Genomic DNA, 288358 nt, shown 5'->3' with positions numbered 1-288358 from the left:
GGATGGTAAAAACACGAGCTACGGGTTACCTGGAACGCTACCAAGTCGTAGTTGTGACTTGAAGCTGTAACTTACGGTTTCAAAAGCCTGCCTTGAACGCAGCATTAGCCGAAACGGCCGTGAAGCTGATATCTGCTTTAAATTTGTTGAATTATTATGTTCAAGTCTTAAATAATTTTAGACAGGTCTTAAATTTTCTTATGCCCACCATGGGCGAGCATTTCACTCGCATTTGCCCCTAAAAAAAAAAGACATGTGTGAACCGGGAAAATCACAAAAAAGAAAGAGCACAACCTGCGATTGGTCAAAAACTACAAATCCCACAATTCTCTGCTCTCAACAATAACAGTAGTTGTGTAAGTAAGGGAGAGTGGAGCTGTAGGTGAAAAGAGGAAACAACGCACGTCTGGTCCTGTTCTATGTTGTTCGTTCACACCGTCACCGTTTATTCGTTACGTCCGCGGTGTAAAAGGCCGTGACGCAAAGACGCGATTAGGCGCGAGACGCGGTATACGCGACTTTTTTTTTTTGCGACGCAATACACGCGATTCTTTTATGGCGACGGGACCCTCGCGTCTTCGTCTGTTTCATCGTGTTTGGTGGGAAGACCCACAGGGGCTTCCCACACAAACACGAGGAACGCTTTTTTTTCGCGCGAGCTTTTACGCGCAACCAAACGCGAGATACGCGAGTTAACGCTCGTTTTCACTCGTTTAAAAAAAAATTCACGAGCCCGCCAACAACTTTTTTTTTTTTTTCAAAGGAGGTTCAACTGGACTTAGTTATTTGTCTAGGAAGACGTTTCACCTCTCATCCATGAGGCTTCATCAGTTCATGTAGCATCTGACCAGGCTGGGACTGGACCAACTAACTGGTGTGGAGACTCAGTATAAGTCCAGTTGCTTTCGATTTAACCTCCTTTGAAATTTTTTTTCAATTTCCACCGCGCCGAACCAGTCATGTGGCTGGAATAGAGCCAGTCAACAGTAACATGTGCATTTGTTTGGGTTGCTGCAGATGTGCACATCAGCTGACACCGCCGGTAAAAGAGAGAGAGAGAATGAGTGTTGTCTCGAAAAAAAACAGTAAAGGAGAACTTGGACAAGTGACTGAAAAGACGCGTGGTGCGTAATGGAGACACCAGGCAGCTGGAGCGGACCGCGGTCACGGTGCGGCCGCTCTGCTGCTCACCTCAGTGTGTGCGACAACTCATTCATGGTTGTCTCTGATTACACTGGTAACATCCTTCCTATTCACCTCCAATGTAACGGAAAAATAAAGTTCTTTGAATTGAATTGAAATGTAGACGCGACGTGCGCGCTCGTTACCCAAAGCGGCGCGTATCCGCGTGCATTCGGTGCGACGGCGCCGCCGTTTTCCCCCCGTGCATGTCCGTTGCTGTGTCAGGCAGGTGTTTCCCACGGAGCTCTGCCCCGTTTCAGAGGTGAAGGAGAGACGTCGCCTCCGCGATGTAGAATGTGTTCAATTAAAGTGAAACTAACACATTATATAGGCCTATATGTCCATTACACACTGAATGGGATGTTAAATCCCATGTCTTTATTTCTTCTGTTTATTTTAATAGTATATGACTAACATTCAGTGAAGACCTAAAAATCAGTATCTCCAAAATTGAAATATTGCAATGGTTTTTATTTTTTTAAAGCATTTTTAATATAGAAATGTTGGCCTTCTGAAAACTGTCCATCTATATGCACTCAATACTTGGTTGGGGTTGAACTACTGGAAATTGACTTTTCTGTGATATTGTTAATGGTGAGGCCCCCCCCCCCCCCGCCCGCCAGACAATTCCTCTCTTTTTTGGTCCTGACCCGTTTGCATCCCTGGTTTTAACAGAGAAAGTAACTCCTCAGTTCACCCCCTCTTCTCATATACACACACACACACATACAGTAAATATATAGTGTGTATATACTGTATATATATAGTTAATGTATCCGTGTGCACGTGGTTACTGGCGGACAGGAGCAGCTTATCTCTCTGACCTCTGGACGTACAGAGTAAATAGTGTGTGGTGTTCAGAGCAGAGAGAAGTGTCGGGTCACAGTTTGTTCTGTTATCTCGTTATCTGTTCTCACGTATAGACGTTATGTCACCATCCATATGTTCCAGTCTCAGGGCTGAAGGCCTGATCATATGTCCACTGTTAGAGTGAGTGTGATATCATGATTGATTGATTGTAGTGGCTATTTGTCCTCAATGTCAATAATCAAAAAAAAAAAACTCTAAAACATCTAAACTGCAATAAAACAAAATCAAATGGCCACTGAGACACGTAGGGAGTGACTTTATGCAGGATAAACATCCATTGTGAGTCCATTGTCCAGGCAAAAAAAAAAAGTTTCTTAGGTTTATTTTCCACTGGCAAACAAACAAACAAAGAACAATGGCCCTTTGCCGCCTCTCTTGTCTGGCTCACCTATGCCTGCCTACACAACTCACCCAGTGTGCTATAAAGCATTGTTAAAGGGATAGTTCACCCAAAATTAAAATTTCACTCATTATCTACTCACCCTCATGTCGACTAAGGGCTGGGAGAAGTTTCAGAGTCCTCCGTGGCTTCTCTGAGTTACAGGGGGTCTCGGCGTAGCAGTGCATGTCCATATGACGGTTGCAAATGGATACCAACTGTCTTCGGATACCAACTGTCTCTTCCCAGTTCGTCTAAATTTGACGAACAGGGAAGAGGAGCTTCGAGAAGCTTCCACTACAAAACAAGCTTGAAATATAGACTTATTTAATTTATTTCGGGACAATTTCGCATGTCGGGGCTTCAATACAAGACAGACATTACATACGAGCAGCATGGAGGTAAATTTCACTCGTTATCTACTCACCCTCATGTGGACTAAGGGCTGGGAGAAGTTTCAGAGTCCTCCGTGGCTTCTCTGAGTTACAGGGGGTCTCCGTGCAGCACTGCATGTCCATATAACGGTTGCAAATGGATACCAACTGTCTTCGTAACAAAAAGACACACCAAAAAACATCCAAATACCTCCATGCTGCTTGTATGTAATGTCCGTCTTGTATTGAAGCCCCGAAATGCGAAATTGTCCCGAAAAAAATTAAACAAGTCTATATTTCAAGCTTGTTTTGTAGCGGGAGCTTCTCTCCTCTTCCTCTTCCAGGCAATTTTGCATTTCTGGGCTTCAATACAAGACGGACATTACATACGAGCAGCATGGAGGTATTTGGATGTTTTTTGGTGTGTCTTTTTGTTACGAAGACAGTTGGTATCCATTTGCAACCGTGATATGGACATGCACTGCTACGCCGAGACCCCCTGTAACTCAGAGAAGCCACGGAGGACTCTGAAACTTCTCCCAGGCCTTAGTTGACATGAGGGTGAGTAGATAATGAGTGAAATTTCAATTTTGGGTGAACTATCCCTTTAAATACCCAAATTAACTCAAACAATACTAAATATTATAAGCAAACTAATGGTGTATTCCTCAAAACTAAACCACAAAAAAACCAACTAAATAACAAATAGCTCCAACAATGATGTTGTGGTTGTTGTTGCAGTGATGATCCTGGGCGTGACGATCCTGAGGAAGCGTTATCCTCTGGCTAAATACCTGTGTGTGCTGCTCATCGTCAGCGGCGTCGCTCTCTTCCTCTACAAACCCAACAAGAGCTCGGCCGTCGCAGACGATCACGTCTTCGGCTTCGGAGAGATTCTGCTGGTGAGGTCACATCTTCATCTGCCGCTCCGCCATCCCTGGCATACAGTATGTATCCATGGTGACCGTGGCATCTCGAGCATGAATGTAACGTTTTCTCTCCTCTTGTCTGGTTCTCGTCCGTAGCTCGTCTCTCTGACGCTGGACGGACTGACCGGCGTGGCCCAGGACCACATGAGGTCTCGCTTCCAGACCGGCGCCAACCACATGATGCTGAACATCAACATGTGGTCCACCCTGGTGCTGGGAATGGGTGAGTCCACCGAGCTCAACGCCACTTAACCTTTAATCCAGACCAAAATGTAGAGACGAGAAGCTCAGTCCGGTCACAGAGAGACAGAACCACGAGGCTCATGTGAACACACAGAAAAATAAATACGACATTTGCACTGGTTGCTCAGAAAAGTAGTGAAAACCAGTGTTGATGATTTTCATTCATTCATTGGTTTGTATTCAGGGTGTAAAATTAACACCCAACAAAAATGAGTTTGGCGTGTAAAACAAAAAACACACACCTGCCTTTGCCACAGAGTTTATTTCTACAGCTATAGCCCTTATAGGGATGCAACAGGATGAACAAAACCCTGATGGTTCTGTTCTGTCCATCTTGTCGAGGTTTATTGCTCATCATCCCGCTAATTATCACCGTAGTGGTGTGCATTCGATGCGTCGTGCTTGTTTTTTTGGTGCATGTCAGCGGTGCACGGCTCCACAGGTTGTGTCTCTCCTACTGTTTCCCACGGAGCTTTGCCCCATCTGAAAGGTGGAGGAAAGACCCGCATACTTCCAGTTCAACGGCAAATTTTACAGACAAAAACATGGCTGTGCCATGGGTTCACCAGTATCCCCTATTGTGGCAAATCTGTACATGGAGGAGGTAGAGAACAAGGCTTTAAACTCCTTTGAAGGAACAACACCGAGCCACTGGTTCAGGTATGTGGACGACACATGGGTTAAAATCAAAACCAAAGAAGTGCAAGCTTTTACCGAACACATTAACTCAGTGGACAAAAACATCAAGTTCACCAGAGAGGATGTCAAGGACAATAGTCTGCCTTTCTTAGATTGTGACGTCCATATGAAAAAGGACAGGAGCCTCCACATTGGGGTATACAGAAAACCCACACATACAGACCAATATCTACTTTTCGACTCTCACCACCCTCTGGAACATAAGCTTGGGGTCATCAGAACTTTGCAACACAGAGCTGATAACGTGCCCACCAGCTCACAGGCCCAAGGGGCAGAACACAAGCACCTGAGAGGCGCCCTCACAACTTGTGGTTACCCTAACTGGACCTTTGTGAAAACTGCAGCTGCTTCCAGAAAGAAAACCAGCAAAGTGGTTGAGAAAGAAAGACAAAACAAGAGGAAAAACATAGTCATTCCATATGTGTCTGGAGTATCAGAAAAACTCAGGAGGATCTTTAACAAACACCGTATCCCTGTGTATTTCAAACCCAGCAACACACTCAGACAGAGACTGGTACATCCCAAGGACAGAACACCACACACCCACAAAAGCAATCTGGTGTATGCAGTCCAATGCAACGAGGAATGCAAAGACCTCTACATTGGAGAAACAAAACAACCACTGCATAAACGCATGGCCCAACACAGGAGAGCAAACTCCTCAGGTCTGGACTCTGCTGTTCATTTACATCTCAAGGAGAAAGCCCACTCCTTTGAGGACAGCAATGTCCAAATCCTAGACAGAGAGGACAGATGGTTTGAAAGAGGAGTTAAAGAAGCCATTTTTGTAAAAGTAGAAAAACCGTCCCTCAACAGGGGAGGAGGTCTGAGACACCACCTGTCTCCAATTTACAATGCTGCCCTTTCATCCCTTCCCAGGAGACTCAACCATCTAGCCTCAAAGAACAACCACTGTTCACAAGTGGCAAGTGACTCCAATGACTGTCGTTAGAACACAATAGGGCACTAACGAAGTCGAAACCAACTTCCCACCAACGACTGTCACTCCAACGACTGTCGTTGGCACTTGGAGCACAAAAGGGAACCAGTGACATCATCACCCTTGTGAAACGCCCACACAAGAGGTTAAATAGTGAGTCTCCACACCAGATAGTTGGACCAGTCCCAGCCTGGTCAGCTGCGTACATGAACTGATGAAGCCTCTTGGATGAGAGGTGAAACGTCTTCCTAGACAAACAACTAAGTCCAGTTGCTTCGATTTAACCTCCTTTGAAATACTATGACCTGGACAAATGAGAATATGCACCGGCTTATTGCAGAACAATTTGGGGTGGCTACCCTTAGAATGGTGCGGGAACATGAAAGGTTGGCTCGGAAAATTGCAGATTACAGGAACCACCTACGGTTCAGTTTGAGATGCAGACAACAAAGGCTTACACCAACTAGCCTACGCTTGAATTCCACTATGAGAGGGCATAGAGTGGAGAAAATCATGGAAAAGGCTCAAAACCAACTCCTTAACGAACGAATAAGACAGGTCAATTTCACTATCGAGGGGCTAAAAGAGAAAACTGACCACATACTGCTTAAACTGAAAACACGCTTACCTGGCTCCATCATGGAGAAAGTTGTGGATTTCACCCAAAAGGCACAACTATCACAACATAACAAAAGCAAAGAGAGACAAACCAAGAAATTCCGCAATTTACAATCTCGACATGTTGACAATAACACAGAAATACTCACATGGGGGCAAAAAACTGACCATTCAGCACAGAAAGAAACACAAAACAGATGGGTTAAGAATGTGTCGGACAGAGAACTCACCCAACCTGAGAAAGAGGTCCTAGCCAAAGGCTTGAATTTCGCCATGACACCGAAAGAGCTACCTATAGTGGATTTGATTACAGCTACAGAATCTGCTATAAGGAAAAACAACTTAACCGGAACTGAGGCAGATCAGCTAAGGTTAAAAGTGTCAGCGGCGGTGGCCGAGGCTAAGGTCCCCCCCTCCAACCTCACCTTTGAGGAGAGGAAAGCAGTGACGGCTTTGAGCAAAGACCAAAACATTACTATCCTCCCAGCAGACAAGGGTAGATGCACAGTTGTGCTCAATACAACTGACTACCAGGCTAAGATATCTACACTACTCAGCGACTCTAACACTTATGAAACTCTGAAACGAGACCCGACCAGTGGCTATAAAAAGAAGGTGATAGAATGTCTACAACAATTACAAAAAGAAGGGGTCATTGACAAAACACAATACTACCGGCTTTATCCCCAGGATTCAATCCCATGCCTATATGGACTCCCCAAAATCCATAAAGAAGGGTCCCCGCTCAGGCCCATTGTCAGCAGCATAAACTCGGTAACTTACAACATAGCCAAACACATTGCCAATATCTTGGCTCCGTTGGTGGGAAACACCCCACACCACATCCAAAACTCTATAGACTTTGTGGGTAAAGTCCGGGACATACAAATGGAACCAGATGACACTATGGTATCCTACGATGTGACTTCTCTTTTTACCTGTATTCCAACTATGGAGGCTTCGGCCACAGTAAGAGAACGTCTCACACAAGACAACTCCCTGCAAAACCGAACAAAACTCAAACCCGAACATATTTGCCAGCTTCTGGATTTATGCCTGAACACCACATACTTCCAGTTCAACGGCAAATTTTACAGACAAAAACATGGCTGTGCCATGGGTTCACCAGTATCCCCTATTGTGGCAAATCTGTACATGGAGGAGGTAGAGAACAAGGCTTTAAACTCCTTTGAAGGAACAACACCGAGCCACTGGTTCAGGTATGTGGACGACACATGGGTTAAAATCAAAACCAAAGAAGTGCAAGCTTTTACCGAACACATTAACTCAGTGGACAAAAACATCAAGTTCACCAGAGAGGATGTCAAGGACAATAGTCTGCCTTTCTTAGATTGTGACGTCCATATGAAAAAGGACAGGAGCCTCCACATTGGGGTATACAGAAAACCCACACATACAGACCAATATCTACTTTTCGACTCTCACCACCCTCTGGAACATAAGCTTGGGGTCATCAGAACTTTGCAACACAGAGCTGATAACGTGCCCACCAGCTCACAGGCCCAAGGGGCAGAACACAAGCACCTGAGAGGCGCCCTCACAACTTGTGGTTACCCTAACTGGACCTTTGTGAAAACTGCAGCTGCTTCCAGAAAGAAAACCAGCAAAGTGGTTGAGAAAGAAAGACAAAACAAGAGGAAAAACATAGTCATTCCATATGTGTCTGGAGTATCAGAAAAACTCAGGAGGATCTTTAACAAACACCGTATCCCTGTGTATTTCAAACCCAGCAACACACTCAGACAGAGACTGGTACATCCCAAGGACAGAACACCACACACCCACAAAAGCAATCTGGTGTATGCAGTCCAATGCAACGAGGAATGCAAAGACCTCTACATTGGAGAAACAAAACAACCACTGCATAAACGCATGGCCCAACACAGGAGAGCAAACTCCTCAGGTCTGGACTCTGCTGTTCATTTACATCTCAAGGAGAAAGCCCACTCCTTTGAGGACAGCAATGTCCAAATCCTAGACAGAGAGGACAGATGGTTTGAAAGAGGAGTTAAAGAAGCCATTTTTGTAAAAGTAGAAAAACCGTCCCTCAACAGGGGAGGAGGTCTGAGACACCACCTGTCTCCAATTTACAATGCTGCCCTTTCATCCCTTCCCAGGAGACTCAACCATCTAGCCTCAAAGAACAACCACTGTTCACAAGTGGCAAGTGACTCCAATGACTGTCGTTAGAACACAATAGGGCACTAACGAAGTCGAAACCAACTTCCCACCAACGACTGTCACTCCAACGACTGTCGTTGGCACTTGGAGCACAAAAGGGAACCAGTGACATCATCACCCTTGTGAAACGCCCACACAAGAGGTTAAATAGTGAGTCTCCACACCAGATAGTTGGACCAGTCCCAGCCTGGTCAGCTGCGTACATGAACTGATGAAGCCTCTTGGATGAGAGGTGAAACGTCTTCCTAGACAAACAACTAAGTCCAGTTGCTTCGATTTAACCTCCTTTGAAATATTTAACAGAGACAGTCATATTCTCAGCTGCCAGGATGTGCAGCTTTTTAAATGTTACTTAAGTTGGATTTTTATACTAAAATCCTAAGGCAATTACTTTTAGTCAAACAAGGCATGACTTTTTTCATTTGGCCGGTGAAAAATATGTTTGGCCGGTACATTTTTGGAGGTCACTAGCCCAATGGCCGATGAGGTAAAAAGTTAATTTTACACCCTGTTTGTATTGACACTCTGTGTGCAGTGCACCATTGCAACATAATACAGGACACAAAAGTATTTCTCAGTGTCTTTATCTTTAAAACACGTTTCTAATGATTTGAACTGAAGGTCCAAATCATCCTGTTGAAGGTTTTGTTTTGTTCTGGAGCTGCTCGTGTCCCAACAGGTTATTGTTATTAACTGCAGCAACATCTCATTTCACCTGAAGGTGTTTCAGCTTCCACGGCTGAATGTTAACACAGTGGTGTTTATTATTATTATTACGTAGCCTTAAAGTGTGAGGATGTTGTAAAACTGTGTTGGTTTGTAACGTCACAATCATTTACCATAAAGACTCCTGAAGGTCTGTCTGTACTTTGTTTTCCACGGACCCCCCCTCCCCTCCTAAAACCTGCTCTGGATCAGGTTAACTCCAAAAGGTTCAGATCCAAACTACCGGCCAATCAGATCCCTGGAAAAACAGTGTCATCATTCCTCTGGGATCAAATAACTGCTGGGAGATAAATAATAACCTGTGTGATGCAACATGTGAACCAGTGAAGCAGCCAAACAGGAACCAGTCTCAGCCCCCCCCCCAGCTCTCTGAGGGCCGTTTCTCTCACGGGGAGGAAAACTCATTAATTCAAGTTGAGGCAATTTTTTATTTTATTTTTTTCCCAGTTTTATCTTCCTAGATAAGGACGTGTGCAGCTCAAAGGCCTCAGGTCTGCGAGGAGGTCGCCGGAGAGGGAGGCACATAAAGTAAAATGCAGCATAATGAGGAGGTTTGGCACTAATGGGCTGTGTGATAAAGATCAAAAAAGGTCAAACTGAGGGACTCTGACTAATTGCTATTGGCTGCTCGGGTTAGAAAATACAATATTTGATTCTCATAAGTTTCCGATTCAGTTGTCAGGGTTCCCACGCGCCCTGGAAAACCTGGAAACCACCCATTTTCCAGTCATGGAAAATAGGGATGGGAGAAAAAATCGATTCACATTTTTTTCAAAAATCGATTTTTTAAATTTTTTTTTAATTTTTTTTTTGTGGAATTTTTTAAAATATTGTGCAATGTGCATTTGTTCGCCTTTTTTACATACAGAGTGTACAGGTTTTGAAAAGGGTTTAAGTTCACTTTATAATGGAGTATGTTCATTTATAGGCTCCTACAGTATTTGTGTGCGGATAAATGTTAAAAATGCAGACTACAAATCGAGAGAATCTGCAATATCGTAGAATCGCAATTTAAATCGAATCGCCATCCAAAAAAATCGTAGAAGAATCAAATCGGGAGAAAAGCATATCGTCCCAGCCCTAATGGAAAACACATGGAAATTGAGAAAAATAGTCAAATGTCCTGGAAAAGCTTTGAGGTGTCCTGGAAAATTATTTATCACATCATGACACCAGCTGCCAGAGCTCAGTTTGACTTTTTCAGACCCCACCGAGGATTTCTTTCCCAAAGACGTTCCTATAGCGAGAAAACTATCGACACTGAGTTGATGAGTGTTTCCAGTATTGGACCTGTTGTCTTCTCTGATGAAGGACAGATAGATAGTGACAGAGAACTGTTGTAGGTGTGCATTTTTGCGTTGTTCTATGATAAAATTGTCTTAATTAAAGCAGAAGTAAGTGGTCCGGTCGTTTTCGCTAATGCTGCGTTCCAGGCAGGCTTTTGAAATCGTAAATTACAGCTTCAAGTCACAACTTACGACTTTGTAGCGTTCCAGGCAACCCACTCGTGTTTTTCCGACCTGTTTTACCGGTGAAAGTCACTATAACGGCCACTCGTAACTTCCGACCGGTGAACTCGTACCAGATCGAACTGGTACCACTTCACGGTCGGAAAAATACGAGTTTCCTTGAACGCACCATAACAGTCCTCGTCACTACGTCACCACATTCACGGCGTTCCTTGGCTGCACACACAGCCCTGCATGCCGTTCTCTCTCCTCATTGGATAAAAACTGTAGGATACGATAAATGTTTTCTCCTCGGCTCAGAGCAGAGCAGAGTGACTGACAGACCCGTGTTTCGGTCCAAACACTCTATGTAAGTGATTGCTGTCGGAAGATATAACTATTTAAGACTTATATTAACACAAATATATCACTCACTTCTGCTTTAACTTTTTTTTTAAATTATTATTATAATTTTTTTTAATTTACTTTTACACTGTTTTTTAACCTTGGTTTTAGCTTTGCATGTGACCAATAAACTTATCTATCTATCTATCTATCTATCTATCTATCTATCTATCTATCTATCTATCTATCTATCTATCTATCTATCTATCTATCTATCTATCTATCTATCTATCTATCTATCTATCTATCTATCTATCTATCTATCTATCTATCTATCTAACTAAGCATGTAAGATATTATGGCTTAGACAAGTTGGAGCCATAGACTGCACATCTTTAAATGAGACTTCTGGAAGAGAGAATGAAAGAGAAAGAGAGGAATCAACATAGAAACAAACTGGTTAAATGTACAAAATAAGCTACAACTGTTGAAAAGACTTCTCCGAAGCATGAATGGGATGGAGGATGCGTTTGCGTGATGTCTGTCATACTGTAGCAGCTGGAAAATGATTTCAAGAAAAGAGTAGAAACCCTGAGTTGTGGATGTGCAGAGATTTTTCAGTTTTGCACACGGTGTGTTGATGTTTCCACCTTCATTAGAAATCTGCCTTCACTGTCTTTGAAGTTGTGCTGTTTCCCAAGATACAAAGGTTTTCTTGTTCCTCCTCACACCCACACCACCACCACCACGGCTGCTGCTGCTGCTGCTGCTGCTGCTGCTGAGTGTTATTACCGCCTCAAACCACTGGGTGGCGACGTGCAGCCACGCTGCTGTCAACACTGTAAACACTTTGATCTGATTTTCTCAGCTCAGCAGTGTCAAGGACAAGACGGTGAAACGTGACATTGATATCAATGTCTGAGCTGTTTTTGACTGAGTTGTTTTTTTGTTTTTTTTCCTTCCTGTCTGATCTCAGCCGTGCTGTGGACGGGGGAAGTCTGGGAGTTCCTGAGTTTCACTGAACGCCACCCGAGCATCCTCTACAACATCCTGCTGTTTGGACTGACCAGCGCTCTGGGCCAGGTGAGGACTGTGCACTCATTTAACTGTCTTCTTCTCTTAAAGGGATAGTTCAACATTTTGGCAAATTGGCCCCATTGCCATAATCTCTATAGTCATAGCAGTAGGTTCGTTACCTTTAATTGTCGGTGCAATGCTAGTTTTAGAACGGTGGCGCAGAGCCGTGAGCTGCTCAGAGCTACGCTACGGAGGCTCATGGGATTTCTTGGTTTCCCTCATCAAACTCATCAAATACACAATCCAACAACTCCACAACGCTCTGGTGGACAAGTTGTGAGCTGCACATTCACCACACTATGAGATAATAACAGAACGTTACCAGACAGAGTTGTTTTAGAGGGAAATTCATGCAAAACCGCTGATGCGCGTTGCCTTCAGGGACAGTTTTTCATCAAGCAGTCTCTGTATTTGCCTCTAAAACAACTCTGTCTGGTAATGTTGTGTTATTATCTCATAGCGTGGTGAATGTGCAGGTCACAACTTGTCCACCAGAGCGTTGTGGAGTTGTTGGATTGTGTATTTGATGAGTTTGATGAGGGAAACCAAGAAATCCCATGAGCCTCCGTAGCGTAGCTCTGAGCAGCTCACGGCTCTGCTCCGCCGTTCTAAAAATAGCTTGCACCGACAATTAAATAAAGGTAACGAACCTTAGATTAAGATTAACTTTATTGTTCCACAGTGTGAGAAATTTGTTCCCTTCCTACTCCTAAAACTATACGGATTATGGCAATGGGCCAATTTGCCAAAATGTTGAACTATCACTTTAAGATAAGAAGTTCTGCGCCTCAAAAAAAAAAAACGTAGACACCCAGTGACTCATCTCAGTGAAATTAAGCAGAATTTCCTCCAGATAAATGAATCTGAGATCATCCTGTCTGGCCCTTTCACTCTTCGTCTATTTATATCCAGGAGAGCGACAGAAGTTTAGGCCTCGCCCTCGACACTCAAGTGACTAACGTCCAGTAGCATTTCCTCCACGTCAGGCTTATCTCTGAAATTAAATCCTTTTCATCCAGTGCGTATCAAATGGAAAAGTAAAGTCACCCGTTAATTTCTTCCTGTTTGGTTCAGGGCCGAGCCAGAAAACAATCTGCTGTCTCCAGCTGAAATAAAAATGCTGCTGTTGTGGCCTCTGTCAACTAGTAACCTGAGACTTTTAAGATAGATTTGAAGATGTTATTGATAACTTTTGAGCCTTTTTAGGGCTTCAAGGTTTATTACAGACATTTGGTCCCCTGAGGATCCTTAACCCTTAGGGGTCTGAGCCTATTTAGTTTTTTGAATACTTTTAATTTTGCCTTTATATACCACATAAACCCAGCTCCTGCCCCTCCCACCCATCCCCTGGATAAACATTATTGTACAATCAAATTAAAACATCATATCTCCAGTTTTACACGGTCTATCAAAGTCAAATAAAACCCAGGAGAGAGTTTTAAAACTGCACTTTCGACCGCACTCCTGGTGACCTACTTTTGTTTTTACAGCACTTTGACTACTTCATGTGATCCAATCGGTGTGATCATAAACCCTAGAGGGTTAAAGCTCACTTTTCTAGATCATTTTTTGTTTTTGTTTTACAGTAATGTGTGTCTTTTATTAATTTATATTCATAAGTGATGCTATTTCAATGTTTTATTCAAGATTGAAGATTCAAGACAACTTTATTAATCCCTTAAAGGGCAATTCCATTTGGCGGCTCACACACCACATGCTGCTCATAGCACAAACACATAACAAAACAGAAAAACCGGGAAAGAAAAGAGAAGGTTCAGGTTGGCAGCTGTGTGCAAAGTCTTCTAGTGACATGTAAGGGATAGGAATAAATAACTTCTTTAAAAGTAGGAATTTGAATAAATATCACCATTAAAAGTACATCTCTATATCTCTGAATAAAAAAATACATAAAAACCACAAGCATCGCACTGTTTTCAGTTTTAAAAAATCACATAGTTTTGTTCAAAACAATCATGAAAAGCCCTATCATCATCATCATGGTTGTCATTATTCCCCTCCTCCTCCTCCAGACCTTCATCTTCATGACGGTGGTCTACTTCGGGCCTCTGACCTGCTCCATCGTCACCACCACCAGGAAGTTCTTCACCATCCTCGGCTCCGTCATCCTGTTCGGTAACGTGATGAGTTCGATGCAGTGGGTCGGCACCGTCCTCGTCTTCCTCGGTGAGACTTCACGCTCTGTTTCCTCCCGTCCGTCTGTAGTACGGATTATTAAATAAAATAAAAAACAAAAAGGCTCACCACAGCTCCAGCAGCTTGCAGCCTGAGACAGCAGCTACTGTATGTGTTTGTTCTAACAAACAATTAGGTCCAACTGGGGAATACTTAGAGCTCCCACGCAAACCATTTGGTTGACTGGTAAATTATGCATCGGGAGCGCAGCCGCAGGGGAGTCGGTGAATTAACGCTGACATAGTTAGAGTGAACGTGTTCTTACTGTTGTTATTGATAACACCGGCGACTGTTGTGGTGATCTCCAGGGTCGGATCCTTTTGCTCCTTAATCACACTTTTCTTTTCTTTTTTTTCCTCCTCAGGTCTCGGATTGGACGCTAAATTTGGAAAAGGCCCCAAGAAGACGACACACTGAAAAACCCTGCGGAGCACAAAGAGACAGAAAGAAACCTTGCAAAAACGAATGCAAATACAAAACAAGAAACGCTCGACAGTATATAGCCAGTATCTTATTTTCATAAGACATCATGTACAGGCATACTGTGTATATATATATATATATATATGTGCCTACGATGTGTTCAAGTACAGTCAGATTTTTAACTTAACTGTATTTAAAGGAGAGTTGTGGTCGTCATCATAGTGTTCAGCTCCAGCTTCTGTCGGTATAGTACTGAAGACATCGTTTCACTCGGGATCAAACTCTGAATGAATGAATGAATGAAAACTGTATTTAGACAAAATCTTTATTGTTTCTGAAACCAGCTTCACCTCCTCCCCCTCCGGACAGGAAGACACGCACCTCAGCATCGAACTCATGAATGAACTCATCCGACCATTACGGCCTGGTCAACAAAACGGTTGCTTGAAATATGTGTTTTATTATTATCACATATGTAAGTTTATGTCTTGGCAAACCTTCAGCCAGGTATCACGTCATTTCTAAAATATAAACGGTTGTAACCTGTTGTGTTATGTCCAATCTTCCAATTTGAATGTTTTTACTTTTTATTTTCTACAAGTTTAAAAACAACTTGCCATAAAAAAGGGAAAATTGTGATATTTCATGGTGATTTTTTCTTTCTATTGCACAGACTAAAGAGGCATTTCCAATTACTTAATGCCTCTGCTCCACTACAGACTAGTCCAGAAGAAAATGCTGCTATTTTTACTCCACTTCTTTTATTTGTCACGTTTAGTTAAAAAATAATTTTCTGATGCAGATTCTTAACGAAAAATAGAATCAATTCATAAAATATTATGCATTATTTTGGATACACCACCTGGTAGTACATGACACAGTTTGAACTAGGCCCACCATAACCCTAGTGGTGCTTTCACATGAATCCATCAATAATAAAACCCCAGTAATATAGTATATTTTGTTCTGAAATGGGCTGTTCTGCATCATAATAATAACCTTACATGATATTCTAAGTATATTTTTGTTGCAGATACTTGCATTTTTTAATGCACAATGTTAATTTAAAGTACTTTAAAATATATACTTGATGTTTAAAATAAGGTTATTAAACACATGCTGTTTAAATGCACTTCAGGACATTAAATGTATAAAGATAATTGCTCAAGCAGCAAAACCACAGGGAATCAGCTCCTCTGTTATCAACACAATAAAAGTCTTGAATATGAGGAGCCACAAAATTAAACTTTTCATAGAGAAACATAAAAACAACTTGAGAAATAACTATTATTAAGTAGTGGATCCTTAAACATGAAGATTTAAAACTGGATTTATAGAATAAATGTAGTTTTTGTCTTTGCCTGTTGAAAGGAAACAGCACCACCTGCTGCCACATTCAGATCCAGACTGTTCAGCATCAGGTTACTGACAATGAGACAGAGGACAATGAACTGACTGTTTATCTCCATTAGCTCACTCACACTGATGCTTGAACAGTAGACCAGTTTTATCTATTAGAATAACTTTAAATATGTGCTTCTATTTATTTTGAAATGACCAAACAACTTCATATTATCCAACAGAGCATGTGAAACAGGATTAAATAGACATATTACATAATATAATATACATTTTGTTCATTAGAGCACAAGTTAAATGTTTAACATGGTTGTTTTTGTTTCGCTGCTTTGGGAGTTTCTTCTTTATTTATCTTTCATTCAGTATTTATTTTAACATTGTCAAATAACAAACAGGCTTGACATTGCTGAGATGTTAATCGGTTATTTCAAACAGGATTTTGACAGAAAGCCAAAATAAAACAGAACAGGAGTTAGATAGCCTATAAAAGAAGGGGAAAAATGTTATTCAGAGTTTTAAGCCACTTCTACCATCCAGCTTTTCCAATGAAAGGAAATTGTAAAGTCATTTTTAAATAACAGAAATCTAAATTTCTGTATGAATTTTATCAAAATAGTATTGCAAATATACTACACATCTTTGTTCTGCAAAAGCAAGCAAACACACAAAAAAACTCATACATTTGTATTAATTAATATAGAATTTGTCTAATTTAATACTTTGATAGTCAAAAAATAGCAGGGTTGCTTTATATTTATGGCAAAACAGTCTTTGTTTATGAATGAGAACTGGACACTGTGGATTTCTCAACCAGTTTGCCAGTTTAAAATACTTTCAGCAGACAGAAGCTGAAGATAAACAGCCACATATTGATAAAACCCACACGAAATAACTCCTTTTCCCCCTTCACTAAATGTACCATAAAAGCCACATATATCACATATAATAATGAATAACTGTATGTTTTTCTCAGGCAGTATGAGCAGCATCCTAAAACACCGACACCTCGGGTCTTTTTTTCCTTCCGCCCCAAATCTCGCGGATTAAATTGCGCACCGTTTTTTGGCTCGAGCGTCGGTAATCCATTTATTTCTGTACAAACTTGAGTTAAACCTGCTCAGTAAGGTTACAAAATGCTGGCCACGGTCCGTAAACAGCTCAGGAGCCACCCAGCTGTGAGTATAATCCCGTTTCAAACAGATAAAGATGTGTTTTTTTAGGGTCCTTTTTTTCTAAGGGAATGTGAGTTTTTTTCCCCCCTGGTTGCTAAACTAGTTAGCCTGGTTAGCATCGGTTAGCAGCTAGTGCTAACTGCTATGACCGCGCTGACTTTGACAAACTATGCCACTCATTGTATCACTGAGATGATGATGCTTCGGTGTTTATGTTGATATATAACAGGTGGTTGTGTAATATACACTTCCCCCAATCACACCCACATCTGTCGGTGCCTTTTTTGTTTTGTTTATGACGGTCAGACTCGGGACTCGGCCCCGGGAGTCAGTTCAGGTCACACGGCTAAAGCAGCTGCTGTCGACCGTTGGTGGAGCTAACTGAGGTAACTGCCAAAATAGCAGCTAACTAGTTAGCAACCAAGCAGCGGCTCCACACTAGGTCAAAGTCGTGTTTTTTTAAATGTCATCTGGTTTGAAGGAGGTTAAACTTGTAGGAAAATGGTGAAAAGACATTTTTAAAATAGTAAATAAAGAAGCCGAGTACAAACAACAAGTCTCTTAAGAAACTTTCAAGTAAGTTAACCAATAATGATGCCTCAAAAGGTTATAGATGGTGCATTGCAAGGGAAATGTTTGTGGCGTTCAGAGTTAATACTCTTCAAGTATATTCACATTTATGTGTGGCTTGAATGTCATCATCAGCTGTATAAACAACCCTGTGACGAGCTGTTTCAGGAACTCCTCTTGCCCAAGGCTCCAGACTTTCCCCTAAATGGACACATTTTCATTTACTTGAGCATGTGCAACCAGTAAATTTGCCTCTTTTTTGTTTTGTTTTAACATTGGTGAAACATGGAAGTGGCACTGGCGACTCAAATAATCTGGTATCTGTCATTACAGGTGGTAGGCCAAATGTGTGTGAGGAGGATCATGAATAAAAAGGAAATGTGAATAATTTCCATAAATGTTAGTCTGGAGCCCTGCTTTAGCCTAAGGTTACATTGGCTTAAAAGCCTGTATATACAGTATATAACTGCACTAATGGACTGGCCTCATATTGAGGTTTCCTTTTTGCTTTGTTTTTTATTGGATATATTACTGATGTTTCTGCTCTTTATACTGTGGACATCTCTTTGGGATGTGTCTTTTATCTATCTATCAAGTGGAAGTGGTTTGTTTATGTTTATGATTATCATTTTAGTTTTACAGCTCTGTGTGTGTGTAAAGTGATAACAGTCTGACACATGGGTGTGATATTGATGGAGGTTTCTCACCTTCCTTTTACATGTTTCATAACAAATTTCTTCATTTTAGAAAAGCCGCCAATCATGAAAAACAAAAAAATGCCATTCAACTCTTTTGCATTATGATTTATAAAAGAAGCCATAGCCTTTGTTTTCTTTGTTTCATTGGTTTTATAAATTCTCACCTTCCTTGTCTGTCTTTATTTTCTTATTCACAGCTCATCCCCCTCTTCATCTTCATCGGTGGTGGAGTCGTCATGTCCATGTCGTACCTGGCTCGTCTGGCGATTAGAAACCCCGATGTTTGGTAATGACCCCAGTCCGATATCTCCTATATTTTTTAATATATCACATCTGAAGATGCCACATAAAATTGAATAATTGATATCATCTCTTTATAATGTGCTTTTTTTTCTCCTCTCCTGCAGCTGGGATCGCAAGAACAACCCAGAGCCCTGGAACAAACTGGCCCCCACTTATCAGTACAAGGTGTGTGTCTCTACTCGGTTAATCTAATAATAAAGATTAAGCCTTGAGCACTTTTGTTTTCAGTGAAGGAGATGTTACTGAAGCATTGGACGTGTTGCTATAATCGGGGATTATAGTATGGAAGTTTGCCAGCACTGAGCTGTGGATTATTCCTTGTAGTTGGATTAATCAAATTACATAATCTGGTTAACGCTGCCTTGTAGTAACAAATCTGATGAAGTCATTAACTGGTCGCACTCGATCAAAAGTAACAGCAGCAGTTTCCAGGAGAAGGCCGATTCATTTTTAAACTCTTTTACATAATTATATAAAGATTGTGTTTCATGCAGCACCGACTCACCTGATCTCACTGAGGCGTTCCTATGTTCAATATCTGTGTTTTGTCATCCCCAGTTTTACGCGGTCAACATCGACTACAGCAAGCTGAAGAAGAATGGCCCCGACTTCTAAAAAGATCAAATCTGCTGGACCAAAAAGCACAAACATGAGCTGATCCGTACAGCCTCATTCTGGACTTTTTCTCTGGGGAGAAAGAAAAAATCTGAGGGATGCAGGAGCTAAACCCGCACAATGAGTCATATTTATGTTCCATATTGCGTCCCATTGGCTTATTATCATTTTTCTTTTTTTCTTTTTTGGGAAACACATGTCTTTTAATTCTCATTTTCAGTGGCGCTCAATAAAGTGAGGAGTCTTTTCTCCTCCTTACAGAGAAAAGAACCGGTTTCATTCATTTATATTTTCATTTTCAGGTGCTTTGCTTTCACCAATGTGTCACATTTTAAGTTGCATTCTTCACACACATACCGAACACATTTATTTATCTGCATTTCCACTCCTTCCACACTGTGTTTACAGTTGTTTCTGCTGCTCGGCTTCGCTCTCACCTCATGTCACCTCCGTCCTGCCTTAACCCAGCTGCCAGTGGGTGAACTATGTGGCACACACTACACTTGGCTGCCATCCAGAGCCTTATCGGCATGTTGACGGCAGACTTTAAACCTGGTCACATTTACACTGTGAGCTCCCTCTGGTGGCGGCTGTGGCGGTCCAGAGGTATAGCAGAGAGAGATCCAACCCTGACCAGTCTGCAGTGTCTTAGCTGATGAAGTCTGAGTGAGTCGCCCCAGCTGGAAACACTGATATTAAATGGGAGTGGAGGAGTGTGGGTGAGATAAATTATGTGTCTCTCTGGCTGCAAAAGGTTGACTGATGTTTGTTTTAAAGCAATGACATGTTCCTGCGGCGGGAACAGGAGGAGGAGGAGGAGGAGTCTGTGGCGGGACGTTCGGAGGTGTTTCTCCTTATAGAATGCCATCGCTCTCAGCCAGACGAGTTTGTAAATGTCAACAGGTCGCGCTTCTCCATCTGCAGCTGGGAGAGAAGCGACAAGGATGAGCAGCCAACGCAGAGCAGAAAATGTCAAGGAGACCTTCATATTTGAATAGAAGCCCACGTCCTAGTCTTCACCCAGCTTCTCCACGGCTCAGTATGTGACTCTCTCTCTCACACACACACACACTCTTATTTCTTTCTGCCTTTCTGTTTTTTTTTAATTTCATCTTTTCACCTGAAGAAATGAGAACGAACTGGTACAGCGTGTGACGGCTCTTAATTTTGGAACATTTCGATTGTTTCAGCGTGTTCACCTTGTTGACTCTTGAGCGCTGACAGGGCTCCGTGCCCTCCCAGCTGAATAATTACTCTCATTTGAAATAAGTTTTTCTCGAAAATGGAAATAACACAAAATGAATTAATTTTTTTTTCCTGCGCTCATTTATTTTGTTGATGCAACCTGTGATTTTCATCTTAATGGAAGCTAAATGAAAGCAAGCGGCGGCGTGCTGTGTGGCTGGAGAGCAAACACTGATAGATGGATGGATGGGGGAGGAGAAAAAAGGATGAATTAATGAACTGGACTCGGATATGGAAAAAAAAAATACACCTGCCTTCTTTCCTGCAGTCAGGTGTTTTTAGCCTCCTGTCTTTGTGCAGATTGAATCACTTCAATCAAGCGAAATTAATCATGAAATGTCCAAAGCGATCAGTCGAGCTGCAGCTGAACCGAGTGCATTAAAACGACAGCAGCTGCTCCACATAATAATAATAATAATAATAATAATAATAAATGAAGAGTTAAAGTGCAGCAGCAAACATCTGCTCAGGAGGTTAAACACAACCCAGAGTTTGTTATTCAGGATTTTCTTAGGTCCAGACTGTCTTAATAAGATTTTTCTACTACTTTTAACATGTTTACAATTTTTTCCATCTACGTTTTTGTACGTAAATAATGCAACAGTTGAAGAATAAACACTTTTAAACTCACTGATTGTCTCTATAATATTTGAATGTCAGGTATTTGATATTTTCAAAATAGGAGACTACAAGATGAAAGTTTGAGCTCAGTCGTGATCAGTTAGGTTAATAATTACAGATGTTGACTCAAAATCAAAGTAGAGAAGGTATTGATCCGTCTTTATGTTTAAGTCTTTGTTCCCTGACATTACAGCTCTGTGTCCATTATCTCTGACTGTGGCCGTTTCCTAATTGTCAAACCAGATAACAGTCACCGCCGAGGGTCAGCGTTTGAGGGACAGTTGGAGGGTTCAGAGTTCAAATGGCTTAGTGGCGCTGAATTCCCTGCGGACGCCGGTCCGAGCAACAACTGTAGAGCCGACCTGACCTGCATTTTTAACCCCCCACCCCCACCCACCCCCCTCCTCCTCCTCCTGGTGGCCTCTGACCCCCTCTGCTGCGGCTGAATCCAGCTCCTTTCTGGCCACGCTGCAAAAGGTAACACTGAAAAAAATAATGAGGAGAAAATATTGTGGGGCCAAGGCGCTCGGCGACCGCTGCCGCTTCAAATTGTCTTCTAAAGGTCGTGCCAAAGGTCACGTAGTCCAGAGAGGGGGGAGGGAGGTAGGTAGGTAGGGGTGGGGAGGGTGCAGAGACTCCTGCACCATTCAGACTAACAAAGCAACTTCATAGTACGAGTGTGAGAGGAGGAGATGAATAGACCTGATGCACCTGTGTCATCTCAACACCCACATAAACACACACGGTCGCATTTTAATCGCTATGTTGTGTGTGTTTGTTTGCATGAGAAATGAGCTGCATTATTGTCATGCACAACACAACACAGTTAACACCACTGAGGTTATTTCATATTCACATGTAAACAACATGAAATACACATAGGGTTTGTGCAACAAAGGAAAAGTCCATTAGCATCTCACATGTCTTTCTTCTTTAGAAAATCAATTACACGTTCATGCTTATAGATTATTCTATTCTCCTGTGCCTTCGATTGTGTGTTTGGAGAAATCTGTATGTTGGGTCCAGGTGGGTGGGGCTGAGGGCAGTGAGTGACATCACAAAGTGACAGGAAGTCCTGACGGCTGGTTTTAAGGCTCAGTTTCTGAATACAGGCTGTGTGCGTTTCTCTGTGGACTGAGGCTTTGATACTTTCAGAGTATTAATATAGAACCTAGAGCTGCTTTATAATCACACAACACATGGACATCTACCTTTATACTGTATGGAGCTTTAACACAAACATCTACCTTTATACTGTATGGAGCTTTAACACAAACATCTACCTTTATACTGTATGGAGCTTTAATACAAACATCTACCTTTATACCGTATGGAGCTTTAATACAAACATCTACCTTTATACCGTATGGAGCTTTAACACAAACATCTACCTTTATACATTATGGAGCTTTAATACAAACATCTACCTTTATACTGTATGGAGCTTTAACACAAACATCTACCTTTATACTGTATGGAGCTTTAACACAAACATCTACCTTTATACTGTATGGAGCTTTAATACAAACATCTACCTTTATACTGTATGGAGCTTTAATACAAACATCTACCTTTATACTGTATGGAGCTTTAATACAAACATCTACCTTTATACCGTATGGAGCTTTAACACAAACATCTACCTTTATACTGTATGGAGCTTTAATACAAACATCTACCTTTATACTGTATGGAGCTTTAATACAACATCTACCTTTATACTGTATGGAGCTTTAACACAAACATCTACCTTTATACTGTATGGAGCTTTAACACAAACATCTACCTTTATATATCTTAAGTTTTTTAAATGAACATACTGAAACAACTAATTTCACTAATGATATCTCACTTTACTCTGATCACTGAGCACAAACCCTCAATGTCACCTCATCTTTATTGCAGGTGTTGAACTCCCTTTTTCATGCTCTCTGTCAATTAAACACCCAGAATATCAATGATATATATGTTTTTAGACTCTAATTTAATTATTTATTTAAATTAATTTAAAAGAGCGTCACACTGAGCCGAAAAACAAACACAGTGATTTCCTGCGTCCACTTTTAGCTCCGTGTCAATATTGCCCCTGTAATTCCCCTTAGTTAACTCTCAATTACTCTGTTATTCTCGCTCAGTCAAACTCACACACAGAGCCATTAGTGGAGGAATAAACTGCTCTCCCTCTCCTGCTGTGAGCTGTGTTGAGTAATGAGTGAAAGCTCTTCTCCCTCTGATTCTCCCTGAGCCAGCGCCTCTCATTTTGTGCCATTTGGTGTTCGACTCTGAGCTGCTCTCCACTCGTTCTTGCTGCGTTTCACCCCATATGTATTCTTTGTTTTTCCCCTCCTTCCTTCTCTTTCAAGAGTTTTCCTTTCATTAAGCTTTTCTCTCTTTTTTTATGTTATTTCCCCACACACATGCATATGCACAGAGCCCAGGGGGAGACAGACTGACGTTTGTGGAGGCAGTTTTTTTCTGTTTTTTTTATTCCAACAAAACCACATTGATCCTTGAGCCGGCTCACTCAGGATGACAAAGTGTCATTTGCAGCAGATGCACATAAAGGTCAGGGTTGTCGATGTATTTTTGCATGAGGGATTGAGTGAGGACGCTGCAATTTAACAGCCGTTTCAACAGGAATACCACAGGAATTAATCATAGGCGATATCTCAGGGACAGAGGCGCCGTGCGAGCATGCTGTAGCTGTTTCACAGTATGCATCACTCACTTTAGGGAGCCAATTCAGCGCCGGGCCGCCTGCATGGCCGGATGGCTGCCTGGAGACGCACTCATAAATACAAGGTCTGCAGGTTTGATCCCTGAAAACAACCACAGAGACTTGTTAAAGTGTCCTTGAGCAAGACAGAGAGGCCCCCTGAGGGATGGACGGTTGGATCAGGAGGGGCCTGCAGTCAGTGTAAAGAAGAGGGATGGACTGTGGAAGTAAAAGAGCTCGACGTTTAACGTGTGATCACTGTCAACGCTGCACCAGGAGATAAAGACATGAAGGATGTGAATAAAGAAGCATCAGACACTCAAACCACATCCAGGCTCCCATCATCCCTGGCATCTGTGTTTTGATTCTTTTTTTTTTTCTTTTTTCTTTTTTGCATCCATGGTAGGAAAGCAGGTCAAAATTTAAATAGCTGAAAATAGAACATCTGGCTGGGCCTTGTCAGTCAGCAGTGTGTAATGAAATATGGAAATTGGGGCGCTCTTCAAAGAGACGCGGGCCCCTCGGTGCCGTCCTGGGTCTCCAGCAGGCCCCTCAGCAGCCCCGGCGGAGCCCCGCCCCTCCGCAACGTGTGCTACATTTTCCAGGTGCAGGCGCGGCGGCTCAGTCCGCGGCCGGTGCCAGCTCGTTAGCGCTCACAGCCTGGTGGAGCCGGCAGCTGGCATCATTAAACTTCAAACCGGCTTCCGACCCGGGGAGCCGCCGCGGGGAGACACCGCCCGCTCATCCGCCTGCCAACAGCTGATCAGAGCCACGCTGACACCACCGGCACCGGCACTGCCCACACACCAGCAACATCCAACCACAAATACCAACAACACCGTTAACACTAATTACACTTTTAACACTAACTAGCTACATGCAACCACAACTACATCATTGACATCCAACTAGAAACACCAACACCGTTAACACTAATAATTACACATTTAACACTAACTAGCTACATGCAACCACAACTACACCATCAACATCCAGCCACAAATACCAACAACACCGTTAACACTAATTACACCTTTAACACTAACTAGCATATCCAACCACAACTACACCATTAACATCCAACCACGAATACCAACAACAACACTGTTAACACTAATTACACCTTTAACACTAACTAGCATATCCAACCACAACTACACCATTAACATCCAACCACGAATACCAACAACAACACTGTTAACACTAATTACACTTTTAACACTAACTAGCTACATATCCAACCACAACTACACCATCAACATCCAACCACAAATACCAACAACACCGTTAACACTAATTACACTTTTAACACTAACTAGCTAGTGTACATATCCAACTACAACTACATCATTGACATCCAACTAGAAATACCAACAACACTGTTAACACTAATAATTACACATTTAACACTAACTAGCTACATATCCAACCACAACTACACTTAACATCCAACCGCAAATAGCCTACCAACAACACTGTTGACACTATAATTACACTATTAACACTGACTGTCACCACTAGCTAGCCTAGCTACACATCCAGCCGTAAAAACACCACTAACTGGCTGTCCCAGATGTTAAACGCAACCTAAAAACCGAAAAAGGACACCATTATCACCTAAGACACCATAAACACATCATTAACACCAACTACACCACAAACACCTACTATAGCTACACATACAACCACAAATACACCATTATCATCCAATTAACTACTACACCATTGACAGTAATAAGCTACACCATTAACACTAAATACACCACAAATTTACCAACTAACCACAAATACACCATTAATAGGCTACCAAGTAATAACTACACCATTATCACCAACCAAAGTTACACCAACTACACAACCACCCTTTGGGGATTAATAAAGTAATTCTTATTCATATTTGTATCCACAAACTACACCACAGACACCAGCACAATCTACACCAACCACACATCCAACCACAAACTACACCATTAACTACAACTAGGCCTATAACTACACCAACTACACATCACTTTCAACCACACAATTAACACTAACTACAACTACTAATTACACATTCAACCACATCTACACCATTAAGACCAACTACACATCCAACCACAACTACACCACTAACACCAGCCATAGCTACACATCCAATCCCAAACTAAACTATCAACATTAACTGCACCACAAACACCAACTACATCATTACCAACCACGCCAGCAGCCATGTACCATCCACAAGCTGCCCCCAGACATCCAACCAAAACACCAACACCAACCACACTCCACCCACAAGCCAGACACACACTGAGCTCCAATCACAACACAAACACCAACTACACTTTGTCCACAGGCTGCCAAATATCAATACAACTGCAATGACAATCACCAACTAGCTCACAACTACCTACTACACCACCAAACACAGATCAAACACCAGCTAAATCACCCACTCATACCACCAACCGCTGTACCCACAGGCATCCACTGAGCCCTGACCATAACACAACCACACTCACACTCAGACCAGCTTCTACACCACCAACCACATCACCATGCACACCACCAACCACACCACAAACGTCTGTCTCCCAGACTGAACTATTTCAATTAAAAGTTTTGATCTGCGCGCAGGAGAGCAGAAATTAAATTGGGAGCTGTGCCTGGAGCAAAACTGCCAGAACCAAAAGCTTTTGTGTTCATGCTGAGGAACAGCGGAGAAAACAGCTGGACACTAATAACCTTGATCTAAAAATGGACTTAAGGATTATAAGAGTCAATGCTTCAACCATGTAGCTAAATGAATGTTCGTCTGTATTCAAGACAAGAATTATATGTTCCAGTCAGAATCAGCTCAAAGAGCTAAGCCTTTAAAAGCTAATGCTACTAATTAACACGTTACATTTCAATTGGTCAGTGCCAGATTCGATTCCTGAACTTTCCGTAACAAGACGTCCAGAAGTCAAACAGAATCAGAGCGATCTCATTTGACTCTTGGCAACAACATGAACAAGTTTTGCTCCGAAAGACACTGAATCCTAAAAAAAACAAAAACTGAGCAGTAAAAGTCAGATGGGGAGTTGATGCAGAACCCTCCGTGCCCTGACCACCACCATCACCTCGCTGTCCTACTCCTCCACCACCTTCACCTTTTTTTTTCTTTTCTAAATGCCACCTTCACCGGCAGCAGTTTGCACAAACATCCCCCTAACTATCAGCCTTAAGAAAAAAAAAACCCTCCAAATTTCCTCCTCGTATCGTAGAGAAAGTGGAACAAACACAGCCGAGATGACAAGATGCTGCCGTTTTGTCATTGTGATAAAATATTAGATGTAACACACCAAAATGCTCGGAGCGCGGAGGCGACGCGGCGCCTGAATACTCTCCTGATAAGATTTTCTTTGCAGATATTGCCTCCAAATAGATTGTCGGCCATTTCTGCTCATTCTCTTTTCTACCATTCGAATCGTGAAACAAGATTTAATTTGCACTCAATCAGACCCAGGTATGGCAGAGTGCCCACATCTCGTCCAAAACCCCAGTGACACACATGAACACTGGTCCCATCAGAGCCACAAACTGGTTTGGGGCTCCATTATCGTCCCTTTGTTTCCTCACATGTCTGCATGTCTTTTTTTCCTCTGTGCTGCTGGGCACAAGAAGGGACTTGGTAATTTCCACTGTGATTGAGTCATGAATGATAATGGCTTGATTATTTGGCCAAAAATTGGTCTCTTTAGATTCATTTCATGTTCGGTGATAATTGGGAAGCTTTGTCGGTCCAGATAATACCAAACCGGTTGACTGACTGGCTTTACACATCCCCCGGTCTTTATATTTTCACAGCTGAATTCTCCGGGCCGCTGGAAAAACTCATTTCATTTTTCGTGCGGTGGGAAAATCTCCAGATAATTTCCATTAAATCAATGTATCACCGTACCGCAAGGCTTTATGAGAAACCTAAGAAGCCAGCGCAAGAAACCTGTTGGTCCTTTTCACTGTTGCGATGCCTCCATGATACTTCAGAGAGCTGTTGAGGAATTTTGGCTCTGGGTCGTGTGTTTGAATTGTCCGGAGAAAAATCCGGCGTCGCTCCTTTACAGTAAATCACCAGATCTAATAAGCCTGTTATTTAAATATCGATAAGCTCCTTGGGATTTGGTCCCATTTCTTCATCGCTGAGAGGAGAGGAGGCTTTTTGCTACAACCGTAACTTTATTCCTGAACAGAAGAGAATCCATTAATGTGCTCTAAAGGCACCTCTGGGAGCAGCGTGGGCTGCTGGGAGGAGAAACAGCCCAGTTTTGCTGCTGCTTTTGGAGAGAGGACCTTAGTCATGATTCAGCTGCACCGCTAATGAACACAGACACCCACAAATATCAAGGCTGATTCTGGTGGAAACCCAAGCAGGGGAAGAATTTATTAATCTACAGAGAGATAATAGAGAGTAGATATGGGGTCTGTGGGAGCTTATATAAGGACCGTGTTTTGAATTGTCTCTTTTCTCCTTTTATTTGGTCGAGCTTCTTTTAACGAGCGCAGTGTGTACCATTACAAACAGAAAGCAGCAGGTTAATAGGAGGTCCTGTTGAAGAACTGGTCTGTGTGGCTGAGTCCTTAAAGGATCCCTAATGAGCTCGCCGTGGGTCTTTAGAGATCTCATGCATTGATTTATCACAAAACTAAGAGGCGTAAAGGTCACCGAGCCACCCCCCTGCCACAGACTTCAGCACTTTGAGGTTTCCACACAACCTCACCTCCACCTTGCATCACAATCCTCTCCTTATCATGCTGTCACACGGTCCAACATACATCACCGGCGTGCATCCAAAGCACTCCTTGGGGGACGCTATATATTCACATCAATATGTACAACACATCCAATTTGGCAGCTCCGCCTCACTCTCTCCCTCCTCTCCCTCTCCCTGGCCGACTCCCGGTGAAAAACGAGCTTACACGAATCCCCCTGTCTTGATGATTTCAGAGCTGCTGCCGCTGCTGTGAGACCTTGAGAGGACATGTTTTGTCTGAGTGAAGGAACGAACGGGGACTTCAGGGGGAGGAGGGAGGTGCAGTGGTCGCTCACGTCCACAGGGAGGCAGCAGTGTGTTTGTGGGAAGAAAGGAAGGCGGTGGCGGCGGCGGCAGAAGGGCGACCCCGGCCCTGTAAGCAGTTGACCCCTGAGGCGATGGAGCACCAGAGGCCGAGCATTCCCATGTTCCCCCTTGGCACGGATCCCTGAGGCCGGGAAGAAGAGCTGGACCGGAGGAACAGCGCTGGTACCAGAGCAGAACCTTCGGACTCCATCTGTCGCTTCCTCCTCCTCCACAGCAGCAGAGAGGAGGGAGACGGGGAGAGCCAGAGACAGGTGGGCCCACCCCCCACCAGCTGGCACCAGCAACCAGCATCTGCCCACAGCCAAGGCAACTTTCCTTTCTCCTCGTCATCATCATCACAGCTCTCACAGTCTCCTCTTCTCTTCTCATCCTGTTTCATCCCTCTAAACTCCTTTCACTACTCTACTTCCACGCACGCAGCCACTTTGTACTTCACAGGTTTCCGAAGCAGAATCAGGAGTACTCTGAGGTTTCTGTACACTACACTACACTAGTAATACTCTGATCAAAGATCTGTACTGACTCCGTTCTGCTGCTGCTGCTGCTGCTGCTCCAGTCGTCTACAGTTGCACAATTCAATACTGAATCAATGACAGCACAAAAACCGAGGAGTGTGTGCAGTCGGCAGAGGGATGTAAACAAAAGACAAATTAGGGAAGGCTTTTTGTGCTTTGAGGCAACTGAAATGTGAGCAGTGTGGAACAAAAAATAAATAAATAAATAAACGCCTGCAAGTTAAGTTAGGAAGAGAATCTGAAACCGACTGTAAATTCATTCAACAGGCGCAGAGGGAAATCTGACTAACAGCAGATAAAGACGTCGTGTCAAAGAAATTACAATATTCCGCGTAGAACATATTTTACTACGATTACATAAGGACGGGTGTGTGTGTGTGTGAGTCTGAGCTCTGCTGCAAACAAGATAAAGTTGATTTTTTTTTTTTTTAACGCATGTTATCGGCTGTGTGCTGAAGGAAAAGATCTTCTGGGAAAATGTTATATAATTCTGTTTAGGAAAGATCTGATTCTTCTGAATTACACAGGTGAAGGAACCCGGTCCAAACACATTTCAACAACTAAAAGACTGATAGCAAAACATTTGAAGGTCGCAGATTACTGTAACTAAAAGATGAACTATGGCTTTGAACATGATGTAATCACAATTACGGAAGGTCATAAAGGACTTTGCAAAATACCCAACTTCCCAGAATCCTTAATTATAACACACCCATATTGTTCATTTAGTCCATTTTATGTGTTTTATAGGTGTCTTAAAAAACAACTGAATACCATTTTTCTTTCCTATTTGTTAAAAAAGCAAAAATATTTAAAGCCAAATACATTTTTTTTTAAAAAAGTCAGTGACAGAGCCAGAAAGAAACATGCAGAGGAGACATTTTTCAATGTCAACAAAAAGGACTCGTGCTAATAAATAACGCAAAAGATGATAACACCTTCTGCTCATTTGAGTTTTGAAAATGCTAATTGAAAAAAATCTAATAAACTTTTTTTCTTTTTTTCTTTACCGTTTTTGTCAAATATTGTGGAAACATTTTCCAGTTGTAAGACAAAAAAACATTCCGTGTTTGAAGATAAATGATTCAAAAGAGGTCGACGCAGCTTTTGTAAAATTCAACTCTGTTAACGTAACCTTGTTGTCATCCGAGTTTTATTGTATCTATTAAAAAAAGAGCGTATTCAGGGTGTATACTGTATATATCTTATCTTCCCCCCACCCTCCGGGCTTTAATTTTCCCCCCTTTCCGTTTCTGCCAACATAGCAGTATGAAATGTCATTCCTTACTCCGCTGCAGAGCTGCACAGAGTCTGAGCAGTGATCTCCCACGCAGCTCTCAGCGTGGAGAGAGGGAGAGAGGGGCCCTGCAGCAATGAAACCACCTCAGGCTGCAGAATCTCTAGTCCCGGCCCAGGAAAAAGAAAAAAAAAAAAAAAAGAAAGAAACTGTGGCCTATAGGGGGCGGTGTAACCTTTCTGAACACGTGTTGTTGCAGGACCTCAATGCACCTTTGACACATCACAGGATGAACTATGATGGTGAAGTGAAGTGCAACAATAACATCTTCATCCCCCCCTCTCTTTCTTCCCGTCTTCTCCTTCCCCCCACGCCGGCTAATTCCGCCATATCTCTGGTGGACCGGGCTAATTTAGTTGAAAATTGATACAAGGATGGGGATAAAATGTTAAACAGGACAATCCGGCGAGTCTGATGAGGCTGTATGCAGCCAATTAAGGCCTATACTGGCTCCCATCTGAAGCCGAGCACATTAGCCTACTGGAGAGCGTCTCTCTCCTCTGTCCCGCAACATCATTACAACCCCTCACTGTTACAGTTAATCAGATCTGTGTCGGTCTTAACGTCCCTTTTTAAAGTGCAGACAAACAATAAAAACCAAAAGGGGGCAAAGTGCAGCTTGTGGATTTATAATAGCTGTGACGTCTCGCCTCGACAACACAACATCATCGTCAGAAATGCGGTGGAAGTCTGAATGTTAATGTGGATGTTTTACTGTGCAGCAGAGACGCATAAGTGCATCCACAACCGAGCAGCTGAGGTTTATTTTAACCTTTACAGTTCGACCATAAACAGACAAACAGTCCCCATTTACACGATGCAGCAGATTAACATCGTATACAGCACGTTCCTCACTGCGGTCAAACTTGTTTTAATCCACACGTCCTCCTTGGTTGGTCTTGAAGGTATTCTTCTGACGATTGTGTTTGTTTATGGTCTTTACCACTACTTTGCCTGTGAACAACGTCCCCTGAGCTTTATTCCCTTCAAAAGAAGATGAATCCAATTTAAAAAAGCTCGCCCCATATCTCCTGTAATCTTTGGATGAGTTTTTTTTTTTCTTCTTCATAAAAAGGGAACAGCAGTTGGTGGTGGTAGGCTTACTTTACCTACCCCAAAAATAACATGCAAATGAGCTCCTATATACTGCTGCCATAACAGCATGTGAAATGCAAAGTCGCCCTCGACATCACAAGTATAAATAAGAACTGACAATATGTGCTTAACTTTCATATTTGAAGTCGAGACGCCGTGTACTTTGTCGCCGGTTATAAACAACCTGTCTGTAAATTCATCATCGAGAAACCTCAGCGGTCACGTAACCAGACGAACAAGTGATCAGAACAAAAATAATGTAGCTTATGGTTTGTTTTTCTATGTGTGTGTGTGTGTGTGTGTGTGTGTGTATTAGCTGCAGCTTGTTTGCCTCTGCTGCCTGCTGGGTTTAATCTCAGCTCTCCCTGGACCTCTATGTCCATCTATTCATGATGATTAGCCCTAATAGATGTGCAGTTGGCTTCTGTTTGATGACCCAGGTTGTTTGTTGACAAAGCCTTGATATGATGTTTTATGGGATGCATTAGGGATGGTTTCCTTCCACAAAGCCTCAAAGGCCGTGCACTGTGGCCGTAACATGTGCTTCAATACTTGCACACATGTCTTCTTTATATAAGTGCTGCTGTATTTATAACCCCCCTTATCACTTCCTACTGTGCCTTTCATTGCAGTTTAATATAATAGCACTTAATAAACAAGATTTGCAGCTGCACAAGGTGAATTAAAATTTTATGTGAAACAGTTAAAAAGAAGGAAAAAAAAAGAGAAAGTAGGAGAGAAAGGCTCAGCACGTCCAACACAATGCACCGGACCGGATGCAAATTAACGGCTCAAACACATTATGATTATTTTGCTCATTCTCCCCATTAATCATGAGGGTTTTTGAGAAAACCTTGAATGATATTCACTGTGGTAATAAATGATACATGACAGGCTCTCACATCCTGAAATCAGCTGCTAAGCTAAATGGGGTGGAAATATGTATTTCAAGGTGTGATAACACACCTCCCTGAGCACACAGGCCTCTCCGAGATGCTCCGCTTCCTCCTGCAGGTAAATAGGGTGATGGGTTTCTAGAGGTGGAAGGTTCGCTTCACAAAACCTGAGAGCGTTTCAGATGTGACAGATTTGTAATGTAACCGGCGCCTGCTGAGAGACAATAAGATGATGTTGCCAAGAAAACCAACTGTATAAACAACAGAGGCTCATATAGAGATCAGATCGCAGTGACACCGGTGATAAAAGTGTGTATTTAGTTTTAAAAGGCGGCTTACAGCTGGGTATTTATGACATTTAATGGGCAGTTTAAACAACACAGCTGGTAACTGCATCGCTATCATAATCTAGATCTTATTTAAATTCAATTAGATTCCCTTTAATAGAAGTTTTGATGCATTATGCACATTTAGATCTGCTGAAAACACATGAAACAAAAGGAAAAGGTGTGAAAAAATATGAAAAATGGCAATAAATATGATAAGAATCTGCATCTCAAACACTGACCAGCCCGCTTTTATTTTGTTAAATATACATTTACTATGCATGCACACCAATAAAGCCCCATTATGATGTCTAAATATCCAAACGTGGCCCATTAAAGCTGTCTCACACTGCACCACGCTGCCATATCTGCAGCGTAGCCGTGGAGACAAATGTCCCAGATCTCCCTCTTTCACACTTTTATAAGAGGTCTAATCCCATTGCTAGTTATTGCCTTCATTTGTCTCCGGTATGATCATTACTGGAGGTGATTGGCAGTCCCTCGAGACGCTTTTTGGCGGGTTCTCTCTTTACTTGAAATGTGCGAGCCAGGCATGATGGAGGCGCCTCTTGGCACCACGTAGTACCTATCGTCTGATCATCTGTTATCTCTGACTGAACATATTGGATTATTGATTCAGAGAGGGAATGTGTTTTTGTAGGCGTTCAAAGACCCACATTTGTCTGTGGAAGCCTAACATGCTCATCGTAGCCCAACAGTGACCCGATAAAATACTGGATGGGAGAAAAAAAAAGAAAGAAAAGGATCCTAATTGTCTTTCTGTGCCGATTTTCCACAGGAGCTGTCCGTGGTGCTGAAGCTCATTGGTCTCCATGTCACATTGAAAACAGCAGCAGGGTGAGACTGTGTTTCTGGTTTTTAAAGAATATAACTGGTTCAGACTGAGGCCAAATCACTGGCACAACAATGTGACTGGATCGTGCTAGTTCCCAGGCGCCTTTGAATGCAACCTGGGCATTGAAAGCTCTAATAACATAACAAGAAGAAAAAGCCCTTGGAGGACACTTTTAACTCTTGAAAAAGATAAACTAAGTGCCTTCAACCCCCATGATTTAATTTAAAAAAGTAAATGTTCTTAATTTTATTAAGTAGCAGTGGCGTGAGAAGAACAGACTGAGAACTTAAAGGTGCAGTGTGTAAAATGGGGGGAAAATTATGATATCTAGCGTTCAGATTCTAGTTTGCAGCGCTCACTCGTTTGCACTCACCCCTCCCGTCGGCAAAGTGACGGTGGCCTCCGAGGACAAAAAAGACTTGTTTACCAGGACTGGGAGTATTTCAGGAGCATGGAGCGATGAGGTGAAGATCTAAACCATTTTACGATACGTCTGCTGTTTCCTCCTCCTTATTCTTCGTTAGTTTATGTATGAACGCGAAACTCTTGAAACGTGCTCTCTGGTTGGCTGGATTTTCCGTTCGGTCTGTCGTACAAACATGGTGGCGCAAGATGGCGACACTTTCTAAAGCAAGACCCTTGCTATATGTATAGTGTATATAAAAGAATAATTATAAGGCTACGAAAACCAAACACATTATATTTTATAGCGATTAAACACTTATACTAATATATTCATGGGTAGTATTTTCAGATTTTGCCAATAAATCTTGCCGTCACATTATTACACACTGGACCTTTAATCTAATTTAAGTTCTCCTTAATTCACAGTTGCAGAAAGGTGATGAACTGCAATGGTATTGGAATACACAACTTACAATCACAATGATATTGTATCATGACTTAAGTATTGTGATAATATCATATCAGTGTTTCCAACTACTATTTGCAGAGCTCGTCCTCTACATTTACTTTTTTATAATATACATTTAGACACTTCAGTTCAGCAAGAGTCTTCACGTGAATATGAAGTACAACGTCTTTTTAACACGGTCAAGGAGATTATACTACGGTGGCCCTGAAGGCTTAACACACACACTGCAGTGCCAAAAATTCAAAAAAACATCTTCAATTTGACGCTACAAAAACGTATAACACAACAGAAGTGTTGAACAGACCCAGCTGAGATGAGCTTGGAAAACATTAACACCACTTTCACTACTACAGTCCAGTCCATATGATCAATACCATGTTAATCATGTGATATTGACGTTCTAATAAACCAAACAAACAGGAAGTTGTCTGCACAACTTCTAAACAACAACTCCAGACTGGTCCCTCACTTTATTGTGTCCCCCCAGGAACACTTCCTGTTGTGTCTTTTGAATGTGTTTTCTTAAGTTGCAGTGAGTTGAGCCTTCAGGGCCACCGTATTGCACTAAAGAGGTCAATAAAATGTGCCTACATTACCCACAGTGCAATATGACGGGGGACAGTATCATGCTAGTGGCAGCTTCATAATACAAATGACTTTTATTTCCGTATTATATTCCATAACTACACGACACTAAAGAGGCTTTAATGTGCGGAGCTGGAGTTCCTCGATGCAGTAAAAGCTCCTCAGTTTCACTCTTTAAACACATCACGCCCCTGTGCATCCAGCTCCGGCTTCATTTTCCCACACTGAGGTCCAAACAGTAAAAAAAAAAGCTGCAGAGAGAGATGGAGGATAAGAGGCGGCGAGATATTAAAAAAACAATGTGCAAAGAAAAAGACACACACTCACACACTCACACTATATAAGCTCCACCATCTGGGAGCAGAACAGTCATTCCTGGACTGTTACTCAACCTCCACCACCATTATGGGGCATCCCTTGCACCAAATGTGTAAAAAAACATGCATGTGTGCACTCAAAGGGATCGAGTGAACTGGAAAAAAAAAAAAAAAGAAAAGAAAAGAAAGAAAATAGACGTATAATACAGTAGGTCGCACTTTGATGGTTCCTCAGGAGGATGTGTGAATTAGGACAGGCTGGAGATCAGCAGCAGGAGGAGGAGGAGTCGGGAGGAACGTGGAGACGTGGTGGCGGCAATGAAGTTTATTGAATTTTCTCCCGCCTTTTTTTCCCTCTCTCTATGTGTGTGTGTGTGTGTGTGTGTGTGTGTGTGTGTGTGTGTGTGTGTGTGTGTGTGTGTGTGTGTGTGTGTGTGTGAAAGAGTGGGAGTGAAAGAGAGAGAGAGTGAGAGAGGTTGACCTGAGACACCAGACTGCTCTGCTGCCAAGTCGCATTAATTGTGAATCAGTAACTGGCTTTCAATCCTCCGATCTGCAGCGAAATCTGGAAGAAGCTTCAAGCAACAACATGATTATTATTTCACAGACCGACGGTTTCTATATTTGTCCTCGTGCAGCAGCACATCATCGTGTTTATCAGATACACACACACACACACGCAAACACACACACACACCTTTGCAATTAAAACAGAGACCTGATACAAACCCACACACCATGGAGCCTTGGTTAAATAATCAATGCTTATATCATTGATGTAACATGTAAACACAGTGATACATGTTTAACTCTGGATTAATAAGCTCATTTAATGTGTTTAATGAGTGTATAAATCAGACATTATATCAACTACAAACTAGTTATTGAGGAGATGTCAGTTCATATGTAAACATACTTTTGCATGTGTAAGTACTTAAAGTGATAGTTCAACATTTTGGCAAATTGGCCCACTGCCGTAATCGCTATAGTCATAGCAGTAGGTTTGTTACCTTTAATTGTCAGTGCAAGTTATTTTTTAGAACGGCGGAGCAGAGCCGTGAGCTGCTCAGAGCTACGCTACGGAGGCTCATGGGATTTCTTGGTTTCCCTCATCAAACTCATCAAATACACAATCCAACAACTCCACAACGCTCTGGTGGACAAGTTGTGACCTGCACATTCACCACGTTATGAGATAATAACACAACGTTACCAGACAGAGTTGTTTTAGAGGGAAATTCATGCAAAACCGCTGATGTGCGTTGACTTCAGGGACAGTTTTTCATCAAGCAGTCTCTGCATTTACCTCTAAAACAACTCTGTCTGGTAACGTTGTGTTATTATCTCATAGCGTGGTGAATGTGCAGGTCACAACTTGTCCAATAGAGCGTTGTTGAGTTGTTGGATTGTGTATTTGATGAGTTTGATGAGGGAAACCAAGAAATCCCATGAGCCTCCGTATAGTGTAGCTCTGAGAAGCTCACGGCTCTGCTCCGCCGTTCTAAAAACAGCTTGCACCGACAATTAAAGGTAACGAACCTACTGCTATGACTATAGGAATTATGGCAATGGGCCAATTAGCCAAAATGTTGAACTATCCCTTTAAATAACAAGTAGTAACTAACTACCTGGATTTATCATTAATTGCATTATTATAAAACATTTATTAACAAACTCACTGACCTTTAGTTAAGTCTAACTCATTGTGCAGTATAAAAGCTCATCTAGATAGTTTGTTTATTATTAACTGACACTTTATAGATGATCTTATGAACCACTGACATCATTAAACACATTACAGATGAATTTATTAATCCAGAGTTCATAACCCTGCTCATAAATTACAGACTAATGTAGGAGGAATGCTTTGTAAATGATGACTTAACTATTTCATAATGCTTACCTACTGCTTAATGATGTGTAGTTATTATAAAGTGTTGAGGAAACATGTTATTTTGATGGTAATCACCTATTAAATCAGATGCTAATCAGGTTCAGCGGTGCCACAATTATGGACCCGGTTCTTCTCCTTCTTCTTCCTCTTCTTCAATTATATTCCAGTCAAACTGTACAGTAAAATGTAAAAATGCATAAATTCCTCCCGCAGCAGAGTCACCCCGCCTAAACAGACACTGGATGATTGGAAGAGTTAATGTATATTCATGAAGTGGGAATAGGTTGACTCACTTTTATGTTATATCATCTCTCGCTGATTGATATAATCAGGCGCAGAGATTGCTCCTCATAATCACTGCTGGAGAAGAGAAAGACGGAGTATTTACTTCTCTGACAATGCGGCCAAATATTTCTTTTAATCAAGGCCTCTGTCTCTGTGTGTGTGTGTTTGTATGTGTATGTGTGTGTGTTTTTGTTCTGGTGAGTGTATATTTTCAACTTTGAACCCCTCTCTTCCTGGGTGTTCCCTGGGCGTTGTCTCGCTCTGTTTATACCGACGTCTCACCGGCACAATGAGGATCACAGTGTCTCTGTCTGCACGGATCTCTTCTCTTTCATTTAGACAAACACCTTCCTCCTCCTCCTCCTCCTCCTCCTCCTCTTCCTCCTCCTCTCCTCTGCTCACGTGCGACCGAGGCTGTATTATCATAGCTGATGGCACGCTGCTCGCTGTCTGGGAAAAGCAGGTACATCATTGCACCGGGGACTTGCTCCTACTGTCCCCCAGCTGTCTCTATGAATTAGCAACACGCCGCGCCTCTAATGCTCTTGCAGATCACAATCCCAGGCACGGCAACATCTGTGCACATCTGCGTGTGTGCATCGTGCATCGGTATGTACAGTATGTATGTATGGTGGTGGTGAGAGAGTCTGAGAGTGTGAGAGTCCTTGAACTCGACGGGGAATTCGCCCCAAGGATGCTCAGGACTGTCAGACAACCTGTAGGGCTGCTCCCGGCTTCACCTGCACTACGTGTCTTTTTTAATTTACTTGTCCTGACTGCCGCAGAGGTGAAGCCGGAGACAGTTGCTGTGTGTGCTCAGGTGAAGTCTTGAGTGTCTCATGTTGACAAAGCCCTTCATCCTCCTCTCCCTCTCCCTCCTCCTCCTCCTCCTCCTCCTCCTCCATCCGCCCCGCCGCCTCTGCTCGACCGTCGCCTCACCCGAGAGCTCTGCCTTGGTCTCTGCTCATCACTTCTTAAACGATCCCTTCCATCTCAGTTTTCTATTTTAGTTTCCATCTGTTTGTTTATCTCTCTCCCTCTTTCTCTCGCCGCACAGCCCTCCTTTTTTTTTTTTTTCTCCTTGCAGGCAAACACAAGCATTGCCAAGAACAGCTCTGCTGGCCTGCTTAGAATTTACATATGTAAATGAGAGCCAGAGTTGCTCGTAGATCTGCAATTAAGCAAACAGCTGAAGCTTACAAACAACGTCGGTCCCATTACTTACCAATAATAGAGTTTCTTGTGCACTGATTTATATTGCTAACCCCATTACCTTCTTTCTCCTGCCTTTATGCAGTTGGTTGAAGATAATGTCCTGGACTCGACTCAGGGTCTTTGATTAGTGGAGCTGCACAATGTGTTCAGGAAGAACAGAAGCTCTGTGCTCTGACTGCACAACACAACAACACAATAACACGACACAACACTACACAACACAACACGACGCGACATGACACGAAACACGAGCTTGATTTCCTTTTGATGCAGTGAGGTTAAAAGAGCTTATCAGCATGTGTTCATCAAAGCACTGTAAATCTATTTACATGCTCTACTCTCCAAAGGCAGCGCCACTTTTTAATGAGCAGCAAACGTCAAAGGTCACGACCAAGATCTAGATTTTATACCATGAAAACATGATGCAACCTACATGGTAGTAAGACTGTGCACGGCACGCACAAACAAACCAACAAACAAACTTTTAACAACCTGACTGACCTGGTACAGTGAACTACAGTCACCTGTCAAATATACACAGAGTCCAGTGTGTGTTTGGTTTGGAAACAGCAAATTAAAAAAAAAATCTAGTTTTCTAGTTGCAGAAACCCAACCAGAACCCAGAGCATAAACTAATTAATAAGAAAAATAATTAAATGAAATAAAAAAAAGAACAAACTGAGGTCAGTTTGACCAAATCTGAACAGACCCAGAGATAATTAGACCCAATCGAAAATGCACACCACCTGGACACAGACAGACTGAGACAGAATATCATCATCATCATCATCATCATCATCATCATCATCATCATCATCATCATCAGAATAATAAATTATTACTATTAAAGGTTGAGTATGGAGAATGCTTTCTATATTTTTTCAAAAATAATAAATCCATGGGCGTTTAGAGGGGTGCAGATACAAGTATTGATTTTCCATAAAAAATTATACTTAGTCTAAATTAAGAAATTTTGACGTTTGACAGTGACTTCCTGTTTACCTCGTACCAGCCAGTATAGCCGTCACTTCTCCTCTGTTTTGCTAACCCTCCTCCCGGTCGTGTGCATTTGTTTTCAACTAAGCCTTTGATAATCAATCAGTGGATTAATGGATTATCATACGTTGTGTGTATTTGTGTAGTTGTATCTGTCATAAACAAGAGATTACAGTTTAAGGGGGGCGTTTGTGTCGCGGACTCGCGGTGCTGTGTCAGAGGCTCTGATCGCAGGTTTGGTTTTCAGTCACAATGTGGAAGCAGTCTCCACTCTCCCTGTAACAAGCTGCAAGTCTTAACATCACAATGAGTCTGAAGCTGCAGGTAAATATGAAACATAAGGTAAATATCCTGCATAGTTCTCCTCCTCTGCTCTGATCTGATCTGATCTGTGTTATACTTAGCAACCGTCTAGCACCTGACTGCTGGAGTTATTTTTCTGTTGTTGCAGTTCCTATCTTGATGATGATATTCTGCTCATTCTCCTTATTCAACCTTTAATTCAGTCAATTAAAGCAGAAGTAATCTGAATGTTTGTGTTAATATAAGTCTTAAATAGTTCTATCCTCCGACAGCAATCACTTCTATAGAGTGTTTGGTCTGAAACACGGGTCTGTCAGTCACTCTGCTCTGCTGTAGGCCGAGGAGAAAACTTTCCTTGTATCCTACAACCTTTATCCAATGAGGAGAGAGAACGGCATAAAGGGGCGGTCCTCTCTGTGTGTGCAGCCAAGGGATGCGCGTGAATGTGATGACGTAGGGACGAGGGCGGGGACTGCTAACTCCATCGGCTGACAGGAAGTTAGACAAAATGACCGGATCGCTTCGCTTACTTCTGCTTTAATTCAGTCAACACAGATACTAAAAGACACACATGTACTGTTTATACATCCTATTTCCTTATATATACGTATATATAAAATATAGGATCTAATCCTAGGATTAGGATTGGCAGCTTTACACTGAAACATGACAGTTGTAAAGATGCAGCTGAAACCAGACTGTTAGCATTGTTAGATTAGCAAGTATTAGCATTAGCAAAATGGTTTACAAACAATACAAGCGGCTTCCTACAACTGTGATGATTATAATCATATTAAAAGTTACAGACTGTGTGTATGTAATATTTAGGAGGTTGACATGTTATCACATAATTGCATCTTGCAAATCTCACAGCTGTATCAGACCCAGGTCCTGACTTGGGTTTTCCTCCTCCTCCTCCTCCTCCTCCTCCTCCTCCTCCTCATCCTCTTCCTCCTCCTCTCTCCTGAACAAACTTTCTGCCTGTGTGTGTGTCGGATCTCCTGGACCTGGTATTAGATCTGACATCTTGTGCCAGCTGCAGATAAGGAGGTCGGTGCTGTTATTGCTCCCTGGTTCGGCCCCCAGAAGTTTGTGTGTGTGGATATTTGAGGTCACTACGACCTGCCCCATGTGTGTGAGGTGAGTGAAGGTTCTCCAGCTGCACCTCCTCCCCTCGTCTCCCTCCTCCTCCCTTCGCCTCCCCCTGGAAGATTCCTCTACAGAGGGAATCAAAGGAGCGATTCAAAGTCCGTTTGGTGTCGGGGAGTCTGAAGTAGTCGATCCAGGTCATGCATTTTTTGTCCTGATCTCCTTTTTTTTTTTTTTTTTTTTTTTTTGCTTCTCTCTCATGTTTCCCTGACACAAATACACAAATACTACACCACCCGTGTTTTTGCAAAAACAGATACGACTTATCAGCTGCACCATGCTGCAAAAACTAATTAGACCAAGCACTAAAAAAATAAATAAAAGGAGTTTAGTTGGAGAGCTTGAATAATGGACTCAAAGTAAAAAAAAAAAAACTGAACAACTAAATTAAGATAATCATCATATAATAAAGCAGAAATCGAAGGAGTTTAGTGTCTTTGCAGGTCTCTGCAGTGCTACAGTTCCCAGATCAGTGCAGCAGGCGACCTGTGTGTCAAAGGGCTTGTGTTAAAATGCTTGTTTGCAAAGCTCGGAAAATATTTAAGACCAAAAAACACATCTGCTGCGACCTGCTGCTGTGTTACAAACCCTCCAACCCCGCTGCGTGGCTCAGGTCGTCTCACCACAGCAGAGGAAAACAGCTTTTATTTTGGAACAACAAAACCCACTGCAAGATGGGAAATCACCATCAAAAGCTCTTTTCTCTCTCGCTTTGCCCCCCGCTGCTGCCGCTCCTTATTGAAATTTCTACAGTTTTATTTGATTAATTTTGTGCTCTTTTGTCTTTTCATGTCGATTAAACGCCTTTTCACACTTTGCATTACCTTTGTGCTGCACAAGTAAACTTTCTTTGCTGCAACGTTTACAGAGAGAGAGAGAGGGAGGGAAAAAAAGGGTCATATGAAATGGTGGAATTGGATTATGGCACATGATGAGAAATTAGGCCTGAGACTGCTGAGATGTTAAGTGTTACAGTCCCAGACCTTCTCTAATAGCGTGAAATGAGAACAGATCTGTTAAAGCCTCAAAGAACACAGAAATGGGATGGGATTGGCTTTACGCCGTCGTACATTACCGCCCTCACACTGATAGGCCCTTTATGGGACTTAATTAAAAAGTCGATGGCATCTTTAATGGCCACAGCGCTGGTTGTTTTTCTGCCTTTTTTAAAACGCTGGCTCCCTAATGACCAGAGGCAGCCTCATTTGGGCAGGGTGGAGGACAGAAAAATGTTTCGACCTGTGGCACGAGGTCATTATGCCCCAGCTGTGTCAGGAAAACACTGCACAACAACCAACAACTGCTCCGTGCTTTAGCCGCTTTATCTATCTATCTATCTATCTATCTATCTATCTATCTATCTATCTATCTATCTATCTATCTATCTATCTATCTATCTATCTATCTATCTATCTATCTATCTATCTATCTATCTATCTATCTATCTATCTATCTATCTATATCTGCTTTCATTATTACTTTTGCAATGAAACACCATGTTTCTTGACAAATTTGATGTAATTTGTCACATTATTTAGAAAATAAGTGATGTTTTTAGGACATGCCCTGCTCAATTAGCCTAGAAATCTAGCTGCACCCTAGCGGCAGCAAATATATTTGCTCCGTAGGTGGGTCTAGAAACGAGCCATAGGAACTTTTTGAGTCTCGAACACCGTTTGTGTTCACCAATCACAGCGCTCTATCTGTTTAGAGAGTCGTTGGGCGGCTTAACGCGATGACGACATATACATTTTAATTGGCTTGTAGGCTAACGTCATCCTGCTCTTTGCTCTGATTGGTCGTAGCGCTACCCTATTGGTGCAGAGGCAGTTTGAAAGACAGCCTTCATCCCGCCCCCTGGATTGAGCCGAGGTCTACCGGTCGTTGCCAGACTAGACATTTTACAGTTTTTCTCAATCGCTTTGGTGCTATTCTCACATCATTATTAACATTTGCACAACAGTTAGTGCATTTCTCAGAACAATTATTGCAAACTGCAAAACCTAGTGGATGACCTGCAAAAGTGCATCACTTGCTCAAAATGGATTGTCCATCGCTCAAAAGCAAGTACTCATGTCAATGAAACTGTCAATGTCGTCAAAATGAGAAGTCTTGACACCATCGTTTATGAACAAGATAGTCAAATGGCTTTGTCATGTTTTCATTAGGACACTTTATTCTCTAAGTGTTTTCTAATGCAGAAAGTGATGATACCTGAAAATGCTCCAGACAGCACTATACACTACTTGTACAGCCATGTGAAAACTACAGTAAAGTTACACATTACTGTGTTTAGTGGAGATACTGAATATGTATGTTTCACATTTCTACTGCATATGCTCTTTGCAATTCTGATTTGTTCACAGCGTTGTGCAAAGGAAAAAATACACTACAGTCATCTACAACAAACATTAGAAACACTCTTTGGGTACAACTTTACGTAAACAATGTTTCAGTACATATAGTAAGTGAACCTACAGAGTACTGTCAATCATTCCTGCACATCCAGACGTTCCAGTCACATTTTCATCTACATCACTCTGTCAATTGTAGCGATTGAAACAGATTCACTATTCCCAAAGATACAGTAATGTCATCCTTACATTGTATCTCTTTCAACCTTATGCCATTGTGTGTAATCACCATTGCACAAATGTCTTGTTGTTGTAGCAGAGTAAAAAGGGCTCAGTCTCTTCCAGCTCTGTGAGCTTGTCTTGTAATCCTATGTGATGCAGAGTAAAATTACAGTAATGTACAGTACATGTACTGCATCAACCATTATTACTGTAGTGTACAATACTGTAAAAGTGCTTCCTACTTGTAAAATGCTGTAGTACAGTACCGTACTGTAAAGATGGGAAATCTTTACTGTGGTTGCTGTAATACATTACAATACAGTCAATCTGTTCTCTAGTGAAGCTGTGAGTCTAAATGTAAATGTAAAAAAGTTCTTGTCCCACTGTATCTTACAGTAATGCCTGACACAATGACAGTAGTGCAGATTGTTTAGTGCTGAATTACTGTCCAATACCATACATACCTGTTGTTCCTTACTCTAAATGTTTGAATAATTGAATTCACAGTGCTTCTCCCAACATTTAAAACTAGTTTGACAGATTTTGACAACTAGTTCAACAATTTTGTATGTAATGACTCAAGCAATGAAATGAGGACTATTAGTTTTATAGGGAAAGACTATTCAGCGTTCAAAAGTATAGTTCATTTTGACTGACATGACATAAACAAATGATAATGTTGTAAAACAGCAGAGAATTGTATGAGAGCAACTGATACATGTCCAAAAGCATTTGCTACTATGATGTGAACAAATGACTACATGTTGTGGAGGTTGAACTAATAGTTATGAGAACTTTCATTCTGATCTGAGAATAGCACCAAAGCGACTGAGAAAAACTGTAATGATATAGTCTGGCTTGTCAGGCTACTGCTCAATAGGACAAAATGCATTTATATTTAAAGGTAGAAATCAGCCCCAAAAAAATCTATTTCAATTTTCAATTTAAATATATTTACAATATTTGACATTTTCAGGACTGACTTATCTTAAAAAATGGTGCAAATGTCATTTCAAATGACATAAAACCAATATGAATACAAAATGTACATTTTAAATGGGTAGTTCAAATTCGCAAATTCGCCTATTGCCATAATCCCTATAGTTTTAGGAGTAGGTTCATTACCTTTAATTGGTGGTGCAAGCTGTTTTTAGAACGGTAGAGCAGAGCTGCTTTCGCCTGTCCCTCAAAACTCACCAAATATACAATTGGACAACGCCAAAATGCTCTTGTGAAGAAGTTATGACCTGCACATTCGCCACGCTATGAAATAATAACATACATAGAAATACTCTGAACTACTTTGTGCTTTTGAAATCACTCCGCCCAGCAGCCGTGTCTGGAATGTAGTTCCGGCTGCATTTGCCTCGAAAACATCTCGTAATGTTACATGATTATCTCATAGCGTGGTGAATGTGCAGGTCACAACTTCTCCATGAGAGCGTTTTGGAGTTGTTGGATTGTGTATTTGTTGAGTTTGATGAGGGAAAAGGCGACCGTACGCCTCAATTAGCTGAGCAGCTCACGTCTCTGCCCCGCTGATCTCAAAACAACATGCACCGATAATTAAAGGTAATGAATTTATACTGCTATGACTATAGGGATTATGGCGAGAGGAGAATTTGCCAAAATGTTGAACTATGGCTTTAACAAATCTGATGCTTTTAAAACATTTTTTTAAAAGATATTTCTTAATTGGTTTTCTACATTAAAAGGAGCTAAACAGTCTCTCTGACCACTAACTGAGTGAGTATGGAGTCAGAGAGTCTTTAATCAACACATTCAGCTGGATGGATCATTGGGTGATGTCATTGGGTTTTGATTGGGAGGCTTTGCAGGGTTTGAATCCCAGTTACAGCTAATGTTTGCCTGAAGATTTGCAGATGAAGAGCTTGTTTTCTTATAATTAATAAATGTGAAAATAAATGTAGCTGTAGTAGTCGGTAGCAGAACAATGTCAGTTGTAGGACTGACATTATTAGTGTGTGTAATCAGGAGGTGTAATGTGAGATAATAGTACGGTGGAGCTGATGGCTCAACACAACCAGCTGGGTAGCTCAGTGGGTAATTATCACATGTGTCACACCAAGCCAAGATGTGGATTTGCAGGAATATTCGCCACTGTTATTTGCGTTATATAACCACAGCCTCGACCGCAAACACATTAACCATTCATAATAATTGCTCTCGGGGGCCCCCTAGTGGTCAAGGGGCTTAGATAGTTTGTGCTTTGGGCCGACTCTACTGCTGGTTTGTGAGCAGAAAATTGCATCTAACAAGTGCAACTCCTTCACAATGATACACACCAGCCAGCCAGCTCAGCCAAGCCAAGATGGAGATGACGTACGTAGTTAAATCAAATGACGAATGGAGCGTCCGCTTTGCTCGGTTCAGCTTGTTCCTCTTCTGCTCTGTCTCATGTCCTTGTTTATGTCCTGAATTAGAAACAGAGTGATAGTGCAACATGTTTGAGACGCAGCCAAAGCCTTGAAAGACAGCCAGTGTCCTCTGTGCTTGCACAAACGACTTCAGCTCAAGTTAATGAGTTTGAAAGACGAAGAAGAAGGAGGAGAGCTGCACAAATCTGCATGCAGAGATTCCACTGTGGTGTTTAAAACCCTGCACTTCTCCACCACCACCACCACCACCACCACTCTGTAACACTGCATTTAACTGGAATATGGATGATTTTATTTCTTTTCCTGATATTTTGAATTTTTTTTAGGGGGGGATTTATTCATATTCGCTGCTGTGGCCGAGCTCTGGCAGTATTTTGCCACCGTGTCCAGCTGTTCCTGTAGCCGGTTCAGTCCATTTCAGTTCAGTGGGAGACAGGAGACCAAGGTCATCGACATGAAACAGAGACTTCACCTCTGTATCGGCGAGGAGAGGGGGTGGGGGGGAGCCAGAGGCAGCACAGCACGGAGATCCGGCTCAACAACAAGTCCATTTATACGCATGTTAAATAATGTTGGACTCACACCTGTTCTCCAAATGCACTGGTTTAATCACATCACTACAATGGGTCTATAATCTAAAGCCCTTTGTAGCAGATTGAGCTCATTTCTGTTGTTAATAAAGATTTGTCCTGTGTAACTACGTCACTCACTGTGCTCAGGATGTAAAACCAGTGTTATTCAATGAGTCACTGCAATGATTTTACATATATATACAATGAAGTTGTAGAATATCTTTATAGCTCAGGTGGGGGCCGTCAGGGTCTCTGTACTTTGGGCCTGAGATTTCAAATTTATAACCCACTCCCAAGTGTGATATACTGTATGTACATTTATTGAATTTCTATATGACATAATTGCACATATAAAATCAAAGCAAAATTATGAATGGCAATTGGAACAACATTGTATATATTGACATGTCTAGCCCATACAAATATGTACGTCTACAGTATGTTCATGTTTATGTAGCTTATATTGGTACATATGTTACATATACATCTATCTCAAAGCCTGTTAATAGAGAGAAGTTTTCCCTATATACAGTATGTTCAAGATTAATGTGCAAATTGAAAAGCAGAACATACAGTATGGTAACACTTTACAATAAGTACACACTATTAAGCATTAGTTAAGCATGAATAAATACTCTATTCTTCATTTATAACACATGAATACAAATTAGTATGTAGTTTATAAATACAGTTAGTGCTTATCAATGATGAGTAAAATAATTGTGTTTATAAACTACATACTAATGAGTATTCATGTGTTATAAATGATGAATTCAGTATTTATTAATGCTTAATTAACTAATGCTTAATAGTGTGTACCTATTATAAAGTGTCACCTCATATATATACATATATTTCTGTATGTATTCTGCTCTAATAATGCTTCATTGATAAGTTAAAGATATGTGAGATTTGTTAACATATGGTCACAGCATCTTATACTGTATGAAAACACAATAATAGGCTATAGACATTTTCAATATATCTACATAACACTTACTTTTAAATCAACTTATATATTTCTATATCTATATCTATGTTATAATCATAAATAATCTAATATTGGTAACATATAAACTATACAGTCCAGTATGGGCTGTTTGAGTCTGTATATGAATGTCCATATTAAACTCTGAGCTGCTTCTTGATTAAACGTCTCTTTTAAATTTCTTTGATCTTTGATTTAGCAAATTTCATATAAAAACAAGTTGCACCTTTTAAAAAAACAAACATCCAGGGCCTTGCACGTACGTTAATGCCCACTCATGTCTCTTATTTCTCCTTTTCCATCCTTTCAGCCTCTATATCACCCTTCACTATGCAAACGTTGCTATGCAAGTCAGTCAGCGCTGGAGGGGAATTAGCTTTTGGAGTCGGTGGAATTGAGCTGCAGCGCTCAGCCTCTGACAGCCTGAGAAAAACAAGCATCTTTCATTCTGCTTCATTCTGTGTCTCATACGTTTTTTTTTCTTTCTTTCCCATATTGTAGTTGTTAATTAAGATATTAATAATAATTTGGTTCACTGAGGCAAAACTACACGCTTGCGGCGAGGATGTGCTACTTTCAACATCACAATTTGCCTAACTCAAGAGAAGCAGCTTTTCTTTTCTTTTCTTTTCTCTCCGTGTGTTGTTGCTGCTGACATTAAAAACCCCGTCGTCGTTAACCTTTTGCTGTCATCGACCCAAAAACTCAAATTGACTGAGCAAAGAAGTGAAGAGACACCAACTGAACGCAGAGAGGAGAGATCTTGAGTGTAATCTTCCAGATGTATTTAACTCTAACTACTTTATTCATATGCCACCAACTCCCAGGAGGCCTCAGTCACTGCCTTGCATGCGTGCCATTGTTAAAAATATTTTCTTCACCGTGATATTTGAATTCATTTCCAGCCTGCTCGAGTCTGACATTAGCGAGAGACTAAAGCGTCAACAGCTCCTCTCTCTCTCTCTCTCTCCATCTTACAATAAAGAAGAAAAAAAAAGCTCCTCGTTTAGAGAGCAGCAGCGGCGGTAGCGGCTGCGAGCCTGTCTTCCAAAGGATGCCTCTAATTGGAGGAGAAAAGGCTTTTTTTTTTTTTTTCCTGACGGCACTGGAGATTTCAAATAAAGCCCATTTGCCAATGTAAGGAGTCATTAAACATGTCATTAAATCCTGCTTCTTTGATATAAGTAGATGAAGCTCCGGATCCCATTTGGTCTTTTTTTTTTTTAGAAGGGATGATGGAATTTAAACTGCAGGCTTATACGCTGTAGTCAAAGAGTCACGCTTGACCTGCCACACACACACACACAAACATACACACAAATGCATGCACTGTGTGTTCAAACACAAGGTGTAGGAGTGTATTGTGAGCTCATGTGGAGACTCTTAAAGTCTATCATGCTCATACAGGAGGAAGGCACCACATCATCCCATTATACCGAGGGAGGAGGAGGAGGAGAGTTCGACATTCAGCCGCCACCGACAAGACAAGACAAGAAGTCCTTGATGTTCTCAGACCGGTCACGCATCTTCTGTCTCTCTGTCTTCTCTGACTTGCACTTCTTTGTTTCACTGTTGCAGTTGATTTTTCCTTTTTTTTAATCTTTTTTTTTTACTCAGTGGTCTGATTTGGCCCTGCAGCGAGCGGCTGCTCAGTCCCAGCGGAGATGTCGGCCTAAACAGCCGGGTCTGAAGTGATTATGTGAGTGTAGTGTGAGAGATTCCTTTAGGGCCTGTGGGAAGCCTGCACATTCTTTGTTGACAGTAGCAACGAGAGAGGAAGAAAGAGAGGGAGGGAGAGAAAGGTACAGAGGAGAGGGAGAGGAGAGGGAGGGAGGGAAAGGGAGGGGGAGATGATCTAAACAGACAGGAGAAGTGCAGGAGTCTGGGAGATTAAAGGTGCGTGCTGATGTAAAATCCCTTTAGTGGTGCAGCAGCTATTAGGTTTCCTCTTTATTCCTTCATCCATGTATCCAAATAGCACCAGCTCTGTCGTCATGTAGCTGCCACTTACATCTTATAACGCTGTCAGAGTGAATTCAGGTAACCTCCACCTCCTCCTCCTCCTCCTTTTTGCTCTGTTCTGTGCAGCCAAATTATTCTAATGTAGAAGAGAACAGGATGATGATAGTAAAATAAAAAAGCCTCCGTCATTTCTAACTTTGCAATCTTTAAAATCTCATCACGCCTCAGGGGGGCAAACATCGAAACCCAGTGATTAAACACCAAAAAACGCTCCATAACAATCATCAATTCACATTCACATCGTCTCACACTCTCACGGTGCCGTTTTAAGTTAAACCGTGCAATCAAATTGAAATATTCCTCTTCTTCTCCTTCTTTTTGTTTTTTTATGTCCCTTCTTCCGCTGCCATTGGCCTGTTTACTCTAAAAGCATGTCCTTCAAGCATCTCCTTCTCAGAATCAAGGAGCTAAGCCGTAGAAAGGCGAGCTGTCGTTTATCGCTGCCTCGCAGACAAATCCACTCTAAATGGCTGCTGATTTTCACTCATTGGCTCAATAATCCATTTGAGAATTTACTCAGGGACTCAGACACATTGTTGAGGTTGATTTTTTTGTGTGTGCTTCCTTTCTGAACTGATTCCTCTGTACACACACACACATACACATACACACACATACATCCACATACACACACCCCTCCTCCTTCAACTTGAAGGAGACTTGTTTAAACAACACAGGAAATGGAAATGAATGCACGCGCACAGGCATTTCAAATCAGAGTACAGTGCTGCTGCAGGGAAGTTTAATAACTCAAATGGCGGCGTCGTGTTTTCAGACGTCCTTGTTCATTCCAAGGCCAGAACTTGGGGACGAGGACCTGAGTCACACATGGATGCATCTCTCTCCACTTGTTCCTTCTCATTTAATCCTTTTCTCTGCCCTTGTCTTCGCATGGATCCACCTACAGTAAGGGGAGACACTACAGGTGAATAGGGTAAAAAAAAAAAAATTAACTAACAGATATCACCATGAAACTTCCCAAGTTTATCACTTACATTAAGACAAATATTTTTTGTATTACAAGTTTAGTCAACTTTTACGTTTAAATATGTAAATGAGGCAATATGTGATGAAATATGCACTCATTTGCATACATTTACAGAACCGAAATCTGAACAATGGATAAAGCTACTTTCAAAATTCTTGTCTTACTATTTTGTTGACATATTCGAGTCAGAGGTTTTTCTTTTCATCACTTTGTAAATGAGAAAATACTGTCACAGCCCTAAAAAAAAATCTAATTTCGCCATGTTTTTAGGAATAAAATGTTGTATAAATCAGGATGTGAATGATACAGCAACAATCCCCTCTGTAAAAACCTTCAGAATACAGACAGGAATAAAACTGGAAGGTTTGGTATCTGTAAGTGTTGCTGAAGTGGAGATTTCTAGCTCAGAGTCTGAGGAAAAACTCATTTTGAGAAAACGGCCTTATACGGAGGAGATGACAATTTTTGGAGCCTCCATAATTGTTCAGGAGAGAGAGGGCTTTACAATGATACCTGACATGACATGGGTCAGACTAACAAGGACAACACAGTATGTCACAGTAGCTGTTAACTTTTGGTGAATTTAGGATAAATCTACTGTCGAAAGAGACAAAATGAAGTAAAACAACCACCTTAATGTGGATTTTCTACCATTTCTTTTGACTTTTCTGAGAGAATACACGTTGAGGAAGAAAAATAGCCCAAAATCGCATGAAAAAATAGTGTTTTTGCCTGTAGTGTCTCCTCCAACATCCGACTCCTCTCACTGTTTTCCTGCCACCTGTGCTCCTTTGCCCTGATGCCCGTTCGCCCCCACTTTCCCTTCCTGCACAGGCCACTGACTGTCCCTCCTCCCATAGTGCACCGTGGTAATTGAGTGAGAGCTGTGGCCCTGGAGTCCTTGTGTAATCCACACTTTATAAGCACTCTAATTGAAGTGCAAATTCAATACTCCCTCATCAGCCTTTTACTGGCTGTGCCTTTGCCTGCACCCCTTAGGTAATTACGAGGAGACTGGCAGTTCAATCATTTTGTAGGAAAATAATGTGACAAAAACACGGCGGTGGTGGCAGCGGCGGTGGCGGCGGCGTAGCTACACCGAATCATTTCAACCGTGCAGCCAAGGGGTTGCGATAGCCGGGTTGCTGGAGGTGAGACAAAACACCGCTCCGCTGCGTTATCACCAAGGTAACAACTATGTGATGGAGAATATTAGAGAAACCTTATCAGAGCACAACACAGGATTACACCACACTGCTTTTTTATTGGTTTGATTAAGCACACACACACATTACACGCACATGCATGAGCACAGTTTGTGTAATTTTCTCTTGTTTAGTTGCATAATGTCACACTCACACACACACACACATGCATGCATGCAAACACATACAAGTGTATTGGTTTTCCTATATTACCTTGTGTGTGTGTCAGTGTGTGTGGGAGTGTGCGGTTTGCAGCTTTAATTAAACTTCCTCTATTTTCTCCCAGCTTGTCCCCATAGGGCCCTGTCTTCTTCTTCCTCTTCTTCCTCTTCTTCCTCCCGTCCACATGCTTATTTATTTATAATTGCATAGAAACTCGGAGGAGCTGAGCCACGGCTGAACGCGGTGCCAGACCTGTGGAGTAAGCTGGGATTGTCACACACTAATACAATTTCATGTACTGAAACATCCCACCGCCTGGGAAAATTCCACATTATGAATCATGTAGGGATGCACTGTATACATGAGACAACACAACAACAAACACACAGAGAGAGAAAGGAAGAGAGAGAGAGGGGAAGAAAGAAAGAAATTTAGATTATTAGTATTATTCTTATTATTTACAATAGCAGAGCAGCAATACAGAATGTCAACGCATGATGTATGTAATCCAAAGCTGCAGGGACGTGAACTGTTTCCACACAACAACAGATGAGCAGGTTTTTTTTCCTGGTGTGAAAAGGTGCAGTTGAATTTCATCGCTGCTGCTGCTGCCTTGTTTCCCTCCTCGGAGATCAAACATTCCTGAGAGGAAAACAATCCAGGTGTCATAACAACTTTTCTTTCTTCTCCTCTCTCTCTTTCTCCCTCTCTTTCCTTTATTCAATTGCCAGATTCCTCTCCTTGTGTGTTTTTCCCGGTTGTTTATCTTTTCTAATTTCCCTTAAAACTAAAATATCCCACCAGACAACCAACCAACAACCTTTTTTGGATGAGCATCACAGCAAAAAAAAAAAAAAAAAAAAAAAAAAAAACAGTGCATCCCATGTGCTTTTGTTGTTGAAGAAGAAGAAGAAGTTGGATGGATGTGATTTAAAGAGATACGCCAACTTTTTTTTTTTCGTGTCTTGCCTCACTCCCGGGTCCATGACCAGTAGATAGACACCATCCTTTCGACTGTGCGTGCAGTAACAAGGGAGATAGAGCCTTATCGCCCGTAATTAGCTTAGCTCAAACACTGGAAGTGTATGGGTAGTGTTAGCCTTCCTTCTACCCGAGCCGAAATCAGCAGTCAGAAGCGGATTTCATTTTAGCTCTAAACTCTGTAAATATATCACTTTATCGACATTTCAAACATTTTTAGACAAGAAAGTAGCCGTTTAGATCAGCAGTGTGTCGTTAATTTGTCTAAATACCAGCTGTTTACAATTTTGTTCTGACAAATTTGGCGCTACTCAAGCTAGCCGTTGTGACCAACGCACGTCCGGTTACTTTCACAAAATAAAACACCCGTTGCCCTTTACATACAGAAAACCATGACGATAGAATTTGTGCTTTCACTTTGAAACAGGAAGCTAACCTACCCTCGATGTAGCTAGCTTGAACCAAAATAAACCGTCTTTTCTTGAACCCTCCGTTTTGACCGATCTGGTCCCGTTACCGGCATTTGACCGCTCAAGATGCCTTACCGGAGAGTTTTGTCAGCTCTGAGATGAAGATCGGCCCGTTTAGAGTTGCTGAAGAGTTTCTCTGATGACTTTAGGTGGAGGCAGGCTAACACTTCCTATACACTTCCAGCGTTTGAGCTAAGCTAATTACGGGCGATACGGCTCTATCTCCCTTGTTACTACACGCACAGTCGAAAGGATGGTGTCTATCTGCTGGTCATGGACTCGAGAGTGAGGCAAGACACGAAAAAAAAATGTTGGCGTATCCCTTTAAATCTTCAAAAGAAGGAAATCATATTAAGGTATTCTTCTTATAACACTGCGAAATCTGCCAAGTTACCCTACAGTACACGGGCAGCTACCCACATGTTGGTGATTTAATATCTGCAGCACCGTGCCTACTCGCATCTGCAACAGAAACACAAGGCTGCTCTCAACACACCGTTTTGTTTCGTAGCCAATTTTTTTTTTTACGTTGGCAACTTGGCATCGGAACTGTAATCACGTTATATATAGTTCATCTTCTCCTGATGTATCAGGATCGTTGGCACAGTAAAGCTGCACATCTCTACTCTCATATATGTATGTATATGTATTATACAGTATTCTCAGGGACCTTTTTTAATTGCTTTTGAAGAAGCATTATCTCCTGTATACCCACTAATCTCATTTGAATCTATTTCCTGCCGTCATCATGACCCACTTTTCCAGAGAGGGCAATGATTCACACAATGAGACCACACACACACACACACACACACACGTGACAAAGTTCCTACATTTAATAAGAAGAGCAGAGCAGATAAGATAAGATGTGCTTTATTGTCCCATTGAGGGAAATTAGACTTGGGCATGAAGTGCATGGTGCAAAGGTACATACACACATGAAAACCACAGGACTGACAATAACACAACAGAACAGACACACAGACAGATAAATACAGCAGCAAGAAACAACAATGGACACAAACACAAGTACATATATATATTGTGCAAATCAATGGTTAGTAAGATAAGATAGTAAAAAGCAAGTAGGCCTAGTAATACTCTTAATAGCGTTTACATAAGAACTAAATGGTGAGTATAAAAGCCTAAATTTGATCAGAATTGGGAATCAAAACAATAAAAGCCTGTTAAAGACGTATTGTAAATCACCAATAACCCAGATGTAGCTTCAACATTGATGCTGATGCCACATTGATGCATCAGGATCATTCAAATTTCATGACTATTGATCATAAATGAGAGTTTCCAGATGTTTTTGATGGATGAAACATGTGCATAAATGTTCTTATTCAATGAGTTGGGACATTATAGGCTACTTAAAAGCTCTACATGAGCTGGATTCTGTGTTTTGCTATTTTGAACTTTCCTCCTCTGCTTCTTGTGAATTTCCTTCTAAATCTCATGCAGTTAATCCCTGGATTGTAACCGACGTACGTCTGATTCTGCCAAAACAGGGTTTTTGTTGGAACAATCGGGGCTGAATTATTCACACGTCGCAGGTGGAGTTCAGGTTTCCATTGTCACATAATCCGTTTTATTTTCCTGTAATTCGCCGCCTCTATCAACTCGACCCCTCGGGCGCAGCCGCTGGTTCACAGACTGTGATCTAATCAAACTACAGAGTCACTACACTGTGCAGATATTGATTGGATTGATTTGGTCTGGTTTGGTTGGCAGATACTCGATATGAAGAAGCTCTGATCTGGATCAAAAACACAATCTCGACTTTTAACTAAAATAAAACAGTCACTTCAAACCTCTGAGCCCCTGGGTCTGTGCCCAGGAGGCATGTTCTATTATAGTACATGGTGATCATCTTAAGTACAGCTAATCAATATTTACGACGCATTAACTTAACTTCACCTCCACTAGAAGCAGCAATAAAAGGCTTTCAGACAATAATAGTTAAATAATAAAGTAAAAATGGTTTAATCAATTTGATAACATTTCCCTGACAGGGGCTATAATGAGTTCTTTTAATTCTTTAATAGTTCTCTGATCAAGTTTAGAGCGTATCATTGCTTCTCTGGTAAATGATCTGAATATTTTCTACAACCGTTCTCTGGTATATTTCTTGGTATAATGCAAAAAATCTGAGAGGAGCTAGAGAAATACCGATACTTTTAAATGTTTAAGACTTTTACTGTTCTATGATTTTATCATTTTTGTGTGAGGATTTATTTTTGTTATGATGTAGGCTATCTTCTTATATTTATATTATATTATTTTTTAAAATAATATTATTATTTCAAATGATCCAGCATATAATTTTTGTATTATTTTTTAAACAAATTGTATTATATCATCGCTTGCAAAACACTTTAAATTGAATTTTGACTAAATAAAGCTTGATTGATTGATTGACTCAAGTTTTCCCTCTTCAAATTAATTTATCTTTATTTAAATCCTCTCTATAAACACTATTCTTGTATATAAACTCTCCACAGCCTCAGTGTCACCGACAGTCACCGTCTACATGAGGTAAAACTACACATCTTTATGTTTTTCCCAGTGAAACGTTCAGAGTGAAAAACCAAAACAATCCCAGCATGGCCAAACGCTGATGACGCGTCGGTCAACGTCACGGCCTCACCCGGAAGTGCAGTGAAAACAGACCAAAAATCCTTCATCCCTTTCTGCTGAACTACGAGACAAAGGTGAGTTTACACGCTGTGTCATGATGTTTTCTACCTGAACGTGTTGTTGTCACGCTGTCATGTTCCCGTCGCGGTGATGCATGTCAGCAGTTTGTCCGCGGTTTGACGCCGGTTGTCACTTTTTTAACGGAGCTCCGGTGTTAGCCGCTAACATGCTAATGTTAGCAGGTCAGTGAGTGTGTGTGTCTCTGTGTGTGTGTATCTCTCTCTGTTTGTGTGTGTGTGTGTGTGGAGAAGCTGTCGCGGACTTTTCAGCTGCTGCTTGTTGTTTAATGTTTTTTTTGTTCCTTTATTTACGGACGTTGCATTAAAAAAAAAAAAAAAAATTATCAGTGGAAACATAAAAATCTCCACATGCACTTGCAAAATAGTGAGCCAGCTCTCAGAAAGCATGATTCCTCAGCATCCCCTGCCTTAGCCTGAGTATCCTGCCAAATAGTGACCACCACAATAGTTTCCCCCCTCCTCCTCCTCCACCTCTTCCTCCCGCTCTCTCCCCCTCAGTTGCATCCCTCCCCATGCTGCAGTGCAGGACAGCTGCAGGTTGTTGCACCCCGAGTCCAGCAGAGAGAGAGGCCACTGCAATGCAGACTGAATCAAGTCCTGATGTTGACTCTGCTGCTGCTGCACGTGTGTGGATGTTAATTGGTGGTGAAGTGGACTGGAGCCTCAGAGACACTGATGATGAAGTGTCAGGGAGAACAGAGACTCAGGGATCAGTGTCTGATTTAACTCACTATTAAGACTTGAGCTCAGTCTAATTGGATAATAAGCTTTATTTATATATCAAAGTTACAGAGTGCGTTACACTATATCATTAAATATATGTAGTTGTATAAAACTATAACAAAACAACACAAAAATTATAAACAAACTATCATAATCTGGTGCCAGGTTGTGAAGAGTCTTAAAAGTCATCAATAAAATCCTAAAAACAAACAGGAAAACAGCTTAAAGGCACTAAAACAGGAGAAAGCTGATCATGCAATTAAGTCAATTAAAGGTATAGCTAGTATGTAGGAACTCCCCCCATCTAGCGGTGCGGTTGCATATCGGAATGTATTCTTGATGTTGCATTCACGTGAAATCAGGCAGACGTCAGACAGACAACAGACGCTGCATGTAACAGGATAAACAAGCGTCTATGTAAACAAGTGGTCGGCCAGCACGAGGCAAAACAATACAGGCGTGACAACATGTTGTCATGGTGATGTGGTATTGTTTTACCGTCGTTCTCTGGTGGAGTAAAATGACATCCGGTTGGTTTGCCGACGGCCGTCTGCCTGACTGCACCTGAATGCAACACCAGTGCCTCCGTCCTTCCTCACACTACACAGTGGTGACAGTTTTTTTTTTTTTTGAAATATGTTTATTGATTTTCAATGAGGAGAAAAATGAAAAAAAAAAAACAAATAAAATGAAGAGAAAAAATAAGTGGAGGAAAAAGAGAAGGGGAAAAAAAAGGAAAAAAAAAAAAAAAAAAAAAAGCAAAGAACACAGCACATCAAGCACAGAGATATTCCATGGTCATAACATGAGTACTATAGATATAATATAAAAGTAGAAAAATAAATAAATAATAGTAAAATAAATAGGTCAGTAGACATCGTCATACATTTGTTTGCACTGCAAGGTTTTGTACAATAGCCAGTGTTTATGGATTCACATTTTTAAGGTAATTCAGTACTGGGTCCCATGTTTTATCAAACGTATCCCCTCTGTCTTCATTGTAGAATCTCAGTCTCTCCAGATGTAAAGTATTTGACTATTCTCCCAACCATAAATTATAAGTAGGCACTGAGTCCATTTTCCACACTCGTAAAATCAGCTTTTTAGCAATCACCATCCCAAACTGAACTGCTCTTCTTTCAAATTTATTAACAGAAGAAAGGACACTTGTGGCCCCTAGAATGGCGACCAGGGGGTTGGGTGCCAGATTTTTACCAAAAGCCTTAGAAAAACACTCAAAAATACATTTCCAAAATAAATAAAGTTTACTACATGCCCAGAATGAATGTGCTAGAGTTCCTATCGAAGTTTTACATCGGTTACATGTTGGAGGGACATCTGGATAAAATTTATGTAGCTTCTCTTGCGAGTAATGGAGTCTGTGGAGCACTTTATACTGTATTAGGTTGTGCAGTGGTGACAGTTTTAACAGGCCGAGCCCACGGCTCCGCTGAGTTTCCGTGGTTACCTACGGTCACGCTGCCACTCAACGTAAAAAATGGCGATGCAACATGGCCGCCTCGGTTCGGTGCGTCGCCCACTTATGTATTTGTAACGACTTGTAACAACTCATTCTGAGGTACGAGAAAGCTTTCATTTGTATGAGGGTGTGATTCCACTTCAGTGAAATACGTATTTATGAAAGACATATTTGATTTTTGCTAATAAAAAGCCAAATAAGTTACATACTGCGGCTTTAAGTGAAGTTACAGAAAAGCAGCAGGTTGATTGACATATTGCACATCTGTGTATTGATTATTGCACATGGGAGTGACTGACTCCACATTGTGTTGCATTAAAGTGGCATAACATCCACTATTTTGCATTGATAAAAAAAAACATTTCTTGTTTTAATTAATCATCATTAATCAATAACCAAAGTGATGGTGAGGAATCAGTTCAGTTGATTAACACTATGCACAGAGTGACTCAGTATAAACTACTAGAGAATTAAAACTGAACAACTCACAAATGACTCGGCTGTAAATTGGTGGAATAAGCCACAGAATATATAAAAGAGTGTTTCACAAAAACAAATTAGCCGGTCACCTGAAAGGGCAAAGAAAAACAATTCTCAAAAGTAATGAGGAGGAGGAGGAGGAGGAGGAGGATGAAGGATGAAGGCTCTGGAGTAGCTGAATGTTTACTTATTAGCCTCGGCTGCACACGTCCTATGCTCAGATACATGCCTGAGATTTCAGCTGGTTTGTCCCACGGTGTTTTTCCACTGCGGCCGGCGGCGTACGGTACAGTATGTGCACGAGTAGAGGAGGAGGAGGCATGTGGGAGTTTTAGAAATGCAGTGAATGGGAGTCTTGTTTGATTCAGTCTGTGGATGAAAATCTCAGATATGTCAGTATGACACTTTTTGCATTTTTCTCATTTTCGCCGTCAAACACATTCTTTAAGTCGCCGCCGCAGCTAAAGAGGAATTCTGGACTCACGAATTCACGACCTTTAATCGTCTAGTTTTTATTAAAATTGCAGCTTCGTCTGCTTGAAGAAAAATAACACACATTTTCCTACAGTTCAACAGAATTACCCTTCAAAACAGGATGTGATGCACCTGCTGGGAAATAATAAAGAAATATATTGCATAACTGTTCAAAATAGCTGATGTACGGTGGCTCAGAGGGGTCAGCTCAGTGCAGCCTGAGAAAACACATTTAAATGAGACGAGGCAGCAGGTTTCAGTGAACAAGATCAGGATTTTTTCTTTTTGCTTGATAGTCACTGAAATAAAACTCAGAGACGTTTTTCAGTAGAAAATGAACTTTATTCTGCTTTCACCGCTGCGATGCTTTCCAGGTTCACAAGTTTTCAGCGCCGTATTTTTTGGGAAATTACGAATTTAAAAAACTTTTACTGAGATTAAAATTAACGTTTCTTTGTTGTTTTATCATGGAGCAGGTTTTTGTTGGGAAATCAGAGAGTGTTATTAAACTGATACCATCTTTTACTAGAGTTGATCAGATATTAAACTGGCGGATAAAAACAAGCTGCAGATTCAAACAGTGGGGTGTTTAGTTGTGTGTGTGTGTTGTTGTTGTTACGTCTTGACAAAGTGATCACAACGATCACGCACAAATGCTTTCTGGCTCGGCGCAGTGTTGTGTGTGCTGAGGCCTTTAGGAGACAGAAACTGTAAGTGCAGCATCTTCTGCATAGAGGATCTTTGTTTGACCCAATCTGTTCCCTTCCTCCATCCTTCCCTCTTTCCTTCCTTTCTCCCTTCCTACTTTCCACAATCCTTTCCCCCTTCCTTCCTTCCTTGAACCAATCTGCTCCCTCCCTCCATCTTTATTTCCTTAATTTCTCCCTTTCCGCAATCATTTTTCCTTTCCTTCTTTCCTCCCTTCTTTCCCTTTGTCCATCTTTCTGCTTCCTTGACCTGATCTGTTCATCCCTCCATCTTTCTTTCTTTCCTTTTCCCTTCCTTCTTTCCACAATCCTTTTTCCATTCCTTCCTTCCTTCTTTCCCTTTGTCCTTCCTTCCTGCCTTCCTTCTTTCCTCCCATCTTTCCCTTTGTCCTTCCTTCCTTCCCTTCGTCCTTCCTGCCTTCCTTCCTTCCTTCCTTCTTTCCCTTCGTCCATCCTTCTGCTTCCTACCTTGACCAAATCTGTTCCCTCCCTCCATCTTTCTTTCCTTCCTTTTTCCATTCCCTTTTCCTTCCTTCCTTCCTTCCTTCCTTCCTTCCTTCCTTCCTTCCTTCCTTCCTTCCTTCCTTCCTTCCTCCCTCCCTCCCTTCCTCCCTTCCTTCCTTCCTTCCTTCCTTCCTTCCTTCCTTCCTTCCTTCCTTCCTTCCTTCGTCCCCTTTGTCCTTACTTCTTCCTTCCTTTTTGACCCAATTGACCTGATCTGTTCTCTCCCTCCATCTTTCTTTCCTTCCTTTTCCCTTCCTTCTTTCCACAATCCTTTTTCCATTCCTTCCTTCCTTCTTTCCCTTTGTCCTTACTTCTTCCTTCTTTTTTGACCCAATCTGTTCCCTCCTTCCATCTATCTTTCCTCCATTTCTCCCTTCCTCCCATCTTTCCCTTTGTCCTTCCTTCCTTCCTTCTTTCCCTTCGTCCTTCCTTCCTTGACCCAGGAGAACAACAGGAGAGTTAAATGAACAAAAGTGTTCAAAACTTAAGAAGAACAGGCGACTCACAAACGGCCACCAAACATGAACTCTCTGCTCGGTTCATAACTTTTTATTGTCCCGTGGAAACATTTCACGTTGTGTTGGACGACTGAATTTGCAGTATTTTTTTTGTTTATTTTAATGTGTTTTCTGAAGTTGCAGAGCATCAGGGAGCTCTCAGGGCCACTGTAGTGATGATGACTATGATAATAATAATAAAAATGAAGATGCTGATGATGATGGTGATAATAGTAGTTTAACAACTTCAGAGTTTGAGCTGCTGTGGGAGGATGAGCAGGACGAATACAACACCCAGCGAGCCTCGTATAAAACTCCTCGACAGCAGAACTGAGCCGTTGTTACAGTAATTACATTAATTGCACGTGTGTGTTTTCCTCCTGGAAGTCAAAACGCTGCTGTACAATCATCCATATACATAAATATATATATGTGTGTCTGAGAAAACACTTTGTTTCTTTATATTTGTTTAGTTCTCGCTCTTCAAAATTCAAAGTGTAACACCTGGTTGATTGTCATTTCATTGTGCGAGCAGCCCTGCTGGCCTTTCTTCTCTCAGCACGCTCAGCTACAATCCACTATTATGCTTTTTTTTTTCTTTATCTATACAAGAAAATGTATTATTTTCCACTGTTTTTTCAAAGGCCATTTCAAAAGCCATAAAAAAACTAATTTAACTGCAGCATTTGGAGCATTGCATTTTTTAATAATTGTTACTAGAATTTACAAATCCACTGTGTGTGTGTGTGTTTTACTCTGGGGGTGTTTTGGTTTTATAAAGTGGAAGTGACTTGGTTTTAAAGTAGCTCAAATCAAATCACCCCCGGTTTTTTTTTTTTAGTGGACAACAGCCAACAAATCCTGTGTGTGTGCAGAAAACATCCAACATCCAAGTCAAGAACTGCACCGCAATCACAAGCTTTAATAGGTTAGATTAGCAAAAACACAAAATTATGTTGTTTTTTTTGTGTTTTTTCTGTGTTTTTGTTGGGGTGTTGATGCAAAAACCTATTTAGTTAAACCAGTGAAATAAATTCAATATGCAACAACACTGATACTCGCGCTGTTAACAAGATCAGTGTGGAGGGGACAGGCCAGATGCTCAGTCTCATATTGCTGAGCTGTATGCATCAAAAACGGTTATTAGACAGGTGGCCTTTCCTTAGAGTTGCACCTGGCAGCTGGCAGACACACACACACAAACACACACACAAACACACACACTTTCCTTTTTGTTTATAGCAGTGTGTGTGTGTGGAGCAGAGTGAAACCACTTGTCTTGATTTAACAGTGCTTTCCTCGCCTGGCTGCTTGTGTTCTTCTTAAACACTAGTCAAATTTAAACCCTTTACACTGATGTGAGTCGAGCTCTCTCCCTCTGCTCGACTGTGTCCACCCGGCTCTGCTGCTGTATATTAAACTATTCAACCAACCACCACTCAGATGTCAGATCTTCTTCTTTACAACCCCCCCGACTTCTCCCCCCTTCCTCCTTCCTCCTTCTCTTCCTCTTCATAACACTACAGGATGCAGCCATTCGGTTTATTTACAGCGTGCAGGAGGAGGAGAGAGCTTCTTCTGTAACTGCTGCTGGGAATCGGCCAAGAGCCAATCGAAACACACCAACAGTGGCGGCGGAGGGGCCGAGCTAATAGAATCTGACAGGAATGGAGTCGTAGCGGCCGCTCGGGCGTCGTAAACCTGTCGCCGTTTTAAGCCGCCTGTATTTGTGGCTATTACCTCCTGGGCGTCGGTTGGAGCGTCCACAGTGGATCTGTAAGGATCTATATAGTGGAGTTTTAACAAACACAAACACCACCACTGCTGCTGCTGCTGCTTCCTTCCTTCTTTCCCTTTGTCCTTACTTCTTCCTTCCTTTTCGACCCAATCTGTTCTCTCCCTCCATCTATCTTTCCTCAATTTCTCCCTTCCTTCTTTCCTCCCATCTTTCCATTTGTCCTTCCTTCCTTCCTTCCTTCCTTCCTTCCTTCCTTCCTTCCTTCCCTTTGTCCTTCCTTCCTGCCTTCCTTCGTTCCTTCTTTCCTCCCATCTTTCCCTTTGTCCTTCCTTCTTTCCCTCTGTCCTTCCTACCTTCCTTCCTTCCTTCTTTCCCTTCGTCCATCCTTCTGCTTCCTAGGGCTGTCACTTTTTATTCGACATTCGAATATTCGTTCGAATGTGGGGGGAAAAGTTCGTATTCGAGCAGTAATGACCTGCTCGATATGCAGGCTGCAGCAAAGATACTCTATTTACCGTCTTTGGCTGCAGTGCCCGGTGCCTGCATAGCGCCGCGGAACGTCTACCGGACGCGGAAGGGCCGCGAACAGCCGAGAAGCGGAGCCAGTTTACTTTCTGTGCCCATATTAACCGCTGGTGTGGTGTCGCGGCGTGCACCTCCGCGGCCGGCTCGCGCTGTGCAGCGTCTGGTCTATTTTGTGTGAGAGCCGCGAGCAATCGCGTCAAGCTGGGCAGGAAGTCAAACATGAAACAACGAGAGTATCCGGTAAATTTTCAAAATAAAACACCGCGACTGTGTGTGCTGCGGCGGCGCGGGGGGGGGGGGGGGGGGGGGGGCTGTAATATTCGAATATATCCGAACGAATTACGGGTCATTCAATAATCGTTCGAACCTAATTTTTCTAAAAACTGACAGCCCTACTGCTTCCTTCCTTGACCTAATCTGTAAGACTGTAAAAAGAATGGACGTAGCATCCGTGACGTCCACCATTGGTTTTGGGGAGTCGTTTTTGTGACTCAAATATGGCGGCCTGGACAGCGCCATGTTGGATTTACCGGCCGAAAACCTGCCCACTGGCCTCGAAGCAGCTGTCCACGGAGCTGCTCGGACCTGTCACTCAACGTTTCCGCGCCCTAATTGGCCAGAGTTTTAACCTAATAACAGTAAAACGGTAGAGTTTAAAAACAATTCACCCCCCTCAGAGTGTGTGCGGGGGTAGAAACTATCGATTGAGACGTTCTGACACCAGGCTTTTAACATGTTTATTGAGGATGTAAAGTCGGCGATTTTAACATGGGGGTCTATGGAGAATGCTCCCTTCTGACACCAGCCCCCAGAGGAAGCCGGGGGGATTGCAGTTTTTTGAACGCGGAAGTGAGCTTCACTTCTCAGACCGACAACTGCCCCCATGGTTACGTCCCACCATTTTTCTTTCCTTCCTTCCTTTTTCCCTTCCCTTCTCCTTCCTTCGTCCCCTTTGTCCTTACTTCTTCCTTCCTTTTTGACCCAATTGACCTGATCTGTTCCCTCCCTCCATCTTTCTTTCCTTCCTTTTCCCTTCCTTCTTTCCACAATCCTTTTTCCATTCCTTCCTTCCTTCCTTCATTCTTTCCCTTTTCCCTTTCCCTGTATTTGTGGCTATTACCTGCTGCTGCTGCTTTGTTTGTAGTTGGTGGAGCCGGATGACTCCTGGGCGTTGGTTGGAGCGTCCACGGTGGATCTGTGAGGATCTATATAGTGGGTTTTAACAAACACAAACACCACCACTGCTGCTGCTGCTGCTGCACCCACCTATAGTGTCTGTTTACACTCATTTTCTTATTTGTCTCTGTGCCAGTGGGAAATTTCTCCTTCTGTTTGGCGACGGTGCCACGGGAGGGGGTGGGAGGTGGAGACGCGGCTGCAGCAGTTAGTAAATCAAACGTTCACTCGTCGTCACAGATCACAGATCTGTTGTAGAGGCTCTAACTGAGTTTCTCTTCTCTGCACTGATTGAACAGCAATATACGTAAAAATCCCCACTTCCCTCCAGAACTTGGCTGGCTGCTGTTGTCACGGCGGCCGGTCTGTCTCCTGAGCTGTGTCGGTGGATCGATTCCAGGAAGTGTTGGCCGGTGGCGCCGCAGCAGCCGACGGCTCTCTGGCATTTCTGTCCCCGGCTTTTGTGAGAGACATGATCACATTATTTCACAAAACTGCACTGATTGTCGTCGTTACAAAGAAAAAAAAAAAGAAAAAAGCAATACGTGATATTTGTTTTAAGATGAATACAACTTTTTTTTTTAGATTTTAGACCTGATGTGTATGATCAAAAGTGGGCGTGGCCTGATGAAAGCTTTATCGCAAACAAGTATTTGTCCAAACAATCCTGAATTGGAGCCTCCCTGGTAACGAATCGTAATTTATTTAATCGGATGTCGCTAATTTTTCAGTTCTCAAACATGGCGGCCACACACACAAGAGGTCAATGACCACTTGGCAAGTGGGTTAGCACGTCTTTTATGGGTGAGTGAGTTTAACTTCAGTACCGCCAGCCGCCAGCCGCTATCACTTCTCCTTACTGGTACCTCGTGACTGTGGCTATACCCGCGAACCTCCGTTAACACACACAAACACCATAACTTTTTCTCTTTTCACGAAACGAAAGAGTGTAAACCAGGACAGCACGTTTGACCGCGGGAGTTTCTGTGAGATCTCGCGAGATCTCGTTTCTGAAATCGTTCCTACAAATGTGCATAACAGTTTTTGGTCCAAGTGGAAGATTATCATTTTTAATCATCAAGTGTAGCATTGTGATATTTTGTGTGGCCAATTGTATCAATACACAGACGCCAACTATTGATATTTTATTCTGTAAATTAATAATATGAATACCTGAATAATGACTGTGTTGGTCAGTTTTCCATCTTTACAATCACATTTTGTAAAAGTAAGTATCTAAATGATAAGAACAACAGACTGACTTTTTATCTTATTGAATAAAACAGATGTTGACATTTTCTCTTCAGAACACAAGTTGCAGTTGCAAAAATGTTTAAAATTGCGATAAAATCCTATCATTATGTTGATTCTCACCTCTAATATCTGTTTTTAAAATCAGTTAAAATTAGGAGAACATCCAGTGTGTGTGCGTGTGTGTGTGTGTGTGTGTGTTGTCTCATTCCTCTCTGACATCCCACTATTAGCTTAATACTTATTTAACTGGTTTAAATCCACCAGTGCTTCAGCTCTTCTGATTCTTCTGAGCGCCGTCAGCGTGTGATGTCGGAAAATGAGTTTTAAATGTGAGCCCAGAACAGAAAATGTGGATGCATGTTTTCTATCCCATATTTTTCATCCTCAGACGTCACATCCAGCGCTCTGCCTGTGCCTGTGTGTGCCTACTAAGATGTAATTGATACAAGCGCAGCCCCCCTCCCACCACCCCACCAATCCACCTTCCTTCCTCAAAAAATGTTTCTGATTGGGCCTTTTATAGATGCAGCAAGAGAAGAAGCTCATTTCTCACATTGCTGATCGCTTGTGAGGGAATAAGGCAACAAGTATTGAATTAGTTTGCATGAGAGAAGGGAAATTGAAATATGGATTGGGGTCGCAAATGCCTGCCAGTGCTATTGGCTGTTGCGGATATGGAGGATGAAATGTATTTTCTGTGTGTATGTGCGTGTCAGCGTGTGACTGATGCAGACAGTGCCGCCGCCGCCGCCGCCGAATGGTTCTCCAACGCTCCTGCGCCGAGCTATTTTCCAATAACAAGTCGCGGGAGCAGGAGTGACACAGATGAAGTGAATGTTTTAAGAGGAAAAGTAATCTTAAAGACGAGCCAAGCCATTCCTCACTCGAGCTGCATGCACACAGCTCATCCTCCTCAACCCCCCCTCCTCCTCCTCCTCTACATCACTGCTTCTTCTCGTCTTGGAAGCCGTGCAGACACGAGCCGGCTCTCTTTGCCATCTGCCATTTAGATGTATTTAAATCATGCATGCACGCTGAGTTTGGACCTGTGATTTGAACTGGTCAGGTCTCCCCGGTCTCTGCCAGGCTGCTCAGCACAACTTGTGACCGGGGAGGACGCCATCTGAATACGAATTAGAGGCGGCGATACAACACAACACAGTTGGTCAAAAGTGTCACCGCCCGAAAAAGTCAGATCCAGATTTGCTGATATTATCTGGCATTTAAAAACACGAGGAAAAACGACGACCCGTCCAAATGGTTTGATTAGCAGCTCCAGCAGCTCTGCCGTGGCTCACATATCGATGGCTCTGGCATTTGGAGAAGGACATCATTTTTACTTAAAAATGTTGAAAGCAGGAGAAATGTTCGGTCCAAGCAGCAGTTAGAGCGCCGAGGACACTGATGAGGACGACAGGAAGTAAACACACGAGGACAGGAGATGTTAAATTAACAACTTACACACTTAACTTGTTGTTATACGTCATATAGATATGTGGTGGCCCTTCACATGGTGGGATTTTGACATTTTCATGTTGTGATATAAACTAGAAGTTTTCAGCTATTCATAACTGTTTGAAAAACTGAGATAGCCCTTTCAGATCAAAAGTTATGGGCATTTTTAATTTATTATGACCAAAAAACTTAAAAGTGAGAAAAATGACTTTAACTAGAACGTTGCTGTTTTAACGCTCTAAAGACGAGTGTTTTACAAAACATTAAACAACTTCTGAACCGTTTATGATAGAGACGAGCTGTAAACTGTATCTGAATCGTGTGATTTTCTGCTTTCCAAGTGTCCTTGAATGGTGCCCCTATGACAAGAAGGGACCGTATAGAGTGCGTGTAATCACATGGTACGGGAATGGACGCTAAACCGAGCGTAGCATCGACGCTAAACTGAACGTAGCATCGATGCTAAACCGAACGTAACATCGATGCTAAACCGAACCTATCATCGACGTTTGCACATGTTTTACAAAACATCAACAACATAGGCTATTGTAACTTCCGAACCATTTATGATAAAGACGAGCTGTAAAAAAGCATCTGAATCGCGGGATTCTCTGCTTTCCGAGGGTCCTTGAATGTTACCTCTACAATAACAACCGACCTCCTCTCCTCTAGCTGCTGCTGTGGCTCAGCTGAAAATGAAACGCTTTATTCCCCACGAAAACATAAAAATAAGTACTTTACGTTTAGTTTTCTTAAAATATGTATTCACCACGATGTAGTAGGGAGTTCAAAGTACCAGAATCACACAAAACATCAAAATCGTGGAAATAGTAGCCTACTTTTCCACATAGAACGTCAGCGACTTCCGACGGGTTTTCCCAGGCCGCCACACACATTTACATTGTTGTTGAGAGATTCTGTTCTGCTTTTGCTGACGCTGTTGTTTTCTGAGTTAGCCACGTGCCGTTGGATCCCCTCATCAAAGTAATCATAACAACAAAAAGGCAATTTATCAGTTCATTGATGATGAATAACTGCAATAATTAAGGTAACTGATTAATCGCTTTGTTTAATTCGTAAAGCAAAAAGCCAAAAAAAAAAAATTCACTGGTTCCAACCTCTCATGTGTCAGAAGTCGTTGGTTTTCTTTTGGTTTTTGAAGAAATTGTGTGAAAGTATTTGGGTTTTGAGCCACTTGTCTGACACGGTGCTCAGTTTGGATTCATGGGACTCTTAATCCACACTTTTTTGGCATTTTTATCCATAAGGAAACATAAATATCTGCAGAATAAAAGTAAATCTGAGCTGCTAGTTCATTCTTCAGTTGGAGTGATGGCTGAAAAACAAATCAAGATAAACAACAAACGATGTGAAAAGCCTTAAATGAATCTTTGTAATTAGACACTCAGTTAATTATACTGATTAATTACTGTAGCTAATCTATCTGTCTTCACATCACATGTTGAAATCGTATTTTTTCATATCACATTGATGCACGGACACACATTTTACCACTACACGTTTCATGTGTGCTATAAACTCAGATCTTATTATATCCAGATGTTGTGTGATAGTAACATCTCCCCTTACTGTACAGATGACATATATGACCCCTTGATATAAGGCCATACAGTATAGTATATATCTTTATATTGGTCATATATTATGTTTCTGTGGGGAAACTTCAGCTCGTGTGTGTTTTTAATTATCTTGATTTATTGTAGTTTACAGATGTGGAGCGGTCACATCTGAACATAAACGTTCCTATGGAGAAGGAGTTGTGTGTCGCAGACAAACGGAGGCGACAGCGTCAGGCAGAGAGGAGGAGGAGGAGGAGGAGGAGGAGGAGGAGGAGGAGGAAGAGTCTGAATCTGAGGCTGTGAAATCGATAGTTCATACCATTCTGAAATTGAAGGGATTTTTTTTATATATTTATCTTTTTTTTTTTTTTTTTTTCTTCCCTTTTTGTTGTTGCTGCTGGTCAGAAACCACGTGTAGGAGCTGGAATATGAAAACGCCTCGCTGCTGAAGTGAAGGCCTCTCATTTAAGCAGCACTATTGATTCCCACAGACCCACCGTGCTCCAATTATGGGGAGCGTGGGTTGTGTTAGTTAGTTGCCCTGTGAAGGAACCAGAGCGATTTCACACACAGACACACGCACAAAAAAAATTGGGCATCAGTCCCCTGATCTCCTCTTCCACCTCCCTCTGCCCCCCCCTAAAAAAATCTACGGTGGCCCTGAGGTGCAAATCACAACAGCAAATCAGAAAACAAAACACAAAAAGAGAAAACACAACGACAGGGACGGTGTTTAGCTCAGTTGGTAGAGCACCCGCCCCATGTGTTGAGGCTATAGTCCTCACTGCAGGTGGCCCCGGTTCGAATCCCGCGTCAAGTGGCCTTATCCTGTGTGTCACCCCCCCCCCCCCCCCCCCCCCCCCTCTCTGCCTCCCATTTCCTGTCTCTCTCGCAACTGTCCTGTCCATTAAAGGTATAGTATGTAGGAATTCCCCCCATCTAGCGGTGCGGTTGCATATCGGAACATATTCTTGATGTTGCATTCATGTGAAATGGGGCAGACGTCAGACAGACAACAGACGCTGCATGTAACAGGATAAACAAGCGTCTATGTAAACAAGTGGTCCGCCAGCACGAGGCAGAACAATACAGGCGTGACAATATGTTGTCATGGTGATGTTGTATTGTTTTACCGTCTTTCTCTGGTGGAGTAAAATGACATCCAGTTGGTTTGCCGACGGCCGTCTGCCTGACTGCACCTGAATGCAACACCAGTGCCTCCGTCCTTCCTCACACTACACAGTGGTGACAGTTTTAACAGGCCGAGCCCACAGCTCCGCTGAGCTTCCGTGGTTACCTACGGTCACGCTGCCACTCGACGTAAAAAAAAATGGCGATGCAACATGGCCGCCGCGGTTCGGTGCGTCGCCCACTTATGTATTTGTAACGACTTGTAACAACTCATTCTAAGGTACGAGAAAGCTTTCATTTGTATGCGGCTGTGATTCGACTTCAGTGAAATACGTATTTATGAAAGACAGATTTCATTTTTGCTAATAAAAAGCCAAATAAGTTACATACTGGGGCTTTAATGGCAAAAAAGCCCCAAAAATATACTTAAAAATAAGAAAGAAAAGAAACGACAAATCAGAAAACATAACGAAAAAGCTGTTGTGTTTTCTCTTTTTGTGTTGTGTTTTCTGATTTGCCGTTGTGATCTGCACCTCAGGGCCACCGTAAAAAGCTGCACAAAGTCAAGGAAACGTCTTGTGGCGTCTCTCTCTCTCTCTCTCTCTCTCTCTCCGAGGACACACACAGCTGCAGTGGGAGATTTCCCCTGTTGGCAGTTCCTGTTAAGAGATTCACTGGCATTACAACATAAAGAGAAAATAATCCCCCTCTGTCTATGTTGGTGGTGTGGTGCTATCTGTCTGCATGAGCCTGCTGGCAAGTGGCTCAGAGAGAGAGAGAAAGTCTGAGTGGACAGACTGACAGACACACACACACACACTCGCTCGGTGTCGGGCCACGCAGCTTTTGTTGCCGAACAAAAGACGATAGGTTTTTTTTTTGTGCAAGGTGCATTCACATTCACACTCGCATCCATCCATCCATCCATCCCTCCACCTGTACAGTTCAGCAGCAGCAGCAGTTATTGTGAACAGCCACAGACATTAAGCAGAGAAATTGCAGCTGTTTTAAAGCTTTTATTGCCAGAGCTCTTTGCAGGGTAAAGTGGTCTGTAATTCGCAGCCTGTAGCTTCCTGCTGTGTCGCCGCCGCTGCTGCTGCTGCTGCTGCTGCTGCTGCTGCTGCTCTTATAGCTGCTGCCCTTGTCTGGTCTGGGTTGGTGGTGGGGAAGAGCGACAGGACAGGAGGGGATCAGCAGCTCCCTGAACAATAGGGGTGGGAATCTTTTACTATCTCACGATTAGATTCAATTCTGATTTTTGGGGCTACGATTCGATTCAAAATCGATTTTCGATTCAAAACGATTTGATTCCTAATGATTTCTGCTTCAGTCTGTCGGTGTGCAAAGGATCCTCATGATCTACTTCAGTCTGCTTTGCAAGACAGAATGACTAAAGTTTCTTTTTCACATTTATTGAGTTTTGAACATTTATCCATGCTTATAGATGGAATTGTTGAAACTGTTGCATAAAAGAAACATCACATATTGCTTAAGTAACAAAATTAAAAGTGCCTCTTTATTAAAAATAGTGCAGTTCAACATGCTGCCTTTTAAATTCTCAGGAAATGGAGGCCAACAGCCAGCAGATTTGTTTCATTTTATTATTTTTTAAAATCGATTTTGGGACATTTTATATCGATTCTGAATCGTATTAAATGAGAATTGCGATTCTTATGTGAATCGATTTTTTTGGCACACCCCTACTGAACAATATGAGAAACTCTCCCCTCCTCCTCCTCTTCGTCTTCACTCTGGAGACTCGGTGAGAAAAAAGTTTTACTGGCAGTGAAACGAGGGCTTTATTTGCCTCTGACTCTTCTCTGCTTCCTCTACAGTCGCCATGTGTCCCGTCTCTTCTTCTTCCTCTTCTTCTCCTTCGCCCCTTTTTCCTCTCCCTCCCTCCCCCCCCCTCTCTTTCTCTCAACTCTCATTCTCTTCTCCAAGTTAACGGGAGTCTCATGCAATATGCTGTGTTTCCCCACTTGAGTGCTAATGAGGCGGATGAATATTCATGAGGTGGAGGCTGACAACGCTGCTGTGTGGCGATTGTTGTGTGCAGAGTTGTGAGTTGTGTGTGTTTGTGCGACGGTGGGGTGGCCAACGAGAGTGAGGCGACATCAGGAGACTCTGGGCTCCTCTGCTAATGATGCAGATGTGCGTCCCTGAGTTTTGTTTTGCTGCTGCTGATGATGGTGGATGACCAAGGCCTCGGGGGGAGGGGGGGGGGGGGGCTGGCAGTGGTTGAGTCTCGCCTCCAGCTCCTGTGGAGGACGGCCAGGGACGAGGAGCTGCAGCAGCCCACACTCTTCCTCCTCCTCCTCCTCCTCCTCTTCCTCCTGGTCCCTGTGGTCCTGGCTGGTGACAAACAGATGCCACGGGGCCGCGTCTCCGGGGACCGTCTCCATCTTTTCTTATTACAACTCTCTCCCTCTCCCGTCCTCGCCACTTCTCTTCCACATTCCTACAGCCCTATGATGTCTGCGATCACGGAATAACGGAATTGGCCAATTAAAACAGATTAATGCTGTTTTCGTGTGGAAGAGGAACGTATGTCTGGGGAAAATTGCACAGAGGGAAGCAAATCTGGGTGGCACAACCCCTCCTGGATCGTTTCACATGCCCCCTCCCTCTTTGAAAAAATGTATAGGCTACAGGTGAAGCCCATGGATCAATATAATACATCCATGGTGAAGCCCCAGTATCCACTAGACTTGTAGTCAAGACCGCCTGAACCGAGACCAAGACACTACCAAGACCAGAGAGTATCAAGACCAAGACAAGACCAAGACCAAGACCAAGACAGACAAGACCAAGACTAAGACCAGTTGAGCTCAAGACCGAGACCGAGAACGAGACAAAAAAAAAAAACTAGTTACACCATATTTTGCTATTCCGCATGAGTTGTAGAACACGAGAGGACGAGTGCCAACGCGTCTGTGTCACAAAATGCATGTGATTGGTACCGCTTGAATGGGGCGCATAAATAATTATATCCAAAAATAGTCTGGATATTGTAGGCTACAAATCCCTTCGAGACCGTTCTGCCAGTCCGAGACATTGCGAGACCGAGACAAGACCGAGACCACAAAAAAGTGGTCTTGACCTACAAGTCTAGTATCCACAAGTTTCTGAATGTCAAAAGCGGAAGCTGGTTTTGCTCCTCCGGTGGAAGTTGTGGTAAACACATGGATCTATTAACGCTGGCTTTTAACAACGGATGTCCATTTGTGTGATATATCCATTGTTAAAAGCTAGAATGATGATCCAGTGGGGGGCAACCGCGATTCTGACATGATCCCACCAGTCCGACATAGGGCTCTAATTGTCTCAATGGCAACACTTAATTTTCTATCAAACGTCCCATCATTCCGACAATTTTGGCCTCCTATGGTCGGAATGACGGTATTTTTTTCTTTTTTTAAACATCCTGCCTTTCTGACAATTCCTTTAATAGAGTATTTTTTCCCCAAGACTAGTCCCTGTCTGCGCTCTGCTGCGTAATTACGCACAACCATGTGGGTATTCCTCTATCAGCATGTCTTAAAGAAAGGAGTCACCTGTTGAGTAACGCACATTTCCTTATATTGTCGGAATGGTGGGACAATGTCGAAATAGCGGTATGCCGGAATGGTGGGATGTCAGAATGACAGCATGTAACCATGATCCATGCGTTTTACAGATTTTCAATGAAAAAAGAATAGCGCAGAATGCCGCGTCACTCACATTGGGTCGCGCCGTCCGGTAGCTATCTAGCATGCTTAGCGCAGCAATTGCATTCGTGGTGCGACGTGACTTTCTGTGGTATTGTCTCGTACAGTGGGGCTTCACCTTAAGCATGGCGAAGTAGCTGCTCACGGCTCTGTTTTTGGTAGTAAAATAAGAGTAAAAAGTAAAAAAAAGAATTCCCAAAAAGTAAAATGGAAAAAAATTAATTTCCAAAAAATTTAAACAGAAAAAAAACGGATTTCATAGGGCCCTCTGTCTCTCTCTGAACACATTGTGCTGTGATGTGCGGAGCCGTCGGCAGCTCTACTAGCTACGGTACGTGGTGAAGGACATACGTATGAGAAAAGCAAAGGCGGCTCGTTTTAGCGCCGTGATGTGATGTGGCGCTGCTCGTCATGTCTCATGCGTTGCCGTTTCCTCCCCGTGCTCTCTCTCTCGCCACACTTCTTCTTTTTTTTTCTCCTTTCCTCGTTGTCAGCTTTGTTCTGCTCTTCAGATTCTCTCCTATAGTAATCTCTCACATTCTCCCTCCCTTTTTTTCGCTCTCATTTGCATTTTCTCACGTACTCGTCATCATCCCAGTCTTCTTCTTTTCTCCCCAGCTCCGTCTCCTGCCTGCGGCTCTCCCTGCTGCTGCTGCTGCTCCTTTTCCCTGAGTCTTATACTTGCCATCACTCCCTTTCCTCCCCTCGCTCCTCTGTAACATATCCGACCCCCGTAGTCTACCTGAAGGAGCTCCTATGGCTCTGCAAAAAAAAAAAATCTTTGATCTCCACCACCACCACCAGCCATTTCCAACACGATCCGGCGTGTGTGTGTGTTGTCTCACGCTGCTTGTGCTCCTTGTGCAACCTTTAATTTTGGGAAAAGGTGAATGTGTCGGTGCTGCAGAGGAGGATGCACACACACAAACACACACACATAAACACACACAGGGTTCGACTGCTTCCTTTCATGTCTGCCACTCGGTGACATAATAGAGGCCTTCCTGCTCCTCGATCGGCGCTCCCTGCCTCCCTCTCCCTGTGTTCATGAAATCGGTCGCACCGCCACTTAATATTGTCAGTTCCAGTCTAGCGGGCGACGTCGTCCATGCTGATTCTCATGCACGTACATACACATCCTCTCCTGCAGTAGGAAGAAGGGGAGTGAAGAGGAGAGGAGAGAGGAGAAGGTAGGTGGAGGCTGGCCAATTTATCAGCGCTGTGACTGTAAGGCTACAGGGAACTCTCCGTCTTCATCAGTTCACTCAGCAGATAGGCACACCCCAGTCACCGCTACTAGACTTACCTCATGTGTCTCCATTACACGTTAATAACAAAGCTGCGCGGGTGACTAGGACCGGCGCTCCCACGTGTTATGCCACGTTAAAGAGACGGAGCAGGGTTCGGCAGAGAAGCACGGGTGAGACGGGGTTAAAGCGTGTTTATTATTAGCTCTGATGAAAATGAGAAAGCGCCTCATGTTCATTAGTGTTTTGCTCAGTATCATTGCAATTTACAACAATAAACAGTTGTCAGGTTATTGTAGTGTAACTGTAGTCAGTAGTTTGTTATGTGATAATGAGAATGACAGTGTTTGTCACAATATGTGACATTAATATATAGCTTTATATATCATTATCACTTATACACAGTTTATAGCAGATGTCCAGGGCCGTTGTATAGGGGAGAAAGGTGATGATAATTCTAGGGGCCCAGCGCCCAGTAGGGCCCAAAAAAACCCCCAGTAGTCTAATCTTTGTATGACTGATTTATTCTGCGTAAGACCCTGACTAATACTCATAGTACACTGTAAAAACTCAACACCTTTCCAAGAATATTTGTCTTATTTCTTGTCCAAATGTCTCATTTCTAGTCAAAACTAATCTCTTTCCACTTAAAATAAGATTACCTAAAAATGTACTTGTTTTTTGATAATTTTCACTTAAATTCACAATAAATAGAAAAATCTGCCAGTGAAAGTAAGTTTTTTGTGCTTGTAATAAGGAAGAAAAACTTGCTCCACTATCAGATTTTTTTTACTTATTCCAAGTGAAAATATGCTTGAAAGAAGTAAAAAAGTGTCTAAAAACAAGCTACTTTTAATATGATGTGTCTTATTTTAATAATAATGAGATTTGTTTTGACTATAAATTACATTTTGACTAGAAATAAGACAAATATTCTTGCTAAGATACTTGAGTTTTTGCAGTGTAATGCTGCATTAGCATCAAAACAAAGAAGGCTAAATAAAAAACGATAATACATACGTAGTCTAAGAAAAAAAAAAAGGAAAAGTTAGGGGGAGGGGCCCACTTTAGTATTCTTTAAGGGGGCCCAGAATTCCTAGCAGCGGCCCTGCAGATGTCAAATAATGCATATTGTAGAATTTCTATATATCTTATTAGGGCTGCACAATTAATTGCAATATGTCTAAGTCCAATGGGAAAAGGTAAAAATGTGTCACAATATTGTTGTGTATGGTCTGCAACATCAGTGTCGTGTTGCTATAGAGACGCCCTGGACAACAAATTATATCCTCAAGACATAAATAGCCATGTTTGTTTGGTAAATAAAACTGACCACTGACACTGAAATCACAACATCTGAACATACAGTATAATCACAGTATTATGGGTTTGTTTTTGCATATTGTGCAGCTTTATTAGACATATTTGTCAGTAAATGTAAGTGTTCTTCTTGTTTTAGTTTTCATATGTAATTTTTTGTATGTTTACGAATAGATGGACATACTGCATTTGCGTAGTGGATACGGATATACAGTTAATAACAAATGGATTTACTTCTGTATGTCTGGTACAAGCTGCATTCATTGCAGTGGGCTCTCCATAGAATTAATAAACCAACATATTCACTGGTGTGTATAGCACTGTGCAAAAGTTATATGCTCTAAAGATAAACTGTGGGTGGCTCAAAAGACGAAACCCAGAATAGATTTCAATTAATTATATATATAGAAAATAAAGAAATCAGATGAGTATTTGGTTCGACCACTTCGATTTCCTGTAGAAATATGATCCCAGATGAGTTTCAGTCTGCAATTCATGTCATAGATTTATTGCTGTTTGCCTGCGCGGTTATTCTCATAATCAATTTATCTGCATATCAGAAAACAGTCATCTCCTAAAGCCCCAGGTGACATTTTCAAATTCCTGTTTTTGTCAACAGATATTCAACATTCATAGAGATAAACAGGAGGAGATCAACACATCTTGAATATATTTGAGGGGCTGGGAAGTGTGATCTGTGTGAGAAGTTGCTGGATGAATTAGTGAAAGTCAAATATGCTAATAATAATAAGTCTTTGCATACTGAAAACTGCATTTTTCTCAAAGTTAGAAGTGACGGTTGAAGTGAATCACATTCCAGTAGATTTCACACTCTTTCATATTTTCTATGGTCAGTGTGTTGGATTAGTTATGACCCAGGCTGAACTCAATAAGTTGGACTCAACTCCAGGTCGTACCTCGTCCTATTCATGTTGTCACTCTCCTTCTTTTCACTTATAACTATATACAGTACATTAGTATTTTCTCTTAGTGTTCGACTCTCTTTTCCTGCTTTGGTCGCTCTGTTCTTTCCTTGTACTCTGTCTCTTCTGCTTCATCTCTTTCCACTTACAAAATAAAAGCTCCTCAGTGACTTCATGAATGAGATTGTTACTGCCGCCCTGTCTGTTGTCCTGTGGATTAATGTTTTTAATGATAACATCACCTGCACTTTGTTCTGCCACTGTCTTTTCATCTGCCCTTCTGTTTTTTTTTTCCTACGTGAGTTCCACTACAGATGAAATAGATTTACATTTTTTTCCCATCCCCAATCCATCTTCAAATTCATATCACTGATACTTGCAGAGGAACTTTAGAGATGGAGAGGCAGCAAAAAGAGAGCTGAATGGTGGATATTGCATATTGGATGTTAGATGGTGGTAACTGGATGTTAAATGGTCGCTATTACATGCTGGATACTGGATGTTGGACATTGGATGTTATACGGTTGCTGTTACATGTTGGATGTTGGAAGCTGGATGCTGGATATTGGATGTTAAATGGTTGCTGTTGCATGTTGGATGCTGGATGTTATACAGTTGCTGTTACATGTTGGGTGTTGGATGTTAGATATTAGATGTTAAATGGTTGCTGTTACATGTTGGATATTGGATGTTGGGTGTTAGATATTAGATGTTATATGGTCGCTGTTACATGTTTGATGTTGGAAGCTGGATTCTGGATATTGGATGTTGGATGTTAAATGGTCGCTGTTACATGTTGGATGTTATACGGTTGCTGTTACATGTTGGGTGTTGGATATTGGATGTTAGATATTAGATGTTATATGGTTGCTGTTACATGTTGGAAGCTGGATGCTGGATATTGGATGTTAAATGGTTGCTGTTGCATGTTGGATATTGGATGTTATATGGGCACTGTTACATGTTGGATGCTGGATATTGAATGTTAGATGGTGGATGTTAAATGGTTGCTGTTACATGCTGGATGCTGGATGTTGGACATTGGATGTTGGATGTTAGATGTTGGATGTTATATGGTCACTGTTACATGTTGGATGCTGGATATTGGATGTTAGATGGTGGATGTTATATGGTTGCTGTTACACGTTGGATGCTGGAAGCTGGACATTGGATGTTGGATGCTGGATGTTGGATATTGGATGTTAGATGGTGGATGTTACATGTTGGGTGCTGGATGTTACAGTAGATATTGGATATTGGATGCTAGATCTTCGATGTTGGATGCTAGATGTTAGATATTGGATGATTGACGCTGGAAGTTGGATATTGGATGTTAGATACTGGATGTTGGATCATGGATATTGAACGTTGGATGCTCTTCTGTCTGATGCACGGGTGCAAATACTGACTGATCATTTCTAAACATTGCTGAAAATGTGTGCAGAAGTGCATTTCCAGGTGCAAAGATCAGATCTAAATAAAAATGGCGACAGAACTTTGTTTTTTAGCCATTATTTCTTCTCTTTCTCATCAGTCATCACACAGGAAGCAGGAAAACTACAACCCAGCTGTGGGAACATTACCTGTGATTGTGCACTCAAATTCAATCCCTGCTGTCTCCATCCATCACACTGTATGTCTCAGGTACGGTGGCCTTAAGAGCTCGTTTCACTGCATCTTCTAAGAAAACACATGCAAAGTTGCAAAATGCCAACAACCTGCAGCTTAAATTACACCTTAATTGAACCTCCAGCTGCTCACATTTGCGCGTGTTGTTGAATTTGACATCGTTGTTCTGAATTTGCAGCGTGTTTGTGTCCTTCTGTGTCTTTTCTTGAGTCGCAGGGTGTTGATTGAGCTCTCAGGGCCACCGTACTCGGCGGCGAAGGACGCGAGCCTGTCTTCTTCCATCTCCACGTCTTCACACTCTGCCTCTCTGTTGTCCTTGGCCCCTGTGCCCCCCGGGTCCCGCCGGCTGATCAAAGCCCCCTTTGAGGATGCTGAATGGGTCTTGGGGCCCCGATAGATAGATAGATAGATAGCGATGTGATGATGTGTGTGTGTGTGTGTGTGTGTGTGTGTGTGTGTGTGTGTGTAGGACGTCGTCCTCAGGATCTTCTCTCCTTCATGTGTGATTAGATGGCGTGTGACAGGCGGTGTCGGCCCCATCAGCTTCCATTAAACCTCAGCGCCGCGCCGCCGTTTTTATCCTTTAATGCAACACCTTCCTTCACCAGCCGAATCAATTATCAGTGATTATGTTAGTGTCAAAGTCTTTAGTGGTGGGCTGAGCATCATCGCTGCCTCCTCCCCATCCTCCTCCTTCTGCTTCTTCTCCTTCTTCTCTGTCACCGTGTCGCCCAGAGGCCCAGCAGAAGCCACAGCTTCATGGACAGCTCTAACTTTAAAGGGATAGTTCACCCAAAATTCAAATTTCTCTGAGTTACAGGGGGTCTCGACGTAGCAGTGCATGTCCATATAACGGTTGCAAATGGATACCAACTGTCTTCGTGATAAAAAGACACACCAAAAAACATCCAAATACCTCCATGCTGCTCGTATGTAATGTCCGTCTTGTATTGAAGCCCCGAAATGCTAAATTGTCCCGAAAAAAATTAAATAAGTCTATATTTCAAGCTTGTTTTGTAGCGGAAGCTTCTCGAAGCTCCTCTTCCCTGTTCGTCAAATTTGGATGAACCAGGGTCTGTCCTCCTCCCAGTTCATCCAAATTTGACGAACCGGGAAGAGGAGCTTCGAGAAACTTCCACTACAAATCAAGCTTGAAATATAGACTTATTTAATTTTTTTCGGGACAATTTCGACAGTTTTTTGGTGTGTCTTTTTGTTACGAAGAAAAGTGGTATCCATTTGCAACCGTTATATGGACATGCACTGCTACGCCGAGACCCCCTGTAACTCAGAGAAGCCACGGAGGACTCTGAAACTTCTCCCAGCCCTTAGACCACACGAGGGTGAGTAGAAATTTCAATTTTGGGTGAACCATCCCTTCAACCTTCCTCCTCAACAGAGCTGTGACACCACAAGGAGAGCTCATTATGCCTGACAAACCCCATATGAAACTTCTCCTCCTCAGTGAGGAAGCTGCATAGCGATTAGGCTCCATCATGTTCGATTGTGGTTGTATGGCTGTCAGGGGTTGGTGGTCTCTGGTTTTTGTTGTGTCCTTGGATTAAACAAACAATGCTGCGTTGCTCCCGACGACCGTGTTGTATATAAGTAATAAGAGATCACAGCGCCTCCACTGCTGTGTTCGCTGCTAATGGGAGAATTTTCTATGCAAAATCTCTCCTCCACGCTCTCCCATGTTCCCCATCTCCTCCTCTCACGGGCTTTCCTCGGAATTACACACTTGGCCTCGGATTTGCTGGTGATACATGGTGTGTGTGTGTGTGTGTGTGTGTGAAAGTGTGTGTGTGTGTGGATTATTGCCACTATAACACACACAGGGCAGTGAGGCGACTTGTTAAAACCCCTCTCTCGGCTGCACGGTCACAGCTGTGGCTTTTCCACCTTTGTGAGTGTCGGTGCTCCGTCACACTCGGGGCTCTCTCTCTCTCACACACACACACAACCACACCTTTTTTTTTTTTCTTTTTTTAAACTGTGAGAGTTTTTTTTTAAGTATCAGGAAGCTGCAAACTCAGGGGTTATAACACTTGCACACACGTTCACATATGCACCACCAACTGTTTGCTTCCCCGTGTCTTGTCGAGTAAATAAACATCAGCTGCCGTCAACGTTCCACACGCCTGGGCCCGAACCAGTCGGAGGAGTTGGGATCCATCATGGATCGGGATTCACTGAGCTCTGACGACGCCAGAAGCAGCAGTTTCTCTCTTTCTCTCTCAGTAAAAGCCCTCGTCTCTTCTCACCCTCTTTAAGCTTCTCTTTTTTAGCCAGAGCTGACAGACGCTTAGCTGTTCAAATGTCAAACATGCAGATTATATCAGCCGCAGCTTTTCAACATTAATTCTGGAGCCAGGGTCCTGATCAAGTTCTTTCCCTTTTTTTTTTTTGGCTCTGATCGGTATCCCAGGCCCTTTAATATCGGGTATCTCCTGTTACCCAAACCTGCAGCCAATATACTTGTGCATTTTGCCAACCAAATCTGGCAACACCTTAGTGTGTTCACAGGCGTCTTCAGCCAGAAATTCTCGGTTCTGGTTCAAAGCTATTAATTTTCATATCATTCCCATGCATTGAGTAACAGGAAAACATTCCACCTTAAAAGTTTGATGTTAGCTTCTGAGCAGCAAATATTTATTTTTATTACTAACCATTCACTTTTCTGACAGTTTGTTCATTTGAGATACCTTTGCAAAAAGTCACATTTCAAAGTCGGCCTGTTAAACTTTGACTCGTTGTGCTGCTTGGAAATGAAAAGGCGGCTTTTTTTTATTCTCAACGTGATGAAACTCTTCATGAAGTCAGTCCGACGGTTGGTCGTCGCCACTGTGTTGCGAGTTACGTATTAGCCATTTCTCAAATCGACCATCTCGAAGGCTTTCCTTTAAATGCAGCCTTCGTTTCCAGGGCAACTAATCCAGTAGGTTCTTCCTTTATGATGCAAGATTCCCAAGATTCATTGGGACCAAGCGTCAGAAATCACTCACTCATTCATTATTTCCTGAGAGTTTTTTCAGAAAGTTTCGGATGCTACTTCTTTGCATTGGTTTTCTGTCTTTCAGTGCAAGCACAATGCATGATGGTATACATTTTTTCACAATGCATTGTGGGATAGCTATTATGAGTCCAGTGTATAGACTATAAGTTCTCACTATATACTGTAGTCTATATGGACAACACAACAAAATGGTGACCTCACTTTTAGCTGTTATCGCAAAACTTAAAATCCTGAGTCGACTATAGAGACTCGTCTCATTTCAGTTGAACTTCGTTTACGACAGATGAATCAGAACTAATAGCAGTGGTTAGAAAACCTAAAAAAACCACAGGTGGCGGCTGCGATGCTGTTTCTGATGTTAGTTTTGTCATAACTACAAACAAAAACACTTGTTATCAACAGCTGATTAGTTTAAAAAACAACTTTACATTTAGTTTTTACACTTTACAGCCTAAAAGACAGTTTTTATCCTCAAGCTGTTAGATACCCAACTGCACAGTAAGGATACTGTGAAATATGCTCACAGCAATTTACTGTAATTTCATATCTGTGATATTACAATGCATTGTTGTAAAAGCACAACTGTATACTGTAACTTTACAGCTTCAATGACAAAGCAATTACTGTGATATTACAGTACATTACTGGGGAATTACAACCTTTTGCTGTACATCATTACAACAAGGCCCTGTACTTTTACAGTGTGTACTGTAAATGTAATGCACAAGTTCATAGTAATTTATTGTGAATTTACAATGTATACTGTGGAAGTCATATAAGTAATGCAGACAAAGTTTCAATTTACTGTTAGCCCAATGGCATATTTATTTACAAATAAAACATACATACATACAGTAAATGCCAAGATATTCAAGAATTCAAGAAATTCAACAGTTATAAACTTTCCAAAGCCATCTTAAAGGGATAGTTTACCCAAAATTGAAATGTCACTCATTATCTCCTCCCCCTCGTGTGGACTAAGGGCTGGGAGAAGTTTCAGAGTCCTCCGTGGCTTCTCTGAGTTACAGGGGGTCTCGACGTAGCAGTGCATGTCCATATGACGGTTGCAAATGGATACCAACTGTCTTCGTAACAAAAAGACACACCAAAAAACATCCAAATACCTCCATGCTGCTCGTATGTAATGTCCGTCTTGTATTGAAGCCCCGAAATGCGAAATTGTCCCCCAAAAAATTAAATAAGTCTATTCTTCAAGCTTGTTTGTAGCGGAAGCTTCTTGAAGCTCCTCTTCCTGGTCCGTCAAATTTGGACGAACCAGGATCTGTCCTCTTCCCAGTTCGTCCAAATTTTTTGTTACGAAGACAGTTGGTATCCATTTGCAACCGTCATATTGACATGCACTGCTACGCCGAGACCCCCTGTAACTCAGAGAAGCCACGGAGGACTCTGAAACTTCTCCCAGCCCTTAGTCGACATGAGGTTGAGTAGATAATGAGTGAAATTTCAATTTTGGGTGAACTATCCCTTTAAAATACAGAGAAATTGTACAGAAACGTGGAATTCACTACCTAGCTGTGTCACAATAACAGTAAGAGGATAGGAATGAGGCCTACATGGCAAGATAAGAGAAGGGAGAGAGCAATGAAGGGATGTCAGAAAGGGGTAGTTTCCTCAAAAGGGTGCTCACATGAGGGTTCATTGTTGTCCACTTCTTGGTCTTTGGTCCACTTCTTCCTCGATGTCCAAGAAGCACCTGTTAACAAGCAAACATAGTTTCAGTTTTAAATAGACTTATGTATTGCAGGCAGCATTTGTCAAGGCATTTTCCCATATCACACCCTAATAGACTTATAATCCAAACTTGTTGGATCTCCTTTGATCATTTGGAAAAACTAACCACATATTGGGATCTAAACGGTTACTTGCATGAAAAACATCAAGATTGCTGATCACTGAATTAGAAACCTATACTATAATATGAATTACAAGATCAAATCTGATCTTTATACAATACCTTTAGTGACTGCCCAGCGACAGGATACTCAAGGTTGAAGATGCAATAGCTGCTGAAGAAAGCAGGGTGGGCCCATCACATGTCCCTCGATGGATATCAGCCATCCGGAGGGCTTCATCATGTCACCTGAAATGAACAGATAAAACATCATGTGTTATGAGCACTTTGAGATCTGTTTCAAATATAAAGTGCTCCACAAATGTTTATTGTGGCCATGTAAATTCCTAGAATCAAAACAAAATACCGAGTTAGAAATGTCAATAAAAGATCCAAGAAACATTACCTTGAATGATCAAGCAGGCGGTGGTGGGGAGTTCTGCAGTATTGACGTCCACAGCAGTGGCACAGGGCTGTAACATAGTAACACACGATAGCAGAGATTTAATGTAGAATAAATATTGTTCATTGGTCAGAGGTCAATCATACAAGGTAATAAATTGCGTTAATCACTCATTTTGCATTTTAAATATTTGAATAAAAAATCTTACACTTCAGCTTCAAGCATCAAATTCTCCTTTGGCTCTTTGAAGTACGACATTAGGAGCAGCAGGATGCAGGCAGACTTGTCAGGGTCTGGATCACAGCAGGCCAGAACATCGCGGATCTGGGGGACATCGACGTCCGTCAGTAGGGCTGTGGTGGTAGAAAATTGACATGACCAAGTATAGAGGGGAAAATAAAAAACGTAAAATTAATTTCACACATATCAGAAAATTATTATGAAGTTGTTTTTAAATGTTATAGCTGTTCTTTAAGGTATATGTGATCGATACGGCCGAGGGGTCCCACTTTCATTAAAAAAAGCCCAAACCCAACTATATCTGACCAAATGTTGAGTCATCATCCTTTATATCATTATCTTATCATATGAACACTTTGGTTCAGTAAAAGCATAATGTACAGTACATTATTTACGTATTCAAATTAAAATAGTAAGAGGCTGCATTTGTCTGGTCCAGGCTGTAACGTTAGTAAATAGCAAAGCTAACGTGAAAAGACAGCTATCACTATTAGCAAATGCAGTGAGAGAACGTTCGACAATTTCGGGCACTTGCTAAAAAAATATAAACTGTGTCATGCGATAAACGTTCATTTGAAAGTCAATATTATTATCATATTTAAAATAACATGGGTGTTATGCATGCAGCTCACCTTCTCCATTCAGTCCGGAAGAGAAAGGGAAAATGGCATCTTCAGGTTCAGTTGGTTCAGTGCCGTTATGTCATGTGACCAGGGAATATTTGAAAATACAATATTTCACTGTAATAATACGGTTGAATGCTGTAAAATCCTTGCATTGTTTACTGTGTTGCTGTGACATTACAGACATTGTTGTGATATAACAGGAGGTTTTTGATTGCAGTATTTAATTGTAAAATAACAGTTAAATGCTGTAAAATCAAAGGATACTGTATTTTTTACAGGTATTCATTGGGATATTACAGGGGAACTTAATTACAACAAGTTACTGTAAAATAATACTGTTAATTATTGTGAAATCCTGGTAATTTCTAACTTTTTTTTAATAGAATAAAAATGAAGTTTTATCTTAGTTGGTAATAAAACAAGAGTTGAGTTAGTGTCATAAAACATCACAAATTGCAATAACATGGTATGGTGAGGTCTCTCTGATGATGATGGATGGCTGACAGCGCTCCACCGGTGTACTACAGGTGATGTAAGCTCCATGTCTCTCCATCGGCTCCGTCAGGTTTGAAGTTTCCAGTTTGGATTCATCTTCCTGTACCTCACACACCTCCACCGTTTGTTTTAGACGTTTAAGATCTAATCCGTCCGACTGCTATCTCTTGGACTCCTTCTTCCTCCTCCTCCTCCTCCACCTCCTATATGTTATCCGTGTTGAGTGGAGGTAAGGAGAGATAGTAATCTGCTGTAGCCTTGGCACTCTCTCGCACTCTGGTCTCATTGAAGAAGATTGATGGCCCCTCTCTCTGCGATGGCTGTTGTTTTGGATGGAGAGAGAGAGAGAGAGATGGAGGGGAGAGAAGAAAAAAAAAGATGGAGGCAGCAGCAAAGTGGATTGAGAATGGAAAACCTGAGCGAGGGAGGGCAGGTGGTGGAGTGGAGGGAGAAAAATGGAGGTTGGAGATGAACGTTGGCTGTAAAAAGAAGGAGAAACAGAAGGAGAAGACGTGTCAGAGTGAAGAGTTACAGTTAGTCTGTATTTCACTGAGTGTGATTGGTCGGCCACTGTTTTTTTTACTCCGATTCGTGTGTGTGTGTCTGTGTGTGTGTGTGTGTGTGTGTGTGTGTGTGTGTGTGTGTGTGTGTGTGTGTGTGTGTGTGTGTGTGTGTGTGTGTGTGTGTGTGTGTGTGTGTGTGTGTGTGTGTGTGTGTGTGTGTGTGTGTGTGTGTGTTATGGAATTGGCTGCACTTAGTTTGCATGTCAGCAGGATTATATTTAAATGTCAGCTTTCCTCTCAGGATGCAAATGAGCTCGACGACGTGTTGTGATGGGATGGTTTCGTCCTGCACACTAAAGGTGTCTGCATGGTATTCACTCTGTGTGTGTGTGTGTGTGTGTGTGTGTGTGTGTGTGTGCAGCGCTGGGTTTGATTGGCTGTGATGACAGTGATGCTCTTAATTGTGTCAGTTATTCTTCCTCTGTGATCGTAGTCGAGCGCTTGATGTGTCTAAACCTCTCTGCAGGAGGACGTTACAGTACAAATGTAATCCTCCTCTCTTCCTTCTGACATTTCTTTTTTATTATTATTATTATTATTTTTCAGGGCCTCCCTCTTCTTAATTCGCCTCCTTGTTCCTCTGTTTCCTGACTCCTCCACTTTCCTCTCTCTCTCTGTCGTTCTCGCTCTGTTTCATCAGCCCGTTGTACATCGACCCATCCTTCATCCAGCCTCTCCCCCTCTTCTCTCTTCTCTCTCCGTGTCTTGTCTCGCTCTTCATTTCTCTGCATCCTTTTCTTTCTCTCTGCTCCTGTATTATTGTCTCCCACCTCCCTGTCTGGCAGCTGTATCCTCCTCCTCCCTCCTCACCTCCTCACCCCCTCCCCTCCCTCCCAGCGGACCTCGCTCACACCGTGCTCAGACATAGCTGGGGTCAACCCCGTCAGGCCTCGGTGGCCTGTGTTTTGTCATCTGTCCTCCGTCCCCCCTCCCTCCCTGTCCTATAACTGACCAGACCACTGTAGACCCTCCGGGGGTCACGGGAGGACAAAACGTCTCAGGGACGGAGGCGACAGGAAGGGGCAACGGCGACTGTTGACCGGGTCGTTCCTCGTTTCCTGTGGTGGACGACGCTCACGTTTTTATCTGCATATTTGACACAGGAAGTCTGGATCCTTCTGTTCCGACCGTCCTAACAAAATAACAGATTTTCAGGCCATGTTTAAAGACGCGATTAACACAACATGGACTTATTGTGATATCAGCTGCTTCCACTTATTTACAGATTCAGCTGAGACGGAACAATATGAACCTTTTTGTGGTTTAAAGGTATTCAGAAAAGAAAATTGAATTTGAGCCCATTATGGGTCCTAGTGTAATAACTCATCTATCAGACGATGTAGGCCAAACTTTGTGCAAAATTCTATTTTCGAGTAAATCCGGGATGAAAGTGGGGTAGTTTTTTTCTGCATTGGATAATGCAGGTGCACGAATTATGTGTCACGTTGCTCACGATTCATCAGCCACTGATATTGGATCCGTCATCCGTCAATCAAACGTCTGAGACACACACACACACGGAGCTCGGTCTCGCCCCAAACATTGAATATCCCCCCCGCTTGATAACGACCAATCAAATTCGTTTTCCTTACTCGGGTAAACTCGAGCAGCAACTTGTGGAAACTCGTAAAAGGAGGCGCGACAAACGGCCATTTCTGAACACCTTTAATATCTTTTCTTCCCACCTGGTTTGTTCCCACCGACCTCTGAAGGAAGCGTCCGGTTCTTTAGCTGCTAAAGGCTCCACTGTGTTTCCACCAAGCATGTTGCATTAGTGACAATATTTCAAACCGAAAGAATACGTCCTTCTTCTTAAAGATCTGGGACAAGTTGCACAAAACACCTTAGATCCAGGTTGTCCCAATGAAATCACGAGTTAATGTCTCTTTAGAAAAACAACAGTCGCTCAAACCACCCTGAAGTTTCCTTCAAATGTTGACTAAAAGTATTTAAGGTATAAAATCAGGGCTGTATATCTGATATGATAATAATGCATTAATGCAAATTCCATTTAACACAACTATTTTTTATTTATTTGACATGTGATTAACCCACATTGTCCTATAGCGTGAATCAGCTGCAGTCTCATGTCAAACCAGCTCAGTTCCACATTCATGGAGCCAGACACAGTGAGGCTTTTAAAGAGGAACTATGCAGCGTTTGTAGCTTCACTATGCTAAATTTTTACCTTAATTAAACAGCTTTGGAGTAACTGAGATGGTTTTATAAATGGCTAATGGAGGCTCTCTGCCTTCCACTTGCGTGTCACTTATTGTCTCTCTTGGCTGAAAAACAGCTTTGCAAGATCAGGGTCAGTCCCTGGTGTCCCAGCTCTCGTCTGTGCACCACGACACAAACGCGCTCTGTAACCAATAATCTTTTTTTATGACAGATTACACAAATATACATGTTGTAACACCGTTTATGATATAGGACTATAACCTTATCTACCGCTCTATTGATTGATTTCTCGCCGGCTTCATTGTAAACAAATGCATATGGCCGAGAGGAGGGTTAGCAAAACATCGGACTATCATTAGCATAGTTCCTCTAGGACAATAATTATCATTCGTTTTCAGTTGTAGTAGTATTAATAACTTAATTTATACTGCAGAAAGTGTTTGACAAAAACAGGAAAATATAAATTCATGCATAATTACATTATACTTGCATAAAGCAGCGTATTTGTTCCATTATCACAACAGACAAAAAACATGGTTTTAATTGTGATTAATCATGATGAAATGTGGACACTCATGTGAATAATTGTGATTAAATATCATAATTGATTGACAGGTGTGTTTCAAAACCCAAAGACATTCACTTTACAGTTCTATAAACACTTTTCAGAAGCTGGAACTAATTGGAAGTTAAACAAGTTAAACAGATTTTTACCACTTTCTGCCACTGAAATATCATCCGTTTCAGCTCTAAACTGAAGCAGTTAATGTCGAAGCACTGATGATGAGGCTTCGCTTCTCTGTAACCGCGGTGTAATAATGAGCCTCGGTCTGATTTCTTTTAATCTGTAACGATGAAAACTAGAAGTGACGTTGGGATCACTCAGGTTACCCAGGCTCCTCTTCTTCTGACTTTCAACAGATTTGCTTGAAAAATGAGGCCTGTCGATTTGGGTTGTGTATGTGTGTATATGTGTGTGTGTGTGTGTGTGTGTTTTGTCCGCTTTGAGACAGAGAGCATGATCACATATTCATTTCAGGTGAAGGTATTGATCAAACGGCGCCCGTCCGCACTCCAGCACATCACAGAGTCTGGGCGAGCTTTTTGACATTTCTTTCAGGGGCTCAACTGCTGCATTTTGCATCTGATTGACATTTCCTGGCTACGTATGTGTAAACACGCCGATCTTAAGATATTTCATTCATTCATGTAGATCATCGCTTCTCTTCTCTTCTCTTCTCCCTCTCTCTCGGAGGTAAAAAGCCCACAGGCGGTGTGTGTGTGTGTGTGTGTGTGAGCGCTGCCTGGTCCTGAATACAGAGAACCTGCAGCCCCTCCTCCTCCCCCCTCCCCTACTCATTTGCACAGACAGCACATCTGGGGCCCGAGTGCCGAGTCGTCGTCGGCCTTTATAGTGTTTAGAGTCTGGATTTATTTCACTTCTGAGGCGACTTGCGACTCACATTTCTGCACAGTTTCAGGTCATTTGCGCGCCCGTTTTAAAACGTATATAAAGCTCTGGACTTTATGAGCTGGGACGTAAAAGAAAATCGACTCAGATCAATCATCTTCTTGCTCTTTTTTCTTTTTTTTTTTACTTTAAATGTCTTAAATGTCAGGCCGCTGGTGGTGGTGGCGGCGGCGTCTTTATGGATCGGCTGTGTTACGAGCCCTAAGAGCATCACAGCTTCAGACATTTTTGTTACAATCCACAAAAAAAAGAAGAAAAAAAAAAAACGTTTCTGGAAAATAACGCTTGGCCAAACACAAGCAGCCGGCTCTGCTGTGATGTGAAATCCTTCCTCGTCTGCGGTTGGTTGGTTGGCAGGAAGTCAGGCAGGCGTTTGTGTGTGTGTGTGAGTGTGTGTGTGTGTGTGTGAGTGTGTGTGAGAACGCAGTGAGTAAGTGTATTCGGTCATGTTTATTTAGATAGAGGTGGTATTTGAAAGGGAATTAGACTTGGAGGATTTTAATGAGACTGCCAGAGCAAACCTCTACGCCGGAGTGGAGAGCCACCGTGGGTCTATTCACTCACTTCCTTGTACTGTTATTGGGCTCTCTCTCCCTAACCCTCTCTCTCTGTCTCTATGGGCTCTTTCATACATCACATTAACATTGCGATGCCTGCATCAAGATTATATCCAAGATTTTTTTTTATCTATAGGCTATTTATGGGTCAGAGTTATATTTAAACATTTTGGCAAATTGGCCCATTGCCATAATCCCTATAGTTTTAGGAGTAGGTTCGTTACCTTTATTGTCAGTGCAAGCTGTTTTTAGATCAGCGGGGCAGAGACGTGAGCTCTGCACGGCACGCGGTATCAAACTCATCAAATACACAATCCAACAACTCTAAAACGCTCTCATGGACAAGTTGTGACCTGCACATTCACCACGCTATGAGATAATTATTAAACATTACGAGACAGAGTTGTTTTAGAGGCAAATGCAGCCGGAACTACATTCCAGACACGGCTGCAGGGTGGAGTGACTTCAAAAGCAAAAGTAGTTCCAAGTATCTGCTTCATGTGTCGTAATGTTACATAATTATACGTGTTTATTTAATAGCGTGGTGAATGTGCAGGTCACAACTTGTCCACCAGAGCGTTTTGGAGTTGTTGGATTGTGTATTTGATGAGTTTGATGACGGAAACCAAGAAATCCCATTAGCCTCCATAGCGTAGCTCTGAGCAGCTCACGGCTCTGCTCCACCGTTCTAAAAACAGCTTGCACCGACCATTAAAGGTAATGAACCTACTGCTATGACTATAGGGATTATGGCAATAGGCAAATTTGCCAAAATGTTGAAATATCCCTTTAAGAAGAGATGTTATTGCTCCAACTAAGCAGCTGCTGTTTGATCAGTGGATATGAGTCGGCGGCTCCGTTTTACACCTGTGACTTTTCTACTTCCTGTTTGGATACAAGTCCAGTGTCTCTTGGAATCATCTGACTTGATGGATATTTGTTATTCGCCTTAAAATATGATCAGATCTTCACAATTTGTGGATAAAGTCAATCTAATTTTTTTAAAAGCTGCACTCGGAGTGCAGGTTGGAAGCGCGCGTGCGTGTGTGTGAACTCGTTGGTCAATAACATCAACAAACGCCGAGTTAGAAAACTTGGAGTGCAACCAGTGGAAGCAGATGGTGGAGCGAGTCTGAGCCACTTTGACTTATTAAAAAACACACACACACACACACATACACACACACACACACACACACACACACTGAAACAGTTTTGGAGTTTCTTCGTATTCTCAGGAAATGAAGTGCATGCAAAAAAGAGAGTTTAAATACTGAAACTGTAAATATTAATGATGCTTAATGAGGTAAGAACGAACCAAATCAATCAATCAATCAATCAATCAATCAATCAATCAATCAAACTTCATGCTGAAAGACGCAGCTCAAAGTGTCGTAAAGATAAGAAAGAAAGATAAAAAATACAATATATAAATCAAAATTAGAAAGAAATATGTCAAAAAGGGTAGAAAAATAAAATAATAAAGGGAATAGTGGGAATAAAATAGTAAAACTTTATAAATCAAAAACCTACTATGTGATTTTTGTGCGTTTTTGGGCCCAATATGTTAAATGACTCCACCACATGACCATGACAAAAAATAACACATACATACAACACAGGAAAACAGAACAACGATCTAACAGTTTTACATGGTCTGTCAATATCAAACAAAAAACTGGAAGAGAGTTTCTGGTGAAGTTGGCAGCAGCTCTCCAGGTGACCCAGGGTTTCCCCTCGAGGGTTCAACAAAAACAAGCAGTTCAAAGCAAGATAAGGAAAATAAAAAAATAACAATAAATAGCTAATATGTTTTTAAAAGATAAACAAAATAAATGAAATTCAGTCAAAAGCCAAACTTGAAAAAAAAAAAGGTTGTTTACTGGTTGAATAGTTTGAGGGAGAACGTTCAGCACTGGGAGTCTCACTGCCCACTGACATGAAAACATCATCCCTATGGAGACGCTGGTTGGCAGGACAACCCACCTGGACGGATCCACAGCTTCATCATCATCATCATCGTCACCGAGGGAGAAACGAGCGCCCAGGTTTATCAAGGTGCTGTGACAGGATGATGTCAGAGCGGTCGGCAGGACAACCATCCTCCACTTCAAAGCAAAACTTCAACACAGTGACTTCAAACACAGAAATAATAATAAAAAATAATAAAAAACCACCTGTTGGAGCTGAATCCAGTTGAGAAGAAGCTGTGGGATGAACCTGAACATTACTGTGAGTTTGTCTGAGGTGAAGCGGCTCCGCGGGAAGAGAAGGAGCTGATCTGAGGACAGCGCTGCAGCCACAGACCCACTTCTTAAATCCACTTACCTTGCTTTCTCCAGCAGAGAAGAAAAGAAAAAAAAACACAAAGACTTTAAAATTTCTCATGTGTGTTCGACGTGTTTGTGGACTGAGAATCACGAGTTCGGGCAGAAAAAACCTTTTTAATCCCTGTAGTTTTTTCTTTTCTTTTCTTTTTTTTCTGTACAGTTTGTATGTGGATCAGTGTTTTAAAGCCGGTGTAATTACGTAAGGAGGAGGAGGAGGAGGAGGGCCACCGCTGTCCCACTTTGTTCCGCCTCGCTGTGTAAACCTCACTACAGTCTTCCTAAAACATGTGTCTTTGTAATATCTTGTCACACACAGACACACACACACACACACACACACACACACACACACACACACACACACACACACACACACACACACACACACACACACACACACACACACACACACACACACACACACACACACACACACACACACACACACACACTATCTGCATTCAGGTCTCCTACATAACAGATGTGCACACAAACAGTCAACTTGACAAGGAGTCTCTTGCAAGAATATGATAAGGCGCTGGCTCACGCCCACGTCTGCTCTCACAACTACAGTCTTGTTGATTCTTTCCGCTGTTTGGGTTTCTTCTTTTTTTTTTGTTTTGTTGTGCAGCTTGTTGCCAAAGAAGAAGAAGAAGAGGAAGAAGAACAAGAACAACCACAACACACACGCAGCACTGACACACCTACAGACGCATGCAGGCAGGTACGGACCTGACGGACGGACGGACAGAGTCCAGCTGGCGAGCCGTGGCAGCAGCGAGACGAACAGATGTGTGAGGGACTTTGATCTAGGTGAGTATCAAATAGGGTGAGGATCTTTTGGAGGGGGGAGGGGGGAGGAGGGAGGGAGAGGGGGAGAGGGGGGCAGTGGTCTGTACTAATATTGGGAAATTGGCAAGTGTAGCTACTGTGGAGGATGGAGGGAGGTGTTTGAAGCAGCTTTAGCACATTAAAGCCCCAGTATGTAACTTTATTTGGCTTTTTATTAGCAAAAATCAAATCTGTCTTTCATAAATACGTATTTCACTGAAGTGGAATCACACCCGCATACAAATGAAAGCTTTCTCGTACCTTAGAATGAGTTGTTACAAGTCGTTACATAAATGGGCGACGCACCAAACCGAGGCGGCCATGTTGCATCGCCATTTTTTACGCAGAATGAATGGGGCCCTATGGAGCTAGAAGGCTAAATTTGTCCCTTTCACCTTTTACAGTAATAGTCAAAAAATCGCAAATATTGTTGTATTTTCTGCAAGATCAATATGGATTATAGGTTAAAAGTGAAATTGTTGAGAAGTTTTGTCCTTTCGATTTCCTACAGGTTGGGCTGTTGTTGCCCATAAAACGCTAGAAAAGAATACGTTCAGATATGCAACTGCACCGCTAGATGGGGGGAATTCCTACATACTGGGGCTTTAAAATCTCAATAAAACTATATTTTTTCAAAATTAAAGCCACAAAAAAGACGTTTTATGTCTTAAAATAACTCATTTCCACTGATTTGTCCGCACACGTGCACAGAAAATACCTGTTTTACATCTTTATTCAGGTTGGAAATGGGTTTTCCAGTCATTTTTTCCAGTTTTTGCTCTGATACTGGAAAGAAAAAAATGATTCAGCAGCAAATTACAGTTTTTTTTTTTTACTCATTTGTTCCCGAGCTGCTGCATTATTGTTTTTTTTTTGCTTTCTGAGAAAGAAACCAACACCTACTACCACTACGATATTCTCAGGTGGCGTTCCCCTGCATGGTGATGGTGGTGGTGACGGTGGAGCTGGATGGTCCAGAATGAGAAATAAGGAAGATTTGAAGGTTTGAATAGAAAGAAAACACACACACACACACACACACACACACACACACACACACACACACACACACACACACACACACACACACACACACACACACACACACACACACACACACACACACACACACACACACACACGCACAATAGAAAGACCTCCTCAGAAAGAACGAAGGCGACAGAAGAGCTAAAGGCCGATCAGTCGGTGGAGGAATACCAAGCAGCAGGAGATGCAGAGGAAGCTGCAGACGCCTCATCCTATAAATTGCAGTTGAGTGTGAGGTTTTCAGGTCGTAGTTAAAAACACAAACAAAACAGGAAGAAGAAGAAATTGTTTGTGAGGACGGAGGCTCAGAGTGTTGTGGTCAAGAGGACCACCGAACCTGAGACCGAGTCCAGACCAAGACCAAAGCGAGACCATTTAAAGACCATGACTGTATCCACTACCAGTCCTCATAATAATCATGTGTCTTGATATTTACATTATTCCTCCTCAGCTAAGAAGAAAAGATGATTTGATCTAAAATCTAAACCATATTTAAAGGTTATAGCTACAACTTTTTCATTAAAACTATTCATTTTTCAAAAAATAATACATCCACAGAACGTCTAGAGGAGTGCTGAGTGCAGAATAAAAGTATTAATTTTACTGAAAAAAAAGGAAAGTATAGAAATAATTGTTTTATAAATTTTGACTGGTCCAAAATTAAATATTTACGTCGACAAGAAATTATCTCTGCACCAACAGCATTAGTACGTTGATGTCACGTGACACGGTTAGGGTTAGTTAGCTACTAGCCTAGTTAGCTACTGTACTAGCCGCTCCCTATAGGCATACCCACCTGGCAACCAGTACAATTGAAGGTGGAGTGGGATTAGGCGAGTGTAAGTGCGACACCTACTGGCCGGGAGGAATTAAAGTTGTAGCTAACACCTTTAATGTAAACAAAGTCTGGATTGAACAGAAGAACACAGCACAGAACCTGCTGAAGTCTCCTCCCACTGTCGACACCAAGTTGTTCAGATGGTTACACAAGCAGATACTTTAGTACAACTATTTGAATTATCTCGAAATTATTGAATTACATCACATAAACCAAAGTGAGTGAGTGACAGAGAGATATTCTATGGTCTTGACTGGTCTGGAGAAAAAATCCCAAATCTAACTCGACTGAGACCGAGACAAGACCAAGTACAAGCCTGGAAAACTATGGAAAATGGAAACTATTGTACTATGGAAATGTATTTATCTTAATACTTATCTGGGTTTAGTCTTATCTGACATTATTTGGGTTATTTTGCTATTGTACCTAGCTACAATCTCCTGGAAATGATTTGGCGACATAATGGCATACAGTACAATTCAGAATAATGAGAACAAATGATTAATTGCATGATTAATTTACTCGAATGTCATAAATTATTTGAGTTTTTTTTCTACCGAGAAGTCTGGAAATTAGGAATTTTGAAATTTCTAATGTGTAGGAATCCTGAAAAACGTCCCCATGTTGATTAGACAATGCAAAACTAGCAACACAGCTAAAGCCAGAACAAATAGAGTGTAAAGCAGCAGCTCACTCTGTTCAGCTCAGTTAGAGGCTGTAAGACAATAGTGCATCAGTGTGTGTGTGTGTGTGTGTGCTGAGACGAGGAAGCGGTACATGATAGATGCATTATTGATGTGACACAACAATAACCTGCTGCTGTGCTGATTGTTTGGTTTTAAAGTTAAAGCGCCGCCGCGTTTTGTGCAAAAAGAAAAAAATCACAGCGACACGGCTCAGATTGATTTTCCACGCTCTCACCGCCTGCTTTTTTGGGGGAAGCGGGCGGTTTAACCTTCGTGCAAAGTAACATCTCACTTCTGGCAGTGACATCCCTGTTGCTCTGTGTGTGTGTGCATGAAAATTAAATCTGTGTGTAGGATTTGTTGGAGAAACACTGGAATATTTTAATCACCTCCTTTTTCTTCTATATTATCATGCAGACAGAGCATCGTGCAGCAACAACATGAATATGTGTTTTTGTTTGTTTTTTCTGCAGATGTGTGTTTGTGAGTGTGTTTGTGTGCGATATTGGATTTTCTGCTTCTCCTGGGAACCTCAAAATAGTTTCAGTGTTAAAGGGATAGTTCAACATTTTGGCAAATAGGCCCATTACCATAATCCCTATAGTCATAGCAGTAGGTTCGTTACCTTTAATTGTCGGTGCGAGCTACTTTTAGAACGGCGGAGCAGAGCTGTGAGCTGCTCAGAGCTACACTACGGAGGCTTATGGGATTTCTTGGTTTCCCTCATCAAACTCATTAAATACACAATCCAACAACTCCAAAACGCTCTGGTGGACAAGTTGTGACCTGCACATTCACCACGCTATGAGATAATAACACAACGTTACCAGACAGAGTTGTTTTAGAGGTAAATTCATGCAAAACCACTGATGCCCGTTGCCTTCAGGGACAGTTTTTCAGCAAGCAGTCTCTGTATTTACCTCTAAACAACTCTGTCTGGTAACGTTGTGTTATTATCTCATAGTGTGGTGAATGTGCAGGTCACAACTTGTCCACCAGAGCGTTTTGGAGTTGTTGGATTGTGTATTTGATGAGTTTGATGAGGGAAACCAAGAAATCCCATAATGAGCCTCCGTAGCGTAGCTCTGAGCAGCTCACGGTTCTGCTCCGCCGTTCTAAAAATAGCTTGCACCGACAATTAAAGGTAACGAACCTACTGCTATGACTATAGGGATTATGGCAATGGGCCAGTTTGCCAAAATGTTGAACTATCCCTTTAAAAAATGGTGAAAACCAGTGTGAGTTTTGTTTTGTTGCAGGACGAGGTGTGTGTGTGCGTGTCCTGTGTGTGTGTGTGTGTGTGTGTGTGTGTGTGACAGTCCTCCCTGACCCTGCAGTTACAGCCAATTTGCTGTGATCACAGTGACAAGCGTCTCCGTATGGATACTTAGTAATTAGCGACGAGGAGATGGAGAAAGGTTGAACTTGGTGGGGCATTAGAGGACCTGTCATCTACCCCCCCCCTCCAAAATCTGTCAGGAGGCTTGTCTCGTCTCCCCCCCCCACCCCCCTCCCTCACCCATCCATCCTCCCCTCCTCCTCCTCCCTCCCTGAGTCCCCTCCCTCACACTTCGCTGCTCCAGTTAATTGAAGCCACTTCAAATCAGTCAGAGGAGCCGGATCCGTGCGCCCGAGCCGACCGCGCCGCTCACCTGAACTGTCAGTCAACGCCGCCAGCTGCCTGACACACACACACACACACACACACACACACACACACACACACACACACACACACACACACACACACACACACACACACACACACACACACACACACACACACATACATCCCAACACACCGCCCTCAGCCTCCCTCGGTGTCTGTGGTGTGAGGAGCCGAGGTCCGAGCGCTGCAGGAAGTGGACGATGGGAAACACCTGCAACGACACAAACGGAAAGGAAAGCGACTTCATCATGAGCTGCAGAAACCTAGAACACAAAGGAAGTGTTTCCTGGGACACAATACGGTGATGGACCCAGCTAAAGCTAACTAAGGCTGAGCTCACACCACATACTATGCGTCACATCAGTTTTTTTCCACCATGAACCACATCAAAAGTAAACATCGCTGGCACCTCACAGATGAGAGCTCGCAATCGTGAAAATCAAAGTGACGTCTCACAACCTTGATACGGATACGTTGTGCAGTGAAGTTCAGGGGCAGAAATCACATTAAACAGGTGATATAATTAATTTAATGAGCTATTATTTTGAATATAGACTCTGAACTGATGTATTTGTGTTTCATATTGAGGTTGATGGTTGGCTGCTGTACGCCACGGAAATTATGGCATACTGAAATAGACATTATATAAAGTGGCATTTTTTTGGGGGGTGGGGTTCGCCCTTATTAATAAAAAAGAATATGCTGCAGGTGACCCAACAATGCAAGGTTTTCTCTGCCTATCTGAGCAAAAGAGTGTGTGCATGGGGGGCCGTTCAGATGTATCGTCTTTTGCATGCACAGACCCATTACTTTCAATGTAGACGCGGCGCGGTGCACACACGGTGCGACACGCTTGTATTTTCGTGCATGTGACAATTTAATGGTCAAATAGGTTTTGTGGCTCCGTGTCAGTTTTTAATTGGGTGGGAAAGGGCCCAAACAGCTCTTTTAATGCTAAAATCTGCCGACCCTTGCATTTAGTGTTACACTCTTCCTCTCGACTGCACCTGTTTCCACATTTGTGTCTTTGCATGCGTGTTCTTTCAGCTGCAGTGTACATTGAGCCCTCAGGGCCACCGTAGAAGTCCTTATACCGTTCTTTTATACTTTTCTTACTGAGGTGGCATCGAAATGAGCGAGACGCTGCCTGAGCACGCCGGCGACCTCCGTTGAGCTGCACGGCACTTTGTTTGCAGTCAGACCTCCATCTGCACAAAGTGACCCCGCCATAGCTTCACCGCCGCACGGAGATGGATGTTGTCATCTGATCTGAGCTGGTACTTACTTACTCGTGCTTGAGAAAAGCCAAGCATAACAAAATGAACCAAGGGCAGAACTCTCAGCACTCAAGAAGCAGTGAAAAGGCCTTTGTTCAGTGTTGTGGCACATTTATAAAACTCCACAGGCTCAGCGGCACAAACAAAAAGAAAGAGCCCAGTGTACGAGTCCACACACACACACACACACACATACACACAAACACACACACACAAGGCTCAGCTGAAGTGACACGGACTCAACGATTGGATTTGTTTGGTCTAATTTGCCTCCCACATGGCTTTTGTTGATAAATTATGACTAAATTTGAAAATTGTTCACGGTCGTATCATAAAAGCGGCCGATGCATGGAGGCAAAGGAGAAACAACAACTTGTCCTCCTGATTTGGACCCAAACAAGCTGAGTAAGGTTTGAAAAGTCCATAAAAGTGAAGTGAAGTGACGCCTCTGTGTTTTTTTTTCCCCACTTAAGAAAAAAAGTGTTCGACCAGGAAGTTCTTCGTCTTCTACCTAATGGACCAGACGAGTTGTTTGTGTCAGTTTTTCCAGACTGAGTCACCGTCCTAAAAACAAACTGTACAGTACGACGGCTGATGATGATGATGGTGATGGTGATTGGCTGCAGACCAGAGAGGGGACAGATGCACTCACATGAGCTTGTTGACTCAAAGGATGAACTTGTTTATTGAGTTGAAGTGATTCTAACAAATCGACGTCATCTCGATGATTCTCCCAGGAAGCGGAGGAAGATGTTTACGTCATCCAACCACAGTGAGGGATTAGGGATTAACGTCACACCGGCCTGACTTCCTGCAGGAGTTTCTGCAGAGTTAAAGAGGAACTATGCAAGATTTAAACATCTTCAGAGTAGTTATGATGGTTAAATGACGTGTTACAGGGAGAATGGAAGCTCTCTGTCTTCCACCTAGCGCCTCTTGGTAGAAAAAACAACCTTTTAAGATCAGAGCGTCCAATCCGGTGTCCCAGATCTTGTCTCTCATGAGAAACATGGACCGCTTTACGGCACTACGACACGACACAAACAGGCCCTGTAATCTGTAATCTCTTGTCAACATTACCCACTATGGCTGTCGGAACGAACTTTGTTATTCAAACAGAATTCAAATTATTTAAAAAATGAGAACATTCAAAGGTGGAAACTGATGTTCAAACGTGTGCCTTCCGCAATGACGCAAATTTGTGCGTCCTGACATTCGGGGTAGTAAACATGTTTGTAAAACAAACAATTTTGTTGTTGTTGTGGGACGTAGAGCTTCAAACTTATGAGCAGAGTTTTTTTAATTGCCCATTGATACGGCTGGGGCAGTGCGCCTACGTGTTCCCACACTACACACACACCTTTTATTTATTTATTTTTTTTTTTTATCGATCGATCCGTGAACCATTTGCTTGATCACAGATCAACTGTGATCCGTTGCACCACTACTTATAATATGTCGAATTCCCCTCTTGAAGTTTTATATTGAGTTGGTAAAACTTAAGTGTGTTGCAAATGTTAACAGATTTGGTTGGAATGTCCTTTAGTGGACGGCTGATGGACGTAATAATAAGATGTTATGTAGAATGAGCTAAAAAAACAACAAAAAAAACATTAAAAATGTTAATATAATTCTAATATTTATGATAAGAAGCTTTAGAAATTCGAATCTGATTTGGGGGGAAGATTGACGGCCCTGTTACTCACCTCAGTAAACATCGCTCCATGGATTGAGCTTCTCGCCGGCTTTGTTGAAAACAAATGCACCTGGCAAGAGGAGGGTTAGGGGTGAGTTGCACTCTGAACCTGTAGGGGGAGCTGTGGAGAAAAAAAGCAACCAAAACAGCTAAAAAGCGACCGACTTAACACCTTTTAATACAAACTTTCCTCTCTGCTTCCTATACAGTACCATTATCACACCAGGCGGGTGGCGGCTCGGCACGGCGCGACACACCGGGAACATGTGAAGTAGAACCAACAGGGAATACGGTAGATCTTTTTGAGACAAGCCACTCGGGAGTGAACGTCTAAAATGAGAAGTGGAGCTGGTGCATTGTTTTGTAAAATGCCAGGCTTCTTCTCCTGGCTGCTGCAGCGCCGTGCATCCTGCTGGAGTCGTCTCATCAGCTGACATTTACTGCTCAGCCCGTTACGTTACATCCTCTGCTGCTGCTGCTGCTGCTGCTTTAGTATAGGCCGCTGCTTGTTACTGGCATGAATATAAACAGACAGATGTGACAGCTGGCCGGCCATATGTGACAAGCCTTTTAGATCTTTTACGCCTTAATTATTCCCTCCCTCGGGACCAATATTGACATTTTAGGTCTCAACACTCAGACCTTATAAACTGCCAGCCTCCAGTTGGCATTATCTGTCTCTTGGCAACCTCTAAGCAGCACACACACACACACACACACACACACACACACACACACACACACACACACACACACACACACACACACACACACACACACACACACACACACACACACACACACACACACACACACACACACACACACACACTAAAGGTGCTTGATAACCACTCACAGCTAAATTTGTGTGTGTCTTGTCAGCTGCGGTGAAACGGCTGCTTTTTAAATTTTTATTACAGTGTTGTAAAAATCATTATCTGTGCATCAGGGCTGTTGTTTACTGATAAGTAGCTCTGTCAAAGGTTTCCTCCTGTTTTTCTTCCTTTTTTCTCCGTCTTAATGAAGTTTTCTGGGAGTTCTTTGCAGATTTTCTGAGGTTCTGAGGTTGGAAGGCATCGTTTTAATTTATTTCTCTCGCGTGGGCGTCGAGAACCCCTCGGAGACTGGCTGTGATTACAGGCTATACAAATACAATTGACTTAATTAATAACTGGAAGTGGAAGTTGTATCGTCTCAAACTGCGTGCGTGTTTGTGTGTGTGATTGAAGTGTGTGTTTGTGTTCTCTTGTTTAGATGATGTCACAGCACGGTTTATATTTATATTGTCGCCCTGCTGTCGTGTTGTTGTGTTGAACGCGCTCCATTTCTGCAACAGTATTTAAGTTCCTAAGACCTTACACTGGCTCCCAGTCAGCTACAGAATAGATTTTAAAGTTCTGCTACTGGTTTACACATCACTGAATGGTTTAGGTCCAGAATACATGAATGACATGTTAGTAGAGTATAAACCCAGTAGAGCTCTGAGATCTACTGACTCAGGTCAGAAAGTGGAGCACTGAGTTCAAACCAGACATGGTGAAGCAGCATTTAGCTGTTATGCTGCTCACAACTGGAACAAACCAGCAGAACTGAAATCAGCCAAACATTTATCTTTTCATGTGCTTATAGCTAAGCTCTTTTTAAGAACTTTAAAGGGATAGTTCACCCAAAATTGGGTGAACAATCCCGTCAAATTTGGTTTGTCAAATTTGGACGAACCAGGGCCCGTCCTCTTCCCAGTTCGTCCAAATTTGACGAACCGGGAAGAGGAGCTTCCGCTACAAACAAGCTTGAAATATAGACTTATTTAATTTTTTTCGGGACAATTTGCATTTCGGGGCTTCAATACAAGACGGATATTACATACGAGCAGCATGGAGGTATTTGGATGTTTTTTTGGTGTGTCTTTTTGTTAAGAAGACAGTTGGTATCCATTTGCAACCGTTATATGGACATGCACTGCTACGCCGAGACCCCCTGTAACTCAGAGAAGACACGGATAACTCTGAAACTAGAGTAGATAATGAGTGAAATTTCAATTTTGGGTGAACTATCCCTTTAAACTTCATCTATTTTCTTTTATTCTACTTTTTTTATTCTTCTTTGCTCCTGCTGTTTTTGTTGTTATGCTGCTTTATGCTGTTCTTTTTAAATGTTTTGTCTTTATGTAAAGCAGATTGAGTTGCCTTGGTATGAAATGCGCTGTATAAATAAAGATGCCTTACTTTGCCTTAAAAGGAGTTTTAAAAGGCGCCGTCGCTCACATGACTGTCATCCGTCTCACCTGGGTCGTCCCACATATTCTCATCTCTCTTGTTATCTCAGGTTCTAATTTCTGTTGCCTCGGCAACCCTGAGCCCCCCCTCCTCCTCCCTCCTCCTCCTCCTCCTCGTCTCTCTGAGCTCCTTGTTAAGCGTGGTGGAGCTGGTTAATGATCGTGTTTCATTTCTGTTTTTCCTCTGGTAAGGTTTTTCCGTTTGATGGGACGCGCGACGTCACGACTCTCAACTAAGTCGTCCCCTTTTTTTTTTTCTTTTTGCATCTCGCATCTTCATTTTCATCCCTTTCTTCCCTCGTTTGCTCTCTCTCTCTCTCTCCTCCTTCGTTCTCTTGTTTTGTTTTGTTGCTGCTCTTGTCTTTGTTGTTTTCTTCTTGTTTTTTTTTTCCTTCATGACACTGCTGCAGCCCCGCCGCTGTTTTTCGCCGTCAGTCGTGCAGTAAATTGTGGTCACTCGAGGACACTCGGCGGACTGTCGCTGCTCATCCATCGGCCGTACGTGGATGTAAATTAGTTTGCTCACTGTTCCTTGTCTGATTATGTTTTTTTTTTTGCTTTTATGCAAATCAAGTTTAAATTGAGTTTGGCCCAGTTCTTCCTTTCATTGTAAAAACTTCAGCAAAGATAAAAAAAAAAAAAAAAACCCACATTTGTTGCATGATATTGTTTTTTTTTCATTACCCACTCACTTCCCACCAGGAGACTCCACTTATACTACTGTATAATGCTTGGCACAGATTTAACTATTCATTCAGAGGCTGCTGTTTTACTCTCTGTGCTAATTCAAACCTCTTTGGCCTGAGGGAACAAATATCACGCTGTATTTAGGGCGTCATTACTCCGCTAACATCCGAGCTGGAGATGTAGCATTTTTTTCCACTTAAACTGAAGAGTTGGTGCTTTCTAACAAGCTCCTGCTTCCTTCTCAGAGTACTCAGAGTCCAACAATAAATCTTCCTTATTATCCATGATTGATGCTCCTCCTTATTCTTTACCGATGACGTGTGCGGTTCGTCGCTCTATCGTCACCGATGTGCAACGCTGAATGGGAGCAGATCGGCTTTATTCTAAGCTAAAAGTGAGGAGAAGTTGTGCTGAGTTTATTATAGAGAAACAGACAGAGCGACGCGACCACAGAGGTTTAGAGCTGGTTTTTCATGAATATTCCTCCAAAGAAAGAGGAAAACTCACGATCAGATAATGATAGAAACTTCAAATCAGCTCTGAAACAACCCAAACACATGAATGCAGTTCAATTTCCTGTGGTTTTAGATTCAAGTTTGCAGCTTTCATCTACAAAAATAAGCAAAAAAAAAAATCCACGGCTACTATCCTGCAAACTGTATAAGGACAAATATGATTAGCTGAAGTTGTGCTGATTCTGAATAAGTGAAACACTTTGGTGAAACTTTTTCGAGTTAATTAGGGGAAAAAAACACAAAACAAAACACAAAGTTATGAAGAAAAAAGTCTGAAAACAGTCGAGCACAAATTGTTATTGTCATGTTTTCCCTGCAGCAGGTGTCTGAGTGAAACCATGACGATGGACTGTTTCATACTTGTTTATCTGCTCTTCCTCGCCACGTCTTCCCCGTAGAAGTCGTCGTGACCACACCTGCACGCCGTCGCCGGCGTTTGAAGATCCTGAAGAAAAAAAACATCTCGTCTTGTTCTTGTAAGACAAGTCCACTTTGCTGTTTTTTGTAAAGTTACAACAGACACCGGACTTTGTTTTGACAACTGTCTTCCTCGTTTGCTTTTGCGTTTCTCAGTTTCCATCTGTCAGGACATTCCTCGCTTCCCTCCTTTCTTGATCTTTTTTCTTCCTTTTTTTTCTCCGTTGCTCTTATTATTCGGTGAACAAAAAACCTGTTCTTGTTTGTGTACCGGACACGTCAGTCTCCCTTTTGTGCTTTTTTTCCCCCTCTCCCTCTATCCTTTTCTTGTTGTAACCACTGCACCGCATCTTTATGTGTTTATGGTGTATTTATGCTGGTAAATGAATGCCGTCTGGCTTCCCCACTGTTGTGTGTTCCTCTTGTTTTCTCTCTTCCTCTGTTTATCTGCCTCCATCCCTTCTGTCCATCACTGCCTGTTGTTGCCACCGTCTTGGCATCTGCCTGAGCGCAGCCTGTCTGGTGCTTTGGACCGGCCGTTCACAGCCTGCGATGTGCCTGACTGACTTAAAAGGCTTCATTAGAGTGACAGCCACAGACGGGGTTTGATGTGACTGATTCACTCTGAGCCGCTCGGACGACGTGTGAAATAGTTAACGCGAGTGATTTCAAATGGCGGAATAGGTGGAGACGCAATAATTAGGTGTTTACACACACCTCTAAGCATCTCCTCAGATGTGGATGAAGCTTTTTTTTTTATTTTGGAGACACACGTCTTTTAGGGGCTTCCCGTTAATTCAAGGGTTCTGGAGAAATGTCCAGGATGAAAATGACAAGCGTCTTGACCCGGTGTTGACGGGTGAGCGATTTCATTTCTCTTTGCAGATCCGTCTGGAGAAGAAGCTGCTGAGAAGCGACGTCCAGCAGCTTCTGTTTACATGAAATATGGCGGCCACTGAAGAGCAGCTATCGTGACGTTGGTCCAGTGTCTGTAGACTCCAGTCACTCCCAGATTTCCGAAGTCCTTTGACGCCGTCGCTCCTGCAAAACTACAACAACCACATCAGCTGACACTTTCTCCATCGCTCTGCAGATGACATCTAGCGTGGCTTCACCAACCGACGTCATTCTGCTCAGTTTTCATTTCCCTTCAGTTCTCTGTCTGAGATTGAAGTGTTTTGGTGGATTCTCTCCTGCAGAGGATCGACCACCCAGTCAGCAAACAGAGGGAGCGGCTGAGAACAATGATGTTAAAGTTGTGCCCTTAAAGGAATACTTCACTAAAAAATGAAATTCATTCATTAGTGACTCCCCCTCATGCTGATGAAGACTCCGGAGTAGTTTTTTATTCTTCAAAGTGCATCTGGAGACCCGGGAGGACGTTCAAAACTTTATATGAGAGTAATAGGGCCCGACACAAAAATGTCTATAAATCTACACAATAGAAAGTGGTAGGAGCGCACACCAGAATTGAAGAGGAGCTGACAGCCGGAACAAAAACAGTGTAGGAAGACCTGTGTGAGGTCGAAACGTCGGTCCTTTTTTAATAAATTACTGTATATATATTTTTTCTACATCAAGGCTATGAGTTGAGCGACTGCTTTTTTCTTCCTACACTATAAATCTACACAAAAACCATTTAATATTCCTCCACACTGCTCGTCCGTTGCAATCCAAGTGTCCTGAAGGGATATAGTCCAGAGTAGTCCGTCCAGTCACGTCCGCGTGCGCCCCATGCAGCCATCCGGGACTGTTTAGGTTGTAAAAATATCCTATATGAGGTTGTTTCCAGTAAACTCTGGACTATCTCCCTTCAGGACACTTGGATTGCAGCAGACGAGCAGTGTGGAGGAATATTAAATGGTTTTTGTGTAGTTTTATGGATGTTTTTGTGTTGGGCCCTATTACTCTCATATAAAGTTTTGGTTGGACTACGAACCGGCCTCCCGGGTCTCCAGATGCACTTTGAGGAATAAAAAACTGCTCCGGAGTATTCATCAGCATCAGGATGAGTCACTAATGACTGGTGAACTATTCCTTTAAGTTTGAAGTTGTATTTCATACACAATGGCAGCAGAGATGGATGTTTGCAAAGCCGTTCATTTTTTTTGTCGAGGAAAACCTGCAGCTGTCATTGACATCATGCTCACACTTGCTTTGCTCTACTCATTAAAATAATGGGATGGTCGTTTCATAGCGTACGTACGTCAGGACCAAGCGTTAGCGATTGGGTAGGCTAAGGGCAGATCCAATAGTTTAAAACTTCAACAGAGTATCCATCTACCAGGAAGTAAATGTTTTTGAATGCTGAGTGGTTAGGACCGGGCTATACGTCATCTGGATCGCTGCTCTGATTGGTTTGAGGTCTGTTCGGTTGCGTACAGACGCATTTTGATCTAGTCGGAGCTGAATACACCTTCACCAGAGCCAGGCTTCATGGTTTATTTTGTCTGGAGCTGAATTAAAGGGATAGTTCACCCTAGAATGATATTTCGCTCATTATCTACTCACCCTCATGTTGACTAAGGGCTGCAATGTTCGCACTGAGACTCGAGTCGGTCTCAGTGCTCTCATGTGCTCTTGCGCATGCGCGCTGGCAGCGGAAGACCGGACAACAACACTGGGAGCTAATGCTACAAACATGCTTGGAATGTGGACTTATTTAATTTTTTTCGGGACAATTCCGCAATTTGGGGCTTCAGCACAAGACGGACATTACATACGAGCATCATGGAGGTATTTGGATGTTTTTTTGTGTGTGTTTTTTTTACGAAGAGCTCTGGTGTCCCTTTGCTACCATGGCATTGAAATGCACTGCTACGCTAAGACCCCCTGTAACTCAGAGAAGGGACGGTGGGCTCCGAAACTTCTTCCAGCCCTTAGTCAACATGAGGGTGAGTAGATAATGAGCGAAATATCATTCTAGGGTGAACTATCCCTTTAAAATCACAGAAATGCACCTGAATGACAAGAAAACGTCTACGGTGAATTGAAAAGAAGCAAAACCACCGGGCAGAACTCAGTGGCTGCAGAGACTTGTATTTGTTGCAATCACCTTTATTAAATTTGATTCATTATTTCTTTACTTATTACTTTATTTGCATCATGATCTATGTTTTTTTTATTGCCAGGAACAGGTTTTGTTGCAGAATAATAAATAAAAAACAGGGAGAACCGGTGGAGATTGTGTGTTTTCAGGGCTGAAAGTTGAGTTACGAGGCTGGACTGCTCTCAGAGATAGTGAAAGAGAGGGAGATGAATTAGGAAAGCTTGGATTTGGAGCGTAACTGTTGGTTACGGTCCCAGATTTGCTGTGGCCATCGGAAATGTCACTGTCTGTTTGTGTGTGTAAGTGTGTAAGTGTGTGTGTGTGTGGTGGTATAGCAGCCTTATCTGCCTGGCATTTCCTGCTTTCAGAAGCGACTACAGCCGCACACGCCATCTGATGACCCTCCAAAAGGCTGCAGCCGCGAAGAATATTGAGGGGGTGGAGTTGGGGGGAGTGGGGGGAGAGCGTATATAACCTTAACATGAATTAGGAAGGCTTGGAGGTTTGGATGACAGGCAGGGTCTCCTCACCTTTTACTAACAGCTGCACTTATTTCCTGGGTGTCGTCTTAATAGTGTGTCGCAGGACGTTTGGGTTTGATTCCCCTCTGATGCAGGTAGCTAATAGAACGAATCTCCTTGTTGTTTACAACTACTTCCGAGTAGAAAACCAGCATGAGAATAATGACGGACGAGAGTTTCGCTGTAGGCCTATATATATCTAATTTTTCATGTCACTATATCACCGTTTAGACTAATCTGATGTTTGTAAAGTTTATAAAACCAATGATTGGACAAACATTACTATTTCTATGTGCACATTTTTGTAATTAGTCATGGTTATCATAGATTAGCTGGGCTAACGGTTACCTGTTTAACTTTAATAACTCAGTAACTCAATAAACGGTCCATGAACAAATATTTTCTCCAGCGGATATCTACAACATGACTGAGCTAACTGGAGTAGTTTCATGTCGTGTCCGACAACGGGAGGGTTTTAACAGTTGATGTCCTGATGTTAGCTTAGTCACTGCCGTTAGCTTTGCTGCTACCGTTAGCTGTCCCTGTTAGCTGAGCCACTGATGCTTTCTAGACACCGTGATTCCCCCAAACTGTTTAAATACCACACATAGCAACACAAAACACACACACACAGAAATAATAATGTTTGTTCAATCTTTTCAGATTTGTCTAGGCCTGAAAAATATGATATATAGCTAAACTCTTGTTCGTTACTACTGTTCTCATTCAAATTACGTGCTGGTTTTCTACCCGTTTCCTAGTCGTCATTTTGCATTGACTGGTCGTGGCTGCAACTTTTTTTCCTGAAAGCCTCCTTCCCCCTCCTCTTCTTCCTCTTCCTCTTCCTCCTCCTCCTCCTCCACTCGAGTCCTGTAAGCACCGTGGTTGGCATTTAAGGCGCCGGCAGCCAAACAGAGATGTATACGGCTGCAGGCACTCGACGCCCACCCGCTATCTCCACCAGGCCAATATTGAAAATGTCACCTGAAAACTATATGTTAATATTGAAACTGTCAGAAAAAATAAATAAATAAAGAATTTGGAGGAGTCGTGTATTTGCTAAAAATGTAAATTAAACACAGATTTAATATGTGACCACATTAACATACCACTGGAATACACACTCTCACTTTTAATTGGCTAAAAGTGTGAGAAAACACTTCATTTAAAAGTTTGTCATATGACCAACAATATTTTCTATGTGTTCAGTCTTTCTTACATTTCTCTTATTGATGTTTTTCACTGTGTATCTATATTATTATTATTTTAATAATCAAATCTGTGGTTCAACACTTCACAGTTGTAGTGAGTTGGGCTCAATTTCAGCTCTTGCTGTATAATATAATATAATATAATACAATATAATATAATGCATGTGCTCTTTAATGTATAGATAACAGCGTATAAAAGGTGAGAGTATCACTTTGGGTTTTTTAAAAAGAGACGATCCATCTTTTATGAATTTAATGGAGAGCATTTAAAATTCTCCCTGAATATCAATGATTGTGCATGTGTGTGTGTGAAGGTATGTGTGTGTGTGTGCGTATATAAATGTGGTAATTGGGCGGCAGAGTGACGTCGGGGCACACACAGGAGTAACCCTTGTCGTACCGAGTGCAGCCGATGGATAGAGCTGAACTTATTAGTGCGGCTACCTTTTCCCTCTCACTTCCTCTCCGCTGAAAAGAGCAACAGCAAAGCAATAAGACAGAGAGCAGCGTGTGCACCTGTACAAACCCCCCCACACCCTCCCAACCCCCCCCACCACACAATGTCTCCCAGTCTCTGCAGTGGTCTGTCAGACTCTCCCACACACACTGGAAGTATCTGTATCTGAAATAACAAAAATGTTGGTAACACTTTAGATTAGGGAACACATATTCACCATTAGGTGCTTATTAATATGCATATAAGTAGCTTACTAGCTCCTTATTAGGAATGATTAAGCACGTATTAACACCTTATTCTATTATACCATGAATCAAGATTTTTCCTCATATTAACTCCTAATTATCACTTATTCATTTTAAATTAATGCATTGTTGATGTAATGATGTGAATAACCAGTGGGTTATTAGGGCCTTGTAGCAAAGGACAGTAATTCTTCCTTTATCACTCTGAATTAGTATAGCATTAATGCATTAATTTACAATGAATAAGCCATAATTAGGAGTTAATATGAGGAAAAATCTCAATTCATGGTGTAATAGAGGTAGAATATGTAGAATAAGGTGTTAATATGTGCTTAATAATTACTAATAAGGAGCTAGTAAGCTGCTTATATGCATATTAATAAGCACCTAGTTAATGGTGAATATGTGTTCCCTAATCTGAAGTGTTACCATGTTAGGTTTTCCCCCTCTGCTTTGACGAGTTACGTAATAAACACTGAGATGGACGCGTTTGCTCATTAGATTAAAACCTTAGTACTGTAGGAAGGCGGCGGCGGGGTTGGGGGTGATGGGGGTGGAGGGTTTGTAACCATTAGCTGCTGTATTACATCATCGCTTAAAGCACTTTGTCTTTGTTTTTTGAAATGTTGCGGCCTCACATCAGCTCCAAAAAAACATCATTCCTGCTTCGCCCGTCGTTCTCTGTGTTTCTGACGACTTCACACTTCTTCTTCTTCTTCTTCTTCTTGATGATGATGTTGTTGTTCAGAAAAAAAAGACAATTGATGCAGTAGACTCAGTAGAGCAGGATGGAAACACACCTAATTGCATTTTACATTTTTTTTTGACGCATTTCAGACATCAGGTTAGAATTTACTTTTGACTTTTGAAGTCCTGGACGTGTGATTTTCTCTTTTTTTTTACTTTTAACTCCAAACTACGTCTTAATTCGTCTCAGCTCTGACGCACAACTGAATTTCCATGTGTAATATATAGTAGTATGGTATTAATATGATGACACAGTATATATCTAGCCTGTACAAATATGATGCATGTTTATCTGTGAGAGATATGCAATGTAGACACAGGAGAAAAACCAGCCCAAAGTCGGTCAGTGTGTGTTTTATTAGTTATTTATTCATCTTCAGTCAGTTATTTTTAGACATAAGTATAAAAACATATATATAAACACATATGTTTGTATATGTGTATAAGTTTAAAGGAAACTTTGACACTTTGGTTTATTCATACCTATAGGTAGATTCAGTTTACAGTGGATTGAGTCGACAGCACACTAATCCTAACCCTATATATAAGAACCAAGATAAAAGAAAAAGTGAATCAATGATCAATAAAAGTACTATCGATATAAAAAACAAGATAAAACATGATTTACAAGTCCAAGGTCAGTCAATATAAATATATATGTATGCTGTGTTTAGGGTGACTACATCTCAAAAAGACAAATATGTAGTAGTAGTAAACCTTTATTTTACCAGGCAAGAATTGCTAAGAATACATTCTTATTAAGGCAATGGCCTGGTAGGAGGTGAAATACCTCCTAAGGGGAAGGGAGAGGGGGAGTAACATTAAAATATAGACAATAAAAGCACATACAACAACAGTGACACAAAAGAAGAAAGAATAAAGACAATAAGCCAACATAACGCAATGACATACCACAGAATGACAGTTAGTTTGACGTACAGTGACATACAACAAGTTATGTAAGGACAGAGACACTAAAAGTAAAAACAGTGATACTAGACAACCATACTGATTGATACTGAGATGAGACAGTAACAAAACAACAGCAGTAACAGACAGTGTTAGTGAGGTTAGTGAGGTGACAGGATCAGAGAGAGCTTTGGCTGGGACAGCTGCAGGTATACTTTATGGATTTAGTTATATGATTAGGCTACTAGTGGTAATCTAAAATGTTGGTAGACGGTTTATCTAAGTTTTAAAATATGAACAAGGACTGCAGGTTTCAGTTCTTATTCTGGTGCTTTCATCATAAATTAAACAGTGGGCTAAATTAAAAAAATATATTTTCTAGGAATAATCTAAGAATAATGTCTCAGTGTGTCTTTTGAAAACTAGAGCTTATTAAAAGAAAAGGGGGGGAAAAAGGAAACAAACCTGGAGCTAATCAAACCTGGCCACCCCTGCTCTTATAATAAACTTGCGAATATAAATTTCAGTAGCTACAAACAGCTACTAACTAATATGTCATTTATTAAAAACTCTAATCTTTATATAACCAGATTATATATGTGATATAATAAAGACTTGTACATGAGGACTTTTCCTTCTCAGACATGATGTAACACTTTATCACAGCAAGGAGACTTTGTTACCATAACAACTGTTTCATATTTTGTTGTCATGTCTGGACTCTAATGTTCCGTCGACCTCGGTGACAAACAGACATCCCATAATTCTTCTTCCTCTTCCTCCTCCTCTTCTTCCTCCTCCTCCTCTTCCTCCTTCTTCTCTTCCTCCTCGTCTTCCTCCTCCTCCTCATCTTCCTCTTCCTCCTCCTTCTCTTCCTCCTCATCTTCCTCTTTCTCCTCCTCCTTCTCTTCCTCCTTCTTCTCTTCCTCCTCTTCCTCCTCCTTCCTCCTCCTCCTCTTCCTCCTCTTCCTCCTCATCCTCCTTCCTCTTCCTCCTCCTCCTGCTTCTTCTTCCTCCTCTTCCTCCTTCTTCTCTTCCTCCTCGTCTTCCTCCTCCTCCTCTTCTTCTTCCTCCTCCTCCTCCTCTTCCTCCTGCTTCTCTTCCTCCTCTTCTTCTTCCTCCTCCTCCTCCTCTTCCTCCTCTTCCTCCTCCTCGTCCTCATCCTCCTTCCTCCTCCTCCTTCCTCCTCCTCCTCTTCCTCCTTCTTCTCTTCCTCATCTTCCTCCTCCCGCTCTTCCTCCTCCTCCTTCCTCTTCCTCCTCCTCCTCTTCTTCTTCTCTTCCTCCTCGTCTTCCTCCTCCTCCTCTTCCTCCTCGTCCTCCTCCTTCTCTTCCTCCTCCTCCTCCTCCTCATCTTCCTCCTCCTCCTTCTCTTCCTCCTCATCCTCCTCCTCATCTTCCTCTTTCTCCTCCTCCTTCTCTTCCTCCTCATCCTCCTCCTCATCTTCCTCTTTCTCCTCCTCCTTCTCTTCCTCTTTCTCCTCCTCCTTCTCTTCCTCCTCATCCTCCTCCTCATCTTCCTCTTTCTCCTCCTCCTTCTCTTCCTCCTTCTTCTCTTCCTCCTCTTCCTCCTCCCGCTCTTCCTCCTCGTCCTACTCCTTCTCTTCCTCCTCCTCCTCTTCTTCCTCTTCCTCCTCCTCCTTCTCTTCCTCCTCCTCATCTTCCTCTTCCTCCTCCTTCTCCTCCTACTCCTCCTCCTCGTCCTCCTCCTCTTCCTCCTCCTCGTCTTCCTCTTCCTCCTCTTCCTCCTCCTTCTCTTCCTCCTCCTCCTCTTCTTCTTCCTCCTCTCCCTCCTTCTTCTCTTCCTCCTCGTCTTCCTCCTCCTCCTCTTCTTCCTCCTCTTCTTCCTCCTCCTCCTCCTTCCTCCTTCTTCTCTTCCTCCTCTTCCTCCTCCTGCTCTTCCTCCTCCTCTTCCTCCTCCTCCTCCTCCTTCTCCTCCTCCTCCTCCTCTTCTTCTTCCTCCTCCTCTTCCTCTTCCTCCTCCTCCTCATCCTCCTCCTTCTCTTCCTCCTCTTCCTCATCCTCCTCCTTCTCTTCCTCCTCTTCCTCCTCCTCCTCCTTCCTCCTTCTTCTCTTCCTCCTCTTCCTCCTCCTGCTCTTCCTCCTCCTCTTCCTCCTCCTCCTCCTCCTTCTCCTCCTCCTCCTCCTCTTCTTCTTCCTCCTCCTCTTCCTCTTCCTCCTCCTCCTCATCCTCCTCCTTCTCTTCCTCCTCTTCCTCATCCTCCTCCTTCTCTTCCTCCTCTTCCTCCTCCTTCTCCTCCTCCTCTTCCTCCTCCTCCTCATCCTCCTCCTTCTCTTCCTCCTCCTCATCTTCCTCTTTCTCCTCCTCCTTCTCCTAATCCTCCTCTTCCTCCTCCTTCTCCTCATCTTCCTCTTCCTCCTTCTCTTCCTCCTCCTCCTCCCGCTTCTCTTCCTCCTCGTCTTCCTCTTCCTCCTCCTCCTCCTCCTCTTCCTCCTCTTCCTCTTCCTCCTCATGAGGATGACATGACAGTGAGGCCAGTGTTAAGTGAACAGTTGATCTTAATTGGCTCCTCCTCTGTGTGTGTGTGTGTGTGTGTGTGTGTGTGTGTGTGTGTGTGTGTGTCTCCACTTGTGTCTAAGTGCTTCCTGCTAATGGACAGACGAATCTACTTCACACAAAGAGATTTTTGCTTTTCGTTCATTTTTGCTTCATTGATGTTTTTTTTTATCCGCTCGCTGCTCCGTCTCCAGAGACATGATGCACGTCGAGTGTGTGTGAGGAGGACAACACCACTCAGATAAATGAATGCTGCTCTGAGCCCTCAGGGCCACCGTAGAGAGGGAGGATCTGCTGCACCGCGTTGTCAATCAACAGAATTGCAAACAGATGCAACGGTTCATTGAAAAAAAATGTCATTGAAAAAAGATCAGTCCAGTTCAGGTTCAGTTCAGGGTTTGTTTCAAGTGTTTTTGGTTTTGCACGGAGGTGAAGGGCGTTAGAGGTCGAGTACAGCAGCAGCAGGTCAGTGGTGGAGATGAGGAGCAGCAGCATCTTGTCGGTCTGTTGTGTGGGAGCATTTTGGATTTAGTGATGATGATGAGATAAGAAAGTGGTGGATGAAACTCTGTGCAACTTGTGACGCCCATGCAAACAGGAACACGTCTGATATGTGGACTCATCTACACAAACATCGCCTCATGTGTCAGTTGTTAAAATAGCAAAGTTAAAGTGTTTTGTTCAGAGCTGCAGGATATCATATGTAGAATTTTATTTTAAAAATGATTAATTGTGAGTGAATAAATGAAAAGTATGTTGTAATCATCAACACCTCCTCTCTGGTTTTACCAGAATATCATCTGGCTTTAATCTGAGATGAGCGAAATGTCAAACTTTCATGTTTTGCATGACCACGTGTCAAGTCTTTGAGATTAACTCATTCTCATTTGATTTATTAGTTCTATGATCTTAAAGGTCCAGTGTGTAATGGGGGGAAAACCGTGACATCGGCATTCAGATTCTACTGTAGTTTGCAGTCCTCACTCACTCATTCGCATTCACCCCTCCTGTCGGCAAAGTGACGGTGGCCTCCGAGGACAAAAAACCCTTCTTCTTCTTTCCCTCCTCCTTTTTCGTTGTTGGTTTATTTATGAACGTGAAACTCTTTCAAATTCATTCATGGGTAGATTCAGATTTAGCCAATAAACCTTGACAATTATTACATACTGGACCTTTAAGGTGATGTATGATATTTCTGCAGTGTTAAAGAAAATACAACAAAGACACAACAACGTATTTCGGACCAAACCGAACCGAACTGAAAACTGGACTCCTCCTCAGCTGGCTCCTCTAGCTCCTCCCGACTCCTTTCACCTCTGTGGAAGTCGACGTCTCTCTAACTCGGTGAGTTGCGCTGCTGCCGGCGCTGTTCATCATTATAATTGTTGGAGCGAGGGAAGGAGATGGCGTCGAGGAGAAAATGGATAGAAAAATTAAAGGGGAAGGGAGGGGTAAAAACTGAGTGGGTCTGAAATTGCTCCCTTATTTACTGTCTACACGTTAAACATATTAAAAACTCAGTGGCTTACTCTATTATGGGATTTCGTTTCATACACTGTAATATTGCAGATTTACTTTGTGTCGCCATTACCATCGTCTTAAGAAGAACTGAAAGTCATCGAATTATTATTATAATGTGTTTTCTTTGAGTCTTTTCTTTATGGATTTACAGGATGTAAATGTTTAAATAGAGTTAAGACTCTTGAATAAAACGACTGAATGTAAATTTAGTGCACGTGGAGGCAAAACAGAGACAAAATACGACAGCTGTGTATCTGAGGTCAGACCTATGAGGCTCAACAAGCTGACATGATTACAGACTGTAATTAAAATGGAGAGCAAGAGGAGGAAGAGGAAGAGGAGGAGGACGACATGGTCTTAACCTTTCTGTGTAGAATTGTAATAATGCCATGATGTACTTTGAGCACTGGATTGATTTTCTCTTGGTCGTGTTTCAGTGTTAAATGTCATCAGAGCTGCGAGCGCTGCTTTTCTTGACAGGAAAATATTCGCCTCGCGTTTGTGTTGTTGTCGTTACCAATAGTTTATTAAGCTTCTGTATCAATAATAGCAAAGGTTGTGTGTGGATTGTCTCATCAGAGGAGTTTTTTTCAGCCTCGTCACATATTCGAACTTCCTGTGAGCATCGGTTTGTTATTTCTGCTTCAGGATGTGAGAAACGATTCAAGGTGTTTTCAGGAAATAATGGATATTATAATTAAATGTGCATGTGTCATGTTGCAGACAGTTGTTAGACTGACTGGTTTCCTATAGAGGCCCAGTCTCATTTCTCACTCACACCTTCACCTTTGCCCCCAAAACTAAACTCTATTACATCATCGAATGCTGCTCAGACATGAATGATATTTTATGTGTGAATACACAAACGCCACGCATTGATCTTGATATGAGAAGATGAAAGTACATTGTCTCAGTCTGTCTGCGTGACAGTCCCATTTTTCAAGATTGAAGATGATTTAAGTGAGATGAACAGACTGAGAACTGTATCTTATTAGATAAAACAGATGTTAAAGTTTCCTTTCACAACATCATTTGTGAGAAAAAAGTAATGAATCACATTTTATTTATTGGTTACCGTATTTCCTCAGATAGTGACCGGGGCCTTTATATACCTTAGCTGCCCAGGGTACCCTATGACCCCTATTGGAGGGACACTTTTAAAGTATATACAGTAGGCTATATTTGCTCATATTTAAAATATGAAAACCTCCTTATTTTCAGTTTTTCTAACATTTTCTGTTAATTTTTTACACATTAGCAACCACATGCAACAACAAGCTCATTGTTCAGGAGCTCATCTTCATCTTCCTCTTGGGCTGTAGTACCTACTGTATTACTCAGTGTAGCTACAACCATAAGTCACCATTAAAACTCCTAAATATGAACCCTTTCACTTCTATTTATTAACTTTATTAATTAACTTGAATGTATTTGTCTTCTGTGCCATATGAAACATAAAATACAAACAAGGAAACCTCTGTCTCAAACAGTTACACTCAGGACATTACATAATATTTACTATGGCAGAGATATGGTATTGTGATACTATCATGTGGTATGGAGGCCTGTGGTGATGCTCACACCTCAACTAAAAAACGTTTTCTAAGAACAACAGGGTTTGTAAAATTTGAGCTGCAGCATCAAAGTGGTTTTAAAGTTCTTATTCATGGAGAAAATACTTTGACATTCACTCGTCTTCGTTGGTGCAGCCCCATCTCATCCCAGTGTCTTCTGGGAAATTTGTCGTTCTCCCTTTGTTTGAAGTGAGGTGCTAAAAAACAACAGAAGGAAAAAGAGGAGGAGGAGGATGAAGAGGAGACACTTCACGTATGAGCGCACGTATGACGTCCGTGTGAACAGAGGTGGATCAGAGGAGATTAGACGAGTGGAGTGGGGGATAAAGACGGAGCTAAAGACAGGCTTTGTTTTTTTTGGTTTCTTTTTTTTTTTCTTCTGACCCCTTACGAACCGGGGCTCCTGCTAATTACCAGGCTCTCTGGTCCCTCTCTAAATGTGTTTGAAATCCACTGGATGCAGATAATTGAGCTGGAAATGTGTTACATGACAAAGTCACGCTGAAGGACAACCACTAAAAGACCTCCTCCCCCTTCTCTCCCTCCACCACCACCACCCGTGTTTCCTCTGTCAGCCACACTTTTTGAAATAAAACTCCCCCCGAAATCATTGGTTCCACGGCGTTTAGTCTTTGTTGTTTGTGGAGATTGAAGCTCGGGGGATGTTTGAGGCTCCCATTGTGATCAGCTGCAGTCGAAACAGGAGACAGGCCAGTGGCGGATGTGTCAGACGGGCCTGTGTCTCCTTGTTGCAGAAATAATTGCTTTTAGACTTCAGTTCAGGGATATGAGCTTCACACACCATCATCATCATCATCATCATCATCATAGTAGTAGTAGCAAAGTATGGACTCGCCTTGTTGTTTGCTACTACTTCCGGGTAGAAAACCAGCACATAATTTGAATGAGAACAGTAGTAACGAATGAGCGTTAAGCTAGGCTATATATCGTATTTTTCACGCCCTATCACCATTTAGACAAATCTGAAATGATTTTAGAAACATTATTATTTCTGTGTGTGTTTGTGTTGCTATGTGTGGTATTTATTCAGTTTTGGGGAATCACAGTGTCTAGAAAACATCAGTGTGGTAGCTAAGCTAACAGCGGTATCTAAGCTAATGGCGGTAGCAACGCTAATGGCAGTATCTAAGCAAAGCTAAACAGGTAACGGTTAGCCCTGCCAATTTACGATAACCAATTACAAAAATGTGCACACATCATTGGTTTCATAGACTTTACAAACATCAGATTAGTCTAAACGGCGATATAATGACATGAAAAATGAGATATAGCTAGTATATAGCGAAACTCTCGTCCGTCACTATTATTCTCATGCTGGTTTTCTACCCGGAAGTAGTTGTAAACAACAAGGCGATTCATTCTATAGGAAGCTATATCGACCTCTTGCCACCGGCTGCACGTACGTCTCAGTCCGTGCATTGACCATCTCTCTCCCTCTCCTCCTTCTCAGCAGCGGCGGTGGCGTCTCCCTCGCACTTTAAATTTCTGTATACAGCCTAAAACTCAAATTGAATTCAGCTCTTGGTATGAAAATTGATTTAGTCGGATACACAGATCCTGGGCCGAGATGGGCCTCCCCTGGGAGTGTTGGAGTATAAAGTGAAAACAAGGTGAAGAAAGAGAGAGAGAGAGAGACTCCCTGTCATTTATATTTGCATTTTAATTATAAGTTGCATCATTGCACCGAGTGCGGCAACACAACACAACACAACAAAACAAAACAAAAAACTCTCCTTCTATTCACTCCTATTCTCCTCCCTTCTGGCTCCAGGCTCGCCTCCCTTCTTCAGCCCAGGAAATAAACACGTAGCAGCACAACCAATACAGTCATGTAGGATGAAGGTGAAAAGAGCGAGTGTGCAAAAAAAAAAAAATCCTCCCTCAGCTTTGTTTTGAGGGGAAAGGAAGAGATGTGTGTATTAAAAATTGTCACGTTATTTATTTTGACGTTGGAGTTTGGTGAGTTCTAGTGGATTTCTGTGCAGCAGGAGGAGAAGATGAGTGCAGACACTATCATTTTGTCATTTATAAAACACCTCTGTGTTTTTTATCTCGACTACATGGCCCGATGTCTCCTGCTGCTGCTGCTGCTGCTGCACAGTATATAATTTTTATTTCTCCAAGTGGATTCATCTCAGTCTGCCATATGTGTGTGTATGTGTGTGTGTCTGTGTGTGAGACAGAAAATGCTGTGAGTATAGATATTTAATTGATCACATGTGAGGAGGACAGATTGCAGGAGATTCGCAGACTGGAGATCAGACTTCAGACGTGCGGGACTTTATAAGCTCAGCTCTAGATTTTTCACAGGATGTCAATGTTTATATGCACATACGCACACACACACACACACAAACACACACATAGCACCTGATTTACAAGGGGTTGTGTGTGTGTGTGTGTAAACCATGTGTAAAACCGTTACCGCTGCCAATAAAGGTAAAGCAGCATAGCAGTTTTTCTCTCCCCCTCCTCCTCCTCCTCTCCTCCTCCTCCTCGCAGGCCGCTCTTATTGAATAAGTAATATCTGATCTTTCTAGCTGAGTGTGCAAAATATTAGGAGAGAGGAGTATATGCAAATACATCGATTTGCATGTGTAATGTGATTTACCGAGACTGAAAGTCATTGCGGTATAAAGGTATTTGTGCGTGTAATGACGTACACTAGAGCGTGTATTTATCAGACAGTCATTCACAAACGGCAGAATGTGGGAACTTCACAGAGAGAGGGCAGGTGTGAACACTGTGACCTTGGGTTTTATACACACACACACACACATATGGAAGTTGGTGTTTAGATTGAGGAGTGGAGGTGAAGTTCACAACAGTGTGAACGTCAGATCTCTTTGACCTGTTTCATATGCGGCTCTAGATGTGATTTATTTGAAATGCAACACTGGTCGACTGATCATGTGACCTCTGTCGGAGTTCAGTGAGACTTTTGCATCAGTATTTTTCAAAATTGTGCGCATGAACAAGCAAACAGGATCTCATTACTCCCAACAAAACACACAAACACACAAATTATGCAGCCACACAAACATCTAAGGCATGTGCACTTATACAGCACTTGGTATCTAAGCAGTACAGAGGATCCGGGGATTGAACCAGTGGACGACCCGCTCCACCTCCACCTGTCGGCTATGTAGCTGTTGCTCTACTACACAAAGCCATAATTACACTGCACATTATTTATGCAACATAACTGAGGCCTCGTCCACACGAACACAGAGCTTTCTCTAAACAGTCTGTTCTTTCTCCTTCTTAAAAAGATTTCTGCAAACACGGGATTGTTTCAGGAAAAGTTTGTGTAGGCTACCACTGAAAACGAAGTTACGTCACGCTAACCAGCTGACTCAGCAAAACAAAACTAGCCTAGCAGCGTGAACAAAACAAAATCAGAGACAAAATGAGCCGCGGGACTGGAGTAGTGTTACAACTGGAAAAAGGTGGCTCGCTCAATTCATTTTCTGTAAACAGGAAGTAACGTCAGAGCCGCGGAAGTACGTAGGGAGGTGACGCCTCCAGTAGGTTTGTCTTGTAAAGTCCGTTATTCCATTTGCAGTGTGAAACAAAAACCAACCAAATGTACAGGTATTACAATGTAACAAAACACGGACCTTGGTTAGGACTTTCAGGTGTGAAAACGCCCACTCTGAGACACGGTTTTTCAAAAATCGAATCAGTTTTAGAGCCCCCAAAACGCCGGTTTCATGTGGCCGAAATGACGAAAACATAATGTAAAACATAATGTGAGCAGCTACATGAAAAATGTGTTACATCAGGCTGGAGGAGCCTCTCTCTCTCATTGATTATATTGAGTGATGATGTAGTGAAGTGATCTCTGGACTGTTGCTCTGTCATGTGGCGTCAGCTCTGAGTAAACAAGGGATTACAGAGTGAGCTGATCGCATTGATCATATTTGCAGCGATTATTTACTCCTCTGGTTGTTGTGGACATGAAGCTGCTCATATGGATGCTCACGTGTCCTCAGTGTGATGATGCTGGACTGGCTGAAGATGATGCCAATGTTAAGTGAAGTGAATGTAAAGCACTCACACACACACTTAACACACTTCACAGTGAAGTGAATTTAGCATATTAGCCTTATTAAACTGGGCCAAACGACTTCACTGTGATATTTATTGTGGCATTTCCTTAATCGTAGCTGCGCAAATTAGTTCAGTTAGAGTTAAATCCTCTGCAGCAGGAGAGATGTGATCAAAACAAGTGATGGGGGGAGGAGGGGGAGGAGGAGGAGGAGGCGGTGGTAGTGGTGGTGGCGGTTGCTCGGTTGCCTGGTTTTACAGCAGCGAAGACAAAAAATGGGACGTTTAAAGGAAAGAGTGGAAATAAGAAGAAGAAGGAAGAGAGAGAAGACACCGTCAGTGATGTGCAGAGATGAGGATGAGGATGTTGTTGCACCGGGGTTCGCTCCATGGTTCTCCACTTTTACTCTTATACCACTTTTCTCCCTCTTTGTCTCTCTCTCTCTCGGTGAGTGGCGGTGGCGGCGGTGGCGGTGCTTTTAGCAGAGCCCGTGGCAACATGGACCGAGACTGTTGTTTTCATACTCACACACCTGAGAGACGGCTCTCTCTCCTCCTCCTCCTCTTCTCTGCCTGTGGTCTCACCTGTGGCTCCTACACTTTAGATTTCCCTGCTAATACAGCCTAACACATCTGTATGAGCATCTGCTTGTGTAACTGTTGTCTGCATTATGTTGTATTGCGTGTGTGTAACAATGTTTGACTAACAGACTTTTATTGCCTGCGTAACAGTATGGAAACCCACTGGTCAGTCTCATTTAAACACAGCGATCTCTCTGCTCAGCTTCTACAGGAAAGCTTAGCCTTCAAGCTAAGGTAGCTAAATATTAAACAACAAAATTAAACTACTTTGGCGCATTCAGTTGAGTGCATTGCTCTTGCCACCTTCTTGAGCATAACAACATGTTTGTTAGCTGTGTTATTGCATTACATTCTTTTCACATTGCTGTGTCTCAATTCGAATACTTCCACTGCTTCCGCTGCTCGTTGAAGACAGCAGTGATATGTGCTTTCAGTCGGAGTCTCCAAACCAGAAACATCTGTAACAGCACCGGGAAAAGTTGCTAGATTGTCACTAGTTGCTTTTGACAAGAAAAAGTCGCCAGATTTGACTTTCCTATTTCCTGTTTTCTATTTTCTGCTAACATCAATACGCACATGTGCAGAATGAATAATCCACTCTATCAGCTGAATCCACTCTTCACCGTTCACTCATAACAGTCAAAAAGTTGAATGTGGAATGATGGACACTTCCCACGCCCAATGATCGCTGTCTTGGCTACATAGCGGAATATAATATATGTAAATCAACATGCAGGAAGGCATTAAACAGGTGGCCAACACACTGCTAATTGAAATTTCAAACAAAACAGGCCGGTAGATGTGTTAAAGGGGCAACAGCAACGTCCAATAAAGAAGAAGACGTTGGCAACCGTTGCCATCATTAGTTCCTGTTAAGTGCACAACGACAGTATCCGATTTGAGACGAAATCCATGCACTACAGTAGTAAGTATTGTAGTAGTAGCAGTAGTAGTAGTATTCACAATACTCTTAGAAGTATTAGAATTGAGAAAGCTACTGTTTTAGTGCAATGCTGTGCTTTGTGTAACCATGGGGCTCAATCCACGCAGTATTGAAGTCCTGAGGAGAGGCCTGCCAACCAGTGAGAGTCCGCGATACATGTATAACACTAAATATGATTGGCCGAATCAACAACATGTCTGCAGCCACAACAAAAAAAACTATTGAATCTCACAGTTCAGACAGTTGGAAACGTTTCCCAATTCCTACTATTCCTGCGCTTGTGCCGATTTGACAGGAAGTGCAGCTGCATAGCCTACTATCTGTTTCTTTTTTTTCCCCCTTTCCTTCTTTAAAGAGATGGATGTGAGCTCCTTCACTTGATCAGTCTTGCCGATCCCACAGATGCATCGTGCACATGCTCCCTGTAAGATTTCATCGGCGCTGCTGTGCTGTCTGCCTTTAATGGAATCTGACCTTATAATGAGCAGGCTTCATTAACCCTCTGTCAGGTTTCTCACCAGAGCTGAAGGGAGGGAAGCGGCTGGTGGAGGTGGTAGAGGAGGGGGAGGTGGAGGGGAGGTGGTGGGTGTTAGAAGAGCACAGGGTTGAGTCTAAGCCGTGCAACAGTGAGCTAGCATGTGGTCCGTTTGATTTAGGTTCAGAAATGCGTCAGAGCTGCGACGCTCTGTCACTTTGCCTTTCGTTTTTTGGCTCGTTTTCAGTCCTTCAGTCGTCTGAACTCTGCCACTCCCATCTATCCATCCACCCCCCTCCTCACCTCCCCCGCCCCCCCCGTCGCTGTGTTGACTTCCCCCCGCCGCCTATTGACGTACAAGGTGACCCTCCGTCCGAACGGCGCTCCAGGTCCACAGCTGCAGCTCCGCCCCCCGTCCACCTGGTGGTGTCGTCTCAGCAACGCGCCGCCTCGTTGTCTTCTCCTCCCAGCAGGAAGCGGGGGGGGGCTGGAGGGGCTGAGGGAGAGGCAAGTGGGTGGTTCGGTGTATTTGATGTTTCCCTTTCATTTTGCAAGTTAAAGGGAATTTAGATGGAGACACGTTGTTTGTGTGTGTGTGTGTTGTTGTTTTTCCATCCAGAGCAATAGCTGTAATGAATTCCTGAAGGCTTTCCCTCTCTCTCTCTCTCTCTCTCTCTTCTGTCAGTCTTTACCTCCTCTCTCTCTCTCGCAGCAGGCCTGGTCGCCTCGCGTCCTCGCCATATGGCCCGACTGAGGCAACATTTCTTTTAGGGTAAACTCGCACATAGTACTTCTATTATCATCTTCTCCACTGCAGTAGTGTGTGTGTGTGTGTGTGTGTGCATGTTTCTTTACCTTCAGTTTAGTCGTATAAACAAAATGTGATGCAGATCAAAGCAGCACCTGCATGTGCAGAGGAGGGAAGTACAGTTTAACTCTGACTGTTTGTTTTTTGCAGTTACAGTAATGATACAGCTCAGATATGAATCACTCACAGAGATAGAGGGGGAGGAAGAGGGTGTGACCAAGCAGGAAAAGCTGCAGTTCCTCTCCTGACCACTAGAGTCAGTCTCCAACATGTTAAAGGAGACATATTCTGTCCCCTTTCCACAAATTAAAATAGTTCCCAGGTGTCTTAAAGACATCACAGCTCTTTTCATCCTCTCTGAACAGCCGTGTTCAGAACGGCTGGTTTCAGCGCCTGTCCCTTTAAATGCAAATGAACCACTGCTTGCCCCGCCCCTTCTACTGGTACCAGGTAGGGGTGGTAGCTATTATGCAAATTTGAAAACTAGTTACATCACTGGAAGACAACTGAGGGAACAGCTGGTAAAACCACATGGATTTCAACCTCAGGAGCCTGAAAATTACTGATTTTTTTTTGTCAGTACTCACATTTTGGGGGCGGGAAGGCAAGACAAACACCCAGATATATGTTAAAGAGCCTTCAAAAAGTGATATTTCCATAATATGTCTCCTTTAAAGGTGAACTATGCATATTTTCACTGTCATAAAAACTCATCGTTAACAAGAGATTACAGATTATGGGGCGTTTTTGTGTCGTCATGCGGTAAAGCAGTTTCTGTTTCTGCCGAGACGAGATCTTGCAAGGTTGGTTGCTTTTTTCGGCCAAGAGACGTTAGGTGGAAGTCAAAGAGCCTCCATTCTCCCTGTAACAAGTCATTTAACTATCACTATTACTCTAAAGCTGTGCAATTAAGGTAAAAACCTTGCATAGTTGCTCTTTAATCACCTAATTTCCTCCTTTGTGACCATAACCAATCCCATCTTCTCACTACAAAAGTACCGAAAGTACCTGTTTCCTTCCTGGTAAGAAAGAATCACACATCTAAATACAGTAGCAATAAAAAAAGCTGGCAGTCATGTCATGTCTTGTTATGTTATGTCATCACTTGTTCGTCTTTCTCTTGCTTTGTCAGATGAAAACAATCAGACACTTTATGAACATGCATGTTGTGACATTTTGATCTGAGCAGCTTCAAGCGGCTGCAGCTGTGGCTTCACCTGCAGAGAGAGACACAGCTGATCCTCATCTGACAGCGCTGCACTAAAGATAACGGTGCCACACTGAACCATATTTTAACATGAGGAGGACTGAAAATAAAGCAGCTAAATATGCATTGTCTTCTCTGTAGACACACAGACAGACAGACTAGCGACTTGAGTCGAGGCGGCTGTGCAGGCGACATGTGCATCACCACCAATTCAGATTGTCACAAGCACAGATGGAAAAAAAGAAAAAAAAAACAGCCCAGCGAACAGAAATGGGCCCTCCGGTATAAATATGCATCGTAAGCTGTTCACATTATGAGATTTTGCAGATGGAGGCAACATATGTGCAGGAGTATATGCTATATCACCATGGTAAAAACGTACAGATGGAGGCGATGTCACACGCAGCACTTGTGTTATTATTACACCGTGAGTGGATGTGGTTGTTGTGGTCAGTGTTCGGGCAGCTGGCGGCCCCCCAACCCCCCCCCCCTCTTACACCCCCACACCACCCGTCCCCGGCTCTCATCCTGATGCGCCATCACCTCGCTTAGCTCTTGTTTATACAGAGGAAGTTGAATCCATCTGTCTGTTGGTTTGTCAGACTCTCCTGGCCGCCGGGGGCTGAGGTGTGTGTGTGTGTGTGTGTGTGTGTGTGTGTGTGTGTGTGTGTGTGTGTGTGTGTGTGTGTGTGTGTGTGTGTGTGTGTGTGTGTGTGTGTGTGTGTGTGTGTGTGTGTGTGTGTGTGTGTGTGTGTGTGTGTGTGACAGAGAGACGGAGAGAGACGGAGGCTGGACTGGCAGAGTGAGAGCAGACTGTCTCCCTGTAATGAATATAAATGGGCTGCAGGTCTCACTCCCCTCATCTGGCTCCCCCCTCTCTCTCTCTCTCTGAAAACAGGGATGAGGCCTAATATAAGATGTGTGGATGTGGAGGAGGAGGAGGTGGCCCCTCCCTCCCTCTTCTCCAGTACCCGACTCCAGTACTTGAGTAAGAGTACAAATACTACTGGTCAAAATTTACTCCGTTACAAGTAAAAGTAGCTCAGTCGACATGTTACTTGAGTAAGAGTAAAAAGTGCTTTTAAAGGTACTTAAAGCAGAAGTAAGCGGAATGTTTGTGTTAATATAAGTCTTAAATAGTTCTATCTTCCGACAGCAATCACTTCTATAGAGTGTTTGGTCTGAAACACGGGTCTGTCAGTCACTCTGCTCTGCTGTAAGCCGAGGAGAAAACTTTCCTTGTATCCTACAACCTTTATCCAATGAGGAGAGAGAACGGCATAAAGGGGCGGTCCTCTCTGTGTGTGCAGCCAAGGGATGCGCGTGAATGTGGTGACGTAGGGACGAGGGCGGGGACTGCTAACTCCATCGGCTGACAGGAAGTTAGCCAAAACCACCGGATCGCTTACTTCTGCTTTAAGTAAAAGTAAGAGTAAGAGTAAATTTCTTATTTTTCACATCAATGAATTACTATAATTTTTTCTAAATGAATATTAAGGACCTTTTAACTCTTGTTTCTGAGAATTAACACCTGCACTGATGTGCTGCTTTTAGCACCACAATGTTATATAAAACCTGCAGAAACACCTATGTATATATAAAAACAAATAAAATGAATGGGATCATAAGAGGACAGCAATTGTCATTTTCCCGACTTGCGGTATAGTTTTGAGTTGACAAACGCAGTCGAGAGCGTGGTGGTATCCTTATGGGGAGGGATGACGTATTTCCACTTTTACGTAGATCCCAGTGGAGAGCTGCACTGTGATAGGTTTCCTTCTTTGACAAACACAGCTTGTGTCCAATAGTAGTTTAGAAAGAAAAAAAAGAGCAGACCTGAAAGTAACAAGTACTTTTCAGCCTTCCTAGAAATTAACTCCAGTAAAAGTAAAAATATTTGTCTTGGAGATGTATTCAAGTAAGAGTAATAAGTACCAAAGAAATCTAATACTCAAGTAAAGTACAAATCCTCTGGATATGTACTTAAGTACAGTACTCAAGTAAATTTACTCCGTTACTGTCCACCACTGCTCTTCTCCCTGTAGTCGCTGCATTGTAAATACACACAACAGGCATCATGTGACTCGTCCGTCCACGGTTGAGACAGTTCAACACAATCTAACTTCATCACAGAGTTTAAATCAAGTGTTTTATGTTTTTTTTTTCCAGAGTGGAGAGAAAAAGAGTGACATCATAAAAACTTTTTTTTTTTAGCTGAAACTATAATCTTTGTGTTTTACTGCCGGCGGTGTCACATATTTAATCATCAGTAGAAAAGTCTGACAAAAAGTGACAAAATCTTTTGATATAAGATTCACTTGTATCATATTATTATACAGCTGAAGTGATTGATCAGTGATCAGGGACAGGAAGTTAATCTTTAACACTTAATCATTTGTCAAGACAAAAAAAATAAAATCTATACAGTAAGATATGTCAGTTTTCTTTGTTTTATAATTTTGTATAATCAGTATATTTGTGTTTTTGCTTTGTTTTCTAATGTTTTAACATGCAAACTGTCGATAACAGATTAAAGATGGAACCGATCTGATCCAAGATCAGAATTGGGCCAGGTATTGATGTTATTTATTGATTGGTTATTGGATCAATTCAGATTCTATTCTGTAGTTTGAGCATCTTTCAGCTGATATAGCACATTGCATTTGGCTTGAAGTGTCCTGCACTTTTATTTCACTTTTATATTCAGTTTGAAAACTTGAACCGACTTGGTTTCAGCTGAAACATTGTTTTTTTCTTTCTGAGGTGTTTGATTTTTGTAAATGTTTATTTCTACCTATTTATTTTTTATACAGTTCAAGCACTTTTCTTTTGCAAATACTCAATTTAAAAACTTTAAAGTTGCTGCTGCAGCGGTTGTAGCCCTGACCTGTTTCTACGTGAGGCCAGATAAATTACTTTGGTTTACATCTCATTTTCATTTTAATTGTGCTCCTTTAGTAAGAAGTGCTATTGCAGGTTCAATACAGCTTCGTGTAACTTGGAAGTGAAACAAAAAAGACTTGTAGTCAAACAGTAAATCACAATATTGTGTTATATATTTACACAATCTAACACAATTAAATGAAATAGCTCGGTAAAAAACCCATCTCTGTTCAACCGCAGTTTACACTTGAGGAAAAATAACAATAACACCCTCTATTACAGAGTCATTTACTACAACAGCAGCCGCACAAATTGTTTTTTGAGTCTCAACAACAACTGAACGTTACAGACTTCACCTTGCAGCACATCCTCTGCACGGCCTGTGTGTGTGTGCACGTACAATATGTGTGTGTGCACTTACAGTGTGTGTGTGTGTGTGTGTGTACGGTGGCCCTGAGAGGTCAAGAAGACAGAAGTAAAGACAGAAACAACAATGCTGCAAACAACAGCAGCTGCGTTTCCACTAAGGAAGTTCCTTAGCGATATATATATTGCTAAGGAACCATATAGTTGCCATATTGCCATATACTGTAGTTTCAATCGTCACGTTATCTTGTCTGTCCACTGTTGTCGTCACATCCAGCTCTGAGTTACAGCCAATCCGCACCCAGTAAACCTCAAGCAGTGTTTCCATAACAGTTCCTGCTCGGAGCACCTACCCTGAGGCAGGGACTTGTTTAGCCCCCGGTAAAACTCCTGAGAGATTGTCCTTTGGGGGCGGTTCCAGCTAGTTTGTTCATTTGGATGTGTTTTCTTACCTTGTGTTTGTGTTGAGCTCTCTGGGCCACCGTACCCCAGAACGCCTCTGTTAGCTCCTTACTTTGTCTTTTACAGAGAGTTAAACAGCTTCAGATTCATTGTGATGGTTAAAGGGATACAATCGATAATTCACCAATCATCATCTACTCAGCGTCATGCCAAGGAATTGGGTTTGGAGAACTTTCAGAGTCATCAAAACACTTTAGGAGTTCCAGGGGGGGTCCGGCTGGCGACAGGTTTTCATATAATGGCGGTGGATAGAGTTCACTTTTGAATCGTCCAAAACACACACTATGAAACATCCAGATACCTCCATACTGCTCGTCTGTACTGACCCAAGTGTCCTGAAGCTGCAACATGGAAAAGTTGTTTAGAAAAAATTTATGGTATCTCTGTTTTTATCCTTGTTGTAGCAGTAGCTCCCAGTGGCTGCAGGAGATTTGCTGTGAGTTGTTCTTCCGTGTTTACATCAAACATTCAATGGTTTACAACGATGAACGAACATCTCGCAGCAAATCTCACGCATGAGCACAAACATCAACAGAGCCACTGGGAGCTACTACTACAACAAGGATAAAAACAGAGATCACATTAATGTTTTCTGAGCAACTTTTTCATGTGGCGGCTTCAGGACACTTGGGTCAGTACGGATGAGCTTACTTACTTACTTATCCCCATTACGCATAGGGCAGCAACAATGTCCCTCCGCTTCTGTCTGTTCCTTCTCTATGGTCCTACGCCATGTCATTTTACGCCTCCCTTTCTTTCTTTTGCCTTCTGGGGTCCAATGTAGATCGACTCATGAGATAGCGCCTAATGACCATGCTGTAAATGTTAACTTGTTGGGTAATGTTGAGAAGTTTATTGTACTGTACAGACGAGCAGTATGGAGGTATCTGGATGTTTCATAGTGTGTGTTTTGGACCATTCAAAAGTGAACTCTATCCGCCGCCATTATATGAAAACCCGTTGCCAGTCGGACCACCCCCGGAACTCCTTAAGTGTTTTGATGACTCTGAAAGTTCTCCAAACCCTTCCTTGGCATGACGGAGAGTATAGAAGATTGGTGAATTATCAATTTTGGGTGAAGTATCCCTTTAAATGTCTTGTCACAAGGACTCTCTGCCTTCCACGTACGTACGTGGTGTCTCTCCACCAGGAAACAGACAGACAGACCATCATGTGACAGCATTTATCCTCTCTGTGCCGCCGTGTGTATTATCACCTATTAGCCGTTCGTCCCGTTCACGTTGTCATCGTGTGATTTCCTGTGACAAATGAACTGTCTGAAGACATTTGTGCTGAGAGGAGTCCGATGATTAGCACACACACACACACACACACACACACACACACACACACACACACACACACACACACACACACACACACACACACACACACACACACACACACACACACACACACACACACGCTGCTCCTCTCCTCTCTCTCTCTCTCCTGCCATCGGCCGCTTGATGTTTGTCATGAAAAGGATGGAGAGAGAAAAAAAACACGAAACAACAACAACCATCTTCTTCAGCTTTCTTCTGGTTAGGTGTCATCTGGGTCTATTTAGAAAACTGTGAGGCTGTTAGCGCCGCTGCCAGTGTTGTCATGTTTTCTTAAATTGATTCCCTGTGATTACTTGGCATTCATGGCGCTCTTTAAGGGACAGGATACAAGAAAAGCTCTCTGTAAATTGGGCTTTGGATAAGCTGTGAAACAAAGCCCGGATGATGATGATGAAGATGATGATGACACACACACACATACACACATGTGCGTACAGTATACACGCCCTCGCTCACTCATATAGACTATAATTAATTGCCAGGAAGTCTCAGGTAATTTAAATTGCAAATCAGGGCAGGCAGCCTTGTTCTCCCTCAACTTTTTTGTGATTAATATTTTATTGTTTTACTGAGCGAAAATGCCACCAGTGTTTTTCATCAGATACAAATAGCACAAAAGATGAAAAAAGAAAGAGAAAGAAAAGGGGGAAGGAGGAGAGGGGGAGGGGGGCAGTGGATTGAGGAAGATCAGATGCAGACGTTATCTCTAAACATTAATTAAGTCGTGTCTCTGTGTCTCGGGCTGGAACTGTTGAGGTCTGGGTGTCGTGTCGCCTTCCTCTCCTGTCTCCAACCCACTCACACTCTGCTGCTGCTGTTTCCTCTTCTTCTTTTTCTTTTCCTTCTTCTTTTTTTTCTTCTTTTTTTCTATTTTATTTTATACCTTTCTCTCATTTCTCGCTCCGTCTCTCTCTGTCTCTGCACTCTCGGTCTGATTCTCTACTTTTTCTGCCAAGTTTCTCTCAGGTCCTGAACTTCTCTTTCAATCAGCCACTAATTAAGCAGCGGAGAGGAAGGGTTTCTTTGGCAGGAGATCGCGGGGGGTGAGACAACGTGAGGGTTGAGCAGGAAAAGCCAGATCCTGAGACCTTATAGGTATAATATGAGTAGAGAGGAGGAAGAAGAGGAGGAGGAGGAGGATGTGAAAGGGGCGGAAGTGAGAGTTTTACTCAGTGGAGAAATGTAACTTTGAAACTAAAGTGTCGCTTTTTATTTTTTATTTAATTATTTTCTCAACTAGATTTTCCCATGAGGCTGCTTGTGTAGCAAAGGAACAACAACAAAAAAAAAGAGGCAAAAAATAATGAGGATGTTTCCCTTTTGCCACAAACAGAAGCTGAGAGGTGAAATCTTGATTGCAGCTTCTCACAATGAAGAAATAACCTTTTCCAACCATAACAGCCCTTTTTGAAAGAACCGCATGACCTTGTGAGTGTGAAAGTAGGTGTGTGTGTGTGTGTGTGTGTGTGTGTGTGTGTGTGTGTGTGTGTGTGTGTGTGTGTGTGTGTGTGTGTGTGTGTGTGTGTGTGTGTGTGTGTGTGTGTGTGTTAGTGAGTGTGTGAGTGCAGCCTGGCAGCTTGAGATGAAAGTCTTAAGTCCTGCCCTTCACTCAGAGCCACAGTGGACAGGCCGGAATCAGATGGCTGGCACAGCAGCACTCTGCTGCTCTCAGAGCAAAACACAGAGAGAGAAACCACATGTAGATAAAAGAAGGGAGGGAGGAAGGAAGAATAGGAAGGAAGGAAGGAAGGAGAGAGGGAAGAATAGGAAGGAAGGAAGGAAGAATAGGAAGGAAGGAAAGAAGGGAGGGAGGAAGGAAGAAAGAATAGGAAGGACAGAAGGAAGTAAGGAAGAAAGAAAGAAAGAAAGAAAGGAAGGAAGGAAGGAAGGAAGGAAGGACAGAAGGAAGTAAAGAAGAAAGAAAGAAAGAAAGAAAGAAGGGGAGGGAGGGAGGGAGGGAGGAAGGAAGGAAGAAAGAATAGGAAAGAAGAAAGGAAGGAAGAATAGGAAGGGAGGAAGAAAGGAAGAATAGGAAGGAAGCAAAGAAGGGAGGGGGAGGGAGAAGGAAGGAAGGAAGGAAGGAAGGAAAGAAGAAAGAAGGAAGGAAAGAAGAAAGAAAGAAAGAAAGAAAGAAAGAAAGAAAGAAAGAAAGAATACTATAGGAAGGAAGGAAAGAAGGAAGGAATGAAGGAAGAAAAGAAAGAAGGAATGAAAGAAGAAAGAAAGAATAGGAAGGAAGGAAGGAAGGAAGGAAGGCAGGCAGGCAGGAAGGAAGGAAGGAAGGAAGGGAGGAAGGAAGGGTTCCCTCTCTGTTGCTTTTTTACAAATAAACCCAGGGGAAGTTTCAACACAGCGGCCATGTTAGTGCTGACGTCACGCTGTTGCTCCTGCAGCAATTTTTCGTTCTGCCGCTGGAGAAACTCCTCGTTGTCCCTTTAAAAAAAAAAATCTACTTTTTTCATATAAATCCTCCTCCTGATTTATTGAACTTTACAAGTTTCACTTTCTATAAAATAAATCTGATACTAAAACATTAAGTTTCTTATTTACAGCAGGATCTTAGTGTGAATCTTTCTCCTACTGTATTTAGAGTCTCAAACTCAGATAAATATTTTTAGACTTTGGTAATTAACTTCACACATTTTGCAGCAGATACTCATCGCTCAGACGTTGCCAGGGGGGATTTCAAAATAAAAGCACATAGCCTACATACTGTATTTAGAAAATGATGATAGGTATGGATGTTTCCATTTGGGATCGATGACATTGACTCATTGATCATTTGAATCGATGAACAATAGTGAACATTGTCTCTCTCTCTCACACACATACACACTGTACATGCTCTTATTGTTTCTAACGTGTGTGTGTTTCCCTGTGTCCCTGCAGGAGTGTGGACGTCCTGTGGTCTCGGCTCCGTCCCTCTGCAGCTGCTGTTTCTGAGGCTGCCAGCTTCACTTATTAACCCCCCCCCCCCTCTCCCCCTCTCCCCCCCACACATCAACCACACCTGGCTGGCACTCAGGCCCCTGCTCAGCCCCCCCCCCCCACTCTGCATCAAGACTGGCGATGTCCAGCGTCCCGAGCCCCCCGTCTCCAGCAGAAATGTCCAACGGCCCCGTGGCGGAGAGCTGGTGTTACACTCAGGTGAGGAGGGAGGGAGGGATGATGTCATCGCTGTTAGATATAGATTTATATTTTTATATTTAAAATGAATCATGTCAATCGCAACTGTATAGATATATATTTTTATATTTCAAGGAATCATGTTAATTCCAGCTATATAGATTATATATAGAATCATGTCTAAACCTGTAACTATGTACTTTTCCTGTTATCTAATGGTCCTCTGTCTTTTTGGACTTTTTATGTTAATTTGTTGTATTGTTTTGGGGACTACGGATGTAATTTAGCACATGTGCTAAATCCGGTGTATTTACTGTGGGTACTCTAGCACTCACTGTCCATTAATATGCACTGTCCCGACCAAATAAACAAATAAAGTAAAGTAGCTCAGTCTTACCTGTTGAGAGAATAAGAGGAAGAGTGAAAATCAAGTAATTTATCTGGAGATTTGCAAAAATTTTCAAAGTTGGAAACTTTCCATGGGAATTAAAGGGCAATTCTGGGCAAATTCAACTCGGGGCTGTATTTTCCTATAATTTTAGGTCTAAAAGAAGGAATCTGAAGATTTTCAGTTTAATTGCTCCTGTTTTGCGGTAGTTGTGTCTGTCCCCGCATCGCCACGGCAGCGATGAATGGGAGCGGATGGAAGTTCTGCTGTTTAGGCTGTTTACATCCCTCAAAGCCGTAATTTTTTTCCACAGACAGCGTCAGTTGGCGACTCAAATATGCACCCAGAAGTTTATTTACTTGAAGCAAGCTGACATGTTTGTAAAACTAGATCTAATTCAAAGTCTCCCAGAGTCTTGCGCGAGACCCAAGTTGACGCTCGGTGTGTTCACGTGCAGTGGGAAAGCTCCCGTTTGTGTCATAAACACAGGAATATCAACTCTTGACTTGCTTCAAGTAAAAAAGACTTCTCGGCGCATGTTTGAGTAGCCACCTGACGCTGTCTGTGGAAAAAAATGTAGGCTACACTTCAAGCAAGTCAAGAGTTGATATTCCTGTGTTTTATTGATTGTTCATACAAGAATTAAAACTTGATAAAGTTCTACTCACTATTAAATCTGTTGAAATGTCATATCTTTTAATTGTATTATTTTGCATGGATGTCAATTTATGTTTGGATATGATACGGTTTGTTTAAATTACCGCCAATTTCCAGTTAATTCTTAAATTAAATTAAATTAAATTCAGTTAAAATTCCCAATAATTCCCATAATTCCACCCCTTTGCAACCCTATAGCTGGAGATGAATGAGAGTAACGAGGACAGTGACAAATGAAGTTGTCGTGAACCAGTCGCTGCTTCGTTTTCTTGTCTCTCACCAAACTTCAGTTGTTTTCTTTGTTTTAAAGGTTACACACACACACACACACACACACACACACACACACACACACACACACACACACACACACACACACACACACACACACACACACACTATACAGTCCTTGCTACTTCAGATATCACTCTCCTGTTAAGAATTGAGGCTGATAAAGTCTGTCATTGATGATGTCTGTGTTTTTTTCTCATCTTCTCTCCGTCCTTGTAAAATTGTTTTGTTGTTTTTTTTTTCCTGCTGCTGCTGCTGCTGCTTTTTACAATATCCTTTCTTCTTTCCCTTCGTTTGTTGTCAGTGTTTATTAAGATGAAAGGCAGTTTTGATGTGCCGTTTTGAAGTCCAGGCTGACCAAACACCACTTACCCATATAGAATAGATAAATATATAAATAAAGAGATCTGGTTTCAGCCCCTTCCTGTGTCTTTTTTCCCTCAGATCAAAGTGGTGAAATTCTCCTACATGTGGACCATCAACAACTTCAGCTTCTGTCGCGAGGAGATGGGAGAGGTCATCAAAAGCTCCACTTTCTCCTCGGGAGCCAACGACAAACTCAAATGGTTAGTGAAATCTGAAGAGTGCATTTGCTAAAAAAAAAAGAAAAAGAAAGAAAAGCATCTCTCTCGTCCACTTGTCGCATTAGAGACGAGGAACATTATTTTCTAGAGATGACGTCCATCAGCATCCAGATGTTTCTGCTTCTCCAGCGGCGTCCTGTGCCGTCATCTATAATCTGTGTTTGCACTGATGTGTTGAGAATAATAACACACACACACACACACACACACACACTCCATCTGCGCTGTGATCCGTGTGTAGCAGCAGTTTTGCTCCGACCAAACGTCTGGAGACCGGAGGTCTTGGGAGAACTCCACGCTAATGTGGTAACAGCCGTGTACAGAATGAGATCAACATGTAAACAACAGATCTCTTCATATTTCTGAGGCTGATTCGCTGTTTCTGTGATTTTCTTTCTTTCTTTTCTTTCTGCTGGTGAATGTGTTGCGGTTTTCCACCTCTGATTGTTATTTTTTCTTCCATGATGTCTTGTCACCTTCAGGACATGTCAGGACTTGTGGCTTTGGACAAAGTTGTCATTTTACAAGCAGGTGTTGCACAATGTGTTGTATTATGACATTTACCGGATGCTGTGTGCGGTTGTCTGATCTAGTACGTGGATTGATTCAGATGCACTGAAGACGGACAGTAGTGCACGTGTGAGAATGCAAAGATTGACTAGAATTGGTATGCACAAGGCATATGCAGTGTAATACAGTTGGAGTATGTGGAAACTGGGGGTAACATCTGGCTGCATCTTCCCTTGTTCTTACACTGTAATAGACTCAGAGTGAAAGACACAGTCATGGATGCACGTGTTGTGTTGCATAGTAAGATGATGTGGTTTAAATGTAAAATTAGGCAACTTTCCTTCATGAAAAACCATCTCAGAGATATAAAAACTTTGTGGGGTGGAGGTCAGTGAAGCAGTCAAAGCAGCGGTATACGGCGCAGTGGCAGGACGCCAGAGGTGGATCAGATCTGCCCTGAAATGGAAAAAAAGGCAGCTTCACTGCCGAGTTCCCTCCAGAGCAGAGTGAAGCGTTACGCTGCTCTTCGGCGTGGAAAGGAGTCAGCTGAGGTGGCGGTGGTGGTGCTGCTGCTGCTGCTCTGAGCATCTGAATCTTCCTGGACGCCTCCGTGCAGGGATCCCCCAGGAAGAGATGGACGACGTCCAGGGTGTAGAAGGACGTACAGGTTACTCTGCTCGTACGCCACCACAGGGAAACGAAAACCCAGACGAGCAGCAGAAATTAGAGGAACGAACGCTGGAAACGGCTGCTGCTATTGGAGGTCAGATGTTTGTCTTGCTGGATGGAGGTCTGAGACGGAGCCTGTGGACACGTGGACTCCACATATCAGGGTGTCACTGAGGTCTGCTGTGGAGGGGTTAAAGGGACATTGTGTAACTTCTCCTGTTATCTATTCACGAAAATCGATTAGTTGGTTCAAAAGTCTGTCTTTCATTAATCAGTAATCCCCCCCATCAACAAACTGAAGTGTTCCTTTCAGCTCTGAATTTGCCGTTCATATCATTCATATATCCACCACTTTCCGGAGAACGATGCTGGGTGTCGCCATGACACTCGATTCCACCAGAAAGATTAACTGGGCTAACCGTTAGCTGTTAGCCGTTAGCAATGTCTTAAATAACTCAATAAACGGCCCATGAAAAAAACATTTCTTCCAGCGGATATCCTAGTTACAACACGATTGAGTTAACTGGAGTAGTTTCATGTTGTGTCCGACAACGGGAGGGTTTTGACAGCTGACGTCCTGATAGTTTGCTGCTGCTGTTAGCTGTCAGCAGCAGCAAAGCTAACAACTACGATAACCATGACTAATTACCAAAATGTGCACACAGAAATAGTAATGTTTGTTCAATAATTTGTTTTCTAGACTTAACAAACATCAGATTAGTGAAAACGGTTTTGGCAGCCCTGAGCCCCCCACATTTGGTGCCTACACCGGTGGCTAACGCTACCAGTTAGCTGCTTGCTAGAATGCTACTACGGAGTGAAACAGAAGTTGAAAACCGACTTCCGTTGTGGTGTGACGCAAAGGATCATGGGAAAATAAAGTGGTGGATACATGGAGCGGGTAAGCTCGGTGCTGGCTGCCATGTGGTGTCGCCATGTTTTTACGTTCAGTGGCAGCGTGACGGTAGGAAACCACGGAAACTCAGCGGAGACACCGGAGCTGTCGACTCAGGTCGAGGTGGCGTCTGTGAAAAGTCACCGCGGTAACGCAGTGAGGAGGAATGGAGCGTTACACTGATGCTGCATTCACCTGCAGTCGGGCAGATGGCCGTCGCTAACAAACCAGATGTCTTTTTAGTCACAGAAGTCGAGAGAAAGCCGGTAAAACGTGGGTCAGGTAAACAATACCACATCGCTGTGTATTGTTTTGCCTCGTGCTGACGGACCACTTGTTTACATAGAGGCTTGTTTGTGCAGCGGTTGTCGTCCGTCTGCCGTCTGCCCAATTTCACGTGAATGCAGCATGAAAAATACGATTGAGTTGCTTGCGATTTACAACCGCAATGCTAGATGAGAGGAATTCCTACACAATGTACCTTTAAAGGGACAACGAGGAGTTTTGGAAAAGCGAAGTGTTTTCACACTACATTTATGAGCCTCCGCGCACACCGTAAAATTATTTGACCGGCGCAAGACAGACTCATGTTTTCATTCATCAAGAATTAAAGTCAGAGGTTCGAAGACGGAAAACGGCGATTCGGCGGCGTTATTCTCATGACTCGCCACGAAACCGAAAGTAAAGAAACGCTGGTCGGCTCAACCAGCATTTCCGCCACCACTAATAATAACAAAATAACGATAGAGACAGAACGATATATTTATCGAAAATGGGCCCATTAACAAGTGTGGGTAGCGGAGATTCATCCACATTAACGTGAGACTTTTTTATAACCAAATAGAAACTCTTCGTTGTACCTTTAAGGCTGATTGTAAGGAAAATAAAAACTGAGAGTGATTTCAGTCTGGTTGGAGAGGAGGTGGCTCCTGTGGGAACGAGCCCACATGGGAGGAGATGATGGGGAAGACCTAAAACATCCTGGAGGGGTTACATCTCCCACCCTGGGCCCCCCTGGAGGAGGAAGAGGTCTCTGGGGAGCAGGACCTTGATGTGGATTGATGAGAACTCCTCTAAATGTCATGTGTCAGGCTGTTTAGCAGATTCTCCGCCTCCAGATGCTTCACATGTTAAGTAATTGTCCATATGGGGCGTCGTACGTTTCATTTTACTGCTGTAAAACTGCTCGGCAGCATGTGCGCAACAAACAAACCATATGTTCCCAAAAAAAAGAAAAAAAAAACATTATGCAAAGCTATGATTCTTCTCCGAGGCTGCTCTCTGCACACAGACATGAAGAGATCAAGACGGAGCTGCAGCAGCTCTGATGAAACTCAACACATGCAAATGTTTGTTAAAGAGCTCGGTGAAGATCGTTGATGTTGTTGATGTTGTTGTTGTTGATGATGCTTCTGTCAGACGACGACGACGACAGGGGATTCACTTGGAGAGCTGCTGCTCTGGTCGCAAGCAGGGAGAGGGTGTTGCACTGATGGTTGAGGTGCTTCCAGGTGTTTCCCTCCCTTCATGTGCACAGTAGACACATAAATATAAAGATAGACCGATCCATAGGTCTCTCAGAGTGACACCAATTCAATCAATTATGCAGAACTTTAAACCAAATGTACAAAAACAGTTGATTTCCTCCTTTTATATTCACATTTAATGTGAAAAGGAGGAAATCAACAGTTTTTGTACCATGGGGCTGTAACGAAACATCGATTCAATAAGCAACGAGTCAAAGCATCGATTATCATTTGTTGGACGTGCCTTTATTTTGAAATTCCCCTGGCTGTTCCCACCTGAGCAGCCGGAAAAAAAGTCTTTACTATTCTTTTCTCCTCTCTGGAATAAATTCAGCCGTGTGGAAACATTTTAGATTTTTGAGAAGATGCATCTCTTATTGAATGTATGATTTTGACAAACACTCAATCGTTGTCCATTGAGTCAATATAATATCAAGTCGTGATGAAACTTCTCATTGAGAGTCTTGACTCGATGTTGGAGCCAGACTCTAGTGGTGATTAGTGGAACTGCAGCTTTTGTCAACTTCATTCGTGGTTTTGCACGGTTGAGTCTTTTTAACTTTTTGGCTAATAGTCCAACGTCTCAGTTGTCAGTATAGTGAAGTTTTTTTAGAAGGAGAAGGTTGTATTTTCCACTTCACCTGGATGTATTGAGATATTGTTGCTGTGAGGGGATGTGGACAGATTTGATGTAAAAACAGTCAATGTTGTTGTTTTTTAATTTAGCTCTTAGCTCTACCTGTCTTACCGGGATGTTTCCTCCTTTTCTTCCCCCTCCAGGTGTTTGCGTGTGAATCCTAAAGGTCTGGATGAGGAGAGCAAAGATTATCTGTCTCTTTACTTGCTCTTAGTCAGCTGCCCAAAGAGCGAGGTGCGCGCCAAGTTTAAGTTTTCTATCCTCAATGCCAAGGGAGAGGAGACCAAAGCCATGGGTAAGTCAGAGCTTAACCAACCCCCAGCTGATGCTAACCAGCACCCCCCACCCCAACACTTACATTTTTACATTTCACTCATTTTCCTTAAAGGGATAGTTCAACATTTTGGCAAATTGGCCCATTGCCATAATCCCTATAGTTGTAGCAGTAGGTGCAAGCTATTTTTAGAACGGCGGAGCAGAGCCATGAGCTGCTCAGAGCTACGCTACGGAGGCTCATGGGATTTCTTGGTTTCCCTCATCAATCTCATCAAATACACAATCCAACAACTCCACAACGCTCTGGTGGACAAGTGGTGACCTGCACATTCACCACACTATGAGATAATAACACAACGTTACCAGACAGAGTTGTTTTAGAGGGAAATTCATGCAAAACCACTGATGCACGTTCCCGTCGGGGACAGTTTTTCATCAAGCAGTCTTTGCATTTACCTCTAAAACAACTCTGTCTGGTAACGTTGTGTTATTATCTCATAGCGTGGTGAATGTGCAGGTCACCACTTGTCCACCAGAGCGTTGTGGAGTTGTTGGATTGTGTATTTGATGAGATTGATGAGGGAAACCAAGAAATCCCATTAGCCTCCGTAGCGTAGCTCTGAGCAGCTTACGGCTCTGCGGCTACAGCTCTACGGCTTAAAGGTAACAAACCTACTGCTATGACTATAGGGATTATGGCAATGGGCCGATTTGCCAAAATGTTGAACTATCCCTTCAACGTGTCACCGGGTGTACAGGAAGTGGAAGTCCGTGTTCAGCAGTAAAAAAAACAAAAAACTGTGGAAAAGTTTCAAAATGAAAAACTCCTCCTGTCACACCTGTGTCTTCGGGGGGCAGTGAAATTTGTAAATGCGGGAGGTGGTGGGGAGTGTGTCTAATACGCCGAGTGTGTCTAATAATGTGAAGTATTGATAGCCATATGGGCTTGTGTAATCACTGCCGGTTGGATTCATTTCAGGTAAATATATAATTCAGAGTAGCGTGGGGCAATTTTGATTTTAATTAAAAAAGACCCAACCTTTTTAGAAGTCTTCCTCCGCCTCGCTCTCCGTTGATGAATTGGAAATGAATGTGCCTCCTATTCCTGCTTTTTTTTTTTTTTTTTAATTAGGTTATGTTATGGGAAGGAAAAGCAAACTTGTGTGGAATTGAATTAGTGTTGGCCAGATGTGACCGCTTCCTGGTTATCAGGCTTTCTGGCTGCTGCCTCCTCCTCCTCCTCCTCTCTCCTCTCTCCTAGTGTCCTACAGCAGTGGAGCAGCACAGGAAGTGTGGAGGAGGAGGAGGAGGAGGAGGAGGAGGAGGAGGAGGGAAGAAGTGAGGGAGAGAGGGAGGGAGGGGAGAGGTGGGAGGCGGAAGTGTGTTTGAATCGGAGGCGTGTGCTCTGAAACTGTGTACAACCCCCTGCGGTGCAGGTTGTGTAGAAAAGGGAAATCATTTTTCCTGCTAAGAAACATTCCCCCATGTGAACCTGACTCCCCCTCTCTCTCTCCCTCCCTCCCTCCATCCCTCCCTCTGTGTGTTTTCTATCCCTCATTTTACTCACTCATACTTCTCTCTCCTGTTCACTTTGTCACTTTATTTCCTTTTCATCCCTCTCTTTTTTCTTTTTCTCCCACTTCTGTCCTGCATAGTTGAAAACAAGGAGCACTTCTTTAACCCTCCTGTTGTCCTCCTGGGTCAAGGAAGGAAGGAAGGAAGGAAGGAAGGAAGGAAGGAAGGAAGGAAGGAAGGAAGGAAGGAAGGAAGGAAGGACAAAGGGAACAATGGGAGGAAAGAAGGAAGGGAAAAAGGAAGGTAAGGTAGATGAACAGACTGGGTCAATTGGTTCAAAAGGGAAGGAAGAAGTAGGGATGAAGGGAAGGAAGGAAGGGGAGGAAAGAAAAAATGGAGGGAAGGAACTGATTAGGTCAAGGAAACAACAGGAGGGTTAATTCTGCCGAGCTGCAGGATGAAGGGAAAGAAGGAAGGAAGGGAGGAAGGAAGGAAGGACTAAGGGAACAATGGGAGGGAAAAGGAAGGGAAAGGGTTGTGGAAAGAAGGAAGGAAAGAAATACAGAGGGAGGGAACACATTGGGTCCATTAGATCAAAAGAGGAAGGAAGAAGAAGTAAGTATAAAGGAACGGAGGAAGAAAGGACGGAAGGAAGGGAAAAAGGGAGGAAAGAAAAAATGGAGTGAAGGAACTGATTCGGTCAAGGAAGGAAGCAGAAGGACGGACGAAGGAAGGAAGGAATTTGGATTTTGTATTCAGTGTTTTAACGGTATTTCTTATATTTTATCTCTTATATGATCACAATTAGTGCATATTCTATTTATATTGCTATTTATAATGATGCGTATATGTCACTATATGTATTTACCTTTATGTGATTCTATGAGCCAATTGCCCTTTGGGACATTCAATAAACTGAACTGAACTGAACTGCACTGAACTGAAGGAAGGAAGGAAGGAAGGGAAAAAGGATTGTGGAAAGAAGGAAAGGAGAAAGGAAGGACAGAGGGAAGGATGGAGGAAGGAAACAACAGGAGGGTTAATCCGAGCTGCAGCCTCTCTGTGCTGCTTCGAGTCCTTTCTTCCTCTCCGGCTCTTTACGGCTCCATGCTGCCGGCTTTTTTGTTGTTGTTGTTGTGTCGTGTTGTGCGCTAGGATTAGTAATAAACACAAACACACACAGACCTTTGAGGTATAAACTTCCCTCTTCAGCCGCTCAGTGAGCACCACTTCCCTAAATGACCTGAGAATATATGGGGGAATGCCGACCGAGTGAAGTGAAGAGCCTCTCATTTTGCTCCGTGTCTCCGGGGGCTTTTGGCTATAAATGGCGTGCACACACACCCTCTCTTTCCCGTCGTTCTTCTTGCCATATGCCCTCTTCCAATCTTTCCCACAATGCACCCCCTTCCTCCCCCCTTCCCTCCCCTCGAGGGAGACCTGGGCCCTCCACTTTCGCTCACCCTGTCAGAGGAGAAAATTACCCAACTGCCAGCATATTTGTGACAGTTTAGCGAGCGCTCTGTCTCAGAATATGGCAGTAAAGATTGCTCTATTGGTTCTGGATCATTTAAAATCCAATTTAATCCAGGCCTCTAGGAAAAAAAAAAAAAAAAAAAAAAGGGCCAAATAAAAACAAAGTGCCTTAATTAAGAAAGCTGGGTGGCTGTGGACTGTTTATGTGGCAGGTCACCGCTCGGCCGGCGTGCTGCTTATACACTGGCGTCCCTGTGGGGAGTTTGTTTTTAATAGGATAGCTACATATTAAATCTGAGTTTCTTTAAACCACAACAACAGTTTGGTAGAAGAATGTATAACTGATGTGTAAACAGAGCAACGCACATCAAATCTAGTCTAGTTTTTATTTTATAGCACCAACTCCCATCCACAAATGTAATAAATGGACAAACATTCAAATTAAATTTGTGGAATATACATAGAAATTTTTTCATGCACTGATCAATTTTGAGATTTTGGGTTATTTTTCTTCCTTAACATGTATTCTTTCAGAAAAGTTGGAAGAAATGGTAGATATATCATTCACAGCCTGATTTATCCAACATTTTATTCCTAAAAACATGGCGAGATTTGATTTTTTTTAGGGCTGGTGACAGTATTTTCTCATTTACAGAGTGATAAAAAGAGATATCCAAAATCCCCTCTGTAAAAACTTCTGACTCTAATATGTCAACAAAATAAAACAAGAAATTTGAATGTGGCTTTATCCATTGGTCAGATTTCGGTTCTGGAAATGTATGCAAATTAGCGCATATTTCATTAGTTATTGCCTCATTTACATATTTAAACATAAAATTTGACAAAACTTGTAATACAACAAACATTTGTCTTAATGTAAGTGATAAACTTAGGAAGTTTCATGGTGATATCTGTTAGTTTAAATGTTTACCCTATCCACCTGTAGTGTGCCCCCTAAAATCAAAGCTCAAACCTGTTTAATCTGGTATATGCAGTCTGATTTCATGTTTTTACACCGTAAACGTGTTGTATTTATTTATTCATTGTTATTATATCATTTTTTATTTATGGTATTGTTGTTTTTAACCCGGCCTTGTAAAGTGACCTTGGGTGTTTTGAAAGCCTGTTGATAAAATGTATTACTGTCATCATTATATCCAGCTCATACAGGTGCTTTTATAGTCGCCATGTTATTGAAAATGAACAGGTGAGAAATTCACAGGAAAAACACATGTGTATGTTAATATTTTGTATATTTTTCACTTCCACAGTGCCACTTGAACCAAACTTTTGACTGGTACTATACCTATATGTCACACAATAATAATAATTTAAAGAAAACACTCACCTACGTAGATAATTTGAATATATAGTTTGTACATACTATAAATACATTTATCACCAGTATGTGATCGTTTTTACAGTATGCAGGTGACACATGAGGGAAATCACATTTGCTATAGGGGCATAAATGTTATATTTCACATTTTGTGGATAATAGAAGATGGAAGTTTTCTTCTTCAAGCTCTTTTCTCTGAGCGCAGGTGAAGATGATTTTTATTTCTGTCGTCTTGGAGCTCTTGTTTCTCCAGTTGCTGTCACACGTTATACTGTAGAAAAAGCACAGGCCACAGTTTCCTCCCCCCTCTATCTATCTCTCTCGATCTCTCTATCTCTATCTCTATCTATCTATGAGCAGGTACACAGTTTGATTTGTGGCGAGGTGTGTGTGTGTGTGTGTGTGTCGTCGTCATTGCGTTCGGTGTGCATATTGAAAATGAAGGTGCAGCACTTATATTAGAGGAGGAGACTATAAATACAGCGGCGCACGGCGACGACCGACGACGTGACGGCTGCAACACGACGGCAGATTTTTGACGGCAAAGCTCGACGTTATCTGATGAATCTCCCCCGTCCTCATCACTCAGCCCTCGAGACCCCCCCACCCCCCTTCTACACACACACTAGAGAGTGTTTGTGTGTGTGTGTGTGGATCCTCTGATGGTCCATGCTTGCTAATGGAGATAGATTCAGGCAGCAGTGGCAGCAGCACCGTGCTCCTGTACTCTCGGCTCGGCCACATCATTTCTCTCCCTGGCTTAATGTGCTGGTTCTCTCCTCCGAGGCTGTTGGGTGGGTTGTAACTTGTCTCCTGACACCCCCCCCTCCCCTCATCCCTCCCCCTCCCTCCTTCCCTCCCTCCATCCTCCTCCCTTTTGCCAGAGAAAACAGCTGCCCCCCTGCAGACTGCTGCTCTGACAGCTTGGAGAGAAGAGATGGAAAGTTCTCATCCTATGCCGCAAGCTGTTTTGTATTCAAATAGCCTCCTTGTTAAGTCTCCCCTACAGACAATGCTTTTTTTTATTTTTTTTTATATTTATTTATTTATTTTGCTGTGTTATAGCCGAGGGCTAAGTGAGCTTATGTGTGTATGAGTTGGCCGGAGAGTCTAGTTACAGCAGGTTTTCAGTGTGAGCTATTTTGTTGCTGGAGAGTCAGTGTTTTTTCTTTTTTTTTTTTTTTTAGTTTGAGTTAATTGAAGCTCTGGGTGTGAGCTTGTCAGAGTCTGTTGCCCCCGGTAACTGATGGAGGTGATCAGGCATTCTGTGTGGGTAAGTGGAGCATGGCTAATAGAGTAGGAGCTATTGGTCAGTCTTTACATAATCAGATAGTATTGACACTGGTAGAAAGAATGTCAATAGACATGTTTGTGCTGACACCGGCTTACAGAGCTCAATCTTCGATAGAGATTAGATTTTCTTCTCTAAAAAGGCTGCGTGTCATGTTTATACACTAACGTATCTGACAGCCTGATGCCGGCCAATGAGAATCAGCTTGTATAGAGTAGTAGACGATGTGTAGAATAGTTTTAAATGGTATTATTAATATAAATATAGTATAGATTGAAGGGGGTTGTCGGCGGCTGTGTGTACTATTACACTTTCACATTGCAGAGTGTTTGGGAGATGGATGTGAGCTGCAGGAGTCGCTCAATTTGAAAAATCAATTCAAGAGGACGGTAATAGGGCCTATAGTTTTATACGGTGGTCAGAGGTGTATGGCTGCGTGTTTAAGTACTGGAGAGTGCACCGGTGACCTGAGAGTCACAGCTCATTTCCAAGGTTATGGCGCCACTATGGTGACAAGTGAGTCACAGAGGTTAGACTGACTTTATGAACAGTTTTAATGAATAAAAGTTATATGAATATGACGCAGCATCAGAGAAACACCCAGTAGTTTGATGAGGGAAACCAAGAAATCCCATTAGCCTCCGTAGCGTAGCACTGAGCAGCTCGCGGCTCTGCTCCGCCGTTCTAAAAATAGCTTGCACCGACAATTAAAGGTAACAAACCTACTGTTATATGACTATAGGGATTATGGCAATGGGCCAATTTGCCAAAATCATCATCAATTGTCATATTTGCACTGACACGACTCCCAGTCAACATTTAATCAACTTATGGTATGATGTTTGGAGTTTGAATACATCTTTGTTTTGGGTGTCACAAGCTCCACACAGGCCTGGTGTATGTACGACAGCGTTTTGAGCCATTTTCGTTGGATCTTTGTGTACGCAGATATTTCTTAAAACAATGCTGTGTTTACGGAGATTTTTTTTCAATACCAACAAGAAAGAGACTGTTTTGGGTGAAGCTTAGTTTCCGTGTGGACTTGGCCTTCGTTAGCGTAGCATCAAACAGAACAGAGAGTAGTTTATATTTTGAATTTCAATTATTTATCGAGTTAATGTAGCTGAATTGGAAAAATTCGCTCAGAGAAGCTGACCAGACTCTATAGGCATAGCGAAACCAACAGGTTATGCTCTAAAACTTTAACTCAGCCAACAGGCTATAGGCTTTTAAAAATGTAGCTTATTTACCAGGCTAGGCTTTGAGAACATAGAAGCTAAATGAAGACATAGTTTAGCAAACAAGCTCTGAAATCGTAACTAAACTAACATTATAGGCTATAAAAATGCTAAGTTAGTTTTCATGTCCAACAGCTGAAGATTAACAGACTTTAACAATTGAATTCACTGAGCAACTCAGATGCTACCGACAGATTTTAAGATTTTTTTTCTTGTGTGCAGTATTCAAAGCATAATTGACATTTGAGAATCAATCAATACATGTTAAATGTCAATATGACAGCTGTTTTGAGCATCTGTTTCCATGACGGACGCTTTAGTGATGATCAGATCTTCACATCACATCGGTCGTCGTATCGAGCTGCTTCGTCCCCCCCCTACTCTCCCCCTCGAGGATGTAAAATTTAAATTGTGTCCAAATGCTGCCTTCAGTGACCGCGTCTGTGTTTGAATGATTTTTCCCCTTTATGTTTACCTCTCGCTCACACCACCCCCCCACCCCCCAGGACAGACCGTCAAACAGACAGGAGGTGCGATGTGGACTCTGGCTGTTATTTTTCCACAGGGCAGCGTGGCGCCGGCTGCATGGCGACCTTCTCGTGGCGTGTGCCAGGCGTGTCCCCGAACCCCCCCGCCTGAATATGGATGCCCTGCTCTTCTCTTAAACAGCCTGGCATCGCTCCCACACTTCCCCCTCCTCCTCCTCCTCCTCTTCCCCCTTCTCCTGCTCTGTCTTCAGCTCAGCTATAGGCCTCCGTTTTTCTCACCTCCTTCATCACTTTCTGTCTTTTTCTGGCGGGGTAAAAAAAAGAAAAGAAATGTCACTCTTCACATCATCACCAACATAAAACCTCACCCTTTAACGAGAGGATACCTGTACATGTGTGATTTTTCACACATGTGTCATCATTTTACTTTAATAAGAGATAATACTACACTCGATAACGTTTCTTTCACACTTCTTTTTTCTAATCATGTTCCTCCGTCCGGTGGGATATCTCCATGCCAATAACCCCCACCCCACCACCTCCACTACTAGTATTTAAAAACGTTTGTTTCATATACGGACCAGCACCAATTCCTGTTAAAGAATACATCATTTGGTCAAAATGTTTTATCTATAGAAGTTGAGAAAATCTGGAATAACCTCCCAGTCACAATTAGGGAAAGCACCACTCTTACCATGTTCAAGAGAAAACTAAAAAAGCAAACCAGTATAACAACTGCCGGGGCACCATTTGAGTTTTTACTTTTCAGTTAATTGTACACACTATTTTTGTGTATGTTATTTTGGTTTTAGTAGTACTTACATAATACAATTATGTATTACATTTTGTGCAATATCTACACTCTTCTGCTTGTGCAACTGGGTGTAATGGGCATTGTGCAATACAACCTGGCACTTTAAATTAAAGGTGCACTTTAGGGCCTTGTGCAATACTATTACTATCTGGCACTTTAGATAAATATTCTTATAGGGCATCGTGCAATACAACCTGGTACCTATGCACTTTGTACTTTAGCACTCGTCACTTTAACCCAGCACTTATGCACTTTATCTCCCAGAATGAAACTCTTATGGTCCCTCTACCTGTGGAATGGGTTTCTCAATATGTTTTTCATGTTAATGGGACTACGGGCGGAAATTAGCATGTTGCTACTGTATATTCCGGCATATTTACATGTTATGTCCATTAATGTGCACTGTCCCATTCAAATAAACAAATAAAGTAAAGTAAAGTAAAGTACGGCTCTGTTAGGTATTCTGGCGCTCACCCCCTCTCGCTGAAAGAGTGAGCGCCAGAGATCTGACCTGCACTTGATTCTCTGCCAGTGCAGGTTTCTGATGCCCCACTGGAGATGGCAGCATGGCATTAGCTGAGCTCAGCACACACACACATACACAGTCACACACACAGTCACACTCACACACATTCACACACACACTGTCATGGGTGAGGACTCAAGAAGTCACACTTCTCTCTTCCCCTTTTTCACCGGTTTCCTGGTGATTCTTGCAGCGTTCCCTCACACCTCTTCCTCCTCAGACCCAAGTTTAACTCTGGATTCTGCCACTGGGGAAGTCCTCACTCACTCATCATCACTGCTTGTGTGTGTGTAGTTTCTTACTGAGTTAAAGGGACATTGTGTAACTTCTCCTGTTATCTATTCAGGAAAATCGATTATTTGTTTCAAAAGTCTGTTTTTCATTAACCAGTAATCCCCCCCATCAACAAAGTGAAGTGTTCCTTTCAGCTCTGAATGAGCCGTTCATATCATTCATATCTCCATGGAGCGGGTAAGCTCGGTGCTGGCTGCCATGTGGTGTCGCCATGTTTTTACGTTCAGTGGCAGCGTGACGGTAGGAAACCACGGAAACGTCCGTCTGCCGTCTGCCCAATTTCGCGTGAATGCAACATGAAAAATACGATTGACTTGCTTGAGATATACAAACGCAACGCTAGATGGGAGGAATTCCTACACAATGTACCTTTAACACAACTTCACAATGAGAATCTAAAGTTTTCATTTCTAGCAGCTTCAAGTGCACATTAGATGTTTACAGTACCGACGGCCGTGTTGGTCTTTGAATAAGTTGTGGTGTGGAGCTTTGTTGGTGCGTTGTTATCTTCAGGCAGCAGAAAGTGATTGACCTTAACTGTTATTTTAAGGGGAATTGTCAAGGGATCCATATGTGCCAGTGTACACAGTTGTAAATGCTCTTAGATGTCGGGTTCAGTCATGTGAACATTGCAACACGGCCTCAGAAGAAAGGTCAGAGCTTCTTTCTTACCACAGTGTTTCCTCTCATCACCTACATTTGACCACAGTTTCATAACGAGCTCTAGATTCATGCTGCTGCTGTGTCTGAATTTGTGTGAAACCCTGCAGCGTTATACTGTAATTGCAATTCACCACTGATACAGCTCTGTGATTGGTTTGTTGGATGTTACACCCCCAAAACACTCCCATGCATAATTAAGTGATGAAGTTTAACCCTGTTGAACCGTATGTCTGTGAAGGTTCTGGGTCATCCAGGTCAATGTGGTCGTTAAGTGTTGAAATCGAAGGCGACTGGACTTCTTTTGGCTCTTGAAGATGTTTTGTGTCCCATCCAAAAAGCTTTCTCATTTCTAAAAACTGATGTGAGGTCTTGTCCACACTATGAAACATCCAGATACCTCCATACTGCTCGTCTGTACTGACCCGAGTGTCCTGAAGCGCCACATGAATAAGTTGTTCAGAAAAAAATAATTTGATCTCTGTTTTTATCCTTGTTGTAGCAGTAGCTCCCAGTGGCTGCGAGATTTGCTGCGAGATGTTCTTCCATGTTTACATGAGACATCCAATGGTTTACAACGACGAACGAACATCTCGCACATGTGCACAAACATCAACAGAGCCACTGGGAGCTACTGCTACAACAAGGATAAAAACAGAGATCACATTAATTTTTTCAGAACAACTTTTTCATGTGGCGGCTTCAGGACACTTGGGTCAGTACAGACGAGCAGTATGGAGGTATCTGGATGTTTCATAGTGTGTGTTTTGGACCATTCAAAAGTGAATTCTATCCGCCGCCATTATATAAAAATCCGTCACCAGCCGGACCCCCCCTGGAACTCCTGAAGAGTTTTGATGACTCTGAAAGTTCTCCAAACCCTTCCTTGGCATGACGGTGAGTAGATGATTGGTGAATTATCGATTTTGGGTGAAGTATCCCTTTATCCCTGCTGGATAAAAACGAAATGATAAAAAAAACTTCAACCCTTCACTTTTGTGTGGACGGGCTCTGAGAGTCCCAGGTATTCAACCTGAGGGTCACATGGGCCTCCTTCAAGGTTGTGCCAAAAGAAGTCCAGTTTTCTGAACTTAACGACCCAGTTGAACCGTGCACTTGGAGAAGCCACTGTTTTTTTTTGTTTTTTGCACTGGTAAAATAAAAATAAAAAGTTTCATCAGGCCTCAGAGAGAAATCCAGGTTCTGACTTGATTGCTGTGTCTGTCGACCCTGTCACAAAGAGAGCAGTGCAGCGAGGCCACAGAACTGTGACTCCACTCAGACCTGCTCAAGTTTGAGTCTCTCTATTTTTTTTATTTTTTCTTTGTGTTGGAAACATTTAGCCTCCTCCTCCCTCCCCCTCTCTTTCTGTGTTGCACATAGTGGCAGAACAGAACAGTGAATAAAATAGAGTGCTGTCAAAAGCAGACTGCATAGATTTGTAATTTTTGTGCCGTGGTTTGCATGCATGCTTATGTGTGTGTGTCTGTCTGTGTGTGTGTGTGTGTGTGTGTGTGTGTGTGTGTGTGTGTGTGTGTGTGTGTGTGTGTGTGTGTGTGTGTGTGTGTGTGTGTGTGTGTGTTTGCACGGCACTTCCTCTCAGCGTCTTTGCGTACACAGTCTGTAGAGGCAGGGGATTACAGTGAAGGACCCCCTGCATGAGCGGTAGTGGGAATAACTGCATATGCACTGCACTTCTCCGCCAGTCCTCCTCTCTGGTTGCCTGCTCCCTCAGATCCCAACGAGGGAGGAGTGTGTGTGTGTGTGTATCTCTGTGTGCGTGTGTGTGTGTGTGGGGATTTGACACAGGATCTTACATCAGCATTGACACTTCATCTTAGCGCTTCCCACTGTGATCTGTCAGCAGATCTCCTGTCGGGATCTCTACGCAAGAGCAGCCTGAAGAGAAATGTGTTTGAACTGCCGGGGCTAAGCGCATGTAGTCTTCACACACCTCACATGTATGAGTGCGAGAGGTGGCGACCTCTTGGTATGAGGTGACAAGAGCAGCTTAAAGGCAAAAAAAAGGCAGCCGTGTCAGCTTCTAGCAGGAGTCTGTCTGCTATACTCTACTCCGCCGCGCTCTTTTAATCGGCTTTTTAGTGCAGATTTAAAGGTTGTCTTTATCATATTTCATCGTCTGGCATCGCGACACGGACTGAATGTGGATTGTGGATGGATATAGGTTGTCTGCAGGAGTCTTAAATGTCATAAATGACAAACTGGAGGCATTAAAAAGAGGCCGAATAGGGTAGTCAGTTAAAATTGGGGGCTAAAATGTGCCTTTCTGCGGCTCCGTGCAGCTGTTTGGTCTGAAATAATTGTGCATCTCACCTCATAATGTTTCATGCCTGGAGGAATAAAAAATAACATGTACATTAAAATAATCCTCATGTTTTTGTTTGGAATTGGATGCATCACCATCCCCTAATACTCACCTCCCTCCTGTCGACGAGCGGCCCGTTGTTGGATCTGTGCACAAATTCTCATTTACATATATAGAGTTGAAATACGTTGTTTTGTTTTTTTACACTTTATCAGTGCGGTGACAAGCTTTTGTTTCTGATTTTTGCTGAGTAGATCTTCAGTGTGGTGTGTTATTTAGTGAATCAGCTTCTTTATCATCCTGTGCATATAAGACAGATTGAATAAATAACTTCTGAGCGGCCTTTTAACCCTTTACAGGACAAGACACCATTATAATATACAGTACTGTAAGAGATGATGTGGTGAGGTTTGTCTGCTCTGATGAGAATGTGAAACATCTCTATACCCAGAAAGGACAGAACTCTCTTTTATTTCACAACTTACTGTACACATTCCTATGCACAAGTCAAAAGTCAAACTTATTTGTATGATATGATCAGACAATGCCGTTAAATCAGTTCAGATACACATTCATGCTCGAATTCCACACACATTATACATTATTGAAATGTCCAGATTCAACCTGAGTTAAAGGCCGAGAAGAAGAGGTGCGTCTTTAGCAATGACCTGAATTGTTGGACATTTTCAGTTGGTCTTTAAGTTTGTATGGACGCCGCCACCGCAAAAGGCTTGGTCACTTTTTGTTTTTGCATCTGGATCTTGGATTATCTAAAAGAAGAAGCTGGTTTGATGACCTGGTCACTCTGACTTGGGGCTTGAAGGCTTCTTAAAAGGTCATGTATGTATGGTGGCGCTACAGTCCATTTAAAATCTTAAAGGGAAACGCTCTGGTGGACAAGTTGTGACCTGCACATTCACCACGCTATGAGATAATAACAGAACGTTACCAGACAGAGTTATTTTAGAGGTGAATGCAGAGACTGCTTGATGAAAAACTTCACCTGAAGGCAACGCGCATCAGAGGTTTTGCACGAATTTACCTCTAAAACAACTCTGTCTGGTAACGTTGTGTTATTATCTCATAGCGTGGTGAATGTGCAGCTCACAACTTGTCCACCAGAGCGTTTTGGAGTTGTTGGATTGTGTATTTGATGAGTTTGATGAGGGAAACCAAGAAATCCCATTAGCCTCCGTAGCGTAGCTCTGAGCAGCTCACGGCTCTGCTCCGCTGTTCTAGAAATAGCTTGCACCGACAATAATGAACCTACTGCTATGACTATAGGGATTATGGCAATGGGCCAATTTGCCAAATATTGAACTATCCCTTTAATAACAAACAGTAAAATCTTATAATCAATCCTAAACTGGACAGGAAGCCTGTGGAGGGAGGGAGGAAGGAGGAGCAAAACTGGTGTCATGTGATCACGCTTTCTCTTTCCAGTTAAAGGACAAGCAGCTGAATTTTGAACTTTTTTTGACTGCTCCGTCCCAACATACAGAGAGTTACAATACTGTAATCTGGATGTGATAAAAGCATGAATGAAGCTTCTTTAGTTCCGTTTCTTTGTCTTTAATAGTTTGTTGTTGTTGTGTTTTGCACTTTTACGCCACAACCTTTACTCCTTGCAGGTGTAAACGACCGACGACTCGGCTATAAACTCTGACTCTGGATCAGTCACTAAGCGGCTGAACGTGGCGCTCAGAGCAGCGTTTTCCCTCCCTCTCATTAACAAAATGGGGAATGATGTAATTCCTCCAAAGAATGTTGTTATACCCCCCCCCCCCAACCCTCTCCCCCCCGGCTTTCTGAATGTGTAAGTGTGTGTGTGTGTGTGTGTGTGTGTGTGTGTTAGTGGCCCGTGTTTCCCCTTTCTATTGGCAATTAGCTTTAATTTGCTGTGATCTCTGCAGCCGACGTCTTTTTGACCTTGTGTATGTGTGAGTGTTTGCGACGACTCTCAGTTGGTGGTGAGGGGGGGGTGCGACTGTAGATAAAGCTGTGACCGCCCCCACAGTGAAAGCCTGTGCCACACACAGCACAACAACCCCAGCACCTTTTTTTTTTTTCTCCCCGTGTCTTTATGTTGCGACTGTTACAGAATCCTTCCTGCCACTGTCAGAGATAATTGGCACTCCATAAACACATGATAATTGGACTGCTTTGATCCCTGCAATTTCTCACTTCTTGGCCAAAGAGGCACAGCGGTTCTGTCTCATGTTTACCACTAGTCTTTATGTGGCAGCGAGAGGATGGAGGGAGCGAAAGAGGGATAGAGAGAAAGAGAAAAAGAGAAAGAGAGAGATTCTGTTTTCTTCTGAAGTGTTAAAAGCTCCCTGCAGGCAATACTTCCTGCACCCAGCCTCTTTTGCCATTGTTCCTCCGCTGCTTATGGCCATGACTCATAATAAACTTTCTCTTCTCTTTCGCACACATACACACACACACATACACACACACATGCAGAGCTTAATCGCATTGTAAAAGTCTCCAAATAATCTTGTTTCACCTTGTTTGTGTGGGGTTTCTTGTCTTGCAGAGAGCCAGCGGGCGTATCGGTTCGTTCAGGGCAAAGACTGGGGTTTCAAAAAGTTCATCAGGAGAGACTTCCTGCTGGACGAGGCCAACGCTCTGCTGCCCGACGACAAGCTGACGCTGTTCTGTGAGGTAGGTGGCTCAACACACATCACTCCGTCTTTCATTTCCAGTACAAGTTCATATATAATATACATGTATATACAGTGGTGGACAGTAACGGAGTAAATTTACTTGAGTACTGTACTTAAAGCAGATATCAGTGGAATGTTTTTGTTAATATAAGTCCTAAATAGTCCTATTTTCCGTCAGCAATCACTTACATGAAGTATTTCAGCCTAAACACGAGTCTCTCCGTCACTCTGCTCTGCTGTAACCCGAGGGGAAAATTTTCCTTGTGGGATACAAGTGTTATCCAATGAGGAGAGAGAACGGCATGAAGGGCTGTGTGTGCAGCCAAGGGATGCGCGTGAATGTGGTGACGTAGCACGAGGACCAATTGATGCCTGACAAGGGCGGGGGCTGCTAACTCATGGTGCGTTCAAAGAAACTCGTACTTTGTGTTTTTCCTTCCTGTGAAGTCATACCAGTTCGATCTGGTACGAGTTCACGGGTCGGAAGTTACGAGTGGCCGTTATAGGGAACTTTCACAGACAACAGGACGGTAAAAACACGAGCTACGGGTTACCTGGAACGCTACCAAGTCGTAGTTGTGACTTGAAGCTGTAACTTACGGTTTCAAAAGCCTGCCTTGAACGCAGCATTAGCCGAAACGGCCGTGAAGCTGATATCTGCTTTAAGTACTTGAGTATTAGATTTCTTTGGTACTTATTACTCTTACTTGAATACATTTCCAAGACAAATGTTTTTACTTTTACTTGAGTTAATTTCTAGGAAGGCTGAAAAGTACTCGTTACTTTCAGGTCTTTTTTCTTTTTTTTTCTAAAATCCTATTGGACACAAGCTGTGTTTGTCAAAGAAGGAAACCCTAACCCCTAAAAGCAGCACATCAGTGCAGCTGCTTTCAAAGAGTTAATTCTCAGAAACAAGAGTTAAAAGCTCCTTAAATTCATTTAGAAAAAATGATAGTAATTCATTGATGTGAAAAATAAGAAATTTATTCTTACTCTTACCTTTAGAAGCAAGTACTTTTTTACTCTTACTCGAGTAACATGTCGAATGAGCAACTTTTACTTGTAACGGAGTACATTTTGACCAGTAATATTTGTACTCTTTCAAGTACTGGGGTTGAGTGCTCTGCCCATCTCTGTGTGTATATACATATTTATAGCACAGGCTGCAGAGCACTAAAAAAAGTCTCATCATCTTCATTTATGTGACTACAGTAGATCATGATAATAATTCACCACATCTGAGACGGTTCAACACAGAAAGACAAATATAATGTAGAAAACCAGATGGATCCAACTGCAGCTGGTTTTTGCTCTGTAAAAGTGGAGCACTCCGACTCTTTAACAAAACTCTGAGCAGTCTAAGAATTTTTATAATAAAATCTTTAAAAAAAAATAAAATAATGAATACTGTTGAAATGCCTACATTTCTTGTTAGTATTGGTTGGGTTTTGCCTCGGAGTGTGATCACAACTGTAATTCCTGTTTCGCTCGTCTTTTTTTTTTATTCAGCAGTGCTTCTTCTCATCGTACGTATGTCGACTCGTCCCCCCTGTTAGTGAATAATGTATGTTTTTATTGGTACTACATAGCCTCTGGGTTTTTACATCTCCGTCTCATCACTAACACACACACACACACACACAGATACACACACACATGCACACACACAGGCTTGTTGTCATTCAGCCTGCATGGGGGCTTGGCTCCGGCTCCTCTGATCCAAACGCTGGCTGCTGCTGCTGCCGCCGCTGCTGCTCCTCATTGAAAATTCCCTTGTTGTTTTTCAGCTGTAACACAGGGGGCAGCAGAGGTCAACTGTCCTCCCTCTTCTCCCGTTATTCTCCTCTTTCTCTTTCTTTCTCTTTCTCTTTCTCTCTTGCTCCTCGTCGAGCCGTGGTGGTGGTGGAGCCCGGGTGCAGAGAAGAGGTTAAACTTTCTGGATATGTTAATGCCTTAGTTGTAATGCATGCACCCATAAATGTTTAAAAAGCATGGCAGTGGCTGTTTAAAACAATTCTAATTAACCCTGCGGGTATAGAGGAGAGCATGTCTTGAAGTTTTTCCCTTTTTGTAGAGGAGCAATGTGCAAGTCTGTTTAAAGTGTTTCCAAACTGGGCTTATTGACAGAGGGGTAGGAGGGGCAGCGCTGCTTCTCCACAGCCATGTGGGATGGGATGGGGGGTAGAGTTATGAGTCTGTGTGTTAGTGTGTGTGTGTGTGTGTGTGTAGTTATTTCATGCATATATTGTGTGTGTTTGTGTGTGTGTGTTTGTGCAGTTGTGTCTCACTGGGACGTAATTTTGAGGATGACACTGTTTGCTGGAGAGAATGAGCTGGAAGAGAGACGGATTATTACCTTGTGATGAAAAAATCCTCTCATCCTGCCTCCTGGCTGCTGGAGGAGGAGGAGGGAGGGGGGGGGGTTGCTGGTTCAACTCCTCAGTGGCCACTCCCCCCTCACCCCCCCCCCCTCCCTGTAAATATCTATCTGCTGTGGTAATTAGCCAACTCTGCTGCTGCTGATGATGAACAAGCGAGGCAAAGCTGATGTATAAAGCGGATTTCATACACGAGAAGAAGAAGAAAAAAAAGAAGAAAAAAAAAAAAGGAAAATCAATGAGCTTAATATAAAAACCGTGTACAACAGAAAAAAGAAAGATTAAACTGGAGTGGAGAGTGGATGAATAAGAGAAGACACAACATCTTGTGTAATTTCTAAGATTTAAAAGTTGTTCTCAGGTCTCTGGGCTGGATTTGTTTTCACCACCTTTGTGTGTGTGGCATAAGACTTTATTGTCATCTATAAGGCCGTCACAATCTTTACATTTTAGTTGACGATTAATTACCACACAAATAATTGTGATTAATGGTTTAATTGTCTTTTTCTGATCATTTTATGCCTCTGTTATTGTAGTGACCCTTTTCTTTCTAAACCCCTTAAAAACAGAAGCAATCACGTTGGCTGATCAATGGTGGTTGGTTTGATGACGCATGCTTGTGTAACATAAAGTGAGTGTCCAAACAAAGTTTCCACAGAGAACCAATATTATTGTTGTTACTTTCTATTGTTGAAACTTAATAAAAATCTAAAAAAGTTCCGATATGAACCAATATTGGCTTTGCTTAAACACGGCACCATCAGAAAACTGTGTGCTTCCCAATCAGCAGCACCTGTAACTGATCATCTAATAGTTCAAATAGCCCTGTGTCCATTGTGCATTGCCTCACTTCCTACTTCAGAGGAAGCTCACCAAAATAAAACACAAAATAAACACCAAAGTAAATGCTGAAATGGCTCCTACAATTACTGTATAGAATAAGCCTAAAGAAGGTTTAATAATAGACATACACCTTATGAAGAAGAAGAAGAAGGGGGTGCAACATGATGATGTCATTAAAAGAGGACAAAATCAAACCTCAAACAGCTGAAAACACAGAGGAAAGAGTGATGGAAACGTGACGTTTCTGTTGGTTTCATCCAGCTGTTGAAGGATTTGAACGATTATGCAAAGTGACAGGCCTTTTGTCATCATATAAAAACGGTGCATCAACAGTGCAATAAAAACTCAACTATACAAACATATGCTGCTTATATAAAAAGACAAAATACGGACACAGATAAGTGAGTAAACACTTTTTATTATAAGGGCTAAGGAACCAGTTGAGCAGAGCGGCGGCGGTCGACCTGAGAGAGAGAGAGAGAGCTCCAGCTCCTCTGCAGAGTTGATGTTGTTAAAGCCGAGTCAGAGAGTCAGAGAGTCAGAGATGTGATGCACAGACAGACAGACAGGCAGCGAACATGGAAATCAATTCTGCAGCTCACCAGGAGGCAGAGACGGATGTTTCCTGCTGAACACCGACCAGACTGCCAGCGGAGAGCGTTTTATATCCACCAGTAACATGTGGGCAGGGGCAGTTGGCCGGAGGAGAGGGAGATGGAGGGATGGAGGGATGGATGGAGAGATGGATGGATGTTGGTGAGAAAAGTGTGGAGTGAGTGAGTGAGTGATTGAATCTCTTTCCCCGGTCAAAGTGAAGCCCAGTGTGTTTACCGTCAGAGACCTGGCGCCGCTCTCGTCCAGATGGTCCCGTCCTGCATCTGAGAAAAACCCCGTCGCCCCAGAGCCCGACTCACTCGCTCCCTCTCCTCTCTCCTCTCTCATCTCCTCCACTTCCTCTTTTTCCCCTCCATCTTATCTCTCATTCAAGCCCATGCAGTCTCCTCCTCCTCCTCCTCCTTTCCCCTTTAATCTCTCGCCGCCTCCCACTTGGAGCATCACACTTTCTTTACTTTCCTCCCTCCACGTCCCTCGTCGTCGTCCTCGTCTCTCTCCTCGTGTCTTCCCCTTCCCTTCCCTTTGCCCTTTTCGTCGTCACGCGTCTTTCTTTCCCTCCCTGTGTAGCAGCAGTGAGTGTCAAAGAGGCGAAAAGGCTACGAGGAGAAGCCAGATCGCTGTGGGAGGGGGCGGTGTTACTGGCTCAACCTCTCCTCCTGACCCCTGGTCCCGGCGCTCGCTTCACTTGCCTCTGGAGACATTAGTAATTCAAATTTAGCACAGGGAATCTGGCTATATGTCATGTCGGAGAGCGGCCTGAACAACACCAGCTGCCACTCGCTCCCTCTCTCCCTCTTTGTCTCCATCTCTCTCTCTGTCTCTCTCTGTCTCTCTCCATCCCTGCCAAAGCGCTGTAGACACCTGCAGGTATTTAATGAGGAGATAGCTCCCATTAAAGGTGCTGCGCTGGCTGTCAAAAGAGAGCATGAGGGACAGAGGGAGATAAAGGAAGGAGGAGAGGAAGGAGAGGAGGCCTTTTCAGGAAGAAGAAATGGGAGCGCGCTGGGTGGCGACGAGCCGCAGGAGGGAAGGAGGGAGAAGAACAGACAGGAGAAGAAATATAAAGATTATAGGCTACAGGTTAAAAAAAAGAAAGAAGGAAAAACAAAACAAAAGGGCGAGTCGGTTTGGATTTGATTTAGTTTTCATGTGAGTGAGTCGTGGTTTTACCTCCTCTAATGAGACACAGAGGTAAAGCAGGTTAAATCCTCTCTTCTCTTCCTGTCAGCACCGCGGGTAACGTCTTGCTCTCAGGTCAGATCGCTGCCATCTTTCTGTTCATGCTAATGCCGACCAGGCTCCTCAAGTCTTTGCACACACACAAGCAGATGGAAAAAAAACCAAAAAAAAACCTCGACTCTAGTAACTCTAGTGCTGCCGTCAGGATCCGTCTGCAGGCGAGAGTCGTGTTGACTGACTGACTGACTGACTGACTGACACCGGGAGGGTTTACTGCTCTGGAAGTCTGTTTCTGATTGACTAAAGGAGAGAGAGAGAGAGAGAGAGATGGAGGGGGGAGGGAGGGAGGGGAGAAGTTTATAGTGAAACTTATCTGTCAGTCATGTTAAATTGGCTGGTGAAGAGCAGCGGCACAGCGGTTCACCTGTAGTCGGCCTGGAGTCACAGACAGAAGGAGCTGCTGCTGCTGCTGCTGCTGCTGCCGCTGGTCGACACGCCGGCTTCATCTCACAGAGAGAAACGCCGTCGCTGCTACGAGTAGGACTCAGTCTGATATACACAGACTCCCTCAAGTAGATGCAACACAACACAACACAACATAACACACTCTGAGGCCCTGTTTACACGACAACGCTTGTGGATGAAAACGCCAAAATATTTCATCGTAAATGCCTTTCGTTTAGACGGCGACGGCGTTTTCGGGGCTTGAAAACGCAAAAAAGTGAAACCACCCCCCGAGTGGAAATCTTAAAAACGCTCCACCCTTGTGTCCCAAGTCTGCTCCGATTGCTACGTACGATGGCCGGCGTACAGCCTGCCGGAAATCAAGAAGAAGAAGAACAAAAAATCAGAAATTCTGGGTTGTACACAGGCGTGCTGACTTGGTGGTGTTGTGTGGCACCTAGTGTGCATACAACATTGAATTCCACAGACTTTTGCGTCTCCGTATGCACGCAGATTCCCACCCCAAAGTGAGAACGCAACGCCACTTTTGCGTTTTCTGTTCAGATTGTTTCTGTGTAAACGTAGCCTGAATTATTACTCAGCTTCAGCCATTTATAGGCTGCATTTAATCTGACTTCATTGGTCTCAGATCAGGAGACTCTGATGATGGAAACTCTGCTGGTGTTTTTAATTCAACATAATAGAAGCTTTTAAAGGGGAACTATGTAAGTCTGGTGTCTCCTCCTCTGTGTCTCTAACCCTCCTCTCCTCCATGTGCATTAGTTTTCAACAAAGCCGGTGAGAAAGCAATGTTATATATCCTATAAATTGTTGTGTATATCTGTGTAGTCTTATCTGTCATCAACAAGAGATTACGGGTTACGGGGCGCGTTACGTTTGTGTGGCGGTGTCGCCATGGAGACGAGAGCTGGGACACCGGGTCGGAGGCTCTGATCTTACAAGGTTGGTTTTCAGCCAAGAGACGCTCCATTCTCCCTGGAACTAGTTACTAGTCATTGATTTAACCAGAACTAGGACTCTGGAGCTGGAGCTAAGGTAAAAATGTAGCATAGTTCCTCTTTAAAGCTTTTTTCCACTTTCTTTTTGTGCAGCTGTTGATTGTTTGGGTTGGTGGCAGTACTTGTTGACTAATGTCATTATTCACAAACTCTTTCACTGCCCTATGCCTGTGCAGATTTGTTTTACTATCGTCCAGCTCAGGGGCAGCACGGCGGTGCGACAGTGAGTGGTCAGTGGAATGATTCCCGGCTCCTCCAGTCCACATGTCGAAGTGTCCTTTGGCAAGTGTTGAACCCTCACTCGCCCTGCGATGTGTCGTGTGTGAGTGTGCGAATGTGTCTACGAACGGCGCTGTATGACTTTGTTTGTGAAAGCAATGCAACAAAAACATTGTAAAGTGCTTTGAGTGGTCCAAGAGACTAGAAAAGCGTTATATACAGTAAGTGCAAGTCCATTTACCATTTACCATTCTCCACATGTCTGTGTGTGTTCCCTCCAAGTCCAAAAAACACCAAAAACAGGAACACTAGGTTGGTTGGAGACTCCAAATTGCCTGAAGTGTGTGAACATGGGTGTGTATGCGTTGTTTATCTAACAGTATAGACAGTGGACGGACAGTTCAGCTGAGGTAGAGTTTGGTGCACGATGGCAAAGTGACGTCTGGAAAAACTTTGACGAAAAACGTGACGATTACGTGCAATGCAGGCTTTGCATATCATTAACCACATGCACTTAAAGCACAAGCAGGATTTAATATTGATTTATTACGGTTGTTGCAGAAATGCATTTGGAATTGCACTTGGTTTTACATTGGAAAACATAAATATGAAAATATCAGCCAGTGAAGTTCTCTCACAACCAGACAGTACAGGCTTATATAGTATATATATATAGTCAGGAAGGTTCAGGTTTGTGTTTCTTTTTCCCTTGTTTATAATATGATATCATTTGTAAGTAATCAAGTATATAATGAGAGTATCTGAACAGTGAGACCGATCGCCAGGGGCGTCTTTGCTCTCCCTCGGATTCAATCGGTGCTTTTATGTTGATGTATTATTTTGCCAATGGGGATTTGTGTTGGCTTGGTATTGAAAAAAAAATCACACATCAAGTCATAATTGTTGACGAAAAGCAGTGATTGATGACGAAAGGAGTGATTATTGACTGGTGACCGGTCAGGGGAGAAACCTCCTGCACACAAAACACAAAGATTGTGATATGGTTGTAAAAGATCTCCAATTAAACCTGTTGTGAAAGGAAAAGGACAAGTGTAAACTTTGAAAAAAAAAAGAGAGAGAGGTGGAAAATGTGTCATTTGGGAACAGGAATAGAAGAAATTGTCTAAATATCAGTTTGAAAAGCAGCTTTCAAATGTAGCAGCCAAACTGGAACCCATTGATTTTTTTTTTTGTCCTTTCATCTACAATCAGACCAAATATTCCTTCTCCTCTACAACACAGCACACACAGGAAGAATAACAACTGATGATGACTGGATTGGCATTGATTATATTGTCCTTTGAGAAGTGCTGCATATTTGGCTGCTGTCTGATTTACACATAAATGAAGTAATGGGGGGATGAGGGACGGAGGGAGGGAGGAGAGGGGGTGAAGACAGTTTTCAGTTGATTTCTTTTTCTTTTTTCAGGTTCTGTAAACATCAGAGAAGAGAGGCTTTCTGCTGCAGATACAGTATCTTCTCATTGAACTGCACAGCGGCCGTTTAGAGCTTCACCAGGTTCTTTATGACCTGGATCAACGGTCAAAACGTCGTCCTGACATCACAACACAATAGAGAGTCAGATACCCCGTTTACACCTGGAATTAAAGAGATAGTTCAATATTTTTGGCAAATTGACCCATTGCCATAATCCCTATAGTCATAGCAGTAGGTTCGTTACCTTTAATTGTCGGTGCAAGCTATTTTTAGAACGGCGGAGCAGAGCCGTGAGCTGCTCAGAGGTACGCTACGGAGGCTCATGGGATTTCTTGGTTTCCCTCATCAAACAAGAGTTGTTTTAGAGGGAAATTCATGCAAAACCGCTGATACACGTTCCTGTCGGAGGCAGTTTTTCATCAAGCAGTCTCTGTATTTACCTCTAAAACAACTCTGTCTGGTAACGTTGTGTTATTATCTCATAGCGTGGTGAATGTGCAGGTCACAACTTGTCCACCAGAGCATTTTGGAGTTGTTGGATTGTGTATTTGAGGATCTAAACAGTTACTTTTGCATGAAAAAATATTAAAACTTAATAGTCTCCTCGTCGCTCCAGAAATATGCTCTTGTTGTGGCCGCCATGTTGTTAGTATTTCTGTAACATTTCATTTTATTTATTGTTTAATTGACGAGGACAATGCACAATTGGTGACGCACACATGTTGTCATGTAAATATGCCGGATTTAGCTCAAAGCTAATTTCCATCCGTAGTCCTCACATTTAAAGACGGATGTAAATGTATGTAAACGCCCCCCAGCCAGAGTGGAAGATGAGTCATCACAAATACATTGTAATATTCTCCAGGAAGACGGAGGATATTCATGTAAAAATGTCCTCGAAAAAACCAACAAACTGCATAGAACATGAGACGTGAAGGCTCCGTCCTGCCGCCTGCCTCCACCACTCAGACTAGTGATGATAATGATGGTAATGATGAAGATGCATTTATGTAACACAGGTTGCAAATGTTATAAATATCAATACAGGCAGATAAAGAAAGCAAAGGAGCAGTTGCTTTGAGATTCAAGCTACATCCCAGTTCATCCAGAGCTTCCACTATGAAACATGAAGCATTTGAGTGAAAAGTTCTCACTAGGGATGCACCATAACTTTTTTTCCCCCCACTGATACAGATAAACGATAACTTCCTGCTTCTCATAACCGATTACATTTTTACTACTGTAGTTTAAAGAGGAACTATGTAAGTCCAGTCTAACTCCTCTGTGTCTCTAACCCTCCTCTCCTCCATTTGCATTTGTTTACAACGAAGCCGTAGAGAAATCAATCCATGGAGCGGTGGATAAGGTTATTTATCATCTACCATGTTACCATGTGTATATGTGTGTAGTCTTATCTGTCAGCAACAAGAGGTTACGGGGCACGTTACGTTTGTGTGTCGGTGTCGCCATGGAGACGAGAGCTGGGACACCGGGTCGGAGGCTCTGATCTTACAAGGTTGGTTTTCAGCCAAGAGACGCTCCATTCTCCCTGGAACTAGTTACTAGTCATTGATTTAACCAGAACTAGGACTCTGGAGATGGTTAAATTAGGTAAAAATGTAGCAGAGTTAAAGCAGAAGTGAGTGATATATTTGTGTTAATATACAGTAAGTCTTAAATAGTTATATCTTCCGACAGCAATCACTTACATAGAGTGTTTGGACTGAAACACGGGTCTGTCAGTCCCTCTGCTCTGCTCTGAGCCGAAGAGAAAACATTTATCGTATCCTACAGTTTTTATCCAATGAGGAGAGAGAACGGCATGCAGGGCTGTGTGTGCAGCCAAGGAACGCCGTGAATGTGGTGACGTAGGGACGAGGACTGTTATGGTGCGTTCAAGGAAACTCGTATTTTTCCGACCGTGAAGTGGTACCAGTTCGATCTGGTACGAGTTCACCGGTCGGAAGTTACGAGTGGCCGTTATAGTGACTTTCACCGGTAAAACAGGTCGGAAAAACACGAGTGGGTTGCCTGGAACGCTACAAAGTCGTAAGTTGTGACTTGAAGCTGTAATTTACGATTTCAAAAGCCTGCCTGGAACGCAGCATTAGCGAAAACGACCGGATCACTCACTTCTGCTTTAAGCTACAAATCCTGCAGAGTTCCTCTTTAAATCTATACCTCAGGTTGTGCAGCATCGCTAACTTTCCTCATGGCTTATTCACGTGAAAGAAAACACCTGACATCATAATAAACCCGCCAGCATCCAGCTCAGAGCGACATCACCACCTACCAGACTGTGCTACATTGGATCACTGGCTTTTACGCATCATAACTCGTTGAAGACTCTGATTGCGCACGCGTTTTGTGCACGAAGAGCAGTACACACAGAGGAGGGAAGGAGAGAGATCCAATAGGGTTGACCGTGGCATTCATCATGATTGGATGCTGTTTTTAGAGGACTGTCCGTCCCACAGGTGACTGACTTTTTTCATTTATGTGAAAAAGCTTTAAATTACTTGGTTGCAATTGGAGTGTGGAGAGGATTTAGAGCAATTCAGTAAAAACTACGCCAGAAAAATATCTCCATCCCTACCATACCCTAAGAGAGATGAATGTAACATTATCGCTTTGCCTCTGACTTAACAGAATAATAAAACCGCCATCGCTAATGTTGTAATCACAATGAGAGAAGAACAGTTATGACTCTTCAAAAATCAACATTTGTTTCAAATCAACTTCGGAAGCAAACTGACTTTAAAGGAGACACATTCTGCCTCTTTTCCACAAATTAAAATAGTTCCCAGGTGTCTTAAAGACATGTCTGTGACATGCTTCGGTCAAAATCCCCCAAGGATCAAACATCACAGCTCTTTTACTCCTCTCTAAACAGCCCTGTTCAGAACGGCTGGTTTCAGTGCCTGTCTCTTTAAATGCAAATGAGCCACTGCTTACCCCACCCCTTCTACTGGTACCAGGTAGGGGTGGGATTATGCAAATTCGAAAGGTAGTTACATCACTGGAAGACAACTGAGGGAACAGCTGGTAAAACCACATGGATTTCAACCTAGGAAGCCTGAAAATTACAGATATTTTGTCAATTCTCACATTTTGGGAGCCAGAAGGCAACAAAACACCCAGATATATGTTAAAGAGCCTTCAAAAAGTGATATTTCCATAATATGTCCCTTTTAAACTTCATTATCGGACTTATTTGTGTATTTTGGCCGATAATTATCAGCCAGTATCGGGTCGATGGTTTTCAGGACCAATAGTTATCGTGCATATAATTGTCATGCTTTCTGTGTGAAGTCTTGAGTTGAAGGATTTGTTGGTTTTTTTTACCAAATCTGCAGAGATTCCTTTATAGTGTTTCAGATCTATTGTGAACTGCTGCGAGGTCACCACGGCCTTGACTTCAGGTGAATGTTTGTGAAAGCGTTTCCACCTGAAAACAGTCACGTCGTCTCCAGCTCTTCAGTGTGGCGCTGCAGAGGAAGATGCACCTTCTTAAGCACTACTGCGTCTCCCTCGGTGCCAATTGTCACGTCACGTGTGTGGAGCTCGATAAGCGGCAGGAAGCTGAGTCTGTGCACACGTTTAGCTCTTCTAAACGCGCTGCACGGTAACCACTCGTGGTTCTGTGAGGGGCGACGACGAGTCACAAGTGTGAGCATCAGAGCCTGAATGTGCAAATTGGAAGATGAAGCCGCTGTTTGCCTCCCTGGTTGTTGTTTTTTTTTTATCTCTCTCTCAGTTTGATGTGATTCACTGAATCGCTCCATGCGGTCGGAGGTCTTTTCCTTCAAGGCTCCTCCACCGTGTCGCGTGTCGTCCTTCCTTCCTTCCTTCCTCCTCCTGGGGGGGCGAGGTGGTGGTGGGAGAATAAATGAGTAGGGTGCTGATGTTCAGCTGTTTCCTCCTCTTCCTCGTGGTGTTAGTGTGGCTCTCCTCTCCTGTCGGTGGGTAAGCACTTTGCCGGGTGACAGCACCCATCCTTCACAGGGCCGCGCCATATGCTGCGTTGCTGTCAGAGGAGACGACTGCAGATGCTCCAGCTGCTCCCTCCCTGCCTGCACGCCCAACAACACACACACACACACACACACACACACACACACACACACACACACACACACACACACACACACACACACACACACACACACACACACACACACACACACACACACACACACACACACACACACGTTCACAGCTCTCTGAGCAGGATAAAGAGGCAGAGGCAGGGAAAGGCACAGAGTGGGAAGGAAGGATGCACATAGAAGTTTTGGAGGGAAAAAAGGCGAAAACAATCCTTCATTTGAGGGAAGAGAGGTGGAATATATTCGTACGATTCTCTTGTTGTTTGAACACAAAAGGAGCCAAGAGTGGGAAAAAACGGTAAAAACAAAAAAAATCATCCAACGAAGGCAGGCTGTAGAGCTGGAAATAAAAAATGCTAATTGAAGGTGAGATACAGGAACATAATGAGCACACAGGATGCGAGCCTGATCCCTCTCCTGCAGTGGGACTTTCACTGTGATTGCTCGTTGGCAGCCATTTTGGCGCCATAATGGATCCTTTAATTGATTGTGCCTTTGCAACACTTCTGCGCCGACACATCAACAGGTTTGTTGTTTTTATATTATATATATATATATATATTCCCATAAAAAGCCGTTTGCTTCTCCCAGAGTAAAAAAAACAAAACAGAACAAACAGGGAGTATTTTTTTTCTCCTGCTCTTTTATTTATTTATTTAGTTTGTCCAAATGTCTCCTTCAGGCGCTTTCAGCTCAGGCCTCAGAGTCTCAGAGCCGTCACTTCAGCGCCTGTGATCTTCCAACAAGAGAAAACAAAACTGCTTAAAAAGAGACCCAAACGGCTGCTGCACACAAACACACACACACACACACATAACACACTCACTCTGCCACTGTTAATACGGAGTGTGTCCAGACACAACACACATGCAACGCTGGTTCAGGAGCTTGACTTCAAACCAGGCGTGAAATACGAGTGTGTTTGTGCAGATTCACCCGCGGCAGCTCGGTGTCAGTAGTCGTCGGCTTGACCGCTGGTCTGTGGCTGCAAACACACAACATTAACACACACACACACAGACACACAACAGGTAAACACAGCACAGCAATACTGGTTAGTTAAAGGTGTGTGTGTGTGTGGATGTGAAGGAATTTACAAGTCAATCGCTTTTATTGCCGATTGTTGTGCAGGAACCAGGTTCTAAATTTAGTCCGTAAAGGTTCATGAACTTTTGTGGGCGGGGCTTGCAGTGCTGAAACATCTCTGATTGGTCGAATAGGCCTACTCGCTGCATTTTAATTTTCAATGACCATCTTTAAAAGTAGAGATAGACCAATTATCGGTATGGTCAATAATATCAGCCGATATTCTCCATATTTATGATAATTGGTATTGGCCGTTTTTTATCACAGATAATCAATAAAATAAATTCTTACAAGTGAACACATTCTTTCGGCCATGATGTGTTGGAGTTTGTATTGTTTTACAAAAAATTTAAGGTTTTTTCATTATAGATTTCCCAGTGTATAAAAAACTATAGTATACTGTATTCATTCTAGATGTGTTTTGACACCAAAATTTTAATTTCTACTGCAACTAAATATCTGTTCTAAATATCAGTTATCAGTTCCCTTCATTACTAATGATCTGTATCAGCCCTGAATAAAACATATCGGTCGACCCCTACAGTAGCCTATTTAAAGCTTCAGCTGCTGGTCGACTTTTTTTTTTTCCCACCATGGTTCAAAAATAGAGTCTCAGAAAAAAGCGTGCGAGATCGACTGATGACAAGCTGTGAAAATGTATATAGCTATGCAGAATCTTTACCACCTTTGCTTTTCCATACATCATCGGCCTGATTTGCATAATCACAGACAACAACAGACAACAGTCTCTGAGCGTTAGCTTCTCATTGCTAATCAACTCATTAACAAAAAAACAGACTTTTAACTACAAAAACATGACAAACACTGACTGATATCATAACATGGTGCATGTAACCAACACATGCAGGATATTACACACTTTGGTCCAGGTCTGCCTTGTGCAAAATGAGTCAAAAAAAGGACAATATTATCCAGACAGGAAGTGCCAATCAACAATCTCTTGCCTTGGGCGCTAACATTTGCCAGGGCCGAGCCTGGACCGGTCTCACTGATAACAAAGTCATAGAAAACTGAAAAAGTTTTAATAAATGTTTAAGGTTTTAGCCTCTGTGGTTTCAGTCAGACGTGTGTTTGTTCAGGTCCTGGTTTTGTTTGAATGAATGAATGAACAAACGAGTGATTGATTTCTTCACAATAAAAGCCGTCAGCCTTTAATGTGAAGCAGCAGCAGCAGCAGCAGCAGTAGGAAATGTTTGGTTTGCATTAGCACTAATTTAATACAGCTCTGACACGGTGTAAAGACAGAGAACAGTAAACAGTGGGGCTCATATCAATGGGATAAGATTACAAACAGTATAATGCTTAATTACATGCGTGCATCGTTTATTGTGAGTCTCTCATGCGTAGGTGGATAATTTGAATCCAGTGTGGGAACGGCAGACTCCACCACCACCAACAATGAAAACTCTCTCTCTCTCTCTCTCTCTACTGTATATATATATATATTTATATATTTATATATAACTACATGAGCCATGAACTAAAAATAGAGTGTGATATCATGAAAATCTCTGAGTGTGTCTGCTGGTTTCTCTCCGTCTGTCGTCTGTGGTCGTTCTGGACTTGGTTTGATTTGTTGTGAGCTGTTTAAGTAACGCACTCAACTTCTTCTCCATCTTCTTCTGTTTTTTTATTTATTCTCCTCTTCTTTCCACTTTTCTAAACAAACCAGAGATAGGAAACTAAATTACCTTTTTGTGCACCAAAGAAAAGACCAAACACCAAAAAACACTGTGAGAAAATAAGTCCGTTAACTCCTTCAGGGCCGAGGAGGGAGGCTGTGATTAAACAGAGGGAGCTGTTGGAGCTCTACAGCTTTTGTCTGAGTGAAGTGTTTTTATTTAATAGCTCCGGGATTTTACGACTGCGTTTGTTTAATGGCGTCAGGACCACATCAGGTTCTAGTTATTAATCACAGTTTTAATCAGCTCCTTTCTGTCTCTCTGAAACTGAAACGTCCTGTCGCTGCATCATGGCTCTGGATGTGTTGGATCTTTTTTTTTGTTGTGTGTGTGTGTGAGAAATAACATGTAAAAAGTGTGAGCAGAGGATGAATAAGAATAAGAAAGGCTGCAGAGCTGCAGAGAGTTTCTGTGACATCCAGCCTGTTTACTCTGACTAGCTGGAGAGCGCAGGGCGAGTCGTGCATCATAAAAAGCCCGTGATGAGTTCTGAGCTCGGGGCTTTAGACGACAAGTTTAAAGATCACAGATCTATTAAGCTGCTGCTGATGAAAAGTGTGTATCTGCACGTTGTGTGTGTGTGTGTGTGTGTGTGTGTGTGTGTGTGTGTGTGTGTGTGTGTGGAGTTACTCTGGTTGTATTTGTCTCATTCCTTTGAAATCCTCAGAATAGATCCACCTCGTTATGTCGCTGGCTTTGCTCTGTGATTTTCCATCCACTGCTCAGATGTGGACAAGGAGACAACGCAAGTTTGTTTGTTTGTTTTGTTTTTTTCCTCTGCACCTCCTCAACATGCAAAATAACTTTATTTACACAAGAGACACACTGATGCACACACACAAAAAAACTCACATATAGTGTCTGACTGTTGAGCTTAAACATCCATAAAACATCTGAATAATGCAACAGTATAAAGCATAAACACTATACAAAAGGATTATCATCTATTTGGGATAGTTGTAACAACATCTATTGCACGTCTGTCTGTCCTGGGTGAGGGATCCCTCCTCTGTTGCTCACCCTGAGGTTTCTCCGATTTTTCCCTGTTAAAAGGGTTTTCCATGGAGTTTTTCCTCAGTCGATGTGAGGGTCTAAGGACAGAGGATGTTGTTACGATGCCATGTAAAGCCCTTTGAGACAAACTGTTTGTAAAAACGGGCTATACAAATAAAATTGCCTTGCCTAGTTCAACATTTTGGCAAATTATCCCATTGCCATAATCCCTATAGTCATAGCAGTAGGTTTGTTACCTTTAATTGTCGGTGCAAGCTGTTTTTAGAACGGCGGAGAAGAGCCGTGAGCTGCTCAGAGCTACGCTACGGAGGCTCATGGGATTTCTTGGTTTACCTCATCAAACTCATCAAATACACAATCCAACAACTCCAAAACGCTCTGGTGGACAAGTTGTGAGAAATCCCATTAGTCTCCGTAGCGTAGCTCTGAGCAGCTCACGGCTCTGCTCCGCCGTTCTAAAAATAGCTTGCACCGACAATTAAAGGTAATGAACCTACTGCTATGACTATAGGGATTATGGCAATGGGCCAATTTGCCAAAATGGTGAACTATCCCTTTAAGAAACAAGAGGAGGAGGAGGTGCACAAGAAAAAGTTAAAATAAGTCACAATGATAATATTCACCATTTAATAATAAATAGAATGTATGAAAACAGTTTATAATAAGAATAGGTGCAGTTTAAACTATGTTACACAACATTTAATTCAGGTTAAATTGCATGAAATATCCTTAAAAACCAGACAATGTCGTCCTTGATGGGTAATACTAGGTAATATAAAACTGCTGTGATAAAACTGCGAGCAGCGACAGAAAATACATCAATCACCGTCCTCGTACTAAACAGTGTTAATATTATAACAGTGACCTTCACCTGTCGCTCCTCACATCGACCCCCAGCTGACAGATCTACATCAGAGCTGCTCAATAAAAGAGTTTTTGATCAGCGAATAATATGTGAATGTTTTTGTCCGAGCTGCAGCAGAATCTGGACTCAATGAAGCAGATCGAGTTTTTATTGTTAGTTTCATTTAATTCGACATATTAACGACCAAAGAAAAGTTTTTTCCAGTTTAACTCATCATTTATAAAGCATTTTTCCTACACTAGTACTAATTAGTGGGTTTATAGATGCACTTATAAATGTTAAACTATTGATAAATAAGTTAAATGACTTAGTAACCAGTCATACGTGTTTAAATCATCATCACTGACATCTCCTAATAACTGTTTAATTGATAATATACTTGATTTATAATGAGAAACATGAGGATATTAATCTAGGCTTACACATTTATAACTGTGCTTTTAATTACAGACTAATTAGTGTCATTGTGCCTTAAGATAATGCATTAAGTGTTTAATGTCGTTATCTGTCACCAACCCATACTAATTTACTTTCTTGAATATTTTTGTACATTTCTGGTCTTTGATCTGTTCATTTTTCATTTCTTTTGTACCGTCCACTTTGCTGCTCTTAACTTTTAACATATAGATTCTGGTAATATCATCATGAAACACTTGTCTGCCGAGATATAATCATATAATGTTTGAGGATGTTTTAAAAAATCCATGAATTTCATGTGTTGAGTCATGAAAAGTCGTAGGAACTTTTTTTTTTTTTTTCTGGAGTTGATTTCATCAGCTCGGCTCAGATTAGCGGCTCGAGCTCGATCCAAAAGCAGGTCAGTCAAACTATGCAATGTGCAAATCCAGATGATGTTCATGCAAATGATGAATTTCTAATTTAACAACAAGGAGGACACTATAATGTTTTTCATAGTGGTGCTGTGTCATCGTGTATATATTTGTGTGTGTGTTGAGGTGACTAGTTGTGTGTCCATGTGTGTGTTGTTTGTGTGTCCCTGATCTCTGACCCGTGTTTTACGTGCCGGAGAATCCACAGAGACGAAAAGAGGTAAAAAAAAAAAGAAAAGAAAGAAGAACAAGTGTTCCATAACTTAATGAATTTCATTTCATTTGATTTTTTTATTTTTTCCTTTTTCTTTTTCAAACTATTTCACGCATGGCAAAACACTGTAAATCCATAAACAAACACATAAACAGGCAGAAAGAAGGAGAAAAAAAAAAGAGATTGATGCATTATGAATAAATCATCTGGGTGCTGAAACTCAATATTAACTCTGCGCTGCCTGGAGGCTTGAGAGGGAGCGCACGACAGATCCATCTCTCCAGTCTGAGGAACTAACTGGGAGGCGAGCGCATCACTAAGCACTTATCTCGGGAACTTAATTACCAAAACAAATGATGATTGTCAGCGGCGATGATTCTTCATTACTGTTTTTCTTTACCTAGGGTTGTGTACAGAGAGTGTGTGTGTGTGTGTGTCGGCGGCGGTGGCGTCATTAACACCACTGGGGACTGAATGAAAACCAGTTGAGTCGGTGATTCGGTCGGTCGGTCCTGAGCTGTATTGACCCAATTACCCATGATTCATACAGACTTTAAAGGGATAGTTCAACATTTTGGCAATAATCCCTATAGTCATAGCAGTAGGTTCGTTACCTTTAATTGTTGGTGCAAGATATTTTTAGAACGGCGGAGCAGAGCCGCGAGCTGCTCAGAGCTACGCTACGGAGGCTTCTTGGTTTCCCTCATCAAACTCATCAAATACACAATCCAACAACTCCAAAATGCTCTGGTGGACAAGTTGTGACCTGCACATTCACCACACTATGAGATAATAACACAACGTTACCAGACAGAGTTGTTTTAGAGATAAATACAGAGACTGCTTGATGAAAAACTGTCCCTGAAGGCAACACATATCAGCGGTTTTGCATGACTTGACTACCTCTAAAACAACTGTTTTACAACAACGATTGTGTATTAGTTTGATGAGGGAAATCAAGAAATCCCATGAGCCTCCAACAATTAAAGGTAATTAAACTACTCCTAAAACTATAGGGATTATGGCAATGGGCCAATTTGCCAAAATGTTGAACTATCCCTTTAGGTTGAAAAGTCTTTCCATTTAGACAGTTGAGCCCCGTTTAAGTCAAAAATACCAGCTCTGGATAAAGAGCAGCCGATCAAACTTTATCAATTTTAGTTTAGCCCCATTATGGACAAAAATTTATTTTTTTTGTGCTTGAAACATCCAGTTGATAGCAGCAGGTTTAATGTCAAGTTTTATAAATTAAATGACAAAATATGAGTTTGATCTGATGCTCTGAACACCAGGACTTTGTCACATTTGTTTGTGCATCTAAAACTTTCATGTCAGTTGATCTTCATGGCCTGATGTTACTATAGATACATTTTGTTTTTGTTCTTCTTGTTTTTAGATTAGACCTGCAGCCTGATCTATGGAGTTTGGCATTTCACTACAAGCTGCAGCGGTTCGCACTGTCGCCTCACAGCATAGGACATTCTGGGTTCGATCCCATAGGTCCTCTCTACTCTCTGTGTGGACTTTCTCCAGCTTCCTCTCGCTGTCCAAACACGTGCACTGGCAGGTGTGAATGTGACCGGGTTACAGGGTTATAGAGCTACCTGTCCAGGTGGAGCCGTGCCCTCTGGCTTCACTCCCCTGCACGGACTGAGCTGTAAACACAACTGTTTCTCATTCTGCTTCTAGTTTGTGTTGATTTAACCACCTCATCAACGTTAAGTTACAATAATTAATCACTTATTTGGTTCAGGTTCAGAACAAACAGAGGTTTTTGTATTTTACATCTTTTTTTTTCCCCCATTCCAGCCATGTGATGTTAGATCAGAGATGGACAGAGTACTCAACCCCAGTACTTGAGTAACTGGTCAAAATTTACTCTGTCACAAGTAATAGTAGCTCAGTCGACTTAAGTATCCAAAAGTACATGCTTTTAAATTTACTTTAAAGGTGTACAGAAATGGCCGTTTGTCCTGTTTGTCGCGCCGAGTTGTCACGAGCTGCAACACGAGTTTACCCGAGTGAGGAAAACGAATTTGATTGGTCGTTATCGAGCGGGCGGGATATTCAGAGCTTGGGGCGAGACCGAGCTCCGTGTGTGTGTCTCAGACGTTTGAATGACGGATGACGGATCCAATATCAGTGGCTGGTGAATCGTGTACAGGCTGACGTATAATCCGTGCGCCTGCATTATCCAATGCGAAAAAAAAAATACACACTTTCATCCCGGATTTACTCAAAAATAGAATTTTGCACAAAGTTTGGCCTACAACGTCTGAAAGATGAGTTATCACATTAATTTTATGACCCAAAGTGGGCTCAAATTCAATTTTCTTTTCTGTACACCTTTAAGTAAAAATAAGATTAAGAGTAAGAGTAAATTTCTTATTTTTCAAATCAATGAATTACTATATTTTTTTCTAAATGAATTTAAGGAGCTTTTAACTCTTGTTTGTGAGAATGAACTCTTTGAAAGCAGCTGCACTGATGTGCTGCTTTTAGGGGTTAGGGTTTCCTTCTTTGACAAACACAGCTTGTGTCCAATAGGATTTTAGAAAAAAAAGAGCACACCTGAAAGTAACAAGTACTTTTCAGCCTTCCTATAAATTAACTTGAATAAAAGTAAAAATATTTGTCTTGTAAATGTATTCAAGTAAGAGTAATAAGTACCAAAGAAATCTAATACTCAAGTAAAGTACAAATCCTCTGGATATGTAGCCTACTTAAGTACAGTATTCAAGTAAATTTACCCAACACTGTGTTAGATGAGTTGGTGGATAAAGTTCTGCTTGAAAACCAAAAGCACAAAACATAGGTACATACTTTTATTTTTACACTCTATTATAACTAATTAATGTTGCCGTATACAGTGAATTAACATGATAAATCTGGGTCTGGTGTGTTCACTGACTCTATGTGGAGGTGTGTTAGGAGGAGGAGGAGGAGGAGGAGGAGGAAGGTTGACCGTGAGTGAAGATGACAGCTAATGGCGTGAAGCCTGTCAGTGCAGCCGGTGTGTCTAAATAACCAGGTGCTGCGGTTTAGTTTCTGCCTGGTTAAACACTGGAATAATTGGTCAAGTTAGCCAGTAATTAGAGCGGCTCCACGGCTCCACGGCTCCGCCGCTCCGCCATGCTAATTGGGCTATTTATACCCAGACACATTGACCGGGCGCTCCGGCTTCCTCTCCAATTCGCTTTTCACCACTTGTTTATTTATTTTTTTGTTTTTTTTTTTTTTCCCTCCGCTGTGTGTGTACTCAGGACACCGGGCTGGACTTGCCAACCTCCTCCTCCTCCTCCTCCTCCTCCTCCTCCTCCTCCTCTTCTCCTAAAGCCATTTTTCATTCCAACTTGAGCTCACTGAACTCCTGTCCTCTGCCCTCTGTCTCTTTGTCCATCTGTCTGTTTTCTCTCTCTGTTGTTTTTCCCTCCCTGTCCTCCTTTTTATTCGCAGCAGCTCCTGTTTCCCCCTCTCTCTCTCTTTCTCTTTTTTTTTGTTTGCTAATCAGTGTTTCATGAATGCCAGAGTCTCCTTCTCTCTCATGTGAATGTGCGTGCACGTGAGTGAGCCATTCCTCTGCTGCGACTGTGTGTGGAGATGGATGTACGTCAGTCAGACCTGCATCCTCCTGCCGTGTGATTAAAGAGGAACAATGCAAGATTTGTAACTTAATTAAACGGCTTTGGAGTAATTGTGATGGTTAAATGACTTTGTTCCAGGAAGAACAGAGGCTCTCTGCCTTCCACCTAGTGTCTCTTGGCTGAAAACCAACCCTGCTATAGCCTCCGACCCGCTGTCCCAGATATCATCTCTGGAGATACATGAACGGCACTACAACACAAACACGCTCCGTTATCCATAATCTCTTTGGATCCTATGATAAATAAGACTACACAAACATACACATTGTAAAACGTATATATTTATAGTGTCATGCAAAAGTTTGAGCACCCCTGGCCAAAATTTCTGTTAATTAAAAAAAAAAAAGTTTATTTGATAGGGACAATGCATACATAATAACACTTCCACTCATTACAAACAAGTCAATGTGACTGATGTTCTGCATACAGAGATTATAGCTAATGCTACAGTAGTTTCCAACTCCCGTCCCTAGTTAGGCTTTTACTAAAAGAAAGAAAGTAAGAAGAACGACATCAAAAATTACATATGAATGTGAACAGTTCAGCAAGTGGAAGATGAAATGATCTCCAGAAATAAAGGCATAACGTTAAACATGAAACACTCTTTTGCAATATTTTAATCAGTATCATCAGTGTATTATTTTAGTTTTCTATACAATTTTAGAGTGAAAAGGGGAAACAAAGCAGCAGCCTGCAAAAGAATAGAAAACCCAGGAGACTTGAGCTCTCAGATAACTTTGACCAAGGTATCAGACAAGATATTTACTATTCACGTTGTGATAGTTTACAAAGGGGCGAGGGCTACAAGCTAGGGGGCCCAAAACCTTGCTGAGGGCCCTTTTCCTTTTCTGTCATTTGAAAATTGTAAATTGTTTAAAATGTAAAGGGAATGTGTCGTCTGTAACTTTATGCCTTTTGGAGATCATTTCATCTTGCTTGCTGAACTGTTCACATTAAAGCAGAAGTGAGTGATATATTTGTGTTAATATAAGTCTTAAATAGTTATATCTTCCGACAGCAATCACTTACATAGAGTGTTTGGACTGAAACACGGGTCTCTCAGTCCCTCTGCTCTGCTCTGAGCCGAAGAGAAAACATTTATCGTATCCTACAGTTTTTATCCAATGAGGAGAGAGAACGGCATGCAGGGCTGTGTGTGCAGCCAAGGAACGCCGTGAATGTGGTGACGTAGCGTCGAGGACTCTTATGGTGCGTTCAAGGAAACTCGTATTTTTCCGACCGTGAAGTGGTACCAGTTCGATCTGGTACGAGTTCACCGGTCGGAAGTTACGAGTGGCCGTTATAGTGACTTTCACCGGTAAAACAGGTCAGAAAAACATGAGTGGGTTGCCTGAAACGCTACAAAGTCGTAAGTTGTGACTTGAAGCTGTAATTTACGATTTCAAAAGCCTGCCTGGAACGCAGCATTAGCGAAAACGACCGGACCACTCACTTCTGCTTTAACAGAGATTTAACACCAGGGGTGCCCAAAGTTTTGCATGCTACTTTATACAGCTCTGGAAAAAAAAATAAGAGACCACTCCCAAAATGATCAGTTTCTCTGGTTTTACTATTTATAGGTATGTGTTTGAGTAAAATTCAATTATTTTTTGTTTTGTTTTATTCTATCAACTACCGACAACATTTCTCCCCAAAATTGAAAAAAAGAAATTGTCATTTAGAGCTTTATTGGCTAATGACTAAACTAGTCTAAATAACAAAAATATCAAGTCTTTTCAGACCTTGAATAATAATAATAATGCAAAGAAAACATGTTCATATTTATTCCTAAAGAACACAGCAAGAATATTTTAACTCAGGAAAAGAAAAGAATGAGTCATACATGTAGAGATGCTTTCAAGAAACATTTTGTGAAAGTGGTCTCTTATTTGTTTCGAAAAAAATAAGAGACCACTTTCACAACTGTTTCTTAAAAGCATCTCTACATGTATGACTCATTCTTTTCTTTTTTTTAAAAAAAAACACCAACACAAACACAACTCAAAATGAGACTCTGATGAGGTCATCACCTGAACCACATCTGGTTTTATATAAAAACCACTGCTGGGATTAAACATTGACATTATCCCACAAAAAACTGATTTATAAACTCTTCCTGAGTTAAAATATTCTTGCTGTGTTGTTTAAGAATAAAAATGAACATGTTTTCTTTGCATTATTATTATTATTCAACGTCCGAAAAGACTTGATATTTTTGTTGTTTAGACTAGTTTAGTCATTAGCCAATAAAGCTCTAAATGACATTATATTTTTTTTAATTTTGGGAGAAATGTTGTCAGTAGTTGATAGAATAAAACAAAAATGAAAAAAATTGAATTTACTCAAACACATACCTATAAATAGTAAAACCAGAGAAACTGATAATTTTGGGAGGGGTCTCTTCATTTTTTCCAGAGCTGTATATAACGTTCCCCACCTTGGTGGACATCGCCCTTCTCGCCAGCAGTGTTGTAAAATATGCACTCCGAACCTGTAGGGGGAGCTCCATGGAGAAAAAAAAGCAAGCAACCAAAACAACAACAAAAAGCAACCGGACTTGCATAGTTCCCTTTTCAATGGAGCCAGCTGTGGAAACCACACAGGAATACTTTGAATGCTCCTTTCTATAGAAAACCCCCCTCCCCTTCATACAGTATTTCAGTCTTGTGTGTGTAATTTCTGTCCCAGAAATGAGCTGCTGCACATGAGAGCTGCACATCTCCAGCTGTAGATCCCAACCCAATAGCTCTTTCACACCTCTGTGCGTGATGGCCTCCTCTCTATTCTGTCCGTCCGCCGCTTGTTATCTCTGCATCTGTATTCTCTCTGCCTTTTTATTATTCTTATATATCCTACCTTTTTTTTTTTTTTTTTTTACCTCTCCTCACTCTCCTCTTCTGTTTTATTATCCTTCCCTTTTTCCCTTTTCTCTCTGTCTTTCTGTCCCCTTCAGGCGAACCCTCAAACCTCCATCAGGAGCAAACAAGGCTCCTTGACATTCAATTTCCTGCTTGCCACGCACTTCTCTATTGTATGAGCTTCTCCTCCTTTTCTAGGACTCTTTTTGTGTGGCTTGAATAGGTGGATGGATGTGGCATTGGAGGAACGAACAGGCAGAGCGGATGGATGGGATAGATTTTTTTTTTTTTTTTTTTAAGTTGGGGTGGTTTTGGTGTCAGCCTACCTGGCCAGAGCTTTAACAGCAAGGTCACTTTGCAGGGATGTTGTCGGGGGGATTTTCAGCCTTTTCTCTTGACAATAGCACACTGACTGTGTTTGGGTGCTGTCAGCACAGGGAACAAAGATTAGCGTCAAGTTCTCCTGTCGTTTTATCTTTGACAAAGTCATAATTGTGGAGAGAGTGGCGCTGTCTAAAAAAACACGTCTTTTACTTTAATTGTCTATAGAATAAAAATGAAATAAAACAACTCTGACATGTTGGTCGATTGTGGCAACATGGAAATCATTTCAGCATGATGGAAAACACTGTAAATAAGAATCTATAAAAGACTCTGGAGTTTAATAAAAGTTTTATTTTTTTTTTTTGGTTGATTGTCACAAATAAAAAGAAGGTTGCACCTTGTTAAAAGTTGAACTGCTGTAATTGTTACAAAGTTTATGTAATTATGTGGTTACATTGTCGAGAAAGAAGATGAAACATAATCAGTTAATCTGCAGCAAGAGGTTGGCTTCATGGCAACGAGGACATTTTGACAAATTAGTTTTTTATTTTTCAGTTATTAAACGATTCACAGCTGCAGGTGCTGATGGTACTGAAGAAATGACTGGAGAGGAGAGACACTGACTGACTGACTGGTATTTCCACCACTGTTCAGCTGAGTATAGTTTACTGAGGCTGCAGGGAAGAGGAGGAGCACTTCCGCTACACTGAGCTCCACCTCTGTTACAGCAGATTAATGACTTTCATCACATGTATCATTATTATTAAAGCAACTACAAAGAACTTATGATAATAATAAGCAACTACAAAGACCTTATAATAACAGAACGTTACCAGACAGAGTTGTTTTCGAGGTAAATGCAGAGACTGTTTACTGAAAAACTACCCCGACAGGAACGTGCATCAGCGGTTTTGCATGAATTTCCCTCTAAAACAACTCTGTCTGGTAACGTTCTGTTATTATCTCATAGCGTGGTCAATGTGCAGGTCACAACTTGTCCACCAGAGCGTTGTGGAGTTGTTGGATTGTGTATTTGATGAGTTTGATGAGGGAAACCAAGAAATCCCATGAGCCTCCGTAGCGTAGCTCTGAGCAGCTCACGGCTCTGCTCCGCCGTTCTAAAAACAGCTTGCACCGACAATTAAAGGTAACGAACCTACTGCTATGACTATAGGGATTATGGCAATGGGCCAATTTGCCAAAATGTTGACCTATCCCTTTAACATTGAGCTGTTGCTATGCTAGCCAGGAAAAACTGAGCTCAATTTCAATTTGCAAAGGAGAAGATGACTGACTGACTGATGAAGTTACACTGCTCTTCTAAAATGATTTGACACAAACAATGATGACATCTTAGCCTCTTTGTTGTTGGATTAACTCACCTTTCAGCACTGAGTTTCAAGCCACAGTTTACTGAGGCTTTACTCTGGTTTCCCGGCTGCAGGGAAGAGGAGGAGCACTTCCGCTACACTGAGCGTCACCTCCATTACAGCAGATTAATGACTTTCATCACACGTATCATTATTATTATTAAAAGAGGCAGAGGGAGAACCAAACATAAGACACAAAGAGCAGGATCAAGAGAGAGAAGTCGTCTCTAACGAGGCTTCGTACTAACGACTACAACTCTACATATCAAACAGAGAGGATTAGACGGGAAAACCTCCCTCTGATAAAACTCTGTCACATTCTGAGGTTGGATTTAAAAACTAAACTATTGTGGATCCCATGCAGACAGAGGCTGAGCTCTGTGTTAGAGGCTGAATAAAGAAATATCGTCTGTCTCAGTAGCTCACCTGACGACGTTGTACGACGGTTATAAAATCAGGATTTCATCAGCAGCAGCTCGGAGGTGACAGGTGTTTTAAACTTGTAGCCTCTATTGCTCACACTTGTTCTGTTGCATCAAAGAAACTGAAAACCAGGTCACAAAATGAGACATTGTTTTTATTGAGACGTCATTCATAAATGTGATATTTTAAGATACGATAAAAAAAAAGAAATGTCCAATATTGCAACAGCAAATATCAATATAAGGAATAAGGAGCGCAATTATAAACACAAAGCAATAATAAAAAAGCAATATTCATATAATGTGATGTGCAAATATATACTGAGAACTGATATATTATGTACAGATATAACACTGTTGTATATATACACTGTATGTTACTGTAGGCTACTGTTTATATAGGGGTGTACCCGAACCCGAATACGTACAGTATTCGTAAGTCCACAAATAATGCTTTCATCCTGAATAGTTTTGCCGTCAGAAGTTTCTCCTCATTATTCGGGAGCTTTTTTCTAAAGAAAAATAAACATTTGGATCAGCAACAGCAACATAACCAGGTGATTCTGGTTCACACTCCAACACAGTAGGTGGCGCTAATGCACCTTAACGTTGGTGCGCCGCCATAGAAGCACAACACGAGTAGAGCGCCAAACACCAGCAGGCAGCACTGAGTCACCATGTTCCATTTTAGGATTGCTAAAAAACAGCAACTCCCAGCATGCATTGCATTACAGTAGACTGCTCACCGATACTTCCAGGGTCACCGTTCAACAACTTAGCATTTTTCTCATAGACAATAATTGGAAAAGAAGCGGCTATAAAACGGTGGATAATTTCTTTGAGTGTCACAACCCCCCACGAAACGACTCGTTTCACTACCAGAATTTGATCCATTCAGTCCGATTACGTTTGGAAAGTTCGGAAGAGCCGCATGATTAAATAATTGTATTCCCGTTCTAGTTAGCCGAGAGCTAAAGCAGGAGTTAGCCGGCTAGCTCGGCGTAACACTAGCTCAGCAGAAGTCAGTGCGCCCATTTCCGGTTTCTTCCCAAAGCCAAAGCCGAAGTTTTTTTTAAAAGCCCGAATCCGAATAGTGCACTGGCTGTAGGCCTACAGCCCTAATATAGGCTATATAGTATGTTTGTATGGCTGCTATTGGTGCAGCGCTTTTCCTTATGATCCTTTTATAACAACCTGCAACTAACTAACCAGCCGACTCACTAATTGATTAACTAACTGATTAACTAACTAACTGACTAACTAACTGTGTTCTGCACCAGGCTGCAGCTCCAAGTGATTTATTCTCTGAGACGGAGGCGCAGGTGAAAAAAAAACAACAAAAAACTGCAAGTCAGTCAATCCAGGCAGTCGGAAATTACTTAGTAATTAGTGTGTGTGTGAGTATGCGATTGTGTGTTTGTGTGTGCAGCTCATGAGCGCAGTCCTCTGTGTGTGTGTGTGTGTGTGTGTGTGTGTGTGTGTGTGTGTGTCTCTGTGTGTCTCTGTGTGTGTTGCAGTGAGTCCTGTTGAGAGATAAATGAGTCTGGTTGACATTGTCTGGAACAGGTGGTGAAGTCAGCAGGGAAGACACACAGACAACTCTCATGCACACACACACACACACACACAGAGGCATGCACACACACACATGCACAGACACACAAACACACACACACGCACTCTCTCTCGCACACCCAATTTGACTTCAATGCCGATTTTCTGGCTTGTTTGAGAGTGTATCCAGGCTGAGTGGATAAAGGAGGAAGAATAGGTTGTCTTTGAATGGCCCCCATATCGAGTGGCTGATGTATTGATTACAGAGGCAGAGGAGCCGCATTAATCATTCACAGCATGTTTGATTGACTGATTTATTATCTCTTTATGAACAGTGCATGCTCTTTATTAGCCCGTGTGAAAAAAAACAACAGTGAGCGTGTTAAAGACACAGTTCACCCTGGAAGAAGAAGAACCTACTCCTCCCTCCTCCTCCTTGATAGTGAACATACTGACCATTAAAATGTGTGTGTTTGTGTGTGTGTTTCCAGGTGAGCGTGGTGCAGGACTCTGTCAACATCTCGGGCCAGAGCACCTTGAACATGGTGAAGGTTCCTGACTGCAGACTGGCCGAGGAGCTGGGAGACCTGTGGGAAAACTCCAGGTTCACCGACTGCTCGCTGTGTGTCGCCGGGAAGAAGTTTCAGGCGCATAAAGCGATCCTGGCAGGTGAGAGAGTTCAACATGTCTACACAGGTACAATCATCATATTACACAGGTACAGTCTTTATTTTATATCTACACAGGTACAGTCTTTATACCTCAACATCATGAGGTATAAACCTCAACAAGAACAGTGGCCAGGAATGGATGGCTGCTTGCCTATGCTATTTTCTCCTCCCCTCTCCTCATGTCACTCTGTATTTCCCAGCAATGGGATCAATAAAGTATCTATCTATCTATCTATCTATCTATCTATCTATCTATCTATCTATCTATCTATCTATCTATCTATCTATCTATCTATCTATCTATCTATCTATCTATCTATCTATCTATCTATCTATCTATCTATCTATCGATCTATCTATCTATCGATCTATCGATCTATCTATCTACACAGGTACAGTCTTTATTTTATACCTACATGGGCACAGTCTTTATTTTTATTGTTTTGATTTGGTATTTACTATTATTTCCTTTTTTGATATGAATACAGGTATTCTTCTTCTTCTTCTTGCTCTTCTTCTTATCATTATTATAGTAATAAAGCTTTATTGCAGACACAGGTCCATATATAATACATCATACAGGAATAAAAGGTTTAAAAAAAAGAAAGGAAAATACAAAGATACAAAAAAAATTTGCATTTTATATGATATACAGGCTATTGCACCAATGCCACCTGAGCCTAGAAGTGAATCTGTAGCAACTTTTCAAGGGGCTGACGAGGGCTTCAGTTATATGGTTCTCTGATTTGTCCAGGCGACACATAAAACTAAACTAAACACTTAAGAATGCCTCACAGGTTGGCACTCTATTGGACACAAACAATTGACTGGTGCTATGCCACCTACTGTAGCGACACAAAGCAGTAACCTCATTGCATCATTGTATGCTGCTCTTTTTCTTATAGTTAGACCACAATTGAGCAGTATATAAAGGTGTTATAAGGTTCTGAACGGAGAGCTTGAGAATAGATTTTACAGCGCTGTTGATATTATTATTATATTACAGTAGTAGTGGTAGTAGTTTAATTATATAACATACTGTATTTTAATATATTACATCATATACTTTCCCTTTTTATACTTTTCCCTTTCACACAACACAGATTAATGCAACTACATCACATCAAACTGTGATTAATACACACACACACAACAGAGACACACTATACACACTGTATTTCATCTACATGTTGTGAACTCTGTGTGTGTCACTTGTTTTTGTAATTACAAAGTCAGTAACAAGAAAAACATAAGCAAACACTTATTTATCAGTGCAGTGGCACGGTGACTTTGTGTTTCATGGTGTCGTTTGCAGTGAAAACATGACGTGTTGTAATAAGTTAAACACCAGGAGCAGCAGCAGCAGCAGCAGAGCAGCAAACCTCTGTCGTCGTCTTGTCTTTGTAAATTCAAAGGAATCTGAACACACGGAAACTTCCAACATGTCTCTTGTAACTGTCGTGTTTCTCTGACAGTTATTCCCATACACACACTCACACTCACACACACACATACAGAGAGAATCGTTAATGGACGCAGTAATAGAGACGTACTGTAGTCGTGTTCGCTTCACTTCAGAGCCGCAGCTAATTAGATTATTCTGATGGTTTTTTGTTTTGCGAAATGTCAGAATGTAGAGAAAACACAAGATGTGAAACAGAAGCGTTTCTCTCGGTGAATCACTGGAATCAAAAGAAGCTCCCGCCGCACACTGTCTCTCTCTCAGATTATCGTTTTATTAAAGCAACGTCTCGGTCAGTTTGACCTTCATCAGGCATATCAATAAACATCTCAACAATAATACATCTATTCCCGGTGGGTACAACTGGCCAATCAGTAGACTGGGGGGCTGTCCGAGGACAACCACACTCAATTAACATATAAACACATCATAAAGTCTTACATGATATGAGAATATTAAAAAAAAAAATGATAAAGACATTTTTTGGAGAACTATAGTCTCAAGCAACAAAGATTAGAAGTGTATAAATAGAGGCAACTATGCCAATTATTAAAAATTCTATTTATGGTAACACCTTACAATAAGGGTCCCTTAATTAATGTTAGTTAGTACCTTATTAAGCATTAATATATAAACGAATGTGTTTATTAATGCTGAGTAATGCATACATAATGATAACTAATTACATTATTCAACTTTTATTATTACGTAATAATTTTTTAACTAACTTTGAGTAGTAAACATTAATTAACAGCTTCTAATAGGCTACATTAATTAATTAATGTTTCCTAATCCTAAGTAATTCATAATAATGATTGTTAATATATCTGTAAACAGTTAATTAATGCTTAATAATGTACTAACTAACGTTAATTAAGGGACATTTTACTATTGTAAAGTGTTACCAGACATTTTTTTTGGAGAACTAATCTCAAGCAACAAAGATTAGAAGTGTATAAATATTAAAGATTCTATTTATTAGTTTTTTTTAGTATCAACAACAGTTCTAGGGGCTACAGTACGATGTCAAGAGTAAATAGCCAACATCTATATAGCTACTAAAAAGGAGGTGAATCACTAGAATGGATATTGATAACTGGGGTTAGTGGTGGTGATAAATGATCATGACTTTCTGTCAGTTGTCTGATTGATTTATTGGGTTTTTTTGTCCAATACACAACCGATACACAAGACGAGTGCAGTGGGAAGGTATGATCATAGAGCTAATGGTTTTAGCACTCGCTCACTTCCAGACTAATAAAAGAGGAGGAGGGAGGGGAGATGGGGGGTGGTTGGGGGGTGTGCGTGTGTTATTATTCATGGTGGAGTTTGTCGTTATCGTCCCCGGTTTCATTTCATTTCAGAGTTTTAGTTTCGGTCTAAATGTTATTTCAAATGCTTTTTTTTTTTTTCTTCTCTCCACTGTGACAAGAATGAAATTCCGGGGGAAATACTTCATCAAATTTTTAATTTTAATGAATAATTTCCTCCGTTTGCCACAGGGATGGTTAAATTTGAATACATTCGATTTTTTTTTTTTTTTTTTCCTGTATAGGAGTTTTAGTTCGGTTCGACTTATTGACGCCTCGCAGCACCTGAGCCGAGCGGAGCCGAGCAGAGCGTCTTCGTCCTCGTCCAACCACCAGGACGCCGGTCACGTGACCAAACAAACACACACATAAGATTTAAAAAAAAGTGACAACAAGAGGATGTGAAGGTGGTGAAACAACTTGTTGCAGGTTTTGACACTTATTTGACGACAGCCGAGGCGTCACAGAAGTGAAAAGTTTGAGGGAGCTGGTGGTGAACTGTGTGTCTCCGTGGAGACGAGGAGAGGCTGTTCATTATTGGATTTGTTGAAATGTGTGTGTGAGGAGCCATTTTAATTATGTGCTGCTGTGGTTTGGGGTCTTCCCCTCTCTCTCTCTCTCTCTCTCTCTCTCTCTCTGCTCTGCTCTGCTCTGCTCTGCTCGGTCCAGAAGATGACGTCCCTCCTCCTCCTCCTCCTCCTCCTCCTCCTCCTCCTCCTCCTCTTCCTCGTTATTCCCCCTCTCGGCTGTTCCCGTGACAACTCTCCCGGCCGTTAATCGCCGTGGAGACGGACAGAGAGGGGATCAAACAGAAGGAAGGGAGAGCAACTCAAATTGGCTCCACACCGGCCATGTGATCTCTGTGCCACCCAGTCTCTCTCCCGTTCTGCCTCCTTCACTCCCTCCTCTCCGTCTCTTTCTCAGCATCCCTTCTTCCCCTCTATCTACATTACTACTTTCATCCTTTCTTCCTTTCTCCTCCTCCTGTGGTGAGTTACCTCCACACATCCCTCTCATCCCTGTCAGTTCTTTTGTCTTTTTTCTCACCTCTCACATTTTGCTCACTTCCACTTCTCTCAGTCTATCTATCTCTCTCTTTCACTCTCCATCACCCTCTCTCTCATCCACCCCTTCCCTTTGTTGCTGCAGTATGAGCTCACCAGAGCCGAGCTGCACCACGCAGACACACAGACTGACTGACTGACTGACGGACTGGGTTTGTCTCCACGGTCCCACCTGGACGTTCAGGTCTGACTGGGGCTGATTTGGTACCAAAACACACGAACTGTGCAGCTGAAGGAAAAAAAAAACGAACCCAGAACGAGACGAGAATGGATCTAAACCGAACTAAACCTCCTTTTCGTTCTCCGTTAAGTCGTTTTTCGTCTCTGCTGAAGCTGTTTTCACAAATCAAGTGCTCTGAAACCTGACTCGTCTGGTTTCCAGTTTCCAGCGAGTAAAGGCCCATTTATGCTCAATGTTAAATACGCATACGGATACGGACGGAGCCTTTCGTCCGTACTCTGCGTTCATTTCGTCCGTTTTTCGTCCGTTTCCACAAAGCTTACAGATACGCACCAAACGGAGCAGTACCACCGGAAACCATGGGGGCGCTGTTGCCGTCACTACCCGATACGGAGCCTAGATCCAGTGTGAGACAGAAGAAGAAGAAGACACGACGGCTGAACGAGAGAATAAAATTCTCCTCCTCCAGCTGCGATTAATTTAACGGCCTTACCGACCACCGCATCACATAACGAGTCCGTTTTCTTCTTTTATTATGTACATTATCAAGATCTCCTCCGTAGTCGCCATGTTTGTTGTCATAAACTTTTGACTCTGAGCTGCCCCCTAGTGGATGTATTGGATAACATCCATGCCAACGTAAAGGACGCATGAAAGTATGTGAGCAGTGACGGTAACAACGTTTGAAACGGACGCATACAATTACGTCCGTAAGTGGAGCATAAATGAGCCTTAAAACAAAACCACGCAGCTCCTGAGACTTAGGAAGAAACAAGGAGGAAGGAAACATGGAGATGGAGGTTTTTTTTTTATTATTTTAGATCAGTTCCTCCGAACCAGCTGTAAATAGTTAGTTAACCTCAACCGACTTTTAATTATCGACTTTTATTTATTTATTTTTTTTAGAGCTGCCACAGTTCAGTTCACAATCATAATCATAATTATAATCATAAAAATTGAAGTAATTAGAATCATTTTCTTAACCTGAAACATCTACTCATTAGATTCACCTGGAAACGTTCACCAAACTTTATTTATATGGCACAAGAAATGTAACACAACACTCGTGAAAATGCGTAAAAGGAAAACTAAGATCATCCAATAATGATGCATAAACCAGCTATTTCATAAATAACAAACCAGTTATTTAGTAGCTGTCAGTGCTTCATAAGATCATTTATAAAGTGTCAGTAAATGATGAATAAAGTATTTATGCTGCACTGATTGAAACTTGAACTAATGGTCAGTGAAAGTGTTGATTTTATAAAATACTCAACTAACAAGTTCAGAGTTTCCTTTAAAAACACTCTCTGTTACAACCACAGTTTTATTATACAGCACAGCAGATATAGAAATAGTCTTTTTTTCCCTGACTTTTCTCTTGTGTGTTCACCTTCATTCACTCACCACTGATGCTTCATTTGGCTACGACTCGACCTTGTGATGAGTGAAACAGTCTCTCCACCTCCTGATCCTCAGCTCCTCACTCTTCTCTGTGTTTAGTCCAAAAGGTTCAGACTTTCACCAGGTACAGTAGTTTGTGTCTCGATCCCGACCTGACGTTGGGCACTGTCCTGTCGATGCGAACGTCCTCGGCCACATTTTTCCTCTTTTTTATCAGTTGAACACTTGTGGCTCGATGTGCAGAGTTTGATGGATGAGACCACGTTTCCAAAGTGAGTAATTAACCGGCTGTAGCTAGCTGTGCAGTTAATAAGTCATTATTAAGGACTTAAAATTAATTAGCATATCACGGACTTTGACACGCACTTTATAATGTGTTAAACATTTGTTAAATTTTAATCACTAGTTAATTAAGCATTTATTAGAGAGAACGGTCATGTGAAGTGTTATAACCCAGCGAGCACCGAAGACGACACCAGTTGATGGGTGATTCCCAGGAAAAGGCCAAACTGGCTCCGCTGCTTCCTCCGCTGCTTCCTGTGCTGTGGTGATCGAGTTCGGGAGGGAAAATTCACTGTGTTGAAACAAGAACGTGTTGTGGACAAAGTAGCTACACAACTTCAATACTTGAGTAAAGGTACAGAGACTCATGGTCAATATTACTCCAATACAAGTCAAAGTAGTCGTCAAAATATTACTGAAGTGTAACTACTAAAGCATTTGCTTAAAAAATACTTTAAAATATATCAAAATATAAAATAAAATATCTCAAACATCATTTTAATCATTCTTCGGTTCAAAAAAACTCAAACATGGGCTCAAGATACGGTCACAGATGCTCAGGCGGAGTATCTGCATCTTTCTCTGCCAAAGCTAGTGTTCAAACAACAACAGCACATGAGCCTCGGGCCTGATGTAGTACAGGTAACACGGCAATATGGCTAATCAGCAGAAACTGTTTGTTTTCGTGGGTATCAGAATTCAACAAGAAAAAGAAAATTCATCAGCTGACCTAAGAGCAAAAGCAGCGAGTAACGAGAGCATCATTACAAATGTAGTTGAGTGAAGTTCCCCAAAAAATAATACTCAAGTAAAAACTGCACTTAAAGGGAAGTTCCACATTTTTGCAAATTGGCTCACTGCCATAATTGCCATTTGTCGGTGCAAGCTGTTTTTAGAACGGCGGAGCAGAGCCGTGAGCTGCTCAGAGCTACGCTACGGAGGCTCATGGGATTTCTTGGTTTCCCTCATCAAACTCATCAAATACACAATCCAACAACTCCACAACGCTCTGGTGGACAAGTTGTGACCTGCACATTCACCACGCTATGAGATAATAACACAACGTTACCAGACAGAGTTGTTTTAGAGGGAAATGCAGAGACTGCTTGATGAAAAACTGTCCCTGAAGGCAACGCGCATCAGTGATTTTGCATGAATTTACCTCTAAAACAACTCTGTCTAGATTTTAGTGTTAATAAAGTATAGGTTAAAGGTATAGTAAGCATTTTTTATGTGGTATAAAATCAGAAGTATTCAACAACGTGATGGTTAAATGGACAGAAATGGGGGCAGATCTTTGAGGATGTTTGGATCATCAGGCTGTGGACAACAGAGCTGGAGATTAAAGGTGACCTCTCTGCAGCCGGGGTCACGCTGGTGATAATAAGAGAGAAAACATCCAATGTTTAGCCTTCAGATCGCTGCAGCCAGTTCAAACACAAACACTACAGGACTCATCCACCACGTGTCCCTGCTGCATCAATGGCTCTCACTCCTTAAAAAGAAAAAAAAAACATTATTATGAGACACAGGCAGGAAACGTGGTGATGAAAACACACTTATGGAGCTGATTTCTGTTGCTGTGAAGGACCCTGGTGCATCATGAGGAGCGTTTTGTCTCCACTTTTTACTCCTTATTTTTAGTAAATGGAGGCGCAGTCCTCGCCTTGAGAGGCTGGCGAAACGACGAGGGAGCAGTTGTTGATATAAAAGAGTGGAAAATAGTTTAAAACGTAGGCTATGTTCAGGGCCGAGTTGTTCAAAAGTAATCTGATTGAATTTTGGATAATGGATTGGATCAAATCGGATGCACGGATTCTGAGATCGGATCAGATCACGTAATCCAGTCTTGGTTTTCATCTGGATCAAACCCTCAGTTTGTGTTGGTCAAAACTTTTTAGTAGGATCTGGAAAACTTTGATCCAGAAAAACAGGATTAGCTATTCTGATCCCAGCAGTCGGGTGGATTCAGGAACAAAATGTGATTTCAATTAAATTCAAACTGGTCAAATACATTCATATATTTATTGATTTATATTTTGCACCTAATTTTTTAAACCATAACAATGATTAAATAAAGTTTACTTTTGAATATTCTACAACTGAAAAAACTTTTTCCCAAACTGAATTTAATGAAAAGTTTGAATTTTAAAATTTTGAAGTTTGAATTTGAAACACATGGGGAAATATTTGCGATTTTACTAATGTACTGTATATTTGCTTTTTTTAAATTTATTTTACCAGCCCAACCAGATGGAGTCTAGTGGTTTAAAAGACATTGAAGAAACATTAAAGAGCACAGAAAACAATGCATAGGCTACACTAGGCCTACTTTTCAAATAAACACTAAATCAGCCTTCATTGTGATGCACAGTCCCGTCTAGAGCATCATTATCCGGATTTGGTCATCTTGAAAAGTTTGGATCTGAATCAGACTGATCAAATCCTACTTTGCTTTGAACAACTGGGATGAAATTAAGACGGATTACGTGATCCTGGATAGCACAAAAAAGGGATTTCAAATCTACACCTTTTGAACAACTAGTGTGTTTTGTTGATGGAAAAACTAGCCGTCGTATTCAAACATGGCGTGCTGAGCGGCAGCAGGCGACCACGATGTTGTCAAAACAGGAAGACAAGACTTTTAATTGAAGAATGATGATGCACGCGCCACCAAAACGAGCTGCCGTCGATGCAGTCGGTCGGTGTATATCGGTGTGTGTGTCGGTGTTAAGCGGCGGTTAAACACACCTGAGAGGTCGTCATGAGTCTGTCAGCAGGAAGCAGCTGCAGCCGGCGCTCTGCTGTCACAGCTGTCAATCATCCGCTGCGGCCCCGTGGCAGCCTGTTAACGGATATCAGAGCTCTCACCATGTACCAACATTACACACAATAACAAACCCTTTCCTTCTCTCCTTCTCTCCCTCTCTCTCTCTCTCTGTCTCTGTGTTTTGTCTCAGCTCGCTCGCCGGTGTTCAGTGCCATGTTTGAACACGAGATGGAGGAGAGTAAGAAGGTGAGTCGAGCACTTGACTCTGTTGTTCCCGTTCCCTCGGCGACAGCGACTCCGACGTCTAAATTCTCATCTTTTCCTTCTGTTGCATCAGGAAGCACCAAAAAAAAAGAAAAGAAAGAAAGAAAGACATCTGTGCTCCTGTTCCTCCTCCATGTCCTGTTGACCCGTTTTGATTGTTGAGGCTAAAGTGTCGTTTTGTAGACAAAGTGAAACAAAACCCACTGAAGATTAGACCGGGGCTGCTCACTGTTTCCACGACGACATTATGATGAGAGGAGCTGAGGCAGAAACCGATAGCAGAGTTTCAGAGTTTGAAAACAAGCTACAAAATCATATTATGTATCTGACGGGATTTATTTTTAATCATAAGAACATGACTTATAAGACTCCCTTTATAAAAGGAGGTTATCTATCCTGTTATAAACAGCTTTATAAGTCCCATATAAACAAGTTGTAACACAGTTTTCATGTATTGATGAAGGCATTCTTGTTCTTGTGATGAAATATAAACAGCCTGATTACACAGTATTTTTCATTAATCCTAAAAACATGACTTATAAGACCTATAAAAGGACTTAAATAGGCTATGCTGTTGTAAACACGTTATCAATCACATATAAACAGGTTGTAACACAGTTTTCATGTATTGATAAAGGGAGGTAACACTTTATAACAAGAACACACTAAGCATTAGTTAAGCATTAATAAATACTGAATTCTTAATTTATAATGCATGAATACTCATTAGTATGTAGTTTATAAATACAGTTAGTGCTTATCAGTGATACTAACGAGTAGTCATGTGTTATAATGGTTAATTCAGTATTTTATGCTTAATAGTGTTACCATAATCATCAAATCATGACTTAAACAACTTTGATACCATGTTACAATGAGACTCCCTTTATAAACAACATATAAATGCTTATAAATAGGTTATGAATGCAATGATAAACACCTTGTCGATCATAAATAGACAGTAAGAAAAACTGACGGAGGTTATAATAACTGATAATTGGGCAAATATCTGATCAAGACAGGAAACAAAAAGATCTCTGTAACCAAGGAGGTATGAGGCTTAACATGTTAACAAAATAATTAACTGATAAAGTAATTATAAACCATTCATAAATCCTTTAAAAGAGAAGTCTTATTATAAAGTGACACCACATTTCTCACATATTTTGTTCTGAGCAGATTTTACACATCTGTAGCTTTGTTCTCAGTAACATAAAACTGACATTTCACACAAAATAACTTCAATCAAATTCAACTTGGATTCAATTTGGCATTACTACATACTTCTATTGCTGAACTGGGGGAAGGCTGTAGCAGTGTATTGGCTTCACTCGTTATCTTTAACGCTCCTCTCTGAGCATCAACAGCTCCATGTGACGGGGAACAGTTTGCAAACAAACGTGTCTTTTGAATGAAGCTGGTTGTTGAACTCATCTTTTTAACCCTTTAATACAAATTGAATGAAATAGAAAACAGAGAGCTGGTTAGCCGGTTAGCTCCGCAGCTGCAGTAGTTGTCCAACAAGCCTGGATAAATTCACTGTATCACTAAACATCTGGAGCAGGATACACATGCATGATTTCCACTTCCACCATGATGCTGTGTTTGCTGCTACTACTAATATTTAATCTGTACAAGCAAATAAAAACAGGAAAACACAGAAATCCACTCTCTGCTCTGCATGATTTTCACTTTATACGTGCAGACCGGCGTAGCTTCGACATGCTAACAGTCTCATCCATTGTGCTTCATCCACTTTACTCTTTTAATTCTCGATGTTAAATGTCTTAACCTTAGTGTCAAGTGCTGCAGCGTTAAGCCCTTTTATAGCAGCTTTAATGAAGCTCTTTGAAACCTGCATTTACAGCCTCTATAAGTTCATTTGTACTTGATATTCAGGAGGCATTACACAGAAGTTTATCTCTGTGGCTCAGTGTGTGTGTCTGTGTGTGTGTGCATCATGGCTTCTCTCCTCTCTGTCGTGTGTGTGTGTGTATGTGTGTGATGCAGAGCCCTTAGTTGCCACAGTCGGTGGTGTTCATGCGATAGGAGGTGGTGAGAGCGAACCTCGGTGATTTAGCCGTCATGTCAGCAGAATATTGATGCCTGGAACGGCTCGAATGGGGAAATTATAAAGCACAGAGCCAGGAAATGCATCTTAATTGCTGTTTAAGTGGGCGTCTTCATCAGAGAGAGAGAGGGAGAGGGAGAGGGAGAGAGAGGGAGAGGAAGAGAGAGGAGGAGAGAGAGAGGGATGGGCCACGTCCCTATACGATCCAGAATAAAAACCCAGATAGATGGGTTAACACTCCTCTGCAGCAGCAGCTCTATAGAGGAGAGACAAACGAGCTCATAAAGAAACACTCTAATAGAGGACTGCTCTGTGAATAGAGGGCAGCGTCTCTCACACTGTAACTACACCACTGTTGTCTGTTTATGAGACGCTCGTTTCCACAATGGAGACTGAAGGAGTCCTATCGCTGTCTCTCTTTAGCAGCAGCAGAGTGAACAAACTTCTTTGTTTGTTCGTTACCTTTAATTGTCGGTGCAAGCTATTTTTAGAACGGCGGAGCAGAGCCGTGAGCTGCTCAGAGCTACGCTAAGGAGGCTCATGGGATTTCTTGGTTTCCCTCATCAAACTCATCAAATACACAATCCAACAACTCCACAACGCTCTGGTGGACAAGTTGTGACCTGCACATTCACCACGCTATGAGATAATAACACAATGTTACCAGACAGAGTTGTTTTAGAGGTAAATTCATGCAAAACCGCTGATGCTCGTTGCCTTCAGGGACAGTTTTTCATCAAGCAGTCTCTGTATTTGTTAACGCTCCGTTATTATCTCATAGCGTGGTGAATGTGCAGGTCACAACTTGTGAGGTGCATGATACGCATCTAAATACTCAAATATAACAAATTATTTGAATGATTTTACTGAGAAGTCTGGAAATTAGGGTCTGGAAAAAGTGTGGAATTTGGAAATTTCAAATAGGAACCTTGTAGGGAAACATGCAGCAGGAAAAAATAGGTATTGAACACGTAAATATATCTCTAATCAGGTTATAGACATGAAACTTTCACCAGATGTTGGTAACAACCTCAGTAATCCACACACACAAAGAAATCAAAACATGTAAGTCCATAAAGGAAGCGAAGCCTCGAACTCGAGCCGCACTGCTTCACTCAATCTGGCGCTCTATTTAAGCTCTTTGCCTGTCAATGCCATTCAATGCATTATTTCCGCCCCACCACCACCACCACCACCACCACCACCACCACAGCATCCACCTACAGGCTAGATAGAAGATATTCCCTCATCACTCCTATGTACGTTTAATAAAATCTCTATTCTCAGGGAGTGACGAGGTCGGAGCCTTGACGCCAAACTCTCGATGCAAACTGAAGCTGCAATAAACATTTTAATCGAAATGAACACAGGGAATAAGTATTGAACACATGGAGAGGAAAAAGGTGGAGGTGCAGAAAGGGAGGGAAAGACAAGAGAGCAGCTGGAATCTGTCAGTATTTAGAAAGTGATCCTGTCCCCTGTCAGTGCACATTAAAGAGGAACTATGCAAGATTTTGACCTTAATTAAAAACAGCTTCAGAGTAATTGTGATGGTTAAATGACTAGTTCCGGGGAGAATGGAGGCTCTCTGCCTTCCACCTAGCGGCTCTCGGCTGAAAACCAACCTTGTCCCAGCTCTCGTCTCCATGGCGACACCGCCACACAAACGTAACGCGCCCCATAACTCGTAATCTCTTGTTTATGACAGATAAGACTACACAGATATACACACGGTAAAACTTACTGTGCGTTCACACCAAACACGATGGAGGCGCTATTTTCTTTCTCTCCTCAAACATGGCCGCCGTGTCTGGGTTCATGATTTTTATTGCGATCGCTGTAAAAGTATGAAGTTGTGTCATAGAGCTTCAGGAAACCACACACAGCCACAATAATCATTCTCCCCATCATGTTTTGAAATGTGCGTCTGGCGTAACTACATGGGTGACGTGGTTGGATATCAACGCTGATTTGATGTCGCGTCACAGCGTCACGCGATGTCGCTTGAAAAGTTTACATTTCTCAACTACAAGCAGCACACGCGATGAGGCGATGGATGCTTCATCGAGTCGCGCTTAGCGCCCGAAACACGTCGCCCAAAGCGACATCGTGTGTCATTTATATTGATTTTGAATGGAAGCTTGTGGCGTTCATCGCCTCCATCACGTTTGATGTGAACGTGATATGATATACTGTATATACGTATAACATTATCCACTGCTCCATGGATTGATCTCTCATAGGCTTTGTTGGAAAAACAACCAGACTTGCATTATAGTTCCCCTTTAGCTGCTTTAGTCCTACAGTAATTGATGCCGATATAAAAAGGTTTCTCATCACCAAGGCGTCACACAAGAAGCTTCTCATGACGGGTAAAAAACAAAAGAGCTTTCTCCAGACCAGACCAAAACAAATATACTGGCAGCGTTGGTTACAGACTTGTTTCTAAACCCCCTGAATGCACCATAAACCGGCCACGACCAGGTGCTGCTGCAAGATCTCTGAGCTTTAGACAGAGACCTGGAACTAATAATAATTCATTGGATTTTTATAGCACTTTTCAGGGACCCAAAGCCGCTTACATAAAGACAAGAGAAGGGTAGTTTATTATTATTATTATTTACCTGGAACTATGTGTTTAAAACCCACCGCGGCCTGTTTCAGCCTCACCGTGCATCATTCTCCTGCTGTATCTCTCCTCTCTCTCGTCCCTGCAGCTTATTTCTCACGGTGTGTTATTTTTCCTGCGGTCAGAGTTGACACAAACGCACCATAAGCTGTCGGTACACCCACCCTGACCCTGCTAAAACGCTGCCGGTCACCATGGTGACAATAAAGCACTGTTATAATTGGTTTACTTTGCTTTGTGTGGAGTGGGGGGTGATAAGGGTTCAGGTTACCCTCCTCACTGTGCTGCTGCTGCTGCTGCTGCTGCTTCAGGCTTCAGGCCGTCAAGAAAAAACACAACGCTCAGGATTTAATTTTCAGGAAATGGCAAAAAAAAAAAAAAAAAACACAAGAAAAGAATGAAATAGATGAAGCAGGTGTAGTTCTGCAGAAACGTGTTCAGACTGTTCAGAGAATCCTTCAAGTGTTTCTCTCTTTTTCTATTTTTTTTTTTACTTATTTGGAACATTTTGCATTTTCACTGCGTGGCTGACTGTCCCTGTGTGTATGCTAAACAAGGTGAGTGGGTTTAATTCAGGGAGGATTTTTTTTGGGATATTCAGATTTTTTTTTTTTAAATAAAATAAAACAGTCTGCCGCTGAGCGTGGTTTTGATGGATTGTCAAAGCATCTGTCTTTTTTCTTCTTTTTGCCTTTTTTTTTATTTGGTTAAAGCCTCTGTGTATTCGCTGCTGTCCTCAGAACCGTGTGGAGATAAATGACGTGGAGCCAGATGTCTTCAAAGAAATGATGTGCTTCATCTACACGGGCGGGGCCCCCAACCTGGACAAGATGGCTGATGACCTGCTGGCTGCAGCTGACAAGGTGTGTGTGTCTGTGTGTGTGTGTGTGTGTATGTGTGTTATATTAACACTCGAGCCAGTATGCATAATAATACTCTACAGCTTTTTGCACAATCACAGCCAAACGCACTCGAGTTGGAGGACGTGCGGCCTCCCGCTGACAGAGGGGACGGGCTGTTTTCCTGAACCTTCACAGTTTCCTGACTGTTTTCCGTCTAAACACGACGTTTTTTCCTTCCTCTGTTGTTCTCGCTTCCTCTTGGTTTTGTTTTAGTTTGTTTTTTTTTCTCTCATTATTTTCTCAGCGTTCTTCAAACTTCTCGGCCGAGCTGCATTAACAGCGTCGTGCTGCTCGTTGCAGAGGCTTCATTTGTGTTTTTTAATTGCTCACAGCAGGTCTGGTCCAGCGTGTTACGACTGAAGCAGCCGCTCGTTCACTTCTGTTAATAAGCCTATTAGTTTCTTTTTGTTGTTGTTTACTGCTGTGTCTGTTTAAAGATTGAACCACAAACTTCTGTTTTAACCCTCGAGGCCTTTTCACACCTGTAAACCAAACCTAGAGTGCAACATGGGTCAAACTTTAAACAGATAGTTCAACGTTTTGGCAAATTGGCCCATTGCCATAATCCCTATAGTCATAGCAGTAGGTTCGTTACCTTTAATTGTCGGTGCAAGCTATTTTTAGAACGGCGGAGCAGAGCCGTGAGCTGCTCAGAGCTACGCTACGGAGGCTCATGGGATTTCTTGGTTTCCTTCATCAAACTCATCAAATACACAATCCAACAACTCCACAATGCTCTGGTGGACAAGTTGTGACCTGCACATTCACCACGCTATGAGATAATAACACAACGTTACCAGACTGAGTTGTTTTAGAGGGAAATGCAGAGACTGCTCGATGAAAAACTGCCCCTGAAGGCAACGTGCATCAGTGGTTTTGCATGAATTTCCCTCTAAAACAACTCTGTCTGGTAACGTTCTGTTATTATCTCATAGCGTGGTGAATGTGCAGGTCACAACTTGTCCACCAGAGCGTTGTGGAGTTGTTGGATTGTACGTTTGATGAGGGAAACCAAGAAATCCCATGAGCCTCCGTAGCGTAGCTCTGAGCAGCTCACGGCTCTGCTCCGCCGTTCTAAAAATAGCTTGCAACGACAAGTAAAGGTAATGAACCTACTGCTATGACTATAGGGATTATGGCAATGGGCCAATTTGCCAAACTGTTGAACTATCCCTTTAATGTCTTTAAAGTGTGTGCAGACCTCTTCATTAAGATGTTTCCTCTCAGCATGAGTCCTGTTTACTTTAAGTTGTTTTACATCGTAAATTGAAAAATGGCGGCGACACAGATTCCTCTCCTCCTCCTCCTCCTCCTCCTCCTCCTCCTCCTCCTCCTCGTGTGTCTGATCGCAATTTTATAATCAAACGCGGTGGAAATAATTCTTTACCTCTCCAGAGATCCGCTCCGTCTGCGTTACTGTCACTTCTCCTTCTCCCGCCCATAGGTTTCCTGATTCAATTTAGGCTCTGTTACCGCGGCGGCGGCGGAGTGATGCTGTGTTTCCGTATCATTACACAGCAGCGCCACGGCAGTTGTCGTTGTCGTTGGCGACAGCAGCATCTTTAAGTAATTTGGTTTAACCTGTTGTCTGTGTGTGTGTGTGTGTGTGTGTGTGTGTGTGTGTGTGTGTGTGTGTGTGTGTGTGTGTGTGTGTGTGTGTGTGTGTGTGTGTGTGTGTGTGTGTGTGTGTGTGTGTGTGTGTGTGTGTGTGTGCAGTACGCTCTGGAGCGGCTGAAGGTGATGTGTGAGGACGCTCTGTGCTCCGGTCTGTCCGTGGACAACGCCGCGGAGATCCTGATCCTGGCCGACCTGCACAGCGCCGAGCAGCTCAAGACGCAGACCGTGGACTTCATCAACTAGTGAGTCCTGCATGGTCGTCCACCTGCAGCACGAACACACACACACTTACACACAAACGGTGCAAACGTTCTTTTATTTAGTTTTTTCTAGTGCTGGGCATAGATTAATTTTTTTAATCTAGATTAATCTCACTGCAATCTTGGAGTTCATCTAGATTAAAATGGCTCATTTGAATTCTGATGAAGGCATTCAAGTGATGCACGATATGAAAAATTTCTACCAATAACCCATAATTTCCTGCTTCTCATTGTCGATACTGATAAATTTGTATTTTTATATTTAACATAATAGGCTCTAACCTACCTGTATCTAACAAAAGCTCTGGCTCTTCAACTTTTCATTTATTTTTTTCATGTCATAATATCACACAAATATATCAAATCATCATACAATTAAAACAAAAAGTGCATCCCTCAAGAAAACTGTTTAACAGAACTATAACTGGTTTATCTACAAATAGCAAGATCCATATTCAAGTATTTATGCATAAGAAATACATATTCAACCTAAAGCGCATGAGGAGGTACAGGCACGGATATTTAACGACTGTAGTATGTAGGCTATGATTTAGGGGTGGGTATTGCATAGGACCTCACGATACGATATGCATCACGATACTTGAGTCACGATATGATACGATATTGCGATATCCAAATTTTGCGATATATTGCGATATTCTACGATATTCTACATAGTTCACTGAAAAATGTAAAAAGCATTATGCATCTTAAAATCCAAGCTGTATGTACATCAGATGATCGTGATAATTTATGGGACAAACTGAGTCAAAACAATGTAATTCAAATTATCCATGCCATTTTATACAAGTGCAAGTTACAACAACATATTTGCATGTACAACACACTGTCTGAGGTAGCAGTACAGTGACACCTCGCGGACTGGATTTACGTCTGAAACATGATTTATTATTTGAAAAAAAAAAATATATATATAAATATATATATATTTTTTTTGAATTAAAAAAAAAAATCGATATTTAAATATTGTATATCGATATCGTATCGCGATATAAAGTATAGCGATATATTGCCATATCGATATTTTTGCCCACCCCTACTATGACTGTAGTATAGACTATGAATGACTTCCTTTGAGAGAGAGAGAGAAAAAAAAACTTTTTTCTCTCTCTCTCTCTCAAAGGAAGTCATTCATTTCATTGAGAGCCTTTTTGTTTTTTTGGTCTCCAGAGGAAATTAAATTTAATCCCCCAGATCAGACCGAATCATATCAGGCCACTTAGCAGCAAACTTCAGCTGCTGCTCATCATCATCATCATCATCATCATCATTGTCGTTGTCGTTGTGTAGCTACAACGGGGCCTATTAGCATCAATGACGGCTATTTATGTCCGTGCCGGAGAGGTGATTGATCTGCTGTTTGAAAACAAAAAGCTTTTTTTTTCACGACGCTCGCTCCCCTACAGTAAACTGCTCGTCACCTTCCCCTCTGTTGTCTGAATTCCCTCTGTCTCGCAGCCAGACACATTTTTTACATCCCTTTGTTCACAGGCCTCCATCCTCTCTCTGCAGCTTTACTCCTCCTCATCTCCTGGCCTCGTTCCCGAACCACCGGCTCCAGCATCCCTCTCCTCTCCTCCTCTCCTCTCCTCCATCCCTCTCTCCTCCGTTTCTCCCCGTTCTCCCTCTCTGCTGTTCTGTGCTTAAGAGCTCATGTGAGCCTAAAGGTGTTCAGTAATGCAGATTTCTGCCCCTAATCCCTGTCATTAATTGTGGTTATGGGCGTTATGACAGTTTAATTTGCGACAAGCGTTGTTGTGGTGGTGGTGGTGGTGGTGGGGAAAATTGGCCACGGGGGAACTCCTGGCCAGCAAAGCGTTATCAAACCCTCCCTCCCTCCCCTTCCCTCCCGCGGACACAATCGACAGCAACAAGAGCAACAAAACAAAAAATCAATTTGGAGGACGAATATAGAAAACAGACGACACGGAGGAACCAATAATCCCCCCCCTCCCTCTCCCCTCCTCTCCCCTCCTCTCCCCTCCTCTCCTCCCCTCCCTCCGCCTGTAGCACCTCAACCTCTTCCCAGACCAGTCTCTTTACAAGCAGCTTACAGTCATTTAGTGGAGACAATAGGAGTTCTCTCTTTATCCCATGCACCTCTTTCTCATTTATTCATCCTCTCCAGGGATGGAGCGCAGAGCAAATCCACCCCAAACTCTCTCTTTATCCACTTTGTTTAAAGAAAAAAAAAGAAAAGAAGAGTTTACTCACTTTTTATTCTTTATTTTAGCCCCAGCAACATGAATCTTGAGGCTCCGGTAAAATTCATAGAATAAATCACACACAGTAAGTGGAAGCCAACTGAGCCACCTGAGTAATTGAACTGAGGGTCTTTAAAGGGACAACAAGGAGTTTCTCCAGCGGCAGAACGAAAAATTCTGCGACAATAAAAAAGTCTCATATTATTGTGGTTGAATCTACATTACCCACACTTGTTAATGGGCCTATTTTCGATAAATATATCGTTTTGTCTCTATCGTTATTTTCTTATTATTAGTGGTGGTGGAAATGCTGGTCGAGCCGAGAGAATAACGCAGCCGAATCGCCGTTTATGGTCGGGACTACGACGGTATGTGATCGTCGTCGAACCTCTGACTTTAATTCTTGATGAATGAAAACATGAGTCTGTCTTGCGCCGGTCAAAGAATTTCACGGTGTGCGCGGAGGCTCATACATATAGTGTGAAAACGCTTCGCTTTTCCAAAACTCCGCGTTGTCCCTTTAAAAAAAATTAAAAAATAAAATAAAATAAATAAATTTTAAAAAGCAGCAGCGTCTTTCAGAGGGAGTTTTATTTTGATAATAGTGGTGGTCCGGCTCATTATTGCTGCTGACTGCAGGTCAGAGTTTGGCTTCTTTTTAATTTACCTTCACATGGCTGCAGCTCAGCCTCCCCTCCTGTCCCTCTCTCCGCACTTTCATTACTCTCCCTCCCTCACCTCCCTCCTTTTTTTATTTATCTATCTATTTATATGTCACTGCTGCTCCTCTCCCCTCCCCCCCTCCCCTCCCTGCTGCGACTGCCTCCCTGCTGCCCTTTCCCCTCGGCCTCGGCGCTGTGGCCATTACTGTACGCAGAGGTTCACTTCCTCCACAGAGAGCCGGGTCACGAAGGTCGGCCGGGAGGTTGTGGAGCTGCAGTGTGTTACAGCACGCACACACACACACATACAGGAGTGCCAAGAGTATAGTGGTCAAAACGCACACACACACATGCACACGTTGTTGTTTATTTACACACATTGAAACGTGAAAAATGTCACTAAAGGCCACGGCGGCGGGCGTGATAGTGCAGCCCAGAACCCCGAGGGCGTCGGCACATCCCATGGTCACCAGGGAGTCAAACTCATCAGCAATTAATTAAAGATTCATCCAACTTTTTTTTGCTTTGGCAAAGAGAGGGGGGAGTGGGGGGAGTAGAGGGGGGGGGGGGGGGGGGGGGTTTCCACTAGTTCATTATCAGTGAAGCTGTTGAGGCGCGCGGCCACAGGGAGTTTAAACAGTGATACGGATGGAAATTACCACTTCTTCTGCTTCTTGTTTTAAAAAAAAGAGTTTGAGAGTTTCCCTATATTATAATTTATAACGACAAACACAGAAGAGATGATTTGGAAAGATAATGTAGGAACCAGTAATTAGCTGTGTGTGTGTGTGTGTGTGTGTGTGTGTGTGTGTGTGTGTGTGTGTGTGTGTGTGTGTGTGTGTGTGTGTGTGTGTGTGTGTGTGTGTGTGTGTGTGTGTGTGTGTGTGTGTGTGTGTGTGTGTCTGTGTGTCTGTGTGTGTGTGTGTAGTTTCTCTACAACACTGTCACCTCAACACTGTTTATCACGGTGTTGGCAGAAAATAATAATAAGAAAAACACAAACAGACAACTTTTCTTTTTCTTTTTTTTAAGTATAATTACTGTTCTAAATAACATAATAATCATGTTTTATCTGGTTGAGGTGATTTTTTGCAACTTTAATGCATAGTTTCATATTTTATATATTGACAACACGGTACATTATCATCATTATTCAACACTTGTTTCATCATTTATAAATCCTCCTTGATACTAATTAGTCTGTGAGTTATAAACACAGTATTAAAGGTTTAATAAACTCATCTCTCATGTGTTTATTGTTTGAATTTAATACTTATTAAGTGATGGATTTATCATTTAGAAATCAAGTGTTATATCAATGACAAACCAGTTATTTACTGTAGGAGACTCCAGTGATTTGTAAGATGATTCGAGCTGCACTGACACAGACAATTAGTTAGACATGAGTGAGTTCATAGATGTTTTATTATTGATGGGCTTATTAAACATTTATAACTGTGTTTATATATTACAGACTTGTTAACATCATTGTAGGAAGAGTGCTTTATAAATGACAAATCAGATATTTAATAAGGCTTAAAGGGACAACGAGGAGTTTTGGAAAGCGAAGTGTTCTCATACTACATTTACCATGAGCCTCCGCGCGCACCGTGAAATTCTTGGACCGGCGCAAGACGGACATCTTGCCAAGAACGTTTTCATTCATCAAGAATGAAAGTCAGAGGTTCGAAGACGATCAGATACCGTCGTAGTTCCGACCATAAACGGCGATTCGGTGGCGTTATTCCCATGACCCGCCGGGCAGCGTCCGCAAAACAGAAAGTAAGGAAACGCTGGTCGGCTCGCCCAGCATTTCCACCATACCAAAATAACGATAGAGACAAAACGATATATTTATCGAAAATGGAGCCATTAACAAGTGTGTGTAACGTAGATTCATCCACATTAATTTGAGACTTTTTTTATAACCAAATACAAACTCCTCGTTGTCCCTTTAACTAATGCTGAATTGTGTGGAGTTATAACTAATATGTTTTGAATAATCCTCATCTATAAAGTTTGTATAAAAGTATAAAAGTTTGTTCATATCACCAAAAAATAAAAACTCAAACAGACACAGTACAAGTTCCTCTGTTTATAAAACATGAGTCATTCTAACATTAGTCACTTTCCACCTTTAGATAAAGAGAAAACATCGGTGGATAAGAGGCAACTGAAAATATAGATTCATATAAAGTAAATTATAGGATGCATTTCCTGTGAAGTGGGAGTCGGGAAGCTCAGAGGGGCTGAGTGAGGAATGATTAACCGATTAATTAATAAAAAAGAAAAACATCAGCTGTTATCTATTGTTGCTTGTTTCTCACTTTTCTCAGACGAGCTGTGAAATGTTTACGTCCTCTGAACTTTATAAGAACAACGATTAAAACGACGCCCCATGACATGATGATGATGACATGATGATGATATTTAACTGTGACTCGTCATATTCCCACATATTCACACTCATGATATTTGAATGTCGTCTTTCCACTTCCATGATGTTTTCTCTCGACCTCTGAGGTTAAGTATTTAAAAATATAAAGTAAATAACAGCTCTGCCAGCTGGTGTGACGAATCCCCACTGTCTCCACACACACACACACACACACACACACACACACACACACACACACACACACACACTGACTCATACATAATCCCAAACTGTTTTTTTAAAATATTTATTTGTGAACTGATTTATCTGTGTGTGTTTTCCTTCAGTCACGCCGCCGACGTGATGGAGACGTCGGGCTGGAGGTCCATGGTGCTGTCCCACCCTCACCTGGTGGCCGAGGCCTACCACTCCCTGGCCTCGGCCCACGGCCCCTTCCTGGGCCCCCCGAGGAAACGCCTCAAACCGTCCTAGTGATTCACATGCACCTCTGCAGTCCTCCTGACCCTGCTGAGTCCTCCTGTAGCAGCGACCTCACTGCTCCTCCTCCTCCTCCTCCTCCTCCTCCTCCTCAGCCCGGGAAGCAGAGAGGAGACTGGTGCCACAGAGGAGGTACTACACTGCAAAAACTCAAAATCTTACCAAGAAGATTTGTCTTATTTCTAGTCAAAAACAAATCTCATTAGGTATACTTAAAGCCCCGGTACAGAGCTTTTAACAGGATACACAAAAGTCTCTGGTTTCTGCTGCTCTGTTACCTACAACAGCAAATGAGCCCATCAGTGTGAAGATACGTTATTTCTAAGTAGTCTAATTCTATACCTCTGGAAGGCATGGTCGGGTCGGACCACTGACGAAACGATACGAATAGATACATTACGCTGCACAAAAAAAAAAAAAAAAGCAAGTCCCGTCTTCTTTCCGACGTTTCCAAAACAAATCCACACGCACCTGCCAGACAAACGAGGAAATGCAGTCTTCATTCTGGCAAAACACCACTGCTTTCGTCCACAGGGGCCACCAAAATCAACACTAAATGAAAAGTCTGTACAGGGGCTTTAAAATAAGACTCATCACATAAAAAGTAGCTTGTTTTTAGACGATTTTTACATCTTTCAAGCCTATTTTAACTTGAAATAATCTGATAGTGGAGCAAGTTTTTCTTTCTTATTACAAGCACAAACAAACTTGCTTTCACTGGCAGATTTTTCTACTTATTTCAAGTGAAAATTAGTTTGAAACAAGTGAAAATGATCTAAAAACAAGTAAATGTTTAGGTGATGAGTCTTATGTAAGTGGAAAGAGATTAGTTTTGACTAGAAATGGGACATTTTGACAAGAAATAAGACAAATATTCTTGGAAAGATTTTGAGTTTTTGCAGTGAGAGCAGAGACTGGTGCCACAGAGGAGGTAGCCTATTACTGCTACTGCTACTGTACCACCACCACAGGGGGAGGGGTGAGGTGAAATCTATAAACTCTGAACCTGCTGGATGTTTTATGGATTTCAAGCTCAAAGCCTCACGTGTTCCTGATCTCCTCCGTGGAGAAGCTCGAACCTGGAACCTCGTTCTGCGACACAGAAAATGATCTTCTGGCTTGAAACAGAAATGTCACAGCTTAAGTCTCTGTACTGTAAATACGATGTGATGGCGTCATGGTCCTGTACAGCGTTACAGCCCACGACGACGACAATGACGACGAGCGAAGAGGAATCAACCAACGTGTTTGTACAAAGTGATATTTTTCTAGAACATGAACACAAAGTTCTCACAGTTTTTTAATGAACAATGACGACGACGAAGATGAATACGTTTTAATGTTCTCTGGTTGTGTGTCAGGACGGGCAGACACTGTGTGGTGCAACAGCTGAGTCTCTTATTTTGTACTTTAAAGCAGCTCCATGGCCTGATTCCTTGTTATCATGAGTTTTAATGTGCTTTTGTAAACTGAAGTACAGACCGACCGTGCAGAGCATTTTGTCAGACGGCGTTCTGTCCGTTCGGTCTGAGCGATTAAATCAAATATTATCAATATCGCAATATTACAGCAATAAGTGCAATATCCAAACCACAGCAGCTGCAGATTCTTCTTAAAGGAAAAATGTGTCACAGCAAATCATGAAGGAAACATTTGTTTGATTGTTTCAGTCATTTTTGGATATTTTTATTCAGTGAAATTAATGAAATGCAATAATTCACCCTCCCTACGGTGGCCCTGAGAGCTCAACACACCGCAACTTTTAAAAAAAGCACATGCAAAGATACAAACATGCTGCAAATTCAGAAAACAACACAACATGGTTCACATATTATTGATCATACAGTATGTACTGTTAGCTTAGCATTAGCCTGGTCCGTCGCTTTATCTGTGACCCCTGGAAACATTTGATGAAGTTGCAGCTTGTTCGTGTCTTTGCATGTGTTTCCTTCTGTTTGTTGTTCAGTGTGTTGACCTCTCTGGGCCACCGTAGTTCTCATCATTATCACAGTACTGTATCTGCACAAACACCGACAGTGTCTCTCTCTCTCTCACATTGGATCGTCTCATTTAGTGTCTCGTCCACTCAGTTGTTCTTCACAGTGTCGATATAAAACTCATGAGTTTGATTACAACATCTACACACACGTCTACCCTGAACGTACTGAAGAAAGTTTTTTTATTCACCTGTCAATCACAGAACATTCCTGACGACTGAAAACATGTGTTGTCTGTCTCTGAACCTGTAAAATACAGATGTTTTGAAATTCCTCTGGCCTCTACGCTTTAATCCTTCATGTTTTCATTAATCCTCCTTAATTATGCAGTTTGGGTCAGTTTTGCAGCAAACTCATTAATTCACAGCCTCTTTCAACTTTTGTGCCAGATCTATCAGATGTGCGGATGTTAAAGGGATAGTTCACCCAAAATTGCAATTTCACTCATTATCTACTCACCCTCATGTCGACTAAGGGCTGGGAGAAGTTTCAGAGTCCTCTGTGGCTTCTCTGAGTTACAGAACAAAACAAGCTTGAAATATAGACTTATTTAATTTTTTTCGGGTCAATTTCGCATTTCGGGGCTTCAATACAAGACAGACATTACATACGAGCAGCTTGGAGGTATTTGGATGTTTTTTGGTGTGTCTTTTTGTTACGAAGACAGTTGGTATCCATTTGCAACCGTTATATGGACATGCACTGCTACGCCGAGACCCCCTGTAACTCAGAGAAGCCACGGAGGACTCTGAAACTTCTCCCAGCCCTTAGTCAACATGAGGGTGAGTAGATAATGAGTGAAATTGCAATTTTGGGTGAACTATCCCTTTAATAATAATAATAATAATAATAATGCGTTTTCATTTTCCAGATAAACTCTTGTCTTTGTGATCAAAGTGCAACGCCTTTAGAGTCCGGCTGCAGCTGTGTGGTCCCCTCGGCCTTAGAGAGCACACAGGTTGTAATCACTTCTGTGAGACTTGGACCTTTTTTTTTTCTGGTGGACAGTATTTTAACAGGGCTTTGTCAGTGTTGACCAAAGTGGAGGCCTAGCGGGCTTTAAAGCAGCTCATTCCTGAGCCCTGCAAATCGCTGCTCATCAAACAGTCAGCCCCCGGCCGCCCGTCTACAGGGATATTCAGCCCGCGTCCCCGACGAGGGGAAGACCATTATTCTTGATGCAGGGAGGATTCTGTAGCTTCACGTCGGAGCATGTAGAGCATTAATAGACCGTCCACTGTGGAGAGCTGGACAGGTGGTGGACCTAAAGACACTGCTGCTGCTGCTTTAAACAAGACTGATGAGACTGAGAGGAAACGGTGAAGTCGCTGGAAAACCATCTCCACAAACACATGATTCTTTATGATAGCCTATATAAAAAATACTTATTATAGCTGCTTTAAAATATCAAAAAGAAAGTGAATCTCAACCATCACTAACTTTACAGGTGAAGATCTTAATTAATGAACACAATGTATTATTAAGTTACTTAATAAGTTATAAGTTACTAATTCTTCAATTACTAGGTAGCTACTTAAAGCAGAAGTAAGTGGTCCGGTCGTTTTGGCTAATGCTGCGTTCCAGGCAGGCTTTTGAAATCGTAAATTACAGCTTCAAGTCACAACTTACGACTTTGTAGCAATCCAGGCAACCCACTCGTGTTTTTCTGACCTGTTTTACCGGTGAAAGTCACTATAACGGCCACTCGTAACTTCTGACCCGTGAACTCGTACCAGATCAAACTGGTACCACTTCACGGTCGGAAAAATACGAGTTTCCTTGAACGCACCATAACAGTCCTCGTCCCTACGTCGCCACATTCACGGCGTCCCTTGGCTGCACACACAGCCCTGCATGCCGTTCTCTCTCCTCATTGGATAAAAACTGTAGGATACGATAAATGTTTTCTCCTGGGCTCAGAGCAGAGCAGAGTGACTGAGAGACCCGTGTTTCAGTCCAAACACTCTATAGAAGTGATTGCTGTCGGAAGATATAACTATTTAAGACTTATATTAACACAAATATATCACTTACTTCTGCTTTAACAAAGCTGAGGAAAATTATGTAATAGACTAACAAATCTTAACAAAAATATACCAAATTTTTCACTAATTAGCTTCAGACAGAGAAAAGACGTAATAAAGTGATGCAGAATAAAGGAGTGAGGTTTGATGCTGAACTCACAACTAAGCAAACAGCAGCTAATGCTAACACCGGCTACGTAGCTAAAGCAAAACTTACAATAAAAAATATAATTTTTTTACCTATAATCATCATAATCTGTTACAAAACAACTCACTCGACAATAATAAACTTGTAAACTGGACGGTATGCTGCATTCAAGACAACTTGGAAGTAGCCAAGAAGTTGGAATTTGGAAATTTCCGACTTCCAACATCATAGCATCATAGGTCACGCTACAGGTTAAAACTCAGAGGAGAAAGAACATGGATGCCCAAAAGAAGTTTAACATATTGTCGCTGACGTCAAGTCGGACTATCGGGGCTCTGAGATGATACCCGAATTTCCGACCTGTAATTTCAGAGTTTGATGCCGTTCAATTCATTTTTCACGAGTTGTCTTGAACGCAGCATCAATCTGTGTCATACAGAAGTCAGACATAGAACCAATAGTGTGATGAAGCTGCTCAGAGACCTGCTTTAATTTGTTCACTGTATTTTGTCAGTGCATTGTTTGTGCTGCGTGTGTGTGTGTGTGTGTGTGAGTCTTTAATGAACTGCCAACGACAGCCAGTCCATGTTGATGGACTATAAAGTGGTGTTCCTCCGTGCACACTAAAATATGATCACATTACAGAGCAGTGTGATAAGTCCAGTATCACACACACACACACACACACACACACACACACACACACACACACACGCACACACACACACACACACACACACACTCTTGTGTGTTAACGGGCATATTTGTAGATATTTATAGTGGAGACTAAAAAGCTTCTGCCAAATGAGACCGAGGGACGGTTACAAGACTTCTCCAAACTTTTTGCACAATAAACTTAGATCTGATCAATCATTAAATGAAAATATTTATCTGATGCAAGAATTCAGATGAAACTGACTCTTGTCTTGTCTCAGAAAGTGTAAAAATCTAAAATTAACATTGTTTTTTCAATATTATTATTGATTCATTTCATAATATAGACAATAATATTCATCAAAGAGTTTTGTTCAGTGCAGAGCTCAGACCTGCTAACCTAACGCAACAAAAAGAGCAGGTAGATATATTATTAAACCATAAGAGGCAAATGAAATTGTTTTTTTAAAATTCATTTTTATTCTTATGTATTTATTATTGCATCTGCACTGCTATAGGAGAAAATTGTAGCCACATATTTTGGCGACCTTGGTACAAACATCCTCACATTTTTGTAACACTCACTGTGATGCATGGCAACATAGAGAGCGTAAGAGCTGCAGAGGAACCAGCTAAGTAGGCCTACGTTTTGATTTCGACAAATTGTATTTGACAATATCACAAAAAAGCAGCTGATGAAGAAACCACTTTAATAAATGCAGCAGCAGATGTTGAATAATGAGAAAAATACGACTTGTTGCATCTGCTCCCAGTCTTCTCAGGTTATTACATAGGAGTTAATTTGGACAACACAGTTACACATGTAAGATAATACCACACTGAGCTTCATGGACGCAGCTCCTGTAGAATCAAAACCCATCAGAGAGAGGAGAGATAGAATAGAAAGAACTCAAGCCGGGGTTTTTTTTTTACGGCTCATCCTTTTTCTAATGCTCGATAACCCTCAAATAAACCTCTCTGCCAATATTTCAAAGTTTGAGATTTTCCCAGTAAAGGTCAAGGTGTGTTCACATGATGTGTGCGACTGAAGAAGTGCGAACACGGCAGGCATATGGTGCTCGCCGCCTCGCCTCGCCGAGTGGGCACGCATGTCAGCACAATGCTCCTTTTTTTAGGACTGTCCCTGAGAGAAGAAGAGGAGGAGGAGGAGGAAGAGGAGGAGGAGGAGGAGGAGGGGAAGGCTTTGTTAACTGAAGTCGCCCGGCCTGTCTGTCGCTGTGACCCTTTTCATGTGAGCTGCAATTTGAGGCACCACCAGGTTGTAATTTTTTTTTTCCCGTGTCTTTGATAGTCAGCTTGTGTAGCAGCTTGCAGCCAACACTTGGTATCTCTGCAAGTGTGTGTGTCTGTGTTTGTGTTTGTGTTTGTGTGTCTCCTCTGGCTTCAGATGAGACAGGCAGGGGGAGATAGATGGAGCGATGCATGTGGAGAGGCGTCCTCAGTTGTTATGCATGCTGTATGGGCCTGTCACCCCCCTCATCCTCCCTCTACCTCCTCCCTCGTGCCTCCGCCTCGCCTCCCCATCATTCACTCCTCCTTTTATGGGAGCAAGGAGAGCGAGGTGTGGCAGGTCAGTGCTGTGGAGGCCCCGTGACGAGCTCTATAGCTGCATCTGTGTCGGCCTGTCGTCACTAAGGAGGAGGAGGAGGAGTAGAGGAGGAGGAAGAAGAGGAGCCAGCCGGAGATTGATGCCTGCTGGTCTGCACTGCTAGAGGAGGAGGAGGAGGAGAAGGGGGACGGAGGACAGAGGAGAGAGATAAAGAAGTGGGAGTTTAGAGTTCGGGGGCTTGAAATTTAAAACCGCGGCTATTTTGGTGTCATTGCCACCCACCGACTCGGCTCTATGAATATAAATATGGGAGTAATTTCACTTGAATGTCCTAAGGAAACTCACCGCCGCTATGACCATTAACTGGTATTTTGAGTTTGCACTTTCCAACAACTCTGAGGCTGCCAACACACACACACACACACACACACACAGATTGAGTTTTTTCTGTCTATTTCTATTTTCACTTATCAGCCTCCTCCTCCTAACGAGGCTCACTTTAAAAATTAGGAAAAGATGCAACTGATGCCTTATTAATGCTCAGATGAGTTAATATTTCATAGATCAATGTAAGACATTAGTAAGAACAACTGCTGGGTTGCCAGGTTGTGAAATTATTCACCGCATGGCCTCCAGATATAATCTCCTGTGTGTGGTGTGTTTGCCTCAAAGCACCGGGACTAAAACCCACATGTTCGTTAGCTGTTTTCAGTCACTAGGGGGCAGCACAACAAACTTGTCAACACAACAAGTTATTATGTAAACTTGTTGACAAACTGCTGCCTAAAGCATCTAACAAACATGCAGTAACGTTAGCATCAATAGGCTATGTGGCCATAATATGACTCCAGTATTCCGTTGTTAGATCTGTTTTCGTCCCCACGCCTCTAATGTCTGTCTCGCAGGTTCAACTAACATATGGTCACATAATTCTTTATAAAATATAAAAATACTCTTTATTACGTTGAATTTAATATCATAAAACCAAATTTAGGCCTATCACTGTCAGACTGGCTGGAATGTATGGGAAGTCACTAGTTAGCATGCTAACCCTAGCTAGGGCTATATGGAACAATAGCAAAACTTCTAAATTGAATTAAATTTCATTAATAATGGTAAATAATTCCTTATCAGAACTTTTTGCATTGCTAGGTTGTGAAAAATCACAGGGTTGATGTAACTTTTTCAGAAATTCATCATGAACCGATATTTAAACCAAAACCAAACCAAAGGCGGTTAAAGCCTTTGGTTTAACCACTTAAGCTATCTTCTAGGAAAAAAACAGTCAATCATTTATAGGTTATAGCATCTTTACTAATTAGCCTAATTACTAAACTAAATGTTCATCCTGTTTTCATTTGTGTTATGTGTTTGACCACTAGAGGGCAGCACAACAAACTGTTAGCACAAGTTTTTATGCCTATGCACTTGGCCAACATAGAGCAACATCAGCATTTAGCATCAGTATTCATTTGCACTCATAAGCGTCCACCTTAATAATAATACAACTCCATTATTCTGGTAGGTAGCCTATTATTGTTTTGGTCTCCACCTCACAAGTGACTGGCTTGCTAGTTAGCATGCTAACTTCAGAAAACTAAAAGAAGGACGTTTGCTACATTGTGAGATAGCAATATCAAAACTTCCAAAAAAAAAAGTACTATTTAACTCATTGAGTGCCGCGCTCCTTTCCAAAGTTTTAGTCAAGTGTACCGGCAATTTAGACCATTTTTGACTTTTTATTTAGAGCCACAGTGTATTCTATATTATTGCCACCAACACATACTGTAGCTCAATTGAAAGGTTTACCTTAATGCTTCAAATGACCACAAACCGTTTGTTTCTACGTGCCTCCGTTCCTGAGAAAACTCAAGCTAAACATGGCTGGGTTTCACCAAAATCCCTCCTTTTTTTCTAGAAAAGGAGATAGAGCGTCTTTTATGAAAGGTGCGCTGTTTGTGTCTGTCGCTCTTCTGACACTCGCATTTCTGGATCAAAGGGCTCGTATAAGATAAATATATACAACAATGGTTGTTCTATTCACAAAACCACCAGCGGGGGCGGGGGGGGCGCCACTAAACAACAATAACACAGACGCACCGTGCCGTGTCACAGCTTCTCGCCGCGGAGCGTGAGGGTCAGTCGGCCACCGCGGCTCGCGAATACCGGTCCCGCCGGTGGTCGCGGTCCTTCTGTGGTACGGGTCGGTGATGCCGGTCTGCTTTGGCCCAGAGACCATCAGATTTTACCGCGGGAGGACTTTGGGGAGGACACGGTGTTGCTCCAGATGAAGACCGGGCGGACTGTCGGCTGAGAGCTTCCTGGTTCAGCTCCCAGCTGCTGCAGCAGCGCGGGTGAGAGCAGAGCAGCTGCGGAGCAGCTGCGCTGCATCTGCATGCAGAACTCCGTTTGCAGAAGCCGAGTTATGATAAAAACTTCCAGATCATGAGCTGTCATGTGACTTTGATCGTCATCTATTTCAGTTCTCCTCGTCGTAGAGTCCCCAAATTTACATATAATGTGTATTAAAGTGTCTATTTTCATAATATAAAAAAAAAGCAAAAAACGAAAAATGTCGTTTTCGGCACTCAACGCATGGGAACGAAAAACGAGAAATTACGTGGTTGGCACTCAATGAGTTAATAATGGTAAAAAAAAAAAAAAATCCTTTTCTGATCAGAACTTTTGGGTTGCCAGGTTGTGAAAAATCACTAAACAGATCTTTAAAAGTTTTGCCAAACATTTAGGCGGGCATCTTAACTGACATCTGGCTAATATTTGCAAACTTGGTTTGACTAAACCAGAATCAGCCATTAGTTATTTTTACTTAGGCCTACTAAAACCCATAGTTATGTTATTCAAGTCATCAAATTCTACAGGATTTGGAAACAACAATTAGGCTACTGTAGCCTAAGTCGTTAGTAACATGTTATAAGTCACCGAGTGTATAGCCGGCGGTGCTGGATGCAGCCTGAGCGTATTATAACCTCTGAGAGGAGATATGTGAGCAGTATACTGTACATCCCTCATGATAACCTGAGTAATCCACTCAGATGATATCATCTGTGACAGGTGAGGGGAGCTCAGGCCTTGGGGCGGAGAAGTGGAAGGATGAAGTGACAGGGGTAATGGATGGATAGAGGGATGAAGAGTGATCGGGTGTCATACAGGTGGGGATCGGGCCAGACAGATAGCGAACGAAGGAGCGATGGAGGATGGATGGCCGGAGCACCTCAGACATTGACAGCGTTGAGAGATTTGTCTTCTTTGTACTCCATTTGTCTTGTTTCTCCTTCTCCACTGTGTCCGAGCCAGTTACATCTCATAAAACTATTTACTCTGACAATGCAGCAGCAGCAGCAGGAGGAAGAAAAGGAAGAAAAGGAAAGCTGGTGGAGGAGGAAGAGGAGGAGGTGGAAGTGTCACTGTGGTATAGTATATCTGCATGGGAATGTTTGGGAGGGTGGAGGAGTCTTTCATTGTGCGAGAGGATTGTTTTAAGGATTAGTCGACATGCACAAACAAACTGCAATCCACAATTAACTGTTTGCTAATAACACCGGATGTAGAAATTAGAGGGGAAAAAGAAGCAGACGTGGGAGCTGCAGTCGCACACACACACACACAATACACACACATATGCATAGACACAATTACCGGTACACACATATATATGAGCCGCTAATTGCTTTGTGTGCACCAATCTGTCCTGTGAATGTTGCCGGTTGCAATATTGCGGTGCTGTGGGTGTTTGCCCAGCTCATAACCGCAGACCAATGTGGCGGAGACAAGCTCATATATTAAGATAACCCCGAAACGGAATGGAATTGTATTTCCCCGGCGGTTCAAACGACTTCTGTGGTTGTAAACTGATAGTGGATGAGATTTGGCTTTAATGAAGCAAGACTTATTGTGCACAGTGCAACAGAGGGAAGGTGCACCGGGGTGTATGTGTTTCATTATTCCAGTTAGAGTGTGTGTGTTTGAGTGTGTGTGTGCAGTTTGAATGTGTGCATGTGTCCATTTTTTTTTTTTTTTTTTTTCCACCCACCACCACCCTCCTCTTTAACAAGCAGGCGCCGTTATCTGCCGCTGCATGTTTTGCTCGGATGTTATTGTATCACTATTTTTCTTGCTCTTGAGGTTGGAGTGTGTCTGAGGCCCCCTGATTTATTTTCCCTGAAATAATCAAGTGAAAGGTTTTTATTTTGTACTTGTCCCCGGTGTAATCTTTCTCAAGGTTGTGTCTGTGTGTGTATGTGTGTTTGTGTGCGTGTGTGTGTGTATCTTCATCTGTTTATTAGAGCGTTCCCCACCGGCCTGCTGTAATGAGTCCTGTGGAGCCGAGGAGTGATGGAGTTGGACTCATCAGGACAACACTCATCGCAACAAAGAAAGAAAGAGAGAGAGAGGTAGACACTAAAGAGGGGTGTTTGATGGTGAGGCCGCAGGAAACACAAGCAAACAAGTAGCTACAGTAACTCTTATTGTTATTATTTATTGTCTAAACTCTGGGATCTGTTTCTGATAATTGATTTTAAATCAGCTGATTTAATGCGACCTCCTCCTGCCTCCTCCTGCCTCCTCCTCCTCAGCGAATGGCTGAAATTACATCTGGAAATATTAGCTCAGTTACAAAGTAGCAGGGGAAATATTTTACTACCCACCTCCCTCTGGAGTATTAATCCTGTCCAAATAGGACTGAAGATATACAGTATAATGGAAGAGAAATGAATGGTGAGGTTAGGTGGTGAGTGTGTTGGAGCATGCATTAGGTTGGAGGAAAGGGAGGCACATGTAAGACGGAGCCGAGCTTTTTATTTTTTATGTCCCCGAGGCACAATTTGGTTTACAGACAGTAGTCAAATGAGCAGTAAATGTAAAAAAAAAAAGTAAAAGTAATAGAGCAAACAGCAGAGTGTAGCTATAGAGACAGGACGGAGTGTGTGTGTGTGTGTGTGCGTGTGTGCAGCCACGCCAGCGGCTCTGCGAAGGATTTATTTAGGCAGATGAAAAAGCCGAGGGGATCACCAGAGTTATTAGGATTCATTGTCTGGGCACCGTGTCGGATATCTGTACGTTTCACACCGATCCATTCAGCGGCAAGTTGTTGTTGTTCCAGATATTTCAGCCTCAGCCGGAGCGACGGAGCAACTCAAATCAAATTCAGCCGCACAAACCTACAGAGAGAGGAAGACAGAGAGAGAGAGAGCTCAGGTCTGCAGCAAATATGAGGCTATTTCCAGAGTAATGCCCTGTTTTATATTAGAGGGAGGGAGCCGAGGCCTGTCGGACTCACACGGTGTAAATACAAGAGAGAACTGACGGAGCCTTTTTGTCCACATAAATGTTTACCTGTGCAACAAAAGTACAACAACAGCAACAAATCACATCTGAGGAGCTCAAACAAACGGCTTCCAAGTGGGGAAAGTGAAGAAGAAACAACAGCCGTGTTAAAGGGATGGTTCAACGTTTTGGCAAATTGGCCCATTGCCATAATCCCTATAGTCATAGCAGTAGGTTCGTTACCTTTAATTGTCGGTACAAGCTATTTTTAGAACGGCGGAGCAGAGCCGCGAGCTGCTCAGAGCTACGCTACGGAGGCTAATGGGATTTGGTTTCCCTCATCAAACTCATCAAATACACAATCCAACAACTCCACAACGCTCTGGTGGACAAGTTGTGACCTGCACATTCACCACGTTATGAGATAATAACAGAACGTTACCACACAGAGTTGTTTTAGAGGTAAATTCAGAGACTGCTGCTGAAAAACTGTCCCTGAAGGCAACGCGCATCAGCGGTTTTGCATGAATTCCCCTCTAAAACAACTCTGTCTGGTAACGTTCTGTTATTATCTCATAACGTGGTGAATGTGCAGGTCACAACTTGTCCACCAGAGCGTTTTGGAGTTGTTGGATTGTGTATTTGATGAGTTTGATGAGGGAAACCAAGAAATCCCATGAGCCTCCGTAGCGTAGCTCTGAGCAGCTCGCGGCTCTGCTCCGCCGTTCTAAAAACAGCTTGCACTGACAATTAAAGGTAACAGACCTACTGCTATGACTATAGGGGTTATGGCAATGGGCCAATTTGCCAAAATGTTGAACTATTACTTTAATGTGAGAGAAAGGAGGCAGTGATAGAGACGGAGGAAGTGAGGGCCGTCTTCAGAGCACCGGCCTCCATTTGTTACGTGTGCACGGCTAAATGAAAGCCCCCCCCCACCCTCACACACACACACACCCCCTTCCTCTCTTAGCCTCGTTAAGCATGATGCACTGCCTCGGCCGTCGGCACGGCGCTGATTAAAATTCACCCTCCAGAGTTTTGTAGGGGCGGGGGGGGGGGGGGGGGCAGTCAGCGAGCTGAGGCTGCACTCCTGCGCACCGAGAGCAAATGGGCCGAAAGGTCACGGCTCAGCGACCCTCACAGCCATGCCTTATTTATTTAGCCTCTTACCTCGCCTGCCTGCCACCGAGACAGAGGGAGGGGGGGTGGGTGGGGGTGGGGGGGAGATCTTCATCGAGGCTCAGGCTTCAGACAGACGACGCCAGACAATCTGAAACGTCCTGCAGCCCCGAATCAGCCAGTCGGGTGGTGAGAACCTGTCAACTCATTTGCATTTGAAACAGGTGATAGGTTCAACATTACACCTGGATTAACACCTGCAGACACGAGACCATCACAGCTGCTGTCTGCCCATATGCAAATGTACATATTAAAAGCAGTTTCTATATACGGCATCTAAGTATATACATGAACATTACACATTGAACCTGTTAGACACTGCAATATTTAACAGATTAAGATTAAGATATATGTGTAGCCAATAGTGTGTTTATGTACACAGGTATAGGTATAAAACCATATCTATCTATCTATCTATCTATCTATCTATCTATCTATCTATCTATCTATCTATCTATCTATCTATCTATCTATCTATCTATCTATCTATCTATCTATCTATCTATCTATCTCGTTCAACAATTTTGTATGTAATGACTCAAGCAATGAAATGAGGACTATTACTGTAGTTTGATAGGGAACGACTATTCAGCATTCATAAGTATGGTTCATTTTGACTGACATGACATAAGCAAATGATAATGTTATAAAACAGTAGAGAATTGTATGAGAGCAACTGATACATGTCCAAAAGCATTTGCAATTTGTTCAAATGAAAGAGAAATTGCTACGATGATGTGCACAAATGACTAAATGTTGTGGAGGTTGAACTACAGTAATAGTTGTGAGAATTTTCATTCTGATCTGAGAAATGCACCAAAGCAACTGAGAAAAACTACATATCTATACATATACAGTATGTGACTGTTACTGTTCTCAGTCACATAATGTTATAAACCTATATCAACATATAATAGCCCAGGGACATACAAATAAATCCTATATTCCACTATGCGAATACCCAAGTATACAGATAATTGAGGGATGTATTTCATTAACGGTACTTTGTTTGTGTCCATCCTCAATAAAACTACATGAAAACAACACTAACCTGGTCCAGACTCAAGTTTCTGAGCCAAGTATTAAAAAAAAAAAAAATGTCCTGAGTGTCCCGGGATCTAAATGTTGGTCCAGATGATGCTCCATCCTGGTGCCAAGAACAAAATTCACAAGGAAGCAAGCTTGCAACATTCTGCGATGAATCGTGTCGGCTTTGCCAAAAAAAAAAGGCAACACCATCCGTCACCCTGGGCAGAGCTGATAAACTCAGCTCAGACGGAGAGTCTCAGACCTGGAGGAGCAGAAGCTCTGGACCAACTCCTCTAATCTCCAGAGGTAAGAAACACAAACTGTGATTATGTGAACATTTTCTGAGGCTCTTAGGAAACAGGGAAGTCATATTGAGTTATTTGTCACTCAGGATTTACAGATATGTGTATGTGTGTGTTGTCGGCTGCACTTTAAACTCTATAAGACTGTGTCTCTTTGTAAAAATAAAAAATCACTCTCGTCTTGTTGGCAGGAAAAAGAAACAACCTCCGATGTCTCAGCGATCTGAGTTTATTTTTCTGAAGCCATGTTTTTAATTGATCCGGGCACTTCAAGCTTTTGCTTTCCTTCCCCGCTAACGCTAAAACCCTGCCTTGTTTACTTCTCCTTCAATTAGTCGTTTCTCCTCATTTTCCTCAACACTTTTTGACAACCACCGCACACAGAACAGAAACTAGTTTTATTCAGCTGGACGGCCGACGCTGCTGCTGCTGCTGCTGCTGCTGCTGCTGCTGAAGCCACGAGCTGAATGAGCAACAGAGACGTAGCCACGAGACTAAGACGAAGATAAACCTAAGTTTGATTTCCTCACATAAATTATGGCCTCTGGCTGAATTGTTGGAAGCAATTTGTGCTCCACTTTTTCGACCAGATACTTTTTTGCCTTCGCATGAGAAAAATACACAATTTAAAGAACAAAAATTATTCCACACTTTCGAAGCAGCACTTTTGAATTGAAATATCTAACAAGACTAAAGGGAATATTTGCAAAACGGCAAATTACTCTCAAGGGGTGCTTTTTTTTTTTTTTTTGCTTTAGTTTTTTTTTATTTTTAATTTTGCCATTGTTTTTATGTGTCATCTCCAAGATCTTATGTGTGATCTTTCCAGCATTTGTCCCAACCCTTCTCCCACTGTGCCCTCCATTGAAGACGTGAAGCTAAAGGATGCAATGTGAACTGCATTATCACGGAGCTGTTATCGAGTCTTAAGGACCACTCAAAGTGCTTTTAACCACTGGTCACATCCACCCATTCACACATACAGTACATGTTCATAAAGACATGATGCGTCACTGTCACTTCCATGATAGCACCTCTGTGCTAATTTTAGCCATCTGCTAATGTGCTAACAGTAGAAAATAAAGTCCTTGTTACACTGGGTTATACATATCACATTATTTTTACTACATTATTTAAACTCTACTAAAAAAACAACAGTAGTGAGGTATCCTTGTGATGAATGAATGGGATTTTTTATTATTTACTCTGGATTGATTGTTCTCTTTTATTCTCATTCACAAAACAACATGTTGCATAACAACAATATATTCTCTGTTTGGTTTATAATACTAATAGATTTTAAATGTGAATTGACATTTAGATCAAACGCTATAAACAAAATGACACCATGGTGACCTTTTTACAAGCTGTAAGACAACAGATTAAAGATTATGTCGAGTCAGATCGTTTCACATACAGTAGAAGTCATTATATTCACTGATTATTTTTCATTTGACCTAATATTCTGTATCATGAAAACATGTCTGACACATGTAACAAACAAAACCTCAGAAAATCAAACAAAATTTCAGTTGTTTTGCATCAAGGTCCCCTGAACCAAGATGGTTGTTGGTTACGGTTAAGATTAGGGTTTGATTAGGCACAATAACGTCATCTGATGTAAAACGTGCATGGGCACAGGTTTTCACTTGTATCAGATGGTTAGGGTTAGGGTTAGAAACATTGAGATTTCGGAACAACAGGACGTCGGAACAATGGGATGTCGAAACATTGAGATCTCAGAATAAATATGACAATTTAGTAGCCTGGGCGTTTAATCTGCTAAATCAACAGGTGTTTATAAGAACCAGGTGGTATTTGCAACAGGCTACTATTTATTTTGGCAACGAGCAGCACCAGACTATTATTATTTGCAAAGAACAAGGAGGTCACCATACTGTAGGACCACTGGAACAAAACTAACATACTGTATAACACAACTGTTGAAGCACACAATCAACACACACATTATGGACACATGTTTTTTTTTGTTTTGTTTTTTTGCTGCCAGCTGCAAAACGAATTGCCCCTAGGGGATAATAAAGATATCTTTGACCTTTGACGAACACACACGGACGCACACACAACCACACGGACACACATACAAGGGATACAGGATAGGTGTGGTGCGTCCTCTTACAGTAGGACAGGTAGAGGAACATGGAGGAGCTTTTGAAATTTGGACGGCGCCTCTGAAGGATGCAGCCGCTGAATTGGGACTTAGCTTATATCTACATACTGACAACCCTGGGATGTATGTCAGTACTTTAAAAAACACAACAGAGACTCTGAGGTTTGGACACACATTGACGGATCCTTCATCTTCCTGACGTCATGATTTGTGTGTTTTTTTTTTTCTTCTTTTTTTCCAGATCCTCGACTTTTCCCCGTTAACTCTTTCTGCCATTTGGAGTCGCACCTTTTCAACCGAACACGGTGTTGGATCCCCCGGGGAGGTGTCTGACATTGCTTTCCTCTCGCCTCTGATATTCTCAATCCAATTTCCCCACCACCACCACCGCCACCGCACCTCCTCACTTTCTGTTCTTAACACCTTTGCCTTTGCGTTGCACTCATCCTTCCGACTCACCCTCTTTTTACTCTCACCCATCCTTCCTTCAGGCCAATCTCTTTCCCTTCTCCTCCACACATAGTCTGACTGTTACCCCTTTTTTTCCCTTTCTCTTCTTCTCCTTCTTCTTTACCCAGTCATCCCTCCCTTCCCTTCCCCTCAGCCTCCCTCATCTTCATTCTCTCTTGTCTCTCTCTTGGTTCGTGGTGCAGGTCTGCCGAGGTGTAATTGGGTTGTGCTCTGTTAGAGAGCTGCTGGGAGAAGAGCTTTAATCTTTAGTCTCGCTCCAAATGTAAAGCAAAGGCTGGAGGCTTCTGGCCACTGCAGAGATTCTCCCTGCTCACCACCACACACCACACACCACACACATGTTCACCTTCCTTTTAGAAAGACACAGTATGTTAATACATATAGAGGATTATCACTCGCCGCCTCGCTCATGCACTTATCCCCTAGCTGACACACATACATTTTTCCTTCTCGGACTAAACTCGACTTTCCCCACCACCACTCAGCGTCAGGGCTTTGAAAAGACAAGTGTTGTAATGTACTGTATATATGCTGATACTGCCCACAGCAAGTAAAGCGCATTAGTGCTCTCCAGGTGGTGTGTTGACTAGATAATGAGCGTTGAGGTAATTGATTGGGGGTTGTAATTAGTGGTTAGCTGTCACTGATTAATCACAGTCCGCTTACTTCTTCCAGCGTTATCTCACGTTGTTTTTGAGCATGTGTGTTCGCTTCACCGGGCGCCAATTGTGCCTTTATTCTGATCGTCTCGGTGCTTAGCTCTGACCTGCTGTGGCAATAGCCAAACACACACATACAAACACACATGCACACACACTCTCTCCTTTCTTTTCTTCCTCAAAGACGTTTCATTGTATGTTGCGTGCCTCCATTCTCCTCCTCATTACGGCTTCAGCTGTTTGTTTTATCTCATTTCCGCACTGACACCCTTCTCTGTCCCTCCAGTCTCAGCTCTTATTAAAGAAAATATATATATAAATATATATATAAATAAACCCGGAGTGTTCAAATCTGCGCTCGGGCCTCCAGACTGTCCTATTGTCATTTGTGATTAGTGCTGGTTTGTCAAATTAGCCCACTTTAATCTCACAATTAAATGATTTAATAAGTTTCGCTCTCAGTATCAGATGAAGCTTTTGTGTAAGTGACTCATTTGTATGCTGAAGCCTGTGAAATCGTTTCTGTTAATAGGATCATTCCGCCGCTAATCAGCAACTTTTTTTTGCTCAGATGAGGTACGGTACTGCTGAGCTTCCTGCTACATCTCCAGATTACTGACAGATAGCCACACGGCACGGCACGGCACGGCACGGCGCGGCACGGCACGGCACGGCGATATCACACACAGGCAGAGCAGACTGTGTGTGTGTGTGTCCACTTATATATACAGTAGCCTGGTTGTGTGTATGTTTTTTTTTCTTCTATCAATTGATAGTCAGGTTGAGTGCAGTGTCATGGTAACAGGCAGAAACCCACAGTAGCTTGACCTTCTTCTGAGGTTTAGGCCGTGTGAGTGTGTGTGTGTGAGAGTGTTTTTACTTCTCTGTGATGTTCATTTTGTTTCATAGACCAGATGGAGGATGTTCATCTTTTCAACCTGCTAGAAGTTGTTGTTATGTGATACACATATGAAACTTATTAGAAATGGGAACAATTTTGCATTTCTAGTGTGTACAAACATGTATGTTTATGTGTATCATGAGTGTGTGTACATGTACTCTATGTCTCAAACTGTCATATGTATTTTAGGTATATTTATTGTCTAAGGCAGGCTTTACCATGCACTCGAGTCCACAACAAATTTCTCCTGTGGGACAATAAAGTTTATTCTATTATGTATGTGTGCTTATTTTATACGTGTTACATAAATCTATCTCAAAGTATATATATATAATGTGTGTGTCACATTAAGGAATAGCAGTAGGACCCAAATGCAGACTATATTGGCAAAGTTTATTTTGGAAAAAGGTAAATAAAAGGTAATCAAAGTACAGCAGAAACAAAGTAGCAACAAAAGAGTCAACGAGCCTAAGTCTTAGACAGGGGAAAAACGAGGAATCCAAAGTGCAACAGAAAAACCACAAACCAAAAGACTCAAAATATACAAAACTCACACGAAGACACAAAAAGACGCAGGGTGGGCAGACATGGAACACGAGAGGCAACGCAGGGGAGAAACACAGACGATCCGACAAGGACAAAGGGAGACACTAAATACACAAGGGAAGACACAGGTGGTGCAGGACGGTGAAACACATTGGGTAATCAAACACGCGGGAGAACACAGGAAGACAAGACAGGAACTTCAAAATAAAACAGGAAACAACTCAACTACACAAAGAAACAGACACCATGACAGTGTGTTTATATTTTAAACTGTTGTTTTGACAAGTCTGACTCCACTTTCCCACAATGTGAAGATCTGTCATGTTTAAAATTTAATAAGAACAACAGATATAATCAAATAAAGGTTTCATACATGTAGGCCTATGCAGTTTGAATATTACATGAACTAAAGCAATAGAATCATTCTAAGTTAAAAGTCATTTTATGAACTCTTCACATATCCACAATGTATATGTATATTACCGTATGATAATATATCCCATTATAGGTGACAGATATGATCTTAATGATCTTATATAAGTGTGGCCTTCACCCTATGTCAGCTCTGGGATTGGCTTTGACCCTGCATGTATAGATGGATGGATGGATGGATGGTTGGATGGATGGATGGAAACAATGTAAACAAACTTTTTGCCAGTGTCTAACAGAGGAGAAACCAGGTGTTTATCTCCTATTCACTTCCTTTTAGCTCTGTTTTGGTCTCCACCGACTTCTAAAGGGAAATATTTGGCTCTTCAGCTGCTAAATGCTCTGTTTTCATTTCAGTACAGTTTTTACAAGAAGAAGAAGAAGAAGAGAAAGAAATCTCTGACTGCTCCAGATCTGCTCGGCCCTCAGGGAGAAAACCTCTTCATGTTTGTGAATATGAAAATTATGAGCAGTGCAGCTTTACCTCAGGGTCAGAGGTCAGAGGTCAGAGCGGGGTCACAGCAGCCATGCAGGCTAGGATGAGTTAGGGATGAAGTTATGTGGAGGAGCGTTTGTGTCCCTGGGAAAGCATTATCTTAGTGTGTGTGTGTGTGTGTGTGTGTGTGTGTGTGTGTGTGTGTGTGTGTGTGTGTGTGTGTGTGTGTGTGTGTGTGTGTGTGTGTGTGTGAGAGAGAAGGGAGTGGGACAGAAAATCCCTCATTTCACCACTGTGCAGAGGAACGGCAGCATGATGTATGAGGTCACTCGTCCTTCAAGAGGCTTTGCTCCATCCGCTTTTATCAGACACACACACACCAAACACACACACAGACACACACACACCAAACACACACACACACACACACACACACACACACACACACAAACACACACACACACACACACACACACACACACACACACACACACACACACACACACACATAGACACATATACAGAGACTCACAAACAATCCCGTGCACACCTGAAAGGTCACTGTGAGGGATGTCGGTCCATCACGTTGGCTATTACCCTTCATTAGTTGTAACATATCTGTGTCCAGCTGAGTCCGCCAAACCGTATGAGTCCTTTCTGACCAGACTCCTCCTCTTCCTCTTCCTCTTCCTCCTCACCCAGTCCCCTCCCAACCTGAGTGAGATGAGTTTGTGTGTCACTCCTTCTCATCAGACACACACACACACACATATACATTTATATAAACTCCTGCCTGGTTAAAAAATTTCATCAAAATCCCCTGAAGCCGCTGCTGTCTCAGTTGTTTGTTTTTTGTGTTTTGTTTTATGTACCACTGTATTTTCCCCCTTTATTTACGTTCAATTCAAAGTTTTCATTAAAATGCAAAGGATTTCTGCTTCTCTCACTTATTCCCTCCCTCAATCTGCCAATTTCCCCTCACTGCACTTGAGAATTATCTCGTCTTGTGAGGCTTATTGTGAGTTTGTCTCTGTTTCTCACCACCACTCATTGTCTCGGTGGCAGGATCGAGGTCCTGTGGGGCAGTTATTTATCTCTGCCCCGACTGTTTGGCGACGTGAACTTTGCTTTATTTACATCTCAGCATAAGAGCAGTCAGCCATTTACTTACTGACAGCAGGTCTCCTTTTAAAGGGATAGTTCAACATTTTGGCAAATTGGCCCATTGCCATAATCCCTACAGTCATAGCAGTAGGTTTGTTACCTTTAATTGTCAGTGCAAGCTATTTTTAGGAGCAGAGCCGTGAGCCGCTCAGAGCTACGCTACGGAGGCTCATGGGATTTCTTGGTTTCCCTCATCAAACTCATCAAATACACAATCCAACAACTCCAAAACGCTCTGGTGGACAAGTTGTGACCTGCACATTCACCACGCTATGAGATAATAACGCAACATACGAGACAGACTACTTGCTGAAAAACTGTCCCTGAAGGCAACGGGCATCAGCGGTTTTGCATGAATTTACCTCTAAAACAACTCTGTCTGGCAACGCTCTGTTATTATCTCATAGCGTGGTGAATGTGCAGGTCGCAACTTGTCCACCAGAGCGTTTTGGAGTTGTTGGATTGTGTATTTGATGAGTTTGATGAGGGAAACCAAGAAATCCCATGAGCCTCCGTAGCGTAGCTCTGAGCAGCTCACGGCTCTGCTCCACCATTCTAAAAATAACTTGCAATTAAAGGTAACAAACCTACTGCTAAGACTATAGCGATTATGGCAATGGGCCACTTTGCCAAAATTTTGAACTATCCCTTTAATGGACTGATATTTTATTCCTCCTGATAAAGAGAAAATACAACAATTAAATTAGAAAAACAAAAGGAGGGTGGTCTCTGATTTTGGTTGGTTTTATGTGAAATAAATTCAAATGCATATGCTTTTATTTTCCTGGATAAAGTATAAAGGGGGATTTATATATATATTTATATAAACACACCTAATATGAAAAACAATATTCAAATAGACAAAGCAGTGTGTGACAGCAGCGAGGCTGAGGCAGCAGCCGTTACCTCTCTCCTCTATTCAACTGTGCAGAATTTTGTTTTATTTTTGCGACGGTGACTCAGGATGATGTGAGCCGTGTTAATGAGCCACATCATCACCACATCCTCCTAAACTGAATAAATGAATGAATGAATCGCAGTCGCTGCACAAAGGTGTGTGTCTGTGTGTGTGTGTGTGTGTGTGTGTATGTGCGTGAAATGATGAGAGTAATAATCATCAGTGCACTGTCACTCCAGCTAATGACTACGAGCACGACGCCTTGTGCAATATGTAGAAATGGTCCTTTGCTGCACGTTGGGAGGATGTAATTGCAGACTGTGTGGAGCTTAAACAAATGTTTCGGCATAGATTAAAGCTGTAAACCCTAACTTCTCATGACTTTTAATTTTGGATTTATTGCAGAAGCTTCTTTCGCTGCAGCCTACTTTTTTTTTTTTTTTTTTTTTGTAGTGTAGTTGTCTGTTGAAGCGTGCAAACTCATCATTTCTTGTTCTCCTTTTCATCCCTAACACAACATAACATACATAATTGCCTGCGTATGTGCCTGTGCATGTCAGGATTGTCCCCCAGACAAAGATTAAACAGCAGCGTGCTTGCCGGCTTTCAGAAAGTGGCCGGTATACAGTAAAGTAGGTTGAATCATCATTCGTTCCTGCTGCAGCAATCAGTGAGTTGTGAGTTGCATGTGCTGCTCCAGTGGGAATCCATTAATAAACAGCTGACGACATGATGCACACTATAAACCAGGAGCTACAGTAGGAGGGGGGGTTAGTTTGCATGGGTGAACATAATGAAGGACTTGTAATACACAAAGACGTGTGATGCTCATGTCCAGTAAAGATTTATATGGATAGCATCATGTGAAGAGTTGGTGTTTGTTGGACGGGCTGACTCTGAGTCTGACGGGGATTCTCTCTTGCTCTTGTTCCAACACTTCTGTTTGTGTTTTGTTTTTGTTTTTTTGTTTTTTTTTTGTTTTTTTTGCGCTGAGGAAAAGATGCAGCTCAGATCTCTGTTGGACCAAAACATCTGTTCAGCCTCAGAGGAAGTTCAGGACGAGTGTTTGTAAAAAAAAAAAAAAAAAAGTGAAGCTCCGTGTCCTGCTTTCTGCTCAATACACCTGACATCTACATCAAACACCACTGTGTGTGTGTGTGGTTATTCATTATTATTATCACACGGCAGCGTCACCTGCAGCAGCTGCATCGCGTCTGTCGCTCTGCTTTTCAGTAACGTGACACGAGACGATAATGATGATGATCCACATCAGCTTCATTAAACCATCAGGCTCTTTATACCTTTGTGAATATAATGTTCATTTAGGAAACCTACACTGTTTTTTTCCCCCTGCCAACTCCTCCTTAATTAACATGTTTTTTTCTTCTTGTTTGCTGCTTTTGACTTTTGGGGTTAATCAGCTGACTGGTGGTGTTGGTTTACACTGTTTCCCCCTCTTCAACCATCTGCTAAATTAATTTTTACCCAGCGTCTTTGAGGACCAGGGTCATCACAATGACAGTGATGATGTCATGATGTGGTCTCATCATCAGAAATGTCTGACACCTCTCTTTATTATTCCCACAATATGTTTTTTTCAATTGGTTTTCTCTGACTCATGAATGACTCATCGCATTAATGGAAGTCTGATTTGTGTCTTTGTGGCATAATTAAATGTTTTTATAATGTCATACAGAAATATATTATGTCCCTATACATCTATAATAATGATGTTGCCATGTCACCTGTATTATAATTATCTTATATTATATAACATTCTTTACAAGGTATAACATGATGTTTGATGATATATGCTTAATATCGATATGGAAGTTAACTGAAATACATACTTATATATTTTTTAAATTCACTTTAAACATGTCTGATCTTCACATTCTGGGAATGTCTCAGACTTTTGGACCACGCTATCGATAATATCAAGATATACTGACTGACTATTGATGGAGATATGATTATGTAACATACAGTAAGTCTAAATAAGGATCATACAGTATGTGCATAAGCATAGATATTTGTATGCTTTACATGAAATGACACTTTATGTGTTTCATATTTTCTACATATGTACTATTATTATTTATTTATTTATTTTTTGGCGTTTTTGCCTTTATTTGATAGCACATAGTGAGATAGACAGGAAAGGGGGAGGCAGAGAGAGGACGAATGACATGCAGGAAAGGTCCGCCCGACGCAGGATTCGAACCGGGGGCGCCTGCGTTGAGGACTGTAGCCTCTACATGGGGCGGCCGCCTTAACCACTGTGCCACGCACCGCCCCTATGTACTATTATTTTATAGGCTATGTACATATGAACATTCAACATGTAGGCTATGGGAAAAAAGCCAAATAATGTTATGGGGCTGATACTGATATTATGATAATGATAAATTAGAAATAATAATGTCACCTTTGGTGCAGTTTCTTCCTGGTCTGATATGACTTATAGGCTACAGAGGTATAAACTTAAACCTATCACCCTGTGTGAAGGTAGATTTTTGGGGCACTGGCTCTTTGGATGATGAACGAACAACCACCTGTAGAACTTCAGTGCTTCATGTCAAGCTGGGAATCGAACCGGCAACTCCTCTGAAATGAAGCCGAGGGACTCGCTCCACCTGCTCCACGGTGCATCCATCCGTTCAACCATCCAGTCGATCTACCACAGGAAGATGAACATGGAGAATTGTGTCTGAGTTGTTTTTTTAGGAAAACTGTTCACACATGCAGATCAAAACAAAAAGAAAAGGAAAAATAAGAATGAATGTTCTTCTTTTTTTTTTTTAACCATTCAACCATCCAGGCGTGAACCAATCCTCATAAAACTGAAAACTTCAAAACAAAAATGCATAATCGCACATTGGTTCAACTCTTATTTTTAACATTCATATCAATTTGCAACAGTGTTTTCAGTCCAGTACTTTCTGTTTCCAACTTGAGGTTGTTTGTTTGAGTCAAGATTATTATTCTAACTGACGTATTGTTGTGATTAGAGATGTAATATCAGACCAACAGTTGCACTCCTCTGTGTTTCACATGGCGTGCTATGAAGCAGGGCAGGGGTGGTTGATATGAGAGCAGCGTGGACTGACCCCCACCACCACCACCCCCAAGTTTAAACGATATTGGTCCACACTGGGGGTCTTTAGTGATAGGGCTGGTAATAAAATAAAGATGAGACTGGGCCCATGATATTTACAGAAGGACAATGAGATTATGAGAAGACTGTTAGTTCTGCTATGAAGCTCTTGGGTTGTGATGAAAAGCAAGAGGAAGATATTAAACCTGAACCGTTTTGTAAAAAGCCTGCCTTTTGCCATCGGCACCTGCCTCGGAGAGAAACCTCTGTGTCATGTAAATAAAGAGAGAAAGGAAGAGGGATGATTGCTTTAGTGGGAGGGGGACAGCAAAAAGGGATGGAGAGGAGAAAAAAGGGGTGGTGGTGGTGATGGGGGGGCAGCAGAAAGAAAAAGAAGCGAAAAAGGGGGCTGAAAAATGTGTCACAGAAATATATAGAGAAGGTAAATGGAATCTTCTGAGAAATGAAGGATGAAGGACGGCATATTGAAACCTGGGAGAGAGAGCGTTCAGGCTGAGGTAAAGATGAAAAGTGAGTGGGTGTGAGAATGACAGTGTGAGGCTGAAGCTCTGCTCAGTATTCGGGGCAGAGCAGAGGTTTGGATGTGGCCATGCAGTCAGACGGCGGCTTCAGAGCCATGCCCGGCCACGGATTCAATAGTGTCTATACCACAGCAGGCCCGGCTTGATCGAACTTACAGACCGCCGCCGCCGTCACCGCCGCCTTAATGAAAATTCATAAACATGAATGTGGTTTGGTAATGAAAACATAGAAGATTATGTTTTTAATATTTCACAGTGTAATATCTGTAATGGTTCACGCTCCGATGACATTTTCAGAGCTGCTCTGTTTCTGTGGCCGAAATGGATATGTTAAACCGACTATAGAGATGAAATATATTAAAAAAGCAGAATAAGACAGTTGGTAATATGCTTAAATCCCACTGTCAATTTTCATGCTAAATAGATGAACCCATGCAGTTGCATGTTATCTTGCTTTTTATATAGCCTAAATTAAAAAAGGGGGGCCCCATTATGAAACTTCAAATTACTCACCACTGTTACATGCGTTAGTTATATGACCAAAAAACAGATATTTAATAAACATTATCTTCAGTGGTTGGATTTAACTCAGTCGCATCAGCATTTCTTACACAATTATCTACACATTTAGACCAAAATAAACTTCAGAGGAATTGCTGCCATCATATAGTACTTTCTCCCATGGAGGCAAATCTATGCTCCTTGACAGAGTTGACCTTTAAGAAAATGTGTAGGCTAGGCTTACTATCAGAAAAGTCCAAAATTGAAGAGAAATCATGTGACTGTGTAACCAATGGAAAATCTGTGCTGGATCCTGATGGGGGCGTTGATATCAAGGTATTAGATTCTCTAAGAATAATCAAACCCAGGAACCCATAAGCTATTTTGATTTCAGGGCTCCTATCTAGATCTGGTGGTAGCACTCTAAACAGAGCAGTAGGGCCTAGACTTCCAGCCCACAATAAACACACAGCATAAGTCAGTGAATTTTATGATTTAGCTATATTTCAAAAAATAAAATTACAAAAAATAAAACATTCAGCGTCACTACAGAGGGTTTGAAATAATTTACCTTTGTTTGTGAAATGTTATACTGTAAACCTAGGCTATATGCCACTGATCAATCAATCAATATATATATATATATATATATATATATATATATATATATATATTTTTTTTTTTCAAAAAACTTTATTGAAAGTGACCAGCACATACAAATGTAAATACCATACAATACGTTGTTGCTGGTGTGAACATCAACACAACACTGAGAGAACAAAACATTAACAAAGAGATGAGAGGTGAAGGAAAAAAAAAGAAAAAAAGGAGAGAGAGAGAGACAAATAAAAATAATATTAGAAGCAATAAAAGTAAATAAATAGTAATAAAATAAAGAGGTGCGAGAATAAGTTATCAGATTACGTAAATACCTTAAAAGTACAGCATACAATCAATCAATATATGTAGTATAACAAAACGGCCAAACCTTGTCATTTGAGCTCTTGGGGCCACCGTAGCATGGCGCTGTGGAGCTACTGCAGCAACACTGAACACAACAAGCTGAGGAAAGTTCACAAAAACATCCACCTTTCCAGGTAAGTGTCCGCTCATGATAACACTTCGCTGCTGTGAGTGTGTTGGTTGGAATCGTGTACGTGCTCGGTGAGATGTTTGTGACCGAGTGTGTTCGTGTTTTTCGGAGTAACGAGCGATGTTTTGCTAAACTAACTGACGACGCCGCCTGAAGCTAACCCGTTGCTATGCTAACCGCCATTGTTGCCTTGTGAGCTATTGCTATGGAAACAGACCCAGGTGGCTGTTGTGGTCAACTATTGTAGTTTCATGCTACTGACCCACTTGTTGGTCTGTGTGAAGCATTGTTTTGAGTTGTGTTTCTGAAATATTCAGAGAGTTGTTGGAGCAGCTGCTCCAGACGTTTTCTTTTTCTTTTAGTGGCTTCATGGGCTCGTTTTGAGGGGGTTATAGGCTATTAGCCAAAATAACCCCCTAAATAATCATATTATTGCAGTAAATAGAAAATATCTAAGTTACAGGCTGGTATGATGAAGTTGTTGTTTTTACTGATTTAATTTCATTTGCAAGCAACAAAAGTAATATTGCTGCATTACTGCAGGCATCGCCTATAGCTGCCTAAATAACCAATTCTCATTACTAGTTCATCTGCCTGGTAAGAAATAGCTACACGATGGTCAGTGTTGATATGATAAATTGGAAAAAAAAAATCTGTCATGTCAGAATAAATGTGTTAAATGATTAACAACAAAGTAAAATGCATGACTGAAATACATTTTACTACTGTTTCTAATAAGGGAATGCCAAAATAAAGAGGTAAATTAGCCTTGTCCTTTTATCAAAGTTAATGATTTTGCACTCTTCATTTGCTACAAGTTGAAAAAGACTGAAATAAACTCACTAAACTCAAAAAAAAACAGTGACACATGCACTGATGTTTGTGTTGTTGCAGAGGATTTTCATATAGTCTTTATTCTCCATTATATAAATAAACTTAAATACATAAACCCCCTTTATTTTCAGGTCTTTTCATTTAGGTTTTTATACTACCTGACAGTGATTTATACTTTTCCCTACATTTTTGTAATGCTATATGCCTTTTTCTGTTGTGTTGTGCTGTACCTTATCAAATTTTAATTATAATAATCTTTACTTACAAAACACTTTTCTCAACAAAGCGCTTTACAAAAATTAAAAACAAAACAGTAAAGTAAAAGCTGTCATAACAGGATTATTCAAATTCAGATTTGAACAGAAATAATGCTTGAGAAAAGAAAGTTTTAAGATGTGATTTAAAAGCAGTAACAGATTCAAGAGACATTATCGCAGCAGGTAAATATACTGCAAATGCTCAATGACCCTTAGTACCTATGCACGGCCTGCTGATCTCAGAGGGTGGCCTGGCTCCCAAGGGGTTAAAAGGTCCTTGATGTGTAGTTTAGGAGTAGATGATGCAAGACTTTAAAAGTTAACACTATACAATATAATTTCATACTCACTACGTAGCCGCATCGTTAATAGCTGTACTGCATGTACCAGTGGAACAAAGCCATCACTGATCACTGATGTCATTAGCTGTGCTGCGGTTATAATGACAAGTCAAAATGTGTATTATTAGACAAGAAAGCCTCCATTTGGTACTTAATGTGAACGCAGAAGCTCATATTGTGGCCAATCAGGCAGCATTATTCTGCCAAGGAAGTACAATTGAACACAAATGGACTCGAGAAGTAACTTCTCAGCTTAATTATCTCTTTTTGTGATAACATAATTAAGGGTGGTTTCCCTGATATGGCGCTCCATATATATCTGTAAAACAAAAACATGAAAAGCTGAAACACATGAGAGCCATTTGTATCTATGCAAGTCCAGTCTCTCCTCCTCTGTGTCTCTAACCCCCCTCTCAGCCATGTGCATTTGTTTACGAAGCCGGTGAGAAATCAATCCATGGAGCGGTGGATAACGTTATTTGTCATATATGATGTTATGAGTGTATTCATTTGTGTAGTTTTATCTGTCATAAACAAGCGATTACAGGTTACGGGGCGAGTTGGTGTCGTGGAGACGAGAGCTGGGACACCGGGTCGGAGGCTCTGATCTTGCAAAGTTGGTTAGATGCAGAAGTCATTCATTAAACTTATTTTAGTTTAGGGGCCACGTACTGTGCAGCTCAGTTTGATCTCAAGTGGGCCGGACCAGTAAAACAATAACATAATAGCCTATAAATAAATACAGATAAATCAAATTTGTTCCCTTTAGTTTTAGTGCAAAGTACAAGAATCAAGATGTTTTCATGTCCTTTTACAAAACATTATGAACAACCTGAAATTTCTTGAGTAAATATGCAGTTTCAACAATATTATTCCTCTTCTGTCTTCTGTGTGATTTTCCCTTGACAAATTCATCCAGATTGGCTGGATTGGACCCTCTGGTGGGCCGTCTGTTTGACACCTCTGTATTAAACCATCACAATTACTCCAAAACTGTTCAATTGAGGTAAAAATGTAGCATAGTTAAGCTAAAAAAATCCTGCATAGTTCCTCTTTAAGAAAGTCTAATAGACAGTGTCCGGGTCAGTGAAAGTATCTTGTAACAGTTTGGGGGGGTCTGAGCACCGGGCCACTTCCAGGGGCTTGAAGGTCACAGCGCTCCACCAGTCCAGCGCTAAAAGCTATGCGGTCATTTTTTTTTTTTTTTTTTTTTGCCCTGCTAATAGAATTAGCAGACCATCTGTTTTCGTGCGGTGTGCCAGCCCGGAACCCCTGCTAATTATGTTATAATATCCCGTTCAACGGCAGTCGTCTCTCTTTAATATTCCCCCAGCAAACACTCCGGGGGCAGGCTCCAATAAAAGCAGGTGGCTGGAGACAGAGATGCGGAAACACAAACCCACATGCTCCGGTTCTAATGAAATAACACTGAAAGCTGAAAGTGTATATCTTATACCCCGAACTGGGAAATATGTTCAGAGGCTGAGCCATGTTGCCAGGCGACTGCTGCCTGGAATGGCGTTGTGTGTGTGTGTGTGTGTGTGTGTGTGTGTGCGCGTGTCTGTGTCTGTGGTGGTGACAGACAGATGGAGCGAGGAAGGACGTGGTGAAGCCAAGAGACTGGAGTTGCAGTCTCTCCAAGTCTGTGTGTGTGTGTGTGTGTGTGTGTTTGGAAGAGATCGTCGATGTTGTTGTTGTAGTTGTTGTAGTTGTGGCCTTTTCTGTCGTCACTGTGTCGCACTTTCTGCACATCAGGGGGGAGGTGAGCAACGCTGTGTGTGTTTTTTAATAATCTGGCCCGGTCCTCCTCTCTCCTCCAGTAAAATGCTATTACCAAACATTGTTTACAGCGTGTCTGCTATTACCTTTTAATTACTGGGGATATTCTGTGCTGCCAGTGAGGCCTTTTTTGCTTGTTTGCTCTGTCGGAGGCTTTGTAATCCTTTTTTTTTCTCTGTGTACAAGGCCTGGCTTTGTTTTGCTGTTGTTTCCTGTGCGTGCCCTTGTGTTTGCAGATTGACCTTGCTCCAGACAAAGTGAGACAGAGACTCACCCGAGCGCTCACAGTGTGTCTCATTAAATTAGAGCACTGTCAGAGGGGAGTAGAAATAATGCTGCTACGCCCATTGTCTGTCCCCCTGCTTTTGTCATCTGAATGAAGCCGGTGATATTTTCCCCTCCTCATGTTGCCAGCCTCTCTCTCTCTCTCTCTCTCTCTCTCTCTCTCTCTTTCACAGATGTAACTACTGATGCTGCTCACGGGGGACATCACACTTTCACTTCTACGGTGTGACTCTTGCTTATGAATATCGCAGCAGTCAGCAGCAAGCCAGCCTACCTGACGCTCGTCTTACAGGTGGATGCTCATGTCACTTTATTATTTTATCACGCAGCCATCTGGGTGTGCAGAGAGAGAGAGAGAGAGAGAGAGAGGCTGCTGAGGAGACACAATACACATGTTCAATTAAATTAGGATTTACACAAGATTCAATATCACACACTTAAACAGGTTTGCCACTGGAAAAATGTGCATGCACACACGCAGAGGTGCACGCACGGCGATCACAGTGTTGTATCAAAGCCATAAAAAGCAACAGGGAAGCTTTTGCAGGATGCATTGCACAATCTATGCATACACGAAACCTATAGATGTTTATGTCTTGTAAGCTGTGCAGTGTGTGTGTGTGTGTGTGCATCGTAGTGCTGCATCTCGATGTTACACTTTTGCTCTGTCAGGTCATTGAGATACATGGTCATTTTCAAAACAGGATGAATAGCAGTGGCATCCCTCTGATCTCTGAATTTTTCACATGCACCCTCCTCATTAACGCCAAATCTTAAGGAATCGCTTTGAGAGGATGGAGGCATTTTATCTCCTCAAACATCCCCCTTGTTAAATGTGAACAAATTGCCCGCTGATTAACATGTCAGAAAACTGGCCACGGCGGCGTGGGCCCCACCGTAGTCGCTCCACAGTGACGCTACGAGAACAGAGAGATAAGGAAAAGAGAAAAGGGAAAATTAATATCCCTTTGAAACCGACAGCGGATGTGGCAAATTACTATGCTGCCGCCGTATCTGTGTGTCTGACCAGTTGTGTTGATTGGGATTTCTCCCCCGAGGTAAAAGACCCTCTGACAGGATTCAAGGCTTTAGCCTACCGTCAGACGCCTGTCTGTAATTTGTGATTACAGCACAAGCAGAAGGGGTGGCAGGGATTAATTCAATCCAACACACAAATCTGATTCCCCACATTTGCATATTAATGAGAAAAAATGTTGAGTGTTTTTGGCAGGTGGCAAAGCAGAAGATGGTTAAAACTTGGAAATCTGGATATTTACTGCTCTTGTGTCTGGCGAGCTGAGGTCAGTATCTGGTTTTGCATGCATTTGCATAGATTTGCATCTAAATTAATGAGATATACCAGTAGATGTTTCAGTGGCTTTGTGTCGGTTATTACAGCTAATGCGCTGATCACTCGTTTGTAAGAGTCCCCCAGTGGACTTTGTTTTTAAACCGATAAGGAAGCTGAGTGTGTGTCTGATGAAGGCTGATGACCCTGGCCAAGGTAACCGAGGAAGTCAACAATCTCTCCACTCGTCTGGTTACAGTAATTAACCTTGGATGAATGAATATAAATGATTAATGAAGCTAGTGGTGCAGTTGTAACAGTTACAACTACTCAAATTAAGCCGTGGTTTACTACGCCGTAGTTACAGTCGACTCGTCTGAGCCGGTGGATTCATTAGTGGTAATTCTTTTTAGTGAAATTGGAGTCTAAAGTAAGATTTATATACTTTTGCAGCAAGGTCTGCACCTCGATGGAGCCTCGCATGGAGGACGGTAGGAAAAAAAAAGAAAGAACAGATTGATCACGCCGAGACAAGTTTTTCTAAAAACGGCAATATGAGCGAGTCAACTTCACCTCAAGGTTTGTTATTTTTAGCTGTGAAAAGGGCATCCAGATAACAACTGCACATTTATGAAGCAGGAGAGAAATATTCTCCATTAGAAACACAACAACAACAACCTTGTGGGAAATTTTTCCTGGAGTTAAGTATTAGCCACTTAAAATGTATTATAAATTGTCCACTCTCACAGTAGATAGTCAATGATATACAAAAATAATGAAGTCAGAGTCAGAGTATCATGGTGCAAAGTGCCACCACTTCATGTTATAAAGAGTCTTATCTCTTATGCTACTCACACAGAGTAATAGACATGAGCTTTAACCTGTTGACCCGGTCCTGACTCAGGCACCTTGTTCAGACCCAACAGGTTTATTTTAAAAGGGGTGGGAGGGTAGGTGTGTCTCTTCCTGCTACTGGATTTAAACTTCCAGTGTGTCTCCTGTAACACTCCTGAGGTGAAGGTTTTGTGATTGTGTTGTCACATTGATCTTGATGCTTCTCGTCTTGCAGCCTTTGTGCGCTTTTTCTTAAAGGGACCGCTAGTTTCTCTAGTTGTAGCAACTTCAGTAAAGACCGCATGATAGCGATACACTGATGTCAATTCCTCCACCAGTCAACCGCCATCAAAAGAGCAACTTTTAGCCACAAATGATGCTCAGAACAGCACCGAACTTCATCTACAGTACAAACAAGGTCCCAGCCCATAATACGAGGCATCAAACACCTGCTAGCTTTGCCTGAAAAAAGACGAAAACACAACTCACCCACTCTCCTCCAGCCGCTTGCTAGTTGTGGGTAACCCCTGACGAGTCGATTACCGAGTGCATCAATGTTCCTCTCTGTCTTCCCTTTCTGTTTCTAACAATAAATTAGCGAGTGTTGACTGGAAAATGAACCGAGTTGAGTAGCTCAAACTATCACAGTCAGCAAAGCTGCTGCATTTTTTAAACTTAGCATCACTGACTCTTGACTTTTCTACTGCACTCGGTAATCGACTCGTCAGGGCTTCCCCACAACCAGCAAGCGACTGGAGGAGAGTGGGTGAGTTGTGTTTTCGTCTCTTTTCAGCAGAGGTGTATAAAGTACTTGAAAAAAATAACTAAGTAAAAGTAGAAATACCATAACAAAAAAAAGTCACGCATAAGAAAATTACTTGAGTAAAAGTCTTAAAGTAGCTCACATTAAATGTACTTAAGTATCAAAAGTATCTTTTGAAAAAATATACTCAAGTATCAAAAGTACAAGTACAAAGTATTTAGCATAAAAAGAAGGAAAACAACCACTTGTTTTGCTCGTGTGTTGTTTTATTTCACTTTCAGATGAATAGATGTGGAATGATAAAACCAAAAAACACCGGAGCAAACATGTAGAGTGAGTGAATCAAGTGTCTTGTGTCTGCCTGAGAACATAACTATAAAGCAAGCGTATATGATCATTAGTGGCCCGGGCGTTTGATATGCTCAATCAACTGGAGCCAAGGCGTTTATAAGAACCAGGCCGGTATTTGCAACAGGCACGCAGTGGCAGTGGTGCGCGGTAAAAACGAAATTTATCAATCGGCGCATGAGAGTGACCGATCCTGTTACGCATAGAGGATCTTTGGAGCCGTCTGCGGCCACAGCTCTCCGCAGCAGCATCAGCAGCAGCAGCAGCGGGTCGTAGTGAGACTGTGTGAATGCTTCACTATCGCAGATTCAAATACTAGCCTAGTAATCGCCCAGGCATTTAACTGAACAGGCTTTTACTGAATGAGGTCAGACCCCCGACAGCTTTTAGAGCACATGCGCATATTTGCACGCAGGCGATTATTTGGTCATATAGGCTAGCCTATAGGTAATTATATTTCAATTTTAATTTGTAACGAGTAACGAGGTGGCAAACGTAAATGTAACGGAGTAAAAGTATATTTTTTAACTTTTAAATGTAGTGAAGTAAAAGTAAAAGTCCTGATTAAAAAAAGAACTCCAGTAAAGTACAAATCCTCAAAAAAACTACTTAAGTAGTGTAACGAAGTACATCTACTTCGTTACTATACACCTCTGCTTTTCAGGCAAAGCTAGCAGGTGTTTGAGGCCTCGTATTATGGGCTGGGACACTATTTGTACTGTTGATGAAGTTCAGTGCTGTTCTGAGCATCATTTGTGGCTATAAGTGGCTTTTTGTGATGGCGGTTGGCAGTGTATTGTTATTGTGCGGTCTTTGCTGAAGTTGCTAGAGAAGCTAGCGGTTGACAGACTTGATCTCTCGAGGGGGAGGGGGTCTAACTCGGTGTCACAACGTGTTAGACCATGGTTAAACTTACGCTGGCATATCACTTTAAAGGGATAGTTCAACATTTTGGCAAATTGGCCCATTGCCATAATCCCTATAGTTTTAGCAGTAGGTTCGTTACCTTTAATTGTCGGTGCAAGCTATTTTTAGAACGGCTGAGCAGAGCCGCGAGCTGCTTAGAGCTACGCTACGGAATGTCCCTTTAAGTTGGAGTGCGTTAAGCTTTCAGGGCCACCGTACAGTGCCACTCTTTCTTGTTGCTGTGTTATTGTGATTATCAGCTTAACACCCCAGCGAACAACACACGACCTGCATCACTTCCTCAGCCCGACCGACCACTGAGCTCTGCATGTGTCGGGTCTCGACTCCGCTGCTCTGATGTCTTGCTGTTGTTGTGAGTGACTAGTGGTAAAAACCAGGCGGCGTCGCGGTAACGTCTCTCTGCAGCAGCCTTTTAAAGTAAAAAAGCTACACTCCCCCCCTCGTCCTGCCCCATCCTCGTCCACATTGCAGCCCGATGCGGTTTGTGGTTTATGAGCCACGTGGCCAGCCCATTAAACCCGCCGCTCTTTTGTAAAGGTTGTTTGCCTCTTAAACGGTGTCATCTTTATGGATGTGTTTTTCTCCTCGGCCCCCACCACCACCACCTCTCCCACCCCCTCCTCCTCTCATGTACAGAAATATGTGATGTGGCCCTGGTTTTAAATTCAGTTCTCCAACACGAGCTGTTTATTATGGCAGACAGGCCGGCTATAGAGCTGTAGCTTTAGACCAGCGGAGGGAGAGGAAAAAAAAAGAAGTGAGAGTGTGAAGGGGAGGGTGGGGGAGGTTGACTGTCCCAGCATGAAATGATACAGCAAATTAATGTCTTCCTTTCATAGATCGCTACGCACACACTCGACACACTCGCGCACGGAAATACACACAGCGAGTGGCTCCACATGCCACATCCCGCTTAGCCCTGACAATATAGCAGCTGTAAAAGTGGCGCCTCTGTGATCGGACGCACAAATCACAGCGGGAGAGATGAGACGGTGTCGTCCCGCCGCTCAGAGAGCCGAGCGGCCGGCCGGACGAACCGAGAGGAGAGGGGAGGGAGGGGAAGGACAGAGGACAAGCTGCCAGTCTCTCCTACCACAGGAAAAAAAAAAAAAAAAAGAGAAGAGAAGTCAGTCCTCTCTTGTGCAGCTTCCCCTCTATGCATCAATGTCATTTCTTCCCCCCCCTGATCTTCACTTTGCTGCATGTGGCCATTCAGCTCGTCTTTATCTGTAAGAACAGCAATCTGCGGCGTACTTATGATGCTAACCTGCAGTCTGGATTCCTCTCTTATTTGGTTTTTTTGCTTCCACATTATCTTTTACGCTCCTTTTTGCGGCGGAGTCACCTTTGACATCAATTTCACGTGGTTCATCTCGGGTGGCTTTTCAGAGCTGCAGTGCCAATATAAATGTAATACACTGAGTAATAACTCCGGCTAAGTATTGATCCTGTGGGATTTCTAGACTGTGTTAAGTACTCCATCTCATCGGCTTCAATCTTTACATGACAGAACTGTGTGTGTGTGTGTGTGTGTGTGTGTGTGCATGTCCCTGGTTATATTTTGCGGTTGTGCTGCCAACACACACACACACAAACACACATCAAAGTGACAGTGCTGGGCTGCGTAGGTGTGGCTGAGAGGAGTCAAGGGAAGGAGAAGCAAACCTTATTAGCAGTGTTAGCTCTTGGAGTCTGTCCCCTACCTCACCAACCCCTTCATACCCCTCCACCCCCTCACCCCCCCCCCCCTCTCTCTGTTCCCCAGAGCTGCTAATGACTGCTAATTGTGGCACGGCAGGGGAGAGATGCTAAAAACCGGATATCAGCAGCCATGCCTGGCAACGGGCGCTGGCCGCCGGCTGGGAGGCTGGTGGCCCCTCATCTGTCAACTCCATCTATCAGGAAGTTGATTCAACTTGTGCATGTTTGGGCAAGCGCATCACGGGCACCAGCAGAACCAGCTGCAGCATCGCTTTAAGGACTAATTACTAATGCACTGATAGAATTCATCTGTATAATACAATAACAAACAGTTGCACTCAGTGGGTTTTTCCCAAAAAAAGCAAAACAAACTGATCTGCGTTCGTTCCCCGACATCATCATCATCATCCACCCCCCAAGATTTTTAGCCGTGCATGTATCTGACAAACAACAATATCTCATTTTCATATGAGAGGATGAAGCAGAGAAAAAACGTCTAATACAGAAATAATGAATGAATGCTATTATGTAAATCCAATCATTATTGCTTTTTTCATTTAAAGTTGTAGTTGTGCCCGAGCTGCTGAAATCGCCGAGTAGTTTGAAGCCCATCCATAAGCCTCTGTGTGGCTTTTCTTTTCTTTTTTTTTCTTTTCTGAAGAGAGATGCAAGTTTTGAAGCAATTTTCTGTGACAAGCAAAAGTCACATTAAACTCACTTTACAGCCACTTAAAGCAGAAGAGTTTCCTGTGTGTTTCAACAAATCACTGCCGCCAGATACGGCGCCTCAGTGTTTCCAACAGCAAATCCAGAAACTGTTACTGACTGGTGGTGTTCGCATTAGGAGTTGATTATTTTTGTCCACAGTTGTCTTTGAGCTAATATAATGAAGGCTTGGTAATATTGGCAGCTCTTGATGCTTGTTTCAAAGGACGTCATCAATGTTTGTTTGGTTTGGTTTTTGGAAATGGTTTCTGTGCTGATGCGTGTGGTGAGTGAACGTCCTGTCAGTCTCCTCTGTATCATGGCGACAGGCGCCGCAGCGCTTCCAGCTCCACGATAAATTCTGATGATGTCTGCGGCCGAGGACGTGACGGATCGTCGTACAGTAATTCTGCGCTTGCAATTTTGCAACTGCTGGTGGAGATGAAAGTGATTTGGGGCCACCTCGGTAGGGTTATGAAGTATAAGCAAACACTTCCTCTGTCAGTCAGGCCTGTTGTGATTTGCGATTTAAATGTCACCAGAAATATTGTTTTTGTTTTTTGTCTTAGACTTTTGATTTGCAGCTCGTTCAGTTTTCGATGGAGAAGTTGCCCTCTGTGTAAATCTTCTGTTAAAGGGACAACGAGGAGTTTTGGAAAAGCAAAGTGTTTTCACACTACATTTATGAGCCTCCGCGCACTGTGAATTTCTTTGACCGGTGCAAGACAGACTCATGTTTTCATTCATCAAGAATTAAAGTCAGAGGTTCGAAGACGATCACATACCGTCGTAGTTCTGACCATAAACGGCGATTCGGCGGCGTTATTCTCATGACTCGCCGCGAAACCGAAAGTAAGGAAACGCTGGTCGGCTCGCCCAGCATTTCCGCCACCACTAATAATAACAAAATAACGATAGAGACAAAACGATATATTTATCGAAAATGGGCCCATTAACAAGTGTGGGTAGCGTAGATTCATCCACATTAACGTGAGACTTTTTTTTATAACCAAATAGAAACTCCTCGTTGTCCCTTTAAAGATCTGTCCTTCTTCGAGCTGCAGCACCACCTCCTCTCATCAGTATGTTTATCTTAAACCAAATTATGGCCTTAATCCATGTATAACTGGACCACTACAGTGCATGTAAACGCGATAGTCTGACTAGATATGGCGATGAAGTATTGAATCTAAGACTGGACCTCCAGAGATCCGACTAAAATGCCCAGATAATGCATTGGAAACCGATTTTCTTACGCATGTCAGTGTTTCCCAGAAGTTTGCAAGGAGACTGTGGTACGACTTTCACTTTTACCGCACACTACTGTCATGCATGCGCACTTCTCTGTGTGTGTGTGAACGACAATGATGGAGAAAGAGTGCTATACGGAGATGAATGAGCGGAACGAATGAATGTATGGGAAACACTGCATGTTTATTCCTTAATCTGACTGAAACTGGACAATGCATGTGCTGGCTTCATAACAGTAGAGATGGCACAAAGTGGAGCGTGGAAGAAAGAGTATTGTTGTAACTATGGCTGTCACCAGCGTGTCCAGTTGGGTCGTTCGTTCGGCCTGTTGAGAACTCTAATCCAGTTATTCACTAGGTGATAGAATAGGTCCAACAGGAAAGGAGTCCATATTAACCCGCTGAAATGACGCATATCGCCACCTAGTGTTGAGGAGGTAGACATGCATGTAAACTGGGACGAGAACAGAATTCAACAAAGTTGGACCCTACCAACAGTCGGTGTCAGTGTGTTTCCTCATGTTTGGCTTGGAGGGAGAGCAGGGCAGAGGGAGGACAGAGCAGGGACATATACATTGTCTGTATCCTTGGGCGTCCGTCCCTGCAAGTGTCAATTATAATGTCAGTGGGACGTGAGATCAAACGCCCCCGTATGGACTCTGCTGTTGTGGAGTCGGTGGCGTTATTTCATCTGGGATGGGATTTGGAAGAGGAGAGAAAGTAATGTTCAGATGAAGTGCCTGACCTGTTTCTTTGTCCTGTGTTAGCTCTTCCATATCGCTCCATCTCTCATTTCTGGGAAGGAAATTTCCCTCTTGTTTCAAACCCAATTTTTTTTTTGCAAAAGTCCCTGCGTCAGCAGCAGCAGCAGCCTCTGCCTCCGCCCAGTCGAGAGCACAGCGTCCAATTAAAGCCGCATATCCATGCAGAAAAGAATCATTTCTTCCTCTTTCTCTCCCTCACGTCCTCACCCACTCAATCCATCATTAATATTATTTCCTCCCGTTCTCAATTACCTTTCTCTTTCTCAATTACCCTGCCTTGTTAGAAAAACGGACATGCCTGAGCACAATATGAAATACTAATTAAAGCCTGAACGCCGAGCAGCACAAATTTAGATCTCACACCAGAACCTTTTTTTTTCACCTTTTTTCACCACCAGTTCTTTTTCCAGGCGGCTGCTCCCTGCCCCCCCGCCTCCTCTCCCTCTCCCTGCAGCAGATGGCTTCGGTCAGAGGTGGACAGGTAACAGACGACCCCGTACCACCCTCCTCCCCTCCCTCCCTCCCTCCTCCCCCAGGGCATCGAGCCCTGCCCCGCCCCGCCCTGCCCCTCCTCTGTCCTGCTCCCTGTCCCGCCACAACCTCCTCACCCGGCCCTTTGGACACCTCCAACCCCGTCCTGCTCCTCCTCCCCCCGCCCCTCCTTCTCTGCTCCTCTGGGCTGTATCTGGTGGGCCAGCCCCTCCCTCCCTCCCTCCCTGCCTGCCTCCTTCCCTCCCCCCAGTGGTGCCGGCCTTCTGGACGGAGCAGATGGTAAGAGAGGGCCGGGAGGAGACGTCCTCTAACCTGGGAGCGCAGCCAGACCTGGCCCACAGCGCATGGCTGATACCTGCCTAATAGACCTGGACTGGGCTCGCAAGAAATCTACTCAGTGCATGAGTGTGTTTGTTTGTGTGTGTATGAATGTGTGTGTGTGCATATACTATAGTAACGTGTCCAACATTGCTGTGTTTTTGCTGTTGCAATTAACAGTGTTATTGGAACGTGTGTTATTTAAAACTCTCTGCTGGTGCATGTTTGGCAGTGAGTTTTTTTTTTTTTTTTACCGAACCGTAGAAGAGGCCAAAAGACTGAGTGAATCTCAGCCTGGCGAACTGGTATCTTCAACATTATGCTGAGCTATAGGAGAGTGGTGTTAACACGGGCCAGTTGTTACACCTCCAATTTCATTCACTCTATACCTGCTTGATTTAGTCCTTATCCTCAGGTAAGAGGGTTTTAAAAAAAAAACCTGATTTATTCTTTACACACCCTTGCCTCCTCTATAAACTCTTTAACCTTCTCTCTTTTTTACTTTGGGTCTATAGTTAGATAGATAGTTTTCATGCTAGTTGTCAAGTAGTTGCAAGTAAATGAATTGCAGCATTGGTTGGTGCTGCAGAGGCAGTGTTTCCTCTACATTCATTTAGGAGTGGCGGGCCGCCATTCCTAAATCCTAGCCGCCACTCCTTCAAATTTATTTTCTTTTTTTTTTTTCTATTGACGCAAATACACCACCGCCGCATGTCTCCACCTTCACCTTTTCCATCACAGCTGAGTCCTTCACAGTTCCTCCTTAGCGGGGGCGGGGTTGTCATATCACGGCGTCTACGGCTCGGTGTCGTCTCGCTCTCTTTTTTTTTCTCTCCTCTTGTCAGCTCCAAACTCACTTGTCTACAAAGAATAGCAACAGTCTCTACGGTTACTGCCACAACTTCAAAAAATCCTAGCCAAAACACTGCGAGGTAACACCTGCACCATATATAATATTTAATGTAATATCAGATATTATAATTAGGGACGCACCAGTCCGATATTAAGATACATTTTGGCCCAGATATTGAATAAATAGCTAGATATTGGCTGATCCATGACACTAATCTGTTTGTGACGCTGCTACATCACATTGTCGGCAGCAACAAACGCAGAGCAACAACGTCTTACAAAGTTAGTAAAGTAATGTTAAAGTCAAGTCTGATGCCTTCACTGTCCTCCACATGGCAAGATGTAAAGTTTATGAACTCAACAGTGGTATCGGGTCGGTATCCAGTATTGGCTAATACGCTAAGCCCAGATATTAGCGTATTGGCATTGGGACTGAAAAAGCTGGATCGGTGCATCACTAATTGATATAAATATGATATAATATCGACCGTACGGGCTTAAATGACACAGACAAGTCAGGAATGTCACAACCATCCTCGGTCTTCAGCCTTCGTCTTGAACTCATGCGTTTGGTCACACTCATTAAATCGAGATCCAAGCAGCAGGTACAACATGACTTAAAAGCGAGTGGTTAATGTACCAACATATAAATGAGAAGAGCTTTATTGTGAACTCAACTACATTAATAAACTGTTATGTGAGCACAGAGAGGAGGAGGAGGAGGAGGAGGAGAGAGGTAAACAGATAAAGAGCTGAAAGCGGCTGACAGTCGGCAGAATGCAAATACGACGTACGGCGAGTTCTGAGCGAGTCCCGATGTTGTAAAGTGACTTATTAGAAGCTGTAAACTTTTAATTTGAAAATTCAAAGTGATGGCGTTTGGGTTTTTCCTCTCGTGTTGATCCATGTGTGCGTATGTATGTGTGTGCGTGTGTGTTGGAATGCAAGTAATTAAAAAATATGGAAGCTGTTTCTATGGTAACGTGCATCACATCCCCTGGACCGAGGTGCATGTTCCTCCCAATTGCTGAGGTCGTACGCCGGGTGGATGTTTTGATGTTTTTTAATAGGTGAGAGGAAGAAGAAGTCTGAACTCTAAAAAAAACTCTTTTTTTATTCCGTTTTTTTAATTTTTTTTCTCTTTTATTTTGAAACAAACCCAATCTACATGTGTAGGTGGGTTTGATCCCTTTAAGTGCGCAATGTGATGGATGTGTTGGATTGAAAAATATATTGAGTTCAAAAATACATGTGTCCCAGAGGAGGAGGAATTTCCTGCTGTAGCTGGCGGAGAATAAATGTCTCTATCAAATCTGCCTGGGAGAGTTTTCCAGTCCTGATAAGTCTTACATCTGTCTGTCTGGTTTGTAATACCCAGAGCTGTGTGTGGTGTTAGGGCACCTTCATTGTAAAGAGACAGACGGATATATTCAATATGAATCAGAAGAGAAACACACTCCCCCCCCTCCCTCCCTCCCTCCCTCCCTCCTACCCCGACCCATCGATGCTCACTGTTTTTCCGACGTGTATTTATGGCTATTCCCCTAAAATTCATTTAAAATTCATTAATACCACGGGGACAAACTCAATGAGCTCAGCCCTAGTTTTCCTCATTTGCCCAGCGAGTCCAAACGGATTGTTGTTCTCCCCAGACGCTGCTCCTCTCCAATCTCTTCCTGTTATTAAATATTCAAATCTCCACTGCAATCACTCTGTTTAGTAAACACTCAGGGGAACTCACCACCACTATTAAAGCAGAGATGATGATTGCAATGCTTTGTTTTTGTTTGGTTTTGTTCCTTGATATGGCCCCGACATGCTAATTGCTAAAGGATTACTACTCGCTAATTGTTTGACCATCATGGAAGTATATATTCCAATCACCTGGATGTTGGATGGTTGGATGGAAGTGTTTTTTTCTCTCTCTTCTTTCTGTCCGTCTCCTCCTCTTGTAATTTTTCTTTTCCCGTCTCCCGTGTTTTCTTGTAATGTAATGTAATGTTACATCTTCCCACCGAAACATGCACATCTGAAAATGATTTCACACTCCCACTCTCTTCCTTCTTCCGTCTTTGATCTTTTATTCCGAGGTCCTCACCCTCCGTCAAGTCGTTACGGAGGAACACCGAACCAACGGATCTTTTCTATTTCCCAGTTTTACATCATTTATCATTCCCGTCCTCCTTTTTTTTTTCTTCCCCCCCCCCCCCAAACGCTCCTCTCCTTCTCCTCCATTGTTGCAGATTGTTTGTCGCCCCCTTCTCCGCGGCCTCACGCTGTTTTCTAATAAATGCTGCAGTAATTTTTTTTTTGTTCGTTTATTAATGGCGGCACACATTCCGCCACCATCCAGAGGAACTCCAGCTGTGCAGAGGCGAGGACGGCCATCTTGTACCATCCCCATCTCTCACCCCACACCACCCGCCCACCCACCCAAACCGCCTGGGGAGCGCGCACGCTTTGCCCGGGAGGTGATGCTAATGGGAGATTTTAACTACATTTCCCTCCTTCTTCCTCCTCCTTCCTCGCCCTCCTCTTCTCTCCTCTCCCACCGGTGCTGCGGATATGAGCCTAGAGCAAACACAGGGCGCTCTCATTAAGGGAGCAGTGCTGGTATTAAATTCGCTGTTATTAGAGAGGCCTGCTTTCATTTCACTGGCACAGCAAACCACAGACACCCATAGGAGAGTCGGAGTCGGGGGGTGAGGACTAGATTACACTCGTTCATTCAGACGGTGCGTTTTTTTTTTCGGAGCCCAAGCCATAAAGGGGTGTCGACTCGAGGAAAAAAAAATGGGAGTTGCAGATGCCGCATCCCTTTTCCGCGTAAGTGCCAATCGCATTAAGAGACCCCAGATTAAAAATAATAGACTGTAATGTGGCTGGGCAGAGAGCAGCCGTTTAATGGCACACTTCCCCGCTGCGTTTTTTTTTTTTTTTTTTTTTGGCCTCGCCTCATTGGCTCTCTCTGGCAGAGAGGAGGGGGGTCATTTTTCACATTAGCGCTCACCCCCCTCGCTGCCTGACACGTCAAAGATGGGACAAAAATCAATATGCAATACGGCAAACAAAGAGTGAAGCTCCACAAAAATCCGGGGCCCCACTTATTTGATCACAGGCTTGTCTCCACATGCCAGAGCAGAGTGTTGTGCACGCCGCGCCGCGCCCGCTGCCAGCCAATAACGCTGGCAGGGGTTTTTCTGCATCCAATGCTCTTCCTGTATCTGGACTAAGTGCCCTCCAGGACACCGTCCCCGCCGCCACCACCACCGCCGCTGTGCCTCTGTCTGCCGATACAGCAGCGCTCTTGTCAGCGGCCCCTCGGGGCACGGGCGGGCTGAGTGAAGGCAGCGAGCCAAAGTGACTGTGACAAGGGAACTCGCATCAAATTCCCTGACAGTTACCTCAACAGCCTTCCTCTAATACTGCCATGTCACACGCATAAGGAGATTACTGAATGGATTTAGCAAATGTGAAATGTGAGTGAACGGTCTATGATACAAGAATTTTTTTTTCTTTTCCCTCTCTCTCTCTCTCCTCCCCTGGAGCCAGAGGACCCTGCCTATGTGATATGCTGTTATCAGGCGTGGGCACTTGGCTGGCTCGACTTTGGGATGAGCACAGAACAGGTGGTACAAGGAGGCAGTGTGAGGAGCACAACGCCGCATGCATTGCGATGACGCCGCAGGTGTCCTCCGGCCGGCTGAACTGAAGACTGTCCTCACGTACAGCAGCAAAGACACAGGCAAAAACATACTTACCGTAAATTCCGGACTAGAAGCCGCTACTTTTTTTCACACGCATTGAACCCTGCGGCCTGTACAGTGCAACGATGCGGCTGATTTATAGATTTTTACTGGCTAATGGCCTCCGGGTGGCGCTCTGGCAGGAAGCACAAAAGTGAGACAGACTTGTGGGGAAAGATTATGCGCCGAAGAAGACACAAGTTTTGAGTTTTGGTGCAGTGTTTTATTTTCTAACCAGGCATGTTACTGTCGTGTTGGTGCGATTTTCAGGCACAGTTTGAAAGAAAGCACATCTTAAAGAGGAACTAAGCAGGATTTTTCCCGTGGCTATGCTACATTTTTACCTTCATTAAAAAGCTCTGGAGTAATTGTGATCGTTAAAGCAGGAGTAAGCGGAATGTTTGTGTTAATATAAGTCTTAAATAGTAATATCTTCCGACAGCAATCACTTATATAGAGTGTTTGGACCGAAACACGGGTCTGTCAGTCACTCTGCTCTGCTGTAAGCCGAGGAGAAAACTTTCCTTGTATACTTCCTTGTATCCTACAACCTTTATCCAATGAGGAGAGAGAACGGCATAAAGGGGCAGTCCTCTCTGTGTGCAGCCAAGGGATGCGCGTGAATGTGGTGACGTAGGGACGAGGGCGGGGACTGCTAACTCCATCGGCTGACAGGAAGTTAGCCAAAACGACCGGATCGCTTACTTCTGCTTTAACTACATGACTTGTGACTTGTTACGAGTGAGAATGGAGGCTCTCTGCCTTCACCAGGTGTCCCATCTCTCGTCTCTGCACACCGCAACACAAACGCGCTCCGTAACCCGTAATCTTTTGTTCATGACGGTTAAGACTACACAAACACACACGCCGTAACATCATATATGTTATGTAACGTTATCCACCTCTCCATTTTTTGATTTTTCGCCAGCTTCGTTGTAAACAAATGCACATGGGCGAGAGGAGCGTAACCAAAACAGCGGAAAAGCGAGCGGACTTGCACAGTTCCCTACTGTCTTTCTGTGTAAATATCTCATGTTACAACATGAAAACCTGCGGCTTATATTCAAGTGCGGCCTATATATGTACCAAATGTATTTTCTTTTAAAATGTAGGTGGTCCGGCTTATATTCAGGTAAGGCAAGGCAAGGCAATTTTATTTGTATAGCCCGTTTTTTACTAACAGTTTGTCTCAAAGGGCTTTACATGGCATCATAACAACATCCTCTGTCCTTAGACCCTCACATCGACTGAGGAAAAACTCCATAGAAAACCCTTTTAACAGGGAAAAATCTGAGAAACCTCAGAGTGAGCAAGAGAGGAGGGATCCCTCACCCAGGACGGACAGACGTGCAATAGATGTTGTTGCAGACATGTGCGCTCTATAGTCTGGAAATTACGGTAATTATATTGGAGATTTAGCGCCGGAGGACCTCGTTTGACTGGGTGTTTGTTGTGGTGTTTGCGGCGGCTGTAGCAGGAGAGTCAGTTTTTCATGGTGGCAGGGCCTTCTGTCGGTGCTGTAAAACACAGCGGTGTGTTCAGCTGTGACTGGGACTCATTAGAGGAGGAGAGTGTCCGTCATGGTGCCTTGGCTGTCTGTGCGCTGGTCATCCAGCAGGGGACTAGAGGAGGGGGGGGTGGGGGGGTGGAGGAATGAGGCTAGACAGGGCCTCAGTCGAAGCTCTCTCTCCGTTATCTGCCCTGCTGCTCCCTCCTTCATCCCCCTTCTCCTCCTCTTCCATCTCTCAACAGGGGTTCATCTCCTGTGATTCACCGAAGCCCATTATCAGTTCCCTGCCAACCTCCATCCCCAGCCAGCCCCTCAACAACAGCAGCAGTAACAACAACACACACATACACACACACACACACACACACAAGCACTCGATCAAAGCCCCTAGAGGGCCGGCCGCTTGATTGATGCTTATCAAAGAATCCATTGTTGTTGACCTGTGTTGGCAATCCCAGCCATCATCTGTGCTGCTGTTATTGCAAGTCTCTCTTTGTATTGTATTGTATTGTATTGTATTGGCGTGTCGTTAGCCAGGTATTGTTTCTGCTCCATCCCAAACCACTGTTCAATAATATAAAAAAAAAAAAATGGTGACAGGCCTGGCTGATGTTCCCTTCATTTAAACCTCAGTAATGTAGTTTCAGGTGCTCCATGATGGACATACCTACAGTAGCCACAGAAAAACCACGCCAGACTCGCCACTATAACACATTATTATGTAACCCCTCCCGGTGTTTTGAAACTTACAAACAAAGCAGCCCGAAAAAATAAAATGTTCAGGTTGAGTATTTTCACATCGAGGTCGAAGCTTTATCAGGGGCAGGAAAAATGTGAAACGTAATAACTGCAATTAGAGTTCACAATAGAGCCAGAGGTTTGTCTTGGAGTGACCCCAGAAATAAATAAAAATGAAATGTCACAATTTAGTATTCTCCACCACACACACACACACACACACACACACACAGACTGTGGACTACAGTTGGGAGAGAAGGGATAAAAAAAATTGAATTTTTTGAATTTATTCTTTTCTATTTGAAAAAATAATGACTACTGTGATGATGATGAAGAGATTTAGACTGTACACAAACATTTAACCCATTAAATAAAAGCCAATCTCTCAGTTTAGCCACTTAAACACATTCATGTAAACATATGGAGGACCAGAGATGTCACAGCAACAATAATTAACAGAGGTGTAACAATTCATTCTTTGCGTCGGTACGATTTACTTTAACCAATATGAAAAGTGTACCCTCCAACTTTGCTTGGATCGATCCAAAATCAGCGTGTAATGTAAATAATTGAAGGTATCGATAATAAGAAATGCACGCCTGTGTTTAGCACATGTTGCACATTCAGTGGTAAGACAATAAACTTTATGTCCCAACGACGGACGGACGGATGGAGTTTTTATTTCTGCTGGTCACGGAGACGTGTCCTGCAGTCCGATCATGTGGACTTGTTGACACAGTATTTTTGAAATCTCATCTCTAGCCTTGATTTTTTTTTTTTTTACTTTACTCAGTCATCCTGAAGTTGCACTTTTTTGATAAACAGTGCAACTAATATTGTAAATATATGTTTTGTATTAAAATGAGAAGGACAAAGTTGAGTTAAAGTTAAAGTTGCTCGCTACCACCTTCTTTTAATAATCATATCCTTATATTACAATAAAAAAATGAACTGAAGCGGCAGGTTTGACCCCTACACATAACTCAAAGAGACACTTTAGAAATGATTGCATTATACTTGCACAGCCCAAAAAAGTTGCACTCTTTTTTTGGGGAAATAATGCTTTTATTGCACTGTAATTGTTACCGTTTCCTATTTATCTACTGTATATATCCATATAAGTTAATTCTAGTATAGAAAAACTTGCAACAAATCCTGACCTGCACCATCGTCTCAGATTTAAATTTTGGCAAAAAAAAAGTTACTGTATTGATTTCTAGTCTGGTATGGTATATGGTATTGTAGCATAGCGTATTGTAGCGTATTGCATCGTCCTTGTATCATATCTTTGTATCAAATCCCCATGTATCGTTCAAGGTCTGAGGTTCAAGAAATCTTTATTGTTCCCGGGGGGCAATTTTCAGTGCAGCCAGCAGCAAAACAACAGTAAAATACACAACAGTGACACAACGATGACAATAGTTAAAAGAACGATGATAGAATACACAACAAAGACACAGGACAACGGCACGGGACAACAATTGACAATCATCAAAGCGCAACAATGCAACAATGGATAAAAACGTTATCATTGTTACACCTCTGATAATAAAACATCACATTTACCACTATAAATTTGAATTTTCAATAAAATAAACATGTGATTGATCCAATAAGAAATGGATTTATGAAAACAGCGTAAAACTCAGTAGATAATCCACTGACAAACATGTTTATCAATTCATATATGAACAATAGAAGATGAAAAAACATTTTCCTGGATTATCTCCATCCAGCATCCATTTCCCCCCCTTTTTTTTCGAGCTTCTTTGTTGGATCAGAAAACATTTATTTATTTCCAGCGTATAAGCAGCCATCAGATCAAAAAGCCCCTGTGTGTGTATGTGTGTGTGTGTGTGTGAGTCGTTCTGCAGGGAAATTACACAAAAGGCGTTGTATCACTTAGCGAGGAGAGAACGGATTGTGGAGCCGAGCCTTGCAGAGCGATGACCTTTGTGGTCGTCTCCTCTGCTTTGTGTCTTTGTGTCCCTCCACCAATCTCTCTATAGTTTGCACTCATGCAGCAAAATGCTCTTCTTTTACCCATCAGCCTCGTTTTTTTTTTTTTATTGATCGATCCTACACATTCCACTCTCTTTTTATTTATTTTTATTCTCTCTTTCTCTCCCCTTCCCTGGTAGATCTGGTAGATCTGGGAGTTTCCCCCCTCAGACCAGCAGGAGCAGAGGACTCAGTGTCGGTGTCAGATCTTCACTCATGTGTGGAGCAGCTCCAGACACCAGTTCAATCTCTCCCAGCCTCTCTTTCCCTCTCGCATGCCTCTTCATCTTCCTCTCCTCCTTGACTCTTCTCCTCCTCCCCTCCTGTCGTCTCCATCCTCTGTCTCTCCCTCTAAAGGCAGATTACCTCCTCTTCTTCACAAGCCGGGTCTGATATTTCATTTCCAAATCACTGTGGCTCACAGTTGTTTTATCACTCCTTCTCCTCCTCCTCCTCCTCCATCTCTTTCTCTTTGCTCTCTCTTTCTTCAACGTACTGAGAGACAAACACAACAGAGGGAAGCTGTAGCGAGACGGGCATGTTGACATATAAAGAGGAGGTGGCGTCTGAGGGGCTGCGGCCTCTGTGGCGCTCAAATGAGAAAGGACATCGCTCATTTCCAACCTCAAATTGCCTTGCTCTCATCTCTGACCCCTCGCTTAACAGCCTCACTCAGGCAATTCATCGCCCATTCTCACTCACAAAAAAACAAGTGTGTTTACACAGCAACATGCGTAAACACACACACATACACACAGAGAGAGAGGGGGAGTGAAGGAGCAGGAGAGCGAGTGAAATGTGATTTAAAACGCTCACAATCACCGACAGAGCCGACACAACAGATATAAATACGTGCGGTTAATTTTTTTCTTGACCGACCGACGCATCATGAGGTGTGTTACTGACTCAAATCTCTTAACACACATTAAACAACAACAACAAAAAAGAAAAAACAGCCCAGGCAGCCATTTATATCCCCATCATGCCTTCTGGGCAAGACCCTGTCTCCATGGCTACGACGAGATCATGTTGACCAGTTAAAACGCTAAAAAATAATGGCTACCCGGGAGGCAGAGTGATTGATTGATTGATTGCGGTTCGCCACCAGGGAAGAGAGCGGAGAGTCGCCGGGATCGGTCGGCTGAACTGTGGATGTTCCCCGACCCCGACGCTGCTGCAGAATCATCTGGTTGACATTTCACTTCACGGGCCGCGATGAGCTGGTTCCTCCTCCTCTGTTCGCTGATTTCCTCTCCTCTCCTCTCCTCTCCTCTCCTCTCCTCTCCTCTCCTCTCCTCTCTCCACCTTCTGTCAGATTGCCCTGTGGAAACAGCCCCGCTCATATAACTTCATTACTTTTTAATGTAGCCGTAATTACTCCAGCATGTTGTAATTGGACAGAGATATGAGAACAATAAAGGATGTCAGGACAGAGAACAGGATTTTAATTGTGGGTTAATGATATTTATTTTGCGGCGTGCTCTTTTTTTTTCCTTCTCTCTCTTCTTCTTCTTCATCTGAGTCATGGCTCAGTCGTGTGGGCTAAGTGTCGGATCTCCGGGGAGAGCGAGCGAGCGAGCGAGCAGGGTGCCCGCGAGGCGAGGAGGAGATGCTTTCTCCTTCTCCTTCTCATCGTCGTAGAGACAGAGAGAGACGGAGAGAGAGGCAGCAGCAGCAGCAGCAGCAGCACATTAACCTTGGATCTGATTAAAGGCTGTAACAGAGCCAGGTCGAGCGGTGGCCAAGTGGCCGGGCTCCTCTGGGCTCAGATTAGGCCCGACCCCTGACCCGGTGTGTCAGTAACAGATAATGAACTTAACTTTATCAGACCCATTCGTCTCCCTAAGGGGGCCACACCACCACACTGCAGCCGCACTTAGCCCCCCACCCCACCCCACCCGCCTCCACCTCCCCATGTCGGTGCGGGTGTAAACTCTGGGGTTAATGCTCAGATAAGATTCATGCAGCATTATCGGCTCTGGCTGGAGCTGAGAGCAGCTCAGGGGGAAACACTGCCACTAATACACCCGAGGGAGGGTAGATAGATACTGTGTGAAGATGCTCTTAGGGATGATAGCAAGTTTTCTCCTCCAGTTTCTCCCAGTCACATTTGTTACGCGAAGATATTCTCAAAATCTCACACTGCAAAAACTCAAATATCTTACCAAGAATATTTGTCTCATTTCTAGTCAAAACAAGTCTCATTATACTTAAAATAAGACTCATCACATTAAAACGTAGCTTGTTTTTAGACACTTTTTACTTCTTTCAAGCCTATTTTCACTTGAAATAAAGAAAAAAAAGAAAGAAAAGAAAAGAAAAATCTGATAGAGGAGCAAGTTTTTCTTTCTTATTACAAGCACAAAAACCAGCTTTCACTGGCAGATTTTTCTACTTATTTCAAGTGAAAGTTTGTTTGAAACAAATGAAAATTATCTAAAAAAAAGTTCATTTTTAGGTGATGATTCTTATTTTAAGCGAAAAGAGTTTAGTTTTGACTAGAAATGAGACATTTTGACAAGAAAGAAGACAAATATTCTTGGAAAGATTTTGAGTTTTTGCAGTGCAATCTGAGAAACATCCAATCATCATTTGCTTTGTGTTTATTTTTAAGTGTTATAATAATATCCGACATTTTCCCACCGCTGCATTGTGGTAATTTTCAAAAATGATATTGATCCACCCAGGGGGAGGAAGAAGAGGAGGAGGAGGAGGGGGGTTGGTGGTTGTAATTACAGATCAAAACAAGGTGATGTATTTGTTCCGACCGGTCCGCGGGGAGACGGCCTCGTTCTGGTGGAACGTGTTTATCTTTGTCTCGTAGTTGTTTTTTTTTTTTTGTTTTTTTTTTTAATGTCCGTGGTGATCACACTAGTGCTGAGTAATGAAAGAGTTCTGCTCATAGTTATTAATTATGAATGTCATTTAGGCCTAATTATAGCAATAATTACACAGTTGTATGAACAACCCTGTCGCTATAAACCGATGGTTGAAACTTGGCCTCAACCGACACACACACACACACACACATCATCAATACCTTGTTATACGTGATTGACAGGTAAATTATACACCTGCAACAATGGGCAGAAAGGAAAATGGAAAAAAAAAAAAAAAGACAAGGGGAGCTACGAGGGGGAGTTTCACATCCTAATCAATTACTCTCTGGGTCCACCTGTGGTTTGCATATGCTGTTGATGAGGAGGGGATTATCAGGCGAAGAGAGAAGAGATGAGGAGATGAGTGAAGCCGCTAGATTAATATCCTGCCACGGCAGCCCAGGGAGAGATTAATTTCCTCTTTACCACCATTTAAAAGGAGGCGCGTGTGTCCGGGTCGGCTGCTGCTTTAATAGAGAGAGAGAGGGAGAGGAGGGGGAGAGGGGAGGAGGGGGAGACGCCACAGGGTTGATGGGTAAGACGATGGATATCATTGGTCAGGTAGTGAACTTAAAGCCAGTCTGCCTAAGTGCCTTTTGCCCCATGTGTGTGTATATGTGTGAGAAAAGGTGTGATTGATTGGATCTGTGAGTGACTGTGCCACTGGGAAGCAAAGAGAAAGAGAGTGAATGTGCAGGCATGTGAGAAGATTGAAACGTGTGTGTGTGTGTATGTGTGTGTGTGTGGCATGCTGCACGACACGCTTCTTGAGATTTAATTTGATTAAATAAGAGTGCTGTCACTGTAACCAATGAGAAAGATGATCTTACTCCCATTTCTGCAATATTAGTCTGATGAGAATGATGGTGTGTGTGTGTGTGTGTAAGTGTGTGTGGTGTAATAATATCTGCAGGAGGAGCCGGAGATCAGAGGTCTGACATCACAGAGAGCCCTAATTGGAGATGTATAAGAAACAGAGGAAGTTAATTGGTGGACAATATATAGGAGCGATTCCTCATGCGCTTTATTTTAAATGACGAGTAAATCTCCAGACCATCAGCTGTGAGACAGAAGAACGTGGCGACTTGACTCATTACAACATGAGCAATAGTAAAGTTTTCAGCTTGTTATCACTCCGCCTCTTCCACACACCGCTGATCCAAACAGCTGATATACTGCCTGTGTGGAGGAGTACTGAGTGAGTCGGTTAGTTCCAGTTAAAAACCTTTTTTCCGACCAGCTGATGTATTGTACTCTTGAACTGGTGTATTATTTTGAGACGGGACTTCTCGTAGGCGGCGAAAATACGCTGATTAATTGTCCCTCATTGACAGTCTTTCTACTGCAGATAGTAAACTAAGTAATGGCCATTTGTACTTCATACAATCCCACTTTAAAAAAAACTGGACTATCCCTTTAAAAGATCCCTTTTACACCGACGTTGTTTGGTCTGGACTTTCAGATTTTTCTGTTGGATCTGATCCAAATTTTTCCGGTGTGAAAGCTCCTCAGGACCAAAGACCCGAAATCTGGTCTGAGGACGTTCATCTGAATCTGAACCAGGCTCCGTATTGGACCTGATGGTGTTGATGCTGCTGGTAGCGATGACATCACAGGATAATTATTGTTGTTCATTCATTTTTTTCTAGATGGCTACTTTGCTAACGAGCTAATCTGAGCAGAGCTTTGGTGACTACGTCATACGCACGCCTGTTTACAAACCAATCAGTGTCAAGTGTAGGGAGACGCAGCAACGTAGGTGATGAGGACAGGACGTCAATACGTCATAAACAGTTCTTTGGTTAAACACCCAAGGCTGTAATGTAAACATGTAATTAATTCTTTATTAATTATGAATTGTTTAAAGGTATAATATGTAGGAATTCCCCCCATCTAGCGGTGCGGTTGCATATCGGAACGTATTCTTGATGTTGCATTCACGTGAAATCGGGCAGACGTCAGCTGCATGTAACAGGATAAACAAGCCTCTATGTAAACAAGTGGTCCGCCAGCACAAGGCAAAACAATACAGGCGTGACAATATGTTGTCATGGTGATGTCGTATTGTTTACCTGACCCACGTTTTACCGTATTTCTCTGGTGAAGTAAAATGACATCCGGTTGGTTTGCCGACGGCCGTCTGCCTGACTGCACCTGAATGCAACACCAGTGCCTCCGTCCTTCCTCACACTACACAGTGGTGACAGTTTTAACAGACCGAGCCCACAGCTCCGCTGAGTTTCCGTGATTACCTACAGTCACGATGCAACATGGCCGCCTCGGTTCGGTGCGTCGCCCACTTATGTATTTGTAACGACTTGTAAGTTGCGGGTGTGATTCAACTTCAGTGAAATATGTACATTTATGAAAGACATATTTGATTTTTGCTAATAAAAAGCCAAATAAGATACAGTACATACTGGGGCTTTAATGTGCACAGATAAACACTTAAAGTTGCCATATTTATAATATTTCCTAACCCACTTATGAAATATTCGTGCACAGCTTACAGCGTTTATAACGAGTGTTTGTGACCTTATACTCATTGTGTCTTTTTAAAGATCTAATTATCCCAGCATGCAGTTCAGCCCCTCTGTTTATCACACCGTGGCAGTTCAGAGTCACTCTCACCATTCAGACGCTGGCTCGTCACTTAGCTGCCGTTATAAATCTTCCCCCTTATTAGAAACGCGGGCAGCTCAATAGGTGGAAATGCAGCCACTCACAAACACTCTATCAAACCGCCGCCTCATCGATCGATCGGCCCGCTGCCTCTCCTCTCCTCTCCTCTCCTCTCCCCATCGTCTCGTTCACCTGGGCTCAGATGGATGGACTTCAGGGTGTCAGTTGGTCCGGTGAGTCACAAACACACACACACACACACAGAGACACACACATGCGTCTGTAGCTATATCGTCGGCCTCCGTGCGGCCGCTTCCCGCTGCGATGGCTCGTCTCAAATGTCAGAGTAAATGAGCTGGCCAGGCTGTGCTGCCTTATGTGCTCATCAGGCCACTCTCTCCTGCTTGTTTCTAACTGTACCTCATATATCTCCAACACACATTTATACACACACACACACACCTCTAGCCTCCCTCACCACCCCCTGTAGCTGCTCTCAAGGGGCTCGGGGTCATTTGCTCGCTTATAGGTGTAATTAAAGGCCTGTTAATTATTTAGCCCGTCCCTGAGGGGTTGGGGGTGGGGGGGTTGTGGGGTTGGGGGGTGTGCGTCCATCCCTTGGTCCTCAGATTGATCAGTGTGAGACTTGTTGAGTATAAAAGGCCCACAGCTAAACATCAGTTTCTCACCGAGCCGGCACTGCACTCTCCCCTGAGTCAGAAGCATTTATTGTTTGCTGCTTTTGCTTTTTAGAAAATTAATTAACAGAAGTCGTCGTCGTCACTTGTCTCAGTTATAATAAAGTTCCTTTCATCGTATTGACGCTTGACATTTCTCCACATGCCCTTTTTCTCTCCCAAATCACCTTGGCTGCAAAGTTGTTAAACAAACTAAAGCGACGGCGAGTCGACGTGCTGTTGTTGTTATTATTGTTTGACTAAAATAAATCTGGGCCGGTCTGGCTCCTCTGTTCAGCCATGTTTGTGTTCCCAGATTGCTGCAATTAATTTCTCGAGCACAACGGCATCGATACAGAATTCAGCCACAAGCACAGAAATAACACAGTGGAGAGCAGCTCTCTCTCTTTGAGAACTTAAACCTTATATGTATGGATTGATAGGTCGATCAATGGATGGATGGATGGACGGATGGACAGGCAGTTCTACACTTTCATGCACAATAATATCCATTGAGTGTTTTTGGCAGGTTAATTATCATTCCGTTGATTCATAGATTAATTTTTTCAACACATATTCTGTTAAAGGTCCAGTGTGTAATAATCATCAAGGTTTATTGGAATAATCTACTATCTATGAGTATATTTGTATAGCTGTATATCACTGTAAAATAAAATTTGTTTTTGTAGCCTTATAATTATTCTTTTATACACTAAGTATAACAAGGGTCTTGCTTTAGTGAGTATCGCCATCTTGCGTCGCCATGTTTGTACGGCAGCCCGAACGGAAAGTCTAGCCAACCAGAGAGCACGCATCAAGAGTTTCGCGTTCATACATAAACCAACAAAGAGGAAGGAGGAGGAAACAGCAGACATGTTGTAAAATGGTTTAGATCTTCACCTCATCGCTCCATGCTCCTGAAATAGTCGTCCCAGTCGTGGTAAACAAGTTTTTTTGTCCTTGGAGGCCACCGTCATTTTGCCGACAGGAGGGGTGAGCGCAAGCGAGCAAGTGAATCTAGAATCTGAACGTTAGATATCACGGTTTTCCCCCCATTTTACACACTGGACCTTTAAGATCATTAATTCATGTTAAAATGTGGGTTTTTTTTTGTTAAGGAATGCACCAATTCAGCTTCTTCAGTCCGACTGCCAATACGGATACCTGGGCTCAGTGACCCGATACCAAACCAGTACCACTGTTGAGTTTATAAACTGTAAACCTTGCCATGTGGGAGGCAGTGAAGGCATCAGACTTGACTTTTGAACATTACTTTCCTAATTTTGTAAAACATGAATAGATGGCGTCATGGATCAGCCCCATTATCCGATACCTGATCCAGCTATTCGGTCAATATCCCGGCTGATATCCGATCTAAATATGGTATTGGTGCCATAGTCTTGTCCATTTGTTGCTGTGAGGCCTGAACTCTTCTGCATATAAACTTAGCAGCAACAGCGACACTTGCTAATACCGGACTAATGCAGTGAGTGCGGCTGAGACAGATGGCCCCCCTCCACCCCCCACTCCCCCCCTCCAGGCTGTGAGGTGTTTTGATAGCTGCTGACCGGCCCTTCACATCCGTCCCCGGGGGGGATAATGGCACTAATACCTGTAAACGGCGCTCTGTCTTCTTGATGCCAGTCTGGGTGGAGGAAGGCAGGTGGGGGGGCACCAGGCCTTTTAAACCAATTTCGAGCCCGTCAATTAAGCCGGTGATTTGTGTTGGACAGAAATCACTATGGCACCACCACTTCAGTGGCCCGCACACACACACACACACACACACGCTGTTCCAGCTCCATCCCACAATCCTTGGGGGACTCAAAGAGCCATTGATTGGTTGAGCTGTTCAGGCCTCAGACAGATCGATAATCACTGTGTTCTCCCGGCACTGTGCTTGGAGGGGTGAGGCTGGGTAGACGCTCATTTGCCAGTTCCCATGGGAACTGCTCTGAGTCCCAACGGATACGGCGCTTTGAAGACCTCCTCAGTTTTCTCTCAAAGTTTCAGTTTTTGGAAGTTTTACTCAATCAACCTTTTTGAGGACAGTTAATTTGGTGTTGAGCGATAAATGCTTCAATTGGTGGTAAAGCTGCAACAAGAAGAAAAAAAGACGGTGTCCATGTTGGATGTATCTTGGTTATTGGTTCTTTTTCTTAAGACAGATTATAGCCGCGTGTGTGGTACGGTAAAAATAATGAATTTCTCTTTATTAAAAATTCTCTTGGAGAGCGAGCAGCGCTGAAACCCTATTGATTTCCATTAAAAGTAATCAAACTTTTCATGGTGCTAGATGGGTGTGGGGATTTTTTTTTCTTTATTGTGAAAAACTATTTGAGTCCTGCTTTTTAAAATGACCACACCAATCTACACACAGAAGAGTTCAAATCATTACATTCATCAATCAGCTCAGCCTCGTGCCTCGCTCCGATATAGATAGATAGATAGATATATATATATATATATATATATATATATATATATATATATATATATATATACCAGCTGTTAATAGTCTGAACCCTGAACTCGGAAAGTATTGGCAGGGAATCGCCGCTGCAGCCGTGCAAAAAGAAGCCTGGAAAGTTTTTAGGGGCCTGTATCTTCTGATTCATCAATCTCCAAACCAATAGCTCGGAGTTGTCCTGAGCATGAATCTCTCCCCCCAGCACCAGCCCTGAATCATTTGAACCATCAATCTCCCCTCTATTAGACTCGCACCGACTCTGCTCCATGGCCACGTCTTCTCATCGGAGTTATGGGTCGAAGGGAGACGGGGTTAGGGGGAGGTGGAGGAAGGGGGGAGAAGGGACTGTAGACGGATGATAGAGACATGCAGGGGAGGAGGAGCGGTAGAGATATGATGCCTGCATGGGATACATGAGGAACGGCTTGTATCTGCTGTCACTTCTTGCCCTCCCTGTCCTCCCCCTCTCCCCTCCTCCCCCCGGCCGGTGGCCCCTCTCTCTCTCTCTCTCTACGCCGCTCTGTCCGTCCGTGCCGGTGGCTAATAAAGAGTCCTGTGCGGCGGTGGCCCTATGTTCAGGTCATAAAACCGAATTAAAATATTAAATCTGTCAGGAGCCTGTCCTCGTAAATAAAGCCATATATTACTCCTCCATCTATAAAAGTGAAAAAGGGTCGAGGCATTTTACGAGGGGGAGCAAGAGAGAGAGAGAGAGAGAGGAGCAGGGCCTTTTTCTGAAAGCCACTGCATCACTGCCCCCCCACCTGTGGACCGAGCTAATTATTCAGCGTGCAAAGTGATGGAGAGTAAAGAGCGATCGATGGAGAGTACGAGGCCGAGCCAGAGTGGAGAGAGTCAGACTCTTCTCCCTATCAGTGACGGGATAACGCTCGTCAGCCGTTAAAAAAAAAACCTGAAATTGAAATATTTGCACGTCAGCAGAAGATATTTCACAAGTAATAATCCACTTTTTTTTCATCCCCATGAACAACTAGGCTATTCATTATCTCCCTGTCTGTCGTGATGGTTACAACAACTCATCCTCAGTTCATTAAAGGTTTTTTACATGAGGTCGCACATTTACTGAATAGTCTGATCTCAATAGAAGCTATTAACCTCAACAGCTATTTGTGTAGAGCCAATTCACCAGTATAAATAAAACAGAAAATAGAAGTTTACTCAAGTATGAACAGAAATGCAGTGCTTTAAAGCTTTCTTATTTTCAACAATTACCTTGGATCACACAAAGGGCCCTCATTTATCAGACTTACATACACCTGTAACCTGAGCTACACTGCTAGATGTGACGTAACAACAACAACAGACTTCCATCGGGTCGTTGGGATACGGCGCCTGAAATGCGTCCACACAGCTTCCGTCGATCGGCGTATTTGTTCTGTTACGACTCCTCACTTCTGTCATTGATCAATCTGTGGAGAGCGATCCAAATGGATAACGGATCAACTGCACCACTACTTATAATATCTTTGATTTCCCTTCTTGAAGTTTTATATTGAGTTGGTGAAACCTAAGTGTGTTGCAGATGTTACATCCTCTAGTGGACGAGAGACGTAATAATAAGCTGGTATAGGTGAAGGCTATATTACTGTATGAGTTGAGAAAACATTAGAAATATGAATATAATTTTAATATTTAAAGGGATACCTAATCCAACATCGATACTTTTCTACTCACCATCATGCCAAGGAAGGGTTTCGAGAATTTTCGGATTCATTGTGCACATGCGCAAGATTTGCTGTGAGATGTTTGTTCGTCGTTGTAAACCATTGGATGTCTGATGTAAACATGGAAGAACATCTCGCAGCAAATCTCGTACATGTGCACAAACATCAACAGAGCCACTGGGAGCTACTGCTACAACAAGGATAAAAAAAGAGATCAAATAAATCTTTTCCGAACAACTTTTCCATGTGGTGGCTTCAGGACACTTGGGTCAGTACAGACGAGCAGTATGGAGGTATCTGGATGTTTCATAGTGTGTGTTTTGGACCATTCAAAAGTGAGCTCTATCCACCGCCATTATATGAAAACCCGTTGCCAGCCGGACCCCCCCTGGAACTCCTAAAGCGTTTTGATGACTCTGAAAGTTCTCCAAACCCTTCCTTGGCATGACGGTGAGTAGAAAATTGGTGTATTATTGATTTTGATTGAAGTATCCCTTTAAAGCAGAAGTAAGCGGAATATTTGTGTTAATATAAGTCTTAAATAGTTCTATCTTCCGACAGCAATCACTTACTATATAGAGTGTTTGGTCTGAAACACGGGTCGGTCAGTCACTCTGCTCTGCTGTAAGCCGAGGAGAAAACGTTCCTTGTATCCTACAACCTTTATCCAATGAGGAGAGAGAACGGCATAAAGGGGCGGTCCTCTCTGTGTGTGCAGCCAAGGGATGCGCGTGAAAGTGGTGACGTAGGGACGAGGGCGGGGACTGCTAACTCCATCTGCTGACAAGAAGTTAGCCAAAACCACTGGATCGCTTACTTCTGCTTTAACATAAGAAGGATTAGAAATTTGAATCTCATTTGGGGGGGAGGATTGACAGCCCCAGTGAGCTCTGTCTGCTGGTTTCATAACAGAACTTAACCAGGTGTCTCCTTACCAGGCCGTTCTACAGTACGGTGTCTGCTGCTGCTCTCTCAGGACTCGGCCTCGGTGGTTTCTATCCACAGTTGACCTGCCTTCCCCTGGCGGCCCGGTCCAGTCGGTCCCTGAGATCAGAGCCATTAGCATTAGCAGGTGGTAGGGATGTTGGGATGGACGTCCACCTGCTCGCGGGCAGCTGCTTCTGCCCGCTCAGCTAATTGGCTGGCAGGTGGCCGGGACAACGCCACGCAGTGTGTGTCTGAGCCAGGAGGAAGAAGAGGAGCGAGGACATCAAGTCTCCCGGTATCCTGGACCAGAGATGAAAAGGCTTCTGCAGAATGAAAACAAGTCATGCACACACACAACACACACACACACACACACACACACACACACACACACACACACACACACACACACACACACACACACACACACACACTACACCCAATTACACACATGCATGAATGAATGCACAGGCTCACACATCTTGCAGCATTTTCTCACATATAGACACACGCACACACACTCTTTCTGTCTATTTTTATGTTGTCAGACTCACACACACACACACGTGCAGACACAGTGTTTGAGCGTTGTGAATAACCTTGGTGCCAGCATGGCGCCGGCTTCAGCGCTCTGCTAGATAGATAGATGGTCCTCGACGACGACGCCGCTGCCGCCTGGCACCGGCTTTTCATTCTGTTCACCGCTGATCCAGAGGAACCGGCCTCCACTTCCTCTTCTTTTGGGGGATTTTTCTCATTTTGCCACCGGCTTCACTTCCCTCCTGTAGCTACCTGTTCTCTTCCTGCCTTGTCAGAGACCGTCCCTCTTTCTTTATCTGTCGTCCTTCAGTTGTGGTTTTTCTCTCCTCTCCTCCTTTTTCCTCTCCTCTCCTCTCCTCTCCTCCTTCTTCCTCTCCTCTCCTTTCTTCTCCTCTCCTTTCTTCTCCTCTCCTCTTCTCCTCTCCTCTTCTCATCTCCTCTCTTCCTCTCCTCTCCTCTCCCTTCTTCCTCTCTTCTCCTCTCCTCTCCTCGTCTCCTCACCTCTTCCCTCTTCTCTCTTCTCTCATTTTCTCCTCTCGCCTCTTCTCTTCTTCCCCCACCCAACCGGCACACCCGCACCCTAACCCTCTCTTCTCCCTTCTTCCTCTCCTCTCTCCTTTTCCCTCCCTCTCCTCCCTTCTTCCTCTCCTCTCTCCCCTCTCCTCTCTTTTCCTCTCCTCTCCCTTCTTCCTCTCCTCTCCTCTTCCCTCTCTTCTTCCCCTCTCCTCTCTCCTTTTCCCTCTCTTCTCCTCTCCCTTCTTCTCCTCTCCCCTCTCCCTTCTTCTTCTCCTCTCCTCTTTCCTTTTCCCTCTCCTCTCCTCTTCTCTTCTCCTCTCCTCTCTTCTCTCCCTTCTTCCTCTCCCCTCCTCTCTCCTTTTCCCTCTCCTCTCCCCTCCTCTCTCCTTTTCCCTCCTCTCCTCTCCTCTCCTCTCCTCTCCTCTCCTCTCCTCTCCTCTCCTCTCCTCTCCTCTTCCTCTCCTCTCCCTTCTTCCTCTCCTCTCCTCCCTTCTTCCTCTCCTCTCCCTTCTTCCTCTCCTCTCCTCTCCTCTCCCTTCTTCCTCTCCTCTCCTCTTCCCTCTCTTCTCCTCTTCTCTCCTCTCCTCTCCTCTCCTCTCCTCTCCCTTCTTCCTCTCCTCTCCTTGCTTAATTAGGATGTGGGGGAGCTGGTTGTCGGTTGAGTAAGCTCAGTATCAGATGATTAATTGCTGGAGGGGGGGTGCAGCAGCCCAGGGGGCATCATGGCCGGGGGAACACAAGGTTACAGGATGGTATAACCCCCCCCTCTTCCCCTCTTCCCTCTGTCTCTCCCTCTCTCTCTCTCCTCCAACACCTCTTCCTCCTTTCCTTTCCTTCCCTCTCTCCATCTCTGTCTCATTTACCCTCTCATCCTCCCCTCTCTCCTTGTTGATCTTGTTGTAAAGCGAATTCCCAACGGTTCCTTCTCTGACCTATACTACGCAGGTTCTGTCGGAGCGCCGGGTCCGTCCCCGGAGCGGGAACATCGCTGGCGCATATGCGTGCCGTTGATTAAGATAAAAAGGCCGAAGGCAGACGAGAAAAAAAAAAAAAAAAAAAAACAGCAACGCAAACCAGCTGTTCATCGCTGCAATGATCATTAGCTCTGTGTACTCATTAGCGAGGCCTGGCTGATTTCCTTGCGATTCAGGTGGTCAGACATTTCCGCGGCCGCCTCCCCGCTGTGTGGTTGCGGCGGGTGCGGGCCATCACATTCTGGATCCATCCATTTAGACTTGCACTTTACCTATTTAAACTTGCACTTGCACTTTAGAAACTGGCACTTTATACCAGGCACTTTACAGATCACATGCACTTCATGTATAGGTATGACTGTGTATATGATTGTGAACCACTGTATAATTCTTGTGCATTTCTGTCTGTTTGCTGTGTGTTACCTGCCAAGGGACTATACGGATGCAAATTAGCAAGTTGCTAACTCTGACGCATTTACATTTGTGCACACGTACGAATGTTCATTAATGTGTATTGTCCCTTTTAAATTAATAAATGGTTTGCAGCAAATTTCTGAACTCCTCAAATCTGTGTGTAGCGGCGGCGTGGTCATCGGTCCGCCGACCTTGGCTGCCAGCAGGTTGAGAGTGTCAGACTGTGGCTGTGATTAGTTTGCAAGATAGTGGACCTTGTCTTCGGTCGGCCAGAGGGCAGAAAATCCATCGTGTGATTGGTCGGCTGGCACAGCGCTGTGTAGCGGCGGCAGCGGCATCAAGCCCGAGCTTATAGTCTAGACTCTAAATTTAGATTAATGGAAGCGTAGCTGGCTACGTTTGTAATTAATAGCGGTGACCTGCAGGGGTTACACGTATTACTAAACCCTGAACACCCCCCCACCACCTACCCCCACTCTGCCCCATACGCTCTGTCACAGAGAATGAAGACCTCATCTATTTTCCCCGGGGTCTCTTTTTATTTATGGCTTGTTTGACTTCACCGCTCTTTTTTTTTTTTTTTTTACAAAATGTTGTTCGGCAGGCAGCACGAGTCGGGTTCATTGTGCAGAATCACAAAATCCTGTCGTCGTTTTTCTGGAGCCGGGATGCCGACGAAGGCGACGAATGGCGACGGCGGGGCCCACGTCGAACAAAGCGACATTCACGGGGTGGGAGAGAGACAAAACGCTGCTTCAGCTCTTTGTGAGGAACTCGTCTTCAACCATTTTGTTTGTACCTGAAAGCATTTTCTTTTTTCTGTTCCCTCTCTTTCTTTCTTTCTCTCTCTGGCTGCAACTGAATTTTTCTGCTGGCTCTTTTTTTTTTTTTTCCCTCATTTCCTCTCCCTCCTTCATTTCTCTGTGTTTTCACTTTCGCTCTCCCCCTCCTGCCCCTGCCTGCCTGCCTGCCTGCCTGCCTGCCTGATGCCGACTTTCTCTCCCTCCATCATATCGAGCTGTCTGTCAGTGTGGGGCCTCGTGTCTCTGGCTCTTTGATGGATGGGGAACACGTAGGAGGAGCAGCCGTCCTTAATAGACACGGCGGATTGAAACGCTGGGGAAGTAAATGTTAAGGGCCTCATAAAACATCCACTTCCCCACCCTCGTCCTGCCGCTGCCCCCCCCCCCCCCCCTCATCCCCCCCCTCATCCCCCCCCCTTCTTCTCCCCCCCCTACACGCGTCCCTCCCACAATCACCCTCCTTCCTTCCCTAAATCTCCACCCACACACACACACATACATACACATACACAACCGCCGCTGCCTTATCAGCTGTCTGCAAGTGTTTCTGTTTGCGCTCGTCTTTGTTAACGCGTGCCGTGCAGACACCTTCTTTTTTTTACTCCTAAATGCATATGAATGTGTTGCATGCGTTTGCATTTACGTGCTTTAAAGGGACAACGAGGAGTTTCTATTTGGTTATAAAAAAGTCTCACGTTACTGTGGATGAATCTACGTTACCCACTCTTGTTAATGGGCCCATTTTCAATAAATATATCGTTTTGTCTCTATGGTTATTTTGTTATTATTAGTGGTGGCGGAAATGCTGGGCGAGCCGACCAGCGTTTCTTTACTTTCGGTTTCGTGGCGAATAACGCAAGCCGAATCGCCGTTTATGGTCGGAACTACGACGGTATGTGATCGTCTTCGAACCTCTGACTTTAATTCTTGATGAATGAAAACATGAGTCCGTCTTGCGCCGGGCAGAGAATTTCAAACGCTTCGCTTTTCCAAAACTCCTCGTTGTCCCTTTAAATGGATGAAATGACCTGCAGCCTTGCAACCGGGGGGGGGGGGGGGGGGGGGGGTCTGATAATAGTGATGGATGGAGTCACAGGAGAGACGACCCCCATGCACCCACCTCAATCTGACACGTGTATGTGTGTGTATGTGTGTTAGTGTGTGTGTGCGCTGTATATCAGTTGAATGGCAGTTTCCAGGAGTGACATGTCACTGCCGTGTATATATACAGTGACTGTGTCGGGCACCTCTGCCCCTGACCCCCCGTCAGCTCTTACTGCATGGGATGTCAAGATGTTGGAAGTAGGGGGGGATTGAGAAGACATTGGTAACTTTGATTTATTTCCTCCGGCCCTGAGGCAGAGACAAAAGAACCGTGTTAAAGAGCCTCCATCAATAAAGCCATGCAGCGCTCCAGCTATACCGTGTTTGCAAGAGGCGGTAAGGTCATGCTTTTAAAGTTATGGCTGCAGGGTGATGGCTCCACCACCACCACCGAATAACACAATCCCCCCCCCCCCCTACCCAAGGTTAAAGGATCAAGAGGAGTCAAGGACAGTGGCGAGGCGGGGGTGGGTGGGTGGGTGGAAAGTGAATTTAGCAGGAGAAGGGGAGAGGCTCGCTGTTTCATCTGGAGCATTGACCCTGGTCATAATTCCAATTGCCTGACTTGTTTGATGCAGAAAGAAATCCCTCAGTGTGAAAGCAACTGCCTTATACCCCTGCAGCTCAATCGTGTGTGTGCGTTTGCGCGCGTGTTTGTGTGTGTGTGTGTGTGTGTGTGTGGAGAAAGAGAGAGAGAGAGTGAGAGAGGAGGGGCTCTGAACATGATTTAGATCTTCAAAAACAGACTCTGAACTGAAAATTTCACCGTGGAAAAAATCTGAGGCGAGGTGTGTGTGTGTAGGCTATATGTGTGTATATGTGTGTGTGTGTGTGTGTGTGAGGCGCGTGTGCGGTCTATGAGAAGACAACCTGAAGCCAATGAGAGGGGCTCCGCAAGATCCCAGCCCATTAATCATCATAATGCAGGAGGCATCCAGCGATGAATTAGAATCCCCTGGCCCATGCAACCTCAATAATCCAATTATTTAAAAGCCAAAATAGAAGTTCTAGTAGTACGTTGAAATCTTTAAGGTGAAGGTCGACACATTACAAAGGTATCACACACACACCCCCCACCGCGTGCTGCACTATGTGTGTGTGTGTGCCGTTGTTCCCTTGACAGCCTTGTTTTATAGCGAACGTCAAGATTTGTAAAGCGAGCTCTTTGCCGAGGTCACGCTGGGAGCTCAGGACAAAACAGGAGCGAGAGAGAGGGAGAGAGCGATGGCGTGTTTGGTCGTACAGCGTTCACAGTGGAGCGATGAGCCTCTCCGAAGAATTTAAGGACTGTGCGTGCTGATTTTTCTTTCTTTTTTTTTTTTTTAGCTCAGGCTGTAATTCAGTTTTAAGCAGAGAGTCTACAGGGCGGCAGAGCAGCAGGCATTATCCTACAGGTAATGAGCAGGAAAATATTTGCTGAATAGAGATATCTATCACTGGAATGAGCAGAGTGTCAGCAGTCAGCACATCGTACAGAACATTCAGAGAAGAGGGACGACGACGCTAAAATAATAAGAGCTCAGATGGAGAGTAGCAACAAGCATGTTGAGACACCGACTACAGGCTGTACGAGGCCTGTACAAGGATTTATGTCTGTGGTTGTATTAAACAGGGCCAACAATTGATTATTGTCGCTGCTGGTGTCAGACTTTATAAATGCACCAGAGTTATATGTGTCGTCCTCGTCCTTATGGATCATAGACGGAGCCTCAGTGATGCCGAAGAACCTCGGTGCTTTCTGGTGAACCAGGCTGCGATAACACCAGTTTAGGCCGAACCAAAGTGACCAAAGACTTTACTCTACATCAATGGTTCTCAAAATGGGGTTTCAAGGGTTCAAGGGGGTCCCCAACGTTTTTTTGAAATGTTACCACTTTTTTCTAGAAAATGTTTAACTTTTTTTTTTTTTTGGGGGGGGGGGTCTAATCACTTTTTTCTAGAATTTTTAAACTTTTTTTTTTCTTTTTTTTAAATTTCACCACTTTTTTCTAGAATTGTGTTTGAGAAATTTTACCACTTTTTTCAAGATTTTTTTTTTTAATTTCACCACTTTTTTATAGAAAAATTTTAACTTTTTTTTTTTTTAATCTTATCACTTTTTTCTAAATGTTTTTCTTTTTTAAATTTTTTAACTTTTTTCTAAAAATGTTTAAACAATTTTTTTTTTTTTTTTTTTTAAATTTCAGCACTTTTTTCTGGAATTGGTTTTGAGAAATTTTACCACTTTTTTTTTCTAGAAAAATTTTAACTTTTAATTTTTTTTATTTTTTAATCTTATCACTTTTTTTTCTTTGTTTTTTTTAATTTTTTTTCTAGAATTTTTACAACTTTTTTCTAAAACTGTTTAAACGTTTTTGGAGTAATTGTACCACTTTTTTCCAGAAATGTCTCTACAGTATTTCCAAAAATTCACGCCACTGACCCCATTTGAAAAGAAGCTTTGTCTTAATTAGATATAGCTTTAAGCCGTAATGAAATTTAAATGAGTTGCACATTTTAACATGGGAGTCTATGGGGACTGACTCACTCTAGTGGTCAGGAGAGAAACTGCAGCTTCTGGTTCATCAGTGCTTAATTAATTTTGAATAGTTGGGATGTTTGTGAGCTCCACCTTTCAGGCTCCTGCTCAGAAAGAGGCTTCACACATATCGGATGTAATATGAGGTGTCTGAGGGCAGACGGCAGGTAACAGGAAGAGCCATAAAAGGGCAAGGAATTAGCGTACCGCATAGCAAGAGGTGAACGTTAACCGTCCTGTGCAAAGTGCTTTAATTAAGCTCATGTCTGTGTTTATATGTGAACTCAAACCGCTACTGTTCTGTTAAAGGAAAACCTATATGTAAATCTCAGAAACTTTACATGAAAAATATGTAGGTACCTGTAAAATATAAATATGCAAGACTTGTGCATGAAACAAAATACATGTATACCTCCTATATAAATGTATGAATATATGCTTATATTGTAGACATGTATATCCATCCCAAAGGCTGGGAATATATCATTATTATATACAATGGGCTCCAAAAATCTACTTTAAATTAGACATATTTCAAATTAATAGGACAATCATAAGATTTATGTTGTGTCAGCTTTTATTGAAAATGATGAAGTTTTCTGAATGAAATGAGAGCATGGAACAAATGAACGATTGAAGTTAAACAAGAAATCATGGAATCACTTTGGAAAAACCAAAATGTATTCTAAGTAACCACCTTTGGCAGAGAGAACAGCTGAACACACTCGTGGCCTTCTTTCTACAATGGATATCAAAAGTTCCCATAAATTGCCTTACTTTCACTCTTCTGTCCAGTTCATCTCAGACCAGCTCGATGGAGACTCCATGTTTTCAAGTTTTACCATCTTGTTCTTCTTTCCTAAGGTGATTCTGGCATAGTTTGGCCTTATTTTTTGGGTCATTATCTAACTAGACAAATACCTGTGATATGAACCTTCGTCCAGTCGCCCATTGGCAGTGTTTCTTGGCCCAGATATGCCTCTTTTCCTTTTTTCTTCTTTTTTTTTTTTACACTATTTTTAGTTTTGGATAACCCTACCTTTAAAAAAAAAAAAAAGACCTCTGGCAGTTTACCACTTACCTTTGTACCATTTTAAAGCAGAAGTAAGTGATATATTTGTGTTAATATAAGTCTTAAATAGTTATATCTTCCGACAGCAATCACTTACATAGAGTGTTTGGACCAAAACACGGGTCTGTCAGTCCCTCTGCTCTGCTCTGAGTCGAGGAGAAAACATTTATCGTATCCTACAGTTTTTATCCAATGAGGAGAGAGAACGGCATGCAGGGCTGTGTGTGCAGCCAAGGAACGCCGTGAATGTGGTGACGAGGACTGTTATGGTGCGTTCAAGGAAACTCGTATCTTTCCGACCGTGAAGTGGTACCAGTTCGATCTGGTACGAGTTCACCGGTCGGAAGTTACGAGTGGCCGTTATAGTGACTTTCACCGGTAAAACAGGTCGGAAAAACACGAGTGGGTTGCCTGGAACGCTACAAAGTCGTAAGTTGTGACTTGAAGCTGTAATTTACGATTTCAAAAGCCTGCCTGGAACGCAGCATTAGCGAAAACGACCGGACCACTCACTTCTGCTTTAAGCTTCGGTGGACTTAAACAGCTTGAATTTCAATAAAAAACTGAAGAAATTGGGGTATTCTTAAACTTTTGACCGGTAGCATATATATATATATATGTACATCTCTGTTTGCAAACACTGAACCATTCGGAGTGTTTTTCCTATTTTTTAGTCCCTGGTTACTGTTGAAAAACCAGCATTTTCCCATCATGCACCTCCACTAACACTACAGCTGTGTCGACACAACATGACACGACTCCTCCTTGTGAGTTTGCACGTCTTTTACTTGAACATCAGCTTCTCCCACTCCATTTTTCACACAGTTCACACTGAACAGGTCCAGCTGAGTTTTTTCTTTTTTTTCTTTTTCTTTTTTCTAATTTTTTATCTTATCTTCTCTCCGGTCACCTTTTTAAAGATCCCATCTCTGCATGTGGAATAATTAATCAACATCAGCCCGTGGAAAACCTCTTATAAGTCGCTAAAATGTCAGAGCGCGGCTACATGACCATCCATTGTCAGAGAGAGGTCACATTAAAGTCTAGTCTTCCAATTATCCCTCTGCAATGATTCCTCTCTCCACCGCTGCTTCCTCCCTTTTTACAGAGTTGTAAATGGAAAAAGCCTCGCCACCGATTTCACCTCATTCAGAGCAATAAAAGGAGCTTCTCTGCAGCGAGGAGTTGATTCAGACATTTTTACACGGGGAAGCATAGCCAAACTTTTTTCCATTTCATATAAAGCAAGTCTGATAACTCGTTCGTCCATCAACTGCGTTTTAGTGTTATGCGAGTGGAGCTTTATTTTTATTTTTTATTTCTTTTCACCGGGTGTCCATAGGGAGATTTGCTTTTGCTTTTGCTGCTTATAGGTGACTGTTGAAAGTCGCAGCAGCTCAATCCTGGTTTGAGCTTCACACCTCTGGGCCCCCGCTGCACAAAGGCCTCAGCCGTTTTTGAAAGACTTACAGGGGAAAAAAATCCTATTACAAACAGGAGGAGCAAAAAAAAAAAGGAAAAAAATTGAGCAATCGCTGTTTCCTTCGTCCTCAAATGAGACAGAAAGTGGCCAAATATGACAAGGAAGAGGAGGTAAACGAGGAGTGATGGAGGTGTTGTGTGTTGTCTGCAGCTGAGTCTGCACATCGGCGGGTTAGTGATGAACCCGTGAGCCGATAACGATGTGAGCAGTTCAACACACCCCCGTGACAATCCTGAGGAGAGAAGATTGCTGTGTGTGTGTGTGTGTGTGTGTGTGTGTGTGTGTGTGTGTGTGTGTGTGTGTGTGTGTTTGCACGCCGAGTGTGGGGGGGCAGCTTCTTGCAAACAGGCCCTAAAGATAACGAGAAGCATCGCGGCCCCCCAAGTATGTCTTTGACTTATCGAGGAACAACCCCTGAGCAGCGCTGAGGACTGGACTGTCAGCAGAAACAAACCTGCACAACTGTGTGTTTGTGTGTGTGTGTGTGTACTTGTATAGCTATACATATGAGGACCAGTTTGAGTTTTAAACCATCAGAGTGAGGACATTTTGGGAAAGTGAGGACATTTTGGCTGGTTCTCACTTTCCCAGGGCTGTTTGAGGGTTAAGACTTTATAATATCTGTGTTGTATTTATTTATTTATTTGCACCATAAGAAAAGACAATTACAAAAAAACAGAAATGAAACAAGAATAGTAAGTGCGGGAGAGGTTAAAAACGCTATGTGGGCTTATAAAAAGCTGCTCCCCAAGAAATATACAAAAATTCAATGACAACTATACTGGAAAAGAAACTATTAGGAGTCTTGATTTAGGTTATTATAATTAGGTTTAAGTTAGGTTAAGACTAGTAATGGTTAAAGCAGAAGTGAGTGATATATTTGTGTTAATATAAGTCTTAAATAGTTATATCTTCCGACAGCAATCACTTACATAGAGTGTTTGGACTGAAACACGGGTCTCTCAGTCCCTCTGCTCTGCTCTGAGCCGAAGAGAAAACATTTATCGTATCCTACAGTTTTTATCCAATGAGGAGAGAGAACGGCATGCAGGGCTGTGTGTGCAGCCAAGGAACGCCGTGAATGTGGCGACGTAGGGACGAGGACTGTTATGGTGCGTTCAAGGAAACTCGTATTTTTCCGACCGTGAAGTCGTACCAGTTCAATCTGGTACGAGTTCACCGGTCGGAAGTTACGAGTGGCCGTTATAGTGACTTTCACCGGTAAAACAGGTCGGAAAAACACGAGTGGGTTGCCTGGAACGCTACAAAGTCGTAAGTTGTGACTTGAAGCTGTAATTTACGATTTCAAAAGCCTGCCTGGAACGCAGCATTAGCGAAAACGACCGGATCACTCACTTCTGCTTTAAGGTTAGGCATTTGTTTTGGATGGTTAAAGCAGAAGTAAGTGATCCGGTGGTTTTGGCTAACTTCCTGTCAGCCGATGGAGTTAGCAGTCCCCGCCCTCGTCCCTACATCACCACATTCACGCGCATCCCTTGGCTGCACACACAGAGAGGACCGCCCCTTCATGCCGTTCTCTCTCCTCATTGGATAAAGCTTGTAGGATACAAGGAAAGTTTTCTCCTCGGCTCAGAGCAGAGCAGAGTGACTGACAGACCCGTGTTTCAGACCAAACACTCTATGTAAGTGATTGCTGTCGGAAGATACAACTATTTAAGACTTATATTAACACAAACATTTCGCTTACTTCTGCTTTAAGAGTAATGGTTACGGTTAGGCCTTTGTTTTGGATGGTTAAAGCCCCAGTATGTAACTTATTTGGCTTTTTATTAGCAAAAATCAAATATTGCTTTCATAAATACGTATTTCACTGAAGTCGAATCACACCCGCATACAAATCAACTGGATGTAATTTTACTCAACGAGAGAAAGACGGTAAAACGTGGGTCAGGTAAACAATACCACATCACCATGACAACATATTGTCACGCCTGTATTGTTTTGCCTGGTGCTGGCGGACCACTTGTTTACATAGAGGCTTGTTTTTCCTGTTACACGCAGCGTCTGTTGTCTGTCTGACGTCTGCCCGATTTCACGTGAATGCAACATCAAGAATACGTTCAGATATGCTACCGCACCGCTAGATGGGGGGGGGATTCCTACATACTATACCTTTTAAGGTTAGGGTAAGGGGGCTAGGGAATACATTATGTCAATGAGAGTCCTCACAAAGATAGCCATACAAACGTGTAGGGCTGGGACGATATGCTTTTCTCCCGATTCGATTCTTCTACGATTTTTTGGATGGCGATTCGATTTAAATTGCGATTCTACGATATTGCCGATTCTCTTGATTTTTAGTCGCATTTTTGACATTTATCTGCACACAAATACTGTAGGAGCCTATAAATTAACATACTCCATTATAAAGTGAACTTAAACCCTTTTCAAAGCCTGTACTTTCTGTATGTAAAAGAGGCTAACAAATACACATTGCACAATACTTAAAACATTTAAAAAAAAATCCCCCAAAAAAAAAATTTCAAAAAAAAAAAATCGATTTTTGAAAAAAAAAAATCGATTTAAAAATCGTCAAAAAAGATATCGCGATATCTATGTGAATCGATTTTTTCTCCCACCCCTACAAACGTGTGTGTTTGTGTGTGTGTGAGTCTGAGTCCAAGTGTGTGTGTGTGTGTGTGTGTGTGTGTGTGTGTGTGTATCAGAAGTGCTTGGTAACTTGGGGGCAACAGAGGGAGCTTGAGGGAGAGGTGGTGAAAAACACTGAGGATGTACCTGAGGGAAAAGACAGAACAGAAGCAACGCGGGGGGGGGGCGCCGCAAAATCCATCAGGCTGCAGTTTCTGAAGGACAGAGTCTCTCTCACCCGCCATCCCATCATCAACCCCCGGGCCGCCGCCGCCCGTTAGCTTTAGCCCCTCTGTCCGGGCCGCCGCAGCATCCCCCCCTACCCCCTACCCACCACCACCTCTGCTGCTGCTGCTGCTGCTGCTGCTGCTGCTGCTCCACTTCAACATCAGGCTGAAGGTTATACACAGAACCGGGCGGCAGGAGAAGAAACAAGCCGGCGGAGAGACAGTGATGGAGAGGAGGAGCGCTAACCTTTACTGCCTCTTGTTTTATGTCTCCGTCTCTCTTCCTTCTCACGTTCATCACCTGATGTGTGAGGCCTGAGCCGAGCCCCCACTACCCTCCTCCTCCTCCTCTTCTTCTTCCTCCTCCTCCTCTTCTTCCTCCTCCTCCTCCTCCTCTTCTTCCTCCTCTTCTTCCTCTTCCTCCGCCTCTTGAGAGTTTGGCATAAACACTTCTCAGTTACATGGAAAAAGGAGAAACTGTAACATTTCACACCTCCCTCATTCCCTCCCGGTTCACCCACCCAAACACACACACACACACATATACACACACACATACATATACACACACATACTTGTACACACCGCGTGCATAGACACACTCGCCAAAAGCGCACATCCACACCTGATCGTCTTCTAAGGGAGTGAATAATTACTTTGCCAAAGGGCACAACTGTGATCCCTGGCTGGTATTTAAAGCCTTGTCACTGAATTTAAATCACCCCCTCCTCCCCTCTTCCCCTCCTCCTTCCTTCCTCCCCTCATCTCCTTTCCTTTCCTCTCCTCCGTCGCTTCCTTTAGTTAAGTGGAAATGTCCTTTCTCTTCTTCTTCTGGGCTAATACAGAGATCACCCCGCGGCCCTTGGACGTCTCCATCGCGGCCTCTGGTTTAATCCCACAGACAGACGACAGATCTGAACTCTTCTTCGTTTGAAGCATTAAAGGGATAGTTCAACATGTTGGCAAATTGGCCCACTACCATAATCCCTATAGTCATAGCAGTAGGTTCGTTACCTTTAATTGTCGGTGCAAGATATTTTTAGAACGGCGGAGCAGAGCCGTGAGCTGTTCAGAGCTACGCTACGGAGGCTAATGGGATTTCTTGGTTTCCCTGCATCAAACTCATCAAATACACAATCCAACAACTCCAACCACAACGCTCTGGTGGACAAGTTGTGACCTGCACATTCACCACGCTATGAGATTATAACACAACGTTACCAGACAGAGTTGTTTTAGAGGGAAATGCCGAGACTGATGATGAAAAACTGTCCCTGAAGGCAACGCGCATCAGCGAGTTTTGCATGAATTTACCTCTAAAACAACTCTGTCTGGTAACGTTGTGTTATTATCTCATAGCGTGGTGAATGTGCAGGTCACAACTTGTCCACCAGAGCGTTTTGGAGTTGTTGGATTGTGTATTTGATGAGTTTGGTAACGAAAACTACTGCTAAGACTATAGGGATTATGGCAATGGGCCAGTTTGCCAAAAATGTTGAACTATCCCTTTTAAAAAAAATATCTGAGCTTCAGCATCAAATCGAATGATTAATGGTGAAACATATTCTGACGAGTGGACGTAGTGAGTGTGTGTGTGGTTTATGTGTGTGAAATCCCGTCCCTCTAATTAGTATATTCAGTTATTTTTTCCACTCGTACCACCATGTTGTAGCCTGAGGCCATCTGTGCTTTCTTTTGCAGCAAGCTCTCACAAGGCTTCACCACCACCACCACCACCACCAAACCCCCCCTCCACCCCCCAACCCGCTGTTTCCTCAACCCCTTCGCTGCACTATAATTTCCCAGCCTGTGTAGCTACTGTATGTGTGTCATGTGTCTATACTCTGCACATATAAATACAGTGAGGTTGCTGCAGATGCCGAGGCTCCGTGGCTGTTTGTCTTTGTCCTTGTAGCGATGTTAGAGGCGAGCGGCCGTGGATCCGACCGCCGCCGTTGGGGCCCCCACCACCTGCATCATGTCCACCCTGCTCCGGGCTCCTGTGATTGGCAAGGCGGGGCAGAGAGACTATTAGGATGCTGGAGCATGAAACCACTTACAGCTGCCTGTTTCTTTCTCTCTCTCTCCTTCTCTCTGTATGTATGTGTGTATGTGTGTGTGTGTGTTTTTGTGTGTAGGCAGCGAGTGCATGTGTACATTTGCATTTACACATTTGTGCCCGTAGAAAGAGCGTGACCATGACCACCCCCGCCCGGGCCGCCGACACACACAATCCAGAATATCAAAGAACATCAAGTGTTATTTGAATGCAGCCAGTGCAGCAGCTCAAGCCGAAGGTACAATAATAATAAATTGCGTGTGGATGGAGCTGGTATCCAGGTAACAACAAAAGCTCTAATCAATTTCTATAAGATCTGCACTTCGTCCATGATGTGGAACCAGATTACAGAGACACTAATGATGGACTGTGTTTGTTATAGAAAAAGATATGTTTGGGGTTTTTTTTTGTGCTTCACACTGATGTTCTTTCAGTTTCTTCTCGGGGGGGTCGGAAACAACATTTGCACCATAATGAGACACCAAAAAGCTCCGACTAATGAAATTTTCAGATGAGTTTTTAGTTTAGCGGGGCTGAGTCAACAACACACCTCTTCAATAACGGGACAGGTTTGGGGGATAAATTAGTCTTCTTTAAAAAAAAAAAGAGGTACCAAAAAAAATTTTATACAAAAATAGATTTAAAAGGCAAAAGATTATCCTCATTGCAGGATTCACAGACTGATTTAATGTGACTTGTTGTCAGGGAGCAGCTTGTATCATATTAGTAACAGATGACTGATGAAATCGTATTTCTTGTTTTGTTTTTTTTAATAAAACCTCAGTTTTAGTCTGGGGTCTGTGTATCATCACCGGTCTAATCCTCACCCAATGATTTCAAAGTGTGAAGAAATGAGAGCGTCGTTGGTTGTGGGTTTTTTCTTTCTTTTTTTTTTTTTTTCTTTGAGCGTCGACTTTGTCAACACCGTTAGCAAGCGAGAGGAGGGGATGATGTTGCAGGATGCAATATCTACCGGCAGTAGCAATCCTCCACTTTGTGGTGTAATATGTCACGGAGGAAAATGACTCATAATTATTACTCTACAGGATTAAATTGCAAACCTTGATAGCCTTGTTTTTCAAAAACAAAGTGCTAACAAGGAGTCGATCTCTCCGACGTCTCGTCACATAGTTTGTACTTTTTTTCCCCTCTCCCTCCCTCTCTCTCTCTGTCTCTCTTTCTCTCTCCAGACGTTTTTCATACCTCCAAGGTTATTTTTCCCAATGTCTATTTATCATTTTAAGCTTCATACGCCTTCTCCCGCCTCTTCGTGCCGTGACTAGTTATTTTCCTCAAATGACTGTCGTCCACCTTCTCATTACTCATGCTGAAATGCCCTTTCCCTCCGCAACACAAACTCATACTCTTTGAATTGTCTCCAACCAGGAGGAAGAGTCCGCACTTGTCTTAAACCCCCTCATGCCCACTACTGTCAGAGATTGTTACCTCTCCCTGTGTATGCACGTGTTGCGGTTTTTTGCGTCCATGTGCATGTTTGACCCAGAATCCATGCTCTCACAGATTTCACATTAACCTCAATCCTGCTTTCTTCCAAATTAGATTTTCTATTCTTCTGTCTCCGTGTTGACTTATTTGCTTCCCTTTCATCATCTCCGGCAAGGTTATCCTGAGGCAGGCAGCACTTTTATGGGAACAAGGGGGCGGGGAGGGAGGTGAGGGATGGAGGGAAGGGGTGCTAGTGGTGGAGGAGGAGGAGGAGGAGGAGGGCCTGGCTTTGCCTCCAGCCATGCCTTAATCGATCTTGTTTAAAGGGGGGATGTTGTGAGCTGAATGTTTGAACCCATCCCCTCGTTAACAGTTGTCTGGGATTTAATTAAGAAGTAGAATGAATTTAATGTCAATTACATCTTAAAATGAACCGGAGAGTAAGAAGAAGAAGGAGAAGATGCACAACAAAGAAACTCAGAGAAAGAAAGAGGAAGAGGAGGGAGTGGAGAGGGGAAGGAGGGAAGGAGGGAGAGGAAAAGAGGAGGCTAATTAGAGGATGGAGTTGTGTTCATGCATCATTCCAGCAGAAACATTTCCTTCCTTTTTCTCTCAACCCCATTTCCCCCCTTCTGCTCCTTTCCCCTCCTCTCCCCCCTCCTCTTCCTCTCTCTCTCTCTGCATGTATATCTGTTGGAGCCCTCAGCGAGAAAAAACACAACTTTTGTCACATCTTCCTCTTTTTTTTTTTGCCGCCGGCTCACAGTATGGATATGCAAATATAGGAGAGAATAGAGACTTCAGCACTGTTGACACACACACACACACGCACACACACTCTCTTTCTCTTCCCCCCCTCCCTCTCTACAACACAACACAACGCGGCACGAGGCAGATTTTTATAATATATAAGAGTCTGTTTCTCTACAACTGAAGTGGCTCAAGTACTCGTGTGTACTTTATTGATTTTTTTTCCTTTTTTTTAAATGTCGAAATCCACAGTAAACGCCATCATCATATCATCCAAACAGTATATCATCATCATCATCATCATCATCACTATCATCATCATCATTCACGTGACTGACATAGAGAAAAACAAAAAGCCAAAAACTAAAAAAAAAGAATAAAAAACAAAACCATGAGGGAACCTAAAGGTAAAACAGACGACCTCCACTGCATGACCCACATTTAAATACAACTTTATTCAGATCTGAGGACTCGTAGCTTTTTATATATATATTTATATTTATATATATATATATATATATATGTATATTTATGTTTTAGTCATTTCATTAGTCAGTCGTGTTCTTTTTGTTTCTGTCTCTTTTTCTGCCGAGTGGACAGGTGTTGTCTCGCAGTCTCTGTACTGTGTAAGGCCGAGTATCCACATGTCTGTTGGCACTAGATGGTTCAGTAACTGGTTAAAGGCTGCTTCCGTAAAACAACAACAACAGCAACAACACTTGTCCATCCCGCAGCAGCAGCAGCAGCAGCAGCAACACCACTGTCACTGTCACTGTCTCTTCAACTTTAAGTCCAGCAGCCTTTGTTTTGTTTTTTAAATTCTTTTATTTCTTCATATATATTTTTTTCTTTTAAACTGGCACCGGAGAGGCAGAGAGGGTGGAGGGAGTCTCAGTGGGAGTATTGCTGTAAATCTGAGAGGATCGGTGAGGAGCAGAGCAGAGTCGGGGGGCCTTCTTCTCCTTCTTCTTCTTCCTCAGGCAGCCCACCCATGTGTTGTTGTGTATGTTTTTCTTTTTAAATTCTACACAAGTGACCAGCAGCTTTTTATTATTCCAACATGTATGAGCATCCGACTTCTCTCCCTGGACGTCCTGCAGGAGGAGGAAGAGGAGGAAGAGGAGGAGGAGGAGGAGTATTGAGGTTACTGGGGCGTATCTGTGTCTGTGTTGGCATGCTCTGGAGAGAGGAGATCTCATGTCCTGAAGATCCGAGGGGGCTTATGTAAGACGCTTTGAACAGCAGGAGAGAGGAAAATACCTAAACCAGCACGTCTTAAGACTGTCTTGGCGGCGCACGCGTTTAGTTTGATGGGTGTTATAGATATAGAGGGAAATAGATAGATAGAGAGAGAGGGGGGAGTTGTGGCTGCTGATGTTCACTTGGCTCGACGTTAAGCTCACAGAGATTAGCCTGCTCAGCTCGGAGCGCTGCGCTGGGAGGGCTGGAGAGGGCAGGCGGGGCGGGCGATGAGGAACTACCCACTTCAGGGTTCAACACCGGGGTAAGGGAAGAGAGGAGGAAGAGGAAGAAGAGGAGGACACATGAAGATGGTGGCGGCGGCTTGAAAGATGAGGAAATGGATGGAGGGAGGAAGAAGAAGAGGCAGTGGCTCTTTTTTCTCACAAGAAAGAAAAAAACTTTCCCTTCAGACTTCACTCAGAGACAGACAGTCTAAAGTATATTTTCCTCGGGGGGCTCTCATTGTGCTTTCATTAAATCTTGCACTAATTCTCTGGTGGACAAGTTGTGACCTGCACATTCACCACGCTATGAGATAATAACAGAACGTTACGAGACAGAGTTGTTTTCGAGGTAAATGCAGAGACTGTTTGCTGAAAAACGGCCCCTGAAGGCAACGCGCATCAGCGGTTTTGCATGAATTTGCCTCGAAAACAACTCAAGTCTCGTAACGATCCCTTATTATCTCATAGCGTGGTGAATGTGCAGGTCACAACTTGTCCACCAGAGCGTTTTGGAGTTGTTGGATTGTGTATCTGATGAGTTTGATGAGGGAAACCAAGAAATCCCATTAGCCTCCGTAGCGTAGCTCTGAGCAGCTCGCGGCTCTGCTCCGCCGTTCTAAAAATAGCTTGCACCGACAATTAAAGGTAACAAACCTACTGCTATGACTATAGGGATTATGGCAATGGGCCAATTTGCCAAAATGTTGAACTATCCCTTTAATGGAGGGAGGAAGACGAGGCAGTGGCTCTTTTATCTCACAGGAAAGAAAAACTTTCCCTTCAGACTTCACTCAGACGTCTGTCTTGCAGTATATTTTCCTCGGGGGGCTCCCGTGCTTTCATTAAAAATCCTGCACTAATTGTTTGTGTGATGGTTAGAAATGAGAATCTGTCTCCGCAGCTCAAACTTCTCATCATTGGCACGGTGATCGATGGGAGACTCTTTAGGGAAATCCTCCTATAGTGAGGATTCATCATCATGGAGGATTTTTCTTTTTTCGACTTTTCGTGAGACACTTAGTAGAGGCTCAGTCAGAGACAGAGACGAGCTACAGTAGCTGAGGGGGGTTTCGGTGTCCCCGCAACTCTGGCAAAGTGCTGTCAGCCTTCAGGACCTCCACTGTGTGTGTGTGTGTGCTGTCAGACCAAGCTGTGCATGTATGAAACAAGTCTGCTGCGATAAAACGCTTGCACGCCAGAGGAGGCAGAGGTTCGACGGCGGCTGGTGCAGCTGTCCGTCCCCCTGCAGACTTGTTTGTGCCATTTGCTGAGGGAGCTGCCTCTCCTCTTTAAGAGTGAATTAGAAACTCTGAGCTTTGATGTGCAGATTCACAGGTCTTTGTTTCTATCTTTAGCCCTGTGACTGTGTTTTTTTTTTCTTTCTTTCTTCCTCCTACTGCTGCTGCTGCTCCCCAGACTCACACAGAGCAGCCAAGGCGATGCATTTAAGTTTGGCCTTATGCTCCTCCACCCGCCACCCCCCCTCTCCCTCCCTCACCACCACATGCTGACCGCTCGTCCTCCTGGGACGCCGCTGCACCGTCTCAGCTCAAGCGTGCACCTGCACAGATCTGGGCCATATCCCTGGTATCACATATTGTATTAGCTTGAAGGGATAGTTCAACCTTTTGGCAAATTGGCCCATTGCCATAATCCCTATAGTCATAGCAGTAGGTTCGTTACCTTTAATTGTCGGTGCAAGCTGTTTTTAGAACGGTGGAGCAGAGCCGTGAGCTGCTCAGAGCTACACTACGGAGGCTCATGGGATTTCTTGGTTTCCCTCATCAAACTCATCAAATACACAATCCAACTCCAAAACGCTCCGGTGGACAAGTTGTGACCTGCACATTCACCACGCTATGAGATAATAACACAACGTTACCACACAGAGTTGTTTTAGAGGCAAATGCAGAAACTGCTTGATGAAAAACTGCCCCCGATGGGAACGCGCATCAGCTGTTTTGCATGAATTTACCTCTAAAACAACTCTGTCTGGTAACGTTGTGTTATTATCTCATAGCGTGGTGAATGTGCAGGTCACAACTTGTCCACCAGAGCGTTTTGGAGTTGTCAGATTGTGTATTTGATGAGGAAAACCAAGAAATCCCATGAGCCTCCGTAGCGTAGCTCTGAGCAGCTCACGGCTCTGCTCCGCCGTTCTAAAAATAGCTTGCACCGACAATTAAAGGTACCTTTAAAGGTCCAGTGTGTAAAATGGGGGGAAACCGTGATATCTATAGCAGTCAGATTCTAGTTTCCAGCGCTCACTCGCACGCCGGCACTCATCCCTCCTGTCGGCAAAGTGACGGTGGCCTCTCAGGATAAAGAAACTCGTTCACCACGACTGGGAGCGATGAGGTGAAGATCTAAACCATTTTACCATATGTCTGCTGTTTCCTCCTCCTTCTTCTTTCTGTCCATTTATAAACCTGAAACTCTTGAAACGTGCTCTCTGACTGGCTGGATTTTCCGCACAAACATGGCGGCGCAAGATGGCGACACTCTCTAAAGCAAGACCCTTGCTATATGTTTATATAAAATAAGAATTATAAGGCTACGAAAACCAAACATATTTTATTTTATAGCGATTATACACTTATACAAATATATCCATGGGTAGTATATTCAGATTTTGCCAATAAATCTTGCCAATTATTCCGCACAGGACCTTTAAAACCTCATGTGTGATGTGACACCACCGGCTCTTCACGCTTAATGAACCCAGAAGTCATCGTGTCCAACTCCTGTAACCTCTCTCACAAAGCGCACAAAATGTCAGCTTATACCTAATTCATAGCTGCGCTGCTGCGCGTCGCTCTCCTCTCCGTCTGATATTGTTTGTGAGAGGGAGCAACATGAGACGGGCCAGCCACCGGCCATTTATCTTAATGAGAGCAGTTAACTCTGAGCTGAGCTTTGGCTGCCGGCGCTGCAAAGAAAATATAAAAAAATAAAAAATAAAACCCACAACAATCCACCACGAACGTCCTCTTATCCTCCTTCCCGCTGACTTGATTTTTAGGAATACATTTCGCCCCCTCTCGTTGAAACCTTAATTAGTTCTAAAGGAGATTAAATTATATGTAATTATTATGATAATATTTTCATTTATTCAAGATAACGGGCCGACTTTAGTGAACACAGTATTTGTCGGGAGAGAGCAATCTCCCTCACACAGTCAAAGTTATCAAGGCGTGAAATCAGGAATCCTGACGGCAACAAAATGTAATCTTTTTCATACAGAGGGGACAATAGACGGAGCTGCATACTCTACATCTCCTTCTCCACTTTAATTAAAAGAGCTCACTGAGTCTCTCCCTCTCTCTCACCCCCCCACCACCCCTCATCTCTCTCCCCCATCAACCTCTCTACCTCCCCCCTCTCTCTTAAGTGTGGAGGACCGATCCTGTCTCTATGCAGAATCTTTATTCCTGAACACTGAACTTGTCTTGAATCCGTTTTCTTTAAAACTGTATTATCACTTTTTCACAATAAATGATTTATAACTGGTTATTAATTACCTTGTCAACACTATAGGAATCATTTATGAGCTGCAGAAACACATTAAAAGTGACCTGTTGCTTGCCAAATAGTGAGCCCACATTCATCTGTACTGTTACGGCTCATATCTTGTATTTGTCTATCTTGTATTTCCTGTCTTACTGCCTTTTGTTAATAATAATAATAATAGCTCATCAATAAATGATCACTCTGACTCCTTTTACAAGTTATTAAAGGTTAACTTTAATTCTGCCAAATAGTGAGCCTGCATCTTAGTATGAAATGTGTTATAACAGTTAAATATTTATAATTTATAAAGGGACCAAATGAATAATCTTGAAATTATCATTTATAAATCCTTTAGAAGAGTTTCTGTTTTCTATTCTGACCTCTTTTCCCTCTTTTAATCGAAGCGGATGTGACATAAATGAAGGATGTTGCGGGTAAACACACAGACGATGACGTCATGGTGGGAGGTGAGAATGTGGACGGGCCGTGACGAGCGGTCACTGGTGGGTGCATGTAAAAAAAATAAAATAATAAGATGCCCTTTAAAGAGACGCAGTGTGACCTGAATGATCCTGCAGCCGGTTGCACTTTTTTACATTCATCTGTTCAAGGTTTTCGGAGAAGTCTAACAAACTAATAAACACCAACTCTCCAGTGAATCGGTATCACAGCATTCACAAGATTTTTTGCACTCTGCACCCGAAAGAGACTTTTGCGAAAGAGCAGTGTAGTTGTAAAGAGGAGGGGGGGGGGGGGGGGGGGGTTGGGGATTTAAAAGGACATTCAGACAATATTCACAAATGACTTAATGGAGGAGAGAGATCGCCGGCGAGGAGCAGTTGGCATTTAGAAACTGGATTGAGGTAAGAAAGTGCGTGTTGTTGGCGGTGTTTTAAATTTCCACTACCAGTCCAGTTAGCGAATGCTGCACAGGTAGGTAAAGCATTCCCAATCCCTCGTCAATCGTCGTCTGCATACTGTACTGTA

General features: G+C 42.6%; 3 protein-coding genes and 1 long non-coding RNA gene across 4 annotated transcripts in view; all 4 read left to right on the top strand.

The window, feature by feature from the left end:
* Nucleotides 1–15287, top strand: part of slc35b1 (solute carrier family 35 member B1) — a 19545-nt gene extending 4258 nt beyond the window's left edge. The window contains exons 5-9 of the mRNA XM_083977533.1: nucleotides 3547–3707; nucleotides 3831–3957; nucleotides 11932–12038; nucleotides 14063–14216; nucleotides 14590–15287. Of these exons, the coding sequence (XP_083833659.1) occupies nucleotides 3547–3707; nucleotides 3831–3957; nucleotides 11932–12038; nucleotides 14063–14216; nucleotides 14590–14642 (602 nt within the window). The 3' untranslated portion in view covers nucleotides 14643–15287. The remainder of the gene's footprint in view (nucleotides 1–3546; nucleotides 3708–3830; nucleotides 3958–11931; nucleotides 12039–14062; nucleotides 14217–14589) is intronic.
* A 1720-nt stretch (nucleotides 15288–17007) lies between these two features.
* ndufa4a (NDUFA4 mitochondrial complex associated a) lies at nucleotides 17008–19635 on the top strand. The gene is made up of 4 exons (XM_083976605.1): nucleotides 17008–17182; nucleotides 18645–18733; nucleotides 18855–18915; nucleotides 19309–19635. The coding sequence occupies exons 1-4, from the start codon at nucleotides 17141–17143 to the stop codon at nucleotides 19363–19365; spliced, it is 249 nt and encodes an 82-aa protein (XP_083832731.1). The 5' UTR covers nucleotides 17008–17140; the 3' UTR covers nucleotides 19366–19635.
* A 74117-nt stretch (nucleotides 19636–93752) lies between these two features.
* LOC310990241 lies at nucleotides 93753–133857 on the top strand. The gene is made up of 3 exons (XR_014595576.1): nucleotides 93753–93838; nucleotides 94780–94859; nucleotides 133747–133857. It is a non-coding gene; the product is annotated as an uncharacterized lncRNA (long non-coding RNA).
* A 69-nt stretch (nucleotides 133858–133926) lies between these two features.
* spop (speckle type BTB/POZ protein) lies at nucleotides 133927–205894 on the top strand (the record flags this gene model as incomplete). The annotated part of the gene is made up of 9 exons (XM_083977531.1): nucleotides 133927–134004; nucleotides 135764–135885; nucleotides 140284–140435; nucleotides 154923–155050; nucleotides 183669–183846; nucleotides 192512–192567; nucleotides 198026–198148; nucleotides 199904–200046; nucleotides 205676–205894. The coding sequence occupies 9 exons, from the start codon at nucleotides 133927–133929 to the stop codon at nucleotides 205818–205820; spliced, it is 1125 nt and encodes a 374-aa protein (XP_083833657.1). The 3' UTR covers nucleotides 205821–205894.
* Between the last annotated feature and the right edge of the window lie 82464 nt (nucleotides 205895–288358).

Source organism: Trachurus trachurus (assembly GCF_905171665.1).
Source record: "Trachurus trachurus genome assembly, chromosome: 8".
Taxonomy (NCBI): domain Eukaryota; kingdom Metazoa; phylum Chordata; class Actinopteri; order Carangiformes; family Carangidae; genus Trachurus; species Trachurus trachurus.
The sequence above is the reverse complement of the archived record's forward strand: the minus strand, read 5'-3'. Positions and strand labels throughout refer to the sequence as shown.

Bases quoted from the DNA above. Each gene is read 5' to 3' on its own strand.
- ndufa4a (XM_083976605.1), top strand. From the start codon at position 17,141: ATGCTGGCCACGGTCCGTAAACAGCTCAGGAGCCACCCAGCT. The intron at 18,734-18,854 runs GTAATGACCCCA...CCTCTCCTGCAG, and splicing joins ATTAGAAACCCCGATGTTTG to CTGGGATCGCAAGAACAACC. The intron at 18,916-19,308 runs GTGTGTGTCTCT...TGTCATCCCCAG, and splicing joins CCCCCACTTATCAGTACAAG to TTTTACGCGGTCAACATCGA.